Below are 261,098 nucleotides of genomic sequence, written 5' to 3'. Positions count from 1 at the left end.
GATACATTTCCTTTTCAAGCAAAATTACATGACAGAAACTATAACCAAGCTATAAACTCTTAAACAAGCAAAAATAACTGCCAATGAGGTAAGAAAAATAAACATGAATTAAGATTATCGAATACAGTTTTATTTGCTTACATCAATGGCAGATATCTTTTTGTCATTGGCAGATAAACCAACTTAAGTTTGATTTTCTTTCCCAGAAAACAAAACTGATTAAGTACCATGCCAATACCACGATACATGGGTATTGCTATTATTCAATACCATAACAGCCTATATGTCAAAGCACCATAGCATTACCATCTGATACCATCACTGCACAGAGATTTTTTGTAAGATTTCTCATTACTCACAGAGGTTATCTCAGTAAAGTTCTTCTTTTCCATTGACAGGCCTCTATGATTTATGGATTACTTATGTATGTCATTTCCATCCGGAGCATATGTGATTTCTCATTCCTCGCCCACCGGTTCCACTCCCACACAGAGACGCATCGCATTCTAATTGAGAAGTATTTAGATGCTGAAGGACAGTCTATGAATTAATCGTGCTCAAAACTCAATAGGAGGTTTGGCTTGCACTTGCCCCTTTGCCATTTGAATACCGAATGGAAAATCACTCACAGACATATTTTAAAATATATTCTCCTCCTAAAAAAAAAACATAGATCACGGCTATCTTCTATTTCATAATTAATCTTGTCGCTATAAATATATCTATTTTAATATAAAACATCATCTAAAAGGCATAGTTTACCCAAAAAGGAAAGTCAACACTTAATATTTCACTAAACCAAAAGCTCCATTTAAGAAATACATTTTCAAGCACTGCCTGGGAACTGGACCCACATCCATGGTGTCACAGGCACAATTTTCACCACAATTTGAGCTGAACACTGTCTTGTGCAGCCAAATAAGTGCATTCTGCATTCTCTGCACTTTTTCCAGACCTTTGATCACTGGGAATAGATTATTCCCATTTAAGGTGCAGCAGAAAGAGTAGATCCTGGAGAGGTAGAGCAACAAATCCCATTCGCCTGCCATTTCAACTGAACACGTAACAGCAGCAATTGCTTTTACGGTGAATGAGCATAATAATATACTCCTGTTTCCAGTCAATAGCTTCTCTGAGCTAGAACACTAAGTCTGGTATCAGTGTGATGGATTTAGTCAGCGTTACGAGGCTACCGACAGGAGATTAATGGTGGGACGGAAGGATTGGAAAGAGAAGCGTTGAGAGAGGTTATCGCACCTGGCTGACCTCCGGTACAGTACTATACAGAAGAATGACATGTGAGTAAATAGGTGTGTTAGTGTGGTTGATGACACTTAAATCAGCTCCACACAATGCCACTGAAATAAAGCCATCGGTCGGTTTGTGTAAATTCATAGGGTTGTTTTAGTGGTGGTGAGAACAGGCTGTGGTTAGTTTAAAAATGTTTAAAAATGTTTTTTTCAAATAGTTTTATATACTGACCGATATAAGAGCAGACCTAAGCACTAAAAGATTGTATGCGATAAAAAATGTAAGGAAAAAATTAGCAAACATTTAGAAATGTGTTATATCTAAAATCTTAATTTAATTTTGTTTATTTTAATATTTATATTATATTTTACTTTTCTATTATATTTATGTAATATTTTAATAGTATTCTTCATTTATATGAATTTTATATTATATTACATTATTATTATTTATTATTTTAAACAATGATTTTATTTATTAAAAAATAAAATTATATATATACATACATATATTAAATAAATAAAATATTAATAATATAGTATAAAATGTATAGGTAAAATTAATAAAAACTGTTTAATATTTTAATATTTAATTGATTTATTATTAAATACAAATATAATATTTAAATAAAAGAAAGAAAATAAAGGAAAGATTTCTATTTCTAAATTTTTCCCATTTTGGTCTTAGGTCAATCTTATATCAACTTTGATCTGATCTTATATCCTAGATATTTTATTTTAATATTTTTTTATATTATTATTAATATTAAATAATGTATTTATTTATATTTTTATAAATTTTACATATGCATTTTATATTACATTATTAATATGTTTTATTTTACTAAAAAAAATGAACGCATCCTCATGATTGGTGATTGGACTGAAACAGTTCTGACCTTGTGATCTTTACAATTTGCACTGCTATATGCACTCTTGCATGCATTCATTTCTGTATATGTGTGCAGTTTATTAAAATTATTCTGAATTCTTCTCTGAGTTGTTTGAGGAACAATACTAATAAAATACTTATTGCAAGCCAGACTTATTACTTCTCTGCTGTGCCTATCTCAGCCCTCTCTCTCCTTTCGTCTTCTTGCTCGCCCTTATCTTATATCCTTTGTACGGAGATCCAAATGCTTTACAATGATTCCGACGAAAAACACAGACCTGAAAACTGCACATTTCATTAATGCGTTCATTCATTTCATTGTGTCGTTCGTCTATTATTTCATTGTCCCTTTTTATTTAGATGGATACAAACCCACTTTTTCCAACAATAACTCATTATCCTTCTTTGCTGAGTTAATAATGGACTCGAGCCAGATTCTTATCACGCACAAATCCATTTCCCAGCACGCTAATCTGTGCGTGACCATTTCTCTTTTTCTTCTTCTGATGGCTTGAGAACCCACACAGACGTATGAATACAGATACTGAACAGAAATCATGTCCTCCATCCATCATATGTGGACGTCAGGCCGCTGGCACTGCCTACTGCAGCTGTCAATTTAATAGACTGCTTTTTTTTAGACATATGCTATTTCAGCGCGTTGCTGCTGATTATATTATCCAAACAAAGCAGTAGGCATGTAAGTGTATGGAAAGTGTATATCAGATGTTCATCCTTATACAACAGTACACACACGTCTTTGTAGGGACTTGACATAGACTTCTATTGGTTTTCTCTGAGCTAATAGGATTTTTTATACCTCATAATCACATCCCTTAATCTAACCTTCACAGAAACCTTTATGCATTTTTTTCAAATAAGCGTGCAGAACATGAATATATGTATTGATATTCAAAATACATATTAAAGAAGCCAGCCAATCAGATTGCAGGTTGCAATAATAAGAAAGCTTTTGCCTTTTCGTGTTCAATGCGCATCAGACAATCTCTCAGCATTCCGTCTAAAGCCAAGCTTAGTCTAACCTTGACTTCAGGTAAGGACAGAGGGTGGCATTTCCATTGCACCTGGAGTTATCTCTTGCATTGCCCGATCTTGTTTTGAAAAGCCTTCACATGCCCTCCAGAGTCAAAATCTCTCTTTCCCACACAGCCCCACCCTCGACTCTTCACCTTGCGCTTTCTGAACCAACACAGTTTACTCGTGAGATTATGTTCACGTTTGACAGACGCACACCTCCCACTCTGCTCCCTTGGCAGGTGAGTACCCTCGTCTCCGGCCGCTAAAGGTGTCATCCCTCGGGAGCCTGTCTTCGGCCGCTGATGTGCACTGTTCACTTTTTTAATCACAAGGACACTCACCTGCCTTTGTTCTGTGGAGAGCCATTACCATAATCAGGCGCGAGACGACAGCTATTCAATTACAGCTCGAAAGCCGGGAAACACAAAGGATGCAAGTTTCCGTTTATACAGAAAGCTGCTTCATCTCATTCCACTGTCCATCTATCATATCACTAATGGGCATTCGCTCACTCGCTCGCTCGCGCACACACACTAGCGCACACACTTTCATTAGGTCTGTGTTTTAACCACCAGAGGTGTGAGGAAGGTTAATGTACAGATACCATGGCCCTAATGCATGCGGAGTCACGTGGCGAGGCAGATGGTGGAGGGTGTGTTAGGCATGCCAAGATGAAGCAAATCTGCGACTGCACAGGCACTAGACTGAATATTTAACATAAACTGCTCAATCTCAGCCTATGCATATCAAACACAATATATGAAAAACTACTTTGAATGCAAGGAAAACATCACTGCTGGAACAGCAAAGAGACACAACTTGATGTGTTATGCGTGCCCGAGTACTTGCATTTTTAAATGGCACATATCATAATTTTGTTCTTAATCATTTTTTCTTGAGGTGTGCTTTCAATGTTCAATGTTAACTGTTATAATTTTGTTTTTCACAACCATTTCCACCTTTTTCTGAGCTTTGGAATTAAATGGGTTACCTCTTTGCATGTGAAAGGAGCTTTCCGTACAATACCAGTATCTTCTGCAAAGCTTGCTTTACAATGTCTGATGTTCACAAAACAATTTGAGCTGAAATGTGATGCGTGAACTTATAAGGTTTATTTCACTCTTGAGAATACGCCAGCCAGAAACATCACTAGCTTCGGTACTCTTATACAACCCAATCCATATTATACCATCCTAGAATTTAGTATAAAAAAATCTCAGCATTCGATTCTCAAAATGCACACTATTTTAAAACAAGCCATATTTACAGTTCTATTAATGTCTGAACACACACAAGCACCCCACCCCCAATCTCTGACACATCAGACCCAGATTTGGTAAACAGGTTGTTTTAGACACACACGAAGGCACGCACACGTGTGCACACTTACACACACACACTTACCCTCACATACAGGTTATATGTCGACCAGCACCGGCATCAACCAGACATGTGAAATAGGATTAGTGACTCGACCCCTCATGCATGCACGTCACTGAACCTGCATATGAGATGAACATGCGATTGCTCATGCCAGTCAGAAGATTACTGCTTTGCTTGATATATTATGTGACGCTGTCATTGCACACTATAGGTTAAATAAGGATTTACTCAAAATTCACCAAGACAGATACCTGGGGAAAGGTAAGATAGTTTATAGAACATTTAACAGCTAATCTGTAAAAAGGTGGTGGTCGTTGATAAACCAAACAAGAAACACAATAGGAATGTGAATCAACGTCAAAAGGAAGTTGCTTTCTTTACACTTTGATGGTTCGACTTTTGGCTGTTGTCACCAAGGTCACATTAAAATTAGAGTTCACCCAAAAATGAAAATTCTGTCAACATTTACTCACACTGTCATTTCAAACCAGTATAACTTTCTTTCTTCTATCTAACACAGATGAAGATGTTTAGAAAAATGTTGTTAACTGGATCCCATTCACTTGGATTGGTTTTGTGACCAATACAAAAGAAGTGAATGGGTGCCCCGGTTGGACGGTTAACGACATTCTTCGAAATATCTTCTCTTGTGTTCTGCAGAAAAAAGAAATTAAAAAGTGAACTATTCTTTGATGATGGTGTTTTGTTTTTATAATTTTGGTTCCTACTAATTTAGTTAAAGGGGTCATATGGTGCGAATATGTTTTTTTCCGTATCTTTTGTGTGTTATAAGTTGCCCATGCCCGTATAAGACACCAAGTGTGGAAAAAAAAATACATTATATCTAAAAGCGAAAAATCCCCCAAACCTGCTTGAAACGTCTCGTGGAACCACACCCCCACAAATCCACATCAGTTTGTGGTATGAGTTGACTAAGGCCACCCAAATGTATATGTAAGTAAGGAAGGCCTGCCTGTCAGCACAATTGCTTTGGAACCTGATGTGCCAAATATGGAACGAGGCTTCACATTTCCCTCACACGCTTGCAGTATTCCACCAATCACTACGCACTGGTTAACTGGCCAATCATAGCACACCTCGCTTTCCATGCGTTTTGTAGGCGGGGCAAAAGGAGATACAAACATGCACGGTATGTGGAAATTACAGCGTTTATGAACCTTGAATCATGTATTCACATTGCATTACATTTAAAACACAACTGAATATTTGACCTCTTTAAATCTAAAGTTACTTATTAATTATGTTAAAATAACAGGTGAAATTGCGATAAGTTACTGTAACTGTCATAATTCTGCCTCATCATGTCATGTTTCTCTTGATCTAGTGGCAGGATCAGGACAGAGCCTCATGTTTTGTGTGGAAAGAGGCAATTTGGCACTTATGGGCTTCCAAACTCTCCAGTCTCGGCTTTGTCCCTGTCCCCTGGTTTCCTCATTAATGCTTGTTAATGATTTCATGCCCTGCACCTGTTCCCCTCTTGATTTGATCCCTTTATAATGCCCCTGTGTTTTTCGTCCTGTGCTGGTTCATTTGGATTTGTGTGCTGAGTTCCTGTGCCTTGCCTTGCCTTGCCTTGCCTTGCCTTGCCTTGTCTAGTCTAGTCTAGTTTAGATATTTGTAGTTTGTCATATGTCAATTTTGGTCTTGTTTTAGTGTAGTTAGTCTTAGTCCTGTCTTGTCATCTTATTGAATTCCCCTGTTTGGTTATGTTACTCCCTCTTGGGTTTTGTTTTTGTATTTTTATTAAAAGTATTGTACCCGTTGTCTGCACCTGGGGCCTCTGTCCCTTTTCCCTCACCGATCATGTCAGTAACACTAACAATGAGATTGTTCTTGACATCATACAACAGCACTTACCTCTCGTAACACTGGAGCACATGAAAGTAAAAACCCTTTAAATTCACCGAGACTACATGAGAAAAAGAAAACCCAGAGTTAATTTGACAGCATAATTCACATGTGACCCCGGGGTCCAGCACACCTGCGGAGAAGATACGAGAACATACGAGTCAGTGAGGGGATGGCGGAAAACTCACCTCCCCTTCCCCAGGTGATGGCAAGGACATTCTCTCATGTCAAACAGACGAGATGATAAAAAAAGAAAAAAGAAGGAAAGACTTTATCTTCAGAGAGCCGCTTCAAAGGCAGTAAAGAAGGTAAGAGGGAGACCATTAGCGGTCGGGCTCCAGTGGACACAGCCGCAGTGGGAGAAACTGACCAGATCACATTCACGTGAAGCGTCTTTACTATGTGTGCTGTTTTAACTGTGTGAACGTGACTCGACAGAACCAATGATGGTGATGGATTAGAACACATGAGGCATGATTTTTATAACTTGCTATAGGTTGAAATGAAATCTCCATATTTTGTTATTTTTATTTTGCCATTAATGATTATTAATAGTCACCCTTTATGTTTATCACTGGGTTTTGCAAATATTTTATTTAACCAATGAAAAGTGTTAAAAAGTGCTTGTCAACTTTGACAGTACAGTAAGATTTCATAATGTCGCCTACAGTGTTTATTACATTTCCTGAAAAAAGGCGAACTATGGACATCCGAGGTTTCATAAGGACAGCGCCGATATTCCTCTTAACTTATCATGACGATAAAGATGTTAATTTAGCAATTGCATATTGAAAGATATGCCAGATTTTACTGTATAGTCTGACACTTGGATCCTGAATATTCAGACAAATAACCAGCATCTAAAGGGCATGGAAAAATACTTGTATTGGGTAAAAGACACAGAAAATATACAGAAGCATCCTTTTTTTCTCTCTCAAGCTCTGTGTTTAATTTATAGCAGGATGTTTCATCTTGGGAATGTGATATAAATCTACTCTGTAAATGAGCTGATTTTAAATGGCTGATTACAGTACACCAGACTCATTAGTGCCTCATTAAGACATTACACACACAAACACATACACGCACACACACACACACACACACACACACACACACACACACACACACACACACACACACATTCAAACACATTCACACACATATACACTGCCTGTAAAGAAAGTAATAGCAAGCAATACAAAGAATAAAAACTTTTCCTAAACGAGACAGACAGTGGCATGCACATAGTAGAATCTTGTTATCTTTGACTTGGTGATAAAATTATCTTTTTAAAGTCTCGAAGCGTGTTTAGCGTAAGCCGTTAAAGCGTGTTTGTTCGTTCAATTTCTTACACTGATGCTTCAGAAGACATCCGTCGGATAATTGCTGCGTGTTACGAGAATGATCAGTTCTAACAATTCTCATGGCAGATCCAAGGGGAAATTTGAATATGTGTGTGAATATGTGTATATTCTGCATGTCTATGATGGAGCTTTCAGGCTAATGTTGTACTGCACACTGTGAGGAGAGTTGTTTTATATGAGATGTGTGTCCGGAAACAGATATTTTATACAGGGGATGAATGTTTGTGTGCATGCAAGGTCATTCTCAAATAGATAGCAAAAATGCCGAAAAATGCAATAAATGATTTTAAAGTTCTATAGTTGTCTCTGCTGTGTGTAATATTTAGGATGATCTATTGACAGAAATGTAATACAATAACTACATCTTCAGAGGTGTATAAAGACATTTGAATGAGCACGTTCTACATACACCACAGATCCCCTTGCATGGAATTCTCCATGTGGTTTCTAGAGTATTCCTAAACGTACAAACTGCTATACAGAGCGCGTTTTGAAATTTCGGGAAAGAAGCAAAAACGTGGCAACATTTTGTCCTGTGGTCAGCCACCGTAGTGCTTCGAAAGGGAGGGGTGGAGTGAGCTGTTGGTTGCCATTTTCTAAAATGTCCACATTTCTCCTGTAAGGTAATATCATGAAAATATAGAAATTATTAATTTACCTCACACTTTACAGATGGTAACTGCAAGTGATGGGTTAGACTGGTTTCTACTGATCTTGTCCTGTGTACAAAAAGAGCTAAACAAGCCTCCTATTACCACAGCAAAGTAAAAAACAGTGTCGTAAAATGTAATGATTACATAATGTAAAGGGCAGCCATGTTTTTGTGTGTATGTGTGTGTGAATGTGTGTTTAAAGTAGTTTTTTTACTGAAAGAAAGTGGAACAAACTCAGGCTACTGCGGTAAGCCGACCATTCATCATCTTACATCGACAAGATAGATCGAGGGTAAAAAAGAGAGAGAGGTGTAGAGAGAGAGGCAGAGAGTGAGAGCACTGCTCTATGAATAATGGAGAGAGTGTGGTGTGGTCCCAGAGCTCAGAGAATTACTTTCACTTTACAGCATTTAATCAATGGCTTCTACCGTATTTTTTTTACATCTCGTTCTCTTTCGCTCCCCATGTGGTCTGCGGCACATTGCGAAAAGGGTATTACCAGACCCACAAATACATCCCGACGGGATATCAGCAAACTTTCCCTCTACCGTCCCCTAAACTCTTTCTTTAACTCTGTTCCTCGAGTCTTTGAAATGGAACTGAGAAATTGAAAAAGGCGCAGTATTATCAGCTTAATGTAATCCACTTTGACCAAATGCTTAAAGAAAACCGTGATGGTAAAACTATTAGGTTTCAAAATACCAGAGCTATATTTTTCTAAAATTTTAGAAGTGTCTGCTTGCTTTCATTTGCTAAATGCATTAGAATAAAATGTCTCCTATACTTTGATAAGACTAGAGAGGAAAATAAATGATTTCTAATGCTAAAGTCTAATGCATCTTAGAGTTTTCGCCTAAAAACAGATCTCCGCTTTAAAGTTAATCTCTCATCAACCGTGTCTGAGCCCAGTGTGCAGTCAAAGGTCTGAAAGGTTGGTTCAAAATGTGCAATGATCCTAAATGTTAATGAGAACACAAGGAGATCAAATGGAGACTTTTGCTTAAGTCATATCTTTTTCCTTCTGACAAAATAACACAGTTTTGTTTTTCCCTTTAAGCATTCAGAAGAGATCTCCATAATGTCTAAAACTGTGATGTTTACATCTCTGACGTTCACATCTCTGAGCCTCTAAAGAATCAATTCTTCATCAAAAACATCCATGACAATGAACTAAAAGCTTGTGCTTCCATTTGAGATGATTGGGAGAAGATAGACTTGCCAATTTTTCAGCAATGCGTCCAAGAATGATACCAAAATATAAGCTACTCTCATCTTGTTCACAGTTAAGAAGAATAACATCTCCATGACAACAGATCTTTAAAGACTGAATTTTTGGTGAAGACCTAATAAAAACACACATACTGCCCAGTAAAATCATCCCACTTTGCTTCCAATCTTTTCCACAGTAGCAGTAAGTTGAGTAGTTCACAGCAGAGAAATTCCAGAGCCTGAGGGAAGGGGCAGACAGATCACATCTTTATTTTAGAAGTCTGGCTGAAGCTGGATAAATCCCAAGCCCTACAGGGTAAACGTAGATTCAGTCCAGCACAGAAAGAGCCAAATCTGAGATAGGAACAGAATATAGATTGATCTCTTCACCATACTGTAGGGTCACGTGTCAGGACCAAGCCAAACATATAAAAAAGAAACCTAGATAAACTGCATAACAATATCGCATTGTAGGTATTTGTATTGAACACAGACATGTTTATCATCAATGCTCGATCAGAAATCAATTTACAGTTAATATCAAAATTTGCTGTGAATTGTGTACAGAGACAGTATGTTGCTGTATATATCTGAAATACTACTGAAATAATCTGCCTACCCTCATATTAAAGAGACATCAAGTGAGCCAAGATTGTAAATTAAAAATAATAGGTGTAAGAAAACTCATGGTTGGGTCAAAAAGAGACAAACCCAACCGCTACCTTAAATTAACAGAAAATGTTCATTTTTGACCCAACAATGGATTGAAACAATGCAGAATTTGGGGCTGAGAGCCAAATTGGTTCATTTATAACCCAATGGTTGGGTTCATCTGTTTTTGACCCAACCGAGGGTTGAAAATACAGTAACCTAGCAATTTTAGAGTGGCTTCATCAAATTAAAGTATTTTTTTAAATTGGCCTATTCAAACAGGACAACTGGTTTTACAAAAAAGTATTATAATGAGATAGACAGCAAGCAAACCTAACGCTCACAAAGATCTAAATTGCTGGATTACATTAAACCATTCCTCACGATCGCATTTTTCAACTTTAGTTACTGTGTAATATTGCTAGTATAGCGTAAATAATACCTGCCAAAGGATAAAGCTCAAAGTCAAATGTCAAGTGGGATATTGTCTTTAACAGAATTCACTTTTCAAGGACTACACAGAACAGCTGGAATTGACTACAGCCCTCTACTTCCCGGGTACATGATGTCACTATTCCGAGTGCTTTTAATATGGAATTGGCCAAAAACGGGGTGAGACCTTCCTCAGAGAAGAGGAAGAGCCGCTAGTGTTTGGTTGTCAGAGATTGTAAACATTTGACTGAGCTGCGCGCTTTATTACTTTCACCACAGTCCTACAGCTGGTAATAAGAATCCCGCAACACACACTCTAAGCGGGACAGACCTCACGACAGACCTGATTAGCTTTGCCAATCATAGCGTTTCGGAATCGAGACTTTAAAGAAACTGGAAGAAATCCAGTCTTTTTCGGAGAAGAGAGACAGCGGTGGACGATGGACTTGAAATATGTAAAATAATACGTTTTAAACTAGAAAAATTAACATTCATTGTTAAACACCCAAAAAACACAATCAAAGCTTTGAAATCAGGGAAAAAACAGGGTCTTTAAGATATACCGAATACAAGTGAAGCACAGTGAATGTTATCAGAGGACATGATGCTAGTCCTCACGGGACTAATTATCACCTGACTGTTTTAAGATTTTGTGTGGGTGTGACATATGCACATCACATTAGTTGTTCAGACATTAATGGCATTGTGACAATTATTCATTGGATTGATTATAGGGTCCTAAAAATAGCTCAGTTTTGAATGCAAATCTGAATTCGGCATTAGACATTTTACAAAACCATGGACAATTTCTTAACTTGATCTTTGTATAATAAAGCTACTTAAGAAGCAAAAACATTTAGATTTTATATTCTTTTTAGCACATTGATGTCTTTTTGATGTTGTTGTTGTTGTTTATTTATGTAGCGAATCTATAAACTAAATGGATCAACTTAATTAATGTATTCTTTAAAACAAGTCGTATTTTAAATATTTTATTTCTCATCAAGTATATTCATCTTGATTTAAAGAGGTGTAGATATTTTGACTGATTCAGAATCATGTAGTAACGTAATGATTTTTGAGTGGAGGGTGAGTAATCAAACAATCCTATCTTGGACCAGTTTGAATCTTCTCAGATTTATCATTATTTATCAGAATGTCTGATGTCCCCTATGGTTTGAAATAGAAAATCAATTCCAATTCTGGCATCAGAATCGAAAAGGTTGATATAAAATTTAAATATAAATTCCTCTTTTACATTTCTGTGTGCACATGCATGTTTTAACTTGATCTGCTGATATCTCAATTCAAGCCCTTATGAAAATGTATCATATTTTTATATACTTGACATTTATATTTTTTTACAACTTTAGAATCAAAACTGGGAATCGATAAGAAAATCAGAATCAGAATTTATTAAAGTCTAATGATACCCACACATTCCCCTAACCCTGAGATGTTCTGTTACTTTTACATTTCATTAGCTAAATCCAAAGCACAGCTCTACATCAATGTCAAGCCTGGTTGTATCAGATTTTAGTTGATAGGAAGAAGAATATAAAGAAACTGTCCTTAAGACCACCATAACAACATGTAAATGTATGCTTTCATGACAGACGTGTTGAAATAGAAATGCATATAAGGGTGTAAAATCTCGACTAATGATGTTCCAATGGCACTCATATCTGGACCCGTACGAGATTCCCCAGAGCATGTCATTTTCCACATCTCACATCGTTCTTGTTTATTCATCTTTGTGGCAATGGGAAAACACAAAGCCGGTGATCCATGTCCACAGCTGACAGAAATGGAACAGTCTCGTGGCATTTCAATACTTCAAAAACATAAAAGTAAAATGTTGTACAAGAAGAGGGAAAAAAGAGAGGGATTTAAGGTTTAGAATGGAGAGAACGTCAAATAATTCAGCGGTATTGTTTTACAAAGTGACTTTTGTGTGGTACAATAAATGTTATGCCATTGTGTTTGAGTCATAATTAAGCTGCTGGCACAGCATTCTTTATACGGCTTGGTAATTCTGTGTGAAGCGTATACCTGGAAAATAATGTCTGCACAAGATGAGCTGTGCGCAGTGACTGTAAAACCGGTCATAATAAGTAGCATATGGAGATCAAAATATACTGCTCTATAACACAATCCAACAATAGAAAAGCGTCTGATTACCAACTGCTCAAAATGCCAACGGGTGCCAATGTGGTTACCGACATCCTTCAAAATATCTTATTTTGTGTTCTGCAGAAAAAAAGTCATACAGGTTTAAAATGAAATCAAATCAAATAATTAAATAAATGATGACAGATATGTATAGACTTCAACTACAAAAAAACTGAATCTGGTGCCCTCACTGCCTGTTTCACTCTCTCTCTCTCTCACACACACACACACACACAAAGACACAGAACATTGGTCACACAAAAGTCCAATTTGTCAGTGAGGCGGGATTAGTCTGTCTGCGCGTCAATTTGCAAAGCATCGTGGCTCTGCGCTACACTGCTCCCTCTGTTCCAGCGGTTCCACTCATCCATGGGATTACAGAGCGGCTGACAGGAAAGCAGAACGCCGGCTCAGTTACAGCCAAAGGGTTGAACACACAAAAGCCCCAGTTTAACACATACAAACCCTGACAGATGATAAGTGAGAATTATGAAACCACATCTAAGGGAAATCAATGACCTATTAAACATAAATGTGACATATTTTATTATGTTAATTAACATTAAACATACTGTACATTGAAAAACTGCTACACACACCTTTAACTAAGGAATATCATGGACAAAACTGTATCTGTTATTGTAAAGAGGAGTTTACTGTACAACGAAAACATGATGTAACATCCAGAACTATTTACGCACCAGAACCAAGAGGGTTGAAGTTTATTTCGAAGAAATAGATTTTTCCGTTCACCCACGCAGGTAAATGTCAAAGCTCTCTCATAATCTGTTAATTCACAACAAAAGTGTGTATTTAAATCCTTTTGGTAACAGAAAGAAGAGAGCGGTTTACGTCTCATCTCTAAAACCTACTGTAAATTTTGTTTTAATCCCCCTGTCGGTCCAAAACCCTCAGGAGAGGAAAAGAAGGATATGAGGCATATTGTTCTTAAAAAGCCAGACTAAAGAAATCCTTAAACCCTTTGTGAAAAGAGATGTGTTCAGCCTATATAAATAGTGTCTGTACGGTCCACCTCACCACTGGCTCTTGTGTCGTCTCCATTGACTTCACTGTGAACCCTGAGCATCGTTTAAGACTACCCCGAGTCGTCAAAGAGCATTCGGGACTTTTCTTGCACTTAGCTCTCTTTATTGCAAAAGTCCTTTAATATTCCAATACAGCTCTCCTTGCCTTCCTCACTTTGTTTGTTCTACTTTTTATGGAAATAAAGAATAGTAAGAAGTTGAATGAAGTTGTAGCACCTAGCGGTCATGATTCAACCTTCTTTTTATCAATCTTTCATTATATTACAGTAAATATTTTACCAGTCTTGGAACTATGTGTCCTAATGGTGCCATCAGCCAATCAGCATCATGATGACATCATTTTCCTCCACCTGCAGATATTCATCCCAGCTCCAAAACAAAGTTGGTTTCTATTCATATGTAAAGAAAACATCAAGCAGGGCCTGTGCCTTGCCATTTGAGTAACTGCCATTGAGATGAATGGGAATGCTAATCTATGGCTCTCCGCAGGTATTATTTAACACTCGAACACGACCATCTAAATGCCGTACGGCAGACTGGAGGAAGTTAAAAGCTTATTTGTCAAGCGCTTCCACCCTTAGATCCTCTGCAAGGTCTTCTACTTGAGGTTCCTCTGTTGATTTCTCGTCCTTCGGCGAGACGAATTCACACAGAAAAGGCCGCTGAATAAATAAACATGTCAACAACCCCTTTGTTCAGGGAGAGGAGACTGGAGTTGTGTAAGAAGTGTGCAGTTAAGTCTTATGGTTTGAAAATTTGCGGTTCCTAATGGTGGCTGAGCTCTTAAGCTGCCAATTTTAAAGCTATTGTTACCTTCCCAATGTGTTTTTTCCTCTCTCTCTAGTGTGCTCTTGTCTCTGCAGGGGAACGAGGGCAGGTTGTGGATATGGGTTCGAGGTAAGGTGAAAGGCATCCTGGGACATCCCAGAGAGGCCGGAGTGATAGAGGATTACCTACTGGGTTTGTACTTAGGATTCAATGAAATTGCCTCCTGAGATTCGGCGGCTTACACACGCAAGCACACAAATATACACTTGCAGTCTTTTAATGTGCATTTCCCTTGTTCTCAAGTATCCTCAGACTGCGTCAAAGCATGAAAAGGACTGGAGAGAGAGAATTAGAGCTCCAGACAGTGAGAAAAAGAGAAGTCCAAGGTAAGAGATGTGAATGGAGTGTAGCATACAAACACACACTAAAGTTAAAAGGAGTCTCTTGAGTGATTTTTGCCTTTCTATGTATTTTATCGGTCAAAATTTGACCAAGTGTATGCACTAAAATGCTGCATAATAAATGAATGAGCATCACATTAACATGTGTATTTTAAATCTTTAGAAACTGGAATATCGGCTGAATCATTCTTATCAATTTGAAATGCTTGACAAAACAGGTACAGCATAAACTGTTAACAAATCTTCAGATATGGATCTTTAATATCTCCTTGCTTGCTTTTTGACAACGACTAGAAAAAATCGGATAAAATTTTAGCATGTAAGGTAACTCGCTGTCTAGGCCAGCAATTGTTTTTGAAAAAGTTATCTAAACGTCAGGAACCTGGCCGACCTGTATACGTTCACTCAATGGATCCAGAAATGAACTGACAGGATTACCTCCAGTTAAGTGGCCTGACACCTACCAGACAGAGAAACCAAACGTGTATAGTAAAGATAAACTGAGAGCGTATACATCTATAGATGCCTGTGTGTACTTACAGTGGCAAATGTTAGCAAATGCATTTACTTAAACACAAACCTGACACATAACATGAGCATTCTCACTGTTCCCTCTCCCTTTATACTGATGCACTTGTGACAACTAAAGAAAAAGAGGTGACAATCAGTTTATTTAAGTTTGGTTTCTGGCCGATAGCTAACTGCTAGTTGTATAACTAAAGTTCACTGGCATACCCTTTATACGTTCAAAGGTTAACACTAAGTGAAAAATAACCTTGTTCCCCAGTTTCTGATTTACATACGCAAGATATTTTTAAACACATACCCAAATCATGATCAACACCAACAAAAGACAGTATATTTTTAACCTAAATGTTATGAAGTGAAACGCAAGCATTTTTGATGATCATTTCTGTTCAGTCCGCTCATTTAATTGTGTTTAACTACAGCTGTCATCAGTGTTTTTGGTTGGCAATGGCAGCAGGTATGTGTTAAAATGTCAAATTGGAGACTTGTGTTCTATAGATTGTGACACTAAACAACACAACAAGATGATACCCCTTATGTAGCCTAATCTGTGCTGGTTTGTATTGGTCGCCTCCAGTTTCCCCTTTGTTCTGCCACAGCTAGTGCCGTGACGTAAGCATGACGCTGGCCGTAAACAGGTTTATTGAGATGAAATAATATGCCTATTTGTAATAATCTCTCTTTTCTATGCTCTTATAAAAAAATCATAAATCCATTAATATTGCTAGAACCAACAGAGGCCGGAAAAGAAACCGGTCATCGACAAAACATCGGCACACTTCACAGATGTTCATCAGTAAATATCATTCTGTTTTCTCGATGTGGCACTAAAACCATTACGTCCTAACCCCTGTCTCCTACACAGACCTCTATATGTTGAAAACGTGTCTGATGGAGATTGCCAGCTTGTGTGTGCATGTTTGTGAGTGTGCGACAGCCCCCATATTGAGCTCTCGTGGCCGGCTAACAGCGAGCCCCCCGCTGTAGCACACAAATGCTAGGGCTAATTGCAGTAAATGTAGAGGAAGACGGATTGTGTTGCCATGTCACCAGTGCTGTAATTAGAGGCGTCAATAGCCATTAGAGCCAGCATGGGTTCCAGGCACTGTCAATTCGACAGCCAAAACAGTTTCATGTCAAAAAAACTGTCACCCACCTTTCCGACTGTCTTTCATCTGGGCTACTCAACGAGACGCAGTGTAGACACATGGACAATCTCAGACGGGATAATCAATTAGCACAGGTGAATGATATTAATAGCCAGCATCATTCTGAAAATACAAAACAGAAATGTGTCATGATTCCACTATCATGTCATGTTTATTCTTGTTGTTTGAGTGGAGTCATGGCATAACCTATGGTTTTGTGTGAGATTGAGTGATCTTTCTCGTGTCTCGTCATTGTTCCCTACATCTCGTCCCTCGTCAGCTTTCCCTGAGTGCTAATCCCCAGCACCTGTTGCTCGTTTCGATCCTCTGTTGTTTCCCCTATAAAGAGTCCTCATGTTTCTTTGTCTCGTTGCTCGTGCATTGTATGTGTTATGCTGTTTTGATGTCATGCTCTGTAAACTGTATGCTGTTCGTGTTCCTGTTCCTCGTATCTAGTAAGTCTTAGTTTAGTGTTTGTATCCCAGTGTTTGTTTGCGTAGTTTAGTTAGTCAGTGTTTCCTGTCAAAGTTTATATTTCTTCCTGTCTGTTTTCCCCCTCGTGGGTTTTGTTTTGCTTGTTTAGTTTTGTTCATGTTTTATGTTTAATAAAACACCCTTGTTACATCAATACCATCTGTGTCTGCCTGCACTTGGGTTCTCAAGCCATGTCTCACACCGAGATTCATGACAGAATGCACAAGCCTAAATCGAACCCAGTAGGCAGCATGGACGGTACGACGTCGTCCTTGCGGTCTCGCCAAGCCCACTTGCTGCTTGGATTCCGCCAGGGGAGTTACGGTGACCGGGAGTTCGCCAGGGCATTCTCGGCGGTGGCAGAGGCGACCGAGTTTGGTGAGGCGGAGTTGAAGACGATCTTCAACTGCTGCCTCACCCGGCGCCTCACACCGTCGGAGAAGAGGCTGCTGGCTCCCTTAGGGTTTGCGGACACGGTCAGGTACGTGACCAACCGGAGCGATCCCGGGGGTGAGGTTCCACATGGGACTTTCACCCCACGGTCGAGCGCTGCGGAGGGTCTCGTCCTGGCCGCCGCTGCCCTGGGGGACTCAGTACCCTCTGGCTCGAGCTCCATGGCCGCCGGTTCTTCTGGTGGAGTCCGAGATAAGTGGGTGGCTAGAGACTCGAGGACGACGTCGCGGGAAACCTCCTTCCCGAGTCCTGTGGTCCCGAGTCCTGTGGTCCCGAGTCCTGTGGTCCCGAGTCCTGTGGTCCCGAGTCCTGTGGTCCCGAGTCCGGTGGTGTCAAACCCCAAATATTTTTTGGGGGGGCGCTGTGGGAAGGTGACGGTCCGTCCGGCACCGAGCCCGGCCCAGCAGCCGCCGGAGGTCGCTGCCCAGCCGCCGTCAGAGAGCGCTGCCCAGCCGCCGTCAGAGAGCGCTGCCCAGCCGCCGTCAGAGAGCGCTGCCCAGCCGCCGTCAGAGAGCGCTGCCCAGCCGCCGTCAGAGAGCGCTGCCCAGCCGCCGTCAGAGAGCGCTGCCCAGCCGCCGTCAGAGAGCGCTGCCCAGCCGCCGTCAGAGAGCGCTGCCCAGCCGCCGTCAGAGAGCGCTGCCCAGCCGCCCGAGTCAAGCCCGGTCCAGCCGCCCGAGTCAAGCCCGGTCCAGCCGCCGGCACCAAGCCCGGTCCAGCCGCCGGCACCAAGCCCGGTCCAGCCGCCGGCACCAAGCCCGGTCCAGCCGCCGGCACCAAGCCCGGTCCAGCCGCCGGCACCAAGCCCGGTCCAGCCGCCGGCACCAAGCCCGGTCCAGAGGAGACCGTCAAGTCCGGCTGCCCAGCCGCCGTCAAGTCCGGCTGCCCAGCCGCCGTCAAGTCCGGCTGCCCAGCCGCCGTCAAGTCCGGCTGCCCAGCCGCCGTCAAGTCCGGCTGCCCAGCCGCCGTCAAGTCCGGCTGCCCAGCCGCCGTCAAGTCCGGCTGCCCAGCCGCCGTCAAGTCCGGCTGCCCAGCCGCCGTCAAGTCCGGCTGCCCAGCCGCCGTCAAGTCCGGCTGCCCAGCCGCCGTCAAGTCCGGCTGCCCAGCCGCCGTCAAGTCCGGCTGCCCAGCCGCCGTCAAGTCCGGCTGCCCAGCCGCCGTCAAGTCCGGCTGCCCAGCCGCCGTCAAGTCCGGCTGCCCAGCCGCCGTCAAGTCCGGCTGCCCAGCCGCCGTCAAGTCCGGCTGCCCAGCCGCCGTCAAGTCCGGCTGCCCAGCCGCCGTCAAGTCCGGCTGCCCAGCCGCCGTCAAGTCCGGCTGCCCAGCCGCCGTCAAGTCCGGCTGCCCAGCCGCCGTCAAGTCCGGCTGCCCAGCCGCCGTCAAGTCCGGCTGCCCAGCCGCCGTCAAGTCCGGCTGCCCAGCCGCCGTCAGCACCAAGCCCTGTCCAGCCGACGATCCAGTCGGCCTTCCAGCCCTGGTCCAGCCCGGCATTCCAGCCGAGGACTAGCCCTGCAGTCCTGCAGGGGACTAGGACAGTTCCCCCCAGGACTACCCCTGTCAAGCCTCCTGGGGCTCCGCGCCCTGGCGCGTCCCCAAGGGCTGGGACTTCCCCGCCCGGCCCTGCCCCTTCTGGACTTCCTGTGTTTTCTTGTTTGCCCCCGCCCCCCCTCCCATGTCTGTTATTTTTGTTATCTCACCCCAACCCTTTTGTTATCATATCTTGTATGCCCCTTGTCATGTTCACCTTGTCTGTCTGGTTTTTGTCTGTTTCCCAGTCAGTCTTGTCTCGTTAGTTACCCCTTGATGAACACCTGGAGGTGCTCATTAAAGGGGGGGCTTATGTCATGATTCCACTATCATGTCATGTTTATTCTTGTTGTTTGAGTGGAGTCATGGCATAACCTATGGTTTTGTGTGAGATTGAGTGATCTTTCTCGTGTCTCGTCATTGTTCCCTACATCTCGTCCCTCGTCAGCTTTCCCTGAGTGCTAATCCCCAGCACCTGTTGCTCGTTTCGATCCTCTGTTGTTTCCCCTATAAAGAGTTTTCATGTTTCTTTGTCTCGTTGCTCGTGCATTGTATGTGTTATGCTGTTTTGATGTCATGCTCTGTAAACTGTATGCTGTTCGTGTTCCTGTTCCTCGTATCTAGTAAGTCTTAGTTTAGTGTTTGTATCCCAGTGTTTGTTTGCGTAGTTTAGTTAGTCAGTGTTTCCTGTCAAAGTTTATATTTCTTCCTGTCTGTTTTCCCCCTCGTGGGTTTTGTTTTGCTTGTTTAGTTTTGTTCATGTTTTATGTTTAATAAAACACCCTTGTTACATCAATACCGTCTGTGTCTGCCTGCACTTGGGTTCTCAAGCCATGTCTCACACCGAGATTCATGACAGAAATGAATACATGGACAAATGGCATGCATTTAAAAACATTCTAGAATAAAATGACATGTATCTTAAATGAATGACTAACATCTTAATAATCTACTGCTTTATGATGCATGGTACCAATAATACAAACCACAAATCACATAATGTTTGTGGATTGTTTAAAAATCAGAATTATCAGAACTTATAAGTGCACATACACACGCACAAGTTAATACTCACTAAAAAAATTGTACTATATAGCACCTAAAGTGGTTCTCGGCTCGTAGTGGAATCACTTAAAGTGCTAAATAGAACCATATCTTGGTGCTTGAGCGCTTCTTTGGGATGACTGAGGTGCTATATAGAACCGCTGAAAAACCATACAGCTCCATGTCCATATAAGGAGCCCCTCTGTCATCCCAAAGAACGGCTGAAGAACCCTAAAAAATACAATTTAACATGATTACGTTAAAATATTTGGCAGATGTTTTATCCAAATTGATTAATGAGGTAGTCTGGCTACACACATTATTTGTGATAACATTTTATAATATGTTTGTCTGAATATTTTTTATGTTTTATAATATATTTACGTAATTTTATAAAGATTTTTCATAATATTTTATACATTTTATAACACATTTGTTGCAGTGATGTTTTGCATTGAATAATGGATTTTTTACATTTTATATATTTATGCAAATTTTTCCACATTCTACACTACAAAAATATGTTTATAATATGGTAGATTTTATTGTTTATTTTTCCTTATAACAAAAGACTTTTCCCACTGTATTTTAATTGGGTTGTTTGTTATGCTGTTGTGGTGACAGCGTGGCTGTTATCCACTGAATTTTATGTATGAGCTATCAACCATGCCCCTAAAACAAAACAATTTTCATGTCATCCAAAAATATGCACACAAACAAGCACAATGTCATCAGACAAGTCTTTAGGTTTATAACAATTAATGACATTGTGCTATTCAAACTCAAATGTTTCTTTACGACGTTGAGATGACATCATACACACCTGTACAGTGAGCAAAAGTAAATGCTTCTATATAATATTTAACACGGGTCTGTTGCACAAATGGTAAAGTAATGCATCCCTGCACTCAGCCAGCTGTTGAGATGCGCATTCTGCCCGAGTGTCTGACACGCTGATAATGATGCTGGGCACAGTTGAAGCTGCGTGGGTTGGCAGAGCAGTCGCCAGGATGGAGAAGATGGCACCGGGAGCCCGTGCCGTGCCAGGTGTTGCTGTGATTAAAAGATGAAACAGCAGGTCGAAGACCAGGGCTATTTTGGGAAACTCTGGATTGAATTAAATCCGGGATTAATCGAATGAGAAATTGTATAATTTTGCTGAGTGACGCAAAATCAAAACTCTATTTTTGTCCGGCGCCCTGAATTTTGGGTGCCTTAATTTAATCTCTGTCCAAAACAAAGCTGTAAATTCTGGTTTTCTTGCATTTACAAGTAGGAATAGGAGGTTTTACAGTACAAATCATGTTTAGTTTATACAATACGTGAAGTCTAGTAGCAAGAGGAGAGGGGAGTAAAATAATCCAGAGTCCTCTAATCTGAAGCGGGCGTAATCTCTATAATCCCGTCTTGATCTAGTATCGAACATTCACATGGATGCCTTCTGCTTCTGTGTTCTGGTCAGTTCTACTTAAAATTTTCATTTTATTATCATTTACTTTAATATTTTTCTCATTTTGTTCTAAAGCATGAATTTTGGAACACATGAATCCTTCTGTGTGCTCAATGTTTCCAAGGAATGAAGCTCTACCAAGTGCTCCAAAACCCTTTGTGTGAAGGTGGTTTCTTACACTTTGGATTTAAAACCTTCGAAGCCACTAGAATAACAAAGATAAACGACAGGTGTAAAAGATTGACAGTGAGAGAAATCAATATCTGGTGGATTGATACAAGATAGTAAAGTGCCCAATGTGTAGACTTGGAACGCCTATCATCCAATCAGATTTGAGGAGGTGTTGACTAAATGAACCATAAAAGTGGTCTGTGATTTATTTCAAATCATCTTTTGACTCAACAATTCCATTACAGACAGATATTTCACACCTATGTTGGGAACATGTCATTTCTTTCTCTATCTCTTCAGACCCTTTCCGTGATACATTTGACACGACACGCTCAAATCCGACTGGTCTGGAGAGAGGTAGAGTTGATGGTGTGATGGAAGTATGCAAGTGCAGCTCTGACACAGATGATATACTTAAGGTGCAGAGAAAGTGCCAAATATCTGTCCCCATCACAGCGACAGACAGCATGTATAGAAGACAACCCTGATCTTCACAGCAGTAGACAGCAGATGCAGACCGATTCCCCCTCCGGCAACTTACATACTGAATGAGATTGCATGTATTTACTGTACAGAACATTGTGAAAGAAACATTTTCTCTCCTGCAATTTTTATGATTCTTTAAAGGTGCATTTTTTTAATTTCTTTTAATGCGTTCATTTTTTGGACAAATTTTCTTGGATTTCTTTCTTGGAATATTTCACCTAAGCACTTGTGGATGTTTAATGCTAATTCAAACCAATGAGATTTGGGTTACCCACTGCAACGCCACATAGACAGAGCAACACAATGCTCCAGCTTTCAACATCAACCTACAAGACACAGAGTTGTGCCATGAAAAATGCATTTAGCACAAAACATTTGTCCATGTTTAAGCCATTACAAAAAATGATGCATTATCTCTTTTGCGAATCAGTGCAAAATAAAGCAGACATCACATTTGTTTTTACTTCAGAATGCTCTTTAGTTTTCATTTTAACAGCATTTCAGTATTTAAATAAATATATAAACAAATAAATAATTTGGACTGGGACCAAAAATCGTCCCTGGACTTTGCCAAGTGGCCTGTTGGTTCCATCGCATTTCGAGATTTCCAGCTCCTTCGCATTCCTGATCATTAATCCATAGAACCCTCCAATTTCTGTTACTTTAACTTGTAAAGGAGCTAAACATTTTGTGTTATGTTGACACACACATACAAGTGTTTTTGTTTGCATCTAATCATTTCTGCATGCCTGAAACCCACAAACGGTAATTTAAACAAACACATGCTGAATCTTTTCTTGGACTGATGATCAAAAAACAAATACTATTTAATTCTCGAATTTGACTGAGAAAGTAAACAAGATGCAGAACTGCAATTTGAATTTAAATCGAAGGAAAATAAAATGAAGACTTGTTTAACCATGGTGGACCAATTCTAACTCAAACTTATGAATTAAAAGAAATTCAATTCTTAACTTGTAAATAATGCAACCCAGAGCCAGCTTGAAGAAACTCTTGCATTCATACAGAGCTGTACTGAGATGTGCACATCCAAATCAAGAAGAGACTAACAAATGAGAGCAAGTGAGAGATACAAAAGGCAGACACCCATCAGGGTTCCTCCTGCCGGTTACTAAAGGCTGTACGTGTGACACAAACACCTTTGCACCAGCCTTCACATCCTCCACTGATCTTTAGGGAGGAAATCAACCATCACTTTTTCACTCCTGTTTGTCAACATATGGGAGATGAGAGAGAGAAATTAGAGGCAGAAGTAAAACAATCATCCTCTCTTCATCATGAGACATGCACCACTCAAAAGTGCTTCCCCTGTCAGGCTTAGAAACCAACCCCACCCACCACAAAATCCACTTGATTTTTAAGAGTTTTCGTGCCCATTTCATTGGAAGCGCCAGCTGCGTATTCAAACTGAAGAAATGAATTTATGAAGGTTGATCCAAAACCTCCTGTGAACTTTCTAACGCAGAGTAAAATTGGCAGAACTCAGGAAGATATTTTGCACCGTGAGATGCTTAGCATCCGCAGCGTGAAAAGTTCAAGTTTAACATCAAAGGAGCAACATCGTGCTGCGCTGAGAGACCGAACCAGACCTCTAGACCAGACTCCCTCAGCGAGCGTCGAATGTACACACCAACTTCTTCAAGAAAGACGATGAGATATGTGGAGCGGAAAGAGGAGGGATAGAAGCAGTCATACGGGACGCGAGGGGGAGGAACAGAGAGTTAAAGAGTTCGAAGGACAAATCGGCACACAGTGTGGCTACTTTATAATTACCTGACAAAACTGACAAGCAATCGCAGAGAGTGACTCAAGCATTAGATTAAAGTCCATTCCATATTTAACACACAGCTCTGTGAGGCTGTCTGCTGTGGTAACCAGACAAACACACACACGCAGACACACACGCACGCAGACACACACACGCACACACACACACACACACTGACGGACGCTCTAATTGGTAATTATCCCCAAAACCTCCTCATGGGAAAGTGCCACTAATGAAAGTCTTTTAGCACTGACTCAGTCGGCTTAGGCAGTTCTCCATCACTCTGCAGCTCCTCCGTGGGACGGGAGAAAACGAACTGGGGACGCTGGTTCTCACAGGGATAACATGGTTAATGCATGGATGCGAACATTAAAAATGTATACAGTATATAATTCCGTTACATTCTGACTTCACCTAATGCTTTTATGGTGAAACAAATGAAGGATAATGGTGCGCTTTATTTATTATCAGTGCTTCTCGCTTTAAAAAACAGCAAGAAAAAAAGAAAAAGAAGTGCAGTGGAAGAAAATTTTGCTTTCAAATATCCAGAATACCTTGCAGTCAATTAACAGTATATTTATATAACAGTTATTTTTTGAAGGTATTTACGTCAAAAGCACTGCGACTTCCCTTTTTTTATAGGTTCTTTTGTTTTAACCAGCCTAAACTATTCTTGCGAATAAAACTAAATGCAACTTTTAAGAAATGAACAAAAACATACATTGAGAAACAAGCAAAACACTCAATTAATAACAATATTGTCCTTTTGCATATCATTGGTTATAAATCAGCTGCTGGGGATTTCATGGGCTTTCAGAGTTTCGTTTATGCTTTTCAAGTTTACCTTTCTAGCAAAAACCTATCGTGGGGGCGGGACTTAAACTTCAGAAGCCTACACGAAAATGTTTTTTTCGAACAATCTTTTTTATTGTTCAATTAATAATTGGGGGGGGGGCACGGTGGCTTAGTGGTTAGCGGTTAGCACGTTCGCCTCACACCTCCAGGGTTGGGGGTTCGATTCCCGCTTCCGACTTGTGTGTGTGGAGTTTGCATGTTCTCCCCGTGCCTCGGGGGTTTCCTCCGGGTACTCTGGTTTCCTCCCCTGGTCCAAAGACATGCATGGTAGGTTGATTGGCATCTCTGGAAAAAATTGTCCGTAGGGTGTTAGTGCGTGAGTGAATGAGTGAGTGTGTGTGCCCTGCGATGGGTTGGCACTCCATCCAGGGTGTATCCTGCCTTGATGCCCGATGACTCCTGAGATAGGTGCAGGCTCCCCGTGACCCGAGGTAGTTCGGATAAGCGGTAGAAAATGGAATGGAATTAATAATTGGTTCATATATGGTTTTAAGACTTGTGTGAGAGCATGAAATTCACTTCGAGACAGGCTTGATCTCCATCCAATCCTACCAGAAAGATTTTCAAACAGATGCGTGTACGCTGCCCTGTAGTGTCATTTGAGGTCTCAAGAGTTTGTTTGCACTAACACTCGCTCGCAGGCCTTCATGACACGCTAATCACAGCCCTGCAAACCAACAGGGCTATCTCTCCACAGCTCAGAGCCACAACATCCCTCTGTAATATATTTTTAACCAGGTACAGACACAGATCCCTTCAACGCATCCAAGGAGATTTCAAGCTATATGAGATTATTTCTCATTCTTCCTTGCCCCTCACATATTTCTCTTCTCTCAAACTACCCTTCCCTTGTTATTCCACGAGAGGCTGCGAGATTGATGCTGTTAGGGTTCAACGAAAGGGCAGAGAGCCAACAAACAGGCACAAAGTTTTGTGCCGTCTCGCCTTAACATCTTAGTTTGAAGAAAGTGGTCTTTGGAATCTTCCGTGGTACCCAAGCATAAACAGAGATAAAAGACTTCTACATTTTGATTTAGATAGCGCTTGCCAACACCGTAAGATCCAATAACTCTACACTCCCCATGGTGTCTGGAAATTATTGAGAGATGTATCTTGTTCTTATTTTTTAACCTTTTAAGGATTTTCATATGCATGCAACTTTACAGTAGAGATTACACAATGCATGTAATGCTTGAAAAATCAAAGAACTTACAGCACCAGACATATCTGCTTCCATCTGGCACGTCTTTAGCTCACTGTGGGAGTTTTTTATTAAATACAAACAAAAGACGTTTGTGTGAAAATCAATCATAAATATTTCTTTCTGTAATTTGACATACAATTTGATTTACAGCGAAATTTATACCAGTCAAGGCTCATTGACTGTTGAGTATGGGACATAAATTTGTTCCAGGTTTGGTTGGGACTTCTGAGTATATTTCAGACAATGGGACTAGTTATTGAAATGTTACTTGGCAAACCTTTTTTTAAATACAAAAGTGATGCAGGTTTTTCCTCAGAAATTGTTTTTCATCCAGCCACAATCGCACTGTAAAATCTAATTGTTGTCCTTACTTAGAAAGTATTTGTTAACGTTACTCAGTTGACAAAATGTATACACTTTACTAGTTTTTATTAAATTACGATTACTTGCAGGGGAAATAAAATAACTTACTTTTCGCCTTTACTTAAATCAAGCAAGTAGTGGCAAGCGAAGCAATTACTTTACTACACCAGCGAGAAGCAGTGGAGAGCAGATCCTGCCTGGACGCAGAAAATATTCCCAGCATGCTTTGCGCCAGACTGCATCAGAAAATATGTAAAATATGATAAAAATATAAAACATAAAATATGATTATTTTATATGTTTTTAGTAAAGTTAAAGACTTGATAGTGTATAATGTTCACTTCTCTTAGATATTTAGAAGAGTTTGACATATTTTTAAGTTTTGTGGTTACACAGTTTTTACCACTGTTTAGAACATAGGTGCATGTGATTAGGGTCTGCGAAGCTCGTGAATTTTTACCAATGAGCAAAGTCTGTGCATACAGTTCTGAGATCAGTCTCCTCTGGCTCATTTTGTGTTGCACAAGTCAAGGTGTTTGATTTATGCATTTTAAGAAGAATATTTATGTGAAATAAAGAATTTAATTTAGTGAACTTAAAACTCCAATGATGGATACATTGAATATTTAAACTGTAGTAAAATTTAATTTAGCTTTAAGTAATCAAAATGTAGTATTCCAAACTTGTCCAGCTTAACAGTGCAATAAATCCAATGGAAATTCTTAAGTTGGTAAAAATAGTTAATTCTGAGTACTCCACACTAAATCAAGAGTAGATCTGAACTAATTTTTTTAGTTGCTTGAACTCAACTATACCATTTCACTTAACTTAATTTTTTAAGGCAATTGGTTTGCATGCAATTTTTTAGTTAGATCAACTAATTAGATTTTAAAGTGCGACAGTTCTTGTCACATTCCATTGTGACTGTGTTGTGTCGCCACCCAGTAGACACACTTTCACAAGAATTCCTTGAAACAACAAACAAAATGCAAAATTACCCACACAACACAGGAGGGAAACAAGAACCTTGTGTACTCCAGTCATCTTAGCAGAACAAGAGCTAATTATCATTTATTATTTATGCAGAAACAAGTTTGGTGTCTTTGACAGCCTATTTTACCTGACAGAATTCGCTGCAGGGACTCCGTTGACCTGTTTAGTGTTCAATCGTGCAGATTTAGAGGCGACACAGTTTTCTCAGCCCGAGGAAGCACATTCGTTCTTTCCTTTGAGCGCTAGCACTGATCTTCGCTAGCGCCTTCCTGTTGTTATCCTGCAGAAACAAATGGCAGGCGTGTGTAGGCCGACATATACAACAATAACGAGAGTTCACAGTCTTCCCGCGGGGAATACGCAGCGAACTGTTGCTCCCGGCAACTTGTTTGATATTCGTCCATATTCTTTCTCTCTTACTGGGTGCGACTGAAGTGGGCTGTGGGGAATAAAATACCGTCTGGATCGATGGAGGACTCTCCCAGCAATCTGTCATTAAGCTGTTGTATCTCCAAGAATGATGCTCCTATCAGGCTAATATTTTAGGAATAGCACAGAGATGGAAGCTGCCGATGAATCATAATTCACCATGTAATCCGCAGGAATATAAAATGGCCACTCTCGCTTAATGGTCGACTGGATCTCAAAATAAAATATATATTTTATGACAGCTCTGCATTACTTTGAAAGTGCTTCAATGCTGTCAGATGACACCGTCACGCCTGCATATTGAATGAATCTTTAAAGAATACAGAGCGAATGGATTGATGTTGTTATAATGAGTTATATTTGTGTTTATACTATTAGCTTTGTTTTTGTCCAATTAGCACCTAAATTGCATAGGGTAAATGCTGATGCAAGCAATTGTCACAGCAGGTGTGATATAATCAACAAAGAGGATTATAAATGGAATAGTTTAACAAAAAATGAAAAAATCTCTTAATTGAATCACATATATGTCATCCCTGATGTATATGACTTTCTTTAGCTGAACACTAACCAATTATTTCATACTAAATAAAATATCATCATGTTATGATTTTACTTGGGGCTTTACACCTTAAGCTTTCTTTTGAAGCAAAATTAAGGGTTTGTGAATAAAAACAATATCTTGAGATTATTTAGCAAAGTAAAAAATAAAAATAAGAAGGTGAGAGCTCTGTCGGGACATGTCGACAGCTTTGAATCTCATTGGTTCTTGCGTGTCTCCGGGCGAAACATCATATGACAAGTCCAACCTGACCTCAAATTACAAGGTGGCTAATTCGTATGAATTTGCACAGTATGAATTGTTGTGATTTTTGCTGTCCTTCGTATTGACTGCTGTAAGAAGGGTTAGTCAGGCCACCAGGAGGTGCTCACCTAATGCCCCAGTATAGGAACTGGGACACTATACTGTCAAAAAGCACCGTCCTTTGGATGAGACCTTAAACCGTGGTCCCGACTCTCTGCGGTCATTAAAAATCCCAGTATGTCCTTCGAATAAGAGTATGAGTGTCACCCTGGCATCCTGGCCACATTCGCCTTTACACATCATCCAAATCATCCCCATATGTACTAATTGGCTTCATCTCCTCTCCGCCAATAAGCTGGTGTGTGGTGGGTGTTCTGGTGCAATATGGCTGCCTTCGCATCATCCGGGTGGATGATGCACATTGGTGGTGGTTGAGGAGATTCCTCCTTCCATGTAAAGCGCTTTGAGTGTCATGAAAAGCGCTATATAAATATAATTAGTTAGCTGTTTTTTGTTTTTATGACTTAATGAAAATAATGCAACTGACTCATTCAAATGACTTGGAATGCACAATAAAAGGATGATTTATCTGAGTTATCTGTTTTTGCAAATGAACTCTTAAATTATGAATAATATAAAATAATAAAAGTTTATCCATCACAACATTGGACACAGTTTATTTGTCAACTACCCATATACATCTCAGATTTTCAAGGGTTAGCAAATTAAGAGAATTACATTTTTACTTTACCATCACCTTTGTTCATCCCTATGGGTGTTTTATGTTCACATGAAGTCATACAAAGTGATGTAAAAAGGCAACTGCAGATTTTTCCATAAGCTTGCAAATTGTCACATAGAAAGAGGTGATTAATTCCTTTTATTGCAAAATATACAGAATGTTTTACCTTCTACGTCCTTCTCTTCATGCTTCTCAGTCTAACCAAACATAAATTTCTCATGCACACCAGAATCCCGTACAAAATAAACCAGTCCTGTTAATCACCACAATGGAGAGAGACACAGGAAACAATAGCCCACAGAGAAACCCTGTGTTTGCTTTAGCACCACAAACTGTGCTAATAAATTGAATCTTTTTGAAACGCTAGAACCATTTACCGATTCTCTGCGTTCCCCATTATGCTAAGCAGGCAGATTAATCAGTGTGTGACTCCCGGGCAAAGGAAAACACATCCCTGACTGATCACATGAATGACAGCCAACACAACTGGGATAAATATCTGTGTGTGCATCCCTGTATTTCATGTGATGTGGGAAAATCTCAGTTTGGCCTAATACAAGTCTATTATATCCCTCAACGATGTGATATATATGCACATTTTTAGATATTGTACGGCTTAGGGGCCTACTGTGCAAACACAGATTTACCACCATCTAATGAAATTTGGGCACGCCGGCCAGCGGTAGCCTAGTGATATATACAGCCGTCAAACTCTGACTTCATTAGCATGGATGCGAGGTCCCGCAACACTCCACAACTCCACCAACACGCGGTTTATAAATAAACGGCAGGCGACAGTTGACAATGGAAGCCCTTGAAGTTTGCGGACGAGAGGGATGGATTTAAATGGCCATGATGTAGCTGCTCATGTATGAAACCATGCTAATGTAATTCATTCTACCTGGTGATCTCCCTCCGCACGTCGCTCCACGACCTAAACTCATGAATCTTTCATAAAAGTCACTCGCAAAACATCTTCAGAATCACAGATTAATACATGCAGGGATCGCTCGCTGGGGAGGAGGTTAGTGTGAATGTGTTTGAGTGAAACCTGAAGAGAATCTTCTGTATATACATTTTATACTTGAGCTTTTCCGGCCAGCATTTGTCCTCATTTGTTTTTTATGAAATGCCATAAAATTGCTATCAACTTTTTGGTGTTCTATCGCATTTCATCTGCCCTCAAGGTTCACGCAAAAACAGCTCTTATAAAGTATTGAAATAAACGGTGCTGAAACTCTGATCTGCTTCTGCTTCCGCCAACAGTGCCGACAATGTGTCACTAACCAACATCTTACGTGTGAAAGCAATAAAGTCTACAAATTAGCCTGAGTGGACAAGCAAGCCAGATAATTCAAGGTCAACGCAATGGGGCAAGTAAAAAGAATGTGCTTAATTTACGCCGTAGCCCCTCTCCCTGCGTTCCCTCTTGAGGCCCTCTTAATAAATAAGAGCCATGAAGTGCTGTCATGATGGGTTGAAAAAGACGACGTGCTCCTCTCTCAGGCTCATTAAAATAGAACGTAAGACATTGCGTGCCAGATGGATATTCATATTTCAACATGCTAATGTCAGTCATAAAGATATAAAGATCACACATTTATATCACATATTAGATCTTTACAGTTATATCACACAAATGCAAGGGAACACGTACATGCATTTAAAAAAGCTTTAGGCTCATGTGCGCATCTGGTCTGAGTTTTTCAAATTTTACTGTAGATGTAAAGTAATGCTCATTAAAAGACATTATTTTTTGCGATGACATCATTACACAAATCAGTACGTATGTTTCACGCATGACTCCACTTCATTTTTCCTCCTCCTGTCCAGAAACGAAGACAATGAAACTGATTCTATTCTTCTAACCATTTTGAGAGTTGTTATATTTGAATGCGTGAGCATAAGGAGCATAAGGATGGCATTACTAGAGAAATGACTTTTTCTCATGTAAACTTTATTCTTTAAACCAGCTAGCACATTTGTGTGACATCCAAGCTGCTTTCCACGGCTTCTTGAGATCTATCGCAAGATTTGACGCACATAATCCAGCACAGGATCGAGCTGTAATCAGATGTAATGAAAAAAATCATGTTCATGGAAGATTACAGCAAAGGCCCCGGGTGCCTTGTGAGACGGTATATTGTGCAGTGTTTGCATTTAAAGTATAACTATGGAAGCAAATAAGAGACATAATGTTTTGAAATTTAACAGCCTATGAATACTTGATTTTGAATTATTTTACTTTGGAAACCATGTATCTGAATTTATTTGTTTCGAATTTACCTCTATGAAATTTAAATATGAAAATTCTTGATTTCCAATTTAAAAACCTGAATTTAATGCTCACAAATTCAGATACAAAAAAAATCAGCTTACAGAATTTCAGATAAAATACATTCAGATTGATCAAATTTGATTGCTCTTATTCAGATCTCAAATTTCAAGTTAATACTTTTCAAAGAAACATATGTCTAATTCGATTGCTCAAATTCAGATCGAAAAATTCAAGTTAAATATTCACATGGTAACATCCGGGCTACCCAGGATAGGAAAAACAGTTGAGCCCAGAGCCCGTCTGCAATTGAACCGAACCATTGAACCGAACAAATGAACCGACGTCGGGCGGCCTATCAGAGCACGGCAACCTGACTGTCTGTCATGATCCAAGAAGAGGCCAAGGCACGGATATTAAACCTGTTAAGAAGATGACTTCTAGGGAAAACGAAGGCGCACCGGTAGGTTTGCTGTTTATGTACAATAAGACTCTATAGAACAAAAGTATGTTGTTGCGAATTATTTTTTGGAACTATTATTATTATTATTTCTCGACCGACGTCGGTTCGGTTCATTGGTTCGGTTCATTGGTTCGGTTCAATGGTTCGGTTCAATTGCAGACGGGCTCTGGGCTCAACTGTTTTTCCTATCCTGGGTAGCCCGGATGTTACCATGTGAATATTTAACTTGAATTTTTCGATCTGAATTTGAGCAGTCGAATTAGACATATGTTTCTTTGAAAAGTATTAACTTGAAATTTGAGATCTGAATAAGAGCAATCAAATTTGATCAATCTGAATGTATTTTATCAGAAATTCTGTAAATTGATTTTTTTTTGGTATCTGAATTTGTGAGCATTAAATTCAGGTTTTAAATTAGAAATCAAGAATTTTCATATTTAAATTTCATAGAGGTAAATTCGAAACAAATAAATTCAGATACATGGTTTCCAAAGTAAAATAATTCAAAATCAAGTATTCATAGGCTGTTAAATTTCAAAACATTATGTCTCTTATTTGCTTCCATAATAACAGTGCTATTGGAGAAAGATATAATAAAAAAGGAAGACGAAAGATAAAGAAAAACAATGTGTTTGGCAATGTGATAATCTGTTTTTTGCTATTAGGACCATGAGATTGAAATCTGTGATGGGATTATCCAATGCTGTCAGGGGACTCCCCAGATCCATATATGAGGAACTCTGAAACAGACACAATTGTCTTTAAAATGTGTCAATTAATCCTGACAGATTTGTCTAAATCATTTACTGTATATATGACGAAATAAAGACTGTTTGATTGTAATAAAGATTGTATAATAATGTTTCTCTCCTGCTGTCATAGCACAGGTGGCTTTATGTAACCTAGAGTATTAAGGAAAATGATTACGAGACATGAATTTATGAATTGTCCCAGAGGAGAATTGTATTACTCAGCGGCTGATCTTTCCTAACTCAAGAGACTTCCTTAAATTCGTATATGTCATTTTATTTAATCTTATTGGTTTCTTTGAGGAATGGATTGTGATAAAATATATAAAGATCTGTGATTTGCCTTTTCTAGGACACTGGATGTATGTCAAGTTTTGTCAAGTTCTGTCTCTCTATTTCAATTCTCTATCACCTGCTTGTTTGGGTTTAAGATGGAAAAGCCTGAAATGTAATATACAGTAGATATGCATCGCTGTAGTTTTTTGTCTGAAGTAGGTGTTTATGGTCAGCTCTGTTTTAGGAAGATCCGGGATGCAAGTGTTATTCTCCCCAATATCCCCACTGAGCTCCACATTCCTGGTCTCACCGTTGCCAAATCCTCACTTTCTTCTAGCCGCTCCCCCTTACTGCACCTTCATCTCAATACTGAAACCTCCGGCCGTGACTCACTCCGTTCCTGCATCTGCTCTCATACGTGCTTTTCTTGCCGCAAGAAATGCTGGTTGTATACTGTTAAACTAATGTATAAACTTCCTAAAGATAAATCTTTATAATTGAGTAATTTAAATATAACCACGATCACAGCATATAAGTAAACAGACAGACTAAATAAAAATCAAACAAATCATTAAAATTGACCCTTCATTAACCCCCCCATTCGGTCCTGTTGCCAAGCTTTCGGTTTTTCGGCTTTCAGCAATGCGCTCCCAGTCCCAGTGTAAATTTGTGCACTCCCTTGGGAAACAGTGAAGAATTTCTAAAAAAAAAAATACATGCTGATTTCAGACATAATGGTTTGCAATATGCATTTGAGGGATACATTTAGGATTTGAGAAAACTGTTACAATAATTATACCCATTTTTCATTCCACACCAGCAGACTTGCACGATGCAGTAGGCTACTGTCACACAAATAGATGTACAGCTTATCTAAATGTGGTGTATCAAGCATTTATAATTACTCCGAAATTTGATGACAGTTTTAGAGAGAGAGTAACTTCTGCCAGTGTTATTTAAGTAATATATCAATAAGTATTATATTTCGCCTTAAAACACCACTTCCCAAATGCTTCCATCTGTAATCCGTATATTTATGATTCCAACAATATTGTGTCTGGTATCTGTATTGGTATAGTTGTAATGCAAACTCTACTCTGCTGTTCCACATTCTCAATCACATTTGACAATGTGGGACAACACTAAATGTTGGAAAGAAAAAAAACTAAAACACATTTTCATCACTTTAATACATATTTTGTTTCTAGAATAGATCACAAACATAATTTGACAGCAATTGGGAACATTGTCTCATTTCTGACAAATTTATGTCCTTAACATTAATTCAGTCAGAATCCTATGTCATTGACTCTTGTCATGCAATTGGAGGGGAGTTTCTTGATTGACAAGTGCCCCGCCCCTTTCTGTGCATCACCAAATTACCCTAATTCACCCTATAAATTGGACAAGAAAAAAACCCACAGGGTTATCATAAAAAATAAAGGCATGAGGTAAATTTGACCCGACGGCACTTACATGTATAAATGGCCTGCTTTTGAATTTGGATTTTTTCTAAACAATTTTTAACAACAGGGGATTGTAAATAACACAATTTTAGTAAAAGTCAAGGACTGGGAGACTTGAATACTTTATTGAAAATCTGTTATGTACATTTGAAAAACATCGGTACTATTGTTAAAAACTCTCATTACAGTACAGTATATCATTAATGCATTACTAAATACACAAAATCCAGAGCATTGTCGACTAAAAGTAATAAAAAAGCAACTAGTCCATTTAAGTATTAACTAACTGTATATTGTGCTGTGCTCAGTGACAGTGTTTTTCAATACAAACACCACTGATCCTGATTTTTGGAGACAAAAAGCAGATTTTGTTCTCACAACAGGCTAACATGATTGATTTAGCCTTGTTTACTCGTTTAAAGTCCTTCCTTCAGGGCTAAGATACTGCCACTAGCTGCTGCCAGCCTCCCACAGCATGTCCACTCCACTTAAAACGAGCCACAAGGACCATAAATACAGAAAGGACATGAAGAGACTGACAGAAAGAGACTGTAATAAAGGACAGTTCCAAGCAGAAAATGCACTAACCAGAAAAAAACGTGAAAATGTTCACGTTTCGTCTTCCATCACCCCATAATTGTGGTTGAAATCAGCATGCATTCAAGGTGAATGGCCCAGCATTCTCCCCTCATCTTCTTTCCTTCATCCACCTCCTTCTTCTAAAACGTATTTCCTTTTAATATAGCAACTTCAGATCATGAATATTTAAGACCATGCGTGTTTATTTGCAAGTCTTCTTTCATGAAGTGTTCTTTCATTCCTTTCATGCGGCACCTTTGACCTACAGCTTGTTGATCTTTTGCCAAGCTTTTAAGTTATTGTTTCATGGCTGTTCTCTTCTCTCTTCGTGCCGTTTTAAGAATTTAAAAGAGAAGTTCCCTAAAAAATTACAATTTCATGATAATTCACTCACATGTCCATGTGTTTGTTTCTTCTTTAAAAAATGTTTTTACACTTTTGAGGAATGCTTTCCAGGGTTTTAATCCATATAATGGACTTAAACGGGGGCTGTTGGTTAAGATAAACATTTCTAAGAAAACAAATAATTATATACTTTTTTTAAACAAATACACAGGTTGCACTGCCTCCACCATCCACGTCCAGGACTTCTGACATCATGTTGGAAAGGTTACGTGTGACATAGATTTCAAAAGATCTAAACATCCCTTAATGCACAAGAACTGACCATTTTAAACAATAATTTTGCACAAAGACATATGACGTGTTATTCAACATCAAAGAACTTTGCATCTTTCTCCACACTCGTAAACACTGGGTCGGAACTTCCACTTACGTCTCCTTTCACCGTCCACCTGCGTGACCTTTCCAACATGATTGCAGTGTACGTGAACTTCCGGACGCGCTACATGGAGGCACTCCGAGGCAGAGCAGGCCATGTTTATAAAGTATATCATTTTTTTGTTTTCTTTGAAAAATGACAAATCGTTTCGCTAGACAACACCCCTATTCATCGGCTGGTGTCATGTAGAGTCTTTTGAATCTGCGATTAAATTGAAATTTGTACCTTAACCAACAGCTCTCCGTTGAAGTCCATTATATGAATAAGAACCCTAGAAAGTGAATTATCATGACATTTTTATTATAGGAACTTCTCCTTTAAATTAGATTTTTAAACTGCAGAAACTAACCAGGGTTTAAAATGAGTTTTTTGCTAACAGTCAGTGGCTATTATTTTCTTACAGGTCTTTTTTGTACCTTAATAACATTAAAAACTATTATTACATCCAAGTTTAACCCATCAAGGAATATTTCACAAAAAGGATCACATTGAAAAATCGTTTAGGCGCTTTCCACATACTTATTCTGGACAACATTATAACATGACTACATCTTTGCCAATTGCTGACACCATTAAAAATGCAATTTAAAAAATGAAAAACTGCATCTGTTTGGATACTTTGTGGTTGTTCTAGACAAAGAAATTGTTGTTTATTTTGTCAAAAATTCACTTTGCAGTTCCGCCGCTGCCTTGGGATGATGTTGCAGAAAAATGATATTGCTTTAGGGAAGAAAAAGTCCAATTTGTGTATGACATACTGAACGATAGAAATGATGGGGAGATTTCCGGGTAATGGAAGATGGAAAACAAGCCATTTCCATCTCATTCCATTACAGCTGGACGCCTTTGATACTCTACTTCCACATTAAAGGAATATTTCACCCAAAAAAGCTTTTAGGCTACGAAAATGACAAAAACAAAAAAGTACACATATGCAGTAAAACAACTCACTACACTAAACTCATTACTAAATGAGTTGCTTATTCCAGTTTTAAACTTCACAAACCTGTTGAAAAGAACAATTTCACAATGAGTAAACGGCTCAAATAAATTACAATTTCCAGTCTGTTCTTTACAGGCCTTGGAATACATTACTAACTACTTGTATGGTGCTTTCTTCTACATTCAGAGCTTAATTGTGGTCACTATGAATGTGAAGCATACAGGTTTCAAACGTCAGAAGAATGAATAATGACAGAACTTTCATTTTTTGGTGAACTATTTCTTTTAAGGAACAGCTTGTTTATTGTCCAATCACTAGAAGTGCAATCAAAGCAGAATCATAGTCAGCACCAGCAAACAACAGCAAGTGCTGAAAAGACAGAAAAATCTATGGAAATCTGAAACAGATAGACTATGTATGTTTTTCCTCATCGTCTTGCTGAGTCATTGAGATCATAAGCAATTGGGCGAAAACTTTTCCTGAGGGAACTTTTGTGAGCAAAACAGCCAAAGAATTAAGAATAGGCAGCTTCCCACCCCAATATTTATCCTGTCTGTCTCCCCATGCAGAGCCCTGCACAAAAAAAGACAGCTCTTGCTAGCCTTCAGAATGTTTGGTGAATTGGGTAAAAAAAGCTAAGTCCTTTTTCAGACAACCAATATAAATATGACATATTAGCAATTGATATGTTAATATTTTGCACTCAAACATTTGGCAAACATATTTAAAGGTAATTCTATGGCCATAGAACAGAAAAATTCTGTCATTGTATATTCATCATGTCAAAAACTTGTGTATGACTCTTTCATCTGTGGAACACAATAGTAGATATTTTGAGTAATGTCTCCGTGGTTTTGTGTCCATACCAATGGACCAATGATGTTTGGTGCTTAATATAGTGATTTCACAGCCCATAGGTGGTCTCACTGCCTGTCATTCCCTCCACAGTTGAAATGCAAGTAAGGGCCATTGAAACGAATCCTAGGACTGCATGCAGACTGTGCACTCAGATGTCTGCAGACAAAGAGCTTGAGAAGAGCTGACAAGAAATGAAGGGAAATGATTGCATGCGTTTGAGTGTTTTTTCTATCCCTACAGCCAATTCCAATGTTTTGTCCCAGAGTGAGTTTCACAAGAAGGGCTTTTAGACAGAAGGGGTTCATCTGCACACATACGCACGCAGCTCCGATCTGACACCTCTCCTCGGGGTGCAGGATGAAAAGAATTTTTAAACACTAGTCTGATGGATCATTCATGCATATTTCATGCTGTAAAGCACACACTGTTATCATAAAGCAGATTAATTGGACATTTACTCAAACACTAATCGATTTGGACAAGATATATCTATATTACTTCCTGTCTTTGTTCTGTCACTCTGCACCCTGGAGTTTCTTCTAAAATACCTGCGTTTGAAGGTTCGGCTCTCTTTGGCTCTCTCTCTCCTACTGTTTAACACACACACACACACACATACTGTTTGTAAAATCCAGCTGCTGTTGACATCCTTCTCGTGGGTCCGTGAGGAATTATGATTTTGGTTTAACCTCAATTTGGTTGAGACTATTAAAAGCGGTTTATTTGAGCAAATCAGAATATAACGTTTTCAGAAACACAAGTGATGTACACAACTTTTGAAATATTTTGAAGACAGTTTTGAGTTCAAATAGGTCTGAACTGAACAATGAGGCACCTAGACGGTTTCAACTGCTAGATGTCAATGTACCATACGTTTTTTTATGTGACAAAACAACAGGACCCTTCCAACATAGTTTATTTGATCAAATTAAAATACAACAAAATTCAACAAACCCTTTATTTAATTCAATTATTATACAATAAAATAACAATATAAATGTATATTAACATAAATAAAAACATATATAAATGATTGTATTATTAGACACTAGCAAGACCATTTACAAACAGAGACCCGAAGTTAAAGTCGCACCCGTCTGATGAAATGGTCGATTCGCCCTCTTCCCAGAATGCACTGGGTCTAATTAATAAACAAAATTGCAAATGGTCAACAATTTTTTTATTCTATCAAAATCATATTTAAAGGTCCAGTGTGTATTTTTTTGGAGGATCCATTGACAGAAATGCAATATGATATACATGATTTTAAAGGTGTATAAAGAGCTTACACAATGAAGCTTTATTCCCTTGGAATGGGCTATTTCTATTTACATAAACCGCAGGTCCCCTTGCATACTATTCGCCATGTTCTGTCAGGCATTGTAGTGTTTGGAAAGATTGGGGTGGAGTGAGCGGTTGGTTGGAATTCGCAACATTGCCCCTAGATTTCACTGACTGGACCTTTAATAACTGGTTTCGGTCAAGAATCTTCATTCTGCAGCTATTTGTATATATAATGAATATTGCCTAAAAAAGGGAACTTTTTGCATCAGGTTTGCACAGTTTATACAAACTTATGATTCATTCATTTAGCAAACGCTTTTATCTAAGTTTTTGACATTTTGCCTAAAGAGGCTATATTAATATCTTCTTAATTAGATAGTTACGGTATATGGTGCAATGATGACAGTCATTGCAAATTGTTTTTAAAGGGATATTTCACTCCAAAAAGAAAAATTTCCCATCATTTTAAACCTGTATGACGTTCTACTGTAAAACACTAAAGAAGAATGTTGATAACCAAACAACATTGCCCCCCACTGACTTTCATTTTATGGACACAAAACCCCCAAGACATTTTTAAAAAAGAGTCATAAACTAGCTTTGAAAATCATGAGGGAAAATATATGATCACAGGTTCAGGTTAGATAACGGCATGCAACAAATAAATAAACATAAATAAAAAACTCTCTTTGGTTCTCAACGACTCTCACACTGCAGGTTTCAAAAAACTCAAATGAGGCAGGTGTCTTCAAGCTTTGTTTCACTCTCAAAAGTTTGCTCAAGAAAAACCAACACAGCCGCCTTCTGCGACCGGCTGCAGAAATTATGCATTTGTGCAGAAAACATGCAGTTTGCAGCCTGGCACTAATGTGGTGGAGGAAATTAATTGGGCTGATATCCCCCCGACCCCCTCATATTACCCACAGTGTATTACAATTATTTCTCCTCTGTGCCAGGCTGTGATACTGTAATAATCCTGCACATATTTGATAAGCAAACCCTCATCCCCCATATTCCCGTTCCTCACCACACCTCATTTCACTTATGGAGAGATCGTTCGCTCATTAATTCTGGCTCACACTCAGGGAACCGGTGAATGAAGCGCAAAGAATGACTGCGTTCCATCTCTGCCTGTCGCCGTGTCTCAGTTGTTCCATTTCTCTCCCTACAGATTTTTGTTTCCGTTTTCACGCACTGCTGGATATTCTGAACTGTGATCTGAATATGACTGGCCTCTTTAAATAGAAGTCATAAATTTGTGATAGTTGGGGGGTCAAAATTTTATAACATGCATTTAAATTTCAGGCTGAGGGGCATTGGGATTGCACTTGTGTAAGAATGTACAGTTAAAGCATTCCTTTATAGTCTTTATGGACTGTAGTGTAACTCTGATCCCATAATGCTGCAATTCAAGACCAGATAAGAATTTCAATGATATTGATTTCAACCTTCAAAACAATAATTTTTAAGATTTTTTTTAAGCAAACAAAGTTTATTAAGGTTATTATTATATTGAATGATTAATAAATAAATGTAATTAATAATAAAATACTGCAGTTCTGTACATTTCTTTTGGTACAGTCCTCTTTTGGTATTTTTTGAGCTTGACATCCCATTGTCACCTTAAAATGCTGTGTGATGTTTTTTTAACAGATTCTTTACAAATTATTTTGTTTCATAAAAATTCCGTTATACAAATAAAAAATAACATGACAGGGAGTAAACAGCGACAGAATTTTAATTCTTGGCAGAATTATTCATTTAGGCCACATTTCGAAATGTATGAATATCTTTGTATTAGATAACAAATAACAGGACAGCTGGCTTTATTACAGACAGACGACACAAGCTTAAGTCAAACAACATACTTGAAAAGGTCCATTGACCATTAAATGAACTTAAAATTAACTTTAAGGGCCAATGCATGTAAAAAAAACAGCAAACAACCCTTTTTCATATCACTTCATCCTTCCATCCATCTCTCTTCACATCTGTACACATTGAGCTGATGAAGCATATATCAGCCCATTAGTGAAAGTGTGTTGACGAAGGATTAATGAGGACATCAAATGATAAAGATTATGTGTGTGAACCGTATGTGTGTGCATGACTTCATCTGTAATGCATAATATATGATCTAGTATGTGCATCTATATGAATTATTGAACATCTTTTAAGATACATGTGGTAAATCAGAGCCAACAGGCCAGTCTTGACAACATACATAAAACCTCCTAGAGTTGGTGCGTCGGAAGGGTTCAAAACAAGAAAAAACCTTGCAAGAAGCCATAACATTGTATATAAGTTCTCAAATCTCATTTGCATAAACTGAACTTTTTTCAAACCCCCTTGACTTTCTTTCGTGGAATGCAAAATATGTTAGAGTGCACATTTCTAATTCTGTGAACTATTCCTAGACAACGGGATTACAAGGTAACAACGTACATACTTTGGTGTTTTTAAATGTGTTTGTACAAGGTAAAAATACAAGAGAACAACAATATGGTTATGATAGCGATGGCTTAGGTTTGGTCTCAACATCCTGACATTTTACAACCAAAAAATATATAAAAAATATTTAGTGCACATATTGTGGTGCAGTTGTCCATACTCAAATCCACATCCATACAGTCCCATAAAAATATGCATAGAAATGCATGAACATGCATCTCAAAAGTAACAAAGGTCAAAAAGGTTCTGAATCTCTATGTGTTTCTGACAAACTTTACTCTATCTTTGCACAGCACCAGAGAGAACGAGAGATTTGGTTATAGGGTCTTTGAAGGTTAGAGAGAAGGCAGAAAGGAGCCAAGACATTGTTAATGTTACAGTAAATTAATATTCCTGTGAGGTCATCTATAACAGCGGAGTGCGGTAACCGTGAGAGACATCATAATGGACTGTCAGCGAGTCTGTGTCGGAGAGAAAGTGCATTAGAGCCTAAGAGTGTAAGAAAGATCTATATGTTTAATGGGTATAGATTGACAGGCCTCTATCTTTGCTCTCATTCAAAATGACAAAAATGTAGAAAATTAGCACATGTGCTCCACAGACACTGGATCTATAAATAAGATTATAGACTGTAAGGAATTACTATATCAATTTACATTAAAATAATAAAAACAGAAGATACATATAGTAAGCCAAACAGCCATGAAGTCATTCTAGACAGAAAAGAGATAGACAGCGCAAACAATCTACTTTTAAGATTTAATTATTTTTGTCAACTATATCACACATACACTGACCTTCACCAACCAAAAGTTAGACATTATAGTAACTAAAGAAGAAGAAGAAGAGAATTCATTAATAAGTAGTGTACAGTATTAATCTCTTCCTTTTGGCTTCTAACAAACGACAAAGATTTGTTGGATAATAACTAACTGTACAGTACACCGTGCTCCTGCCCATCAAACTACACATACATCAAATTTTGTTATTTTACTCACCTGATACTTACTGTTCTAAAGAAAGCAATGCTACTGGCACGTGTCTGTTCCCATTGAATATCATCTGCCCCGGTTAAAAAGAGAGCACCTCTGGTTGATCTCAAGCTCAAGGACAGGCTGCTGCTGTAAAGTACAGTCAAAATTACTAAATTTTGATCAAATTAGGGTCAACATTTAATGGAATTGTTGACTAAGTGTATGGTTGTAGACTATAAAATATCCAATTGAATGTGAAATCCAAGCATCACACTTTCCGCAAAACAAAGAATTTAGATTTCTGAATCGCAGGATTTCAAACACACACAGTCAATTAGCTCACGGCAGTGTCGAAGTTACAGTAATGACTGTAGAATCGTGTACAGCTCCACTCTCTGAGAAGACGCAGATAACAAACATTATTATCACTTAATTGTTTGAGATAACTAGTTTAATACATGCAATGATTCCAGTTTGTATCTAATTGTACCTATTCGATTCTATTTATCTCAGTATTAAACTACAGAGAGATTAGGCGAGAGTAAAAAAATAACACTAGATTTGAGTTCATCACAGTCCAATCTTCATAAAGAGCCAATCTCCTGAATATAGTTTTAACCCCATAAACATAAACTGTCAAGCAATCCTCAAGACTGTGTGTTTGAGTCAAACTCTGCTTACACTATCCACACATACATTCACACACAAACTCTAGTGTCACTTATAAGTGAGACTTGAGTTGTCTGCTCTGTTTTTTTAAGACACTGCAAGTGTGTTATTGTCCAACATATTCTCCAGCCACAACAAGAGAAGGTCTCTTTCTGTTTGTTCAGGGTGATGAAACTAGCTGAATTGAAAGACTCTTTGATAGCTCTCTGTAGCCTTTTTAATGTTCTCTTTCTCAATTAGTCTTGCCGTTGGACTGCCTGTCTTACAGGCAAACGGCATAAATATGGACGAATAAAGCAATGAAAAGTGGGGCCAAAAAACATGTTTTACAATATAATTGTAAAGCACATTTGACAAGTGTAACAGTGGCTGATGAGCACACCTCAGGGAATGAGATCTATCGATAAATTCTATCGATAGAAAATTGTATGTGACCCTGGATCACAAAACCAGTTTTAAGTAGCACGGGAACATTTTATTAAAAGACAAAAATTCATTGTATGGGTCAAAATTGTTGATTTTTCTTTTATGCCCAAAATCATTAGGATATTAAGTTAAGATCATGTTCCGTGAAGATATTTTGTAAATTTCCTATCTTAAATATATAAAAACTTTATTTTTGTGAGTGGCTGGCCTGCCACAGTTTCTCAATATTTAGTTTTTTTTTGTACTCCTGAGTTTTAAACAGTTCTAATATTCTAACAACTCATACATGAACATAAATCCTATTTATTCTTTCAGATTATGTAAAATCTCAATTTCGAAAAATTGACCCATAAAACTGGTTTTGTTGTAAATCTAAGTAGATTTTGGCTTATTTTACACTGACATACATAAAGCAATATGCACAAGGTGAAAAAAATTTATTTCATGCTTACAGCAGTAACATTGTGAGCATGCTCATAACTGAAATCAATAACACACACAGAATTGTGCAAGACAAAAAGACATGAGCTGCTATTAGCAGATGACCCATCCTGTTGTTCCATCATATGTCATACAGCTTGTGTTCTTTATAGAATTATACATCATCAAACATCCAATTTCATGCCAAAGAGATCGAGCTCATTTTGAAAGACAGCTTTATAATCTCTGTGTAGGCAAGTAAGCGAGGACTTAATTGATTTGCAGTTTAGTGAAAAGCAAGCAAAAAGTGAGAAACACTTCAGGCATGTGTCTGTGTCTAAGAAAGTTCATAACAGCTTCTGTTTTTGAAAGGAATACGTGAAAAGCGGATCTCTGCGGGTGACAGAGTAGGTGATGATGTTGAACGTCAAGAGGAGACACAAATTTATCTCAAAAGGCTATCACAGAAATGTAAAGTAGCTATTAATGAATTGCACAGAAACAAAATGTATTCCAGTATGTTAAAAAAATACATTGCAATATCAGCACGTCACAGACGGTGTTAAATCTTGCAAACGCTCTATTTTTAACACGTCATACAAACACATGCACTTAAACAAATGTGTTTTTGCTGATTCCAGGAAGGCGATTCTTGCAGAGCTCGTGCTCATCATTTCTGAGAATATGAAGCAGATTTGAGGGCCATCTGGCCTGTTCCACAACACCCATTGATTCATTCTAACAGGCATGTGCATTAAACATCAACTTCTCACAGAACCAGTGACTTAATAATAGGTTACTCCTTCTTGGACCGTCACTTAACCATTACAATGACAAGAGGTGCTTTCATCTAATCCTGGGAACAAACAGAGGCCGAATGGATGGTACAGGATTTTCTCAAACAATGACACATTCATGTGGGCTGTATAACATCATCAGAATGGAGCGAGTTATGGAGGGAGTGAAAAAGTAGGCAGTGGCACAGTGTTAGGAAACTAATCTGAGACAGTTAGATAAGTCACCCAAAAATGTAAACCTTGTCATCATTTACTCACCCTCTTTTGGGTGAACTTTAATAGTGGTACATTTTACCCTGCCAACAAAATTGCATTAAATATATTCAATGCATTGACAGGTCATTGTGATCACTAGTATTATTAAGCAACCTACCCCACAGATGTTTGTAGTAACTGGTGGGAATAAAAAACAAAATCAAGACAAACAATGAGACGGAGAGAAAAATAGATGTTGAGAAATGAAGGAGGCACGAAAGATATCTTTATTTGCTTTATGCTAATAACCACAATCGTAACTCCCCAAGCACATTTAAAGCCCACCGGGACAAAAATACATTAAGACGAAAGAAAAAAGGAAGAGGAAGTGGGATGGTTGGGTAAAAAAGCGAGATGAAATAAGTGATTATACACAGCGGGTGCGAAAACGCATCCACCCACCTACACACGCTAATTGATAGCGCAGTTAATGTCATTCTATATACTGTATACCCGAATATATCATCCAATCGACTCTATTAAAACTTGGTGCATAAAATAGATCTTTAAAATGTACGTGATTAGCACCTATACAGGAGGATTTGTTGACTGCACACTTTCCACGAGCAAACGCATCACGTGGCTCTTCCTCTCTCTCTCTCTCTCCTCTGCCAAGCTGTCATCATTAATATGACCTTTATGGGCTGTCAGTTTATTCGGGGTGACGTCAATCATCCTTTCCTATTAGGAGAACAACTCTATCAGACTCTGTCACCTTCTTCAGTTCCTTGTCTTACCCTGCCCCCCTGCAGCTATATGTCAAGGGTGTTTTCTCAGAGGGGGAACGAGGCGGTCTCATCAAAAATTCAGATTGACTACAAAAATAAAACAAATACGACGTGATATAAAATGGTGCATAGTTCACTCGTGTTTTAAAGTAACACAGTTGACACCAATAGAGGTATAATAGTATTGTTTTTCTTTTCTTGACCACACCATTCTCGTTTAGATATGAAAGTGTGACATCAATGGGTTTAAACTGTTTAAAAATGCATAAGCGAGACTTTAAGAGCATGTCGGTATGCATCAAAATTATATTTGTTCGTATTTTTATGATATAATATGCTTTTCATTAAAAACTCATGTGAACATAAAACTGAACTGAAACTAAGAATCAGACTTTTAAAAAAAAAAGTCAAACCTACAGAGGAAACTTTGCCTCTTCGTTTTTAGGAGTCCGGCATATGGCATTGCTCCAGTAGGCTGTGTCCTGTCACGGGCCTTCTGATGCAGTTTGGAGCCGATAGACTGTAAACGCTTCTTCGTATCAGATCACACTGCATCTCAGTTCACCTCCACAGTTCATGGTTGCGAAACACACTGTTTAACGTCTCACACACTCAATTGCGCTTCCTGTAGCGCAAACATTTGACAGATGGAACTGAACGGGAAAAGGAAATGAAAGCGCTAATTGTTCGCTCCGAGCCTGTTTGTAACCAACAGAAGTGGCTTTTCGTCATTGCTGCTTTATGCCAAGTTTTTAATCTCTGACAAATTAAAAAGGACGGCAAAAATAACAACAGATTATCTGCCAATTACTCATGCTTGTTAACAAGGAGTACGAAGAACAGAGGAAAAATGAAGTATGGCGAGAAGACTGAACATGTCGGTTCTGTTTACCGCTCGCGGCAAGATGAACCGAACAGCTACAGCAGCAGCTGCCTGCGTGTCAAAGATCAGCAGTGTGATGCATCAATCTGGCTGTGGCTGAATTGGTGACTCAGCCCAACATATGTTTGAAGACATGGACTAGAGAAACACCTCGAACCCGATGCAAACCGTCTCGTCTCTTGTGGGATTGCTGCACACAAATTCCTGCATTGGAGAATCTCGTGCGGTACTTATAAAACACACTCAGACACACTTTAAGGACTCTTATATCTTCATGACATGTCCACACACAGATGGGGTTGCACTTCAAAGCCCATCAGGCCTGACAACTTTGTCTTAGCAGGTCTGGAGCGGCTGCAGTGGGTGGGGGGATCAGAGGCATGATGCTGTGCTTACATGATGAGAGGTGACAGCGCAGGAATGATCGGATTGATAAGAAACAGAACTAGATGCAAACTGGTTTTAATCAATAAGAGCACGAAAATAACCAAAAGATCAAGGAATTGGAAAAACATAGCAGGAATTATAAATAAACAGCTTTCGCGTCATGCATTCATGTTCTAGATCAGACAAAAAAAACGAGACTTGGCTAAATACAAATGCGATATACGACGTTGAAATGCAAATCATAATTATTAGGTAAAGAGTCTTGGTTTATGTTTGCATCTTAGTCTAGATCTGGTCCTGGGTCTTGAACGAATCTTGATTCCAACTCATCTAGGACCCAACTTCTTTTTCTCTCTCACTCTTCTGCAGAGGCGTCCTGCTTCATCCCTCCTTCCCTTGTTTCTACCCTCTTTATCTTCTCATCAATTCACCAGCCTGAGAGATGTGTAAGTGTGTACGTCCCAGTGGGCAAAAGAGCCAAAGGGGGTGAAATCAGGTTGACCCGGTGCTTCATGCCGAGCAGGGGCCTCTCGGGAGCTCAGAGTTAATAAGACAAGTTTTAATTAATTTTCCCTCTAACAGGCGAGCAGGGAATGAGAAAATGGAGCCGGTGCTCCGAAGGTAATGAGAACCCTGAAGCTTTATCCCAGGATGCTTGCCCGGGACCGCAACCTTGAGTACATGACTTTAACCTGAAAATCCCACGGTCCATGCGTCTCGCACATACCCTAACACACACTGTCCATTGAAACAAACACACTTTCTATAAATGTCATTTGCATAAATCTAATTGCATATGTCAGTCAACTCTTTGTATCTTTTAAATTTGTCAATCACTCACCCTCTTGTTGTTACAAATCCGTATTACTTCTGTAAAACAGGAAAGAGAAATGTAAGACGGGACGTTTTGGACTATTTGCCGGTTTCACAGACAAGGCTGAAGAGAGTCCCAGACTAAAATGAATGTTTGAGCTGTTTAAACTGAAAATGAATTGCCCGGTCAAATCTTTAAATATGTCAATGGCATTGTTTTGTCTCAAAAAGCACACCAGCTATGTTTTTATCCAAGGCATTTTATTAAAAGCAACTGAAATATCCTAAATTGGCTAAGGCATCGTCCTGGCTTAAGCTAAACCTTGTCTGTGAAACAGGGCCATTGCCAGTTAACTTTAATCTACAGTGAAAAAGACCCATTAATCATTATTACAATGCTTATACATTCTCATTCTTCAGAAGAAAGAAAATGTAAACTTTTACACATAATTGAGGGGAAAAAGGAGTTTAATGCATTTAAATCCCATCCTAGCCAGTCAAGTGGCAATTTGCAGCGCAGAAGCTCTCCGAAGATCTGCTAATTGTGAAGACTTTATTTATAGAAAGACTTTGGTAAACAACTCCTTCATTACTCGTCCATCACGGCATCGTATAATTCATGTTCATCTTCATGCATTTCTATCTAATGGAAGGAGAAATTGACCCCATGGTGTGCATGCACACATTTAATTGTTTGATGGCGGTGGTTTAAAATTGGAATAAAAAGCAAGCTGGAATAAATTAGGATGTGTTTTACTTCATCAGCTTTTAATTAGATACATCATGTTCGCTCGCGTTCGCCGCCTAATTATCATATCTGTTTTTCTTCTGCACGTTTAATGTTTATTTCACAGCTAGTAAAAAACACATAGAAACAATTACATTCTGACATATTTTACGCTGTTCCATAATGAGAATTGAGACAGTAAAATGCATATTTCACTGCATCGATTGCTAATGTTTTTATCACTACCAAGTTTGCCCAGCAGTCAAACTATTGCTTCGTGTTTCCTGTTGCTTCTGAGTTGTTCACAAATTACTGCTAACAAGCTTTCACCTAAAGACAGGAGCAAGTCTGCTGATTGATTTTAATAAGGCCAAGATCATGGACAGCTTGTTATGGCTGACGGCTTGTAAATCTCACATAATTACCTTAAATCCCACAAAGAGAGAAACCTAATCCAATTCAATAAATTTACTAAGTACTATAAAAATGAAAAGCTACATTAATTACACGTGATAATTACAATACAAGAATGAATAAGACTCTACTGAAGAGACCCATTTAACCCGAAACACAGCAGTAAATGGGATATGTAAACATTGTTCTTTACCCTACAGCTTCAAACAGCACAAACATTACAGAAACAGTAAATTACATTGGTATTTCCTCTCAAATTTTACATGGAGAAGGACACACTTTTAAAAACAATTAAAGAACTTTGTGGATGTGCAAAAAGTGATAGTGATAGCCTCATAGAGACAAAAAGTGATAGTTCGCCCAAAAATGAAAATTCTGTTATCATTTACTCTAAACATGTATTCATTTCTTTGTTCTGCTAAACACAAAGGAAGATATTTGAAAGAATGTGAGCAACAAAACAGATTTTACTCCAATAGTATTAATTTTCTCTACTTTGGCAGTAACTGGTGGATGAGATTTGTCTGATTACTGACATTCTTCCAAATATCTTCCGTTGTGTAAAGCAGAACAAAGAAATGAATACATGTTTAGAGTAAATGATAACAGAATTTTCATTTTTGGGCGAACTATCACTTTAACGTTCATCTGATTCCTACATCATTCTAGAGACAGTTCAGGCCATACTATTTGGCAGTCTGAAATAATTAGTTTTAAGCTATGAACATAAAATATAAAATACAGCTTGGTGCTATAGTTCTCTTGGTCTCCATCACAAAGTTCTTTACAACATCAAGAGACATTATTATGAGTCAGCAACTTTCCACCGTAATTGTGTGGTATAATAACACCTGTTGAATCTGTGTCCAGTCAGACAGGAAATTGAAACGCAACTATGATTATTTAATAAACTGCTCATTTGATTTTCTCTTCACCTCGTCTCCTACATTAGCTGTTGTTCTTCCCCTCTTTATTGTCCTTTTCTATTGTTATGCCTTCTAGATCATACTCACAACACAGTGTAAACCATGAATCAATGTCTGTAGGATATAATACTATTGTATAGAAGAGTGTACCTTGATCCCACATGCATGTTCAATATATCCTATTGTTCTTCCGCAGAGGTTTTAAAGCATGGTATTACCCATTCACATTGCGTAGTGAATAATATGAGATTAAGACTCCAATAGATTCAAGAACTATGTTAAATGTAATCTTAACTGACATTCTGTACTACGCATTCATAACTCATTGATTCAACTCCACTGCTCCTGTAGCTTTTAATCACTCACCATGTAAAGGAATATTACATAATGCAGATACGGTGTCCTTATATGACCACACTTAACGGTCTCACTTCAACTGCATCACAAAACAGACAAATTAACCAAAGCAACCCACACACACACACACACACAAAACGTCCTCATACTCCACTGTTTGTGACACTGTAACCACCTACTTTAATACGGCGTTATCGCTTGTAACATCTGCAGTCGAGGTGAAAATCACCTGAGGCGGAGAGATCAGAGGAACCATAGCTTTGAGACACTGGGTCAAGGAGAGGCTCCTCAGAGAGGTAGCACACTGAACAACCTGCCAGATCAGAGATCAACGGAGAGACTTTCTGACACCCACCTTTCTCTTATGAAGTATTGATCTCGGTCTGAGCAGTTAAAAAAGATTGCCCAGCTGCAGAACTACACCGGTGTGCTTGAACTTTCAAAAATGTCATTTTAGGTGCTGATCTTGGATTCGATTTATTTCTATTTCAAACCGTTTCTCTGTAAAATTGTGTCGGATGATACGTATCCAAAACTCTTGATTTAAGCGTTGGTGAAAATGACCACTGGAGAAGCAGGTGCTTCACACTGCTCTCATTGTCCATTCTTTTCTTTCATCTCAACTTAATCCAAGCACAGGAGTAAAATACTCTAGAGGTGGAGTCAGCAAATAACATCATGCCAGAACAACAGGGTTGTATTTACTTTTTGAGGTGCTGGATGTTCTTCCGCACTTCTCCATTCTTCTGACACCACATAATACACATTATAAAAAATCGGTTAGTTTATTCATTAGTTTTATCATTCTCACAAATTAAAACACAACAGTATATAAGCAACAGCAAAATAAATAGCCAATATAATTGATAAGTACTGACTATTAAACTCTGTGTAACCCATTACCTTGAATACCCAGCAACTAGTTAATCTAATCGTACTATCCAAACAAAACCCTTTTGTTTTCCAATTAAAAAAACCCTCCACATCCTTTCTTCAGCAGGCTCCATAGCACCCGGCCAATTAGACTAGATATGGTGGATTTCTCCACCTACAGCTATTTTAGTTTATGATATGCATTACACAAGCCACGGATGGGCCACTCGGGGCCAAGACGAGGTGGCGTTCTGCTTTGTGTTTACGACTGTTATGTATCTTCCTTTTCCATTATTGATAATAACTCTGCTAAGTACTACCAGTCCTTCACCCACCCTCTTCTGCGCTCCCCACAACCAGGTCCTTGACAGAAGTCGTAGCTGTGGCTCCTCGGGGGCCTCTGTTCAGTAATTAGTTTCCCTTTAATGGCTGCCGGGAGGGTCAGGGGATTCCTGTAATCCCTGCATCTGCTCACCTCTAACGCGGCTCTTACCGCTAATCTTCCCGGCCTATCTACAGCCGACACTCTCCCAGCGCTGAGCCTACAGGTAGTGATAATGAGGCATGCGAACGCTCCTACGCACACTTCTTCCCGGCCCCTTGACTCCTGACTCTCTCTCAACAGAATTCCCAGATGGATGGGGTAAGTCAGGGCTGAAGTTCTAACACTTCCCCTTTCTTTGATCCAGCAGGCACATAGAAACGGGTGCACCACGACTACCGCATTCGCACACTGCTTGAAGAAGTGATTAAAAACAGAAACATGCACATTAATTTTGGCAACACACCTACTCTCTTAGTCCAATTTGCTCTGCCGCACACTAAAGCTTTGCTTTTTATGACTTACCTTCTTTTCTCAGTGGTCATTAACTGTAGGGGAGTGAGAGGTACCTAAATGCTCTCTCAATGCTCTCTGGCACACCTGGCTCATTAGGACGCCTAGATTATCTCTAATTAGTCTCTAATTCTGGCCAGCAAGAGCCCCACCCTCCACAGGTGCTGACACTAAACAGCCTCATTAATATTGCTAGCGGGGCAGAATGCGCCGGCGAAGATCAAACAGGCCCTAATTGAAGCTGGCTTAACTTTATAACGTTGAGCAGTTGGGGAGGACGGGGCTTTCTGCAATCACTCGAAATTGAGGCGAATTCACAAATACTTGCTAGAAACTTCAAGTCTGAGCAATAACAGAGTTAAGCAGAAGACCGCTCAGACGTGCGGTGGAAAAAACCACAAGCCTGAGGCAGCGCAGTGCCCGTCTTCTTTTTTTATTGCCCCCATTAAGATCGTAATGGGCTTTGAGAGCCGGACTGTCTGCTTCTCTTTCACCCTCGGAATATGCTGAACAGGGCTCCATTTTGTCTGTTTTTCCATTGTGCTAATGAGGTTAAAGGAGAAGGCAGGCCTTAGGGATCACAACACGTCTGAGTCATCCTAGACGACGTAACACGTCAAGTTTTGTCGCTGACCTTATGAGTCCATTGAAGTACATTCGTTCAATAAAAAGTGCTCAAAATTATCAAATGATGTTGGAAGTTGATCATAGTGCATTTTACAGACGTAGAGGTTGGAAATGCAGGACTGGACTAGACAGTAGAGGATGCAAAATCTTTGCCTCGCTATCAATAAACCTAAATGCATGCCATGTATGCATGGCGTGGTATGTTTTGATGCTGGCTTGCTTGTTTGTGCTGGTTTAAAATGGTCATGTGCTGGTCCTTAAGATGGTTTAAGCTGGTCTAACCAGCATGAAAACATACCTAACCCAGCATATGCAGTTTTTTTCATCAGGGTGTGTATAACAATGCTGTTAGAGTTAAATACTTGCTTTCTACTTACTGCACATACTAGCTGCACAAAAAGCAAAGTGAGAGTCATTACAAAACCATAAACAATTTATCGAAAATGTCCTTACCCATCATACAATATGCCACTGCACAGCATTGTGTGATACAGTATTCAGCATAGTGAGCTCGGTTGTGTGCTGCTCATTTAACCAAATATAGAAGGTCATCCAGGTATTCTATGCATACAGAAGACAGTATAAACACTATTTACTACAGCAACAGTGAGTAGTGTGCTTGTATGCTATTCTGAACACAAGCACAAAGGTCACGGCTGACTTGTTCATTTTAGCTCCGTAACCTTAAAGAAGTGGAACATGAGGTGGAAACTCATAATATGTTAATTACTATTTCAAAATAGCAGCACCAGGCCGTGCAAATGGGACATGCAACCTTGAAATGGTCAAGGTTCTATTACAGTGTTGGGTTGATAAAAAGAGAGGCTTGGAATATTGTGACCCTTCCTCCCCCACAACGCACTTCATGTAATGGTTTTTCTCTCTTTGCATCTCCGTCCCCCACCGCCCTGCATTTCAGGTCTATCCATCTTTTTACCTCGAGTGCCCTGAACCCCATGACCCTGCGGGGATGCAGGGCCAAACGGAGAAAGCAAAAAGATATAGGGCAAAACAGATATAAGCCTAGAGAAAATGAAAGGAGCAAAGAAGAGGGCAGAAGATTGAGGGGAAAGTTTCTAACAAACTGAGAAGTTCTTTGAAAACTAGTTTAGTGTGACACAGCCCATAGGTATCTGTCAAAGAAATACAGACGTGGAAAAATTTAAAGACCATTCCAAATATTCATTTAATCAGCTTTCTAGATGTATTGTGTGACATTATTAGGTTATCGCATGAAAAAATATTTTAAATCCATCTTTATGTTGTATTGCTTAAACGTGAATATGACATGTTTTTTTGTTGTTGTTGATTGTTTGTGTGCAAGATTTGAGGTCTCAAAAATACAGAGCATCTTTTTTTTACCCGGTTCTCCAGTACAATATTGTACAATATATGAAGAATACAATATTGTATTCTTCATTTCCTGAAAATAAATGCAAATAAAACAATATTTGTATTTGAAATTTGGGTGAAATATTGTAAGTAGTTCACAGAATGAAACGAGACGATTTTACCATTTTTATAAATACTAACGTCCAAAAAACTGAAAATAGTATTTTTGAAATCGTCTCTAATTTTTCCGCTGCTGTATACAGTTTACAATCTGCTGTATGTATTTGCATTGATCAGGTTTTGCTTAGAGGAACTTTATAGACATCATTTTTTAAAAGACATCAGAAGAGTCTTGATGTATCAAGGACAGTCTACTCTAAGAAACGTTTGAAATAACCTAAAAAAAAGGGGACCTGTAAATATTATTGATAATATTAACATTTCTCAGAAATTCCAAATACAGGACGAGGTTGAAAGCGATCAGACGTGCCCTTTCTGAACCCACTGCAGCATAGGACTCCCACGGCCAAATGCCACGAGAGCTCCAATACTCTTCCCGTCCACCCCTCCATTTGTTCAATCAATTTCCATCTCTCTATCGTCCCGTCTCAATATGACTTTCCCCAGGCCAGGGCTCTGTTGAGCATCGATTACAAAAAAAGAGTTGCAAGCGCTGAAATTGAAATTGAATGCTGCGTTCATTCTAAGAGCCGAAGATCAATGGGCAAATGCAAGGAGATGCGGGCTACATGAATTAATAAATGCATTGATTGCTCAAGAGCGATATGATAGGGAGCATTAGAAAGGCTCTTTTTCATCCACGAGATGGCGATAATTCAGTTCGACGCTAATGTCCTCAGATGTCTCAGGGGGTGTCAAGGGCACTGTTCAATAAGTATCGCCCATCCTCCAATCTTCTGGAATGTGGAATATGTTCAGGACAAGTATATTATCAAGAGGAAAACTAAATGCGAAATAAATTTGAAAGGAAGAGTTTGAGCTTTTAAAGCGTCCCTGTGGATTTTTACGTTTGGTCCATCTCTTCCGTCTTCCTTTGGAGTGCAACCACATTGTCCACTTTGTCCAGGAAAAGTATATCAGCATAAGGAAGAAGAGAGTCCACAGAGGCATCCAACATCTCTCTCTCCACCTGTCCACTCCTCTCTCTCTTCCTCTGCACATAACCACGTCAGGTGGTGTCATCTGAAAGATAACGTTACTGTAGGATTTGATTGATTTCCTAAAAAAGAATCCCTAATCCCGGATTAATTTCAAAAGCGTGTCTTTTGCATCACTCCCACAGAGTTTCTCTTTTATACCAGCCCCACATTTGAGAAATTATAATGGAACTTTATGCAACTTAAATCCAAACCGATTTAAATAAGAACCAACATGGTGACCTTATACATGTTCCCACATGGGACAGAAAGGCAACGTTTAAAAAGGCAGATAGGAGGTCAAATAAAATGATAAACGCACCTGCGTGACAGGCAGAAAATGGTTGACAGCACTGCTTGCCTTTCGAGATGGATACGGGTGCAGGCACTTACAACGATTCTGCCTTTCCCAATGAATATGGAACAATATCATAACGCTACATTACCCAGATCATTCTGCGGGACCGTCGTCAGGTCTCTAGACGTTGCTCCCTCCATCTCGGGTCTGTCACTTCCTCTCCGGGCCGGGGGAGGAACCTGGCAAAGGCACAGTAGGCATCTAATGCTGCAAGACCACATCAAACATCTCAAAAGAGAGGAAGTGGGAGTTAATGTTGCGAGGCGGCCCTAGAACAAACCTGCTGTACGCTATGCGGCATGTCAGAGTGTTGGAAATGATTATTTTTTACTTCCTGACACCTCTTGCATTTCAAAATACAGTTTACCATACACACACACCTCCTCTTAACAGCAGGCACCAATCACTGCCACCAAGAAATTCACACTCTCGCACACACACACACACACACACACACCTATATACAACTCTGCTCTTTTCGGATCCATCTGGCAATAATTGCTGGACCAAAAAAAGTGACAGTCAGTTTCTTCAACCACCAGGTGCCGAGAGCACAAGGCGCGCATGGCGAAGATGTCTGTCTCTCATCGAGCTATCTGACTCTTAAATAAGAGTTTACACTTTGAAGTTATGCAAATAAACAGCGGTAAAAACAAGAGGATTACAGACAAGCCCCTGCTGAGACGTAAAATGACATGCTATTTTTAAAAGCACTGTGCACGGCATGCTGTTTTGGTGAACGACAAATTGCATTGTACAACAAAAGCTCAGCTGGTATACTCTGGCTCTACGTGCTATTGCGACTTTATAGATCACTTGGACAACATACTTAATTCACAAGATTCTGAAATGCAGAGCTTCAGCACACCAGCTGCACTATAAAATGCAATGTGTCCGTCTGCAAACTTCAATTTCAGCTGTCACTCTATAGTGGGCATAGGAGACAAGGGGCACCGACCTGAAATCAATGTCGCTTTATCACTGCTGCCATGAGGTTTAGTCACATCTCTGTGTGTGCAGAATGATTTCCTCACATGCCCAGGATGAGCGCTGCCCCGAGAAAAAAAAAGATGAAGCCGCTGTGCCACCAGTCCACTAATAATAGGGAAATTCAAGAATTAGTAGCAGAATAACTTGTGTGAGGATGACATTTTCTTCCTAATATATATATTATTTGTGTATCACCAGTGATGTCAACATAGCTACATACAAGATATAAAATATAAGGGAGACTACAGGACCACATAGGACTGCATAAAATGTCATGTCAGAGAAGTGTGTCTTGGTTATAAAGAACGGTTCCTCAGTTTGACATCTTTCCCAGACCCTTCCCTTCTCTGTGTGTTAAATCTTCCTACTGTAGAATAAAAACATCCCACCTGTGAAGCTTTAATTCACTGTAAAAATAAACTGAGCACCCGCCCTGCTGCCTGGATCTGTGTGGCAGGAGCTCAATAAAGAGATGCATGTGGGCTGTGTCTGATATTGAGCTGGAGTTGGGTAGGCAGCTGGAGGAAAAAAGGCTTCTATTTTCTCAGTTCCGTCTCGTTCTGTATCTTTTAGCGTGCACGCCCATCTGTCTCTATAGAATTCTCTTTTGCCTGGCCGTCTTGATGTTTCTCTGCTTGAGGCTCTGTGATCGTCTGTCCAAACACTAAAATGAATTTGGATGCGGATAAATTTAGTAATAATGAATAATAACAACCTTCCTTTCATTTACATGTTAAAAGGGGTGTAAGGATACGTTCAGTTCAAAATCCATAATACTGTGTTGACAACTACGTGGGTACGTGATATTCCCAAAAATTGTAAAAACCAGCAAGTTTTAATTGAAACTTCGGTATGTAAATCAATAAAAATTGACTTGATCTGTCTCTGAAAACTGCACACCTACAAAAAATATTGTTCCTGTCCTTCCAAAACCAAACCAGTTTTTCAGGAACTGGATTCAATACTGTGTTGTCAAAGTTGACACTTTTTAATACTTTTAATTGGTTAGTTATTAGCAAAACCCAGTGACAAACGAAGTGGGTAACTGAAAATAATAATTTGTGATAAAAAAGCATTAAATTTGCCGTTTTAATGTTTCAGAAGGACAGCAGCGTTGTTACAAACACAGACGATACAGGCAAAAGTAATGGATTAAAGCATAAAAACAGCAATTTATCCTTTTTTAGTCCCCGTACACTTGAAGCAAAAAGGAAAACTGGTAAGCAGTTTCCACTTGCATTCATCAACAGGTAACCTAAGCATCTCATTTGCAGTCCACAAACCCAAGCCGTATACCTCACGCCCCATGCAGCACAAGGCCAACCAATTCTGTCCACCTTTTAGCAGATATGACTCAATATCACACATACACGCCTTTCGCAAACAAAATCTTTTCCCCCAGGTTTGCGAAACCCATCTGGAGGTCAGCTTGATATCTCCAGCCAAGCAATTTAAACAGTATCCATAACCTCAATTCATTTGGCCCAGGAAGATGCAAGTGCCAATGTAAAGAGGCTTCATTTTATTTTGCCGCCTTGGCCAATTGTTTGCCTCTCAGACCGCTTTTGAAAACCAGCTGATCCGCAGCACTTCAGGTACGTCTCTTTTCCAAAGCTGCCGGTAGATATCGGCACAGTTGGAGGAATTTTAATGAACGCTGCAAATGGATAGTATCCTCTCACCATGGGGGAGCATTTGTTTGGACATAATTATCTGTTACAGCTGGCAAATGGAGCCACGAGCCCATATGTGTCGGCATTAGCTCTTTAATAAAATGCGGTGATGGGCAAGCCTCGGCCGCTTTTACCGACACGACTTCCTTATTGTCTTATTAGAAAATGCGTCATCCAGTCATGACCGTGCTCGCCTGTTGACCCTAACCCAACATGCAAACCAGAGACAACGATAGGCTAGCTTTAATGGCTTCCTTAGCTTTAGCACTTCTGATGCAACCCAGGCCCAATAACAGGTTCAATTCTTAGAAGTCTTAGTCTAGTACGTTCTTAACGCTGACGTAGCCATCCTTTAGAAAAGATTCTTCAAAGACAGGCAGGCGATAGCAGGGAGCAGCATGGTGTAGGAGGGGGATGCTTTGGTTTGATTGGTGTGGTGAGGAAGTGGCTGAAATGCTAATAAGAGATGCTAATAAAAATATAAATGGGGCTCTGTGAGTCTGTGTGTTCATTGAGTTGTTGCAGCTGAATCGATGATAGGGGACTACCAAAGTAATTTACAACATGATCGCTATGTCGCTGAGAGCAGGGCATAAATCTACCTCATCACAATTAAGGCAAGGGCAAAGCAAGGACTGGGCTTATGCGGAGAAGAGGATAGGAAGACAAAAATGGACAACAGATAATATGGCGTTGAACAAAGGCTGTTTTGTTAAAGAGTCTTGTTAAATTACATGCAAGAATTTTAACACACACAGTTCACCCAAAAAAAGAAAATGATGTCATTTATTTACCATCATGCCAACCTGTGTCTGTCTCATTCTTCTGTGGAACACAAAAGAAGATATTTGAGAAATCTCTTTGTGTTTTTGTGTTCAAATAGTGGAGGCCCCAATGTTGTCGGGCCACTAATGTTATTCAAAATATCTTGTTTTGTGTTATGCAGAAGAAAGTCATACAGGCTCGAAATGACACGAACGTACATATACATTTTAAAATAATTTGTATTTCCCTTTAACAGTTAATCAGAAGAAATATTGACTTGTTTCTCTCCGGTTGCCAATTAATGTTTCCAACAACAGTTTCTTCAACGCTGCATTCTATTCAAATAAAGCATTGGAGTTCATTAAATATGAACAAACATCTCCTGTATGGTGTCCTTTTCCTCCCTCAATGAGAAGGGCCTTTAATGGAAACCAGGGCTGCAGGCAAAGGAATCTAAACAATCTACTGACAAGGGTCCCTAGGGATAATACCATACATCATTATATGTAATGTAATTTCTCGGATGTTCACTCCCTGAAAAGCTGCTCTAATTAATTTAGAGGCGTGTGGAATTTAATTAGTGACCAACATACCGACTTGAACTCACAGGATCGGATGGACAAAGTGCATTTTCAATGTGATGGTTAGATGGTCATAGTTTGCATTTGCTTTTCTTCAAGTACTAACTCGTTTAATAAAGATCAACATTTTACCAGAAAAATCTAAACGTCACAACCCGTTCCGACCCGTTTTTTTTATATTTTGAAAATCCATAGCTGTTTACAGTCTTGCCGTTACTTCAAATATACATCTTATACAAAAAATGTGATACACATGCTTTTTTAATAGGGCTATATAAGTGTCCAATGTTTTTCCGATTGGTACAGTCGATCTACATTTCAAACACATTTCCTATAGATTTCATGCACCTTTCTTTACTTTTGGCTCTACTTTGCTTCTCTTTAAGTACTGTAAAGCTGCCTTGATCCAATCCAATACTGTGCAACTCAATAGATATACATTTGAATTGAATTGTCTGTAAATGCAAACATCCACCTTGGTATAACCTCCTCAAACCAAACCATATAAAACTGTTGTGCATTCCACGTCAAGGCATGACAAATAGATGATGACGGAAACCGGCTAGACAGTCAGTTGCCAAGGCGATGGCCCACCCATTCGGGCCGTGATTGGTGTTGGTGGGTGGAGGTCCTGGAATGAGACGAGATGAGCTTTGAGCTTGATGATTGTTTCAGGTACGTGGGCGTTCGGCCCCTGCAGTCTGACGGATGAAGCGATGGGGAGCTCATTTGACAAAGTCATCTCCCCTCCCCCCGACAGATACACCTTAATGATGCATGCGTACCTGATGCGCTCGACAGGAGAGGGTGGAAAACAATTAGTGCCATGTTGATCTACCCGTCTCTCCCCTCCGCGCCCCAAACCGGGACCATCGCTCTCCCTATCTCCATTAGCGTCGACAGACAATGAGACTAGAAGCTAGAACGACAAAGCGCAGAGAAAGATAAACGTACGAGCGTGCGGGAAGAGAGAATTGAGAACAATGAAGTGTCTGGCCTCACAATGCTATTATCATTAGTAATAATTCGAGCTGAGCGAAGCGAGAGAGAAAGGGATCAAATAAATAAGAGAGGGTGTGATGAACAGATGAGACCAGGAGAGGAACGGCGAGGATACGGAGAGCTGCGGCTCCGTGGCAACCAGGTCAGCTTGATGAATGCACGTGTCTCGCGGGGGGACGGGGATGCGGAGTTCTTTGTCTCATCGGCTACAAACACAATTTGGGATTTGTAGGATAATTTACTAACATGAGGGTGGACGTGTCTTCGATGTCCTTTCGTAGCCGGAAGGACAGAAGCTATTGTTCATAGTGTTGGCGCTGTAGAGGATGATGATTAAAAGTTTTCTGCTGAACGGTGGCACGGGTGTGAACACCAGGGAGCATCCTGAAAGGGTGACGGACATAAAGACAGCGGGATGTTTCTATTGTTGGTTATTTCAGCATTCCATTGGATACCTAACAAATACAATAGAGCATATTAAGAAATACAAGACTCAATAGTCTGGCATTAACTAACATGCACCCTAAGTACACTGATGTATAATATCATTTATAATAATTTGTCTGTAGGCAAACACAGAATATATATTTTGCATTACTTTCTATGTGAAAAAATGCATCACATACAATTTATTTAAGTACACATCCATAATGCATTATTGTCATAATATTAATTTTGTACTTCTATTCACGGTTTCTCAACAACACAGATGTAAATGTAAGCACAAAATTAGTGCATGAAAATAGAGCATTTTTAAATGCATTATACTGTACTTTTTATTAGTTATCTGTTTTGCGGGGTAAACCATATAAAAAAACACAAATGTAAAAATAGACACATTAAAAATCTATATTTTTTGCATAAACTTAATGGTGTTCAGAAGTCCATGAAGATTTTTTGCTGGATTAAGAAAAATGCAAGATTAACTGTAACCAAAACAGATATCCGTTGAATAAAGAAAGAGAATGAAGACAAACAATGAACAGCAAAGGAACAGATTTACAAGACCCAAAGTTAGTGATTTGCAGCAATCTGAGGGACCGTTTGCACCTTCCACGAGAGAGAATGTCGTGCTGTTCCGCAGAAACCCCAGGTTTATCAGATACTCTCTTATCTTCCACCTCCAGAGAAACATTAGCATTGTACTTAGTACTACTGTTTGCCACATTCACTCGATAACATCAACATGAACGCAATTTTATCACCCAGTGGTGGCATTTTACATTAAACTCTTCTGGAGGAGGGACAGCCAGAAGTTCGTCCAAAGCAGATGTGTGGAAGTTCTTTGATTTTACGCCGGTTGATCGGGCCGAGAATAAAGTCGTAAGCGTGTGTGTGTTGCAATATGTGCAGGAGCGTTAACATGTACAACTGAGGTTTTCTTTTATTCTGCTTGATTGAGGCGATGACGGGACCCGCAGATTTTGTGATGGACACCACAGGGGCAGATTTTCAGTGTGCGTGCGTATGTGTGCACGCGTGTTGACAGTGAAAGAGATATAGAGGCATATAGCAGTAATAGAGTTTACACACCGAGGGAGTGAATCACAAGGACAGACGCCATGGTGGGAACGTGAAAAAGCTCATTTTTGTGGCCCGCTGAGAACACACTCTTAAAAGCGCACAATTCACAACTGAGAAGTTTTAAAACTGGACTCACTTTCAAAAACTTCTCAAACAACAACAATCAAAACCTGTTTCAAAAAGGCTTTCGAATCCCGTCATCTTCACAACAAGTTCGGAGCTCCTCGTGACATCACTTCCTAAAGGAAGCAGCTATCACAGCAAGCAGCACATGCCATCGTTCACTCACCACATTAAACAATTTCAAAATCTGGGGTGAAATATGAGCCGGATATATCTTTGTGAGATTCTTGTGGGGTATCCTTAAGATTTGTATACTTCCGCTTGTAAGCTGTATTATCTAAGGTCATGGGTTCGGTTCATTGGGATTCGCCTGGGTTTGAATCATGATTTAAGCTTTGAAATTCTGAAAAGGGCAGCAGTCGATGTGGGCAGCCCAAACTGGTTTTAATATCAGTCTTTCATCAAGACGGAGAGCTAAACAACAGACCGGCTCACATGGGGCTGAACCTGCAGCGTTATTGATGTCGGGAAAGGGTGCTGATTACTGCAGGGTCTCCTAAACCTCATAGAGAACACGCAGTACATGTAACACACACACGCACACACACTTACACACACGATACATTAGGGAGGCAAACACATCTGATCCAAGGGAGCTAGAAAGAAAATAGTGTGCATGAACCCACGTGTTTACTTACAGTAGCAAATCTGTAAACATTTCTTTGTTCTGATCAACACCGCGAAAATGTTTGTAACCAAACAGTTCTTGGACACCATTGACTACCATACCATTTCTTTGTTCTGTTGAACACAAAATAAGATATTTTGAAGAATGTAGGATAGCAAACTATTCTGGGGTACTTTTGAGTACCATTGTAATTGTTCCCACTTTGGTGGCCAAGAACAGTTTGGTTACCAGCATTCTTCCAAATATCTTTCTCTGTGAAAGAAGTTTATACAGATTTGCAACTTTAGGGTGAGTAAATGACATAATTATCGTTTTGGGGTGAACTTTCCTTTTTTTTTTTAAGTAAGTATTATAAGAACAGCAGAGTGATTGTAATACACACCTCAACTTTTTTTCAAGTATTTGTTATTAAAATGAATGTTTATTCTTATTATATTATTTTTTTAAATACTAATGTCCCAGAATGTTCTGAATAGGACATAAACATTCCATGTGCCTAAATTAAAATGAAAACTTGATTTACAAAAAGGCTCTAGAAAAAAGCAGTCGAAAAAAAGTCTACTAAATGGCAACAAGGTGACAATCAAATCGCAGATAAAACCAGCATGCGCAAACAAATTTAATACAACAGCTATACAACAGTGTCAACGTTTCGGCATGAACACACACTTCTCTCATACATTAAACTAATAGCAGAATAAATAAATGTAAACAGTCAAGGTAAACACACCAAGCGGCAACAAACAGGATTCACAAACAATTACAGATAGAGCCAGCATGCAAACACATTTAACTGCAAGCCACACAATAATATGAACAGTGCAATATGAACAAACACACACAAAGGTGTTCCCTCTGATTAGAATGCGAACCCCAAACAATGTGTAAAGACTGTGTTTATAGCAAATAAATGGGCTTGTGTATAAGGCACATGAAGGCTGGTTTCTCGGAGTTCCGATGACCTTTCATGCAGAATAAATCATAAACGGGCATGGAGATTTGTATACGGGGGGAAGGGAAACATGCAAGCTGATGTCCCACATAACTCATCTCGGTTCTTAGATATGAGAGCACAGCCTTCAAACATGATGTACCGTCAACATCCAACAACATAAACACTGACCTTCACTCCAATGACCCTGACATTGCCGCAGGTCGCAGATGAGCGGTTAAAGGAACAGTTCACCTAAAATGAAAATGAAATAAGAGACAATAGTGCGTTTAAAAGTGCTCATGCAAATCTTTCACAACGTCAAATGGTCATTTTTAAATTTCCAGTTAGCAGCAAGGCGGGAAAAGAGGCAGAGGCTGATATGTCCCCTTGGTGAGCTCCAGTAAGAAGATTATCCCGCTGTTGAATATTGCTTTAAATGGACAGAACGTAGGATGGCTTAAGACCTCACATGGGTGATCTTTGTTAAAATATCCAAACATTGCTGTTGCTGGCTTGCTCTGAGCATGCTTATCAGTTTCTCAACGTGGTCCTTAGATCTTCATTCATAAACAAATGGAATAAGAGCCGCTCTCATTTCTAGTAGTTTGATGGCAATATTTGTGATTTGATTAACTATATGTGACCCTGGACAACAAAACCAGTCTTAAGTAGCACAGGAACATTGTTAGTTATCGCCAAAAATACATTGTTGGGGTAAAAATTACAGATTTTTCTTTGTTCCAAAAATCAATAGGATATTAAGTAAAGATTATGTTCCATGAAGATATTCTATAAGTTTCCTATCGTAAATGTATAAAAACTTTCTTTTTTGTGAGTGGGTGTCCTACTACAATGCCTCAGATTAACAACTTCAAAGGCTACTTTCTTAATATTTATGCTTTTTTTGCACCCTCAGATTCCATCTGTGTAAAGAGTTGCTGTTCCGCCAGATAGTATCCTATCCTAACAAACCATATATCAATAGAAAGCTTATTTCTTCAGCTTTCAGGTGATGTAAAAATCTCAATTTCTAAAAATTTCGGTTTTGTCGTCCAGGGTCACATTTGGGCTTTTCAAACATAAACAGAACAGACTTACGACATTTCATGACCAGCCCTCCTGTCTCTCTCTCTTACCTTTCTAACTTACAAATGCACGCGTGTACACTTAAGCTCCCTACACACTTAAAGAGACACTTAGTCTCAGATGCTACGCAGGGCAATTTGTAAAGAGTGAAATGGCTTATTAGTGCTTGTCCATGATCACCTGATTTATTCTCTTGTTGGGTGAACCCGCTCGCATTGATTCACGCTGCCTGCAAATTACACCATGTCTCTATTACGAAGATCCAATCCACAGGCTCATCGGACAGATATAAAGAGGCCTAAAACAAGATGTAAAATTACAGCTCGCTGACTTGTCTAACAAGAATAACTACACTCTGTGTATTAATCTTCATACTACGCCCATCACAGTAAATGTTTACTGCTGGAGAGGCGAATTGCCCTCATTTGTCGAGTGCTGCTTTGAAATACTTCATTTTGTGACATTTAAGTAGCACAGTGTTAACATTAAGACTTGTCACTACATCGGGTATACTAAACATTCCTGACAGTTTATTAACCATGCATTAATACAGAGTGTTTTCTACACGGCTGGCTCGCAGTGAACAACATGTGAACCAGTACGCTATGTGACAGTTCAGGCCTTTTCAGAGAGCACAGAAATCTTAATATTGACAGACACTGAAGTCATGAAGTGCTGTTTGTATTTTTTATGCAAGTTTTCATAGTGAAGCAGGACATTCGGAAAAAAGCGTAGGAGCTTTGTTGAGCTAAAATTGAACAGTGAGTAATACAACATGAAAGATTTGTTTTATTTGGAATAATGTTTACATTACTTAATGCATTTAAGTAAACAGGGGGGATTTTCACTTTGGCTTCAAAGGTATAGTTCACCTAAAAATAATGATTCTGTCTGTCATTCACCCTCATATTGTTCAATACTTGACACTTTCTTCCTTAAAACATAAAAGATATTCTGAGAAATGTCTCAGTGTTTTCGTCCACACATTAGAAGTCTATGGGGGCCATGTTTTCTGTTCTTCAAAATATCCACCGTGTTGTGTTGAAAAAGGTAATATTAGAGCTTTCCTGTAGCTCAGTGGTAAGAGCATTGAGTTAACAATGCAAGGTTGTGGGTTTGATCCCAGGGGATTGCACATAGCTAAGTATAAATGTATAGGTTAATGCAATGTAAGTCACTTTGGATAAAAGCGTCTCGTAAATGTAAATGAAAGATTTAACTATTTAGAACTTAACTATCCCTTTAAACACACATAATGTAGTATCCCCATGAAGTGTTGAACACTGTAAGCTTCTGCATGTTTATGTATGCAGGTACTTTATCTTCAGAGCACACCACTATGATTAAGGTCACGGTCCATTGATGGCAACATGTGCAGTTAAAGTGCGCCCTCTGTAGGTCACTCTATTATTATCAGCCTGTCAGAGGCCAGCCATCATCTCCCTAAATTGAAAAACAGTCATGCAACTCCTGTATTCAGTCATGCGTCTCTCTATCAAACGTACTAAAAGCATTACACAGACAATCCTGAGCATGTTCTGTAGTAAATCATATCAGAGTATTAGATTTAAGCCATCACCCAAAATGTTTTCCTTCTAGGCAACCCAGTGCTGATCAGATTGCAATCCACTCACCACACAATACGATTCAAAATGTTTCTCTTCGAGCAGTGATGAATGATCTTATAATGATGGATCCTAGGAGGACAAACAGTCTGGTGCGTTCACAAGAGACGGCAGAGAGAGATCATCAAAAAGACAGGAAAGGAACAGAAAAACAAACATGATGCCTCTGAACACCTGTGACGTGGAGTTTGTATTCAACTTGTTTATCGTTCCATTAACAATTCTCTTTAATCAGCAATATCTTGGAGCACTATACCAAGACAGAGAAAAACACACACACAGGAAGAGTTGTTTTAACAGAAAGTGTGCTCCACATGCTTCACTTCTTAGCCTTTTGTAAACAATTCTTATTCCTCTGATCCATTACATGTGAGAACCGTGACTGTGCGAGCTCACAAGCATTCGGTGCGCTCTCAAACACTTCAATTGAGAGACACTTGATTTCCCTTGGCAACAACTCTAGGTGTTCAACTGACATTGGTGTGCGTCTTCTCAAAGTGCTTACACATTCAGCGCACATTCACACTGTTGCAGCGTTTATTTCACACACAGTACGAGCTCAGTGTGCACACGTACAATACATTTCCTATGTACTACCCCATACACAACACCATCAGCAAGACAAGTACCTCTTCCTCAACGCCGCACCAGAAATATGCTTCTTGTATCAGGGTATCATTTATCATTGCCAATACAATCCCTTACATACATTGAACATGTGTGGGTAATGACAATTTAATATTACTTCTGATCATATAAAGATTAAATTTTAATGATTTGTTTATCAGTAAAACTGACTTTCAGCTCAAAGGTCCAGTGTATGAAATTTAGCGGCATCTAGTGTTGAGGTTGAGAATTGACATACCTCCCCCCTTTTGTTGTCAAAGATTTTGCTTCTTCGCTGAAGGAGATAACATTTTTGAAACAAGCAGTTTGTCCGTTTAGGACTACTGTAGAAACAACATCGTGAATTCCATACAAGGGGACGTAATGCTTCATTATGTAAGGTCTTTAAACACCTCTGAAGACATAGTTTTATTTATTATATTGCATTTCTGTCAACAGATCTTCCAAAAATTATACATTGGACCTTTAACAGACAAAGAGCAGTAATCTGATGCCACCTGTATAGGTTATACATACATACGAACACTGTTTGAATAGTTATACTGCGGTGTCATCACACACATTTACTTTATTTACGCATTGTTCTGTTTTCTTTTCCATAGGATTCCTAATGGTCAATGAAAGGCAAGTTTATGTAAATGATAGACAAAAAGAAATAAGACGTATGTTTAAAATGCAAATGTTTTAAGATCACAAATACAACTTTAGATTTTAAGCTTTCTTAATCACAATATACAGTTCAATGGCAAAATCCAAATCTATATAAACGCCTCCATGGGGTAAGCATTGTATTTTAGCAAAATAATGCAGAGTTTACTGCGATACATATTCACTACATATTTGCAATTTTCAAACCAAAAGATCATAACTGCTCTTTGTCTGATGTGGGGTAAAAACAAAGTGTGAAAAAATCAGAACATTATAACAAACTATTTGGTATTACAAAATGAAATGATACACCACCATATTCATGGTCTATTACAGCTTTTAATATTCTTTTCTTGTATAGGTAACAAGAAAAAGAATGCAGAAACGAATATCTTTTTATTTGTCAGTGTTGCCTTGTTCTCTAAAACTATCCTCCGTAAGTCTATTATGTTTCAGCAGACTGTGATTCCATTCACGAGTGAGGCCATTAAAAAAAGATAATGAAGTATAATAGGCCAACTGGCATTGAAATATCCCGGATTTGCTCATTTTCCTCTTTATTAATATAAGCCATGAATATAAATGGTTATGGATATTAGTGCTTTGAGAGAAATCAAAAACGCCTATTAAATCTATACACGCAGCTTTAAAGCGTCTGCTCGAGCACATTGCTGGAAGGCGGAAAAAACGAGAGAGCCAAGAAGCATGCTTGCAAGAGAAAGTGAGAGAGAGATCATAGTACAGGAACTCTTGGTCGTGTCAATGAAGGCAGAAGAGAAGAAGAAAGCTGACAAGCATGTCAGTACAGGCACTAAAGAGACAATACAGCATCGCCTCACTGTCAACAGAGACAAACAATCACACTCAAACCTTTGTTTGAGACGTCTTCATTGGTTTCCAGTGCAAAACATAGCAAATTAACAAGCTGCACACGAAACGGTTCAAAACAATGAAATACATTAAGTTATGAGAAAACAAGATCCATCCCGTCATTTCAAAGGCAGGAGAGTGACATGTTTTCAAACACCGTCTGCGAGATGTTATCTTTTGGGCTTGATGATAAACAAATAAAATCCAAATCCCAGGAATCGTTCCGCATTGGATGGAGAACGATCAAGAATATTTCGCTGACATTGCTCAGTTCTGCATGTAAACCTGAGACCAGTAAACTTTATGAATGACAGCTGATGAAACTCATAAACAGACCCACTCCTAATGCAAGTAACTGAGAGACTCCACATCCACACCATGAAATGAAACCGACACCACAAAATTCATCTCAGACGTAAAAGGCACCTGAATGACAGCTGTGCTGGTTTTCTGGTAAAAAAAAATACTTGCTATTTCCTCATTAAGCCAAACCACATTTTTACACAATTTCCAAAATCACAATTTTGATGCTTTCATTTAATAAAAACTGCCATGGGATTGTGCTGTTTATGATTGAAGTACTCAAATTAAATAGAATGTTTGCTAGAAAAAAAACATTCAAAATGAGTGAATAGCTAAATACTAAATAAAAACAGATCATAAAGCGTTCCTCTTAAATCAGGGATAATATCATAGTCCAGTGCTCCATGCAGACCATAAGTAATCTGTTCAAAGGATTATTTCCAAGAGTTTTGTTTCACCCAGGCACTCATCACGAGTCTCTGAAAATCAGCTTCTGATCTCTCAATCAGCTCTGTAATTGCTGCATTGTGGGAACGGCAGTTTTTAAATCTTCCTCTTTTTTTCTCCCTCTCTTCCTCTTCAGTTAATTTGCACAAAGTCAACCACCACCTAGAACGACGCTTCCCTACCTCCCACGTGGCTTCGTAAATTGCGATTCTAAGGTGCTTTATTGTAGTCTATGATTAGAGAGCTATTACGAAATGAGATGGAGAAAGCGAGAGAAAAAGAGACAGCGAGATTACTGGCAAACACTGGAGGGCCTTTAGACACAGAGGAGAACTAAAGCACCAACACCAAAAAACGTGTTTAGATCATTCGAGTGCTCAAGGGCCAGTCGGTTACACATTGAGCAAGACAGCATGATCTAACAGCAACTGGGGGACTCATACTGCAGGCAATGTAAACATCACAAAGAATAGACACACACACACACACACATCCTTGTATCTGCACTTGCAAAGCTGTAATGCTGCTCTAAACTTTCAACAAGAGAGTCAAATAACAATTGTACAAAACTGATAGAGGTTGAGGTTTTATCAAGCAGCAAATCATAATGTTATTGACATTTACAATATGCTGCTGAAGGAAAGGAAAGAATGATTTGATAGAAAGTGTAGGATGATAAACTGAGTCTCAGAGTAAAGAATGAATTTAAGGTATTGCTCTGTTCCCTGGGGTTACAAATGCATCTGCTGCCGCTGTCACATACTGATGTTAATATAAAATTCTCAATAGAAGACTTACTCATCTACACACAGGTACAACAAAAACATCAGCAGAACCTGAAAAAATCTTTACATTTTTAAAGTTTCAGAGAAATAAAAAAAACCTACAGTACTTTTAGAGTGCGACTCATTACCATAACCCCCACAAGGCCCTTAATATTCAGAGAAAATGTGTCGCTTTTTCTCCTTCTCTCCCTGAAGCAAAGGGACAGTTTTTCTTTGCTGGTTCTTTGCACGTACTCTCTCCAAATGTTAACGTGCCTCCGGGACACCCCAGGATCTGCGACGTCTGTTTTTAATGCACTTAACCATCTATTTAATTTATATATTAATTGAGTTGACCTAACTACTGAATATAAAGTTAGCCAAGCCCAGTGAATTCAAACCACAGAGTATGCGCACACACATTAGGGAGGAAGATTTTGTCTTTGATTTGTTAAAGGTCTGGTGTATGAAATTTAGTGGCATCTCGAGGTGAAGTCATCACTTTTTCGAAGCACTACGGTGGCTGACACAGGACGAAGATATCGTCAGGTTTTCGTTTCTTTGACAAAGAAGACAATGTAGTTACAAAACAGTTTGTCCGTTTAGGGCTACTGTAGAATCAACATGGCGAATCCCATGCATGGTGACTCACGGTGTATGTAGATAGAAATAGCTCATTCTAAGTTAATAAAAACACAACATTTCATTATGTGAGATCTTTACTTTACACACCTCTTAAGACATGTATATTATATTGCATTTCTCTCAATAGCTCTTCCAGAAAATTGCTCATTGGACCTCAAATAGCAAAAATTTACAGATTATTTTATCCCAAGCAATTTACATTGCATTGTTCTATACATTTGTTTCTTACTATGTGCGATCCCTGGGATTGAACACATGACGTTGGCGCCATGCTCTAACCACTGAGTCACAGGCAAGCCAAGTTCAAAATATATTTGAATCTATTAAATGACAGCAGCAACTTTAAATTTGTTATATGCATGCAACATACATTTATTCTAATGTCAATGTAGGTCTACATGAATGGACCAGGGTAGTGTTTTGTTTCACCTTCAAAACTCTGTCTACATTCAATAAGTGAAAATGTGTAAGATATGTGTGGTTTCTGTAGCCCTAGGGACTCCGTGGTTTGCATTATGCGCTAGCTATTGTCTGGAAATCGTGTATAGTCATTGACGCCTTTCCTCTTTTCTCCTATTACCTAAAGACCAAAAAATGTAAAGCACACACTAATAGCATCATTTCATCTCCCGCATGCATTCATCTTTCAAACTCATTCTCCCTCTCTCTACCTCGCTCTTATCTTGTACATGTCCTGCAACTGCCGCAAAGTCAAGGAGAGGGGCTGATTTATTTCCCTGGACAGAACATTATGGCACCTCATTAACATGCAAAAGAACAAACACACACACACACACACACACAGGAGCTTTCATTTCAACCGGTAATTTTTCACATCAGCGAAGGCAGGGTACCACATAAGAATAAATGAAAAGGGAGAGCGTGTGAGATGATGACAGGTTGAGGAGCGTACAAGCCGTTGTGACAGCAGCAGTTAAGCATGTAGGTGTAGGGAAGAACACATAAAAACAGCAGGGAAAAAGAGAGAGGGGGAGGAGAGCTATCAAGGTACATTAGCTTGGTTTATACGCCATGAAGCAGAACTCTCTTTCACTGCTGTAGAATAAAAAAAGGGAAAACCTGGTCAGGTATGCGTGACCCAGAACAGTGACAGATTTACTACCTTCAACAGCTCCTTTCTGTTGTTATTTCATGCTTTCCCTTTCTATTCATCTTCTGAATTCTCTAGTGCCTTTCCTTGTACAGAAACCTTTCTACATCTGTCATATCATAGCTCTTGCTGGACCACTGAGGTCACTGTTCTCTCTAGGACGGGTGGGTGGTTCGAAAAAGATTTGTGTTATTCGGTACTTCCGAGACAAAAGTCCAAATTTGAACAGAATCTGTCTATCACGCATAGCAAGAGGTCGGGCGGTGACACGCCGCTGTTCCCCAAGAAGAACTGAGGGGCAAGACTCAGAAGTTCTCCCTGAGGATACAGACACGAGAGGCGCTGATTGATGACATGTGAAGCCCAGAATTCATCACTGCCTGTGGGTTCTCAAAGGAAGGTTTGGAGAGGGTTGCTCCATCTTCTCCCACTGATGAACACAGGGGCATGCGAAGAAGTACATTTGCACCGAGACAAGCCTCGAGGTGAAAGGTCAGGGTCTGCGGCACTATACATCATCATCGTCTGCTCTGGAGCAGGTGTAAAATTGAAAACGTGACCTGGAGGCTAGTTCCTGCAACCCCTTAAAACCAATTTTACCAATAATGTTTTTTTCAAAAGCACTATCAAGAAATAATCTTTTTAAGGATCAAAGGGGAAAAACTATGTACCATCACATCAATCCGTTTATTTGCTATTAAATATATGGATGAAGCTCTTGCCCCGAAAATGGCATAGGTCAAGAAAAATAGCCATTCCGTCCTAAAGATTTTTAAGTTTTTAAATTTTATGTTATATCTGCATACTTTCTATTTCTCATATGGGTCAACCACTGACCCGTACGCAAGCCCACATTTTATAACCATAGTGTCTAATGATGGATCAGACTGTTGAGCTCAGGCGGGTGAGCGGGATGTGAGGTATGATGAGGAGCTAAATAGTCTCTCAGTTCATATTTCAGACACTCTTTCATGCTTGCAAACTTCATTACTTTCAACTGACTGCCTCAATAATGAACCGGCAAAATTTTCTTTTGTCAGCCATCTATCTTTGGCATGCCATCCATCGGTTTAGCCCAAGACATATTAAAATATCCAACCTACCCGTATTAATATTAGATGGAGTGCACAGACTGTAATATATGCCGCACCGGAGGCCGCGCGTCGCCCCTTTTCTTCTCATCAGAGAAATGAGAATATTAATCGCTGTCATCTTATTAAAATAACTCTCTCTTATTATGCACCTCTGAAGCGGAGACAGGCCGAGAGATATTAAACATACAGCAGCCATTAATAGGAGAATTACACAGAGGCTTTTGTTCCAAGCGGCCATTCCTATATCAAAGGAAAACGCATGGGAGGGGTAAACACCTGGGAACAAGCAAACTTGTGTATGCACACAAACACACATCATATAAGCCACTTATGCGGTGTCACTTTGCAGACTACACTCATTAAAAACACATTAAGTTCTTTGTCCCTGTGGTGACATCACCCCAACCTTCCCCTAACATTCGGTAAGCTCCGTTTAAGCAAGAGTCGGAAAGTGGAGCACTATAACAGGGTCCAATGAGGGGTCTTCAACAGAATAACTAAATCTATCCTGGCCCCCTAGAGCTCATGAGTCAACATCAAATTGATGATGGACAATTAAAGAAGCTTGTTTAACCTTGGGGGGTCCAGCAGGCGTGAGGGGGGAAGAAAGCGAGGAAGAGAGGGAAACAGACGAGTAAGCATTTAGTGTGCATCATTAGGTTGAACGAGGTGGAGGGGAAAATTTTAAATAAACTGTTGGTCAAAAAGTGGGAGGGCGAGAGATTAAGTACGGCAAAGCAACTATGACATAGTATTTACAGTGCCAAAGCAGACAAGCAGCAATGAAATGAAGTTTAAAAAAAAAATATAATATCTAGAAAAGCAAGGAATGGTTTGTCTCTACCAGATTATCCATTCTTTTAAACAAAACAGAGCTGCTCGTGTAGAAAGACAAATAGACAGAGAATGACAAACAAACAGATGGAGGGAGATGAAAAACGGCCATTCTCTCAGCCGTTGTTGGGTTTGTATGTAGATCTAATTCGGACCCCACTGGAGACCCTACCTCTTCAGCACTAATAAAACTCCAGTTCTAAACTCCTCCCACACTATGATCACACCACAAGAGGAGAGCAGTCATCCAGTGTAAACACACACCATCAGCACTGCCTGCTTACCTGTGACTAGAGCTCAGAGAAGCAACCTCGACGGGGCAAGACGCACTGGTGGGCATACGCATACACCAAGATGAGCGCAGAACATCTGCTCGAAACGTGCTGAATAGCTGGAAGGTAAAGAAACAAAGCAAGCACCTTTTCTGCTGACACCTTGGAGGTTTCTCCAAAAGAATGGCGTGACCTCGTTTCTTCATCTGCTTCCTGCTTCAGAGGGATTAGATGTGCATCACCCATACACAACAGGGACTCAAACACATATAGCTAAACAAACATGGACAGGATGTGTAGCTTCCACAATTCCACAGTGCTTTGACAACTCAAGAAGGACAGAGTCTACATCCCCCCAAAAGTGCTTTTTGAAAGATCACTGATTTATCGTGGCTTTATTGAGATATAGAGCAGGGGTTCCCAAGGTGGGGAACCCTGGGTGTCGCAAGGTAGATGTCACAAGATGATTTCCAGAAATCCTTTTTTTATTATTAGAAATAGAGTATGTAATCAATGAGAGTAGAAAATATATAAATATTAGTAAAGTTAAAAATAAAACAAGGCAATTAAAAAGCCATCAGCCTTAGGAATTTCCTCACCCTCTTCGTGACCCCTGGGGTGATGATGTCACATTAACTACATTAGCAACCACATTAGGTTGGGTGCAGCAAGTCCATTTACAGCATCACAAAACAGTCCCATGTGCACGCAGATTATTTTTCAAGCTTAAATTTAGGATATTCTTATTGGTTGAAATGAAACATGTCGACCAAAGACAGCGCATGGAGACCGGTGGAGGAAGGCGGAGAAGCGGCGCAGTCAGGGTGGCCATCAGCACTCAAATCAGTTTAATAATAACAAGTTACGTAATGGGTAACTATAAAATAATATTATGTTAGACTGTGCTATTTTGTGTTGTCATTATACTAGTTTTTGGCATAATAGGTGCATTTGTACATTTGCGGGTATTGTTATTTTAGGCGTCGCGTGCTGAAAAGTTTGGGAACCCCTGATAAAGAGAACAATAATGACATAACTGCAAGCATTCACCTTGCTGTACAAGCAAATATTAGGTTAAATGATAAAGACATACAAATACTTATTTAATGAGGTTGAACTGCTGAGCAGGCAAGTCTGCTTATATAAATAATATAAATGATGTCCCAAGAAAGCTACCATGTGCTAAAACAAACTCTAATGTTTATTATTAAAGACTGTACTGTAATGCTATTCTAGCAACTATACAAAATGAAAGCAACGTTTTACCACAGTATTTTATTTTATTAAAGCAAGCTGTTATACATAATGTGTAAATTAAAGTATTTAATAACTTTGATAAGAATAAACTATATTTACATAAGGTTTTAATCGTATATTATGTATTTTAATTCATTCATTAAATAAAGTTAATATGACTTTGGTATAACGTTACATGAGCTTATCTTTCCCAAACAACAAATTTAACTTGGAGAAAGAAATCATCTAAAACGTAAATAAAACTTAATCTAAATAATTATTTCGTCGTTTTTGCTACATATTAAAAGCCAGTTTAGAACGTTCAGTCTCACTTCCGTTTAGCTTTAGCAAAACCGCTAGGTGCCGCTTACATGTCAAAACACAAAGTTCTACAAAAATTATAATTTAACCACATGTGACCGTCACACTAACATAGATGTTGATACAGAGATGTTGTCAATGTGTGTTGATGAACTATGGGGCAACACAGGTGTTTTAATTAAAGCGCGTATGACACTGCGCCTCGTGCAGCCTACTGCATGAGGCGTATGTAAAACTCCCCGTGAACCGGAAGTTGCGCTCGTTTTTACTTCCGTATTGTTAAACAATTCCTATTGAAAAGGAATTTCAAAAGAGAAAATTATTGGGCGTGGCTTGCGTTTTTCACTGTGAATCGATTGGATGTGTAAAAACAGCTGTTGCGTCGATTTTGAAATTAAGCAGGCAGCAGACTGACAGTTGAAGGGGAGGAGTTAGCGGATGTATCAAAACAGTGTATCGTAACATCCGACTTGCAACAAATAAGGAGAGAAGAAGAACTTCCGTTTTGCCGTCGCACTGGAATTTATCAACAGTGGGGAAAAAACTGACAGAACACGTATCCAAGTACATAACAGAAAAAGAATACAAAACACTTACATTCATAATCAGACAGGTACTTTTCAATGAAGAATTTGTACTCTCTATCTAGCTTTGATCTTTTCGTAAGCGAAAATTTGTCTGCAAGATGTTGCACATCATCAAGCCGTATTTGTGTCAGCTGTGCACGGCACTTGATAAAGTGCACTGAGGCGCTAGCGGAAGTTACGCTACACTGCTTCACCGCAGAACGAAAGATGCGTGACGTCATGTGAAAAGGGCCTTTTTACGTCATTTGAGAGGGATAATCATTTCATGGGGAAGTGCATTTTCAGATTTTAACTGAAGATAATGAGGGTAGGCTACATTAATTTAAAAAAGAAAATTACCCACATTGATAAGCTATATACTATAAACTCTAATATTTCATGAAATTGTCATTTTAAATTTCACTGGGACTTTAACATTTCTGCGAAAGATTTCCTGACACACAAAACAACATAAAACGTTTGGTATGCTATATCTGAATGAGACAGTTCACCCAAAACAAAATTTTTGTCAGTATGTCTGTTGATTGTGTTTCTTCTGAACATATCTTTCTTAGCAAAGGTCTTATCTCAACGTATTTTTTTAAATGTCTTAGACCTTGTGTCCATATGGAAGTGCAATGGTGATTGGTGACCAACATTCTTCAAACTACCTTCTGTGTTCTACAGAAGCAAAACTAATCAACCGGGTTGAAAACTGGTTGGAAATGAAATAAGGGTGTATGAATGTCGAAAGAGTTTTCATTTTTGGTGTACTCTCCTTTTAAAAGACTGAATGAACTTGGCAAATATATGTTTGGTGGCAGCGTACTCTGCTGCTCCACAGGCGTGCCACACAACAGGCTGTAAGTTTGCATAATTCCTCTTCATCATGTGTTCTGACAGAGGTACTTTCAGTTTCACACTTAAGATTGAATACTTCACTCACAGATAGCGGTGACCTTCATTCTCGTGTGTCGCCGTTCTTAATTTGCTCGCCGCATGTTGAGCCTGCAAAGAGCAGCACGGCGTACAGATGCCCATCCATCATCGCATTCCCGAACACGTGCTGAGGAGTGAACCAGATCCTCATTTATTCATTTGCTGAGAACTGCATCCAAGCCAAAATAAACAAAGTCACCCCAAGTCACCCCAATTTGCCAAAATTTCCATTTCTGAGTCTCCATAAGTTCTATGTCACACATCTCTCATGATCCACAAGATAATGTTTATTAGGAGTAGGCTGCTTAGATCATTTTCAAGTATCTTAATTTTTGAGATGCCTAGGCTATCCATAAAACCAACTAGTGTTATCTTTAAAAAACCCAGCAGCTAATACATTTCATTCTATATCCTCAATTTCCCTGGTTACTGTAAATCCATATAATTGGGAAATAGTTGTTTTTTAGTACATCGTGTGAATGCTCTGATATGTTTGCAATAAAGTGATTTGCAAGCAGATCTGAGAGATGTCTGTGATGTAGCCGCATTAAACCCTTTTAATTGCTATGGTCATAGGGAGCAAAGCAAGTTAAGGCCGTCACACATTTGGAGGCCAGACTTCAAGGGTACACAAGAAAATTTACAGCAATTATCACCATGGTCTCACTTCTTCTAAGAGGCAGACAAAGGTGAAAGAGTAAAACTTGCCACATTGCAAAGAAAGTTGAACTTCAAGACTGCAAGGGAAAATGAACTTATATTCTTCACCTGATGTACGATTTATCAGAGGCCTGTCAGCACCTGAAGAACTTTCTAAGAAATAACATTAATGAGCGTGGCATCCTTGTGATAACATTTACATTTAGTCATTTAGCAGACGCTTTTATCCAAAGCGACTTACAAGTTGGACAAACAATGGAAGCAATTGGGTCAAACATTAGACAACAAAAAGCATAAGAACCATAAAAACATCTCTCACAAAACCTACTACAGTGTACAGAGCAAAGTTGAGTTTGCAAATGTGGAACCGATCAAGAGAAGGTTCGTGAGAGCGATTTTTACCTTTTTGGGATGGCGCCACAAGACGTTTGTTTGCAGAGCGTAAGGATCTGCCGATACATTAGTCTGCATAAATGAATGAAGATAAGGGAGTGCCAAACCAGTGGTGGTCTTGTAGGCCATATATATGATAACAAATATAACACGTTTTATATTATTTACAGCTAAATTTAGAATATGTTAACCCTCTCTATAGCTTCAGCCTCATGGTTTCTATTAAATTACTGTGGTGTGATGAGTACTGTTCTTAATATAGACTACCTAAATGGTGAAAGCCAAGTAAAACATGCAGAAAACATGTTAATGAGAGGTAGCTCTTCCCCATTATTTGTGCAAATGAAACAAAATAGTGGTTTAGTACAATAAGTTGATAGAATGCCAACATGGGGATGGCTGTAATCCAACATGGCTGCCCTTTGCTTACTGATTGGATAGGTTTCCGTTGTGGAAGTTTCAGGAACAGGTTGACAGATGGTGTGTGAGGAGCTGGTTCTCCGGCGAAGCCCACAGGGCTCTTTTGATGGTCAGAAACCTCAGACCAGGGACCTGAAACTCTCTGGACTCACACCGGCTCTCCGTCTGCAGCTTGTGTAAACTCGATATATGGAGCACAGATACACACCTGGAAGGAGGATAGAAATAGCTTGCTAGAGAGGTGTGATAGATAGAGAGAAAAACAGAGGAAAGGCAGTATTGTGAAACACTGTGTTACAGTTCTGTGTGTTACCCTTGGATGGACATCAGGCTCTCATCTGAGATGTAAACCTCACTTAAGATGAATGACCGGTGAAAAATTGAGCAACATAATTTAAAGTGACCTTTAATCTCTAAAGTCCTCTATATCCAGGAGGCAATCTGAAAATCATTACAAACACCATCCAATCCAATTTTTTTTTACATTTTCATAAAACAAACAATATACTAATATTCTATTTCATTTCTTCATTTTTCAAGACACTTTCTTTCAGTCAGATATTTGATCCGTGGAGGGTTTCAGACAAACCTCTGAGTAAGAGTTTCAGGTTTTTATGGATGACAGTAGCTGTAGCTATTTTTCTTTCAGCTCTCCTAATAAATTGGTTTTACCCTGTTTGCTTGCAAATTACCCTTCCCTCTTCTCTTAATTTTCCAATTTGCTGTGTCATTTATATGTAATTTGGGACCGCGCTGGGCCATATTACTTTCGCAAATAGGGTGATAGACTTTATTGAGGCATTTAAGAGAAAAAGGGCTATGAACCAAATCACTATTGCTAAAGAGACTTAGCTTTTTCAAAGACTGCGAGTACGTTTCGCAACCTAATTTTATTCTCCGTGTCAAGCAAGTTTGTCTCTTAGCTGTCTCGTACCTCCATCCCTTTTAAAATATAAATGAAAAGATGTAAAAAATAAAGCTAATGCATCACTTATAAGCAGTTTCTTGCCAGCGTGCAGTTCACATTTCTCAAATAACAGAAATCCTTAGAAACTGGCAAAGAAGAATTAGCCGTAGCTCTGTTTTTACTGTATCGGAACCTCCATGGGCCTTTCTTTAGCTTCTTTGATGTTTGTGCCTCATTCAGTGTCCGTGACAGATAAAGCGACATATTTGATGTGCGAAAGGGGGGATAATTTGTCCTCGGAGTCTGATGGCCCCTTTTACATCCATTTGCAAAGTCGATTGTAAAGTAGCTCACCTTTCCTGCAGCAGATGCCCTTGTTACCGTATCACCTCGGGTTTGTGGTGACAGAGGGGTGGCCCATCAAAACACCATTAAGGTTCAGACCATTTGGCAGAGGGTACGTGCCCAGACTGCTTCAATATCATCAGGGACTGATCACAGTAATCCTCACCATCTATTATGTAATTAGTCAGTTTGGTATTGTTGAGACTTGCCAAATTTGTATTTTTTATATAAATTCTGTAGTCTTTATTAATCTTGACAAATCGATCAATCTGGTTTGTATGGAAGAATGTTTCTTGTATATTAAAATTGCATTGGCAATGGTTAATATCTATTCCTTACATGTTGCTTTATTATACAGTATCCGGGGATACTTAGTAATGTTCAACTTTTTAATGTAAAGTATCAACATTGTTTCCGATAGAATATTTAAAAAATAGACACAAATAATGTCAATAATGTCTAACATTAATAGTACGTCTGTCCAATAAATGATACATATGAAAAAAATATGAGAAGCAAGAGATTAAAGCAAAAGTCTCAGTCACACGTCATTTCATTTGAATTTATTCATTAGTATTAATAGGAGAAACAACTGAGGTATTAAATAGATATTTAATTTGTAAATTTATCTCTCCAAAAAACTTCAACACACCATACAAATCCACCAGCCCATCAGCCTCATGTATGGCTGCATTCTAGTTTAAGTAAGTGAAAAGGAGTTGCCACTGTGGCAGACTGAAAGTCTGTGAATAAATCGATTAGAGGACTCGCTTGACGGATGGTCCCGTAAGGGGGACAGGGCAGACTGAGGAATTAATTTGGCTGGTGAGAGCTGTGTCAAGGCAATCCATCTCCCAACAAATTTGGCAATTTCCTCCATCCCGCTGCATAATCAGACACCGGTCTCCTCTGGATTTTTAAAGTGATGATGCATGTGCCGACATATTTCCTCTGATGTGTTAGACATGATTGTTGATAATGAAGAACAAATTTGTTTAGAGAAAAAAAGGTGTATGGAGGGCCGACCTAAAAAACGAAGCAATTAAAGGATTTAGCAAAGTAGATACTAGGCCCTGTAGGATAGTGGCCCTTAGGAACAACAACTACTCCTGATGCTAGAAGCAATGCATTCTGTAGAATTGAGTCCTCCAACGAAACTCTAACTGTCTAAAAATAAAGAAAAGTTATAGATTCTTTCAGTTCATGGATGTTATGCAAAAGCAGCTGTGATACAGTGTGTCTGCTAACAGTGAATCTGGACAGCTCACCAATTACAGAATCTGTTCAAGCCTGTAAATGATAATTCAGCCATGGAGCTTTAAAAAAGTCTTCAGCTTTGATCTTCAATGAAAAAGTGAATTTGTCCTTATTCACCTTCAACTTTCATTTATTTATATAGCACATTAAATGCAAAGTTTTGCCCAAAGTGCGTAACAAAATTTAAAACCAATGTTATAATAAAAACACATACATCCAACATATAAGAGGGACAGCAATAAAAACAGATCACAGCCATGAACCAAATCACACAATCCCTACCGGGATTTAAAAACCTCTACAGATGGAGGCTGCCGAATGTACAGGGGAAGGTTGTTTCAATTGGATGTGAAGCATACATGTCTCTGCCTTAAATAAGTGTGTGTTAAAAGAACTGCAGCCTGCCATAAGCTGTTAAGCTGAAATAGCCTTCAGTGCCGCCGTGACAATCTAGACCTCATTTCTGTAATGAGTGCATCACATTAACAAGTAATAATTGGATGCATTTCCAGACTCATCCTAACACTGAAGGTCAGAAAGAAAAGTACAGAGGGGAGCTTGCTGACTAAGTGGTGCAGGATATGTTTATTTTTATTGTGTATATGCTTTTTATTAAAGGGATGATTTTAAATGTTTTTTAAATTTGAATTTATAAAGAAAATTCTCTTTTGTTGGAAATTTTTCAAAAGATTTGACTATTTATGAAGGTGTAGTCAATGCGCTGACAATAGAAAGGTGCCGCTATTTTGTTCAACCCATAGTTGCATAAAATATACACAGATCATTTAAAATGATATAGGAAACATAACATATTTGACCTACCATTGAAACAACTGGTCTGTCTATGCCATGGCTCAAAACAACGACGCATTTTGAGTGTTGCGTCAATATGTGCACACTGCCCTCTAGTGAGATAAAAATGGTAGCACAGCAGGTATCTCAGTTAAATTTATTATTATTGCAGAGCATTCATGAACTTATATGAACCTAACATATTTGATCAAGTACGTAGTCTTCCTTGAGTTTAATGTTTTTGCTCGGAGCTCCTTCTAATGACCGGTCTGCTTGAGCATTCATGAGATGCAGGACCTTGCAGTGGTATGTGATAGGTAAGTAATGTAAATAGATACAAGCTTAGTTTAGACATAAGCCAACATCACGAAAGACTGAATATGGAGATTATATGCTTATATTCTGTAAATACATGTTTTTTATTAATTTTCATAGACCATCACCTGTCATCAGTTCACTTACCGTAACTTTACCATACAACCACCAGAGGGCAATCTAGTTAAAACAATACTGTGGAACAGGCACTCAGTGGTTATAATCTGTCAAAATACACTAGTTCAACTGTTTAGTCTAATCAATTTAATCTTAATACTTGCACCACATTATTCTAATACGTGGGAAAATATCAAAAACAAACTTGTGATAAGTGGTATACTTTCATGTTTTGACAATTCATTCCTGTGGACTGCAGGTTTTAGATGTATTGAAAAAAGTAGTGTTAACTTTGTGTCTGACAGAGAAATGAAAAATAGATGGGTTTGATGGTGAGTAAAAGGCAATTTTCATTTTTGAAATGATCATTTTCAAAGTCATATGCAAATCACAGCAACAGGCAGGAAAGAACATTTAGGGTTGTGTAAGCTCGTCTTTTTAAAAAATCATATTTACAGAAGTTGGAACACACTACACAGATCATGTGCAGTACAAAACTGCTACTAATAGTATTTACATGCATCCTTTAAAAGCTTTCAGCAGTCACTGAATATAAAGAAAAACAGAAAACCCCCACAATTTTATAAAACGTATAAAATCGGTCTTAATAAAAGACTATAATGTGTATAAAGAAATATTAAAGAAAAGCGTGCTGTACAAAGCTGGCAGATTTGTTTCACTTTGACGTTCCACAAAGAGCTGTAAGACGATTCTGCAAATAGACAGAAGAAAAAAAAAATGATGTTGCCACTTTTATACAGGTGCCATTTATAAAAACAGGTTAAATTCAGTACACTCAAAGAACCCAAAAGAATGAGGTGAACAATGCTTTCCTGGTAGTGATCATTAAGAATTAATTAACAGCAACACATACCTGCAGGTTTCTTATCCTGCGTAGTGCTTTCTCATCTAGCTGACTCAGATCCACAGAGTCCATCTCACTGGCCAGCAGCTGAATGCACTGTAATAACAAATAAAAGATGTTCACCTTGTGTGACATAAATGCACAACTTGCTATACACAATAAGCAAAAACATGTACCTCTCCATTTCCGAGTGGGACGCTAATGACAATGTCTTCAGCACTCCCTGCAATGGGTGAGCCATTGACAGACATGCTATACACCTTCTCCTGATGCCGTGGAAGTCTGATTGCTGGAGTCTTTGGCAATCTGCCAGAGAGAACGGTAGTGCTTTACATACAAGCTTAAATGTAAATCTGTACGGGCAGAGGTTACAATCAATGCCACATGATGGCAAGAGTACGTATTTACCTGGAGTCAAATCGTGGTGTAATGAGTGGCGTTGGGCCAATGACTGAAGACTCTAGAAAAGTTCTAGCAGGGGTGACCAGAGGCTTTCTTGTAGACCTATGAAGGGGAAAAGGCAGTTCAATGGTTTTCTCAAGGGGTAAAAATAACTAAAAAGATCAAGTAAAGTGTGTAATTTCTGCAACCCATTGAATTGCAATAACTTTTTTGCCCAAAGGTAAGGAAGCCCAGAGACCCATGAAATATTTTTTAGATCATAAGTTTTTGAATAGCTTCTGGGTATTAGTTTACTTTAAAAATTATGGCATGTAAAATAATAAAATATAAGTCTTAAAGTAGCCCATTAATCATTTCTGTTTCTTACTTTCGAATGGTGCTTCCCTGCACGCTGACAGAGAGAGCTTTAGCCTTCCTGGAGGTCGAAGGTGCCTTCTTTGGAGCTTTCTTCTGCAGATTAAGAAGACATAGATAGCTTTGTACACAGACAGCAGACTATCATGATTTCTCATTACATTTCAACAAGAGAATAAAAAAAACATAAAATAAGTTTGGTTGGTAAGTTCAATATAGGGGGCAATTCAAACTATTAAATAGTTGTAATAGTTGTTATTAGCATGCCTATTATTGGCTGTTTATTAGTACTTACAAAGCAAATACTCTGCATGACCATATTCTACATTCCTAACCTACCCAATACCTGAACCTCACAAATACATTACTTACTACTAATAAGCCACAATTTAGTTAATAGCAAGAATTGCCCCTTGTACTTAAGTATGGCAAAAAGTTTTCCTTCTAGTAACCATGCCAACATGATTGCTTTTACGTGCACTCATCTATTTATTTGAAATGTCTGATATCAAAACAGCATAATGTAGATCACGGAGCTCACTAACCTTCTTCACTGTAGATTTCAGGGGTGCCGTGTTTTCATCATCAGAATGTGCACTGTTTTTGGCTTTTCATAAATAAAGAGAGAGAGAAAAAGCAGCTTAACAAATGATGGCAAGTACATTACAGAAGTTAAGAGATGGCTGTGAAACGTACCTTTTGAAACAACTTTGGAAGAAATTGTATGATTCTCGGAAATAGCAAGTTCAACCTGTGCAGCTTCCTCTTGCACCTGCATGCACATTAAAGATTTCAATCAAGATCAGCTTAACAAAAAAATAACGTTAAGCAATAAACAGATTAAAATGTGAAAACGCCTACCTTTGAATCATCGACTTGTGACTTTGGCTTGTCCAAATCTTAGAGAAAAGCAAGCAATACAAATCATTAGAAGATATTATTAAAAGGGAAGGTTAGTGTATGTGTGAAACTTTTTAATATGACGTAGATTTAAAGGAAAAAAAACCTAACCATCTCTCTCTAAACAGGTATTGTTCTGGCTTTTGTGGAAACTAGTAACCTGGAATTAGTACCATATGACACATCTCCGTATTGCTCGGTGAACTCTTTGTAAGTCACTTTGGATAAAAGAGTCTGCTAAATGTAAAATGTAATTTTGATATGCTTAACATGCGAAAGAGAAAACTTCTACAATTAAGAAAAAAAAACAAATTCCCTTAAATCTAATTTCTGCATACAAATGTATGCTATACAAAAGTTTAGACAGGAATTGAAAACACAAAAAAGTTGTACATGGTATAATACATGTGGAATTACAAAACATTCTTACTGCAGTATTCAATCCAGTTCATCTTCCTCACTGCCATTGGCAGCTTTATCAGTGCTGTTTTATACAGGTTGTCTGCATCTTTCAGAAGGTTGTTGGTCTTTTCCTTTAATCTCTCAACAATGGTGTGAACTGCAAACATAAAATACATTCAAAACATTCAACGTCTGGTCCCAAATACAAATGAAGCATTAAGGTAAGCAAGTCAGCAGGAGCAACAAATGTATGACCTTCGTCGTCAAAATCTAGCAGAAAAGCTTCCAGTTTGCGCGTCTTCGGATTTTTCTTGTTTTTTGAAGTCTGTGTCCGTTTTCTCGGTGCCATGTTGAATCTGTAAAACAAAAAGGTCAACATTTCTTAAAGCGGAGTCGACTTTAGATGTGTGGTGTAGAAATATATTAAATGTATGCGTAAAAAGGTCGTATGTTTGGTTATTTATTCATTTTACCTTAATAATTCCTCGTCTCAGCCGAACTATATCCCACCAAAGCGGTCGCAACAGTTGTTGAAGCTTCTTTTCAAATGTATCGCTACTGTGTTTCTCAGCCAATCAGCGACCAGGTGTGACCTTCTCCTTGTAACGCTAGCTGACTCTTGACCAATAAGATAACACCACACTAAACCGGAAAAATTGAAATCTGTCCAATGGTTGAGTGTTTTGTTGTTTCCGCAGCAGTAAGAAAGAAGCCGATTGGCGGATGGTTGCACTGTCGGTGTGTTACAGTCACATCGTGCTTGTCTCTGTTATCATCACATGTGTGCATATATGATGAAACCGATAGAGTTTATGTACGCTTATGTTTTGTAAAATAGATAAACTTGTAAAAAATGATACCGCGTGTGCAATGTTAATGTTATTTTGTGTATACCTTTAATAAACGTATCGCACCAAGGCGCTTTACTAAAGCCTGCTTCTGTAATGCTGTAGTTAAATTCACAGGAAACATGTCTACCGTTTTAGCGTCGTTTCACGAACAGCTTCACAAATGCTTTGAGATTTTAAAAGTGAATAAAAGTATTTGGGAAGGGGTGTTAGTTGAATGTACTTCTATGATGAGCTCTCTCGGGAACCTCGCCACGCAGATAAAGGCGTTGAAAAACGTGCAGCTTGCAAACACACCTCTGGCCCATTTCCCTTGTTTACAAGAACGACTTCATTATAAACTCTCACTGGCTGTGGATACAGTTCTGAGAAAGTTAGATGAGAAAATGTAAGTCCTGTTAAATATTGGCAAAAATAATGCTTCTTTAAAGCATGTCTTCACCATTGTGTTGTCTTTGTTGTTAGGGATGCTCTTCAGACAGCGAGGAACACCATCAGTCAACATGTGTCTGCTGCTTTCCAGTTCTATGAGAAAAACACACTTGACATTGTTTGTTGTGTCGCCAGATCAGCCACGTGTCCCTCCATCGCAGACATGTTAGAGTGGCTTCAAGATGCAGATCGTCATTACCGCCTCCAGTATCCTCTGAAACCATTCTGTTATAGGTTACAGTGTGATTGGCAATACATTTGTATATGATGGACTACATTCACAAATCCTGTTATGAGTAAAGTTTATGAATCCGTTTGAAGTATTTATATACCAGTTAAGCCTTGTCAAACAGCACAGCACCTTCCTCAGCTTCATGCTTAGATTACTGCAGAGAAGAAACTTTCTGCAGATGCTGACACCCAATGATCTTACGTTAATGGAAACCGCACCAAAGAGATGGGACTCTTTGCGTTTACCCAGTAGAGAGGAGAGAATTGGGGGTATTTCCACTGTATTCTGTATCATATGAGGTTACATACTTTGGCTCATTTTACATCTGGTAGTAATGGCTGTCATGGGTGATTTGATCAGGGCACAATATAGGTGTATACCTACCATACATTAACATTAATAATCCTGTACAGAACATTTTTCTTATGCATGGCATCGATATCCAGATCATATGAAAGATGTAACTGTAATATTCAGTTACTACAATTAAAATAACTAAGTATTACCATTCATGTTTATAGACACAAACAGTCACATGACACACTGAACTTGATACAAAAATGGCCTGAAGTATTGCGTAACAGTTTGTAACCCTTTAGATTCTGTTGATATATCTCATTCATTTGTATTTTGTTCATTTATAGTATGACATGCAACTTTATAGGTGTCACACAGGGATTGCAATTGTAAGATGACCTGTAACAAAAGATATATAAATTTACATTTGTATTTGTTTCATAGTTTGTGTTGGACATTTTTTTTATTAATATTACACTTGTATTAATATCTTGTGTATTTTTTGTTTTTCAGATGCACTGTGTCAAGTATCCTTCTTAATGGAAGTGTCTTCCAAAGCTCAGCTTTGAGATGATCGGTAGGCTATCGGCAACATCTTGTGTATGATGTTGTTGTTAGGACCACTGGAGACCTAAAGAGAGACATTTCATTACCTGGATGTACCTGGACAATGACAAGGACTGTATATCAGATACAATGTCAGGCACACTGAGAATTGGTTTTATGTAAAATAATGAATTAAAAAAATATATTGTATGAATCCACGAAAACCACAGTCAGTCTTTTATTGCTCTGAAAAATATAAAATTTTCTTGTTTTTACTCAAAGAGATTTTCATATGTCCACTTGATTGGGCTGTATACGTTTAAGAGATACTGTGACTGTCCACTGTAGTGACCAGTATGTGCAAGGGTTTGAGAGTGCGTGTTTATTCAACGCACACAAATAAAATAAGATGAAAAAATTGTCACGTCACACTTTTATTTTATTACATGGTTTAAAACTCACATTTTCAATCAATAAATAGTGAAATCATGCAGAAACATACACAGTGAGTTAGTGGTTTTATCTACTGACAACAGCACTGAGCTGTGATGTCAATTAAAGACTAGTTATTTTATAGAACAGTGAGAATGGGTGTATAAAGTCAATACTATTGGACAAATTAAAATAAATTAGACATATATGGTCAAAACAACTTTAAACAAGGTTCATATAAATAGTGGAGCGTAAATTAATCAACAGTTCTCATGAGAGCATAAAATACGAAGAGACTAACAAGCAATGCTGAAAATCTTGGACCCACTGCAATACTACTATAGTTCTAACACACGGAGAGAGCTTTGTGTACAACAAATGTAAATTAAAGGTGTACCCAGTATGTTTCACATTTAAAAAGTTTTACCTCTGAATCAACAATACTTCTCTAAGATATTTAGAATGATGTACATTCAAGTGAGATGCAAAAAGGGTTTTGTTCTAAATAAAGTTGGACCTTGGGGAACACCATGTTGAGATCACTGACCCGCTGTATCATGCAGTGTGACTAGTTTATTTTCTATAAAGCTGAATTATGCATTCTGTTATGTTAAAGTAGAGAGATAACATTGGGTGAACCCCTGAAATGCATTTTCTTCAGCAGAGACTGACACACTTCAGCTTTAAGAGTTTATCAGACTATTCCATTATTTAAAGCACTACATTAACATCTAAATAAACAAGCAAACCAAAGAGTATACCAACAAACACAATATTCATATTAGACACAATGTAATAGCCTAAGTGATAATATGCATCATAATGTGTGTGGAATCCCCCAAATCAAAACAGAAAGAGTTATTAAGTAATGACAGGAAAAGCAGGAAAGGTATTGACTGGACTTCAAGTGGCACAGGTGAGAAAAATGTCTCAGTCCATCAAAACAAAACATTTACTGAGTGCACCTTTAATTCCCAATTACATTTCTCTGCAGATGTCTCCCTATTCATCCTTACCGCTTTAAATCATGAACATCTGCTTTCATTTCCCCCTAAACATACTCCTTAAGAGGCAAGGAACTGTTGGTGATGGGCTTGGGAGGATCGGATGCAGAAGGTCTTGAGTTGGCAAAGCTACGGCCCATGTACCCCCGTCTGTACCCTTCTCTCTCAAAGTGCGGGCAGGTGCTGCTCAGAACCGCACCACTAATCATAAGAATGACGGCTGCCGCCCATCCCAGATAAATGGCCTGACCCAGCTCCCGCTTGTTCTGCAGAGGAACATTGGGATTGTAGAAGTCCTGCACCACACTGTTTGCTGTCCAAGATACGGGCACAAGGACGCACAGTCCCGTCAGGATGAAGAGCACCCCACCGGACAGAGCTATGCCGGCCTTGGCATGGCGATCGTCCCCGGCGCAGGTGGTGCACTTCATGCCACAGCAAGAGACGGTGCAGGACAACCAGCCCAAGAAGATGGCAATGCACATGAGAGCCCGTGCCGCCTGTATATCAGGCGGTAGAGCCAGCATGGAATCGTAGGTCTTGCACTGCATGTGGCCGGTGGTCTGATAGATACAATTCATCCAGATTCCCTGCCAGACGATCTCTGAGGTGAGGATGTTGCTGCCTATGAAGGCTGTGACCTTCCACTGGGGCAACGCCGTCACCGCTATAGCCATTATCCATCCTGTCACAGCACAGGTAAAGCTGATCAGTTGCATTCCAGTGTTCACCATACTGCCCCCCTCTGAATACCACGCCTCCTCGGGCCACAACCTCGACGACACCTTTCCGCTTAGAGAAGGTCCTACTATGGATAATTCTCTCCCTCTTCTCGGCTTACAGAGGCTGGCACGATTGCCGAACCTCTACTTACTCCTGGAAAAGCTTTTTGGTCCTTTTCTCAAAACAATGTTTCGTTTGGCCGCATTATAGGGCGTCCCTGTTTGCGTCCTCAGACTGTTGCGTTCACTTTCCTCTCGTCTTTCTGTGAGGTGATGAATAGTTAAGCAATCCCGAAAACTCCTGGCAATTTTCTCAGCTCAGCCACATGGAACTGACTGAACTTCTAAATTTCCACCACCTACGTCCTACATCCACAGACGCTGCTTGCTTCTCGTTCTCTTCTTGGTAAAGAAAGATCTACTCCTATCTCTGGGACATACGTCTCTTATGTTGGTGTTGCCTTCCCAAAATGGGTCACCCGGATTAAATTTGATACTGTAACATGGATGCCGTTGCTGTCCGAGATGGATTACCTCCAAAGACGAAAAAGGAACAATATGTCAAAAAATGTATCCAAAATCAAGACAAACGTAAAAAGCCTTTGTAATTCTCTCAGTTACGGCTAAATTAAAAATCCCATCGAGGACGCCAAAAAAGTTTGTCAGATATGACACCACGTGGTGTCGGTGAGAAAGATATCCAAGGGTCTTCTTTTAGGCTGTGTGTGATGTTAAAAATCTGCAGGAGGGTCGAATCAAGAGCAGTCGAAACACAAAAAGGGTGCTGTGCCTCAGGCCACTTGAGGAAAGACAAAAGCAGTCTCCTCTTCTCCTCTGCAATAAAACCTTCAGTGGTTGGTTATTTGCAGTCGGAGCGCTGATCACCCATTGGCGGCCGAAACACTTATAGGTATTTCAAGTGTGCCGGCCTGAATCAGAGAAGGTCCCACGAAGCCAGTCTCATCTTGAAAAGAAAGCAAATAACAGTGTATAGAGAGAGACAGGGAGAGAGAGAGGGGAGGGAGGGCGAGCGTGGTGTCTGTTCGAGGATCAATTTACACAAAACAATCTAGGGGCCCTTAACAATGGGGCTTAAAAATGGTCAATTCTTTTAAATAGCCGCTTCTAAAAATGCTTACGCTTACGTTAGTTTTGACAGAAAACTGCTTTCAAAGAGAAGCTGGTCAAGGCTGTTTGCTTTTGTGGTCCTGTATGAGGGTGCCAAGAATGAATCCACATTGCAACTGTACACCAATAAATTTCTTATTAATATAAATCTCTATATTGTGAGTTTAAATGGATAGTTCACTCAAAAATAAAATTTCTGTGATTTACTCAACCTCATGTTGAACACAAAAGAATGTTTTTAGAAATGTCTCAATGTGTCCACACAATGAAAGTCAATGAGGACCAGTGTGTTTGGTGACCGACGTTCTTCACCACATATTTTGTGTTTCGAGATTAAAGAAATGTAAGATTTGCCATAACATGAGGTTGTGTAAATGATGAAAGAATTTTCATTTTTGGGGTGAACTGTCCTTGTAATGGCTGTGATGCGGGAGGTATGCATCAGTTTACAGCAATACTATGTTACTTTGCAGGATTATTATAGGTGCATATTAAATTAAAAACATGGAAATTAGTCAAGTTTTCAATTTCTTCATTAAAAAAAAGATGTCATCCCGCTTTATAACCTGGAGACGTTGGTGTCTATGCGTATGAATTAAATATTATGGGTGCAAGATATCTGGATTACGTTTCCTTTTGTTGCTGCTTCTCCATGGCAACAGTGGTCATGACGACAGGACAGAGTAAATGACAGAAGGGGCATAAAATAGAGGGCAGACTGAAGGTACATAGAATCTCTACACAACTGTATCAGAAAATAGCATTTGCACAGATGTGTTTAAAGTCTTATGTGTTATCAACAGGTAATATCCAATATTTTGGTGCTTTTCAAATGATCACATTTCACAAAAGTAATTTATATTTTACTCCAGAATGAAACGCGTGCTTTGTTTCTATGAAAACTACACTTGTAGGATATAACTTGTTTAATGAAAACCCAAAAAACTATTGCAGCTGGTATACTTCTGAACACAGAGTTGTTAACTTGTAGACCTTTGGAAGTGTTGCCATCTAGTGGGAAAACAACATCAGTTTTGATGCAGTGGCATCAATGTCCAAACAATATTTAAATGGATAGTTCACCCAAAAATTAAAATGCGGTCATAATTTACTCACTGGATTGATATGTCAAGAGGGTATGACTTGCTTTGTTTTTTTGCAGAACACAAAAGATTTTTAAACAACGACAGTACTCATTCACCTCTATTGTATGCACACAAAACCAATGCAACGCATTCACTTTAGATTATTGACATTTTTCTAAATCTCTTTGTGTTCAGCTGAAGAAAGTTATACAGGTTTAGAAATGACAAGAGGGGGAGTAAATTACAGGATTTTTATTTTGGGGTAAACTTTCCCATTAAACCACAACAATAAATATAAATTATTAAAAAATTACAAACTTTGGCAGCAAGTCTGTAGATTTTATTTATTTATGCAATAAATGACATTACACAGAGCTGTGTGTTATAGGCATAAAATACCGATTTATTAATTTGCACAATAACACAAATATTCCCTGCAGGCTAAAAAAAGGGGAGTTTTTTAAAAATGTCACAAAGCAATACAGCAACTCATGGGGCACCCGGACAGGAGAAGCTACAGCAGCCCTTCCCAGCAGGTCAAAGAAAGTGCCCACTATTGCTATCGGACAAGTCACACAGCTCAGAACAGCACAAAAAAAAGCTACACACCAGTAAGAGAAACAAAATAAAAATTAAATTACAATACACATTTGTCAATTAACAAAGCCATATATATCAAATAGGAATAAAAAAAAAACTCATGCTCTCTATTAATTGGGCCAGAGAGAATGGGTTAAAAAAAGGTAAAAAGAGGTAATTTTTGTGCAGTGAACCCTCGGGGTCCACCACATGCGGAGAGGAAGTGCATGTGTGGAGGTGCCACGGCACTGGAGGGCCCAAGAGCAGAGCCAGAACAAAACAGCAGATGACATGGTACTTCATCAGTTATATGAAGTAAAGAAGGGGTGAGAAGGTCAGTCTTAAGAAGGGCCCTGTGATTGAAGAAGGTACCTCGCTTGGGTCGGAGCCCCCGAAGACTGGCGTCTTCACCCCTTCAACACCCACGCGTGTTCCTCATCGAGTTACTGACGTTTGTGGAGGAATTTGAAAATCTTGTAAGAGACCGGACAACATTGCTACTAAAAACAGTCTCACTGAATCAATGTACAAATAGAAAAAACCTCTCCTGTTTCATAATAAATATTTTCTGAGAGATTAGAACAATACTCTGGCATGCAGGCGAGCACAGTCTAAATTTGAAAATCCACAGAGCTAAAGAGCTAGTCCACCATATGCACATTCCCATTGATTGATACAAGCAAAATAAGTACATAAACACAAACAGCAATAGGAATCCAACCAACAGCCACGTCGACGAAAAAGTATTACAGCTTTTAAATGTTCGAACTTTTGGGTTATATTGCTTTGCAATGATATCATGACTGGAAACTTGAATTAATGCCATGTAACAATTTAGCCTAAAAAGGACAGGTACACTACAGTCGAACGAGATATTCTCTGGAAGATGTGACATCAAAGTAACCTATTAAGTATTTTAAACATTTGAATCCGATTTATTGCATGTGATGCCCTTGCCCACTTTCTCTTTCGTGGTGCCAGCGTCTACGCCAGCGACAGGCTGCTGCCCAAACTCATTCATGACAAACCTACTGCTTTACGGATGGTTTATTACAAAAGGGTTTTTGCAGAGCTGCCCGCCTGCCGAGGCGTGCACGCCGGAGACCATCAGCTGCCCAGTATCAGTCAACCGGGCACCGCCGTTCATTCCAAAGGCAGTGCTTATGCTTGTGTCATAAAATGTATGGTGTCCTATCTTTTATACGTAAAGAGAAATGGTTCCTCGGATTTATATTATAGATTCAAGTTCATATACACACACACACACATAGAAGTATTAAACGCACTTTTAAGTGTAAAATTCTGCCGGTATCCCCCCCCCTGCAAAAGTTCTGATTTGTCTCTCCTCTTTCTCCTGACACCAATCTGACCCATATTTTACTTCGTAAAGAATTAGCTAAAAACTTTGATCATTTTTCAACACATAAAAAAAACATCAAGAGGACAAACCTAAGCAATTTGGGCCTTCATTATCATGGCCACAAAGCTACAAGAAATGAAGCTGTATATTAAAAAAGACCTCTCCGCCTACGACCACATTGACTCCTGGATCACTTACAGTTACAGAACACATCAGACGAACGATCAATATCAACATGAACGACGAGAAGAACGATCATCTACTCTAACAAACTGTCAAAGTTTAACACAAAACTTTTATATTAAACTCTTACAAATCTGATTTGAATCTTATGTATAAATGCATAAAAGAAGAGAGAGTGCTGTATGTTGCGAGCCTAGCCTATCAGGCGACGTTGCCGCGTCCATGACTGTGCAATGGCCATAACCTTTCAACCCTGTAAAATAACTATCCAAAATAGACGTACGTGTTTCCAGATCTGCCACAGGCAGAATGGCACATGTACAGTCCTGTTTGCCCAGGTCCCATCGGCCAGAGAGAAGACCATGGGTAATATCACTGCTACACAAAACCATCAGCTTATGAAAGCCTGTGAAATCATGAAATATGCTTATAGAGTTGTAAATAGTTTATATATTTTATATATCTATGTGTGTGTTAATATAAAAGAGGCATTTACAGCAGTTTGCGCCTAGAAATCCCTTTAAAAGTCAGTGGCCTGCCATGAGACATGAATCCCCACACACAAACACACAAATGCATACGTACACACACACACACACACACACACACACTCACACACAACGGGAACAGGTTATGGGCATATTTACACCCAGGTCACCTCGTTTGTAAAGACTGAGAGGAAAAAGTTCAAATACGATCATAAAAAGGAGGAAAAAACAAACAATCCAAACCTTAAAGTCAACCCCACCCCCCACTACATGCAAGCCCCGCCCCATCCCACCCCAAAAGACATTTGACAAGATTCAGCCAATGGCGGCTTGAGGTAAAAGTAGACAGAGTCCAGCTTAGCTGAGAGAGCCAGAGCTGCCCTGACCAATGGCGCAGGTTTGCTCACACTCAGTGTATCTCACAAATTTAAAAGACATTCAAAATCAACAAAATGAAAGTTAAAATGGCTCAATTTGACTTTTGTTTGCATTGGAGGCCAGAGGCCTCTCAGTGCAGGACTGCTGGTAGAGGTTGGTTCGTCTGAGGCCCGACCGAATACAACTGGACTCACGTATAGCCCCCTGGCTTCAGGACTGCTTTGCTGCAGATGAAGACGCGACAGAGAGAACAAGGAAGAGAGAGAGAGAGATTGTAGAGGGAGTGTAAAGGTGCGTCTCCTGTTGGTTGACATCAGGCAAAGTACATGGTGTGCTGGGTGTCATAGTGAATCTGGACCGCCTTAGCCAGGGCCAGAGGGTCTCGGCCATTACTCTGTCCTGATACATGACTTCCTTCAGCACTAAACAGAAAAAGACGACAGAAGCGGAAAGCGTTGACATTGATTTACGTCACAAGAATTAATAGGAACAATTTACCCCAAACAAATTAAAAGCAGTCATGTTTTTTAAAGCAATTAGAATTTTTAGCTTCAGTGAGAGTTATAAGCACTTTTTATACACTTGGCTAGTCCCCATCCCCATGATGGAATGGCTTTTATATTACCACAAACTCACTGGTTTGATTCAACACATCACTTTAACGACAACACTCATACACAAACATGTTTCAAACCTGTCATGGTCTTTGTCCACTAAATGGTAGCGGGCACGGAATGCCACGAGCCGAGCATAGTAGGCTGGTGCTGGGATGGAGACGGAGCGGGTGCAGCGCACATAGGTGTGGCACAGCTGGTAGGTCAAGAGCTGTAGTTCGTCAGCCGTGAAACAGTTGTCATCCCACAAGACGTGATAGTGAGAGGGACGGCTTGTTCCCTGCAGGGGTCAAGAAACGCACTTGTTTATCCATTCAGGTCGATGGCAATATATACACGTGCAGGTAAAAAGAGTTCAGACTCACCTGGATACCAGCATGGCTGCACAGGTAGAAGTCAAATTCTGAGGGGTGTGTGATGGTGCTGTCCACTGTAGTGCCAGCTGGGACATTGCCACTCTTTCCCACCTAAAGGGGGTAGAATGAGATGTGGATACATTGTTTTCCCAACAAAATTACAATGTCGAAAATGTAAAGCTTGTTAGCACAGACTTGAAGGCCTCTTGATAACTCACCCGTTCAGCTTTGTCAGAGCAAAAGAGTCGAGTGTGATGCCGTTTTTGCACTACGATGTAGGTGATTCCTGGTCTATAGTCCTCCTCTAGACTGATGCATGCTTTCCTGATGGCTATCAGCTCCGGCCATGCGACCTGCACAAAAACCAGCAGCATTAACTTATATAAGCCCCATCATATACAAATCAAAACTTCACAGTTCCTATTCTGCTAACTCACCTGCTTCATCTGTCCCTCAGACACTCCTCCGCGGTAATAGATGATTCGTGTGGGCTTGAAGCGAGTCGACTTGTAGAACTGAATGAGCAACTCTCGCACCATGTTGGTGAGGTCTTGGATGACCTCCTGGCTGAAGAGCTGTTCCTGTGACAGGTCCTGGCGTGAGGTCTGCACTCGCACGGTGGCACAGTATCGGCTGGGGTGTCCATCCATGCTTCCCACGACAGCTGCGATGGACGGTTTCTTCCCGTCGCCAGCTGGCGGGTGAGTGACGTCGGCACCCAGGAAGATGACTGGCTGCTGGAACACGGAGGGCCTGGTTGAAGGAACACAAACATGAGGGAACACAATGGAGGTTTAATTGTTTAGGGCAGTGGTTTTCAATCTTTTCAGATCAAGGACCACCCTTAATAAAATGTGTTGTTCCAAGTAATACCTAATGAACGCCTTAGAAAAAAAATCAAATAAATAAACATTCAAATGAATAGTAGAGCTGTGAATCTTTACACCTCGTGTGTAATTATTAATAATAAAATCACTTTTTTTTATTTACCAGCTGTTTTCAAACTATTTTACACTAATGTTTTTCAAGTTAGTCAGCAGTAATAGTGGACACAAAACACTTTCTGTAGTGCACAGTAAACAGGGCTCTGTAAAGGACATTACGGGGGATTTATTGACTTTGTGAGGACTTGCATAAAGACTACAAACTGATATTGGAGACAAACAATGTGGAACGAATATTTAACACATTAGATAAATAAATAAACGTATACTTAAACATCAAGAGAACAGCTATATATAACAAACAGAGACTTACACTTTACTGCAGTGGCTCTTGTCAAAGCGACGAGTCAAAAATACATTGCAATGCGCGCTTCATGGATTTAACCTCGAGTAGGTGCAGACACGTGCTGAAATAGCACTTTTACACAATTACAACAGCGGTTCAATTTGCAAAAATACAAAAGAAACGTAATAAGAGAGAGAAACGCACAAGCGCCTGTCTGCTGCTACCGCTCTGTGTTTGAACTGCCTGTCACGAGCCTAAGTTACATCGACCAATGATAAAATAAACAATTCATACAACGATTTAAAAATTGCATATAGGCTGAGATGTATTCAGTATTTATCAATCATGCATTAACTTTTGAAATAGTATTTAAAACACAAAATGTTAATTAACATATAGTTTTCTATCGTGTCATGTACCACCGGGGCCTCATAAAGTTCAACAATAGGGACGCATACTACCGTTTGAGAACCACTGGTTTAGGGCCTTTCTAGTTTGACAAATTCAGTTTGTCTGCATAAAAACACTCCGCTTATAACTGCGTATGATCGTTGCTAGGTGACAAGGTCATTTGGAGTGGACTAAAAATGGACCGAATATGCAAGCTATGTTTGGTCATAATTTACATTTGGATTATAAAATCGTAATAGAAAATATGTGGGCTTTCATGAAAGTCCTCAACAAAAGAGGACATGTTTCTTAGTAACATCCAATGGTCCATAAAGGCAACATAGAACTTACCTCTGATGTGGCACCAGTACGTTGTTGATGCCTCCCAGTTTGGCGTTGATCTTGAGGCAGAGATTGGACAAGGTCTGAGGGGAAGTCTTCACCACATTCTTCACCTGCACGCACTGTGTGGCCATTCCCAGCAGAGTGTCTCCCACACGTTTGACCTCGGCTGAAGAAACACACAAGCACAATAAAGCTCATTCTCAAAACCTTTGCTGGGTCAAATCACAAGCACACGGGATCTGTTTACCATAGACAGGAGTTTTCCCAGGCAAAATGACCACGATGAGCTGTAGACCCACGTAAGACATCTTCAGATGTTTGAACATCGGCTCCACACTGTCTGCCCCCTGGGCGTACTTGCAGAAGCACGGCTGGCCTTGGATAGGCATCCCTGCATCCTTGGAGATCTTGCGAAGCTGGTCAGTGAAACTCCTGCAAAACATACAGAGGATCCCCATCATTTTGCATGAAATTAATTTGATGTAAAACAATGCATTAAAACACCCTGCACTCACTTGAGAAGGTCCTCTCTGCATTGTTTCTGAGGGGCGAAGCAGGCCACGGCCCACACCTTGATCTCGATGCCAGCGTAAAACTGCTTTCCCCTCATGTCCCAGACACCCTGGTTGGGCGTGGCCACGGTCTTGTTCTGGGGAGAGAGTCCCTACACTCTTAGTGAACCCCTCGGTCTAATCACGAGCACACACATTACGCAACAACGCAGAAGATGCAGAGAAAAGACCTACTTTAATTTGCTCATTGGTTAAGCCAAGTTAAGATACAATACAATGTAGAGAGCTATGAAAAATGTACAGTTTAGTAGAACTGTAACAGAAGTTAGCTTTACAGTTAAGTGTTAAGCTAAAGTAGTCTGTAAATTAATGCAGTAACAACCTTTGTTAAAGAAAGAAATGCATGAATATAAAACAGAACCGCTCCAGTGTTCAGGGCTTATGGGATGATGTAACATTGAGTGCCAGTCACATAATTCTACACTACTGCAAGTGATTGAGATTCTGCACCAAAATAAATTGTGCCAACTGCCAAATTATTGGGTTTCCACAGAAACATGCATGTTTTCTTATAATTCTGTTTTTATTATTTCAGTTTGATATTTATACAGTGCATTCTTATATTACATTTGTTTTATTCAACTGAAGTTCATAAGGCCTGAAACCTGGAGTGGTTCAAAACAACACTAAGTGATAAACATTCAGCATATTCAAAGCACCCATGACAGGCAAGCAAGGAGAAATTAGTTACTCCCAACTATCAGTTCAGGCCCAAAACATTAGAAAATTCAGTACAATTTTCTTGTCCACTGTCTCAAATTCAGTGCATAGTATAGGTTAAAGAAAGTTATCTAGTAGCAAAGACTCCAGATATCTTTACAATCAACAGTTTGACATAAGCAGACACATCAGGTGAAGGAAAAAAAATGTTCAGTGTGCAAACAAAATTACTTCACGGGAATGATGATAAGACTCTTCTAGAGGGTAAATTTGACCAACATAGGAAAATTGTGAAGAGGGTAAATTGATTCATGAATTACTCAACCTCAAGTTGTTCCAAACCTGTATACATTTCTTTGTTCTGTTAAACAAAGAAAGAGTTTTGGAAGAATGTCAGCAACTGAGATTTCTGGGGCACCATTTACTACCATTCCTAAATTCTTCAAGATATTTTAGTTTTGTTCAACAGAACAAAGACAAATGTTACAGTAATTCGTTCTACAATGGTAGTCGATGGTGACCCAGAAATCTCAGTCGCTAAAATTCTTTCAAATATCTCCTCTTACTAAATTTGGAACAACTTGAGGGTGAGTAATTCATGACAATTTAAATTTTCGGGTGGACTATCTCTTTTAAGTTAAATATCTCCTTGTATTACTTTAGCTAATGTTGTAGCCTCAAGGACTAAACAACAGTCCACGACACCCACATTCACAATGGTCCAATCACCAATTAGAATGCTAAAACCACTAAACTAAGAGAATTATAAGAGTAGCATTAACCAAACCGCACCGATGGAGTCTGATCATTATTCCCTTGGTTCGGCCATTCACCCCACAAAACACACAAGCACTCCCAAATACACACATCATGCCATTGATCCCGGCCCACCCGCAGTCACCCTGCACCCGAGCCCCAGTACTCACCCTGCTACAGTCCCTGCCAGTGTCTGTACTCACCCGGCCCCCATACTGGAGCATGGGCGCTGGGAGGACCCGCCCAGTCACCTCGGTCATATCATTGTGCACCACAATGCCAAACTCTTTCAGGTAAGGGTCGGGCCCGCCCACCATGCTGTTGCTTTTGACCTGTAAGGGTTCATAGGAGCTTTAGTTACAAATCAAAATTTAATTCATACACTTGATTTATAATGTTCGTTATTTTATGTTTGTTTTTCATACATGTAGCAGCCGTTTCCTAGCAACTAGGATGTCACGCATTTGGCTGGAGCGAGTTCGGAAAAAAAGGATGTATGGTCAAAATTTGTTAGAGCGGTTTCCCAGACAGGGATTCTCTTAAAACAGGACTAGGCCTTCGATAAATCAGGATATTGAAGTCTTTTTTTAAAACATACTTTACAAAAAACTTTACTGGTGTGAATCTTGAGACAATCTCACTGATATATTTTAAGATATCCCAGTATCCAGTTGTTTTTGATCAAGACACCTCTAACATTTAAATTAGTCTGGGACTAGGCATAATCCTTGTCCGGGAAACCGCCCTGTTAGATTTTATTAAATCATGTTGTTTCCTGTTACAAAGCCCTTGGTTTTGAATACGCCCGTACAAATGCCACAGGTCAAATCATCACGCAATACCAAATCAGAGATTACACAACTTTAAAAGAAAGAAATAAAACATTTTGCCACATTAACACTTTCTAGAACTCACCAATCTGCTGATCTCTTCCTGTCGGTCTGGGGCTGAGCGAGCTGTGGCTTTGATCATGGTTGAAGTCTGATTATCTGTTAGTTTCTTTATACAGCGCTGTCCTGCAACTATGTTGCAAACCTTTACACAGTAAAGACGAAAGTCATTGTAGAGTCAAATGCAATTTTGTATGCGAATGTAAATGTACGGCTCGCGGGAAACCCTTTTTATGATGGCTCTTACTTCAAGGGGCAGGTATGTGTGCTTCTGTTCCTGCCCCACCTGAAGGCAGGGCAGGTGGGGGTATTTGAGCTGCAGGCTGTACTTTTGTTTGAAATACTGGGCGACTGTACACTCCATAGCTTGACCATTCTCGAGCTGCAAAGGAAATCTGGTGGAACGGGCAGAAGAATTGCATAAATTGGTGTATAAGAATCATTTTCACAGCATTTACACTGAGAAAGGCTCTTCAGAATGAGAAAGGCCCGGCACATTTTGTAAAGATTTTAAATTGAACACTAACGTCTGATGGCTGGCTGGGCGACGCGTGACATTGCACACACGGTACTTCCTCTTCATCTGACCACAGTGTGTGACCTCAACTTTCAGTCCTGCTCCCACAACAACAACAAAAACTATTTAGCAGTTTTACTAAAGCTCGAAAAGCAGTCTTCACTCAATTGCAAAGCAAAACACATTGTATTATTAGTCAATATGTGCAAATCTAAATTATTACACCTTCTTGATTGACCCCCTCACCTCGGATCTCCTTGGTGAACTTGACACGTTGTGAATCTGTAAGGGGCTTGGTTTGCTCGTTGATGTTCTGGATGTCTAGAACCTCACACATGAACTCGATGACGGGCTGGGCTCGGTAAAAGGCTGTGGCTGACACTGTAAAGTACAAATATTATGCATTGTGAGAACATGACCCTTGCAGTAGAGATACATATAGAAGGAAGAGATTTCTACAGACAAAACCACATACCATCGATGTTGAGCATCATGTTCCACATCGCTGGACGGACAGACTGATGGAACCCGAACCACACCTCCCTCCCACCCCCCAGCGGGTGATAGTAACCCTCTGGTGGAGAGAAAAAGGAGCGACCCACTGGAGTGTACCTGGATCAAGAAACAAAATTAGATTATGTCAGTACGGTACTTGTTTTTTTTCTAACGATAGTTAGCAGTAGACCATTTAATGCATGAGAAATAACATCTTTAATAAATATTAGAGCTAGAAATATGCATGATTATTCAAAGCTTACATGGTAGTTGCAGCCAAGCAGGTTCTACTAAATTAAGCCTTCAAAAAATATATTCACTATAAATAATTTGTAATTGGGGCAAAAAGGACTGTAGAGATTTACCGCATGGAGGGCAGGTGGCGAGTGATGACATCCAGTGCCTGTACTGAATCCTCTGGAACCTCATTCAGGTGACCGGACAGAGCTTCAAGGAGCATCTGCAGACTGACCACCGAAACCCACTGCAGAGACACCTTGAAGGTCTGATCTTTCCCTTCACCTGGCAACGTCACCTCCAGATCCACCTGAATCGGACACCAAGGACACAAAACGCATTACATACAGAAACACGATTCAGTGACATCACACAGTGAATAGTGCTTTCCTTACCCTGTCTCTTCCGATGGGTAGCGGATGAGCCGTGTACATGTTCCTCTTGCCATCATAACCAGGCTGCCGGTCGCCAAAGATCTGCATCTTAAAATGTCTGACCATTGTGTCCACCACCTCTCTGTAAAATTAAACGCCCCAAAACAGCAAACAGTTTTACCAATATGCACACAGTCATTGCAATGAAAATGTAATATAGAGCCTGTTGAGTGCGCCTTATCATTTCAAGAACAAAATTTCAAGTCCGGTCTGCTTGAACGTTTCTTCAACACACTCACCTGTTGACCCTGCGGGGTCGCTTTTCAGGCTTGATGTCGATGTCATAATGGTAGACATCGATCTTCGGGATCTGCACCTGGAAGTGATTCGCCAGAAGGCGAATCGGCTTCCCCACCGTACCCAAGCCGGGCCGGCGTGGTGGCTGGAAAAGGGAGGTAGGGGCAGGCGGGCCTAAAAAAAACCAAACACATTCAAGTGTCAACATTTCGTTCCATCACTCAATGTCTGAGCAGGACTAAGAGACCCAACATATAAGGAAATGCCCTTTAACTTCCTGAAAAACACAATACGGTGAATGTCCAGCATTTAGACACAGCCTTGACATCCAAGGTCTTTGACCTTCAACCAGCCAACGAGATAAAGACGACATGGAAGCAACAATAACGGCCAATCATTAATGTTCTGCAGCCGCCCCCAATCCACCCCACACAAGTTGTCCAGACAAAGGGTCGCGTTTCCATAGCAGTAAACCAGCAACAGGGTCATGTGGGGGAAGGGGGTAACTGCAAAATTTAGCTGGCACTACCCGCAAAATGGCATTTGAGAAAATAGCTCCCTTTTTTCTTACAATGGAAACCACATAGTAACCACAACGTTTTTTTTTTAAATAAATAATTTAGCTAGACTGATAAAACAGACAGATAACATTAAAAGGACTGATAAGAGTGACTTTATGTATCAAAGTACAGCAGTTCCATTTTGTTTCTAATATGTTTTTATAATGAAGCGGATAAAAACAATGCAATATTATATATTGTTTTTGCATATTTTCACAATAAACTGCTTCATTCCCTTTTTTGCACTAGCACCAAAAGGGATAGTGCGCCCCAAAATGAAGGTTCTGTCATCACTTACTCACCCTCTTGTCATTTCAACCCTGTATGGCTTTCTTTCTTCTGCAAAACAAGGTGATATTTTGAAGAATGTTGGTAACCAAAAACCACAAGTCAATGGGGACCAACGGTTTTCTTTTACCAACATTTTTCAAAATATTTATTTGTATTATGGAGAAGAAAGAAAATCATACAGGTTTGAAGTGAAATGGCTTGAGTTGGGTGAGTAAATGATGACATAATTTTCATTTTGGGGTGAACTCTCTTTAGGACAAATGTCCATGGAGGAAACACTGTAAGAATTTCAATGCTATTCCTCAAAGCAAAGTCGAGGGATTGCATTGGGGGATGATACTGGGGCCTATCAGAGTGAGTTGATGCACCCCTTTGTCAAACTTTATCAGATCGCTGAGTGGTTTTGCAGAGGTCCAGGCCCCTCGCAGACCTACACGCTCCAGTTAGCACACCAAGCAGCAAGAAGAACAATTGGAAGCCTTTGAACCGCTCTCCTGTGCCTAAAACACAGCTTCCCCCTCCTATAAACATTTTCTTCATATGGTCTGATCATAGACATCCATAGCACTTAAAGAGCTCGAAAGAGGATGGGTGAAACCAGCATAAGGTCTCTAACATGCATCAAAAACAGAGAGGTCTCTAAATATAGGCCACTCAGCTGTTACGCTTCACACCAAGATGGGGTGTCAGACTCAAACGCCAGACGGAAAACTGAAAGTGGGCAGCTATTACCTTCAGTTCAAAATCAGTGTTGAACGCCCCTCATTATTGAGTCTGGACTTCCTGTGGTATCCTAATGCTTTCTATAACATTATGAGTAAAGTAAGCCCTGAACAAACAGGCACTAGATTGCTTCTCTCTGGGGCAGAACATCAAACTGATGGCCCAGCATTGATTTGAAGTCAGGGTATGTCTGGAATAGATAACATTACCATTTCCTGTATGTTTAAATACTCTTAACATTGGCTGTAATAAAAAAGAAATTAGCTGTAATTCATTACAATATTTATTTATATGTAAAATACAAACTCATGCAAATGAATTGATCAGACAATCATATTTTATGATTCATAAAGAAAAGAAAAGCATTTTCGTTTTAATTGTGTTAATTTTGGATAATAACATAAAGAAGGGTTTAAATTCATTAAAAATCATAATTTACTTTATGCAAGTAAATAATTTATTACATCACATAGTCACAGCAACCATGCATGTAATATATGGGGGGCACAAGCTTAATGTGTCAAGCTATGAGCTCTACCGCCTAAATGGCACGATAGGATTAAAGTGAGGGGCAGCTGGATCCAAGCGATGACTGGGTAATGGTACAAAGTCCCATGTCACATGGACTACCCAGATGCTGGCACATACAGTCACACACAAGACAATTAATAAATCTATTCTCAGATCTGTAGGAGGCTTCAGTCACTCAGCAAAGCCGAGACTCTTTGCTCTTGATTCAGATGACTTATCAGTACTTATTAACAACATTGTGCATGTGGGTGTTCTATTGACTAATACACTTTCACCACCTGTATGAATTATAAAGGTGCAATGATGCAATGCAATGAGCAGGAGCTCAAAATTTTGCAAATGCATAATTTACAAATAAACTGATCTCGCAAGCACTTTAAAGAGCGTTCTTTGCCATGGACTGATATTGTGCATGTGTGAGGCAAATAATTCTTATCTAGACATGGACATAAACAGTTTTAACAATATTACAGGATGTAGCATAACATTTTGCGTGTTTCTTAATGAGCAATTCTTTGTTAAGAACAATTCATAAAGTTAGACTGTTTAGAAGGTTTTAAAATGCGTTTACAGGTACTTGAATCATAAAGAAGCCAAAAGACCTGCAGAATTATCGAAAAAATAACTCGAGATGCTTCAAGGAGTTATTAAATGTTTCCAAAAGAACTGATGCTTTAACAGTGGTCCGCTACGCACGCAAGAGACATGACAACACATGCACGTGCGAGTTTGCCAAATCCCAGTATGCGTCAGGACTAACACAGATTTAGTTAGATAGAGAGGAAAATGCGTAATCTTACATGACAATTCCTTAACATGGACTCGGAAACATATCATGAAGTTCAATGCTAAACCCTTTCTTTCAAAGGTCACCGAGTTCATTCTCACAATGTAAACGACAGGCACGGTCGATTGTTGTGATAAAGGCGCGTAGAGTCGAGTCAACCATTGTGCTTCAGCATTTGAGCATAAACAAATGCACATGGGGATCTTACAATGCGCCAACAATGAACAACACACCAGCGCGCAATTCAATTAAACAGCGCGCGAGCATTCTGTTTGTTTTCATGCTCGAGCGACATAACGTTATATATATAAACACATCGTTAAATCCCTGACAGGGACGTGTTGACTCACAAACAAACGAAAATAACCCGAAATATCCTGTTTTTAGAGATCGTTTCGTGCAGTAACAGACGTATGAAGAGAAGACACGGAAGGAAAATGCGTGTGGTTAAATACCCACCAGCACACAATGCCGTACCGTCTTCCGCACTGGGCTCGATAAACATACTGCCAGCCATTTAATGCTCATACGGTGATACACACGCATTTGTTAGCAACACACATTCCCGTTAACCTGTGTAAGGTCTAATTATCAACAGGTTCATGCCATTAGTCCGGTTTTGACAAGCGGACGCGGGTTGATAGGGTGATTGTTTTCATTTTTCCGTCGAGGCCTAAACAGCGCGCCGCCACGGGCCCTGGTAAGGCAGCGCATCGGCCCACACTACGCTGTCACTCGGGTTATTTTCGGCACTTACCGGGTCCGAGCGCTTCCATGGCCGAGGGCTCTCTCTCCGTCTCTGTCCCGGCCTGGCGGCTCCGTACCGACACTGAAATTGGGGGCGGTATCTCGAAGCTGAAAGTGGCTAATTTAAGAAATGGAAGGATGCGTAGATGTGCTGCGTTCTACTCTGCCTGCGTTGTCTACTGAGTGATTTAAAGCAGATCCATGGGATTTGTATGTGCGCATGCGCGGGTACGCGAAATTCGGTTGGTCGATTGCGCACATTGACACACAAGGAAAACGATAAAGGTTTGGGCGGTGATATCCACACACTCAGATCTACTGGCTCTCAATCAAGTGGATTGGTGTTATATAATGTGTTTTTTGGAGCAGCCTTTTGGTATTAAAATGTTTTAATTTATCCCCGTTCACTTGATTATTTGAATCCAGGATCAACCTACTGCGTGTACACACTTTCAGTTGTAAGTGACGTCTGGCACGTGCATTGCCTAATATCAAATTAATGGTGGGTTGGCTCCGCACAAGTATTTGCCACATACTTTTCAAAATTATATTTTCTTTATATCCTTGTATATTTTATGTTAGGAGTCCGCGTAGCGCAAAGTAACATAGTTGAGTTGATTCATTGTGGACGTATTTTGACCCCCAATGGAAAGTGGTCTTGCTTGCAGGAACTGTTGTTGTCCGTTCACAGTCAACTTTGACCAATCCAATGCGGTATTGGTGCCGCAGCCTGACCAATCAGCACAGCATCGAAGGCGCCTAACAACTGTTTGTCCAATGGTTGGGCTCGAAAAGAATGACGCAGTCTGTTAAAGAAAAGCGCTCTAGCCCAGCGCGCGAAGAATTGAAGTTTAATTCCTTTACCACCATCGGGCGGGAGATGGATGTATAGGTTTTAGCATTCTAAAAATAACATACACATTCGGACTTTATGAAGTTTTAGATATAAATATTACATTATTTGTCTTTGGAGTGATTGTTTTCTGCGGTTTTGTACCGAATAAAGCTTGAGGCAAAAGATGAGCTCTCTTCTCTCTGAGCGGGTAACGTATCAAAGGAAAAATACATTAAATAACTTAAATAATCATTAAAAACAACGATATTCGCTTTATATCTAAAAATGACAAACATTTAACCGAGAAAGTGAAAATGTTTTGAACGAGTTCATCTTGTTTTGTATTTCACGAGCCAGCCTAACGTGAGCTATTCATAACGTTAACTTAACGTTACTGCTCTTTTGTCACAAGCGGCAGGCTTTCATGCCAGATGAATCATTGTTTTATTTTGTCTTTCTTCTTATCTTTACAATTTGTTGTATTCTTAAAGTTGTTGTAACAATTATAACATGGAACTGACATTAAACAATGTAACATATTCTTAACGTTAATGAGTACTTGTTTGCTTTCTGATTGTTGTGTGGTAAGGTTACAGTTATGATCAAACAGTGCAATATTTACAATCCCTTTATGGTTGATCAAATCTTACGATTGTATTTTATCTCTTTATTTAACGTTATGCTTAAATGCTTATGTAGCATGTTTGCTATCATTTGTAGCCTGTGGATCCTCTGGTTGAGGGAGGAACAGCTGCGAGTGATTCAGACAGTGGAATGGGATCACCAATGGAAGGTCCTATGACTGACACAAATCTGGTCATTGATGATCAACAAGGTAAGAGACGATTGAAATAATTTATGCAGGTTTACATCTAATTGTCAATCTATCTGCCTTCCCACTACACTGTTCATACTGACTGTTTTGAACTTGTATAGTTTTTACAGTAAATATATTGTCTATGTTGTAGATCTTTACTTAACCTTTGTGTCATAGATTCGGAAGACGATGATATCACAGTGAGTCGAAAGGGACGTTTGCGAAAGGCACTTCGTGACAGTGACAGTGATGGAGAGCAGGAAGAGGCTGGAATGGCAAATGCTCTTGTCCTATCAGAGTCCAGCGAGGAGGAGAAGAAGACCAACGAGACGAAGAGCACCAAAAAGAAAATGGGCAGTAGAATATCCCGCCTCTCAATGGATAGTGATGAAAGTGAGCCAGAGAAAGAGGATGTTCAAGTCAAACCAAAAGAAGCAAAGAAAAAGAGGGATAAGTCACAGAGACGCAGAGAGAAAGACAAACGCAATGCATCCCTTGCAAAGCGACTGAAAGATAAAACAGAGGTGATTGTTTTTTTAGATGAATGTTTAGCGTTAACTGAATTTTCTTTTGGGCTGTTCATCAAGATTCTGATTATTTCTCTTCAGGATTCACCTCCACTCAAAGCACTTTATGACAGCGGTTGTCTTCTGGGAGACTCTGATCTATTTGATGCACAGTTGGACGAAGATTCTGAACAGCATCTGGAGGATGAAGATGAAGAGTCACTGAACGCCATCAGATCAGCTGTGAAAAAGAAGGCAAAACGCAAAGTAAGCTGTCATTGTTTAACCTATGCTAAAATGTTTCTATGAGTGCTTTTTCACCATCGCGCCAAACTTTTCCAAGCACAGTCTGAAACGGTTACAGTTATGTTTCCACATGAGCCTGGTTCGACACGGCATTACAAACTGTTCTCAGCTCGGCCATTGAATGTGCGCAGAGGCGTTATAGCTCAGTTTCTTGTTACCAAGGCAGCGCGTGAAGCGTTTGTGTTTTACATTCTTAAGATTTCCGTTATCAGCCCTGCACATGGAATGATTAAGCAATGAGAACGATTCAGCGCGATGATGGAAAAAGCGCTCTATGAATGTTGAGTTTGAAACCCTAAAGTACAGATTATTTCCCCCATAGCCTCAGTTGTCAGATTTCAGTGGAGATGAAGAACAAGAGAACAAGCCACAGCGGAAGGTAGACATTTCTATACAACAGCAACACGTCTATTAGTGTTTTTTTCCGTGACTTCAATAAAAATCGTTTTTGTCTGTAAACAAATTGTATCCTCAGGAGAGAAAGTCTGCAAAGGCCAGCAAGGAGGCACTTAGACAGCTTTACAGTGACAGTCAGAGACTGGTGCGAGGTCAGTCAGTTCACATATGCTCACTGTGGAACATATTTTCATGTCTCATAAATTGATATTAGTCTCTCTTCCACCTTTGCAGAGTCTGTGGTCGGTCTTCCTTATCACATGCCAGAGCCCAAAAGTATTGATCAGTTCTTCAGGAGAAGACCACGTCGAGAGGGTCCTGCCATGGCTTTGCTCAAGTATGTGATCAATCACTTATTGCTTATTAACCTGTTTTATACTGTCTACAGAAAAAATAACCAAAACATTCATTTTTTTAAGGTCTGCCAAATACCAAGCTTGTATTTTAGAGGCCAGTGCAGTACCTCCTCTAGATCAAAATCAAGCCAATACCTCTGAACATGTGCCTCAACAGGACACAAGTCTTCAGACAGACTCATCCGTGGTTACAAACCAGACATTCAGCACATCCCTTCCCTCAACAGACAGCACTACCAGCACTCACCAGGAAGCCACTACTGATGGAGAAGCACATACAGAAAATGATACAAGCACTAACAGCCCCAAACCTGTGGTTGAAGAGAATGATGATCCCATTGATGATACTGAACATTTAGATAATGCACAGCAGCAGGTCCAGACTGAGGATTTCGCAAAGCCATCAGTGACTGAACCTGCCCCACAGGTGGCAAAACCTCGAAAGGATAAGTTGGCGAGGCTAAGAGAACTTGGTCTAGATCCTCCTCCAGTGGCGAAGCTGTGTGCGGATGAGGGGGATTTTGTTCAGCTGGAGCCGCCTCAGGAAAACCCAGGTAAGCGTAGAGACAGGATGATGGTCAATTTGAGCTTTCCTCGCCATTTTTCATAACATGATTATTTGTCTATTGCAGCTCTGAAAGCACTACAGGAACGGTTTTTGAAGCACGTTCAGCCTGTCGCCCGCCCCAAAGGAGAGCGCACTATGCAGCTAAGTGTGGTAAGAAAAGACAATGCCCCTTCTGGACAGCAGGAACTACGCACTGAATCCATCACTATCACCGTCAATGAGGAAGAGGACCCTGGAAAAGCCAAACAAGGTACTGATGGCACATTTACAACAATGCACTGATTTTGTCATAGTGGATGTTAAAGTGTGTTTCTTACTTTCTGCACATTTATCGGTTATCTGTGTATGCATTTTTTTTCTAGGTGAGAAACTGGTTGTCCTAAAGTCTCGTTTGCAGCAGGCCATGGCCATCCGCAGGAAGGAAGAAAGGGAGCGTAGAGCTGCTCTGCATCGCCTTGACAACGAGGATTGTGAGGAGGAGGAAGCTGAAATGACTGAGTCAGAGGATGAAGAGGTACCAGAAATAAGCATCACTTTGCATAGCCGGTCATTATTTGTGAATCCTTTCTGTATCAACTCTTCATAAGGGTTATAAATTGATTTGCATTTCAGTCGGTGAAAAGTATTTTATGCTGGGAAAATATAACTTTGTACTTAGTGGAAAAACCCTTGTTGGCAAGCAAAGAGGTAAGACATTTCTGATAGCTGGTCACCAGGTTTGTACATGTGACAGGATACATTGTAGTCAACTCCTCTGTCAATCTTTAAGGTTTCTTGGCTGTTGCTCAGCAAATTGGAGTTTTAGCCTCCTTCATAGATTTTCTATAGGACTAGGGTCTAGAGACTGACTGGGACATTTAATGTGTTTCTCCTTAAGCCACTCTTTGGTTGTCTTGGCAATATGTTTTGGGTCTTTGTCATATTAAATCCACATCCATGACCCATCGTCAGTGAACTAGTTAAGGGGAGGAGGTTCTCGTCCAAGATTTTACAGAGCATGGGCCTGTCCCTCAGCCCCTCAATGCGGTGAAGTCATCCTGTATACCCGAAGCAGAGAAAAAGCCCTAAAGCATAATGTTTCCAACACTGTTCCTTTTCTGTCGGGATGGTGTTCTTGGGGTCATAGTCAGCATATCTCTCCCTCCAAAAACAGGAGTCAACTTTGGTCTCACAGCAGTGCCAGCACTTTCGCCAAAGCCTTTTCTGAATCATTGTGATGATCATTGTCTAACTTTAGACGAGCCAGGCAGGCCTTCTTGGAGAGGAGGACCTTGTGGGTGCTTCAGGATTTCAATCTATTTTGGCATAGTGTGTTACCAATGGTTTCCATGCTAACTGTGGTCCCAACTGTCTTGAAATCATTAACAAGCTTCTTCCGTGTAGTTCTTGGCTGAACTTTAACCTTTCTCATGATCATCTTTACTCCTCTGGGGAGATCTTGCAGTTAGCTCCAGACCAAGGGCATTTGATAGTTATTTTGTGTTTCTTCTATTTCCAAATATTCGCACCAACAGTTGTCTCCTTCTCACAAGGCTTCTGTCTGTAGCCTATTCAAGGTTTGTGCAGGTCTACAATCTTGTCCCTGAAATTCTTTAAAACCTATTTGGTCTGGAACATGGTGGTGGAGAGGTTGAAATGGAAGATACAGATTCTGTTGGCAGGCATCTTATATATACATAACAAGCTGACTTAGGAGTACTTTCTTAAAGTGACAGGACTAATCTGCGGTCCATATAGGCACATAACCAATCAGTGGGGCCAGAATTCTTTCTAGCAAATACTTATTTCACTGACTGAAATGCAAATCAATTTATAGCCTTTATATGACATTTTCCCCAGGTCAGTTAAGATCAACCTACCATAAAAATGATAGACCCTTCATTTCTTTTAAAGCAGGCAAACTTACAAAAGTTTAAGGGAATTTACTAATTATTTCCCTAACTGTATCTGTTAGTGTACAGAATTTTATTTGCAAGTTGACTCTTGTTTTATTCTCAGGGTGTTGATGTGTTGTTGGGGGATAATGGTGCGGAAGAGGAGGACGAAGACGAAGCAGCGGAGGAAGGTGAAGATGAGGTCTCATTGAAAACATGCCCCTCCCCAGGCTTTAAGAGTCCCTCTCCTACTCCAGCAGACACTGATGGCACATTGATGCTGTTTGCCGGCAACTCCTGTTCCCGCACAGGGTGTGTGTTTGTTTTGGATCATAAATAGGTTGCATACTTTGATCTCAGATCAGCATCTATACTAACTGAATATTGTCAATTCCAGTGATGGTGTGAGAAGATCAGGACCAGCTGGCCATGAAGCTTACAATAAAATGGGTGAGTGCAAATTGATGAATTGTGCATGTCCAGTGTTTTGCCTGCTGCTCTCACGTGTTGACAAGTGTAATATTATTCTTTGGCATTTCTGATTTTTTTTGTTTACTTCACAGAGGAGGATGATACTCTATCATTGGCTAAGGACAGCAGTCATAACAGCAGCTTTGAGCTAATGGGCTCAATGATTCCATCATACCAGCCAGTGAGCAGAGCTGCAGGCAGAGGCCTGTCTGCCAGTGCGTTCCGCTCTCCCTCTCCATGCCTATTCAGACCCAGTTTCCTCGGCTCTGCTTCAAAGGTGAGGCACTCTCCATTGACTTGAAGTGTGTGTGTGTGAATTAATGCAAACTCTGAATTCATTTGCAGAATCCTTGAGATAATTTGGGTAACTAAGCGGGATTGTTAAGCCAAAAAAATCAGTCATTTATTCAACCTCATGTTGTTTAAATCCTTAACATTTTTTTTTTTCTCTGAAACACAAAAGAAGATATTTTTAGAAATGTCTTTATTGAAATCTTAATCTCTTCTGTCTCAGAGCTCGGGTAAACTCTCTGAGCCCTCACTCTCTCTCCCTGTGGAGGACTCTCAAGACCTTTACGCACCCTCTTCTCCAAGTGAGTCTGCCCTCCCTCCGGCTGGGGACTCCCAGGGTCGATTCTCATTGGAGGAGGACACCCACTCACAGCTCCTGGATGCCGACGGCTTCCTAAACGTCGGCCCTCGCAGTCTGCCCCGCCGCTCTCACAAGCGCCAGCTTTTACTAGACAGCCTGGATGAAAACGCCATGGACGCTAACATGGGAGAGCTCCTAGGGCTCTGCTCGGAGGGCTTCGGCTCAGGGAAGACCCAGCCAGGGAACTCGCAGCCTGGAGCAGAGGATGAGCTGCTGGGACTGTGCTCTGGAGCTTTTACAACACAGCCTGAAGAACCAGCTGTACGGCCCAAGGAGACGAACATGGCCTTGGTGCCGGAGAAGCAGAGAGGGGACAGTCGTGGCAGTTCAGATGCAGACATGGACCAGCTGCTGGCTCTCTGTTCCGGCAAGTTCACAGGAAGCCCATGTAAGTAAAGAGTGTTTGTGTCAACACGGGCATCTTCTCATAAAGCTTTGTAATAACACTATATTTACCCTGTGTTTTTAGCTGCTTCTTCACGTCTATCAGTCTCCAGTCCTGCTTTTGAAAAAAGGTGTGCATCAAATTTTTTGTAGATTTAGTGTTTACTTACTCCAAATTGAATTGTTTTCAACTCTAATTTGTTGTTTCGCTATGCAGAAACAAGAAAGTAATTGAAGAAGAAGAAGAGGAAGAGGAAGAAGAGGGTGACTGTGAATTCCATCTCCTGTCTGATGTTGACAGCCTTAGTGAGAAGGTACTTGCTCATTAGATCTTTTAGAATATTCCCGTTTTTTGTTTTTACAGTTATAATCTGTGTGGTGAGAAGATTTAAGTGTTTGTTGTAAACCGTTTGCACTGCTCTATCAATGTTAAGGGCTGTTAAAAGTGTTTTTTACATAAATAAAGGAGGATAATGAAGATGAATCTGATGCTGAAGAGGAGGAAATTGACAATGAGGAGGAGGAGGAAGAAGAAAGAGAAGCAGTCTTTGGGCGACGGCCTGGCAAAAAGAAAATGTATGTTTCAAACAGGTTCCTGAATGCTGGCAGTGTATTAAAGTTGATGCATTATTTTAGGGTGGTACATGATACATTTTGTGTTATTTATGTGGCTATCATTGTGTCGTTACAGGCGTTTGGCTCAGTTTGTGGATTCAGAGGCAGAGCTGTCAGGGAGTGATTTGGGCAGTGAGGATGAGGATGAAGAAGGTGGAGATGAATACGAGGATGAAGATATACAAGAGGAGCTTCCATCAGATGAGGAGTTGATGGACCAAGTGAACAAAATCCACATGTAAGAAATATTACCTTAATCATCTGACTTTAGGTTAGGTGGTGGAACTGGAAAGTATTTGTTCCTCTAATTGCCCAAGCAGCTGAAATGCTTGTTGGGTAAGTTTGCATTTTACAGCCGAATGCACAAATGGGCATGTTGGCTCTTGAAGCAGACTCGCTCAAATGGTTATGTAAACATGCCACAAGGGGGCGCCAGGTTGTTAGTTTCAAACTAAGAAGGGTTCCAATTACTCAAGTGTTACATCTGTATTATTAACCCAGATTGCAGTTTATCAAGTCTTTAAAAAAATGTCTCTGCATAGACTTTTTTGATCTTTAAAATGCCCCATCAGTCTGAATGTGAGGATCATCATGTTCTTCTAATAGGAAGCATGTATTAGATGATGACAAGAGAAAACTGCGACTGTATCAAGAGCGTTACCTTGCTGATGGTGACCTGCACTCTGATGGACCTGGACGAGCTCGACAATTCCGCTGGAAAAACCTTGGTTAGTTTGGGTTGACAACGTCATCTCTCCCTCAGTATTCGGCTACTGATATAATTTGTGTTACCAGGTCTATAAACAGCTGCAGTTAATGTTTCTTAAGTATGTGTTTTCATATTTATTAAAGTGATTTTTCTTTTAACCAGATGATAACTTTGAGTTTGGTGGAACGGATCCCAATGGAGATGAGGAAGAGGAGGATGAAGAAATTGATCAAGTGGAGTTACAAAGACGTAAAGAGAGGATAGAGAGGGAGCAGTGGATAAGAGAACAGGTCTGTGTGTGTCTTGTAGAAAGTAAATTTATGTTCTGTGATTGCGTGCATGTAACTGACTTGTGTCCTGTTCTATAGAATGCAGCTGAGGCCAAAAAGGGGGGAGATGTGGAAGATGAAGAAAAGATACAAGATGAGGACAGTCAGTTTATGAAGCTTGCCAAGAAGGTCACTGCCAAGACACTTCAGAAGAGAGGTAAGTTGACTGTATAGTCTCAACTATTGAGTTTGTCGTAACTGTGCATAAGTTGTTTGAATAAATCGATTTTAACAGTACAGCAGAACCTTCATCATAGTGCGTGTTGTTTGCTTGCCCCATGATAGAAGTTCACAAAGCACATTGCTAAAACAACAACTTGACTACATGAACAGAAGTAAAAAATGTTTTATTCTATTATTAGACACTCCAGTTGTTCTGCAAGAGAAGGCCGCTCTCAATACCAACCAGTTCCGAAAGCCATTTGAATCCACTGTGGTCAGTACTCATGCTCCCTCTCTGCACATTTACTTCTATAGTTCTCTGCTTCTTTGTTGAAAAATCTGCTGCGATTGACAGCATTTAACTTGCATTTTGTATCTCTAGGTCAAAAGAGGCTCATTGCTCAGTCAGCCTCGTTCAATGTTGCAGAAATTAGCCAGCATCTCTGACAGCAATCCCTTGGCCCCTCGTAACTCAAGAGGTTTCCTCTTCCAAACCTTGTCACCGGAAAAAGAAACCCCCAAATTAGACGGCCCCAAGAAACAGGTATGATGTTTGATATTGATGTTTAATTTTGTCCCTTTTACACTTAAAATGCAACCTGTATCAGTGTGATATCACAAACCCCACACAGGGAGTACAAGATCATTCTCTCGTCCTGCAGTTAATATTTCTACCACAGGATGGAGTCATAGTGATTGGTTTAAATTAAGAGATTATCAGTTAATGTTTCTCAGCAATGAAGATGTTTCTATTGTATAGTGGTATATTAAAATGCATTTATATTCATGCCTACACATTTTTACTGGATTTACCACAGATTAAGAAAAGAGGACAGACTGACTCTTTGGCCCCTGCTGCCAAGCGAACATGTTTTGGGAACCCCCTCAAACCTGCAGGACCACCACGAAGTATTTTCAGTTATCTGGAGAACTGATAAATTGCCTCCAACACCAGTATTACTAACAATTAATATATGGCTTGAATTTTCCCATTGGCTATCCCAAATTCCATGATTATGAATGCTGGATATGTTTGCTATTTGGATTGTTTGTTTAACACTGTTTCTATCATGTAAATATTGTGATGTTCTTTTAAGTGATGTATTTTTATTTGTTTTTATAAAAATTGTAAATTAAAGTGTATTTTAAATGGTAACGCTGTTATTTCTCTTCCAAACCGAAAAACCTCTATAATGCATCCTCATCCATAATCATTAATTTTGAAAAACGTCTAAGCGAACTCAAGGGTGGTCTTTTTGGCAGCACATGGTCCCTTAGGCAACGAGTTTCCCTTTTTTTAACCTCCAATTCTTAATTCATTCTGGGTTAACTTAAGTTTACCCAGCCAAGTGTCTAGGTATGAATGGTTGGCATTTTTGGGTCTTTTCTGTATCTGTAACTCATTATAAGAGCTCTTTTAATCAGCCTCTACTGAGCTCCTAGCGAGAGGAGCTGAGGTTCCTCATTAAATTTTCTGTTTTAAGTTTTTTTCCCAAATGGAGTAACCTTGCTCCAGGGTGGACACAGTCCCTGATTTTTTTGCCTGTAATTGTCAGGAGACCACACCGATATGTTAAACACCAGCACAGTTTTCCGAAGCAGCTGCATTATTCGTCCATCATTTAATGCATGCAGTTTTAAGAAATCTCAGTTACTGCAACATGCTGAACTTCAACATCTTCGCATTTTAACCCGTGACCTCAAACAATTGTGTTCTTGAAAAGAATTGACCTTGTCAAAATAACAAAAAACACTCCAAAGCTTGTTGCCTCTGTGTATATGGAGAGCTCATGGCCAACTGGTTGAATGTGCAGTAACTGCCACAGTGGATCTGTGTGCCAGGGGTTGGTTCCTCTGGGCTCTGTCACTGCTCAAACCACTGGGGTCTGAGACATGCAACTGAACTGAGAGAAATGGGTCATAACTGCAGGCTGCTCGTGTCTAAGCAAGTGCTTCTGTGTTTTGGCGTTGGTAGGTTCTTTTTGCAACTCATCATGGTTATGATGGACACAATCCATCTTGTTTATATTTAAGACCATAATCTTTTCCCCAACCCCCCGTGTTTTACAGATAACACATTTCAGAACCGATATGGTACATGTTAAAGCTCATTTTTTACGAGGATACTCTAAGCATCTTTTGCCTCTCGCTCTACTCTTCGTTCTCGCTTCTTCCTGGATTGTTTGCTTGATGTAGATGATTTTCCTTGTGACGAAGCCGCAGGCGCGGTTTTTCATTTGATGTATTTTTCATGTGTTAAGGCTATTATTGAGAGATGGAAGGGGGGAGAGTGGAGACAGCCTGAAGGTGCGACACTTGAATGGGGATGTTGTTGGACAGCGAAATGGGGGAGAGCAGAGTTCTCTTCTGTCTGCACCAATTGCTTGTCATGGGATATGTAAAGGATGTATTTACTGAGTCTGTCTGATGTGCCAGCACCAAAACAGTCACACATCTCATGATAAGCCATCATAAAGCTGGCACTGTACAGAAATAAAGCTGGTTGTAACAGGTCTTTAACTGTTCATGATAATCATGTGTTCTTTTAGTATTGTATTAGCAGCACAGATGTTGTAGTGTTGATTCTCAGTGAACGCACATTATTATATAATTTGTTTGAATGCACTTTGGATAAAAGCGTCTCCCAAACACATTACTGTAGTGAAGAGTGATATAAAACCAGCATAGTAGTTATACCAAAATAATGCAGTATTACTTTTCTTCCGGTAGACTATTTACACTCTAATTCCTATTTTAGTGCTTTCTAGTTGAGTGGTCCCTTCCCAGTTTAGGAAGTGAGTCACGGAAGACCAGTACACGGGAAAACGGAGCGGATGGGAGGGGGAGGAATCAGATCAGCATCGGCAGGAGGAGGAGGGGAAAACAAGGAGGACGCTGTATCTTATTCGCGGACGGAAAACGGCCAACAAACGGTAAGACAATGCCCTCTAATAATTGATTCTCAAATGTTATTGTCAATCAAAGATTTATGCGAGCGCTAAATAAAAATGAAGAGAGGTTTACGCGCGCTCCGGATGTGAGCGGTGTATCGCTGAGGCCGAGGTGCCGAGAGATGGGGTGAGACCATTTGCAACGTCGCTTTTACGTAATCTAAGTTAGCCTATTTTCTGATGCTTCGTCAGTTTATTTAGTAAATATGTACGTTGGCATTTAAGTGTTTTGAAGGCTTTTGTAAATCGAGAATATGTGTTTGTTTGGAAGCTGATCGAGCATATCGCACTGAAGGGTTTGATTTGAGCTTCCCCTTACGAATATTAACCGTGGTTTTACAGCAGTAACCACAGTTTTACCATGTTATTTATTAGTAAAATTAAGGTAATACAAATAATAATTAATCTGGCAAAACATGGTTGTCAAATGATGGTTAATTTTTTTTCGTATTTGTACGTGTACGTGTTTGTCGTATTTGACTTCCTTAAATCGCCATATTACAGGCGGCTTTTTAAATATAAAGAATGGTTTAGGTTTGGTCCTGTTCTCTCGAGGCAAAATTTGGACTACTTGCAGATTCTCGGTCATTTGTAGCCGATTATTATTTCTGCCTAAAGGCGCGCGACCCTAGATGGCTGGTTGCTGTTCTTCAGCACCACATGGCCTCGCAGCGCCTGTCACGCGCGTGATTGACAGGCCCCCGAAGTTATTAGGTGGACTGTATCTGTGAGAGGACATCTGAATATTTTATGTCACCGAAATGGAGAACATGTCGTGGAATTGCATCACTGAATATTTCATATATTATTTCAAACGTTATTAGCTAGGTAGTGTAGGCAGGGATAATATTTACTGCGTGTTGTTGGCCTTTAAACATTTTCTTCTTTTGTAAGAAACTATAGGACTATTCAGTGCCAAAATATAATATTAATACGATGTGTTGTTTTGCTTTGGATTGTTTGACGAATATTCTTTTTTGTCTTTTTCCTTTTAGAGCAAGTGGATCTCATACAAAATCGAAAATGCTTGAACAAGATCGAGCCATGAACCCTGTCTTTGGAGGTCAGGGGCCGGTTGGGAAACCGTCTTTGCGTATCTATTCCAACACCCAAAAGAGATGTGAGAAAGATGGCAACTTCAACTTCCTGGGCCAAGATGATGACCCCATGACAGGAGATGAAAATCGCAACCAGGTGCGCCCACGATCTCTGGGTCCGTTGGGTCGTGATCCTCCCCTGTCTGCCAACCACTTTGGGCCGGGGAGCCTCTCCCCTTTGTCTCGCTTGCCTTGCTGGAGCCCTTTGGAGCCCCTTCCTGAGATTGAAAGCGGAGATGATATGGGTGGCAGAGTGCCCCCGGATGGCGCAGAGGAAGGCAAGCTGGATGAAGAGACGAGGAGGGTGACGGATGATGAGAAAAAGCAGACGTTGGAGGAGACTCAGAAAGCAGAGAAACTAATGGATGAGGAGGAAGAGGATGATGGGGCGATAGAATGGGCAGACAGTGACGAAGAGTTTGAGTTTAGCTATAGGTCTGAAAGCTCTTCTCCTCTCAGCACAGGAAGTGTGGATGTAGCGGGTGATGTGGCCCACAACTCCATCTGGGACCAGATCTGCCATGGGTGTCCGACAGAAGACCCCTTAAAAACCCCAAAGCATAGTGAAGATAATAAAGTAGAGCAGTGCAGAGAGAGTGTAGAGGGTGCCGATCTGGTAGCAGATGCTTCATCAGACTCCGAAAATGACCCGGATTCTGAGCTGCCGGACCTAATGCAGGGCGTTTGGACTCTGCAGGATCGAGAGAGGTTTAAAGCACAGGAAATGGAGAAGCATCAGGTACAGCTGACCATGTACCGTCGCCTGGCTCTTATCCGTTGGGTTCGCACCTTACAGAACCGAGTTCAAGAGCAGCAGAACCGCCTCCAGTCCAGCTTTGATATTATTCTGACACACAGGAAGGAGCTTCTGCGGATGGGTGCTGCTGCAGTGGCCCAATAACAAAAACAAACAGAAAAGTCATGGGACCAACAGATGACACAAGCGAGAGACTTTGCGTTGTCATGTGAAAAGTAATCTTAGCATCTCTGTTGCCCAGAGAGTTACTATTAGAATTGTGGTTAAGAGTCCTTCAAAACATCACCCCTGAGTTGCGACTGCATTGGTTTCTCTTGTTTTTCAAACGTTTGCTGACCTGACATGTTTAAATAATTATACATGTGTTTAGTGTGTAAAGAAAATACAAAGTATAATAAAATATATATTTACTGTATATACGTATAGACTCCAGCATTCCCTGTGACCCCAATAGGAATAAGTGGCAGATGATGAACGAATGGAAAAAATATATATCAAATAAACTTTTGAATAATTATGAGTGTTGTTTCCTTACGTGAAATGCTTATTTCTTGGGGAGGAGACGCTACATATGTACTACATTGCACTACATTGTTTTTTTAATGCCCATAAAGTGACAGGGATAGATCACCCAAATTATTTCAGAAACACACTCATGTCATTCCAAACTTCTGCATAATACAAAAGAAAGTTTAAAAACAACTTTGGTAACCAAACAACATTGATACGCATTGACTGTTTGCATGGACACAACTGAGACATTTCTCAAAATACTATCTTTTTAAATGGTTTTGATAGAATTATAAGGTTAATAAATGACAGACCTTCATTTTTGGGTGAACTATCCCTTTAAAATAATGTTCATGGGTAAGATCAACTAAAAATAGCTTTATAAGGAACGGCATGTTCACTTATTAAAGTTTGTAAACATATTTTATTCTGTGGAACAAACAAGTTTATTATAGACATCTTATATAAGAACATTTGGATATTTTGCTGTAAGGCATGATGTCTCATAACGGCAATATGTTCAAAGCTCTCTCTCTCTTTGACCTTTAGTGGCGGTGCTCTCTTATAAACCCCACAATGTTTAATTGTTTCTCCTTATCACACGAAGTGTTATGTGCAAGTTTAAATCAAAGTGGTCTGCATCATCTAAATAGCATGGGCTCTGTATCTTGTTGCCCCGGGCTGAGAGCGTCTGGCCTTTCAGTGTGTATGCGTGTGCCTGCGTGTTTACGGAGATACCAGTGTTTGTCCTATAATCCACAAGCAAAGCAGTGCTGCAGGGTAAGAATTGCCTTGCATTGTGTCCCAGAGGGAATTGGACAGCGTGCGCCTCGAGGGGCCTGGTCCAATCCGGCCCGGTGAGCAGCCCGCAGGTCCAGCCAGCCAGACCCCGGGGCGACATGAGGGATAATCCGTCGTTTTCCCACAAATTGCGCGGATTTATACCTTGACTAACCTTACGCACCCTTGTGCGAATGTACTACGTGTTTAATGAATTGGTGGGTCGTCTTTGGCTACATATCAAACCAAAAGTTCGCGCTTAGAGAATTACGCGTCTTTGAATGAATTTGTGTGTTGAAGCCCATGAATAACCCCGTAAAAGTGCTTAAAACGTGTTTGCTGAGGGATAACATGTTCTCCTCATTCATCAACAAAAGCTAATTTTGTTTTATTTGACACACTTGACGAATTGGTGAAAGCGTGTGTCATTTTAGCACTTAAAAGTTAATTTAGTCTTTAATAGAAAACCAAAAAAGTTTATTTTCATGGCAATAGCATATATATTTTTTTTGGAGTGAGTTATAGAAAGGAGTGAACTGTAAATGCTGATAGTTCAGCAGTGATTTTTCATCTCACCCGGCGTTTCTTCACCCAGAAAGCGTTCAAAAAATAAGCAAAAGCCACACTGTATAATGTAGGAAGTGGGACAAACCGCTGAGCGAGAAGGTTCCCGCTGGGCGCGAATAACGGCACCGGTGAGAACGTCTCTCCACCCGAGGACATTAAGCACGACACGGGTGTGTTTCCAGGTGCAGAGCTGCTGATTCAGTGTATATACTACACTTCGAAAGTCATGTTAAGTTTCTATTTTACTCATTTAACAGCATTTAACGTATAACTGGAATAGGCCTACGTTTATAAATTAGATTATTCCTCTTTCTGACCCTATTTTGTTAAAACCTCACAACTTTTTACGCACCGTGAGTGGCAGATTAAAATGGTTTCCAATTTACAATTTAGTACGAATAACTTTTTAATGGTTAGTTAATTCCTTAAATATACCCAGGAAAAAATCTGCCGACGAATTTTAGACAGCAAACGATCTTTTGCCCTGTAGATGTATTAACCCGTCTTAACACTAGGGGTCACTCTAGGTCACAATCGAATAAATAAGCGTCAACGCTAGTAACGCATGTCCGTAGGCATGTGTGCCCTCAAAGATTTTAAACTCTTTCTTTTCCCCTTTCTCTTACCTCTCTTCTCATCTTTCCCTCTTTATGATGCAGTGTGACAGTGAGATAGCCTATAGCACTCCACTGGCGTGGAAACAATCAGCTTGGACAGAGAAGGGGTGGCAGTGAGTCGGCTGGAATGTTGACGGCCTTAGGGTCTGTCCATGATTTGGGAAATGTCCAGGAAAAAAGATAGATAGATAGATAGATAGATAGATATGGATGGATGGATGGATGGATGGATGGATGGATGGATAGATAGATAGATAGATAGTTGGATGGATGGATGGATAGATAGGGATGGATGGATGGATGGATAGAAAAGAGAAAAAATATATAATAAAGAGAAAACAAACATACAATGACATTGCATAGTACTACATATATTACAATAAACGTTCATTAAGTTACAAAAATCTGGTTTTGTAATATTATTGCATAAACATCTTAATGATGGTCCCGTTTATGGTGTGAAGTGACTTAAAGGCCTGTTGGTTGAAGAGGGATCAGCTGCGTCGTCTGCTTTAACCAGCTAATAAATATAAAAACAGCAGGTTTAAACTTTTATTCGTTTGCTGCTTGAAAGGATTATACCCCTCTATGGAGTTCCATGTAAATCCCCAAACCTCATAATGCCCAATGTTTTCCCATAAAAATGTGTTGAACAAAGGCGCCTGAATGGGGGCTCTTTCACGCATAAGGGGGTTTTCACAGGACTTCATTGAGGACGGGTCGACCACAACACGCCCCGCGATAATCTCTCCGCCGGTGAAAGCGCGCCTCGGAGCGGCAGGTGCGTGTGCCAGGCACGGGGGTCACAGGGCCGATGGTGGTGGGGGAGCTCGCCATGTCAAATCCTCCCAGCTGCCGGTAGGAATTTTTTCAGAGGCTGTCACTTCCATTTAGCTTGCTCTTTTTCACTCCTGCAGATGAAGTGGTCCCTCTCGTGCCCAGGTCCCATCGACGCCCTCTTCCACTTAACAAAAGCAAAGCGCCACTAAACGACGACAGGCCGAAACAATGAACTCAACTCGAGCCGCTCTCAGCGCCGTGAAATTGCAGATTAAACCGAAAAAGCGGTGCGTTGCGTTTTCTTCAAGAATGCAAATGTGGAAATTACAATTTAAAACACGCTCCTATCGGCGCGTTCTCATCATATTTCTCTGTTGCACCCTTTGTTCTGGGATTTATTAAGTAAAGTTAGAAAAGATGTATGTAGTGCAACACATCGTGTGTGTGATGACCCCCCCCCCACACACACACACGCACACACTGCGTCATGAACTATTTATAACACTATAGATAGGAAAACTCCAGATTTCACCTTCAATAATTGAAGTGGGGGCCCACACAAAAACCATGAATACTATTAATTTGCCGTACCCTGCATCCTCCACCTATACTCTTAATCTGAGTTCAAAACATGCCCCAGTTTTAATAAACTACCCTTGGGCCATGAGTCCATAATCCCCAAACTCAGACAGGGTCCCTCTGGAGCCATGGCAGAAACAATGCATCTCTGAAAGCTCAGTCTTGCTCCTTTTCTGCAAAGTGTTTGGCTGAATTGATCTCAAATTAGAACAACAGAAAGTACAAACCAATCTTATCTGGATGAAGCAGATACTGTATAGCTCTTTGAACACTTTATTAAATGGCTTTTGTTAATCTTCCTTTCAGTTCTATGGTCAAGTGCTATTTTAAAAACCCTTGACTAAAAACAAAATTTTACACTTGGAATTAAAATGAAGCATCCGTGTTTCCAACACAGCCCTTTTCAAATTTTCCAAAGTCAGAAAAACGCACAAACAGCCAAGGGCCCCAATTACAGATTATGTATTTTCACCAGCGCTGTGAGTCTCACAATTGCTGAAAGGACACAACAGTGAAAGCGGCGATGGCAGAAACTGAGCCAACGACAACCAGACACAAACCAGATCCAGCCAAGCAGCAGGCTGACGGTGCCTAAATAAAGAGAGACTGCAGACGGAGAGGTGTATAGATTTTCCAAACAGATAATACGCAGGGAGAGTGTTGCATCATGTATGTCACAGTGTATGTGAGTGTATTAGTAGTCAAAGCACTGGGCCCCGGAGGCGATTCCTGTGTGTGGTTGCGATAAAGGGAGAACTAGAGGAAGTGAGGAGGGTGATGGGGGGCGAGAGGGAGAGAGTGCGAGTTGGAGAGAGAAATAGTTAAAATTGGAGAAGGATCTGGGTTGGGTGTGGAGTCAGAAACAGACAAAAAGAGAGAGAGAGAAGTTGAGTGGGGAAAAAGACAGAGTGAACAACCAGCGGAGCTTGGAGCTTTTATGATGCTGTCAAGATTCCTGGATTCTGTCCCCGTCGGGCTCTCTCTTCCCCCCCTCACTCTCTGCCCCTTTCCCTCACATGAAAAGAGGGGAAGAGTGTCTTGGCAGGGTAATTAAGAATGGCCTCTAAACACAGGAGTATGGCAGGAACACTCCAGATGAAAGTAAATGATTAAAATAATTACAGGCGCAGAGCTGATGAGCTGGAGTGCGGGGTGGCCGCCGGACATTTGTCGGTAATTAGATAATTAATCTGAATGCAAATGATGAGTCCTAACGAAGCAGTCAGGCTGAACCAGTGACAACCGCTGAAGGAGAGACCGATAGAAAGGGGAGAAAAAAATATACTTTCAACACATGAATATGCAATTTATACAAAATAATTCAATAACAAATGCTACAGTGAAAATATATAACTTTATAAATAAACTGGTACAGAGAGCTCTCAGAAAGGGAAGATACTTTTCATAACTGTACATACATGCCACTGATTTTCAATAGGTTTTGCACTTATAAGATTTGCTAGGAACACCATGCACAGTGTAGGAAAGGGACACAAAGAACCAAAACTAATGAACCTGAATAGAAGTCTTTGCAGTGGATGGAGGCCATAGACGTTCTACTGCAGCTGGTTGTGTATATCTGAAATCACCTGCCTAAGCAACATGATCAATCATTAATACTCATGTTAAGTTGTGTAGTAAAGATAAAAAAACACTATGGGCTTTAATGAAAAGAATTTAGTGAATATAAAAGTAGTGGATATTGTGGACATTAATCTTGGGGATGATTATTGAGTAAATTAATTAACAAAATTAAAATGTAATATTAAATTGATTAATTGATAAATCGATACATAATCCATTTATTAATTTATATTAGGCTCATCACACTTTTGAGTTGGGAAAAAGCTTTTGTAACAATAAAGTGTTGCTACTGCCAAATACCAATTTTGACCCATTAAAAACTTTAACCCCAGACTAACTAGAAAACCTACCATTCAATCTTGACCTGTATTTAACTCTTTTAAATGTATATTTTTGTTATTTACAGGCCTCTTTCAAGTCTAATATTCTCCATTCCTGTCACGTGACATCAGAAAAGACGCTCTCTCATGACGTATGAACAGTGCGCCACTGGTGAACTGCATTCGTCTTTTGCTGTGTAATATCTGATTGAGTTGCACTAAGTCCATTACTGAAGAAAAGTGTGTTTAGTCTACTTTTAACTCAGTTCAAGGCATGGAATACCTGATTGGGATACAAGGACCGGACTTTGTCTTGGTCGCAGCAGATAATGTAGCAGCCAGCAGTATAATACAGATGAAACACGGTGAGTTTAGCAGATATGTCTTAGCATGTTAGCATCGCGCTAACAGCCAGAAATAAAATAACACCAACACTCAATAATAGACCTGTTCAAACAAATAATTCAATACGCTTAACAGTTTATACAGTTACGTAATATGTGCAAACACTTTTGCCTATTTGTGAATAATTGTTAGCTAGTGTGTAAGCCGATAAGTGTTAGCTACCCTGAGCTAACACAGTTTGTGCGTTGAAGTGATTTACATATATATATATTCATTGGAGGTGTTCACGGTATATGAAATCTTATTCAACTTCTTCTGCCAACAACACGTTGTTTATTTTAATGCTTTGTTGCGCGAGTGTCAGTTGTGATAGGATGAGTTTGCGATTTTGTTATGAAAGTGAAAGTACGAAGTCAACCTCAATACTTTCTATACATTTTTTATATACTTAATTCATTTCGCATATTTGTGCATGAGAAATATTAAAACGCAAGTGGTTTTATACAAAACCAATGGTATTGTATAAAGTATAGATGTTGTATAGAGAGTCTCCTTATGGTATAGTTGAAGCAACCAGAATATAACGACAGCTTATACTTTGTAAACCCATCATGTACAGTTAAACGGATTCATATAAATCGTTGATGAGATTGTCAAATAGTTTGTGATGTAAACATGACTTTTTTATATTTTACAGATTATGACAAGATGTTCAAGCTCAGTGAGAAGATCTTACTCCTGTGTGTGGGTGAAGCTGGAGACACAGTACAGTTTGCAGAATACATTCAGAAAAATGTCCAACTTTATAAAATGAGAAATGGTAAGCACGTGTCTTAATAATAATCCCTGCTGAAGTTGAACTCTGTTTGGTTGTAGGGGAAAGGATGGTATGTGCTCATTTATTTTTGTGATGCATTTGAATATCACAAATCTATAAACTTATTTTTCCAGTAGAACTTTAAACTTTTATAAGTTGTGTACAAGCTTATACATACTTCTGTTTTTCACTCATTCATTATTTTTTTTAAATGTCATGCATTTATTTACTCAATTCATTCAGTTTTTATATACTATACTATATATTTATACTATATATAGTATATATATACATTTTATATAGTTTGTTTTTATGTATTCATACTCCTGCAATGTTTTTCGGTTGCAAAATGTCTTATACAGTTGTTTCTGTTGTTTTATGGGTTCATCTCGATTTCAATTTTTCTTTTTATCAGGATATGAGCTCAGTCCATCAGCAGCTGCAAACTTCACAAGGAAAAACCTTGCAGACTATCTGCGCAGTCGGGTGGGTCCAGAACCTTCACATTCATGCACTGGATTTTCCTTGATCCATATCAGAATTTCTTTATTTGTTTCAATATCGGAAAGTTTGGAGAAAAAAATCAACGGAGAAGTGTTGTTGAAAAAGTTGCTGTATGTTAAGATGCTATTGAATATTTTTATTAACATGCAGAGAAAATTTTACTTTTTTTTCTCTCCCAAAAAATTAGTGGCATTAAGACATTAAATCAGGTATTTGTTTTTAGTTCATGCTTAGTTCTATTTAATGCCTTTTATTAAATGGCTGAGACTATATAGACGGTAAAGTGCATATCTGAATGCCTGGAACTGGTATTTAATTTAAAATGGATACTGATGCCATTATGTTTTGAATGTCTATTGGTGATATCAAAGTCTCAGAGGTCGTCGACACCTGCGCCTCCTGCCTATTTGAGAATTTTTCCGAATGTGTGTGTTTGTGTGTTAAACTGAGGGCAATGTGGAGCGCACCCATCTGTCTAAAAATGGGCTTGTCGCCATCCTGCCTCTTTTGTCTGGTTGTGTGTGTGTTAATTTGTTAGGAAGAGTGTAACTGCCTCCTGTCACAATAGCAGAGTAAAGAAAATGATTACAAAAAACAATTAGAGGGAGCCAAAGGGGGGTGAGGGGCGGAAAGGGTGGGCTCTTGGGGCCGAGGAAGTGCTACAAGTTCATAAGTCACAGGCTTTTAGCTCGCCTTGGTTTCCTCTGATTTTCTTAGCTTGAAGAAGATAACATTGGTCTATTTCAATATTTACTCTGCTCTCTAATTTACCTTAAAGCATTGAGTGTAATAGATTGTTTTGTTCACATATTGATACTTTCATACTGCCTCAGTTCGTCAACTGTAAAAATATTAAATCCAAGGGTTCTTGTTTTCTCAAGTCTTATTTACAAAAACGGATTAAGGGTAATTGTGTATTCTAGCAAATTTAGTTTTATTTAACTGACGGTTTACATTGTAGATCCGTTTCTCATCTGTGCTCAAACCCTTCGGGATGTTTAAATGAGAAAGATGTCATGCACGCTTTAAGCACCAGGTTTCTAAAAAAACAACTGGGCCTTTGGGGCTCCCCTGGAGTTTGAGAGTCTCCTCAGAAGGATTTTCACAGAGAGAGAAGGAAAAGGCGGATAAATCTGTTTAACCTGCGAAGCACTGACTCCTCATAATAGAGTCCACGTAGATACCAACATACGGGAGTTTAAACCTCCTCTTTACACCCAAACCAGCATTTCTGTGGTTGTTTTATGTATCGTGCCTTTGTTTAGAAATCAAGAGCGCGTCCAACTTCCCCTCGAGCTCTGCGCAGAACCATCCAGCAACAGTTTGCCTTTATTGGCACGCATGAAATAATATTGGCCCTCGTTCTCTCCCAACACACTGGCACAAATAATTACTGGTGCCATATTGCGAGGCATTCCCCTGTTCCGCTACAGATGAACAATTAATACGGCAGATTGGGCAGAGATGCCAAAGACGAGAACATGTCCTGGGGCAGTAGGCAAGGGACGGGGAACACAGCCACAGAAGATGAAAGCGTGAGACCAAGAGAAGAATAAATGATACAATACTGTTATCAATCTTTATATTCATCAGACAAAGCTTTTTTTACTGTCCCTCATTTTTACACTGGGACGCAGGTGATGGGCTGTTGTGCTTGTACTGTAGTTCACGAGGCAGGTGGAGAATGCATGAAACAGGTGTTGATTTTATAAAGATGGGGTAGATGACGCTCGGGGGAATATAACACAAACTCAAATCTTGTCTTTCAACAAGCATCCGTTCTTTTAAACCACACTGCTGGGAGTGAACCATATTGCATAGGTGAGCATCTCTAGGGGGTGTTTACTCACCCAAACGTGCCCCAGAGAGCCGCACAGAACAGGGGGCGGCCCAGATCAGATTAAAGCCTCTCAGGTGGGTTGAGGTGGAGACGTTCTAGTTTTATTCGCAAGGAACTGGACCGAGTGTTATAGATTCACTGCTGTACTGTGTAATTGAAAACCCTAAAATCAATGTTGGAACTTGTATTTGTTTGTCAATTGCAATACAGCTTGAATATTTTTGGTTCCAAAAATTTAAGTTGCTTATGGGCCAAAGTGACTGATTTCCGTGATATTTTGGTTCCTAGACATGGCTCTGATCATTTTTTTTCTGATAATCCAGCCCCAGTTGGTAAACCCGAAGCCACAGTAGGCCGCACAACCTTACAAAACCGTTTTTCAAGCATTTTTATGAACTCTGCCTTAAAGGAACAGTTCACCGAAAAATTATAATAATGGCATTATTTACTCACGCTCATGTCATTCCAAACCTGTATGACTTTGTTTCTTCTGCAGAACACAAAAGAAGATATTTTGAAGAACGTTGGGAATTGAACAACAGCGGTACCCATTGACTTGAATTGGTTTTTTTTGTCCAGACAACCGAAGTCAATGGGTACCGCTGTTGTTCGATGACCAACACTCTTCAAAATAGCATCAATTGTGCACCGCAAAATAAAGTCAACTGGCTTGAAATGATAAGAGAGTGAGTAAATGTTGACAGAATTGTTAATTTTGGGTGAACTATTCCTTTAAACTTGACACTAAACTAGGCAAAGTGTTTAAACATTTCCTAAATGAGAAATTTCACCTTCTTCCCGACAGCACGAACGTTAAGGTGATTGGAGAACGTGGCTGAAATCTCAGTATCTGAGATGGCATACGTGCGGGAAAGTGAGAGTAGTTTCAGAGTTTTGTACGAGGAGATAGAGAGCGCGAGAGCGAGATAGGAGGAAGAGGACTTAAAGAAGTTTTAATGAGAGCTGGCATCACTCCAGGGCATCAGGGTGAGGGCGGGAGATGGAGGGGAGGAGAGAGGAGGTGGGTAAGTGCTCGCGGCAGCAGGGGTGCCGTCTTCCTGCAGATGTCACACTGCTGGTGACACCAGCGACCCCCCCCAGACCGCTCCACACTCCCCTCCCTCCCCTTTCTCTGCTGTTTCACACCCCTCTCTGCGCTTTCCTCTCTCTCTTTTTATCTCGCTATCTCCTTCCATCTAATGCTTCCACTTCTGCCAATGTAAAAGTTTGATATGATTGTAGGTGTTTTCAGTTGGGTACTTTAAATAGGTGATTGACTTGTGAATTACTGTAATATAGTTGTCGCTGAGTGATATCAGATTCACGTTTCTGAAATCTTGTCAGTTTTACCCGTCAAGGTCCTTCTGATCCTCCGAGGGGTTTATTTTATTCTATTGACTGAATGACCCTTACATTGTCCCTTTTTTATTTGGTATATTAATTAGTTTTGACTGATTTCTTTTTTTAGACTCCATATCATGTGAACCTGCTCTTAGCAGGATATGATGAAACTGATGGTCCCGGCCTGTACTACATGGACCACCTGTCAGCACTTGCCAAAGCCCCTTTTGCTGCACATGGATACGGTGCTTTCCTCACCCTCTCCATCCTGGACCGATACTACAAACCAGGTGAATATCAAGCACCTGAAAGAGATCATCATTATTTTTTAATAAACTTGTTTAGTTGTTTATTCTTAACATATTTGTATTTATGTACTGCAGATCTGACCCGTGAGGAGGCTGTGGATCTGCTTAAGAAGTGTATAGAAGAGGTAAGTTGTGTAGTGTACTGACTGTATGTTTTCCTTGTGCTGGTTTCTTCATCCACATTATTGATTCCATAAGGTTTGCTGACTAGAAAGAAAACACGTAAATTTAGTTATTCTGCAAGACTGTCCATTTCCACCCAATCCTTCTATTCTACTTCTTAAATTTTTGTGTACGGTATATTTATTTAAGATCACGAAATAATGTAAATTATTAGATTATCAGGCCTGTATTAAATGTAGTCCATATCTGAAACTTCTCTAAACAGTCACTTATACTTGTATACTGTTCTCAGATGTGAAAGGTTCATCATAATATCAATAAGTCATAATATAATTTAACATGGTGTAATGTTGTATTATATGAAATTTAGAAGACCAATACAATCTTAAAATCTTTGCATTAGCATTAACTATGGGTGTCACAATATAATAATATAATACTTACACATTGTGGTAATATTGGGAATAATCCGGTTGACACTTCAATATAGTTTGGGGTGGTATTTCACCCATTTAATATTTTGTCTTTACAACCACAATGCTTATACATTGTCTTTGCCTTTTATATTATTTTATGCTTTTATTTTGAGTATGATTAATTGGCAAAAAATAGAAAAATATTTGACTGACATTTATTTATTTCATTTTAATAGTGATCTTTAATCTTTATTGAGAATATTTTGGCCAGGAAAATCTGTTATTGTGACTGTAGCTCTATCATGATCATTTTAACTTGTATTTCACCTGATATTTTGAGACCTGATATAAATCAGTATATCATTGCTGTCCTTCTGAAAAAGTCAACATTTTTAAGGAAATGGAAAACAACACTATACTTTTAAATGATTGAAATCTTTATATGTTAAAGTTGACAAGCACTTTTTAATACTTTTTTATCGGTTAAATATTTGCAAAAACCAGTGACAAACATTAAGGGATAAATAATAATAATGATTTAAAAATCAGGAAATATGGAGATGCAAGGCTTCAGAAGGACAGCAGTGATATATTTTAGGTTAATGTATTTTTGCATCTTGCTGTAATACTAATTTATCATGTGATTGTGATATTTATTTATTTATTAAAAGATGCCAAGTTTAAGCTTTAAGCTTTGGGTTTGTAACCTTATATAATTGTTTTGTTGTCTTTTCCTCTCACAGCTCAACAGACGTTTCATCCTGAACCTGCATTCTTTCACTGTCCGTTTGATTGACAAGGAAGGCATTCATGACATGGAGAAGCTTTCCGCAGGCACCAAATGAGCAACTACTGTTATTCCCCTCTGGTCACACTCTTTTATATTGCAAATGTAACCCTCTGTGCTCTAATAAAACAAAAAATCCTGTTAAATAAACAATCTTATTTTGGCTTTATTAATGAATTCAGGTATATTTACATTCAAATGTATATCTCAGATTTTTTTGGGTAGTTGACAAAAAAACGTGAATGTGTCCTATAATGTGACCAAAATTTAGTAAACAATCTTTTAATAATATATTATTTATATATATATATATATAATATTAAATAGCATAAGAGAGATATATCTTCATTGTAAGTTATGTCATACCAAAGGGGACATGTTTAATATATTGTTCCTGCACTCAAAAGTTTGTCAGGTCTGTTTGTGTCGTGTTGCAAAGTTAGCAAAAAGGATTTAAACAAAGGGAGACATGCGCTTATGCTATGTTTGGATGTGTACTTGTTTCCTCACTCCTTTGTACACAAGTGTTTTTACACTCGGCTCGTGTGCGTTTGCGTGCCTCCTTTCCCTCTCTCTCCTCCACAGACAGGTGATTAATAAACATTAAACAATCCCTCTCTCCTGAACACACCGGAATCTAAAGGGACGAGCAGCATATGTTCGCCTGCAGGCAAAGAGAAATGCAGAGCAGCCCTGCTGAGTGTCAGAGCGATGGGTGGGGGGTCATGGAAAGGGGGAATGGGGAATTGACACTAAGGATGGGAACGTGTGTGCCTGTGTGAGTGAGAGCCGGCAGGGGGGCAGGTATGGAGATGCAGGCCCTTGAGCAGACGAAGAAAGGTAGAGTGACAGATGGGGTGAGAGAAGAGAAGCGATAGAACAGAGAGCCTAGCAACTGTTTAGCTGCGTTCTGCCACTGTAGTGATTGCCGAGCCCCCGGGGGTTAGTGGTCAGGACTGTTTTATCTCAGAGGTAATTCTGCTGGATTTGCCAGTGTGTCACATTGAGGTTTTGGTGTGGGTAATGTCACCCTGCCTTTAGCAAATAGGGCTAGAAATTTCAAACATCCCCTTGGGTGTTCAATTTGTATCACGCTAATTTTGTACCGCACCAACAAGTCAATTTATAAAAGGTTAAAAGCCACCTGGTTGGTGGATAAAATATACTCATGCAAGGGGTTTTCTGTGATTTGGAAATCCTAAAAGTGTTGTGTCTTTTTTTCTATGCTTAAATTCTAGCTTAAAGGGATAGTGGATTTAAACCACACGAAAAATACTTCAGTATACTTTTAGTATTTACTGCCGTAAACTATGGTAAAATTCCAAGATACCAGTGTTATTGGACCTTGCCAGAGTAAATATTAACGTACACTATTACTGCAGTTTATTAATTTACTGTAATTAATACAGAGCGCTATACATGCTGTAAAATACCACAGCATACTACAATTTCCTGCACTTTACTGTAAATATTTTTTTTCTATTTATTAATGCTTAAAACAAAGAATTTGCAAACCTCGCATTTCAAAATGACTTCAATTCATATTCTTTGCATAAAGCAGTTTGTTGGTGTTGCTTTAATAATATATTACATTTACATTGCAATACATCAATAAGAATACCAATAACATTAATAATAAACAGAACATGAATTACAAAATGACATTTTACAAATTTGTTGTTTAATACATAAATTGCCACCCCAATTCTTATTGTCCGTGCCATGTGTGATTGGTTTTGGGCCCCGGTCTCTAGAGAACACAAATATCAGTCATCTCATCCCGAGGATCCAGAGGGAGTTTGTGGTCCACATGCAGTGTGTATCAAAAATTGTTGCATTTCCTGCATCTCCCGGGAGACCTCAGATTTCATCAGACACGAATGTAACCAGTCCATACAGGCTTGCCTTTTTGTGATCTGTGTCGACGCGAAATCTGAACCCGGCAGCAAGATACTGCGTATAGATCAGTTGGCTGACACACACATTCATACACATAAATACACTCATACACTCCTAAAAGTGAGGAAGGGCCCAGAAACAGCAATGTCTTTTTCCAAAGTGTTCATTTGCGGTGCTTTATTTCTTTGTCATGGTGGCTCTTTCCTCCCTCCCCTTTATCCAGCAGTTTTAGGGCCTCTAGCAAGTAGCTCTGAAAGGCCGATAGGGCGGCGCAGATGGCGGGTGTGCCAAATCCATGGGTGAGGAGGCTGAAGTGGGTCAGGCTGCTTTGCACCCCGGGCTCCAGGCAGGGGGTGGGGCGGCTGCCACCCAACGGCGACCTGTCCTGTGACATCAGATCCATGAACTCTTTGCAAATCTCCCTGTAGATGTGAAAAGTGGGGTGAGAGTGTGTATGCCAATGTGCCTTTAAATTGGTGGTTTCAATAAAAAAAGTTGAATGAAGAGATTTTTTATTCACAAATAAGTTCTGTTAAGTGGGTCTTAACAGCTAAATTAATTTCTTATTACGTGTCTAGTCTCTGCACAATTTACCATCATTCCAAACAAACTTTTACTTATTTACTTGAAATACCAAACCTCTGAGAACACATTATGAGATTAATATAATTTATATCAACTAGTGATATCAAAGTCTACCATAAATACTCAGGCCTAGTTAAAACTTTGTGCAGTAAACCTATTTTTGAATAAAACAGTTTAACCCCCTGAATCTTAAGAATCTCTGGTACTCACTTGGTGGCCAACAACATACTGCGTCGTGTCGGCAACTGTTCCGGGTCGCTTTGTCTGCATAGATACTCTGCGGCAGCCCGGGCTGGAAACTCGGTCTCGCACACGTACCCAAAGTCCCGTGCAAGATGAACCGCTTCCCCTTAGAAAAAAATGTAGTCTTCAACATGCTGACAGAGACGTTGAGGTGATAATAGCCTGACATCTGAAAATGACTCTTTGGATTGTGTTACAATTTTTAGGTTATCACTCCCTAGGAGGTTATTGTTTCACACTCACATTAACATATATGTCCCTTCAGAAATTTGCTAACCTAAGGGACTGATGATGTAGTGCATGTGCTGTGTTTGGGACAATTACAGCAGCAGGTACGAGACTGTATGAAAGCAGTGGAGATAATGTGATAATATGTATCTGGTTTTAATGAAATGTTTCAGTACCTTCCACCAGTGCCGTGAGGAGTGTGACGTTGGCTGCCTTTCGGCGGCCGGCGGGCAGGTTAAGACCGATCTTCTCCAGACGTTCTCGCAGACAGCGGCCTCCGTTTTTTGATTTGGCTCTGAGTGTGGAGAGGTGGAAAAGATTAACGCCTCATATTCAGTCTGTTTGTGCAGAACACTTCAGGTCTTACTGTCAAAATTGAGTCCTAATAATACAGTATCTATACAGTGAGGTTTAAAAGTCCATGTCCACATTTCTAAGGTTTGTCATATTGTGTTAATTGTTTAGTAATAATCACAATTTTCATGATAATAAATGGTATTAAAAGGTTTATCCCAAAATTTAACTTTTTTCATAATTTCAAATTCTGAATGACTTTATTTCTACTGCGGAACACAAAAGAAGATATTTTGAAGAATGTCGGCAACCAAAAAACACCTGCTCCCATTGACTTCTTTTGTATCGCCACAAAACCACTGAGACATTTCATAAAAATATCTTCTTTTGTGTTCCACTGAGAAAAAAAATATAATACAGGTTTTGAACCAAACAAGGGTGAATACATGTTTGTTTTGGTGCACTATCCCTTTAATGAGATCCTTCAAAATAAACGCTTTTTTGGCCTTTTGAGCTCCACTGTATATGAAGTAAACATTTCTGTAATTCTTAAAAGTACACTTCTTGTCAAAAACGAGTTTCTTCTGTGATTACACATGCAATATAAATGACTATATTTTTACATTCGTCCTCCATTTACCTGCGCAGGACTCCTCCAAGCAGTGAGGCATTGAGGCACTCAGGTGGGGCAAGACGTCTCTGCACCTCTCCAACCGTGACCTTGTACTTAGAGGTGGAGCTGAGGAGGGACAAACGGCCGGGGACGGAGCAGAAAACCTCTGCCGGGTTCGACACACCCCCCAGGCCCAGACCATCTTTAGTAAGGGACAGGGCAGAGATCGTTGAGCCATTTAGCTTTGATGGGAGAGGAACTATAGAAAAGAGGAAAAAGGTTTAAGGTACTGGTGCCAGAATTACCCTAAATCTCATGAGGGCAGACTCTTATTTTTAAAGCAGTGACGATTAGATTCATAGAAATGTGCTAATTTGTGCTTTTGGAGTTGGCCTGCTGTTATGAAAACCTTTTTAGTCAAAGTCACAGTTTGGCTGTTTGCTCTCCCACAGGTTGACATCTGTTGTCTCAGTAATGATAGTGTTTCATGTCGATTTCTCACTCTTATTTTGAAATGGGTGTTTCATCTCCACGGGGAAAGACTGTATTCCATCTGTTGTGCACACAACAATTTTCGTGTTTTTCTTGTGATTATAATTAAAGTTTTCTGCCTCGATATAAATCTGACTTTATAATGAACCCAACGACGATATTATGAAAAATTACACGATTTATAAAATGGCGAAAATTGTGCTGTTAAGTATTTAAACGTTTTAACCTGACACAGTGAATATTTATAATGCTTTTCCCCAGCCATCCAATGTATCTTGAACACACAAATCTTCTTTCAGACAAATAATTGTACAGTTTACGAAGAATAGACTTCACTGGTTTTTCATTTGAGCTCAAGGATCTTTGTTACATCATCCCCAAAACCCTTCATTTGTATAAGATGAGCCTGTGTGTAATCGCTTATTTTTGTATGCCACATCTGTGTGGGCTGAATTTTCATCTGCACTTCAATGACACACTACACAAATCCACTGCATGTGCGTATTAGTTGGATGGGTGTATGAATGATTTATAGGCCTAGTTAAGATGTTGGGGACATTACTTCAAAGGACAGTTATGATGATCAACATCCTCAAAAGACAGATTTTTTGTTTTAAAAGTTACAACTAGCATATCCCAAAAAGTCTAAGGAGTACAGTTTATATTTAGAGCTCAACTCCTTTATGGTTTTTCTTTTTTAGTATGTTTGCGCGCACTGTGGCGTTTTGGAAGCGCATATTCCCTCCCACTTTTTCATGGATTGGCACATGGTGGCATCGTGTTAGTGTTTATATTATCTGTATCCTTTTTGTAGAGGAAAATTGCGGTAGTATTGGCTTTCCACTTTTTGTGGGCGGTGTGTGCGTCTTCGCTACGCCCCGCTGCGCAGCGCTGATTTGCGCTTGTTGCTAGAAGGGGAATCTACAGCCAGAAGTGATGCAAAATCTGGCCATAAAATTACAATAAATTACATTAGCAAATGCCTACCTAACCTAGCTCTAAACCTAACCTTACAATAATAAAAATAGTGTTGACAAAAATGACGCGGTATTAAAGTGTGCATGCCCAGTGGAGGCGGCTGTATCCCTTTCTAGCCAAAACCCTGCTTTGCGGACACGAACTGCTGGATGCGTCTCATGAGCTCCACGTACACATCCGCTTATTCACGTGGGCTTTGGTTTGTTCTCTACACGTGGATCACACTATACCCTTGAGTATAAGATTGATTTATTCTGTTGCTTTATAAATACGTGAGATTTCACAGTGCTCTTCACAAACGGAACGCAGTTTGATTCGTGCAAAAGTAATTGGTGAAAGTGCAGACAGGGGAGGGAAAGTGTTTTCAAATACCAATTAACTCATTTCTTGAGAAAAATGATTTTTGTTCTTTCTGGTATGTGGAAATGGCGATGCTTTGAATTCATAACTTTATTATCTGCACTCTTCCCCCCTTTGCCTGCTTCTAATCCCCCTCTTTCTCTCATATGACCATGCACAGTTCATTAACATCGACTGCCTTAAGGGTGAAGGCAGAGGAAGAGTACTGCGGGATTTCGCGACTTAAAATGAAATTGCAAAGCTGAATTATTTTGTGTGCGTGTATGTGTGTTCGGTTGAATCATTTAACGTATCATGTCGGGCACCGCATCGTTTTCTAGCTGGAGAGGTCACCACTCTCTATATGCATCAGAGGTAGGCCTACAGACTCACCTTTCTTGATGACAGAATGGTCGAGAATTCCCAAAGCTGACGCCTCCTCCATGCCCTGGTAAAACAAGATAGCAAACCACTTGTTCAGTTTCTTCATCTTAACATACAGCACTGCGTTTTGTTTGTCGTTTTCTTGGTCGTTTTTAGTGGCTACATAACAAGTCAAAAAGTATTTCCAAAATTATTAGATTTACACTAACAAGATGGACTACAATTTGAGGGGTAGTCTGACCGTGACAAAAAACAGTCATGTTGACTCCCAAAACAAATATTGACTGTAAATATGTATGGTAGCCTATATGTAATTATTTAGCTAAGACTTGTAAATCATGTGATTTGATCACACACTGAATAACTGCGCAGAAGAAGAATATTAAAATGCTTTTAAAAATATTTTGAATATTATCAGACACTTATCACTAAAATTGTACTATTTGTTTATTCTAAAAGTATTGTTTGTTTTGCTAGAATATTTTAACAAGATCTGGAAAGTGGAAGGAATACTGTTTAATATTTTTGCTTTGGAGAACACTAACTGGTCACATAGATCAGTAAAGTAAGGAAATAATAGAAAAATTATTACACAATTTCAACAGAAATGTATAGTGTTTGTTTTCTTATTCTAATAATTGGGATATTTATATTTAAATATATATATTTTTCTCAGATTTTCTTGTGGAAAATTAAACAATTACACTCCCTCGTGTTGCTGGTGTCATATTATCAAAGGGAGTCGAGTTGTTTGTTGAATAATTATCCGAGGAAACCGATTGGACGCGCTATAAGTTTCCTAACAGATAGACATTAACTCATTCTGCACCTGCTCGGGATGCAGTTGTTTGACCAGCTATTTAACAACTATAGCCGAAAAACAATCGAATTAAAATAAGAAAAAATTCTGTAAATTCTTCGCAAAAATCGTTTTTTAATTTTACACAATAGTTTCCGATAGGACTAATTTAATAGTGAGTTTTGTTTATTATAGCCTTTGTTTGACTATATATATATATATATATAGAAATATTCGATGTTATGGGTATACTTTGACTATGTTATCCGCCAACGTGTGTAATAAAATCTGTTTTACACTGTAAAATGTATGATGTATGATAGGCTATGTTAAATTGTAAATGTAATATATTTTACTTAACATTGCCATGACGACAGAACTTTAAATCATGTATCAAATACGACGATACAAAATATTATTAATATTTATTTTAATGTATTGAGTGAAAAGAAAAAGCCTACAGGAATAAATATAAGGCTATAAAATATATCTGAGATAGTGGCTAGCTCGTAGACAATGTTGACGAAAATCTTTGACACACAACTTCAAAGTATCTACCAATAAAATATTTTGATATATATAAAATGGCAAATTAAGTATTTCGATTATTTTTTTATTTTTGACCCAACGAGATTCTTGTTCATGAAATTAGACAAAATGAGTGTCAGTTAAAGATACATTTATTTTTATAAAGACGTAAAGAATTAAACTCACTTGAATTTCATCCAGACCGTGATGACCCACTGCGTGCATTCCTAAAGGACCCTCACCCAGAGCCGCTGCTCCCTCACCCAGTCCATGATGGAGAAGCCGCGGTACGCCCGGATACTCCCTCCGCGGGTCTAAACTCAGCGCCCGGTGTGATTGTGAGAGAAGACCCGCTTCCTCTGAGCGAGAGCGCTGAGAGTGCCACGCTGCCTGCTGGTGCTGATGGAGAGAGTTGATGGAGGAATAGGGGTCCGATAAGTGCGGGTATCCGGTGTCTTGACTCTGGGTGTAGGAAAGTGAAGATTGGTGGTATGGAGGTGGAAAGTAGGGCGGCTGAAAGTCGGAGGCCGGTGTGTGGCAGAGCGGTGGAGCCGAGGAATAAGCTGACTGGTTTAGCGAGGAAAGCTGAGACAGTCGCCCGCTCGGAGAGGAGCCAGACAGTCCGTCCGCACGGTCCTGTGAATTAAAAAAACATCAGTTTTATTCACTATTTACTATTAACGACCTCAAAAAGAATATGCTACTTTAAGTCATAAAGGTGAGTTAACATTGACTGTCAGAGAGTGTTGAATTTCACGTGAAACATATTCAACATAATCTTATAAATTCAGTTATTGCATTTATATTTACCATATTCATTTATTACGTATATTGAATGAAACAATTACTGTAATGTAAATTATTTGGATTACAACGCACTTTTTAGTTTTATTTAATTTAATTTTATATAGGCTACATATTGTTTGATTCGTTTCTGGTTTTTTTTTTGTTAATTAGACCTATTGTTAATCTATTAACATATTAATTTACTATAAAGAAAAGAGTACATTTTTACAGCCCAACAAATCCTCCAAAAGGATCCAATTTAAAGACTTCTCTGTGCCAGGTGTCTTAATGCTACCCACGGTTTTGAACAATCCCAACTGACAAGTTTAGACAATAGATCAAATTAAATTTTGTTTTACAGGATTATATAAAATAAACAAGCAATTTGTCTCCTACTGCTATAATCTTAGATGACTTTAGTGCCTCTGATATTTTTCCTGATGATTTAAACGAATGAACCATTTAGCAAATCAATTCAGTAGCCTCTTTCATTTTGACCAAAAGTTTATTTTCTCCCAAAAACCCCCCCAAAATATATATTTGACACAAAAATACCGATTGACGAAAACTCATTTTTTATAAAACTAAATCAAACAAGTCTGTCATGGCTGTAATTCTTTGTTGAAACGCAAAATAAAACACTCTTTATTGTGAGACAAAGACTAGTCTGTTACCTCAATTTAGACGAATGACACCATGTGACATTCATAAAAATGACACTTTTGTGCTTTCATATAAACTTAACATTGACACGGGTTGCAATCACCATTAAATGCTTAATGTCACGCATCTGTGCTCAATCCAACACTGACCTCAGCTAATATCACATGACAACGATGTAACTAAGGAATTGAAAAAAATAGATGAACTTTGCCCCAATATTTAACTCACCATGGTCGAATAGGTGTGAACCAACATCTGGAATAAGGTTCCGAGCTCTAATTTGTCTTCCGCACTAGAATTACAGCCTCCTTAATATCTTTCACTCAATTAAAACCCCAAGTTGTCTCATAGATATGTTTGATCCATTAACTAGACATCCGAAAGACCCTTGACTGTAAGTGAATGTACTTCGCTCTTCATGAAGCTCTATATCAGTGTGCCCCGTTAATCACACCCGAGCGCTCTTATAGCGCTACGTGTGGGGTGGAGGGAGGGGTCGGGTGTAGACCACCTTAAAGGGACATTAATTCATTCCTTTAAATTAATTAATTCACTCCATTCAGTTGAAGAATTACTTCCAGTGAGCCGTGTTCTTTATTATCTTCCTTGTTGCAACAATTTGATGATTTAGCCTGCTGAACTTTATTGCTCATTTCAATATTTTAAAATAAATAATTATTTTCAGCTAAATAATCTTGCACGTGCAAGATAATTTTAATAAAGGCTGTATTTCTCATGTTTCCTCCGACGCTTGTGAATTTAAAATGAATAGCAGGAAATATACGTAAACTGCGATGAAGCCTAAATTAAATGTAGCCTATGTTTTGTTAAACTAATACACAAAGAGCATGAAAAAATCTATCTTTTCATTACATAGAAAAGCGAAACATGTTTCTAGGCTATTAAGTTTCTCGCATTTGTCACACTCTGTCACTTCCTGCACAATAAAGTTAAAATAAAGCACTTAAAATTCAACGAAACCCCTACCTGTAAGCAGTAAGGTTCTGTCTTGCTCCTTGATTTCCACAACATGTTGTTTTGATCAAATTGTTATCTTCTGATGAATTCACAGAACAAGAAGAGAGTATGTGTGCTTCCAGCTGAACGGTGAGAGAGGTATGAGAGAGACATGGGAGTATTATTGACAAAAAGAGTTGAGGAGAGAGAGAGAGAGAGAGAGAGAGAGAGAGAGATGTGGGTTGATGGGCGGAGGATAAACTGAGTACGAGGGAGACAAACAATGGGGGCAAACGAGATCCTGAAAGTTTAGAGGCAAACAAAGGCCATCCCAAAATCACTATTTGTGATGCATTAGAATGAAAAAACACTTTAAACCATTAAAACCAACACAATCAGTCTCTAACTGAACAAGTCTTTGTGTCTAGGTAAGAACAACACATTGTGCGTTACTTTTAATTCATATTTGTGTCGTCCCTAGTTAACACAAAATCAGCACAAAATTACTCATAGCCCCGGGTTCAAAGACAACGTATAAGGCAAAATGAATGTTGAGCAGTCTTAACTGAAAATATATAACCTTAAAACATCTTAAAGTATGTCGGCGCCATTGTTTTGTCTCAAGATGCACACCAGTAATGTTTTTACTAGGGCATTTCAAAATAAAGTTTAAATATCCTAATTGTTTAGTCCGGGTTTTAAATTAAGACCTGTCTGTGAAACCGGGGCATAATGTGTTAAAATTCAATGCTGGAAAAACATTATTTAACTCACTCGTTGTAAAAATGTAACAAGTAGTCTATAATCCTATTTATCTATTTAACCATGGTATCAAATCATGCCTACTCAAATCACGATACATTTTAATGTTAATGCATTAATCATAACCTATCGAAGTGTGTAACAAAATGAAAGTGATTAGGAAGTTTAGACAACGTTTTTAGCAGTACCTGTATAGGCCACGTTCAGTTGAATGAATGTCCTACACGAAATGCGTTAATTGCGTAGTTCAAAATGTTGTATTTGCATTCAAATATATGTAATGTTTTAGTAGTTTATTAGTATTAGTTTAGAGTTCAAACACGTTTTATGTTTAAGAGCTAACCTACTATTGACATATTCAATTTTTGGTTGTTCTGTCAATTGAATTATGTCAGCTTGATTAATCAGTTTGTTGTAAGGACTCCACCTAGTGGACATACTAACACAAGACAGGTCGATGAAAATTGGGAACAGATGTATTTTAATTTACATGCATTAAATAATCTTACGTTCTAATTTAAAACGACTTTTCAATATAAGATGCATTTATCAAAGTTGTCTTTGGACATTGATCACTTGTAGAGGAGTAAATAAGAATAGCAATAAATCAGTTCAAAAGCAAAAATAGTTTTATTTCATGTTCTGATTCAGACTTTGCCCACAGAGTGCATGTATTACAAATGTTTTTTGCATGTTTAATGACACACAGACAAGACGGTAAGTGCTTCATCAGTCTTTTTAAATACACGCTAGGCTACTCCATCAATGCTTTGCTAAGCTGTGGCATACACTGATGAGATCCGCAGCTTTGACTCTTAACCAACACACGGATGTCTTTGAGACACAAAGGGCATTGCTTGGCAATGGCGCACAAAACCTCCTCTAGAGCATCCTGAGAATGTTGGTCTGGGAGTTTTCCACTGGATCCTAGCAGGGTGAAGATGGTTTGCAGCCATTTTTCCTCTCTGATCAAGCTGGTTATCCAGGGCTGGGCTCTAACACAACCACCCAGAGCCTGCAAACTGAGCCTCCAGAGCTCTCCAGCCTCCTCCCAGTTTTCCAACCAGAGAGCGCTGATCTGTGCCGGGTTAGAGGCCGATTCTGATCGTACAGCACTCAGGAGAAATGACAGAACCGAAGAGTAGAAACGCCGCTGACTGGGATCTACAGATTCTACAAAAGTTTGTAAAACCAGCATTAAGAAAGCGACAATAAAAAAATCTGAATAAAATACATGACCCCATTTACTTTTATTTACAAGTAACTTAAAAACTCTGTAATTCATATTTATGAAGGGTGAAAAAGTATCATCCTACTTACTAAGTTGACTTGTGCAAATAATATACACTAAACCACTGTTTCAGGAAAATGGCTGTACCTGTTGAAGCAGCTTTCAGTCTACCAATCATAAGACCCAACGTGGAACAGTTAGCAGCCAGGACCAGGAGGCGTGGCTTATGAAGAAGAACAGGCAGTGCCTCACTCAGCATGGTCTCCAGAGCGAGAAAACAAGGATCACTCCTGAGAGAATGCCAAGAAACGGTGCATCAAGCTATTTGTCTTTGCAGGTATCACAAAATGTGTGTTAAAGGCACAGTTCCCCAGAAAAAAATACAAATTCTGTCATCATCTTTTCACCCCTATACTGTTTAAAACCTGTATATGACTCTTTCTTCTGTGGAACACAAAAAGGAGATATTTTGAGAAACGTCTCAGTGGGTCTTGTGTGCATACAATATAAGTAAATGGGCCAGTGTTGCTTGGTTACATTCTTCAAAATATCTTCTTTCGTTTACGCAGAAGTCATGCAGTTTTGGAATAACATGAGTAAATAAAAAAATGACATTTTTGGATGAAGTCATAACCCTTTCACATTTGATTTGTGCATACCTGACTCGTTCTGGCTCAGTGATGGCAAAATTGAGTAAAGTAGAGCACGCCGTTTCCAGTCCAGGGTCTCGAGTCACTGTTTTCCCACTTTGACCTCTCAAAGACCCCCATCCCTTGCTCAGAAAATCTACTACCAAGGCTGGAGTATCCAGGGAAAGAAGAACCCGTCTTGGTTTATCTTCAGCAGACAGATGACACAAAGCTGGGAGTAGATATCTGAATCATAGGGTAAAAGTAAAACATACTGTAAAATACACAACATACTTCAAATAGTTACAAGATGCACAGTTATTAAGAAAGAATATTGTTTTACCGCAGAGCGGCATCTTTGGTCCACATCCCATCTTGTGAATTGTTGTTGATGGACACTTTGGACATCCAATCAGTAAGTCCCTTTCCTTTTCTACCTCCCTTAAAGTGACTTTTAGAATAGCCAATGAGAAAAGGCAGAAGGTCGATGACATCCTCTTTCAGACATGACGTTTCTTCAGCAAGCCAAGCACAGAGTGAGCGGAACGTGGCAAACAGAAACAGTTCATCAACGTGGGACTGATCCACCTAAATAAGACATTTAAGAGTAGTAATGCTTTAACAAAGCGTCACATACATTTATATATTTATTATTCATTCACTGACTAATCCACACTCACCTGTTTAAGATAGTAAATAACAGCCGAGAAAGCCTCTTCCAAAACCCCCAAGACCTGCCTGCTCTGCTGAAGACTCAACCCAGTGATGGCTGTCTGTAACTGGGCAGGATTTGAGACCATCCCTTGGCTGCAGGCTTGCTCCATAGCAGCCTCCATGATACGATAGCAGGCAGTGAGGGTGTGCTGCTCCTGAGGGGACATTTTTGTTCCAGGCAGCACTTCTAGACCCATCCTCACTTCAACGCATGCCCGGTTTACCAGCAGGCAGCACAATTTAGGAGGTCCCACAGACTCCCAGCCGTACAGATCCAACAGGCAAGCACATAATACCAAAACAAGATCTAAATGCTCTTTGCTAAGTTTGCCCTGAACCAAGGGTCGCAGTGAAGTCCATAGGTTACCCACAATCTCTTTAAGCTCCTGGTTTACGAACTCGCCCCCTGGTGGAGGAAGGAACTGTGGTATTTGAGAGCACATCTCTAATCTGTCTTGATCTGAGACCCTGCAGAAGTTCTGGGAGACAGCACCCAAAAGTGAGAAAAGATCAGAGGAGTGCTTAGTCCAAGCCCGGGGTCCAACGCTGGAGGACAAGATGTGCCCAAGCAGTGGAAGTCCTTTTTCTTGGCTGAGAGTCTGTTTTTTCAGGACAGCTCTACATAGAGATGGAACCGCACCACGGGAAAACAGCTGCTCTGGACCTTGTGGTAAAGCACAAACAGCGTTGACAACCTGGTAGCTGTCATTTGCCAAAGCCTCATCCAGTTTAGCCCCATCAGCTAGACCTGGTTCATCTCCTTTGCTCGAGGGATCTGGGCATGTTGAATCATCCAATGATGTGATCTCATTTGTCTGAGAATCATTGATATTTTCATCTCCATCATTGGTTTTCGTATTCGGAGAACTTGAGTTCTTCTCAGCTGTCCAGCTGGGTCCGTTCTCCAGTATGCTCATAATCAAAGGGACCGTGCTTAGGAGTTGAGGATGAGCAGCCATGTTTGCATCTGTACTGAGGGCGGCAAGCAGGGCAGTACCCAGAGAGATCAATTCCTGTGGGGGCAACCCAGAGCTGTCTCCACCCCTGAATGCTGTCACCAGAAGGCGTGCCGGAAGATTCAAACCTACCGCTTCAAAAATGCGATGCAGAGTCCCGTTATCCAGCTGGCCTGCTGGGCACAGCCTTGTGATCTGCAAGAAATGCAAGTTAACACATTATTGCACTAGAATTATGTATATAGAATTATTCACACTTAATCTGGTATAGAACATAAAGAGTTTAAGCTATAGTTTACCAGAAGCAGTGCTGCTAAAATGTGGCTGTCATTCTTGGCATTAGTGAGAGCGTGCAGACAGCGCTCGAGGACTTCCTTTTGAGACAGGGACAGGCCACATGAATCAGGTAAAGATTCAGGGCCATCTGCTCCATTTTGCTCCATATTGGGTGGATGCTGGTGGTTAGAGACTTCCTCTGGGTTGACATGACAACCATTCTCTGCCATCTCCGGTGCCGACCTATAAACATCCAACATTCAACAATGCTTTTAATAACTAGTACGGTACAAATGCATTCTAAGGGTGGGCAACATTTACATTAGACACGTCACATTTAGAGATACGTAACCTCAAAAACATAAGGTAACGTGCTTTGACAATGTGAGAGTCAGTTTAAAGTGAGACATTCCAAAACGAGAATAGTTTACAAAATTGAGTAAACAGGTTTAATATTTTACAAAGTCTTTAATCACATCGATGTAAATGAGTCTTACTTTACAGTTAACGTTAGCCGTCTCGTGTTATATTATAAAGAAAAAACGAATATGTTAACGCTAACTCAGATCTAAATAATTAAAGACATTTTCAAAACACATAAATGTTCTAAGGGTTTAAATTTGACGGACGTACAATAAAACAAACGTACAAATATGCACAATATACAGTAAACAAACCTGATAATCGAATAACGCCTTTCTGTATATCCACGTTGAATTTACGCAGGCAAATCTCGCGATAGCTTCCTTCGACACCGGACCGGAAGCGCACGTTTTAAAATAAAAGTCCACGCAATCTCTTTTTTAATTGTGTACATTAATTTTGTGTTACATTGGAATTTAAACGACGACCGTGGCGTTGCTAGAGCAACCACGCCACAAAAATTCAAACGTCAAATTAATACAGCGTGAATTCAGGAGAACGGGAACGTTTTGGCATTGTCCCAATTTGCCTGAATAAACTCTATACATTAATGTATAGAATTAAAGTACTAAATTATTTGAAAAATATCAAGTGACACGTGCGGAGGTTAGTCAATATTTGATCCAACGCATACTAAAAAATGTGAGATTTATTTCGGAGCCACAAACTTGGAAAAGGAAACACAGGAAATGACGAAAGAAGTGATGGATAATGGACCTCTGTTTGAAACAGAAAGCGAGCGGGGTGGAGAAGTATCGTGATTTAGACGTGTTTACTGTTTTCTTCTGGAATACAGCTACTTAAAGGCCAGGAGCAACATCATTAAGCACAGTTAAGTATCTACGTTGAGTTTTTAGTAAATACAGTGCTCTTAACATGAAGGGCAGAAGTGAAAAGCGCTGTTCATCCATCCTTATTCATTCAGTATTATGTGTTAACGTTAGATGTCTGAAAATGTCCAGTATCACTAAATAAATAAAGTCTACTTGCTATCTCTTAAATGCTTATCTTTCCAGGTGTTATAACTTAACTTATAAAACATTTATTTCAGGCAAACATCCACATTTGAAAAACAGATTCAAATAAATGTTATTTTAGTGCCAAGTGTCAAAGACCGGGTTTCTCAGTGAAAACAAACACAGACTCACATATTTATTTTGTACCTGAATGATGTTTTTCTGCTTGTAGATGTCTGCTACGATCCCTCAAAAGGGACTGGGTCCAGGTATGCCAGCAATCCCCACTCAGCAGCAACAAGTGCAGGGACACATGGCTTCTGGGTTAGGACCTGCCCAGCCTGGCATGCCTCCACAAGGTGCCCTGCGTGAAATCTCTCCAGTTTATTTGTGTCGCATTGGTCAGGAGACTGTCCAAGACATCGTCACACGAACAATGGAAATCTTCCAGATCACACGGGCAACTCAGGTGAGTTTTCTTTTGACTGAATATGAGATTGTGGGGAATCTGCCCTCCAGTGCCAGTCCTCAAGCAGACTGAATGTGGTTCTTGCAAGATGTTTTGGTTCTCATCCTAGTTCCTTCATGAAATTATGGAATGACCTAGATGACTCGGTGTCCTGCATAAAATAACATTCCAGAGTTATGTTTTCCTGAAAGCCTGATTGCATTTACAGTAGTTCTGCCACACCCACCTCCTTGAAAACCTTATAATTAAAAACCATTCAGCAGAATTCCAGGAGAAAAGTTGTTTGTCATTTTAATTTCTTCAATCGTGTGTATGTAATAACATTTTTATTTTACATTTACATTATCCTTTAAAATATAGGTTCAATAATTCTGTGTTTATTTATTCCCCCCTACATTTTAGAATAATAGTTAACACATCAAAACTGGAGCGACGCAGCAATTATATTCAAAATGTTAAATAAATAAAAACTGTATCATATTAAAGCATCTTCAAAGTAGCCACAAAGGTACAGAAATATACTTTTGACAATTATATGGTAAGACTATTATATATATATATATGTATGTATGTATGTATGTATGTATGTATATGTATATACGTTTTCATAGGGGATATGAAAACTTGGATAAAACAAAGTTTTCTTAAGTTACTTAAGTTGATATGTTTTTCTGAACAGTGTGCTTTATCCTCCAGCTACCCAATGGCGTGACACAAAGCCAGGCATCGTATCAGGACCGCTTTGGAAAGCTGCAAGAGCATCTGCGGCAACTTGCGCTTCTCTTCCGTAAGCTACGTCTGCTGTATGAGCGCTGTGTAGAGATGACAACTGATCTGCAGGAAACTCCAACAGAAGTGAGTGTTCACCAGCTGTCTTTATAACACACTGTATAGAGGTGATGTGTGCTATAGCCTATTCTATGTTCAAGTTCAAGTGGCTTTTTTTGTCATTTCCTCAATAAACCAGAACCAAGGTGCTATACATACATCTTTTTATTTAGACTCAGGACTAACACATTTACATTCTAACACCCTGTTGTATATTTTTGTACCAACACTGCTGCTAGTTCCTCATTGAAGGTTTAAATGTTTTGCCTATTGTTCCCCGAGCACTGCAGTGATGGCTGCCCTCTGCTCCGGTTGTATGCGTGTTCAATACTCACTGGATGGGTTGATTGAAGAGGTCACATTTCGGGAACGGGTCACCATATATGACAAATAGGTCACTTTCACTTTTATTTGTAAATATAGCCAGTTTGATAAACACAAAATGCCATTATTTTGTTGGATGGCATTTTTAAAAAAGTATTCTATGCAATGCTTTTTTACTTGTTTTTTGGCCTTTACTAGAAGTATGTAAGCATCCAAAAGATTGACAAAATTCACATTTAGAAAAAAATTATAGTTATCAGGTTGACTCATAGCACAAAATAGAGGTTAAAATAATTCAAAGTGAACCTTTCTTACTTGAGATTTATTAAACATTATAATAAAACAAGTTTTACATCTTATACATTTTGCAAAATTAAATTAGCTTGCTCTGGTGTACATTTTTAGCCACCTGATGTTTTCAGGCTATCATAGTCCTGCTTCTTTAAATATTGTCATAGTCAGTTTTGTATTTTTCAATTATCTTGTTCAGATGCTTACGCAGATGATACACATAAAATATCAGACAGATGATGATGACCCACACACAGAACAAGACGCAGCGCAGCCAACCACCAAACAAATCTTCAAGGTGCATGCAAAATAAAAACCACATAGAACATGATAGACTGATTGTAAAAGTGTTTGCACATAGTTATAAACAGCTTATTAATCTTCAAAAAAGGAAGGAAACTATACTCTATTAGCACAAATACATCTGGCTTACATCTATTTGATGTCTGCATTTACATCTGCAAGACATCTACAATACATAGTTTGCTCATTTGCAATAGGTTTTGAAGATGTCTGCTGTCAGACGTCATATAGACATCTAAAAGATGTCTGTAAGCTGTTTATGATTTGGAATGGATGCAGCTCCTTCTAAGATGTTAATCAGTGAGCAGATGTATTATAGAGGTTCAGACGTCCCTGGGAAGTATTGCAGATGAGCAAACGATGTATTGCTGATGTAAATTCAGACGTCAAATAGACTTTAGGCAGTTGGATTGTGCTATCTGGGTAGCCTCTATCTATGGCGCTTGGATTGTTTCTTTTGCGAATGAGACTGACAAGCACAATGTTAGTAGGAACGTCTGGAGAACGTGCGTTTGCCATGCTTCTGGAGAACGTGCGTCTGCCATGCTTCTGGAGAACGTGCGTGTGGAGCTGTCTATCTTTGTTATTTTAATTATGTACCATCCACTTGGTTTCCCAGTAATAGGTATAACTTTGTGATTAAAGTGTATTATATGGGGATTAAACGATCTTCCGAGAGGCAAATCAAATAACATTTTAGTTTACAAAGGCAGCAGAGGACCTCTTATTTTACCATTTGCACTCACTAAATAAATAGCGCTATAGGTAGAGATTATAACGTAAGTGAACAAAGTACACTCTTGTTATATAGCGTTTGGTTTGAGCAAAAGGGCAAAACGGTCATATTTTAGAATATGTTAAAGAAAATAATTTGAAAATTAAAGAAGCCAGTCATTTTTTATCCAAAATGTGATTTGCTGAAACATTTTGAAAGTGAAATTCAAGTACTTTTTAAGAACTTCATAATTATTTTTACCAGCACATTAAAGCTCTATTTTCTTTTGTGATGACAAATATATATATATATATATATGTAGACATATTTCAAAGGTTGTCCCCCTTTGTAAAAGTAAAAGTTTTAAGATAATAAAGTAGATGGTGTCATAGAACTTCGTTGCTCATTATCAAAGTGCACTACATGATATACTTGTAGGACATTCCAGTAAGTCTTGTTCTTTATACATTAAGGGCTCAAAAGCATTACCAGTTTTTGAGACAAGCAATTTTACATGATCCTGCCTCCTTGGTCATGGTTTTCTAATCTTGTGGCAGGATCATGGCAGAGCCCTTGTGTTTAGTGTAGAGAGAGACATGACATTGTTTGTTTTGACCTGCCATGCTCTTTCTCTGGTCTCGCCTATGCCCCCCCCTGTTGTCTTGTTTAGCTTAGGGATGCACCGATACTACATTGTATTTCTCTACACTTGCTCGCTCGTCGAGTTGACTTCTGAGACTTTGGAGACCATCTAGAGAATTGAGCCCGCACTCGTCAAGTTCTCTGCTCGCGGACTGCATTTTTGCACGCGGAGCATAAATGTGCTTGTCGAAAGCCAAAATATTCATTAACGTCTGGTAGGGCGTCTGATTGCACACTGACGCGCCAAAACCAACATTTCCAGAGGCCATCGGTGTGAACACAAACGCAACCAGGATAGATCCGAAAAGTGATTCCAGAACATGAACGGGATCAGTCTCGGAAAGCGCCCCGTGTGAACAAATGGCAATTTACATGAGTAAACGTATGTGTAGCCAAAATGATGACTCGCATCTATAAGTATTTTTTTGTCTGGAGCCGATTCTAGTCTTTTTTTTGACATTCAGAAAAGAGCTCACATGCATCTATCCAGTATATACACTACACATTTAAAGACTCTTCAGCAAGTACTGGAAATTCTATGTACCAAACTATATGGGCATGCAGGATAAGAGTTATATTTAAAACTGCAGGTTTTATGTGCTAACATTTTCTTTTTTCCAACAAGGGCACCTTCAGTTTTATACTTCACAGGTGCATTATGAAGGTGAAATAAATTTGTAACAAAAAGAAGAGTTAAGAGAGTAATTTATTATTCATAGAAGTAAGAAACAGCATTTACCTATAGTGCAGTTATGCCTAAGTCCAACAAAAACTGAAAGTGAGATAAGAAAGGGCGTCATCTACCTCTAAATGCAGTTTCAAAGTTTCCAAACATCAGTCAAAATAATTATCAAAAAAATACAAAGCGTTTAAATAAACCTGATGGCTTAGCAACCTTTAAAACTAGGCTGCATTCATGCTCGCAAATAAATAGACCCAAAAACTGGGCTTCCTTAACAATGATTGCAATGATCTTTCAACAATGATCAGACTTCAAGGACGCGCGTTTTGATACAAAAAGCGCACGTTTCCAACGCGCTTTTTCCGAATCCACGACAACGTGTGTTTACATGTTAAATCAGACGTCAATGACGGGCATTTGCTTTCAAATCGCACGCTTTTGATGTATCCGTGTGCAATAAGACACCCTACAAGGCGTTAATGAATACTTTGGCTTTACACATTCGCTCTCACGAGGGTGTGTTCTGCGCGCGTGTGTGGATTTCATGCGGGCCAGTTTTGGGTCTGAATAAACGCCATAGGATGCCCTTTTATATTTTTAAAATGTGAAGTATTACTGTAAATCTACAAATTCAAAAGATTGTTACTACTCAACAATGCATGTCAACTAAAGACAATTCATCACATGTGAAATGACACAATTATTTACATTAGTTGTAATAACAAGAAATATGTACTGCCTACCAAACATCTCATGTGGTGTCATCTTTGCAAAGTAAAGCTGTAAAAAGAATTTATAAACAGATAAATTGTGCTAACAGTTACTAACATTTACCGATTTTATGGCTGCAATGTTTATGACTAACAGTACTTACCAGTGTGATCTAAGTTCAGCAGTAAGGTCTTTTTTATGCTGCCAGCTATCATATGGTGCGTTCGCATTGCTGGAACTATATAACACCCTACGCGACTTCCTTTAAAACACTCAATGTTTGAAAAAATGCAATTAAAAAAAAAGTTTGAAAGGAGCTATATATATCCTGTCTTGAAGTACAGATGTGGTGAATATGTATAAATGCATATCTTGCATATTTACAATTTCAATTCAGCATTATCTGTTCTTAGAAATGTAAAACAAGGATTGGGATTATTTATACACATATTTTTAGAGATTTAGATGTCCACTTAAAAGGGCTGTATGCAGTTTGTGTTTGTATGAAGATATACTTTAGCTTTTCTTTAGAAGAGATACACCTAGCCAAGGTAATTGAGTAAAAACTCCTTACATCAGACATTTCTGCATTTCATAATTGCATTTTCATAATTACATTATTACACAATTTCTTTCCCTGTTTGCATTCTTTTAGCTGGTTCCTTATGTAGGGGAGGAGACGGCACCTGTGAGGGTAGAGCCATGTAGTCCAGCGGTTATCCAGGAAAGACAAGAAGTTCTAGAGGTTGGTTCATATATTATTGTTACTAGTCTGATAACAGTACATACAAAAACATTACCGTAAATATTACTTGACATAAATATTCTCTTAGCTGGAGGCTAATCCATGTTCAGGAAAAAGTTATGAAGGTGAAAGTGCATCTCCGTAAATACTGTGTTCTATGTTGCCAAAATATTGGACCGTTATAAATGTATTTTAGTCCCCAAATGACTGCACTTTTGATCAATTATTAACCCCTAATAACATTCTGGTTTAACAGAAAGTGAGGCAGAAAAACCAAGAGATGAAAGCGCTAATGGACCAAATGAGGAACTTACTCTGGGACGTCAACGCCATGCTCACAATGAGGAAATGAGAACGCTCCTTATCACACTTCTGCCCAGCTTGTCAAACCACATCCCACAACTTTCTAAGCAATTCGGGTGCTCTTATGAATATAGCTGTGTGTCTTTCATCTATTGATTGTGATAATGTCACATTTTATCTTGACAAACAAGATAAGACTTCTTATTTACAGTATTTATCCACAATGCTCTGATTTGCAGCTGTGTATCAAAGCACTGAATTAGGATGAGTTTTAGCAAACTGCAAGTAATGTAAAAGGTCACACTTTGACCTAGAGATACTTTTTTGCTTGATATTTTTGTTGCGTGTCACAACTTGTGGTTCTCGGTTAGAGTGTGTCATTGTGGAAATGACTGTAACTGTAGATCTGAGCTCTGGATTACTCTCTATCCCTTAATAATACTCAAATGAACTGTTGGTTTTATATGGAAAAGTTTCTTTTGTTGCTTGGACTCAATGAATTTAAAAACGGTTTTATACAAAATAAAAAAGAAATGACTTCCTTGTCATTTCTCAAAAGGAAATGGTGATCAGCTTCTGTTAATAAACACATGGCCTTCGTAGATGCACAAACATGTTACACTTGAAGCAGGATTTTTGGAGCAGTAAACTAAAAGTGTTTAACAAAAAACCCAGACAGTCTGCATTTCAGAATTATTTTATTGGTCACGTAATTATCAGATCATGTGTTCAATCTGTTGTTTGCCGGCGACTGTCATGTGTAAATCGACATCACCGTCAGCATCATGCTACAAACTTCCCCATTGAAACAGCAGCAGGAATGATTGACAGATCTGTGATGCATTTTCACTCATCCCTGAAGCTGTCAGTCAAACATAGAGAACCCTCATATATGTATATCTCTATCCGGTCCTCCAATTGGCCACCACAAGCGTAGCTGGGAGGCCCCTACAAAAGCCAGAAGCTGTAGTCATCTGGCTCTTAGTGGACAGAAAGAAACGGATCTCTCCATCAGTGTCTGTATCAGTCTGTGAGCCGTCTCTGGTCTCATCCGACTGTCGAGCTGTCAGCTTGGCTCAGACTCGCTCCAGGTCTTTGTACTTCTTGCGGAAAACAGACACATGGTCCTTGAAGAGAACAGGGTCCAGGCGAAATTGCGAGTGCACTAGAGGCATATAACCGAACCAGCTTGCAAAGGTGTTAACACACTCTTGCCTTTGGGTAAAGTGCTCAGGGTTCGCCCAAGGGGCCGTCTTGGAGCCCTAAGATGAGACGGAAAAAAAGAAAATACATCACCGTGGCATGATGTAAAAGTACCTTTGAACACAAAACTCGCCTCTATTCTCACCTGCGGAGCGGGCATCTCTTTATACTGCTTCCTCTGTGCCACTTTGATGGGTGGCAGGTGTGTCACAGCAGAGACCAGGAAATTCATCAGGATATCGTCACAGTTTAAGGTGCGGTCCACCAGCGCACGGAGAGACGGGGGCAGGTAGTGAGAGAACAAGTGATGGTAATACCTGTAGGACACAAAGGCATTAGGGCACAATCGAAGAGAGTTTGATCGAGCGTGACGTAAAAGACGTTAAAACAAGACCGCTCAAGTCAATTACCTGTGATAGAAGGCAGCTCCAGTGAGGACGATGGAGTACTCATTGGTCCATTTAGAGGTGTAGCCCCAGGCTCTTTTAACCGGGTCCCAGAAATGGCTTCTGGGAGGGTAGCCAACAATCCTCTCAGGGAAACTCCGCCAAACGTGGAAAGCAAAATTGATCTGTGAGCACCAGAAAGGAAAAGCACAAATTAGCTATGTTTGTGGTTATATGTAACCCGTTTAACCTAAATCTATATTACACTTAATTTTTCCATATTTTGCCACTGATTTGATCATGCTTTTTACTCTGTAACTGTGTAATAACATAATTCTTTACCCAAAATGAAAATTCTTATCATTGTGGGTGAATTATCCGTTTAACGGAGCACTTGCATGCAAAAATCGAATCATATGGTTTTACAAACAAATAAAAACGGTAAGTCTTAGTCTTTTTTTTATATCTAAAGGTAAAAGGTAACTGGATTTCTTTACACAGGATTAAAAACACTACCTCATTGGTCAACAGAACCGTGTCCTCATCGAGGCTCAAAACCGCGTCCGTCTCGATAGCTGCATGAGGCAAGAAACGACTGCTTGTCTGTGAACAGAAAGTGTGGCAGAGAATGTGAGAAATGAGATAGAGAGTGAAATTTCTTGACTGTGCTCTCACGTGGATACTCACTTTCCTTCTGCCATCTGTGACTGTAAGGGGCACTGGCATAGGCGGCCATTTACTCCGGTGAGGGGGCGGCTTTTCACTGTTCCACAAGATTATGATCTGACAAGAACGCAGACATGAAAACAAACCATCACAGCATGAACTCCAGACTGGATGACTGGTGGCTTGGTAGCCTGTGCCTCTGTTTACACCTGGTGTTAAAATCTCTGGTGATGGTATCACAAGTGCTCAAATCACCCAGATTTAGTGAGATGCTTTAATAGCATTGCAAAGGTAGAGAAATTCCATTTTAAATGAATAAATACCAACATTACTCTGCATATTTATCATCATTGATGACTAGTGATAGACCCCAATCTGATTCTGCCGTAGCTTTGCAGTACCTGTGAGCAGTATTTGGATTTGGAGACGACCTGTAAAAGCTTCATGATTGGCTGAGATTGGGACACCAGAGGCGAGGTGGCATGAATGACAGCAGTAAACTCTTGACCTGGACTGATCCCTACATCAACAGAAAAAATATAATAGTTCTTATGAAGACAATATTATGCATTCTATTCTAAAAAATACATACTTTTTTAATAGTACACATATGGAACAGTGTACCACAAAACTATTCATTTTTTTCCAAAACAAGTATCTCTATAAAGTATGCTAGTTTTTTATTCAAAGCATGGGCATTCAAGCTTATACATTATATGCAAATCACTTTACACAAAGATCATGTGCTTACCAAGATTTAGGTAATAGAAGGGATAGTGGGCCAGGTGTGTAGAGTACTCGGGCAGAACCAGCAGCCCACCGGGTAAGGCATTCCACATTAATTTATTTCTGGAGATGTGGGAATACACTCTGTCCTTTATGATCTAAAACATGCATGCAACATGTTTCATTATATTATAACTTTAAACAACAGACATTATCTCCAGCATTTACACAGCATGCTCCTTTTTTCTTGACTAGACAAGTGTTGGCCAGCAGAAGGCGCACCTAGGCCATAACTTTGGGCAAAATCGACATTTCGTTAGCAATTAACCTACGGGCAGGGGTGCCGCCAGAAATTCTGGGCCCTATGGAAACCAAAATTTCTGGGCCCCCTACATTTTTTACAGATAAAATTTAACCCAATAAACATGCCCTGTATACTTAAAAAAAAGATAATTAGCACATTGCATAGTGAAAATGTTTAACGATGAGTACAAAGCCTACAAAAACAAGAAAAAAATATAGAAATATGTACTTGTTTACATAAAAGGGAGAACATTTATTATCTCAATTGCATTTGCAAGCACAACAGAACATTATGTACACATATTGACATATACTTTACATGAACAAGCTTTAGCTGGGTCAAACTGCTCAATCAGGAAACATCAGCTACAGTAGAGACACGTTTTATTCAATTTTATATAATTTTTTTCTGGGGCATTTTATTCATATTAAGAACGTCAAGTTTGACAGCATCGATCGTAGCAGCAGCACTGTCACTTCACAGAACACACGACACACACCGGCAAACTGATTTTGTAATTTTTGAAGCGTGTAGATTACTTTTTGTTTTGCAAAGTTATCATCATGTGGCGAACACAGTAGATAAGACGTGTTTAGAGGCTAAAAATTTCGCGAAGTTTCGCGCTCAGGCTCACCTTGTTCGGCTGATTAAGACGGGGACGTGGGACGTGGGGGAAGGAGGACGTGGGTGTGCAGCAGCCGCTGATTCTGTGTTCATAATTCAGTAATTATTTTACTAAGCTCGCTAGATAAAAGCAGGTCATGTAGCAACAAAAATAAGTTTTGGAATACAGGATTAGGTCAAGCTACCTTTCTTTTTGAAAAACTGTGTGACATACTGTCGACTTTGGCGTTCTCTGTCTTCTCTTTCCTTCTTTTCTTAACGTTTTTGATGCCCTGACTTTTGATGTGACATGTCTGCGTGTGTCACTGTCTGCGCTGCATCATAACAAGTCCAATTAACAAAAGACGCTCCTACGGGGCAGATGACAAAGTATGCGCTAATGATGTATGCCATCATGTGCTGGTTTATTTCCCCGGACAGACCTTCCTTTCAGTCAGTACGCCACAGTATACACGTCTAATATGACCAAGCCCTCACCTCCAGTGTGGTGAGTACGATCTTATCCACGGAGGAGAAATACGCTTCCCAGAGCATCTGTGTGCGCTGTCTCAACAGTAGCACCCTGTCAATGCCAACAGCACGCACGGTAGACGGCACCTGTGGGAACAAAGTCACATTTAACATTCTGCTGAGGCTAATTGGTGTATTTTTAATAATCTGTAATAATTTAGCGGTCTTAAGATGTGGGGCGGGCTGTTTCAAATTGAAAGAGACATGACAACTAGCCCATAAACAAAATTAACATAAATAATTGTAAAAAAATAATTAATTAAATATACCATATCCATTGCATGAATTTAATCACATTTGTTATTATCATTTTTACTCAAATACAAATATCTGAGTCTATTTTTTACTTTTTATGGGGGGTCGTTAATGCCTAATGGGGGGTCCCGGAACTCCCCAGCTCCCCTTCAATTCTAGCACTGATTTTTCTTACTAATCGAGATTTCCCTTTTTTTATTTATTCATTTTCTTGTCCTTTGATTCTTGTTCCTTATATTATTGTAATGCAGTGCTGTTCCCTTTTTGGGGGGAATATTAATGTGAGTGAGAGGACACGTCAAAGTGCTTCCAAACTAGCCAGTCACCGTGTGCAGAAGCGTATGAGTTTTTAACATGATTCATCTCCTGATAAATTAGACAATCCATATGAACCAATGCAGAATAAGAGAAACGAATGCCATTCCTTTGGGCGAAGAAGGGTAGCTTTCTCGTCAACATTGGAGCTCATGTTTGCAGAAGGGAGTGTATATAATCTCTGGGGAATACGAAACATATTCTTGGGGGAACAAAAACTATTCTTGGGGAATCGTTTTTGCAAAGAAACCCAATGTTCTTGCTCCCTTTCCTATTTTTTCCACCATCTGCATGTCCCTTTAGTGGCTCAGTGCCACGTCGCATCTGGTTTGACGATGTAAAATGTTAGAGAACATTAAAATAACAACTGCATGGATTTTGTAATTTTTAGCTTCTTATGAACTTTGGACGAATAACAGACAATAATGTTTTGTTTTAGCATCATAATTTCACAAAAAATACTTTGGATTTTTAGTAGTCTCGTTTTATTGAAAAACCAGTGGACCCCCAAATTCATTAAAGACCTTAGGGGTCCCTTAAGGCCTATGAGGGGCTTGGGACCACCCCAGGCCCCTCCTCAATTTGAAACCTGTTAAAATTATAATATAAAATGCCATTTCCACAATGAAAAAGTGTAAGTCGCACATCACAAATATAAAATATATTACATCAGGGAAGTCTCCGCAAATATTAACCGAAAATAAGCCAAATCAATGCATGACGGGTGAGTTTCCACAATACTTTATGACAATTTATATTTTCCATATTTCATTTGCGCATTTGACGTAAATGGAGACGAAACCTAAGATATGTAAATATTATGTGTTTTAATCCAGAAAACTGTAGTTCCCGTTCACTTGTATGGGTTTATGTGACAGTCTTGCAATCCCCAATATGAAATATTGATTGATTGGTTTATTGAATCATTTATTTTACATTGATTTGAGTGCTCGGCCGGCATCTTATTGCTAGCGTAAGATGTGTTCACAATAAAAAAAAAATGATTAATAGACTACAATATTTTTTGTCACTACAGAAGTGTTCTAATAATGTAACTCGATGTTTAAAAATACAGAAAAAAGAAAATTAGAAGTCACAGCATCTAAAACTATATACTTTATCCATTATATGTTCATAAGTTTTAACCGGAAAAAAAGAAGTTGAATGTCAACTATTATCATATGTTGTAATTTAAAACTTCTTTCATCCTTCTCTCCTCATTTTGGGGGGGAGGTGGCAGTGCATTACCTGTAGCAACAGTCTCTCGTCGCCCTCGATGACTGCCTGGTTCCATTGGATGACATCAGAGAAAGGTAACTCCCATCCATTACTGAGTAACACTGGGATACAAGCGGCCTGTGAGACACAAGAGACAGAGAATTACAATAAAATACAAAAAAAAATGATCCAATGAACAGAACCCAATTGGAAAGAATAGAAACCAGCCCCATATACACAAAAAATATATGTAGTTTGTTTGATTTTTCCTTAAGGCAAGGTCATAAGATAGAATATAGCGTGTGATGATGAAAAGATTGTTTCGATGTGCATGAAGTCTCATAGGAGGCCTATGTACTGTATGACTCAGGCAGACTGATGTGTTAATTACCTCCCAAAGTGAAGTGGAGGGGGTGTAGTTGGTGAGAAAGGAGCAAGGGTCTATGATATATTGAAGTGAAGTTTGATGCTCGCCCTCCCTCTTGTTTACTATTCCTTTTTGATGTTGCTCTTTTTTTCGCTCTCTTACTCCTTGTTTGCTTTTTTCGTCTTGTTTTTCGTGATTCGGTTCATATTTTGGTCTACACTGAGGTTTTTAATTAAATCACAAGAGAGTGCGATCACAAGTAGGGGCCGAGATCAAACACACCCCCTCTAGCAGTGCGCTGCCTAGCTTTCATCCTAAACAGGCGTTAGAGGACACATGGGCGGACGGCAACAAAATGCTTCACGTGACTGATTGCTACCTTGGCCTGTTATGCCCACAGAGATGCAGGAGTTTGACTTTTGTTTCGTGCTCTTAGATGGTAGCTTGAGGGTGCTTGACTGGCATAGATCTCTCTTGGCACTGGTATATTTCTGGGTTGCTTTAGCATTTTTGCATTGAGTGAGTCTAGTGGAAGGAATTTGCAAGTAATGTGATAAAATCAGGGCCATGGTTTGATAATATTGCTATTCCTTATGTTCAATTTGTTTTATTAATTCAAGATATATTGCAACATTCATCTTAATTATATTTTGTTAATTTGTGGGACCATATACCCAGGTGAAAAAACTGCACTAGAATGAACTTTAATGTATTTAAAGTGCTCTATTTTCACACTTACTTGTAACATGTACTTAATTTTTGCCTTTAGTACTTTTAAAAGGGTCATATGTCGCAAATACGTGTTTTTCTGTGTCTTTGGTGTGTTATAATGCCCATGCATGTATAAGACACATAAAATTGCAAAAATTTAAGTGTCAGAACAAATGATTCATTGTATCTAAAAGCGAATTCTCACCCAGACCTGCCTGAAACACCTTGTGTAACCACACCACCACAAATCTACGTCAATTCGTGCCGTGATATGAGTTGACTAAGACCGCCCACATGTATACTCAAGAAAGGTGGGCGTACCTGTCGGCACAATTGCTTTGGAACCTGATATGGTGGTAAATATATTTGTATATTAAGTACAGATTTACAGAGTGAAAATAGAGCACTATTAAGGTCCAGTGTGTTGATTTTTGGAAGATCTATTGACAGAAATGCAATACAATATACTATACATAACTATGTGTTCAGAGGTGTATAAAGACCTTACAAATTATGTTTTTATTACCTTAGAATGAGCTATTCCTATCTGCATTCACCACAGGTCCAGGCGTGGACTCTACAGAGTGCAATTCCTAAATGATTCCTAAAAAACATGAGGACATCTAAGTCCTGTGTCAGTCCCTGTAGTGCTTCAAAAGGGACGTGTGGAGTGAGCCGTTGGTTGCAATTCGCAACCTCACCCCTTGAGGCCGCTAAATTCTTCACATTGCTTATGGAAGTGTACTAGGTCTATTAAATAAAGTATTTTAGGGCACTTTATTTTTACCTGGGTAGTGTAGAGCAGGACTGCTAACATTGAAAAGATCTCTTTTGCCCTTTATCTGTTATATTTATTTTGAAAATTTGTCACAATCCATTAATACTTAAGATTGTCCTTTTTGACAATGACAATATACAGATCAATAGCAATACTGTTCTAGATACTTTCTCTCTGATTTTTTTCATACGTCGTTCTGAGTTTGCAATTTGGTCAAAATAATTGAAGTGCATTGATCTCACACACTTGTAATGAGTGTCGCTTTTTCCCAAAAAATATTTGTGTGAAATATGTAATGAAAAACATTGATTCTTGGTGTGGGAATCTTGATATCGTACTGTGAGGTAAAATATCACAGTACTTCCTAAATATAGATTTCCCCCACCTTTATTGTCAAGTAGCCTAACTAGATTTTCACTTATTACTTTTTGTTCTGTTTTCCAGGAAAAAATGCATACATCCCTAAAAACAAGGTTTGTTTATTTTTCTTACCCAGTTGGCAAATCGTGGCAGTTATCAAATGGAAATGTGTCTAGAAATCCATAGAGATGGAGAGAGAGAGAGGGAGTGAGAGCTGTTGTGAGATTAGAGAGAAAGAAGCAGTGTATGGATGACAGGGGTCAGAGGATGTTCTAGAAATTTCTGCAGCATTGGTAATTGCCAGTTCTTTCTGTGGCTTTGGCCGCCTCACAAGAAAAAAAAGATCTCGGGCTTATGTGGAAAAGCATGAAGGGAAAGACACTAAAGAAGAGAAGGAGAGGCGGGGAGGGCCGGGCAATCAGTGTGAGGGCCGAGCTGGCTGCCAAACCCACCGTTCTGTGGATTTATCCATTCAGCATGGCTCGGCTGAGTGGAGGGCACCCTCTGAGTGCTTCCGGCCCTTTCACACACTCTACCAGGACATCCAAGAATATATGTGCCTGGGAAGTTTTTCCACTTAATGGCTAATGTGCTGTTTATCTGGGAGACTTCAAGACCTGACTGTTTTCATAATCTGCTCGTTGAAGTTGAACCTTTCTTGAATTGCTTAAAGGTGCGGTTGGCGGCTGTTTTGAGTTGAGGAAAGAGATCACAGAACGACTTACCTGCAAAGACTCGAGGAATCGAAATGAGCCCAAGCGCCGGCCCCGAGGTACGAGGCAGAAGGTGGAGTTGTGGAGCAGCTCTTGATAGTCAAATCTAGGCAGAAAAATAAAACAAAGTGAAGTGGGAAACGATGCGAGCCAGATTCAAACTTGGGTCAATAGTGGGACCACCGTGTCAGAACATTACACTATTCACAAACCACTACATAAACCTAAACTCTTGTTGCTGGAAGAACAAAAACACAGCCACGTTTTTATTTTAGTTCTGGAACAGCCTTTTCTCTTCAGAGACGTAAAGCCCTTACTATGTGCCATAGTTGAAGCAACCTCTTACATTTTAAACCACGTAGTTTGTGCGAGCAACAAGTTCAAATCTTGCACGCAACATTTACTCGTTTCTGTCTGTCGTTTCAGTAGAAAAAGCCAAAAATTATACCAAAAAGTCGAACAATTTTAACAACAGTTTACCGCACCGCAACGATAAAACTTCAGAGAACATCAGATGTCTTTGAGAGCAACGCAGGCACTGTTAAAAACCGAGCGGTGCTGAGGGGGGTGTTTTGATCCGAGAAAGCCATCTTCTTTGCCTCAAGCTGTTGTCCCTGGCAACCATTTATGGTATCTAAGAATACACAGAATCCTTTCTGTGTGTGATTGCCACCTCTGGATGATGTGAGGGTGAAGGTGATAGAAAACCGTGGCTGACCCAGAGTGTGTTAATGAGTATGAAAATCAGTTATTGTAGAGCAGATCTGCTCCCAGATAGATGTTATGTCAGATCGGGACACAGCAAGCGCTGAGCTGCCATCTGCCCTGTGTAGAAAGTTCAGCAAAACATTGAAAAACTCTTATTAATATAGACTAACATCCTTGTTCTTAATTGGCTGTTGAAAGTCACGGTTAAAGGAACAGTTCACCCAATAATGCAAATTCTCTCATCATTTACTAACCCTCCAGTTGTTCCAAACCTACATACATTTCTTTGAACACAAAGAATGGACACAATATTTGGGATAGTGTTTGCAATTTTCAGTTCTTGGAAATCATCCACTGCCATAGTAGTTAAAAAAATTGTACATTTCTTTGTTCTGTTGAGATATTTTGTAGTATGTAGGAACACAGTTCCATGGCCCACCTATGGTAGGCAATGTTGTCCCAGATATTTTACAGGTATGAAATCACATGAGGGTGAGTAAATGACACAATTTTCATTTTGGGTGAACTGTCCCTTTAGGGAGAAGGGAATCCCACAATGCATTGCGACAACCTCTTCCAGATAAATTTGCTTGTAATTCATAGAATTAAACAGAGTAGCAGTGTTTGCTGTGACTGCAAATGCAGGTGTTGCATTTTTACAATTTTATGGTCGGTATTACTTGCGAAACTGTTTATATCACTTTCCAACTTTGTATATTCTCATTTTCAACAACTTGCAGAAATACCCTTCGCCATGCCAACAAACTTCTCAACGACACATAAACATTTCTATCAGGGCTGTGTTGGCGATAACAGGCTTTGGAACAGGCCTCTTGGCTGCTTGCTGGAGATCGTCTGAGCCGTGTTTTGCTTGGCTTCTGTGTAGAACCGTTACAACCCTGAAAGAACCCAATGTTCCCCATCGGCCCAACAGTGCCTGGCCCTGACCGAAACCTCCGACAGAAGTGCATACAGACTCGTATGAAAGCACCTCTATCTCCATTAACCAGGACATGTTGTTTATTTACCGGACAGCCAGTAAAGTAAAGAGGGCTACCATCCTTTTTCTGTCTTGGCGCTCCCTCAAAGAATTCTGACAATTAATCCACACTTTCTCTATCTATGAATTGCAATGTATCAAAATATGCAAGATTTAAGGGCATGTGACAACAGCACATTTTACAAAAAATAAACATTCAATAGGGTTCTTGTATATGTCTCTATAGAGCAGTCCTTTAACAATATAGTAAATGTCTACCCCAGTCTCACATCGCATATAGATAAGGCATGAAATATTGATTTAAGAGTATTTAATTTTTATTTCAAGCTGTAATAGTTACCCAAAGGAAAATTCCCTTTCATAGTTCAGGAGGTTTGATAAAGTTATCAGTTATGTTTTCATTTAAGTCTCTCTATAAAAACAGACACAAATGACATTTTTAAAATACATAAAGTGTACTGAAGTGTAACAGAAAATGCAACATAACATACATAATGTCTTCAGAGGTGTATAAAGACCTTACATAATGAAGGTTATGTTATTTTTAGCTTAGCATGAGCTATTTCTATCTACATACAACGCGGGTCCCCTTGCATCGAATTCCTTGCAATTCCAAATTTGATTCTGCTTATCGATTCAATTTCCAAACGATTCTTTGTTTCGATTCCAAAGCGATGAAAAAGCAATAAAAGTCAAGCAAGATCAAATATATTTATTTTGTGCCATTAGTTACAGCTAAACACACAAAAAGTTTCCTGTGTGGGCCTTCATTTTTTAAGCAAGGGAGAAGCTTTCTTGTAGCTCAGTGGCAAGAGCATTGCGTTAACAACGCAAGGTTGTGGGTTCGATCCCAGGGGATTGCAAATACCTATGTAAAATGTATAGGATAAAGCAATGTAAGTCGCTTTGGATAAAAGCGTCTACTAAATGTAAATGTAAGGGGGTCTCACGTGTAGCATCATGTGCCGCTGTTCTGTCGAATTGTCCTACCCTGTCAGATTTTCCTACCGCAGGGCAAAACTTAATATAATCTAACCACATCGACAAAATGTAGCCACACTTTAGTGCGCCTTCCACAGTCCATCGTGTGAACTGACTTTTAGCATTCGAGCTGGAGGTCCTCGAAGATGGCTATGTCCGGCCAGTTGAGTCGGGTTTTGACAGATGATGGGAAAATGATGTGACCGTGCGGTCTGGAATCGTTAAGTGGAATCGAAAAAATAAAAAATTAAGGATCCGATTCCCTTCTTATGGATCCAACTCCAGAACTTGAATCAAATTTCGAGTCCCAACCCTACTGTAGTGTTACGAAAGGGAGTGGGGAGGGGTGGAGTGAGCCGTTGGTTGCAATTCATAACCTCACCACTAGATGACACTAAAATATCCACATTAGTCATTGGAGTTAATGTTTAAATTTACTATATTGACTTGTAATTGCATTCTTGGAAATCTGAGCTCAGTTTGTGATAGTTTTTAGATCTCTTCTAAGACATTTCAACAATTTCTCTGTACTTTCTTAGTACTTTCTATTTGCTCTCACTGAAATCTCATTAATGTCTGAAGAACTAATGGAGTTAATAAAGACATTGCATCTATAATTTTTTATAATAGGTATTGTTGTGATTTACTTTGTATTTGAAGACATCAGAAGCAAAAGCCTCAAGAACATGTTTAGGTTAAGTGATTTCCATGAATACCTCCTCTTTGCCATTAAAGTGGAATAACTATAAACATCATAACCTGATAAAAACAATCAGAAGAAAAATGTCAGACGGCACTTTAAGGCTTTTGTATCGGAAGTCGTCACTTACTGTTCTTGTTGATGGTACTTTATTTAGACAATAGTACTCAACTAGCACCAAATGGACACAAACCAATGAAAGCTACAGCTTAGAATATGAGGGAAGACTTTATATGGGAGGCATGTTTTGAATTTGCTTGAATGGATGTGGCTGTGTGCAGTAGTGTTGACGCACTGTTGTCTCCCGCTGTGAGTTTTCTGCAGTTATCTGCTCCGGTGTATCTTTAATGAAGTTATTTACTCAAGAGTGGAACAAATAAATCTTTTAACAGTGTTTTGTCTCCGGGAGTCAATAAACAGCATTTTCATTCATTTACAGTTTTCGTGTTAACAGTATTTTGGGGCTAGGTCTGTTGTTTATGTGTGTTGTTTGTTATATTGGTTTGGGACCATAAAAAGACATCAAACGTATCTCAGCTGTGCATGTGTTGTAGGTTGCCCGACGTATCTGTAGGTGCATGCTCAGAGTTTTAAAGTACAGTAGTGGCCGAAAAGTCGTGTTTAACTTTGGAAAATTGATGTGTTCGCTTTTATTCAAATATATTATTTTAAAGATCTACATAAAATTGCATGCATATTGCATAGTTTAAAGTATAAACTGAAGCTCATCTATGTGAAGAATTAAGGGAGACTTAAAAAATGACATGCACAAATTTACTGACACTATATATACGGATTGTAGCAATTGTGTGGCAGAATGAGAAAAACGAGTGTAACTTTATATGTATTTATATATACTTATACTGTATGTATTAAGGAATAGTTTAGCCAAAATTAAACTTCTGCTATTATAGATTAAATGCACATTGCAAGTTGGTTTGGATAAAAACATCTGCCAAATGCATTCGTGTAAATTTACAAAAGTTTGTTGTTCAGTACATATTATGCAAAACTTCATAAAGAATAGTTCACTGTTTTTATGTACATAGTGTTTGCATTTTAAATCATATATTGAAAAATAGAAACATTCTAGCTTCTGCAAAATTACTTTGTTCTTTCCTGACACTCCCTTAAAGACGCCGATAACAACGCAATATCCGCATTGCCTTTAGGGGCCCCTGCGTGTGTTTGGGAGCCCGCTAAGTAAATCCAGGCACATGCCACACTCAGTTAAGAATAGACGCCTGCAGGTGAGCGTCTGCTGTTATCTGTGTTTATATATGGAAACTCAGCGTGTGTTTGCGTATACACGCACAGCCGTATGCTCACGAATTCGGATCTGCAGACGCCTCACAGCTGCGCTTCCGATATCTGTCCTCTCCAGGGGAGAAAAGTTTGTAAAATATTTATATAAACGGAGGAAAATTTTGTCGGAGTCAAAGATGCTGCAGAGTCCTGTCACAGACACCAAGGATCAACTGTTCCATGTCGCTGGCTCTTTCCTTGGCTTCACACCTCAGTGTCACTCTCTCCTTATTTCCTGTCAGCTTAACTGATGCCAATGCATCATCTCTCTCTCGCTCCTTATTTCCTGTTTTAGGTATCTACTTCCTGTCAAGTTTACTGATGCCAATGCACAGCGCTGCACAGAGAGTCTCTCTCTCTGTCATTGAGAGCAAAGAGAGGGCAGCTGTTGTGCTGTGTGTGTATCAGACCTGCTGAACATTCCCCGGCTGCTCAGCTGTCATCAGCGGCTGTACACCGGAGATCTCTGTATGTGTGTGTGTGTGTGTAAGAACCAGTGTGTGAATAAGTGTGATTGAAAGAGAGGCTGTTTGAGCTGAAAGTGGTGAGTGTGAAAGATAGTGTTCATACTGGTGAATGTTGCAGCACAGATGACTTGAGTGAGTATATACACTGTATACTTCCACAGCATGCATAGGACTGTCAAAATAAACACGCAGAACTGATATAACTGGTGTTTATAAAAGTATAAAGAAATTGCTCATACAAGAATTAAGCGCCTGAAATTCAAAGGTCCATGTTGTTAAGACGAAGTATGAAAGGAGTCCACATTACTTAAACTCATTATTCAGTGACATTCTCCATCTGTAGCATTCAAGTATTCATTAAATAAGTGAGATGAATTCTGTTATAATTCGATTTTTGGCTTAATTTTGGTCCTAAAAATGTTATTTTGTAAATATACCAGGATGGTTTTAGTGAATTTATTATATTCTTTAGAGCAATAGAGTAGCTGTTAAGGACACAGATTTTATTTTTGATGAAATATAAATGTTAGCCTTTTTATAACTTCAAAACTAAAGTTGAGGCTATTTATAGAATGTACTCAGCGGGTGATACACCGGCTCCACGCTGGTCACCAGGTGCCCACAGGCACCATGTTGGAGACCACTGGTGTGCACAGAAGATTGAACCCCTTTATTTCAAAAGACCAAGAGAAAATCCGTTTTTCCATGATATAACCCCATTAAAACACACACGGTGAAGAGGAACAGATAGTCGTGGTGTAAATGTGTGCTAACAGCTGATAACAGATGAAGGTGTTAGCAGTCGGAGCTAATGTGACTGCGCTCCGTGTCGCAGCATTGGCGCATGACTCATAAAGCAGGCAGGGTGAAAGGTGTGTGTTCACAGGAGGCTCTGGGTCACCAGCCAAAGACGCCTGGAGTGTGTGTACGGGTGACAGACAGGATGAAGGAGAGACAGGCTCATCCTGCTGTTGTGTAGCTGAAAAGAACGTGCACGATCAGATTAAACATCTGTGTGGGATAAACACACAAACACACACCACAACGTTCAGGGTTTCCGCAAAGAGAAAACCACGACAGAGAGATGATGATGAATATGAATATATTTGTGCATATTACAGATGGGATCTGGTTACTGATAAAATACGTACTTGTTTTTTTTTTCAATCTTTTTCTGATTGCTTTTTTCTCTTCTTTTATCCTTCCATTCTTCACTCAAATGTCTTTTCCTTTCGTGAATGGTTCGAGGATTTCATCATAAGGGCCGTTCGCACAGAACATGTTTGGTTTGTTTCGGTTCTGCTTTGGGCTAGCTATGTTGTGACTCAATCTGCAAATGTTTGGCCATCTTGCCATAATTATTGTACTTTAAAGGTCCATTGTATGAAATTTACCATCATCCAGCAGTGAGGATGCAAATTGCAATCAGTCCCCCTTTCCCCCTCCCTCTTGAAACACTACAGAGGCACAGAACTAAGATGTTGTTACACTTTCACTTCCTTGGCGAAGGAGATGCCGTATTTACGTATCGCGCTATGTACAGCAATTTGTCCGTTTAGGGATACTGTAGAAATAACATTGCTAATTCCATTCAAGTTGATCCACACTGTATGCAGATAGAAATAGCTCATTCTAAGATAATAAAAACATAATGTTTCATTATGTAAGGTCTTTATACACCTCTGAAGACATAGCTATGTATATTAAATTGCAGTTCGGTCAATAGATCCTCCAAAAAAATCCCACATTGGACCTTTAAAGCATTGTGTCGTACTAGAGTTTTACGAAAAACTGTGCTAAAATCAACAGCTTTTACCAAGTCTTAAGTCTGGTCTCCCAGCTTGAAAAGTCAGATTTTGTATGGTTTTTGAGAGTTGTCAACCAGTTCATTCAAATAGTCAGTGGAAAACCAGCTTGCCCAGGCCAGGAGAAGAAAATACCAAATGAAAGTCTGCTAACCATCGTAGACTTGTTGATTCTGTTTTATCTAAGGTTGATTTTGTTTATCATAGAATACATCTGTGCTTTGTTTTTCTTGTTTTTACACTATAAATCAATCTGTATGTTTCAAAGTGTTTGGCAACACAAATGTCCTTTTTTTTGTCCAACCAGCTTAAACCACTATACACAGTACTTTAGGCAGCTGTTACAGACAGAACATTATAAACTCCATGTAATGCGAGTGACATTTGTTCCACAATGCTTCACAAAACATTAGGAGCTGATAATAACAGATCGCAGAGCCAATGGGTCAGAAATAGACTTCAGCAGACACAGCCAGTTATCTATACATTTGCATTGTGGGTGTGTCATGTTATTTTGGTGAACTATGAAATGCAGCCTTAAGAAATCACGGAAAACTCACAGACAAGGAAGTGAAAGTGAGCGAGGTATATTTGTAAAAAAGGAAATTGAAGCTCTTAATCTTTTATGTCTAACATATACCCCTTCTCATTCACCCTCTCTCTCTCTCTCTCTCTTTCTCTCTCTCTCCCTCTCTCTGAAAGAGGATTTTAATTGAACGGTTTTGGCCCCGAGCAGCATTGCATGCTGATACATACGCATGGTCAACACGAGCCAGATTAAATATCTAATCCGGAAAACAGTAAGAGAAGGACAGAGGGCGCGCGGGTGATAAGAAGTGAGAGAGTAATTTACACTTGCCCTTTGTCCTTTTGCAACGGATGAGAGATGAAGCTTTGCGGCCCAGAGGTGACTGTCCGTCAAATCTGACAGGCCACGCCCCATCCGTGTGTGTTTTAATCTGTGTAGCCTCTGCATCAGGAGGTTCAAAAACTGCAGCACACAGACAGCCCACGGCAAGGTGTGTGAGTCTGTCCTCTACATGTCTGTTTAGACTTCTATAGACCTACAGTTTATAGATTCTAGGGCTCTCTGTATTCGATTATTAAAATTGTATTAGTCACATTTGTTTTTAGTAGTAAATATGGTCAATCACACATTTCATATGTGTTAAAATGTGACAAAATATACATCTTAATTTTTCCTTTCAAATAGTGATATATGCAGTTTAAATCATTCTTACTTTGTTGAGCATTAATGATCATTAAATTCCACAAATTTGTGAAACATGCCATCTGGATTTGATAAAAAAGTAGCTGTTAAGAAGGTGTTTCTATATCACGTATAGCTAAATGATTATCTGACTTTGGGTTTGTGCATGTGTGTAAAAAGTTGTGTGTTTTATCAGTGCACAAAGGAAACCACATGGCTCACTGAAGCGCTGTTCTGCTATTTGTCTTGGATTTTGACTTCATGATTCCCACAATGTTCTTGGATAGAAAGTCCAGTCTTTCTCCTTCATTAATCATTGAGGCCCAGTGTGTGTGTTTGTGCGTCTGTGTGTACTCTCTCCATCCTCTCTGTGTCTTAATCTCTGTAAAGCCTCAAATCCACTGTCATTGTTCGCTTATGCCTATATGCCTCCTTTAACTTTAGTGTTTCTTTCCAATTAAGATCCTAAACTCTCTAAGCTGCACAGATACACTCCCATGACCACTCGATCCCTAGACACATCCACACAACAAACTCATGAATATAAAAAGCATAATTAAAATAAGATATAGTTATGATTTACCAAACAGATCTCTGTGATGTGAAATATGCAGCACACAGTCAAACGTAGTATGTGTTATACCGTAAACTGAATAATTAAGATATCATATGTGGAAAAATATGTAGACTTCAAAGGCAAAGAGAGCACAGATGCCAGCGCAAGTTTGGATAGACAGAGAATTAGATTCAAAGGGAAATTAAATGAAGGCATGGTGCAAAAAGCCTGTTACTGGAACATGAGCAGAAAAGAGAGGAAGAGTTTTGAGAAAATAAACAGTATGATGTTTGAGAACATATCAGTCCTTACTGGTAAAAAACGTTCATTATTTAGTGTAAATTTACACATCAAAATTTACGTCTGTCTCTCTCTCCCTCTTACATGTTTATCTTTTTTTTTCTTCAATGGTCTCACAGTTTAAATCAAATAAATTATAGAACATGACAATTAATTAACGGAAGTTATTGCATATATCCTCATTTGCTGAGATAAATTGTCAAATCAAGACTTTTTAAAAGCTTTACATTCAAGTTGCAGCTAATGTCCTAAATAAACATTAAAGTATAAATTACGTTACAACATATTTATTAAGTTTAAACAATCTTTATAAGTTTTATAAACTTCAACACGACATACTTAATATAATTTAAATGATTGACCTTTTGTATGATTTTGTGTTATGTGCACTGTATTCAGTTGTGTGTTAGAGAGCCTGTAATTTGTATAGAGATTATGACCATATATGTTGAAAATTGTACGTTCTCCGTCCAAAGAAAAGTGAATAACAAAGCTATACAACCTATTCCTTTCATCTCCTAGCCTTAGAGCATCTGAGCAGCGCACTCCATTAAAAACCACTCACCCATCAAAACCTCGCACAAAACAAACATCACGTCCCATCACATCGCTTTACAGCTCCCTCCGTTCCCTGATAATACGCCGCTTAATCCAGCTTTCATTCTTTCAGACACTTGAAATATTCATTTAACTGTTTTGGAGCTTAAACAAACACACGCAGATGTTTTGAACCTTAGCAGCTGAGCTAACATCAGAACTCCACTCCCATAGACAGGTGGAAGAGAACAGAGAGAAAATCCTCTTCATCTTTCATTCCATCATCTTAGTCTGCTTCATGGTTTTCTGTCATTTTGACATTTACATTTACGCATGTGGCAGACGCTTTTATCCAAAGCGACTTACATTGCATTATCCTATACATTTATACATATTTATGTGCAATCCCCTGGGATCAAACCCACAACCTTGCATTGTTAACGCAAATCTTAAGACGTTTAGCATACGACAGGGTTGGGAAATCCTACATGGTTACTCTTAAAGGGATATTCATTCAAATCTTTGGTTTCTGTGGAACACAAAAGACGATATTTTGAATAATGTCTCAGTGGTTTTGTTTCCAAACCGAGTTCAATAGGGGATTACGGTGTTTGGTTACCAACATTCTTTAAAATATTGTTTGTATTTGCCAGACAAGAAAAGTCATATCGGTTTGGAATGAAATGATGGTGAATAAATGAGTTAGCTGCGTTAAGGTCCTTTACATGAACAAGGTTGATGAGACATTTGACGTGTCTAAAACCTATAAAACATTGATCTTACATATTTAACAGTTATCAAAAAAAGAAAGCAATGGGACATTGAAGGAGTCGTTCACTTTAAAATAAGCCCCCTTAGTCTTTTAATAGTAGAATTTTTTTTACTATGGAAAGTCAATGGGGGCTTATTTTAAAGTCAGCTACTCCTTTTAAACAAAATCAGCACAAATAACAAGCAGACGAAAAAAACCTAAAAAAAAAAAAAAAAAATGTAGAAGTGCATGTTGAAAAATAAATACATTTCATCTGTCACACTTGACAAGAAGAAGAGGACGATGGGGACGAGAGAGAGAGAGCTTAAATATCCTGTTTTCAGCATAGGAAAATCTATCACCAGAAAACATCTGACAGGTAATTCACATCTCTGCTCATGTTTTATAGGCCTGACACATCTACAAACTGTGTGCTTTCATCATCACATGCAGGCACTTGAAATGTCTGCGTTCACATTTACGCTTGCAGGAATACTGGAGCAAATTCACTACATAATGTGGATTAAATGATGGGGAAGAATGCTATAACATGGGCATTGATCCAGATGTGATCTTTTGTCATTACAAGTGCCTGGACTGTAGCGATGGAGTGCTGTACGTTCCCAGTAAAGTATTCCAGATCGCATTCTGTACAACCCAACACTCAAAACTGGAATTATGGTGTGCAACCTGCGGCAAATGCGTCATAAATGGGCATCAGGTAGTTCTTCATAGCATCTCTTGCAACAGGATGTTAACTGACAACTGGCTTATGATTAATCTTATGAAATATGTATGCTATCCTCATAAGACCTCCATTAATTTCTCTCTTCCATTATTGAGTTCCCGCTCGAGTAAGTGCACGCTGACCTCCGCGGCTCGAAAAAATACTATTAAAGCGCAGCTCCACAGGATATGTCGTTCATTGGTCAAGTGACACCTTTACTTCAATGGACTCTGGATCAGGTTTTTTGAAATCTTCTTAAAATGGTACCTGGGATTCACTTCCTGTAGTATTGTTTCTCTGCATGTGTCTTGCCTATGCGTGCAGAGAAGCAGAGCTTAGATCAAGCGTGTGACATCTTTGTAAACATATTAAAGAGATAAATAATCATACTAAAGGTCAGGACTAGGAGAAGTGTGTGTGCGTGGATAGCAGTTTGATCTTATACCGAACGTCCTTCTTGATGGCCATATATCACTCTTGGCTGCATATAAACACAAGCAGGCACACACACACACACTGTAAGAATGTTAAGAATTCCCTTTCATTATATATGAGGCAGACGTTGAGTCTGACCTTCTGGCTGGACTCTAATGGAACAGAGGAGAAGGACATTGTTTTTCCAGCCTCTCTTAGTTTCAGAACCTGCAGCTTGAACCTGCTGTCATGCAGAGCATCACTTTAAAGGGATAGTTCACCCAAAAATGCAGTCCATCGAGTCATTTCAAACCTGTATGATTTTCTTTCCTAAGATATTTTTAAGAATGTTAGTAACCAAACAACACTGGCCCCATTTATTTCTATAGGGACACAAAACAGAGACATTTCTCAAAGTATCTTCTTTCTTGTTCCACAAAAGAAAGCGTCATATACAGATTTTAAATGACATGATGGTAATACAGATTTTTTTCATTTGAATGAATTTCCTTTTTTAACCTTAAATCGCTTATACACATTGTATTACATCTAAAGCAAACAATAATATTCGTTTTAGCCGAGTCAAATGACCCCTTTAATTCTCTCTCTCAGACTGTGTTCCAATTTGCATAATCCTGCTGCACACTAAAAATTAGAGGAGCGGGAAATGAGAGCGAATCTGGGAATATAATATTTTATATTTTCTGGGTCACGATTCAATTCTATTGTGCTTTTTATGTTCATTGCATATTTATTAGAAACTATCATATGTTTTGTTGCTTACACACTAATTTGAATCTTGCATACATAGTACAATATGCAAAGTGGAATTTAGTTTTACAAATTCATAGTTTACGAACATAAACTGACCTATTTTCATTAACAAATTTTATTATAAGTTTTATAATTATTTGTAATACCCAAACCCCGTCAAAATAACTAAAAAGTGTCAATGTGTGTTTGATGTGTATGATTTTTAACAGCTGACAGATGGAAGAGATATATCGCTCATGGCAATTAACAGAGACCTTCTCATTACCATCATCGCAATGGTTACACAACTCCTCCTGCTGATGGTACACATCTGTCCAGCTTGATATATTCTCGCTACGATGTGAGACACTTCCACACACACACAGAAAAGGTGCAACTGCTGCAGTTCATCACCGTCGCTTGCGGTTTGTGACGTTGATCGATGCTCTACTCCGCTGAATGCCCTTAATTTGTGTTTCACTCATGCGTGAGATCTCAGAGATGAGGTAAAGTTGTTTCCCCTGCTGTAATACATCCACACGTCCTATAAACAGACCACTGGACAACCCATAGCGATGGATGTAACAATTAGCAGTTAATTAGATTTTGGTGAAATAACTCCTGCTTGGTTTCTCTTCCATCTAAGTGCCGTAGATGCATATATTGGCCCTTCACTCACACACACACACACACATTGTTAGGACCCCACAGCACTTAAAATACCGTCTGCTTATTGGAATGCGGCTCCTTGCGCAGTTGGAACCGAGCTCGTGCTTCTGTAAATTGCCGATCTATACTACAAGTACACTCATCTCTTTGCTTTCTGTTCCTACTTTTGGTTCCAGACACAGCCTGGTAATCTTTTTTGCCCATATGGCCACTCCTACACACACAAGGAAACATATGTCAGCGTGACATCGCAATACTGCCCATTTCCAAATCAAAAACATTGAGTCAGTGCAGCTCATGGTATGGTATACGTTAACACACACTAACACACACAAGCAAACCACAAATGCTCTAGGCTTTTAATGGCTGCTCTCATGTTTGATAGCTGTCCAAATTTGCTGTACTTTATAAATGATTAAAACACTGTACTTTATAAACGATTAAATACTGTTTTGTCTAATTTTTATTATAACTTTTTTATTTGTTAGATATTTGCGAAACCCAGTGACAAACAAAGTGAGACTGAAAATAATGATTTATGGCAAAACATAAAAATAAGGAAATATGGAGATACAAGGTTTCAGAAGGATAGCAGGGAGACAGAATATTAAGTCATTATTCCGCAGCGTGAATCGAGGAAGTTTTAATTGTGTATTTATGGTATTGCTGCTATATTATAATAAGGCAGAAAAATGAACAAACACCTGACAGAATTGACAGTGGATGAAGTGTTTTACGTTTGACTCATGTACAGTACATGGATAAATGCAAACGCTAAGAGCATTTTAAAACTCAAAGTAAAGTGAAAATGTATTAGTGTGGACAAGTTCTTAGTTCTTCAATTTTGAAAAAGCATGATGATTATCTCTTATTATTACATTTTCAAAAAGGTTCATAACTAATGCGTGGTAACTGTAAAAAATGTGTGTGTGTGTGTGTGTGTGTGTGTATTTGTGTTTTTGTGTGAAGGGCTGGGGAGTCACTAAAAGCTCATTAGGGCACATGAGTGTTATAAGGCTGTTTGTTGACAAGTAATTGAAGTTGCAGATGAGTGAGTTGTTATCTCAGCTCACACACACACACAGATGGGAGGAAAATTAGCTACAAGACGGAAATGTGCAGAGAAGAGAAGCGATGTAAATTTGCATCAATTTCTCACTACTGATTATGATTATGGCAGAATATTCACGAAGACAACAGCATCTATTTAACATCTGCGTACCATACGGGCGAAATATAGTCCTGTTATACAGTTCAGAATAACCATATGTCACATAGCGATAGCTTGTATACTGTCACACAGTTTAGACAACTGTTTTTACACCATGAAGGAAATGTGTAGTAATGCCGGCCGTACTGATCCAAGACCTCAGGGTCAGATCGAGGGGAGACATTTTACTTGACTAAGACTACGACGTGAAACCGCCCAGCGGCTCGGACTGATGAGAAGTGAACAAAAATCCATTGATAGACAGAATAGAGCCAAAAAACTTTTAGTTAACTCTTTTTTTTTATTGAAAACCCCTTTCTTCTCTGGAACATAAGAGATATTTTCAGAAATGTTTTGTATCCATACAGTGGTGTTGTTTGGTTAACTGTTCTTCAAAATATCTTATTTTATGTTTTGCAGAAGAAAGTCATACAGGTTTGGAATGACACAAGGATAAGTAAATGATAAGTTCAATGTGTCTCATGTACAGCTGCTTGGTAAAAATTGAAAATTGTAAAAAGCGCTACATAAATAAAGTTGAGTTGATGCCTGGCTGTGTATCGGTATACAACTGTATATACTACTAGCCCTGTTTGAATTGATAGAACTATTTTATGCTGTGCTTCAGACTTATCCCTTTATAAAACATGAACAAATACATACAATCTAGAGTATTTTTATTATCTGACAGACATTTGACAATTTTTTTTTTATTAAGTCGCTGTTTTACTGGCTGGTTGATCCACTCTGAATTACTGCCAACTAGGGGACATACTGCTCGCATGTTTTCATTTCTCAAAACTTGGGGCCCTGGCCTCCTGGGGGGGCCCCAAGATGGTTCCAGGGGGGCCAAAGATTTTGTTGCATTTTAGAAACATTAATATTTATCATAAATTTTGTGCAATCAAACATCTGAAAAACAACGCAACAAACCAAAAGAATTTATGTTAAGCATTGTTTAACGTAATATATTCTTGGTTTAATTGGAAGATTATAAGTCTTTATTTGGGGGGCCGCAAAGGAATGCACACTACACAAAGGGGGCCTTACAACAAAAAAGTTTGAGAACCACGGCTCTAAGCAGTGGTTGCTTTTGATGACATTATGCATTCTGAGCAGCGAAGAAGAAGTGATTTCGTATTGGTATTGGAAAGTCCATCAGTTTTTGGTGATCTCTCTTTAATGTTTTAAACATGCAGACCAGGCGGCATATTGTTCCTGCTCTCTATATTCAGTTGACTGTTTGAAAATCACGGTCATGCTTGTCAAAGATCTGATGCCTGGACCAGCCGTGCTGTCTGTCTTATTTGAGGAAATCAGCACAGCCGTCCTGACACATCCAGCAGCCAATCAATAAACTTGATTTGTGATCGATGCGCCGTGCCCGATCCCAGAGTCAATTAGAACGAGTTCAGCGGTCTGTAAGCCAACAATCCAAAAGCAGAGTAGAAGAAGGTCAGCACTGAGTCTATTTGCATGCAGCATTTTGAAATGTCACCCATCATTCGGCCTGTAAACACGCGCTCTTGTTTTGCCTTCTTTTGCGAGAGCCCGGTTGTGTTCTAATGGAAAATTCAGGGTTTATATATTCAGTCGTCAGATGGTCCGTTCCCCCGGACAGCATTGAGCTATTCATGCATGTACATCTCAAAATAATCCGCCCAGCTTTAAGGTCCAGAATGTGTCCTTGTGTTTCCATCGCAGGGAGAGCGGAGCGTTGGATGTGGTGTTAGATAATTTACGTGCGAGTGCGGTTTGAATGAGAAGCACTGCTGTAATCACACTATATTTAAGAGCGCTAGAGGACAGTTGTTTAGTTGAGCTTTTCAGTCAACAGACTATTTGTCTCGGCCCGACATTAAGGGCTGACGCCACCTTGGCTTCCAATCTTCTTTAAAAGCAATTACACTTCAACGGACAGATTTGGAAACAGAAAGTCTCACGGCTAAAGTGCCTCAGTATTAAAGTGAATCAATGCAGTACTGTGTGAATACAGTATATGAATGAATCCTGTTAGAACGGATGGGGATTTACAAAACTTTCTGTATAGATCGGGGATATGCCAAACTAAACACATGTTTTGGATGGGTGTTATGATCAATAACCTCTTTTACTGTATTTACTGTAGTCAATTTATTTAACAGTTACAATTTAGAGTAAAATATATCGTTGTTGTCCTTTCAAAACCTCATATGACCAAATTAACAGCTTTTAAGGAAATGGAAAAAATACTGTGCTTTTTAAATGATAAAATACTGTGTTGTCAAAATATTTTTTATCGGTAGGATATTTGCAAAAAAGCGTGACTTATAATGATTTATGACAACAAATTGAAATAAAAAAATATGGAGATGCAAGGTTTAGAAGGACAGCAGCAATATATTCGGGGTGATACACAATTATATATGAAAAAATATTCAATATTTTTAGTTCAGCTAAAAAATTTAAACAAAATGCTACTAACTCAGTCTGCGTAAATTCAAAGAGGTCGGCAGACTGGCAGGCAGCGGCCGGGCATCCCCGTTGAGAAACATCTGGCAGGCAGCCAGGTGGTCACAGTTTGGCTCTGTCAATCTCCACCACTATCACAGAGACTTGGGTCTTCAGTGTTTTCTGAAGCGCGATGCCGTATAGCAAACGTCTTTTCCTCTTTTCCGTTCCACTGTAGCCTCCTGTTCGAGGAAGTGTGTGTCAGACTGCCTTGTTAAGTGGAATGTCCAATTAATTGAACAGAGCAGGCATCAGTTTGTGCATTAGCCGAGAGCGTGTGTTGACTCACGCGAGAGCACACTTCACTTCAACAGCCTTCAATTATTCCAAGAAGCAGGGCAGGATAGGGAAAGCAGTAATGCACTGTAGAAAAATGGCCCATCAGCAGAGCGTGTTTATCAGTCGGAGTGCTTGTTTGGAATAGCGTGAAGTTTATCTGAAGTGTAAAAGGAAATAAGAGAACCTTTATTTTCAAGGGTTGATGGCTGCAGCTAAATTTGGTGACCAACTTAAATGAGAAATCTTATGTGGTACAGTTGAAGAGCTCTTTTCCAAAACGTATTAAATGCCAAATTTAAAAAAAAATGAGTTTGTCATGCAATTTTACTGTGTACTAAACCTATTCACTGCTCCATCAATGTTTCATGCCAAATCGCTATATTTCCTTGTTTAAAATGTACTGCAAGATGCAGTTCCTTTCCAAAACGCTATAAGCGCCGAACCTGTTTTTAGCCTAAATGCGATATGTCCTCTCGACCAATCAGAATTCGCTCCTTTGTGGCATTTGTATGCGTGTTATTTTTAAATTATTTGTTTTATGTGGTGGACAATATTGAAACACGAAATTGGAAATATTTATTTTATTTTACCATTTAGATTGTTTCTATTTATTTTATTTGGCTCTTATTTATTTCATGCATTTGGATTTATTTGATTTATATTAATTTATAGTTTGAGTCCCTGATGTCATATGTTGCATGTGCTCTTGTTTGTTTGTTTTTAAAAAGAAATAAACCAAAAGAAATTGAAAAAAAGGATGGATTTTTGATAAATTTTCAGAATTTATAATCAACAATATTGTTGTTTCATTTAACAATCATTGTTTAACATGTTCAGACTGAGACAACAGACCATTTTAACAGGATAAATTGAATATTAACTAAATCTAGGTAAAAAAAGTCATTTTCATTTTCATATAGCGTTTTGGAAAAGTGCTCTTCAGTTATAGCCTTTGATGATCATGCATTTCTGTTGGTAAAAAGGAACTTTCTTAATATCAATAATATCAATTTGATAAAAATGTATACGTTTTATTATTTCCTATTTGTATTTTATTTATTTAAATATTAATCCCATATACATACCATGATTAATATCTACGAAATCTATTATTTAAAGTAATATTTGTTCATTATTTACTTAATTATTTTAAGTAATATTTATTAATATACAGTGTGCCATAACATGCTATGACTGCACTAAATTAAGAACATTTGTACTTCAGTTGGTGCCCAGCTTCTCGGGAAGCCCTTTGTGTATATGTGTGCACGTGTTTGTGTGAGACTAGCAGGTGTTATCTGATCTATAGATTCACTGGCATCTGTAGGGCTATTGCGGTGGAGATAAGTGAATATAGATCGCATGTACCGACGGGAGAGAGAGAGGGTGCCTCCATTACAAACCTGTGATGTGGTGTTTGTGTGTTTATTCCAGGAACAGCTCTGGCCTGAGTGACCCTGGCCTTGCGATCAGTGATATGGGCAATAGGGGCAGATGTTACAGAAGATAGGAGCTTAATGCAGTTACTGGAGTGGAGTCAACTCACTCACTGCACCTGATCGCATTACTGCCGAGAGAGGGAGAGAGAGAGATTTTGCGCCAGATCAGACGCAATCAGAGATACTGAAACAATGTGAGACAGGAAATGCAGAAGTGTGACGCAGGTTGAGGTAATCAGAGAGGGTGGATTGAGAGAAAGACATCGGAAAAGACAATTTTCTATGCATTTTTAAAGCCATATTCCCTGATATGTAGTTTGCATTTTGCATCTCTTATATTTTCTGTGGCTGTCTATATTAGTAGAAGTTATATTTGTTTATAAGAAAATTTAATCTCCATTTATTTTATCCACTTTCTAAAATGGTTGCATATCCATTACCACATATCAATGAGTAGTAGTAGTACTATTGTTTATAAACAAATTGAGTCTCTATTTCGGATGGATGCTGCTTAGGATGCTGCTATTGAACGCAGCTGTCTACATTTGCCGTTCACTAGCCCTCGAAACAGAACTTATGACTGGGGCGTGGAAGCCCAGGAGCACAGGCCAAGAGTTATTGATATCCAGTAAATGAGAAAGTGAGATGCTGAAAAAGAGCATTGATGTAAGAGAGAGAGCGAGGCTTTGGTTTCTGCATTCCCCACTATAGGCGTGTGCCGGACACCACTGCCAATGCGGCCGCAGGGGGATGATGGGATAGGGACAGCTGGGGGGTTGGGAGAAGCATACTCACTGGGGTATGTGGGGACACTCTGAGAAAAGACTGGGTGTGTGTACAGGTCCCAAAATATCAAAACATCCATGATGTGTGTCAGAAGCCGATCGGTACGGAATGCCAGTGGGTCAGTTATGCAGGGAGCACGGGACGGTCGCCGAGGAACAATGAGAGCTTGTTAGGGGATGAGAAAACAACAGATAGACAATGGAGATTGCTGCGGATCAACGTTTAGGGAAATTAGCGAAAAAACAGCATGCTGTGGGAGAGTGAATTGTGTGTTGGAAATGGGGCATGAACCAGAGTTACAACACAAAGACACAGATTTTTCAAGCCACACGCCTATTCTTCAGCATACATGCCTTGTGATATTGATTCATCACAAACTGGCTGTAAATTAGAGTCGGGTGGCCAAATAATTTTTCAACATGGCCCATGCAGGCTGCAGTATAACATGAATTCTTCTTTATCATTCACAGACCCTCAAATTATTACAAACCTGTTTGACTTTCTTTCTTATGCAGAACAGAACAGAAGATATTTCGAAGAACGCTGGTAACCAAACAATATTGACCCCACTGCCGTCCATTGTATGGACACAAATATATTCAAATTAGCTTCATGTTTTAGCAAAGATCATCATATTTTCAGTACATTCCACACACAAAAATCAGAAAGATTCAATGTGTTAAATCAAAATATATGCGCTCTCTCTTTTTCTTCCAAATGAAGTTATCTGGTCCATTCTGGACTATTCATGAACACATATTCTTAAATCTGGTATATATGGATTCAGAGCACAGTTTCCATGGAAACGCTGCGCACTTGGCGTCTAGACCTCGCAGAGATACTAAATCATTAAGCTGTTGTGATAGAGCCGCTATCTTACTGCGGCAGGTGAGAGGAGAGGCAGCGGGGTACGAGCGGCAACATTGAGGCCTTTGTCAAGTAAAAGTTCAACAAATTCTCTACTGATTCATTTATAAAGCTGAAAACATTCCTCATTTGCCTGGCTGACAGGTTTATCTAGGGCACATCATGATGCTAGCGTTAAACGCTCTCAGCCTGTGCAATGACAGTTTATCCAGCCGGAAGCTACTGTGCTCGGATATGTTAGCAAAGACTAAAGGATTTGGTCTAACTTTATCATCATCCCACTGCCCTGCATGAGCTCAGGTGTGCTTGAATTTTTGCAGATGACCAGATGGGTCTGTATCTGTCCTTGCAACAGGTTTATCTGAGCTTAGTGAAGGAGGTCACTATCTTTTTTTAACATGCATTTATTTTGAATATTTAAAAGAGGAAGAAATAAATCCTTCCTGTTTTTGGAATGATTATGTAACATATGATACATTCAGTATCATATGTTACATAATTAATGGAACATTATTGGTTTCTGTTTCAATTCTGATTCTAAATCAGCGCCATATAGTCTGGGTAATGAAATCTAAACTCTTTATATTGGTGGTGCCTACATAATACTATCAGGAAAAGGTATATAATTTTTAATGCAGACCTACAGTCGATATGATCTCGGATGCAAAGAGTATTGAAATATAAAAAATACCACAGTATAACTGACACTTATAATATCAATATAGTTTACATTATTTTTGCTGTATTTGCATATATCAGAATTTTAGTTTTGTTTTAAATTATCTTTTATTTGTATATTTTTAGTTTTCCTGTTAGCTAAATTTGAGCAATCTTGTTATGTGGATTTGTCTTTTTATTTACTTTGTATTATATTGCTGTGTAGTTAAATATATTTGTTAAATTGGATTCATTTTATTTTGGTTTTTATTTATTTCAGCTAATAATTTAGTGCCACAAAAACATTTAATCTTTATATATTAACATAGTTAGTATAGTTTACTAAAACTTTGTTTGTATGTGTTTTAAATATGCGATCATAAAAAAAGCATTTTTTAAATATATTTTTTCCCCTTATGTAGTCATTAGACATAACATATTTTCTAGACAATAATTAAATTACAAAATTTTACACACCCTCTCACAATTTCACATATTTGTGTAATTTATCGTTTTTATGTTTTTTTCTTACAGTACGATTTTATCTCTCTTCATCTCTTTCTTGATTATATGCATCCAAGTGTATGTTTTTATAAATACAAAATTAAAATGCAAAGTACACAGACATATACTGTATTGTGCAAACTTTTATTCTAAACGTGATTAACCACGATTGATCACTTGACAGCCCTGCTGTATAAGCTTAAACTGTATAAAAACCTGTTGTAAGTCACATGCATTTTTTATGGTAAGGGATGCAAAGAGATGATTGTTCGATTGTAAAGTAATCTATATTTGCAGTTTTACCCACATAGTATCCCTGTTTCACACAGAAATCAATGACTTGCTATGTAATCTGGCAGATGTAGTCTATTTATCTTCACTGTGATTGTAAAAAAAGTTTAGAGGTGTGTTTGCAGAAACAGTTCAACCAATCCAGGCATTACAATAATAGGAAGCCGAGAAACAGGGTAAGAGAGTACAGGACACATCGTTGAGTCAATTTCCTGGAGATTTCATGCACCCTCAAAAGCTTTCAGCTCCAGTGGAGACAGACAATAACAGACGTGATCCGGATGGATTCTCTCAAATCCACCTCTGCAGTGTGCAGAGAGCGAGATAAAGCCCAGATTACAGCTCTAAATTATGAACTACCATTCTGACATACACACCACTTGCCATGAAGAGCCCTTGAGAGCTAGAACTGTATTTTGACATTGTTGAGATCTCTTCTGTAACTCTAGGAGAGACAATTTTTAGGTCTGTTTAAAAATATTGGAAAGAGTGCATTTTCTCTCCAACGGAGAAGAAACCTTTTAGATATTAAAGATTTTTTATAAAGTGTTGTAAAGAACAGTTTTGAAGCAGATGGAGTCAGTGCCACATCTGTAACCTCTACATTTTGCAAGGTTTTAAATAAATTTATAAATAAATATGGCAGGTTGTTTAGCTCTTTGATAAGTTTTAGCTGACTGCACACTCCAGGAACATCGATGGAGACAATTTGATTGTTAAAAGTGCGTTTCTGGAGCTGCCTACCAAGTACAGAATTTGATTCCTGTTTGACAGCCCCCAAAGTCCTAGTTTAAGACAACAACTACAGTATAAAACAGTAAGTCTGCACATTAAATCCGCAGTCCAAAATGCTTGGGCAACTTTGAAACAGAAAAAAAACATTTATCAATATTATTAAACTAAACCATTATTGCCTTAGATGTCTATAAACAAGTATAAAATGTTTTTGCATATTAAATGTTTTATTTTGACTTATTTTACAGCTCTGAAACCCTTTTATTAGTCGGTTTTAAGATAATAATCGAGGGATAGTTTCGTTCATCATTTATTTACCCTCATGTAACGAATTTCTTTTGCAGAACACAAAAGAAGATATTTAAAAAAATGTTTGTAGCCATCAATTGGCTTCTATTGTATGGACACCAAACCAAACATTTCTCAAAATATCTTCCTTTGTGTTCCACGGAAGGAAGAGCTGTTCAAGTTTTGAGCGACACGAGGGTGAATAAATGATGACAGAATTTTTATTTTTGGATGAATTATCCTTTAAGTGAGCTGTAGATCAAGGATTAGCCTACGTGGCATTCTGGAAAGTGGAGGTCATGACCTTTTACCCTAAAACCCTACTCATGTCTTTATCCTAGTTATAAGGTTGCACGCGTGTGCGTGTATGTGTTGTTTATGTGTCCGGGGTATCTGTATATGCTTGAGTGACCGGCAGTGTGTGTTCATGCATGAGGCTGATAAATAAACGCATGTTCACAGAATTACAAGACGAAATTGTTTGGTAGCGAGACTGAGGAGATCGAGAGTACAAAAGACAAGAAAGATGGAATTCTTTCTTTATTTGTTCAATATAAACTCAGTTTGTGCTGGCATGTCCACGGGGCCGTGCAAACCACACTCTCTAGGGGTACAATTCCACATCCCCCTAATTACAGTGGGGTGTAGCGTTTCTTATTGGGGCCTGCCAACAATCGTACACAAATGCACACACAAGGTCACGGAACGAGAAAGGGCTGTCATTAAAGTCCTTATTAAGTTCATTAAGCACAGTTTGCGATCATTTTCATTTGTTTCTATAGAGATCTTTCACCAAAAATAGTAAATGTAGGCCTGGTAAGAATGTTTTCCTATCATTGTGTTTTATTTGCAATGGCAGGTAACAAAAAGGCAATAATGTTATTCAAGCCCAGAGTCTATGTTATTCTTCTTTTCGCCTTGAGATTCGGGGATAATGATGTTTTTTACAAGAAAGTCTGGCACGTAGTAAGACTGTAGTCATGGAGACCTTGTCATTGAAGGTCCCGCATTTTACTATTAAACACTCGGACTTTAAAGTTTTTGAGCGTGCACACACATACGACTGCATTCTAATGCATTCCCACAAGTCTACGGTGGTATAATCAGTATTGCAGTATAATCCCGTATATGTGTGTGTGTGTCCTAAAACTGTCCTGAAACTGCATGCCCTATTTTCTTCTCACTCTTTCTCATTTACATTCTCGGTACAATGCAAGTTCTCCCCCTCACCACCCGCTTTTGTAAGAACCCTGAAAAGTGCATGAATGTAGGCCAGTTGCAGTGCCTTTCATTCCTCAAGCATCCCCTGCTTTCTTTCTATCTGCTCCCTGGGCAAGGGTTCAGCAGGCTTCCCGGTGTGCCTTCAGGTTAATCTGCAGCAGTAGCAGATGCTGGTGATCATTAACCTGAGAGAACTTCCTAAGAGCTATTTCTAAGTTCGCCATCTTAGCTTTTCAATGGCACCACGGCAGTAAAAAAAAGAGAGAGAGACCCAATTCCTTTGGTACTGGTTGTCTTCACATTTTCCCACCCTTTTTGACGTTCTGGGTCCACTCCCATCAAGACTGCATTCAGTGTCGTCCTTGCCAGTGGAGCCAATTTGAAATTAAACAGTTCACAGTTTCCCAGCCCAGACCTCCACGACTCAAGTCATCATTTTCATTCCAGTAGAAAAAAAGCATTTCATAAATGTTTTCCTTCCTCACACGGACCACCTAAAACCCCTCTTGCTAACAAATATGGCTAAGTTTCCTCCTGCGTAGGAGAGACCCCCAGACCCATCGTGTGGAATAAATGAACTCATTCATCCAGCGCTGAGTGGAACTCTGTCCCCGCCACAAACCAAAAGCAAACAAGCTTGAAGCACCGTTCAACGGCTGTAGACTATTTCTCTGGTCGTTGTTTGGCCCTGCATGCTCCTTTAAGACCCAAGGTGGATTTGGTTCACATTCTCTGTGGAACTTCTGTGGCTCTGTATTAGTTCTCCTCCCTTCCTTTCCCATATTTCTTACATATTTCTCCACCCAAAATTTGTAAAGTCTTTGTTCTTCATGTGTGCATTAAGAAATACTTGAGAAATGCCCAAGAAATGTTTAAACCTTCCTGCTTTTGACCCACAGAAGCTGTGCTTATAGTGACTATGTATCTTACAGTTTACTCCATTTGTATCGGTTAGAAACTATTTAACTTCTTTTCCAAAGTTTTTTGTATTTCAAAGTATTCATGACTTTATATTTATGTTACACAATAGGCCTCATTCACAAAGCACATGCAGAACAAACCAGTTATTTGCTCTGTTCACTTATAATAGATTTTTTTAGTTTAATGAAATATTTTGAATTGCCTTCCTTTATTTTATAAAATTAGAATTAGAATTTTAGTTAATGTTATTTTTTTAGCCATTTTGCTGTAATTGTGCATTTTTTTATTTTGATAAAGTTATATAGCTGAAAGGTATTTTATTTTTTATTCAGTTTATTCGATTATCAGTTATTTTCAGTTTCATAAATACTTTTAATTGGGCATTTATTATTATTTAAATTTGATATGATATTTGATGATATTTAATTTTTATATATATATATATATATATTAATTTTAGTTCATTTTACTTTTCAGCAATTTTGTTGTGCTTTTGTCATTTTAGTGTTAATTTGTTTATTTTTATCTGGCTGTATGACTTCAATTCTGTTTATTCAATTATCAGTTGTTTTCAGTTTGATTGTAGTTGTATTATTATTTTGAATTGGCTTTTATTTTATTTTTTATTCAACTTAAATGTTTAAATTGAATTAAGTTAATTTAGTTTTCGGAAATTTTGGTTGTTTATGTCATTTTATTTTTTATTTGTTAAATATTTTTATGTAGCTGTATAAGATTAATTTTGAGCCGAGTTCTAAGCTGTTATAAAATACCCTGTTGTTACCCTCTGCTTCTTGGGGCTTATTGCTTTATTCATTTATTTTGTATTTTCATTTAATAGTTTTAATGTCTCATCTTTAACTTATTTCAGTGTATTTCTGAGTCATTATTTCTCATTTTGTTAAGTTTAAGTTTCAATTTATATTTAGGCTGATATTTAATTTAATTTCAAATAAGCAGAAATTTGAAAATTGTTTTAGTTTTGGTTTCAGTATAGTATGACACTATACAGTGGTCTCATTGATTGAATGCTGCATTTAAATAGTAAATACATAGTAATTCATTCAGCTTTGTGATTCATGAATGAGGCCCTTTATAAAAAATCATGTGCAATACATTGTACGTCATTCTCAACAGTAGCGTAGTTTCACATTTTCACTGTTATTCACACTTGACACTTTTTTTTCATGTATTACATAAGTAACCTACACTCTGCAGTAAACTGATAACGTCGTCTACTATTTAACACACAGGAACCTGAGTAGATGCTTTGGGTGTCTTGACAAACTCAACTGAGTCACTGAAACTGATCTCATAATGCTTGTAACTCCTCATGCTATTACTGCAGGTACAGAAATTCCCCACTGGCTCATTTATGTGACTTACCTCTCATACTCTTGGTTGTCATGGTCACAGCGTGCGTCCTTGTGTTTCTCCCAGTCCTTGCCGTGGCGGCAAGTTGTTAGCGACACAATGTCCTTACCATTGTGGATGTGATGCAAAGCGTTTCGAGTGTCTGAGCCAATGCCCGTCAAGTATCGTTTACCTTTAAACATCAGCAGGTATTTCCTCCGAGGGGGGACGGTGTTGCGAACTAACCATCCCCTCTCGCCGCCCTTTTGCGGGTGATCTTTAGAAAACAGAGGTATGGAAATGTCAAAGCCGGGTCTGAAGTGTTCTGTGTTCAGACTTGCTTTGGCCAAAATGGCCTGGCCTACATTAAATCCCAGGTCCTCAGTATAGTTAGGCCAAGTTCCCGAATAAAGGTTAAAGATGACGTGGTTGCGTCCGTCGTTCCAGAGGGGATATCCTCGAATGCGCTCATCCACGTTGGGCACGAACTGCGAGGATAACTGGTCCCTGTCCAACGTGTCGATTCCCAGCACGAAAAGACATGCTTCGTGCGGGTCCGACGTGTAATACCGCGATTCCGCCACTGAGGTGAGAATCTTCCGATAACTTTCTGACACCCGCTCTCCTTTCTCCGTTGGATAGACGTACACCCGAAAGCCACTTTGACCTTGGCATCGGGCAAAGTCGAAGCACGTGTCCATCCTGCAGTGACTGTCCTTGTAAATCCCTGCCCATGTCTGCTGCCGTTGCCTGGGTGACTCACCGGGCCCCCCACCATGCTGAAGTTCGGCCTGGTCTGCGTAGTCCGGGAGCAGCACCCGATCCAACCAGTCAGGCCAGGGTCGTGCCACTTCCCCCCTCCTGTGGGTGATGAGACCCAAAAGGCGGTCCTGCAAGCCGCCCCAATAATAGAGCAGCAGCCAGCAGCACGTGCATAGGCCCAGGAGCACGTACTTCTTGCGTGCCTGCATGAGGCTGTCTCTCTCACCCTTTGAGCTCCAGGGCCCGGCCTGGAGCCTCAGATGGGGGGAGTTGGGCCAGACAGCAGGGGCCGAAGCTCCAGCATAGCCCCAATGTCCTCTTGTCCATTAGCGAGAAATAGAAACTCAAATCGTGTCTTGCTTATATTACTCTGTTTACAGCACGCGACGCCCAAGCAACATAAATGCGTGTGCTCTTTGCTGATGTCCACCTGAGATGATGCAGTGCAGTTTCTCTTTTCGTAGCGCCACTCTCCTCATGGCTCAGTGGATCCCTCTGCGCTTCCCTACGAGAGACATCAACAACACACTTCACTACACAGCCTTCTGTTCATTTATTTCAGCAAATGGACACACACACACACACACACTCAGTCCATCCTCAAACACTCTGTTTATAAAAACACAAAAAAAATAGTGTGATAAAGCAAGCAATGCAGCACTGATGGCAGTGCATTACATTGCAAACATTTTTCATGTATGTCATTAATTGTGCATTTTAATGCAGTGTAATGTGGTTAAAAATAGGGTACACAACTACATAATTGAATTTAAGAAACTCAATGCCCGGGCTTGAATATACAGTGATCTTAAAAAGTACTTGAACACTTAAGCCACGCTTAAAAATATATTATGTCACTGCATTATATAACAAAATGTTGAACCAAAGTTCTATCTGCAAACAAATAATGGTGGATTATTCCTGTAACTTGCACACAGCAGGTTGCTCTGGACAGGAAATCTGGAAGGTAGACTTCATGCATCCATGAGCAGCATAGTAACTACACGTATAGTTCATCTTATTAAACAAGATTTTCAAGTCAGAAACCTGTATGACTTTTCTGTGAAACACAAAAGAAGATAAATAAGCCCATACAATGGAAGTCCATAGGAATCAATGGTGTTTGGTTACTGGCGTTCTTCAAAATATCTTCTTTTGTGTTCTGCAGAAAAAAAAGTCTCACAGGTTTGAAACGACATGAGGGTGAGTCAATTTTAGGTTGAACTATCCCTTTAAAAGTATAGTTTTATCATTTAAAACCTTACAAACATTTGTGTTTTGTGTTGGAGAAGCCATATAGTTGTATCATTTAAAACCTTACAAACGTTTTTTTGAAGAAGCCAGCTTGTTTTGAATATCAAATCCACTTGCTTTGATAGTCTGTTATCTTATGCAATGACATTCATGCAATTTTAAACATGGCGTAAATGTCCAAACATTTGAAGTACATTTAAAAGTTCAGAGCGCTGTGGTTAAAATTACAGATGCAACTACATCACATTAGGATGCCAAGCTCGATCATTGTATAAACATGAAGGTGTATATGCTCAGCCCTAGTGCTGGCTACTTAACACTGTGATTGCATCAGTATAAGGCCATAAAGTAACATTTTTAATTTGTTATTTTGTAAAGTAAACTGCTTGATATAAACTACAATGTTAAAGGAATAGTTCACCAAAAAATGTACAACTATGTCATAATTTATTTACCCTCATGTCCTTCAAACCTGTATTAAAATCTGTGAAACACAAAATAAGATATTTTGAGAAACGGAAGTCAATGTGGGCCATGTTGTTTGGTTACCAACATTTCAAAAAATATATTTTTCTTCTGTTCCGCAAAAGAAGGAGTGACATGGTGGTGAGTAAATGGTGATATTAATGTACTGTATATAATGATGTACAATATATGTTATACTAATGTAGTATAGTTTGTGTGAGTCTAGAGGGGTAACATTGTTTATCGTCTGAAGGGTTTGGGAATCACTGGTCCAGTGGTCTTTTACACGCACACACACACACACACACACATACACATTGCAGTATACATGCTAAACACGAGCAGGGAGGAGATAGCATCACTCTCCCTGAGCTTCAGCTCGGGTTTAGGAGATGAAATAAAGATGAAGGGCTTGAAAAAAAATAAGTGGGCTTTAAGAAACCTAAATCAAGAGCGAGTGGGAAAACGCAAACCGACTTTTCAAATCTGATGCCAGTTAATCGTTGTGGTAGACTGAGGTTGCTTTCTTGTTTGTTTTGTAGGGATGTGTGCGACTGTTTTAAAAGAAGCGGTGTTTGTCAAGAAACCTTCATCCATATGTGTACCTATCTGTGTGTGAGGTGCTCAGTGCTTCTACTGCCAGCCAACGCACAAAGTCAGCTTTCAGGTCTTACCTGCCTTATTTTTCTATTTTCTCTCCTCTGTGTTTTCGCCAACTTCCTCAAGAGCTTCTTTCTTATCTGTTTAAGCAGTCTGCATGACCAGCTCCAGCCCTTGCGCAAAATAAACTAAAGCGTTACATGAATGTAAATGGCTTGATTATACTTGTTTATATGCTTTTGTATCCTTGTGAATGTGTGCTTGTTTTGTGACTGCAATTATGATGGGGTAATATAAAGTGTAAAGCTCTATTGCACGACAAATTGGGTGTTTATACTTCTCCTTACATCATATGTAAATATATATAAATCATTACATATATGTGTCATATTTGGAAACAGCCTATTTGAAATCTCTGAATAAATGTCATGTTTGTTACATTGTATCAATAGGTACAGAATAGATATCTATATAAATACATATACATCCGCTAGAGACTATTTTTCTGATTTTAAAATGTACTATTTATAGGCATGCATAAAATGTATTTTGTTGTTTCATTCTGTAATCTACTAACAATATTTTTACCAAATTTCAAATAAAATATTGTTTCTTTTAGCGTGGATTTGCAGAAAATTTGAATCAGAAAAAGTCAGTACTCAAATACTGCAATGAAAAAAAGTTCATATTCACTTCTAAGCAATACAACAGTAATATTTGTACATGTAGTTATTTTTAATTTTAATTTTATGTGTAACCTTGATACCATTTCATGTGTCTTGTCATCCTGTCAGTCTTTCACATGACTTAAGTCACTCCTCAGGTTTGATTGTATTGAAATTCAACAAATCCTAGACGGGAATGGCCACAATGCATTTATAAATGCTGATTTAAAAGAAAAATGTGTAATAGTCTCTTAATTTTTTGTGCGGATGTATATGTGAGCGTGTGCATATATGTGTGAATTTATGTTAATAAGTGTGTTCAATGACAAAGGTATAGTTATCATGTTGTTTTGCATGGTAAAGCTTATCTAAACACTCCAGGCCAGGCACATATTTGTCAGGCAACAGATGCAGGGGATTCCATTGCAAACTTCTCATTATTAATGCATCAGCCCTTTAAGTTAGGACATTGATTTACCGTCTTTCCTTCCCTGTCTTTTTTTTGCATCACAGGCAAAATTAATTTCAGTATTCCTTAAAAATCGACTACAGTTAAGATTTCAACTGTTTTGAGGGCGCTTTTGTCCAGATGTGAACGTCAAGCTCACCTGAATATAAGGCAATGATAAATCAGGACATTTTTGGATGTTGGTAACCCAGAAACGAGGAAATCGTATGGCCAAAGGTGTTCACAAATGTTTTCCAATGCTCTTTACTAATAGGCCTACTAATAATTCTCCATTTGTTGGGTATAATTGATCTGCTTTGTGTATTAAATAGTAAACGTGTATAGATTTTCTGTAGAAAATGTCTGGACTTCATCAACAAGGGTTTAGGAAACTATAAACAGATGTCATTGTCTGAGTGTTTAGATTTCAGGTTTTGACAACAAATGTCACATTCATAATAACACTGGAATTCCTGCTAAACGTAATGTTTTTAAATATTTCCTTTTTTATATTTTGGTTAACGTCATTCCAAACATTACATATATTCTGTTACTCCCCTGACTCGAAATCCAGCTGACAGAAAGCTGGAGCTAAACGCAGGGTGTGATCGCTTGTTTTGGGCCCAGAGGGACATTTCCCACTCTTTTCTAGTTTTGCTTTCTAGCACAATTACTTTTTATTTTTCTCATTCGACGATACAATTGCTTTCATCTCACTGACACTGTAAGTCTTTCTTACTTATTCTGCACAATACATCACAAGGAGGTAGGTCTCGAAACAACCTGGAGGCAGCGTAATGAGATGGGGATGTGATGGCATATTGCTCTATCACCATGACATGAAACAGCTGAATAAGTGAACGCAGGCTTCTGAACGCTGAGCGATACGTCTTCCACACGCTTCATAAGCTTTTTAAGAACAAGCAGTTTCCACTTTGTAAAAGCAAAGTGTGTAGGAAAAACTGAGATCAAATGCTTGTGCTTTTTCAACTGTTGGCTGAACATCCCGAATATGGAGAAGGACAGCGAGCAGGTGGACGTGGCTCAGAGGCAGCCACCGTAAGCATGCTGAGTTAGTTTCCTATGTCGTGCCTGTTGCCCAGACTGCTACAGCCTGAGTGTTTTTTTTTCGCATGATAAGTGTGTGACAGCTGGACACTGAGATGATCTCCCCTGGCCTGTCTCCCTCTCCGACAAATGAATCAGATCTGCGCTAAAAAGCCTGCTTAGAGAACACTTATCCTTCCAGAAACAATTACATCTATTTACATTTTTTACTTTTGAATGTGAAGTGTGTAATGTCAGCACTGCTATCTGTAACCAAAGCACCTTGCAGTACACTGTAGCGAACATCCCATTAACGCGACATGGTTTAAGTGTTTCTCTCATAAACGCTCCAGTTAATAAGGCCCTTGTGTTTGGTTGATGAAATAATCTGTAGTACAAGCCCACATCCTTAACCACAACCTGTCTCATCTGCTATTTGATTATATTGTACTGGCACCATGGGGATGTTACTGGTTTAAGTATATCTGTTATTATTAAATAATACAGATTTTAAATCAAGAGTGCACTTGCTTAAAGTCAAAAAATGTTGTTCTTACAGAAGAAGTATTTCTCTATGATTTTACTTCTGAATTTAGCAACAGCTGCCCTAAGCCGTACAAATAAGAAAAACGCAAGTGGCAACTGATGCTAGAGAAATACAAATGGTGTGGTGAGGTGGGTTAGACGGAGTTAAAATTAAACACCAAACTCTGTCATTACAGGTCAAGTGAAAGCAACAGCGGGGTTGGAGCCAACGGCCCAGCCTAGTTCTGCTGCATGTTTGTGGTGCTGAGACTGACCCATGCTGAGCTTGTGGTCAAGCCTGCCGGGACATCAGTCTGGCCTGCAGTCAGATTTTGAGAAAACACAGAGCGACATGACTAATGTGAGTGTAATTTCAGCGTGGATGTTGTTTGTGAGGAATCAAAATCAAATCGTCTTGAGGACATACACGGTGCTTTGGAGTAATCTCAACTAAAACGCAAATGAAGATGAAAAAACTAGGGCAAAAAAGTTGTTTTCCTTTAATAAGTGCCATGTCAGTTCTGGTGCAAAAAGATCCAATCTGGTTGCGTAACATCGTCTTGAACAGCCCCCCGCTACTTTCATGTTTTAATTACTGGACAACAATAATTACCAGCAGGCTTGATTCCTCTACACGAAATGTTCCCCACACACATGTCACACAGACTCATTATCCTAGCAAACAGGACGGGTTGAAGCAATTGGAGGATATCAGATGCAGCAGTCAAAACTGTATACAGTGCATATTTAAAAAAGACGTTCAACACAAGCTTTCTTTGTCACAATGCCTGGCTATTCATTCCCACGCCCCTCCACTCCGTTACCTCTCCCTGGCCCTAATGAAGTCATATACATTATGTTATATGATGCTACGGAATGAGTTATGAGAGCCTGTCAGAAGGGCCGAGATTCCAGCCATTTTTCCGTCCCCTCCCGATCTCCCTCTCCTTTCAACTCCACCGCAGGGGTGGACGCTTCATTCGTTTCACGTGGAGCTCTCATAATAGCACGAAAATCTAATGATTAAAGGAGAAATCTATTCATCTCCTTTTCCAAAATACAGTAACTGGTTTGGAGTTATCGGTGCGGTTTTGCCCAGCAAAATGACCCACCGTTATGATGTTCACAGATTGTTACTCAGGTACGTTTCTGACTCAAGCTGACCACTGCTTGGTGTCTTGGGATCAAATTAAAAACACAATCACTGCGCTCTGTATTAAAATGCACTGATGGTCCTGAATACACCTGCGGTAATTGAGATGCCAGACATCACTAATTTGTAATCACTGCTGTCAGTACGCATACTTCATTGAGCTTCATGGAGCATAGATAATGTATCATTTTAAACAGTATTTTTATATTGTAATATATAATAGCCTTGTAGAATATATGTAAATTCTATATTAAAAATATAATAACGCAATATGAAACGTATTGTCAGTCTAATTGCACTTAGTGATTAAAATTGCACGTTTAATTTAGGTTAAATAATGAATAATTCAAGTATAAAATTAATTTTATCATGCGTAAGGGTCAGATTAAGTGTGTTACCTGTCATTATCACGCTGGTCCTTTAGTATGGCCGCATCCTCATCCCCTGGCGATACTGAACGCGTTCTCCTCTCTCTCCCGGTGAAATGGCCCTGCTTGTTTTCAGCAGCACAGTTTTACGTGATGCAATAACATCCGTGCCACACGGTCCACCCCTGAAGCGCTCCGTGGACACCTCCACTGTGTTCAAAACCCAGTCTCTCTCTGTCTCCTCGCTTTACCAGCTCTACAACCAGATTGAGTTACAGAGAGCCTCGCGCGAGCATACGCAGCGAGCGCTCCCGTAATCTCACACCTCCTCCCGCGCGCTTCTCCGTCACTCCCTCTCTTCCCACTCAAGGGTATTTTGCCAAATATTAATATTCCACTCGGACTTTGAGTATCCTGGGGGTGATTTGTGTGATCTGTAAGGGCTCACTATGCGTGGACATCCGTTGTTGTAATAATGTGGCTTCCTACCTTAATTGCAAGATCGTTTGGATGAATGAGGAGACCGAATGCCGTCCATATACACAGGCATGAAGCAAACGCCAGCAGCCACGTTAATATTTTAGTAAGCTGCTGGTTGGGAGCTTGTCTGTGCCTGGATGAAAGACGCTGTGTTCTTGGGTATGGAATATATGACAAGGAAACAATGGTCGCAGCCAGTGCCCTTGGGGGTGGGCTGCACTCGGTCGCAAATGTGAAGTTGAAGGTCCACGGTATTGACGAGACACTAAATTCGTAACGAGTGATGAAACGATTAAAACTATTCAAACGATGCCGAGACACAAGGCAACGCCGTTTTCTTCAGTATGACAGTACCTCACCCTGAACTTCAGCACACCGCTCAATGGTGCACTCCCCAAATCCCGTTCAGCCTCACATAGACAATGCAATGCCGACAGCGTCCGATGATAAATCCCTTTGTTTCCAAATTTAGACAATATTATGAATGTACAATTGGTGCCAATACACGAAATCCATCAGCGTTCGGCTTTACATTGTTCTTTTTCTCGCATCCTCAATATTCCAGTTGATCCCGCCCCCGGCGCTTCTCATTGGTTGAAAGACTCGCGGTGCCTTCGCACGAGCTAAATTTAAAGTAAACAGACGCACATCTGGCCAGCGGTGGACGTCACTGTCAGCGGAGGTCGCGAGCCACAGCGTCGCATGCGCTCAGCGGTGAACCAAAGAAGGCGACGACGGGAAGGTTGAGTGCTTTAAACTAAATAACTGAATTATAAAAGAGTAGATTTTATAAAATAGCAAAAAAAACGTATGCCATTCTTTTGATAAGAAACTAGTAAATAAATCAAGTAGGAAGGAAATGTTTCTCTTTAAAGAATTGTGGAGGAGAGACCCCTTTCAGTTAAGGCGTGCATACACGTTTATTGATATTATTTGATACGGAAAAAGATGATTGAAAATGAGTTTGATAGGCTACTTGATCTTTACATCTTTAGTGTCATCCGTTATAAAACACTTAGACAGGGCTGTCTCTCTTTTTATTGCCATGTTGTACAGTTTTCCCTTTTGAACTGACGCCATCTTGTGGGCATCCACTGTATGTGTATTACAGGTAACAATTCCTTCTATGAAAATATTGATACATTGTCTTTAATTATTACATCTATAGACAAAAAAAGATGTTTGCAATTTGGCATCATTTAGGTGGTTTCTTTTTATTTACTTCCCACCTAGAATGTAAATAAAAGTATGCCAACAGTGAAATCTCATTGTTTCTTTGGAGTGAGAAGGTACACTTTCTCAGTCAAGTAATCTATTCCCCATGCTCTGTGTCTTTCCTCAAAGCCATCTGCAGACTGAAGCAATTCAATGTCACAGGCACCTTCTGGAATAAGAGACAAAAGTTGACAAAATAAACTACACTTGAAAAAACGACTCGCTTCAATAGTTAGTAAGACAGTAGCGGCTTGTAGTAACTTAAAATATTTAATAATTAATAGTAATTTAATAACAACAGGAAACTTTTAAATGACCAAAACTTACCAAATAATTGTTTTAAAACATCTTCTGTGACCAGAAACGGTGGACCTGTGTGTCAAAAGTTACAAAAAAAAGATAAAAGACTATGCTTTATAAAGACAAAAGCCTTGAAATACATTGGCTTTCTCTCCTAATGTTACCTTTATGCTGCTCAGGATTATATTCCACTGTATCTAAAAGATATCTGCAGTCACTCTCCATTAAGGACGTGAGGAGAGCGGCATACCTTGAGGATGAAGAAGATGTGTAAATACAGGTGAGTGTATGAACTATCATACGTGAGGGATAATGTACATAATATTGTAAATTTTGCATCGAATTTGTTACAGGTCTACTTACTTTTGCCTGTCGCATGGGTTTATTGCCACCATTGCTCCTCTATCCCAAATTCCTCCAAACTTCCCTGCAATTGCACTGCTTGTAAACAAAGACCCAATGAGAGCAAGAAAGAAAGAAAGAAGAAAGGAGACATTTAATGGTTTCATGCGGTATGTTTTCTCATAAAAAATCTAAAATGTGAAACACGCACCTGGAGAACTTGTATAAATCACACTGATAGATGGAGATCTTCCCATCCGCACTCTAAGAACAAGGAAATGCATTAGTTGAATACATATGACTTGAACTCACTGGGTAAACATAATGCTGTCTACTTCCATTTAAAAAGTCTGAAGTATTGTGACCTTCATGCAGTTTCAGAGTACTACACAGGGGTTTACATTTGTATGTATCCGAGTTGAGCCACAAGACCAAATACCAACAACAAAAATCATTTTGAGTGTCTGTAATCCCATCTGGCTACTTTTATGACTGGTGTGCGGCCATCATATTGTATTGCCTGTGACAAAAGGGAACGTTGGATACCTTAAAAACCTTTGCTCCTGGAATTTCTGGTACAGGTTCTTCGTTGTATCTAAGGCTTTGGTCTTCAAAAAACTGTTTAATTCCTTTTTCGGAAATTTCAACTCCAACCACTGTGTGACCCATATCAGCCAGCCTAGAAAATATAATGGACATTTAAGGGAATGCAAAGAAATGATGTACTATATCTTTGTTACAGTGGATTTCAGACTTCATACCATTTCATCTCCACAGCTTTACCACACAGTGGAAAAAAGAATCGAATACTCTTTTGTCCATGTACAATTTTGTCCAAGTATTTTTCCAGAAACCTAACAACAAGTGAGGGAATAAAGCTGAATAAAAAATTCAAATAACAGGCAATTGTGTGATACCACACATTTATGGAGAATGTAAACTTACAATCAATTTATGTGACACAGAATGCCGTCTAAGAAATGAAGTGACAGAACAGGCTCGCATCTCAGCGGGCATGTATGTGAGTAGTGTAAGTATGTAAGATTAACTGCTGTGTTAATGATCAAATGTGTGGATACGTGATTACTTGTGCACTATGGGACGGTGAAAACCAGTTCTGCCTGTCTGCCACCTTTCCTCCCACTCCGACAAAGCCATCACTCTGTTTTCCTGGGCTGACATGGTTTCTCGTCTTCAGATATGATTTGATAGATTCTGGAATAATAAAAAAAGAGAACGTACAGTTTCACCAATCACTTTTTTGTTTCATTTAATTCCAAGATTTGAACAAAACAAAGTATTGCATTGTCTGATTTAGTTGATCTCTTCACAGTGTAAAGCAGTCTACTACACAAAACCAAGATCACGGTTTTGATTTGAACACCAGGACAAACAAGCCACTCTGCTGGTAGGTCAAAGTTTACAACAACCATTCAGCCAATGCCGTTGCGCGATTTTTCAGATTACAAGCATGGGAAATATTTGCATAATCATTATGATAATGCATATCAACAATACATTTTTACCGTATCTCTTTAAGGCATGTGATCCACTGTGATCAACAGAGACTTTAATAAAGTCGTCGACGGACAAAACAGTTTGTTGTTTAAAATATGTATGGATATTTTATTTCAAACAAGAGGAGTGTATACAAAACTGCTGTAAATCTCACTTTGACGTTAAAGCTCTTGACTTTTAAACAGCCTTGCCTAAACGTAGACAATCGCGATTGTCATACAATTCTGTCAACATTCACTATGTATAAAAGAGAAACAACTTTACCAGTTTAGCGAGCACCTAGTGCCTTCGGAGCTTGCGTTTCATAACAGGAAGCACGAGCGTAAGGTGGGCGTGGCCTTTGTCACACGTAAAATTGCGCGTCGCACCGAGAGGTGGAGCCTTCTGTGATTGGCGTGTCCTAGGATACTAAAGACGCTTCACGTTATGGAGTTTTCTCTACTAAAAATGAAAGAATTATGATAATATCACCGACGGAAACGGAAGGAAGTCTGGAAAAGATCATTTAAAACAAAGCGAAACAGAGTGTTTGTCCGTTAGGTTTCCATAGGTTTTCCAAAGCGATACAGTATTTAAAAAGTTTACACTAATTTATTATTTGCATTGCAGGAGTCTTCTTTTGAAGCACTGGGGCTGGAACAACGAAACACAAAGCCTAAAGTTCACGAGGTGAAGCAGATTGTTTTTAATTACATTTCTGTCATTTGATATGTAATTCTGTTGCTTGTCTGTTTAGCATTTCCTTCATTTTTGATGTGTGCAGTTTTGAACTCCCTGGAGAAATACAAGAATAAAATAAAATGACGAAGTCATCTACGTGGCCAACCAAGAGCCGTTCAGAAGACATCTGAAACATCCTTTCACTGGTTCATGTGGTTGGCTGAAACATGGAAATAATTATGGCTTAATATCTTTATTCTCTTGGCAAGACTTTGATGTTTTTATTCTGAGCAATTGATTTACGAAGTTTCATTTCTCAAAGAAACACTGTGGGAGCAGCTCAACTGAATGCCTTCAAGACGTCAATAAAACGCTCACAAAAGACACATGTCAAATTCATGATGTCATGTAGGTCCTTAATGACTCTTAGTTTGCTGCATAATGGAAACAAAACGAACTTCGAGAAGTCAAGGTATTTTTCTAATAGCAAGGATATTTAAGTTCATCGTTATCGTGTTACAGTGTCAGCTGTCCCTTTATTACAAAAGGATGAATTTCCAATACCTGTTTTGTGTCTCTACTAAAGAGGTAGGCAACTTATTCCCAACCATTCAATTCTTTTTGTTGTTGATTATTTAGAATTTATTGTTTTTGTGTAGACATAAACATGGCATGATGTTTTCAATGCCCATATGAAATGATCAGAACAATTTATTTAAAATATTTTGAGCTCAATTATTATTGCAATAGCCGTGCAAAGATCGAGGGTGTGATTCCCTCTTTTGCTGATAAAATGCAGGCCTACAGCTTGAATGTAATTAGATCTGTCAAAAACATCAAATGTACAACTTTTTTGATAACCTAACTCATTGTCATGTGACAACTAACAGCATCTCATTCTTTCCTTTCCTTCTCTTTCAGTGATGAGAGGAAGAAAAAGGCAGAAACATTTGTTAAAGTGGAGCTGGCGCAAAAACAGCTTGCCCTGAATAATGCCATGCTTCTGATAGGGAAGGGTTTCAGGGTTGTCTCTCTTTTTATTGCCAGGTTTTGCAGTTTCTCTTTTCAACTACTGACATCTTGTGGGCATTCACTGTAAGGGTATTGCAGGTAACAATTCCTGAACTAATCACAAAATAAACAACAAAACTTAACAGAGCCATCACAATTTATTAAAATATTGATACATTGTCTTCAATGATTAAATCAACATTATAGAAGGATTTTGGCGATTTGGCTCAATTTAGCTGTTAATTTTATTTCATTACTACCACCCTAAAGGAAAAATATAGGTTTATATAAGGGGTGTGTAACTGAAACTAAATGTTTCAGACAACAGCCCCAACAGCGATGACTCATTATTTCTTTGGAGTGAGAAGGTACACTTTCTCGGTCAAGTAATCTATTCCCCATGCTCTGTTTCTTTCCTCAAAGCCATCTGCAGACTGAAGCAAATCAATGTCACAGGCACCTTCTGGAATAAGAGACAAAAATGGACAAAAGAAACTAACTTGAAAAAAACGACTCGCGTCAATAGTTTAATTTGAATAATACAAGTTTCAAAAGACCAAAACTTACCAAATAGATGTTTTACACCATCTTCTGTAAACACAAATGGTGGACCTGTATGCCAGATTTGACAACAGAAATTATTAAATACTACTTGCTTTATAAAGACAACAGCATTGTTTTACATTGGGCTTTCTTTCCTAAAGAAACATATGAATATATCATAAGTGGGGTATACTGTTCATAATATTGTAAATTTTGCAATAATGACTGCCAAAAATTATGAAACTGGTCTACGTACTTTTGCCTGTCACATTGGTTTATAGCCACCAGTGCTCCTCTATCCCAAATTGCTCCAAACTTCCATGTAATTGCACTGCATGTTAACAAAAACCCAATGAGACCGATAATGAGAAAAGGGGCATTTAATGGTTTCATGCGGCATGTCCTATTATCTACACTTGAAAATGTGAAACATGCACCTGGAGAACTTGGATAAATCACACTGATAGATCGAGATCTTCCCATCCGCAATCTGAGAACGAGGAAATGTATTAGAGTGGCTATGACCTTGACTCACACAGTAAACATATTGCTGTCTATACTTCCTTTTAAGACACCTGAGTATTTCAGAGGGGTTTACATTTGTATGTATCCGATCTAGCCCACAAGACAACCATCAACAAAAATTCAGCAAATCATTTTGAGTTCCAGTAATCCCATCCGTCTACTTTAATGACAGGTGTGCGGCAATGATATTATATTGACTTTGGGATACCTTAAAAACCTTTGCTCCAGGAATTTCTGGTACTGGTTATTCATTGAGTTTAAGGCTTTTCTCTTCAAAAAACTATTTTCCGCAACTTCAACTCAAACCCACCGTGTGACCCAGCCAGCCTAGGAAAATTGACAATTTAGGGAACACAAAGAAAATCTGTACTACTTCTATTACAGTGGATTTCAGACCTCATCCCACTTCATGTCCACAGCACACAGTGGAAAAAAGAATCAAATACTCTTTTGTCCACGTATGATTTTGTCTAAGAATTTTTCCAGAAACCTTACAACAGGTGCAATAAAGCTAAAAATAAAAAGGTTTCAAAAAAGGCAAAAGTGTGGTCCTTCACATTTATTGATTTTTTTTACTTTTAGATATAATGTTATCAATTCATGTGAAAAAGAATGGTCTCTAAGAGATGAAGGAATGCTTGCTTCTCAGGGGAGAATGTATATGACATGTTCAAGTATGCATGATTGACTACTATGTTAATGATCAAATGTGTGGATCTGTTACTTGTGCACTTGAGGTTGGTAAAAAACAATTTTTCCTTCCTGCTGTTCTCCCATTCCGACAAAGCCGTCACTTGGTTTGCCTCGGCTGACACGGCTTCTCTTGTCTTCGGATATGATTCTCAAGATTCTGGAATTATAAGAAAAATAAGAACACGTTAAATACAGTATAACCAGACACTTGTTTAGTTTCATTTCTAAGATTACTAGAATTATTGTGTTGTCGATCAGGCCTGGGTCAAAATCTCACGGGTGAGCTCTTTACTGTACTGTATAAACCCATGTAGTTTATTTACTTTAACCTCTAGTGAATTAAATCCCTCAATTATAGTTGTAAAGACCATGCTCTACCAGTCACAGTTCTGTACCAGCTACAGAAACCGAGTAATATATGGATTTTATTTTTTAATGCTAAATTTTGTTTTTAGGAGTTCACTGATATGAACAGTTAAAGTGATTCTAACAACAGGAGCAAGTCTTCTAAAGATTGAGGCAAATTGTCTGGAAATGGATATCCAAGTTTAATCCTAAACGCATCCATCTTAAACCAGCACATGACAATCTTAAACCAGCACATGGCCAGTTTACACAAAACTGGTTTAAACTGGTCGTGTGCTGGTTTAAACCGGTTTAAACATGACCATCTTAAACCAGCAAACCACCAGTTTAAATCGGTTTAAACCAGAACATGACCAGTTTGAACCAGTTAAAACCGGTTTAAACAAGCACATGACCAGTTTACACAAAACTGGTTTAAACTAGGGATGCACCGATCCGATACTCTGGATCGGAATTGGGGCCGATCCGGGTCTTTTTTGCTGGATCGGGTATCGGACTGACGGGTTCTCTTCAGTCCGATCCGTTGCGATACCCGTGGATGTTACTCTAAAGCTTCATAAAGGACTAACTATCAGGAAATTACCATAAACGTTGTCATGCACTGTTTTCGATGTCATGTATTTCGATAGCTTTATGCGAGGAATAAACCAATATAGCATAATTAAAAAACTCTGACCTCCGCTGGTGCGGTCATCTGTCAATCTCAATCCAGCATGCGCGTGTCCGGGAACAGTCAGGACGTTACTCGTTCCAAAGTTTTCAATATACTTCATAATCACTAGATAATAGACTTTGGTTTTGTTTAAAATGCATTTTGCCGGAGACTGTACTCTCTGAGTGTAACGTTATTAGATTCAAGCACTGGAAGCGGTCTATGTTATGCGTCATTCATACATAACTTTTAACTTTAGGATGGATTCAATGTTCTATGATTTAAAGACATAACATATCTCTTCTCTTTGTGTTATAACTGTTTTGAACTTGGGAAGCAAAGATCCCCGCGACAACAGGATCATCTCAATCCGGGATGCGCGTGAGTGAAGCGGGTGCATTAAGCGCATCATTCTGCGTTCAATGCGCATGACTTTAAATAACGTAGAAGCGAATGTATTAAGCGCATCATTTTGTGTCCAGGATGTGCATGAGCGAGTTTGGAGAATTTTATACTGTGATAGTTTTGTGTAATAAACAGAGATTTATTTGTTAAACATTTTGTAAGTATCTGTGCTTTATGAGACCACATTTTTGTTTTGTATATATTTTTAAGTTTAATACAGCACTTAATTACATTTAAAAAAAATCATACTTTTAAGTAAAAATACTTAAGTAAAGGAAAATGGTAGATTTTAATTGACTCATGGATATAAAGTAAAAAAACAAACATTTATTTATGGACTGTAGTGGAATAAGTATGATGTGCTTCATACTGTGGGAAAGCATTTTTTGTCCAAAGTACTCTGATAAAGTACAGATATATTAAAATGTACTTGAAAGTAAACATGCTTAACTATCCACCTCTGGCAATAAAAGTTAAAATATGCAAGTCTACTTTGATCATGAAAAACAGTGCTAGTATCGGATCAGAATCGGAATCGGCCGATATGCAGAATTCAGATATCGAAATCGGCTGGTATAAACTGGTTCAAACTGGTCTTAAATCGGTTTAAACTGGTTTGCACACCGTTTTAACACCGGTTTAAACTGGTCATGTGCTTGTTTAAACATGTAATATGTAATAACGTAACATCCTGAATCTGACGAATACAGCCAATTTAAATTCCTCTTATCCACATTTCATTACGCATTTAGTTTTGTCCTGCTCCAGTATATATTCCAGAGCAGAGCATCACTATTTCTCTAAACAGTTTAAAAACGTTCAAAATAAGACTGGTGGCTTTTCAACGAAGAGCGTGTCAATTTCCTTCGCATGAACAATGACAGACTGCTTATTGGGACAGGCTTTTCTGAATCAACCCTTTTCACATTTGAACAATGTGACGAAAGGCTACTGGACGAGAAAGAAGATCATAGAGCAGTTTACAGCACGTGGAGCTGTCGAATTAATGCGTCAGAGCACATCAAGATTCACAAAGGGTCAGTGTGCTTTCTGAACCACGACGATTAAAGATCAACACAATCTCCTCCTCGTTTTGCTGCCGCCATCCTTTAATGTTCACATTTGCGTTTTGATTAGGTGGACACAGTTTAAAGGAATTGGATATGGTGTCTGCCACCAGCATCAGTGGGTAAAATTGATGTTTTAGAGCAGCTGTGGGGGCCAGATTTCAGTATACAGAATCTGCCACTGCGAACTTCAGTTCTTTATCGGATCTTAAGGTGGGCGTGGCGCACGACACTTGCGAACTGTCGCGTCACGCCGGAAGGTGGAGCCTTCTGTGATTGGCGTGTGCTAGGATACCAAGGACGCTTCACGTTTTGGAGTTTGCTTTACCGGAAGAAGAAGAGTTATGCCAAAATCACCGACGGACACGGTAGGAATTCTAGAAAAAATATTCCCACAATATGAATTTAAACAGAGCGTAACAAAGTGTTAGTCCGATACGCTACCACAGGTATATAGTATTTAAAAAGTGTGCAATGTTTAATAATTTGCATTGCAGGTGTCTTCTTTTGGACACTGGGGATGGAACAACGAAACACAAAGCCTGGAGTTCACGAGGTGTGAAGCAGATTGTATTTTTATTACTTTTCAATGATAATTGGATATGTGGTTCTGTTGCTTTTCTATTTAGCTTTTCCTTCTTTTTTGTTGTGTTCAGTTTTGAACCCCCTGCAGAAGTACAAGAAAACAAAACGACAAAGACATCTACCTACCAAGAGCAGTTCAGAAATCATCTGCATAAGTGGCAAAGGTAGTCTTTTCATTTGGTTAACTGACATCAGGAAATGACTTAATAAATTTATTCTCTTGGCAAGACTTTTTTATTCTGCAACTGATTCACGTTTCTTTTCTCAAAGAAACACTGTGGGAGCAGCTCAGCTGAATGCCTTCAAGACGTCAATAAAACGCTCACAAAAGACACATGTCACAATTCATGATGTTAAATGTAGGTCCTTAATGACTCTTAGTTTGCTGACTAATGAAAACATAACGAACTGTGGGAAGTCAAGGTCTTTTTCTAATAGATATTTAAGTTCACAGTTATTGTGTTACAGTGGCAGCTGTCTCTTTGATACAAAGGGATGAATTCCCAATACCTACATGTTTTCTGTCTCTACTAAAGTAAGTACTTTTATTTCCAACCATTTCAATTCCTTTTTTTCTTTTGCAATGCTCTTATGGAACGATAGGAACTATTTAAATTAGTTCGTGCTCAATTATTATGGCATTAGCAGTGCAAAAGTCAAGGGTGTGATTAATCTATTATGCTTTGAAAATGTGGGCCCACAGCTTGAATGTAATTTAAATCATTTTTGGATAAAATAATCTGCCAAAAGCATGAAAAAATTAGAAAAATGTGAAAGCATCTGAATTAATAAAAAAATGAATAACACATTCTGGGTGTAGTTTGATTTGAGAAGTTCTGTTTCCCATTATTTACAATATATTCACAGGAGCAAAGAGCTGGACGAGTTTCTTGCCTGTGTCCTTCTCTACTTTTCTTGCTACTTTGAGAAGAAAGCACTGGAGGAAATACCAAAGTGAGTAAAACAAACTTCATCATAAACATTAAATCATAAATCATAATATGGCATTTTTTACATGACATTTGTAATCTGCCCAGTTGTTTTCTATACTTCAAAGCATTTGTGATATCACATGAGGCAGGTTTATGTACCTACTGTACATACATATTTACCGTTAACGTGTTCCTTTAGTTTAAGAGCAGTGCTAACAATGCCAAGGGCATTGGCACAACTCCCATACAAATCCATGCAGACCGAAAAACTGCATGTTTGAGCACTGTAAGTCAATTAACAGCATCTCATTCTTTCCTTTCTTTCCATTCCAGTGATGAGAGTGTAAGCGAGAGGCAGAAAAAGGCAGAAATATTTGTTAAGGTGGAGATGGCGCAAAAACAGCTTGCCCTGAGTTATGCAATGCTTCTTCTTGGAAAGGGACCATGTGGCTTGTTTCCACAGCACCGTACGGCCGGTGTCAGGTCAGAGCAGCTTTGAATACCATGGCTAGAGAGTGCGTTTAATTTATGTGCGTCTCCGTTAAGTTATTGGATGGGTTGAACAAATGATGGATGGGTGTGTGTTTGAGGAATAATGAGTCTGATTTATGTAAACAGGGGCAGGCAGTCGTCCACTCACAGTGATATACAACTGGATGAGGTTTGTGCATTTTACTCATACCATATGACTTATCCTGTAAAATATTTCCTGAAGTGTATAATAATAAATGTGACAACTAGCCCCACTTTTCATCTCCTGTTCAGATAGTATTACCTTTCTATATTTGGAATAACTTTAGTTGGCACCACCTGACCCCTATAAAGTATTCAGATGTCTCCCCCATCATGAGATCAGTGTGTGTTTTCTGTATCTCAGTGTCTCCTCAGCTTTTGCAGCTATGCTGCATGGGTGACCTTCGAGAGGCGGGACCTGAAGGGAATCCAGATTGAGATTGGCCGCCTGTTCCGGTCAGACACTTTTAACCCCGCCCTGAGGACTGAATCGGAGGAATGTGATGAGAAGCAGAAAGATCAGGACAGTTCTAAAAATGAGGGTCAGTCTGAGGTTATGAACCCCAGAAAAGCGGCAGAGAATGACAGGTCAGATGCTATGCTACACTGGATATTATTTAAGGTAGTCTGACCAAATATTAAGAACAGTTATAGTCCAGTCGCATGGGAATAATGAAGGTGAATTATTCACACAAAATTCTTTTCTAAATATTATTAAACATTCTGGCACTAAAAAAAGATGTGCAGTATATACCATTTTACATTAGATCATTGTCTCTAAACCATATACACAAGTGCAACAGTAGGTGAAAAACTTGTGTGCAGTTCTGATCAACATGGCACTAAGACAGATCATATTCATCATTTGATTATATTACAGTATTTATTTATTGTCATTGCTACATTTCTCTGGAGCATTGGAAACCAAATTTATCAAAACAGATTTACTAAAACTCAGTCAGTGTGAAAGTGACTGTGTCATGATTCATGATTTCACAGACCCCTCTTCTCTTTCACACTCTCGCTCTGTCTCCTGACCCCTAACCCAGGAAGTCTAACCGGCGTCCGACACTGAATAGCATCATAACCCAGCGTTCCCCTCTGATGGCCTCTCTGCTGCCCACTCCACAAGAACAGGCTCCTCACCTGTTTGGGAACTTCAGACGTCTTAAACAGGGTTTAAAATGTTCAAATGAAAATTGCAATTTAGAGTCGGTGAAGAAGGAGCTGAACCAGCAACTCACCTCTCTCTGGTAATGCCTAGAAGTGTGGGGTTGCATTATGTACTGTAGTACCGTAGTAAAAAATTGACATGTTTTGCTAAATCAGCTTGTCTTTGAACTTAGCTTTGGGATCCTTGGAAAGCCTTTGAGCCAGTTCAGCTCTGAAAGCCTGAAGCTTCAGGGAAGTCACAGTGAAGGAGAGAAGGAGGATGAGGAAGACGAGGGTGTAAACAGTGCCGTGACAAAAAATGACTCACATGTGCAAATCAAGACTAGCAAAACCTCTGTCACAGCACAAAGATTGATGACCACAACCACAGACAGACATAGCCGCTGTGGTCGAGCTGACTCGGTCTCCAGAGCGACAACTGAGGAAGTGAATTCAGACACGGAATGAGGGACACACTGCATTTACAAACAGGTCAATGTTGGTTAATTATGCAGTACTCAATAATGAGATGTCAGTATTGCAGCATTTGTCAGTGTGCTTTTAAAATATTTTTCACTATAGGTGGCGTTTTGAATATATCTGTTCACTTCAGGTTCTTCAACTTTAAGGAAGTAACACATAATAAAATACAACTGGGCAATAAAGAAATGTGTATTTTTATGCTTGTGTGTGATTATGTAAATAATCCTATATTAACTACTACTTGTAATCTTTATTCTAGATATGATTTTAATATTGGACAGTGTTAAAATGTGATACGCTATTTATATTTGCTACATAAGGCCTAACACAGAGAAGTACCAGAAGCACTCCATTGTTTACCTTTATCAACAGGTCAGTTTCAGTGTGGTGCCGAAAAATGACTCCTGACAAATTTTGACTCCCTCATTCCCAATTAACATTGACCCTTCATTCCAATTCGCCTACGTATACTAGCCCTAATAGTAGTTAATGTTTTTGTGTTGAATAGTAGGTACTTTTGGGTGCATGGCAAAATAGATAGCACAAACTGGGACATACTAACAGTGGGCGGAAGTGGCTATTGTTGCCTAGACAACATTGGCTGCGTCCAAATACCCCCACTTGCGGTCTTGGCCACTTGAGAGCGAGTGCACGCAACATGAAGTACGAGCGCAAGTCTGTCTAATGTCTTAAAAATGCCAAAGTGCAGTGCCCTTAACACACACTAAACCCGCACTATCAGAATCGGTATTCAGGGCTAAGTGTATCCCATCATGCATCACGTTCTGGATATATCATTCCAGTGTAAGTTATACAACTACATTTTAAGCTTATATCTTAATTTATTCTATGTTCTGCTAACATTTGTTTTTCTGTTGTTTCTGCTTATTTTGGCTAAAGCTGCCTTGATACAATACAAATAAAGCAACATAAAAATAAATCTGACTTGACCTGACCATATAATTAGACATAACATATAATTTTGCAGTAAAACAAGTGTTGCACATTGAATTGAAAACAAACCTATTTTGTAAAAGTGCTTTTTATCACATAAGTAGAAACACCACATTAATTAAGGTGACATGTTTGCATTTGCTAAATCTGTTCCAATGAGTAAGAAATACTACATGCTCGCTTGGAAACTTCACGCCCACTACAACACTTGGGCCAAAAAGAGGAAATACGTCATGAAAGTAGTCAAGTGGTCAAGTGCAAAGACCACAAGTGGGGGTATTTGGACGCATTCATTGTGGCCAATAACTGTCACAGACATCAAAATACAGCACTTCTTTACATTAAGGTATTTATTCATTCATTATTTCGTATGTAATGTTGACTGTTTACTTACATTTGTCAGTTTAGTGATGCATCAGTTTTATAATTTATTAATGCAGTGGAGTCACTAAACTCTGCCTACTTGTGATGATTTGTGGGTAATATCAGCCGCCAGAGTGTGCATCATTCTGCACTTCGAGTTTCTACCGGAAGTATTAGACCTTCCATGAATCTTTGAAATTCTATTTTCAACATACTATGATTTGGGACATACTAATTCTACTTTCAAATACTATTAGGAGGACGGATGGCATTCGGATTGGAATGCAGGGTAGGTTTTAGGATTAGTTGTGGGGGAGGGTTTAGGATTAGTTTAACCCTCTGCAGTTGAGGGGAGTCGTAATCTGGCGGGGAGTCGGCATCCAACTACCCCAAAAAAATATACCAAATTGTGATGTTTACCATACAGCACTGAATTGGTAATCGGGCATATTGGGCATTTCCTGTAGCTCAGTGGTTAGAGCATTGCGTTTGTGGGTTCAATCCCAGGGGATTGCAAATACCTATGTAAAATGTATAGGATAAAGCAATGTAAGTCGCTTTGGATAAAAGCGTCAGCGAAATACCTAAATGTAAATTTCCCTGGTGGGCCGACATATTTTTTGGGTCAATATATCCTTGATATTTTTTGTGTGATCTCTCACTAACCAATTTGAACTGTGCCCGAGCATGTTTGACCCCCAAAGCCCGGTTCATTTGACTAGTATGTCGCTCTGTAATGCTCTCAGCCATGGTTCATTTAGTGGTCCCTGGCTTGCTTGGACGAGGTGGGCCAGAGCACGGTGGGGTTGGGATTGAGCATGGTACACATGGAGTGTAAGCGCAAATCGCGCCTCCCTGAGATTAATCTGTCACTTTAAAAAACGGATAAACAGGGCACTTACACGTGCAGGCGTGTGTCTTTGCAGCGAAAACTACTCCAGGTTTGTCGAACATAATCCAACGTGTGTAAGGAAAGGCTTTACGATAATAGAGTACGAAAGGGTGATTTAAAAGCACAATGAGCCATTTACTCTCCTATCGCTCTTGTATGACAATGACATAATTTAAGCAGATCAGTCTGTGCAGTGCGCACATCAAGGTAAACACCTCTAATAAGCCCCAAACTGAACATTGCGATGGATTCCGTTGTGCTGATAGCGATCGCTTTGTTAACATTTGATCCGAAGCAGTCGCATCGTAATGATGAAAGCATGCCTTGGTGTGGATGCTAAAGAGCAATGTGAGCGCAGGCCTAGCGTGGGAGTGGGGACAATCGCGCTCGGGCACGCATTGAAAGCAATCGGGCTAAATGTGAGTACGCCCTTAGAATTTTCCTGTTAGATTTCATGGTGACTTTAAATCGGCATACAACTTTCTGGTGGCATGATGACGTGTTTAAAAAACAACAGATGGAGACACTTAATCAGCAGCCCTTTGGCTCTTTTTAATTGACACTGGGCTGGCCCAATTACACAACTCCCCGGCCTCTGTGAGAATCCAGCGTCAGTGTGCATGGAGAAGAATGAAACGCAAAGGAGGCGCGGCCGGAGAAATAGGCCCATCAGTGGCTGCGATGTAAAATAACACAAATGTTTTATGAAGCCAGATTTTTATGAGCTTCTGTTTCTGATGATGATGTTCATGGCCATAGACACAGAGGGCAAAATGACACACTACTCTTTTTTTCCTTTTTGCGATTAAAACTTTTTTTCAGGTTGCATTGAGTCTATTTATATTGAGCTTTATAATCTGTACGATGTGGGGAAAGGAATCGTGAAAGGGGAATTCTACTATTTAAATATGTCATCTGCTTGTTCTGTTTGTGCATACGAGTGAATGACTTGCATAGTTACCAGTGTTTGGTAAGTTTCTCATTAATAGTAATTAATTACCAGTAACTAACTAAATATTCAATAGAGTAATGAGATTACTGTACATATTACTTTCTTCACAAAGTATTTAATTGCTTATTACTAATTACTTTCTATATCCTAGATCAACCTTGATTAGTTAAGTGATTCAAGGATAGACATGAAACGGCTCTTTTAATTCATTCAAATAAATTATATAAAACCACATAACGTAGTACTATTAATTACAAATGTGAGAATTATACACTAAAACACAGATTTTAAAGATAGACTTTAAATTTTGATCTCAATTCCACTATTGCAAACACATATATTACACAAAGTATTTCGTTTAATTACATCATTTTTCAAGGGAGAGTAATTATATTACAGTAATTTATTACTTCCTAACTAGTTACACCCAACACTGGCAGTTACAGGCATAACACCTGTGGATACTGTATCTGACTACGTAAACTTCATCCAAATCCTCAATAGGGGTTGGCTGAAGCCGATGGGGCGAGTGGAGCTCCACTCAAAAGCGGAAATCCGTCACCTCCACTCAAAGCCCCAGGATATACGTCACCTAATTCTGATTTAAACCCGGAAGTAATTTATGAAACGACGCTGTCGTAATCTCAATAAATACTTGTTGTGTTTTATTGCTACAAAATGATTCTTGAAATGTTATTAAATACCTTTAATGTTACTAAATCCAGTCATTGCTTCCAGGTTTGCATTTGGAAAGTAAACATTATAATAGTTAGCAGTGAACAATAAATGTGAACACAAATAATTTAGCAATTGTATATTTAAACCAAAATAACATACAACACAACCACAGTAAAATGTTGAATAAATTCCACAAATTAAGTTTTAATTGTTTTGAGAGAAAAACACAAACTATATTTGCAAAACACATCAACTGCAAGTAAAAGTAAATAACGAAGGTTCTTTCTTCGTCTTTCCTTTTAATGGCGGGTCACAACCAACGTGTTTAGGTGTTTATCGCCACCTACGGTACTGGGGTTTGTACCATCAGGGTTTTCAGTACTTTTGTTGGATTACATTTAAAAAAGATCGGATTTTCAAAACCTGTATTTTAAAGTAATTCATGCAACTTCAGCTGACATTGGCGAGACATCAATAATGTTCGTTAAAAATATATAAATCCACCCTGTTTATTCAAATCCTCTTTGCATAATTTCACAGAAGCCATATGCGTTGTCCTTGCATTACAGTGTAAATCAAGTAGTGTAGGGATGTTGAGATAAATATTGCCCTCTGAAGAGCCGTTGGGAAGGGGACGCCCCACAAAACATCACTCCAAATAAAGAGACAATGACATTGTTTTAATTTCTCTTTTTGCCAAGTGAATTTTAAACAGATACATTAAGGAGATACAGTTCTGCTGTTCCATCCAGAGTTTACACATCAAGAGCTTTACTCTTCAAAGGGAGTAGGGCATAAGGATGATTTGGAATGAAAAGCGACAAAAAATTCGCTCCCTGAGTGAAGCTACCATCAAACACACAATAGAAACGCAAGTGTTTTCGCGAAAACCCACCATAATAAAAGTCTGGTTAATTTCAACCAGATTAAAAAAAGAATGTACTAGTGGTAAATGTATAAAATGTAGTAAACACTGTAGTATCCTTCATTTTTACTACAGTAAAATTCAGAAATACTATATTACGGTATTTTTGCCTTTTTTATAGTAAAGCTTTGAAAACACAGAACACAGCACGACATGGTCATAATTGATCTATCTGTATGTGACATTAAAGCTGTCTATTTATATGATGACCTGTGCCAAAATGCCAGAGCTGTTTTTTGTCCCACTCCAGCCCTGCATACATATGCATTGCAGTTTCAAACAGTATGTGAGCCTTTTATTTGCTGAATTGTGGTCATTAAATTAAAACCACTGCCATAAAAGGAAATGACAAGCTGATTATGAAAACCTATATCACATTTGTCCATTAGGGGGAGACATTTCATACAGTAGAGCAAAGTAATCTCACCGGCGTTAACCTCACGATTATCGAAACATTATAGTAGGAATTGTTTATCCTATATTCATAAAGATTTCGTTTTGTTTTTATTTAATGCACCTACATGGTGCAATTCAGTTTTTGCCCCAAAATGTTGGCACATATGCAAATGTTTATTTGCACAGCGGTGTGTCAGACTCAAACGTATTAACATATTATAGTGAAAATGTTTAAAATTATGAAATAACTCCACAATAAATATTTAATAACTGTTTCAAAAACAGTACGAGGAAAAACGTGGGTTCATTATAGTCAGACATTACAGTCTGAATTACGTCACTCAAACCAGTATAGATAAAAAGGAAAAAAATAATTTTAATTAATAATAAAAAATCGTTTCTCTATCTCTTTAGCTCTCTCCCTCTCGGGCCATTCGCCCATACGGTCGGGCTATCTGTCAATCATTGCTCAAGATCTCCGGTTGACCTGCATTTTTCTCTCAGTCCTGCGGGTGGCTCGACAGCAGATCTTCACTTCACACATATGCCCGAGAGCTCACGTTAAATTCACTTTCTTGAACAGAGTGCAGCATTGCGCACGCGGCCGTAGTCTCAAAGCGCAACACTTTGGCAAAAATACTGTTTCCAGAGAAAAGTCCGCGGAGGAATAAGCGCGGAGAAAAGCAACACGTATCCGGTGGGATTTGAGTCCCGAGAGAGTGAGATTGGAGCGAGCAAGAGAAGCGAGAGAGAGAGAGAGGGGGGAAGCTGGTTAAGAGTTTCTCCTAAACTGGAAACAGACCGGCGGACGATATTTTCCGTTTATTCGACAGAAGACGCACATCTTTCTAAGGAATTATGAGGAACCTTTGGATGATATTAACCCTCGCCTTGACAGCTTTTCTTTCGGGAGAAAGGGTGAGTTTCGACCGAGAACAATAAGCGATTTGCTGGCGGGTAGTTGAGCGTAAAGTCGAGCAGCGATTTGTCCGTGTCACAATGTAACCGGTCACACACTACTTCAATGATTCATACTTTATAACGCCGTGTTTTGTTACTATTATAGTATTATTAGTATCATATTGAGTGATGTAATGTAACGAGGGATTTCACGAATTGAAACAGCGTTTGTTTAGATGGTGAGGGCATTTCGACAGGTAGGCTAGAGTTAAGTTAGGTCAACTCATTTATTTACATTTATAAATCAGAAACGTTTCAAGTCGACATTACTGTGAGAGTTTGAGTTGAATTATATTGAATAGTTACGTGTGAAGCGACTAGTTAGATCTGCTTTGATTTCTCAGCAAGAAGGTACTGATGTTTTCGACACTGCAACAACAACTACTGGCGTCTAAAATTGAGTAGATCACAACTCTTTCTCTCACAAGCACAATACATTTCATCTCAAATTCTGTGTGCCCGACATGTATATCAAATTCTTAAAGAGACAAAGTCGAGTTTAATTCGAAGTAGCTGTAAATCAGGCACTAACTGTGTTTTACTCGCGGTCACACTTGGCTTGTTTTGCTGGCTGCGCTCCTTCTGTATCTCCTTCTGCTGGCTAATGTCTTCAGTAGTCCTCTGATGAAAATATAAAGTTCATCTAAAGATAAGGACGACCCTTAGGAAAGTCAATCATGTTTTTATTATAGTAAAAGGAAAGCAACCAAACCATGTTGTTGTGGCCATTTGTTTTACTACATAATGCTTTGTTAAACTATGGCTGCTATTTTTGTGGATACTATGAATTACCTTTTACTTATGAGTTACTGTATTAGAAGCATGATTCAGCAGAGGAATAATGTCCTAGAGAAGAGTTACACATATATTTGAATGATATTTTGAGGGAATTGACTTGTATTCTGTCTACTTTACAACACGGCTATTTGTCACGATTTTGTTGAATCTGAATAATCAAGTCCCTAGTAATTTTTGTCGAAATGCTAGAGGGTTGGCACCCGCACATTGTAATTCCATGCTTGACTGGCATGGTGGTTTGTACTGTCTCCTCCCATTGATCAGAACCTCACTCAGTTTGCCTCACAGGCATGAAAGCCTCATCAATCTCAATGAGACCCTGGATAGGGCATAGATTTTCTATACTGGCATCATGTACACGCAGCAATTAAAGTTATCTGAATTGAAACCACCAGTGTGATCTGTGTGTTTGCCAGTGATGTGCCTGAGAGACAAGATTTTCAGATAAAACAAAACAAGAAGGAATGGTTTGTTCGAGGGCAGTCAAAATAAGTCTCGTGAATTGATAGTTGGATAATGTCCTTGGAGTGACTTTATTTAGTCTGTTTTTTCTCTCTCTTAAATTGTGTTACGAACCGAACGTGATTTGGTGTGTTGTTTCTGGCCAGATGTTCCAGTGTGTGATTTGCATGGAGTTTTGGGAAGTGTGAACATTTCTCTCAAAGTGAAGATTTTATGCAAGGTCATCGCACTCTTGTCAGATGCAGACCTCAAGGGATACTTTGTACAGAACCAAGGACAACTAAATAATATTCTTTTGACAATCCATAGCTATGAACAAGTTGTGAAGCGATAATTCACCCTTAAATACAACTTTTATCATGTTTTCACCCTAATATCATTCCAAACCTGTATGAAAGATATTTTGAATAATGTTGGTAACCATACAACACTGCCCCTCATTGACTTCCTGTGTACAGACACTAAACCACTTTAGAGACATTTCTCTCAATATCTTCTTTTGTGTTCCACAGAGGAAAGAAAGTCATACAGGTTTGAAATGACATGCGTGTGAATAAATGATTTTATTCATGCAATTTTTGGGTGAACTACCCCTTTCAATGTTAGCCGACAGCCAGTAACTTCTCTTTTTCAGATGTTTTTAGCTGTTTTGTTACACGTTTTTACTTCCTCCAGTCCAGCATAATTGTGTGTGTGGCTTCCATGATAGAATGAACTAGAATGAGATATATATATAGAATATAGTAGTCAATATAGTGTATAGACACTGACCGCATTCTCACCCCCAATCTTGTCGGTCTCTTGCCTGAGGCTGTTTTTCTATTCCTTATTAGCCAGACGGATGGTCACATATCCAGACTAATCCTGTATACTAAAAATGTGTCTGCCGCTTAGAAGACCCCCTCGTTCATGTTGTCCCGATTAAAACCCTAAAGTGATGTTTATACTCAATATTCAGCGTTTAAGCAGGCATGTTTGCTTAGGAAATTATAATCATTTAATATGTTATGCCATTCATCAAATGTATTCTCCAGGTTTCAGGTGTTGATTGTCAGTGATGAGTTTATTCGTAAATGAAAAACATATTCGCAAATCAGCAGGGGAGCTTGTCAGCAGATTTAAACGGTGAGGAAATGAAGCACTTTCTGGGTGGCTGTTATCTTAATTTTAACGCCTCGCTGAATGAAGTATCAATCTTGGAAATATAAATATTCAGTATTGTTTAGGTTGACTGTTATGTCAAAACACATTTTCTTCCATACCAATTAATGTGCAGATACAGTTTTTAACGTTTTTCAGTTCATTCTTGTGAAAAGATTTGATATGTGGTACTATCAAAAGATCTTGTCGCATCCAGGCTAACCCAACCCAACCTTAGGACTACATGCTTGTTTTCAGTTTTGCTAGATGGTTCAATGACTCTAGTGGCACAGGAATTACATACTATACCTTTGAGCATAGCAGTCCCATTTTATTCTCTTATAAATAAAGCTCTTTTATATCTTCTGCAATGTGCATGTGAAGTGGGCACGTGTGAGCGAAATCTTGCATCCCACCGTTCTTCCCTGGGGGGCCTTTTTGGTTAAAATCTAACTGTTCCACATTGCATAATCCTTAATGGTCTCAGCAGGCATCGGGCCGCTAGTCCTGTAAAGGAATCCCAGAGTGCTCTTGTTTTGTCATCAGCCATGCAACCCCAGCCCGGCCGACTTTTCTCCACACAGCTAGCTCGTCATTATTATTGACTTTGGTTACTGGGAAGAACAGTGGCATTATTCTTTATCTCCTTTCCCTGCAGATGGAAGGAATGAGGAGGCGGGGGGGGCTAAAAAAAAGATTTGCTATGCTCTGATGGCACAATCCTCGCGCTTGTTTATGCCGGCACCGCAAACATCTGCGAGACGTATGCGAGTTCGCTTCAAATCGGTGCTGTTTATTTTTTCCAGTTTGGAGGCTGTTCGTTCACAGGGATAGTCATGCTTACCAGTGGGAATCGACAAACAGCCCAAGCTGAGCCGGGCTCGGAAACAGTGGCGGGTCAACACGCCGGCAGAATACAGTGCTTTTACTGAAAATATCGTTTTGGCCCTCAATACTACATACTGTAGACGTTAAGGAGCCTCAGGGGTGCAAAGCCGCGACCCGGAGGCCCCCTCGTGCAAACGCACTGGCTTGTGGGGGGGGGTAAACCTCAGCACACTCTGTTATTTCTTTTTCTCCCAGTCTCGCTTTTCTAGTTCTTTATTAGCTTAGCAAATGGAAAATTTCTGAGGAGGATTGTGGTTAAAGAACAGCGGTTGTAGGGGAGCAGTTTAAAACTGCACTGCTCTTTGCTTTTATGACATCTGAGCCTGGTAAGATGTCCGTGCCAAAGGGAACGGGCGAGATCCCTTGTTGCATAAGGCCGGTCGTTCCTCGCTGTTGTGTCTGTTTTAATAGGAAAGTGAAGAGACTCCTGACTGTGTGAGCTGATGAGTGCAGAAGCCATCTTGTGCGGCGCAAATGTAAAAAGAGAATGAAGTGCGCATTTCACGCTTTTTTTCATGGTCTAATGTTGTGCAAGGTCAGAATTAATTTGGTTCTTTGAGCCGGTATAATGGGACTATACTGTCAGGTACTTTTGTTTTTTTTTTTTACATAAGAGGATTGCAAAATTAAAATAAGGGCTATCAAATGATAAATTGCAATTAATCGCATCCAGAATAAAATTTTGTGTTTACACAATATTTGTCTGTGTACTGTGCATATTCATTTTATATTTATACACACAAAAACATACGCGTATATGTTTACATATTTAGGAAATTTTTTGGTGTTTATCAATATTTACCAATAAATACGATTATATATAGACGTTAATTATTATTATTATTATTATTATTTCATATTAATAAAGAAAAATTGTAAACACATGCATTTATAGATATTAAAGAATCTTTTTTTTTCATACTTTTTCAAAGTAGCTGCACCTGGCACGTGCAATGACAAGTTGTTATGGGAACCATACACTTGTTTCGTCCACTCATTCTATTTTGATTTATTCAGCGCGTGTGACCTTGCGTGTAACATAAAACACAAAGACAACACGGTAAATTTAGGAGGTGATGTGGAAGCAGAAGAGATAAAGAACTGAAGTTCGCAGTGGCAGATTCTGTATACTGAAATCTGGCCCCCACAGCTGCTCTAAAACATCAATTTTACCCACTGATGCTGGTGGCAGACACCATATCCAATTCCTTTAAACTGTGTCCACCTAATCAAAACGCAAATGGGCACATTGCTATGAAAAGGATGGCGGCAGCAAAACGAGGAGGAGATTGTGTTGATCTTTAATCGTCGTGGTTCAGAAAGCACACTGACCCTTTGGGAATCTTGATGTGCTCTGACGCATTAATTCGACAGCTCCACGCGCGCCGGTTAATCTGCCCTAATGCGGTCCGTTAACACCCACTTGCGTGCTGTAAACTGCTCTATGATCTTCTTTCTCGTCCAGTAGTCTTCCGTCACACTGTTGAAATGTGAAAAGGGTTGATTCAGAAAAGCCTGTCCCAATAAGCAGTCTGTCATTGTTCACGTGAATGAAATTGACACGCTCTTCGTTGAAAAGCCACCAGTCTTATTTTGAACGTTTTTAAACTATTTAGAGAAACAGTGATGCTCTGCTCTGGAATATATAATGGGGCAGGACAAAACTAAATGCGTAATGAAATGAAATGTGGATAAGAGGAATTTAAATTGGCTGTATTCGTCAGATTCAGGATGTTACGTTATTACATATTGGCCCTGTAGGACATTAAACAGCGCTTTCTGGAACCATGAACTTCCTTTTTTTTATACGTGCATCTGTTCCTGTTTTGTATTACCTTTCCAGCAATTCGTAAAACTCCTGCAGCGAATGTTTGGTTTGTTTTATTTTCCGATTTCCTTGCAGAACAGACTATAGAAATCAGACACATTTGATTACATTTTTATGTAAACATGGCCACGTTCATGGAAAAACTGAGAAATTCCTAGTACACAGCTTTTATTACAGGGAATAATGAACTAACTGTTGATTCTGTGTTGTGTACAATACATACTTAATAAACCCGAGCGGACTGAAACGTCATTGGTGAAAGAGCGGTTCCTCTTTGATGTGGCTTAGGTCACCGTTAGCATGGTGCTTTGAGCGGCTGTTACCGCTTAGACTGACAAACATCACATTTCCGTTTGTTTGATGTACAAACACTAGCAACAATTGCATCTTTTTTGGTAACTGTGTTCCCACACAACAATCAAAACGAGTCTTATCGGTAAACATTAGATCAGAATCGCCAGTCAGACTGAATCTCAGTGCTGTATTGAAGGCAGGTTACGCATATGGAATCAGTTAAAGGGAAGTTTTTTTTCTTAAAGGCAACTTCACAGCCATTCTAACCACACACATTCCTTTAGAGTGAAATAAGCACGCAGAACAGTATGTGTGAGGTTTGGCAGGGATTTCAAGCTGGTTCTTATGTGGTGTGGTTTGTCAACGGTCCCAAATGCGATGAAGGGTGAGGCGGACCATGGAGTGACTCTCTCTCTATTCTGATAAACTGTGTTTGTCAACGGTCCCAAATGCGATGAAGGCTGAGGCAGACCATGGAGTGACTCTCTCTCTGTTCTGATAAACTCTGTAGTGTCAAAGGACTGTTGGAAAGATTCGCCATAGCCTCCTCTTCTGCATTTTGCTTCTCTGCACTCTTTATCATGAAAGATTAAAAGTCCAGACAAGCTCTGCTACAGGACCTATTTCTGTTTGCCAAAGCTGAATTATTTACATGGAATGAAATATACATTTGAATTTGGTCGTATGCTTTGAGAAATCTCCTTTGGCTGTTTTTGTTGTAAGGAAGACGGGAAATATGGAGGAAGTCAACAATTGAAGGGAAGATGTTTCTATAAAATATTTAAAAATCACTAGCACAATGTTAAACATCGTGTTCACTTGTACTTACAGTATCCCAAATGTTTTCAATTGGGTTTAAATCGCTCCTCATTGTGTTACACTTTGTTGCATTCACATTTCCCTCATGCATAAATCTAATGATAATGTAAAATAAGTAGAAACAAGTCAGATAAATTTTTAAAACCATTACCTTGACATTTTTGCATGTTAATGGTAATTATTTCACATTACACATTCAATAGAATTTAGTTAGTATTAGCATTTACTAATTTTAATACTGGGTGACAAGCGTAACATGCAGCCCTAACTATTTTGTGTCTGTGTTTGGGTAAAATGATCATTTTTGTACTAACAATATTTTTTTCAAATTTCAAATAAAAATATTATTTTCTGTTTGCGTTTAGTTGCAGAAAACAAAACAAGAGAAATAACAGAAAAGATGTTTTGTATCATCAAGTACATATTCTCGTTTAAGCAATACAAGTAATATTTGTACATTTATTTAAGAAAAGTTCAGATGTAATTTTTAATGTAAAAACCTACATTGTATCACAGTTTTCATATTTCTTGTCATACTGTCAGTCTTTCACATTCCTTTCGGATTACTTTGTCACTCCTGAGGTTCAATTTTGTTGATATTCAGCCGACACTGGACTGAAATGGCCACAATACATCTAGAAATGCTGATTAAATGAACATTTGGAATGGTCCCTTGAGGCTGTATTTAAAACGTTGTGGAAGTATTTCAGGACCAAAAGCTCAATAGGTTTGTTGATCATTAGTATGTGGCCTGATTGTCATGAAACCTGGCAATCCATCTTATCTCCTGCATGTGCCACTATAACCCCGATGCCTTCACAAACCACTAATCCTTAATGCATCTTTGCCTCCGTGTGAAAGGGCAGCACCTGCTTTTATCTGTCACACAACTGTCCCTTCTTCCTTCAAACACATGGCCCAGATTTTATGATCATACCGAAATCCTCAGCTTTGTGTTCTGACCAGTGCTTCTCTCGGTTATCATGCATAAGTAAAGTGAATCCAAAAAGACACTGTTCCTGGAACAGGTGTTTTGATGAAGATGAGCTGTAGGGTCATTTCAAGTGAAGGTTCTGCTTTTACCCGAAAAGAATTAGGCGGTGTGCAGAGAGTGTGTGCTCCAGTTTGTAGATTAGCCCCACATAATGGGATCAGAGATCACCACCTGCTGCTTTCTCCTGCAGCTTGTGTCCCTCTTTCACTTTAACAATATGTGTTACACCTTTTCTCTCCAACAGCACAACGTGTGCGCACGAAACAGGTGCTACAGACAGCTTGCGCCATCAAAACATCATTTTTAATCTAAAGTGCTGCTGTTCATTTTTCTGTCTGCAGTGGTGCCGGAACGGACGGAATTTGGACACCTAAGACACATTGTTAAATACATAATAGTATTAAAAGTTTTGTTCATTTTAAGAAAGATGTCACATTCTTCAAGCATAAAAAAGTACATTTCCTGGGTTTAAAAAAATGATATTGTTAGTTTAAGAGAAACTGAATTGATTCATTCACTTAATGTCACCTTGACGTGTGTGTGAATAAAAGGAGTTTCAAAACTCACTATGAAAAGTAAAGTTAGTTAACGCAATGACTGCATCTCATTTATTCATTTGATCTTTTGGTGTGTCGTATTGTCCAGTTTCTATCAACAAAAGTTCTTATAGTCTCTTCAATTTTCATTACGTTCTGCCATCTGTTCCGCCCATCTCCGCTTTCTCTTTACTCATTTTGGATCTTTATAGGTTGTTTGTATATATGTCAACCCTGTTCCCATCCCCCTCTTCCTAAATGGCATGGCCTCCTGACTCTTGAGTACAAATCCTCTTAAGGAAAAGTTGGATGGGAATTCAATTGCGACAGAGTGAGGATTGGAACAGATCAGCCACTGAAGCGTCAAAATCGCCTCCAGCTTTTATCTCTGCAGATAAGGGCCCGTTTGCGGCACGAGTGATGAACAACTCTGGAAGGTCATCATTTTTGATGCCTATGTAAAGGAATGGGCAAAATTTTATTCCGTCAGCGCAAACTTTTGGGAAAAACACTCCAAGTCACTTTTTGATTCGTGTGCTATTAGCGAAACCTTTGAATAACCCTCCTGTATAAGAAACTATTAAGAAACATTTTAATAGCTCCAAAAAGGTATTATTGTGGTTTAAAATTCATGTCTTCCTAATCCTGATTTTAAATAACATCTTGGTACACTTTGACTGACAAATGTTATGCCTAGAGTCTATATTAGGAAATTCAAGTGTACATTTTCTGTAGATGTTTAATTGTAGATGTCAGCATCTTTCATTTTTTGAATTTATTTTGATGAATTTGTCTACATTTTCTTGTACTGCTAATGTTTTTTACACAAAAGAGTGGAGGTCTTTGGGACCCCAAACATAAGAATATTAAAGTTAACCTTAACAGAATGTGGGGTTTAAAACTCTCTGTAGTTTAATGATTACAACACCGCAGGAGTGCGGAGAGTGTTAGGAAACAGAGGCAACCCTTAATGTTCTCGAAAGGACACTGTGGCATTGTTGCGTTCTGGCCTTTGTTCTCTTTCTGTTCGAGACTATTGCATGCTCGGGGTTCTCTAACCACTGAGAGGTTAATGAGCTGAAGCTAAAGAAATCTTCCAGAGCTTCCTGTCTGGGATGGAGGGGCGTGAGACTGGACAAAACATCCCACCAACATTCTGAAGCATTCGGCTCCACTTTAGCGGTGGCTGAAATCTGGATTAAATTAAACTTTGAACTGCCAGCTAATTTATACATCATTGTGCCTCAGGCGGCTTGAAGTTTTTAGGGGTGGATGGGGATTCGGAGCACAAAGCCCAGACCTAATGCTGATTGAATCAATGCAGACTGAGGGAAACGTGGACCTTTTGAAGTGGATGTTGTTAGAGAGGCGCCTGTCACCGCCTGGGTCACGTGATGGGGGTTTATATTATCTCATATCTTAAGGAGCCACATTTGACCCTTGTTGCAGTGCTTTATGGGGAGGTTTAAAAGAAGCTTTGTGTGTTGCAGAAACCATGCCAAATCGCGGTCAACCATTGCAACTTTTTGAGAAAACGAGATTTTTCAGATGCTCTCCTGCCAATAGCTTTAACTTTACGTCACACATCGTCCGAATACAACAAGTCTTTTATTTTACCTAATATGAAACTGAGTCAATACCTTTCATTTTCTTTTTAGTCGTGTGTTCAACCACCTAATTTGACCTAATTATATACATTTAAATTGAGTACAATATTAATAAATATTACTTGGGGATGCATATACACTAAGATATTTCAATGCTAAACCCAGCATTATTATTTCACCTAAAAGTACGTAACTCCAGAAATTCCTCATAAAAATGTGGTCATCATTTACTCACCCTGTTGTAATTGCAAACCTGTATGACTTTCTTTCTTCCGCAGAACACAAATGAAGATATTTTGAAGAATGTTGTTAACGTGCAACCATTCACTTGCATTGGTTTTGTGTCCATAAAATAGAAGTGAATGGGTGCCAGTGCTGTTTGGTTACTAACATTCTTCAAAATATCTTCCTTCGTGTTCTGCGGAAGAAAGAAAGTCATACAGGTTTGAAATGACAGTATGGTGGCTAAACGATGACAAAATAAAAAAATTGGAGTGAACTATCACTTTAAAATTTCATTGCAGGCTAATTATTTTATTATTTACGTTATTTTCATTCTTTTCTATGCAAACATGCCGCCTCGATCATCTGGTGCAATTCATAGTGAATTACCTCCACAATGCTTATTTTGCATCTTGGAATTTTGCTTAATGAGCCCCAGTGTGTTGGATTGTGGGAGAGAAAATTCGTACATCTGTTTTCGCACGAGTCGCAGTCAAATACTGTACCTCGTGTCGCTGGTGTTTAGATGCACACACAAGTGATTTCTCGACCCCGCTTTTCAGCATGCTGCTTAGTCTGATCACATAAGCTGGAGAGATGCTATCCCCCTGGGTCCCTCTCAAGACACCACCTGTGTTTCTCAAAACCTAGGGGATTTGCCAGACACGTTGTGGCTTGAAAGGCTGTGTTCAGCGCTCTCACGACGCTGTGCCAACACGAAATAGCTCCGGCGAAGATTTGCTCAGGAACATTTGTGCTTGTCCCTTGTTACATATTTATGGCCACATGTGCTTTTCCTGTGCTGCAGGTATCAACGTGTGAAGTGTTTGAGATGGGATGCATTTTTGTACTGTTGGTCTCAGAAGCCAGGGAAGCATTTGAACTTTTTAGTACTTTTTGTGATTTTAATGTCATTGAAAGGTTCAGTGTATACTTTTAGTCGTCTAGTATCATCATTAAGATTCATACTCCCCTACTTAGCCATTGGTTGCACAATAAGGGCTACTCGAGGACAAAGACATTTTTTCATAAGAGCATTTCCAACCAACCTACCTTCAACTTCTGCTTGTAGCGGTCTCTGCATAGCAAAGTACTTTATCGCTGGAAAAATGACACACCTTTACCTGTTTAGTATCTAGGCCCATTATCTGGGATTTCCAGCCTGTCTTGTTCCGCACCGCACTTAAAATATCCGGCATGTCCAGTCTGTGTTATTTCTTTAGGAAGTCATGTCTTTAAAACTCAAACAGAGCAGAGGAACTAAACACGCCGACAGGCCCGGTCAAGCGCTTTTCACTCTGACTAATGCAGTTTATCCGCAATTCTCTCTTGAGGAGCTTTTAAAATGGAACCTGTACATGGCTGAAGCATCTGTTTCTTAAAACATTCACCTTGATTCTCGCACAGCGTGTTCTGTGGGCTCCTGTGAGAGAACCTGCCAGCGCGCTGCACTGCGCTTTCATTTCCAGTCTTGGTAGATTCTTTTCTGCGTCAGTGCGGACCTGAGATGTTACAAGACCATAAAGAAGTCTGTCATGTTGAGGTTAAACGTCTGTTCTGGGAGCATAGCAGAAGCAGCGTTGCATTATAAGTAGGACTGTCAATCGAAACTATTTAGTAGCGTTCAATGCTGAATGTTCCAGATCTTTTTTAGATCAAAATTAAATTGTCACTTTTGTTAAGTGTTGTTGTCAAAGCTTTCATTTGATCTTGTATTCTTTGTAGTTTTATTCAAACAATTAAAAAAATACATAGATCTCTAAAACATCAGGATTTGAAGCTATCTCTTTTCTTCCTGTGTCTTTAAAAGGATATTAAAGTGTCTCCTGGGTACCCGTATTATTGTATTGCTGTATCTCCAAGATAAAGTCGTTTATCCCCCTAATGAGGTTACTGATTTATGCCCTGCTCAGGGCGTATTTTGTCCTCCTAAATCAATGATGTGATTTTCTTCTTGGTGAAATGTGTACAAAGTTCTACTGTATTATGAGTTAGTAGTTATACCTATCAGAGATCAGCATTGTGGTTGCTTTGCCTAATCAAGTGCATGTGAATTTAGGATAGCTTGCAAAATAGTTATTTAAAATGAACTTTAAATAATGTAGAATATCTCAAGGTAGTGCATAGCCACGCTTAACCATATTAAACACTTTACAGAAATATGCAATGTGTGTTATATTATTGTAGATTTTCACTTTTATATGCACACCTACTGTTAATTAGTTTCATTAAAATCATAAGTCACCCAAAAATGAAAATGATGCCCTCTTTTCAATTCAAACCTATATGACTTTCCTTGTTCTGCAGAACACAAAAGAAGATATTTTGAAGAATGTTGTCAACCCATTCACTTGTCCATACAGTTCAAGTGAATGGGTGCAAGCGCTGTTTGGTTACCAACATTCCTTAAAATATTTTTTCTTTCTGGTCATTCAGGTTTGAAATGACAAGAGGGTGTGGAAATGACGACATAATTTTCTTTTTTTGGGGGGGTGAACAGTCATTTTAATATTTAGAAACCAAAAAAATTGTCTGTTATAGAAAAACTGATATTTAACTTCAACAGGTATAAAATAGGCTAACGTATCTGAAAATGTATCCTTACTCCTTAAAGCATAAGATTATATAATAATTATTTGTATTCCGTCATCCTAGAAAGGAATGCAGCTGCATGAGGTGTTTTATCAAATCAAATATGAAATCAAATCCCTCTGAGCTTTACAAAACGGTCTTGTTTCTTCTCTAACCGGACGGGACAGACCTGCCGCACTGTTTCAGATATTAAACTTTTTTCATCTTTATTCCAAACTTCAAGCCGGTTTCTCAGCATATAGCGTTTTCCGGCTTACAAAAAAAACAAAGATCAAAAGCTTGTTTAACTGGGTCAAAAAATCACAGTATATGCGCCATCCACCAGAGAGCCACAAGAAACCTTGAGAAATAACAATCTTGTAATCTTGAAGGTCAGACAAGTGTTGAAGAAGCAGTTTTAGTTCATCATTAGGAAGGTCCCTTGGCAACCACCGAGTAAGGCTTGTGAAATGTTGGCATTCGAAATGATGTGAGGTGAGGCCAAGTACAGTGTTTCATATGTGGAATTTTGGCTTTGCATTTAACCCATCCAAGTGCACTCACACAGCAGTGAGTAACTACTTATGTAGAAAGGATGTGAAAATCGGCGACTTCAATATTTGCACAGGTAAACACTAGTTGTTTTGACCTTGCAGTGAATGTAATTATTGTTATTGACATCTCAGTTCGAATAGATACAAATCTAGAGCCTTTACACCTCAGGGTAGACTGGCAGCCTGTGTCTGTCAGCCTGGAAACTATAAAATTGATGTTTTTCCTTACAGGGGAGCGAGACAGGAAGTCATAGGTACAGTATGATTCATCTGGAGGAAATTTGCATATCTGAAAAGGATTGTTCACAGTGATTCATTTGATGACTTGTTTCCAATCTACAAATATAGGAAAGGATGTTGTTACACTGCAACATGCGATGCTATAGCTTAAACGTAGATGTAAACCGGTGGGATAAAATAATCAGATTTGTGTCAAAATATAAGTTCCTTGCCCTGCATTCTAAATGTCAACTTGTTTGCTGTATCACTTAAAATGAATTAAAGAACAGTATTGACAAGAAAAAGAGAAACGGCTGGCTGCGTTTTAGTTTATTTCTGATGTACATGCTACTGCTTTAAATTTAAGTTTTTAAAAATTTACTTTTTAAGTTGAGTTCAGGAACATACCAGTTTTTGCAACAGTATCGAAAATTGGGACATTCCACTGATGGTATGAATATGAAATTTTGGTTTTTATACCTTTTTATTTGCACCGCTTTTGTTTTTTGTCTTTGCCATCAAAGCTTTTTTAGGGGGGTTCATTTGTGATGAAGCTTTCTATAAAGTGGATGAATGAAAGTAGACTTTTTAAAATATAAATTACTAAATACAGTCCTATAAAAGTGTTGATATAAACAATGGCAATTTACAGAAACTGTAAAACACTATCAGATTGTCCTTTTATTTTAACCCGAGCACAAGATCAGTATTTACCCCTCTGCTCTATTTCATGGGCTGGCATCTTTCCGTGCTGGCAGTTCAAGCCCTTATGAGCTGGACGGCCAGGATAAAGAGGAAAATGTTGGCAAGTATGTGTGTGCTTGCAACGTATATGTCCTCCTCACTGAGCTGTTCCTTTTTGGTATAATTTTACCTTTTTTTTTAAACCAAGAAAATGAAGTACGATTTGTTCATCTGAGGTGTATTGAGTATAGACTTACATTTTATATGAAGTAGTGGTAATATGTTTCTTCTGTTGTTGCCCCTGCAGCTACGGGAAAGAGACCCTTTTTATCCATACATGGGGCACAAGCCCAGGAATGTGGCGCCGGCTCGCGTATGTCAGACAGCCGTTTGTTTTGGAATCTGAGAGGGTATTAATGTGTGCTGGGCCAGTGCACTTGCTTCCCTTCACAGCAAGGTTTCACTAGCTTTTTTGGCTATGAGAACGCCAGGCAAACCAGAATTGTGGGAAAAAAACATCTGCGAGCAAAGTCCAAAGATGCTTATCCCACGTCAGTTCCTTTCTTTTACATTTAACTACTTTTTATTTCTGTCAGATGTCTCCGTGTTCAATTCAGATCACCGTTTAAAGAGAGTCCTTGAAATATTATACAAAAGCCTACAAACCTCGCCGATATGTGAATGGAGAGTCTGGTTCTTTGTGGGATTTCTTTGTGATTGATATAGTCACCTCTGGAGCACAAAACTGTGGGGGGGTTGAACGTTGGAGGTCCGTACAGTTGATTCCTCACTGTGTTGTCTTACACTGAGGATTAGAACTCAATAAGCACTTCCTTCCAAGTTCTAGACGTTTATGTAGCTCAACATTAGCCTGCTATCCCTTGATCAGTCAAAATCAGCTTCAAAGCATTTCTTTGCCCGCCCCGCAGAGAAAGAGGAAAGGCCTCATGTGTCTCACAGGACCGATGAGGAGATTCTGGTTTGCAGATTAGTCTCCTCGAAGCCCAAGAATGATGTCACCCCCTGGACGTGTTCCAGGGCCGCTCTGGTTCAGGCTTGACTTTGATTGGTGTCCACTTCCTGGAGAAGCTCCCCGTCGTTTTCCTCATCTCATTTTCCTGAATTAGTTCCTGATTATGAACCATAGGACAGCAATAAAAACATGGGCCTAGGAGAACACAGATATCAGTCCGCTTTGGCTTAAGTCTTCTTTCATTTTGCAAGTGCAGCATTTACACAGCAAATGAGTCCTTAAGCATAGTTGACATTTTAAATTATACTACTATTATTCAACTTCCAGATTACGTCTGGTTTTGTGTTGATGCGACTTTAACAACCGCTCAGTGTGTGGGGAATAGATTGCTTGTGCCTCAGAAGATAAAACAGAGGACTATTGTTGCCAAACTACTTAGAAATGTCATCAGTGATGAAGGCAACGTCAAACTCAATAACAATTCTGTGGCTTTCATTTAAATTTCTGTTACTCTTTTTCCTTTTGGTCCAATTGGCTAGATTTTGGATAGCAGCTGTGCACAGTTGCTCAACCAGTGCTCAACCTGACCTCTTCTCAGATTCAATAAGTGTGTAAAATGTAATCGAACAGAATGCTGGGATCTCGAGATGGGGATTTTAATATTGCTTGCGGTTGCGTTTTGATCGCTACAATCTGTCTAAAATCACGACATGTGCGCCAGGTCCGTCTAGATGGAGCAACAAATAAACAAAAGTGCAATACACTGAGTACCAACGTACTAAGTTGATTTGTCTTCTAGGTATTTGGTATAAATAAACGCATCCAAATTCTCCATCACAGACTTTTACACTTTGCTGTTGTACTGCTTGGGGTCTTTTTTAATCCTGATTAATCTTTCCAGATACACACCTTGCTGACTGATGGTGCTTGGGGGTCTAAGTAGAGGATAAGATATCTGTATTGATCGTGGTATAGAGTTCCTCACAGTTTCTATTGAACATGCTTAAGCACTTTTGGGGTTAAAAGAAACAAAGTAGCAGAGCAGCAGTAAAGCATTTCTCTCGCTTCGCAATTTTTATTTTACTGTAATATGTCCATAGACATCAGTATAATAAACTAGCATATCCGCATGAGTAAGCCACAAAGCACTTAAGTATATAAATGCACACACATGCACACGCACTGCTTTTAAGATATATGCGTCATCCTCGTTTTTTTAAGAATAGCCATGCAGTGGGGCATGACCGGGCAGGATAAAAAGTACCAGTCGGCCATCTTTGTCCTTCCCTCCATTTGCCCTGCCTGCTTTAACAATAACATTGCTTAAAGTGTATTGCGGACAGAGGGACCCTTTCTTGCCTTTCAAAGGTTGCTAGGCACGGCCATGCAGTTTGACGGGCTTTTAGCAAAGTGACCCGAAGGTAACGGATTGTGTGTAGCAGCGGTAATCTTTCTCTCCCCTGTGTCCCTGCTTAAATCTCCTTTCCGTACAGTCACTTGTCCTCTCTCTCGTCCTTCTACGGTGTGCCGTCTTTCGGACTCGGGCTGACTATGGAAACAGAACAGACCCTGCTGGTTGAATGTTCATTAGAGACGCACAAAGGTAAAGGCTGTGACTGTTGCTTAATGGGGGCCACAAACTGGTGGCCCCTTGTTGCTGTGACTCACTGGCTGAGTAGGACACTTTCCAGTGCTCGTAATGGCCTCAATTGGCCCCTAGTAAGTGTCCTTAAGATGTGAACTTATTTGCACTTGTTAACATACCGAACAGTTATGGTGGTAAGAGTGTTTGTTAGACTTTTTGATTCAAAGTGCCTTAAATATGATTGTTGCCAGACAGAAAGGCAACTACATGTATTTTAATGTGTAAAATGTGCTTGTGGTAATTTGTGTGTGGTAGAAGGTCTTGACCTTCTATCGTTGTTCTAATTCAGGATCTGTGTTGTCAAAAATACTTTTGATACAAATAACTATTTTTCGAAGGAAAAAGGTAGAAGGGCATAACAAGCAATAAATACAAGCCAAAGTTATCAAGTTGAGGATGAAAGTTGACAACAAGAAAATCCTTATAAAGATGCATTACAAATTGCAATGTTATGTTTTCTGTTTGCTGCAGAGAGTAATGGACAATAAAATAATATAATTATATCATGTCATTTATTATTGGGGGAGGGCAACGATCATTTTATTAATCGCAATTCATTTTGTGACTTTTCTGTGATTAATTGCGATTAATCGCATTGTTAAGCGTTAGATTCAGGAAGCATAAGAATAATGAATTCAAAAGTAATTTATTGTGATCTTTAATTTGAAAAGTACTGCTATATGAACAAATGTGCAATAAGATTTGGTTTAAACAAATATTGTGCTTCTTTACAGTATTTCCATTACATAGTAGGATAAAGAATTTTAACTTAAAATATTTTTTGTTAATCTCAATTTAAACATTAATGTAATCAAATTAAATATGAAACCTAAGTATCTGCCACTGCCAGGGCATTAACATTCTGTTAAGTTTGATATAGAAAAACAATGTATAATGATTATTGATTTTATTGCTTGTACATAAACTCTCTTTCAACGTAAAGTGTATTGTATTTAAAACACATCTTTAACAATTAAATAACTGTATGCTACTTTTTTCTTTATCTTAAGAATATATATATAAGGAGAACACAATTCCTTTAATATGAGTGACTGTTTTGGGCCCTTCCTTTGTTGTTTGATGAACATTTTAAGCAAAGATTAATAAGATTATAAGCCCTTTAAGAGCACTTTAAACAGATATATCTTATATACTGTGATGTGTGCGTTTTGTTTCCCAGCTGTTAACGATCATAAAACTGACTACTTTTACATGGACCCTTGCTAATATGGGAAATAAAGTTATTCTTTATTAACAAATTATGCATTTATTGACCTTTAAAGTCATTGAATAATTGTGTTAAATGATCATGATCTCAACTTTAGGGAAAATAACCACGATTTTAAGATCGTGGAAGTTGGAAGTTTGCTTAGCAATGCTCTGTCACCCATTTTGTTATGCAGTTTTTTAGCGTGTTGTTGTTGTTTGAAAGGGTGCTACATAGTGGTTGCAATTGTTGCATTCTGTTCTCTGCATTCCTGAATGCATGTCTGTGTGATTTGTCTCACCTGCTGTATCATCTGGCACACAAATATGATGCATCTCATTGCTAAAAGTAACAGCACATCTTTCTCCAACAAGACATGATTTGAGATTACATATATACCGCACAGTACATGAGTAATACTTTTCGTTAGGGGTTCTAAAGTAACCATCATGAGGTATATGTTACACATTTGTATGCTGATTGCAGTATATTAACACATATTTTAAACACAAAGAATCACTTTTGTAAATAGTCTCGTTGATCCTTTTTGTAATCCATGTAGAAAATTGCTAATCGTTCAAGAGCACTTGTCCAGGTAAGATATATCCTTTGAAAACCTTTTCTGAAGCATCTTTAAAGTACCGTGGGCAGTTTATTGTCTGTAGCACCACATAAAGATACCTTAGACGCCTCATCACAAAGATGTGACTAAGAAGCCCATTGACAAAGAGTATTGACTGGAGATATTGAGCATAGCTGATGCACCAGTGTTTGCATGTGTGTGTGTGGCCCTGATAATTGTGTCTTTTGTACTTTGCATTTCAATCGGCAGAATTCTACCGAATCAACAACGGTGTTTTGTGAGCAGGCAAGAAAAGCTATCCGCTGAGAGAATACCAGACCTGGGTTAGAGAGGTTAAGATAAAGTTGCTTTGAACAAATTCTTCCTTTGATCAGGACTTCAGCTTGGGTGCTGTTTCTTTGAGGAGTCACTGCTTCTTTTCAATGAGTTGGTTATTGTTCCGTTTCATCATTGTGTCCATTGCCCATCCCCTCTGCTTCTTTGTAGGATGCTGCTTTGGCTCTTTTTAAAGATACTTGGTCTTACAGACACACGCACACAGAGATGTATGTACAAACACACTTAAAAATAAAAGTGCTTAAATGGTTCTTCACAGCGATGCCACAGAAGAACCATTTTTGGTACCACAACGAACCATTTAGTCAAAGGTTTAAAGAACCATCTCTATCTTCATTTTTTATAATCTGAAGAACCTTTTTTGCCTCAATGAACCTTTTTTGAAACCGAACGGTTCTTCATATGTTAAAGGTTCCTCATGGAACCAAAATGTTTTTCTATGGCATCAAATAACTTTTTGAAGCACCTTTTTTTTTAAGAGTGTATATATATTATACATATCCACCGTTACAATTGTACCATTGAAGAAGTCATGTTGGTAGTGCTATCATTAGTGATGTGCAAATATACAAGAGAAACAAACAAGATAAAGCAGTCCATTTGAGGACAAAAGGGAGACCGAAAACTATATTCTTTGCAACCTCGTTCTGTTCTTTCCTCTGTCCACCCACCCAGAGAATAACAAAAGTCAGTCCACGTTCATCGACTGTGGCTGTATCAGCTGAGAAAAGCGACCACTCTTTCAACAAATATACCAATATCTGTGCAGCAGACTCTGTACTACACTCTCAGGCCCTTAAGCGTGATTTATAGGGGACCACATTATGACCCATTCTCTAAGTCGCATCAGTATGGAGAGCCCAACACGGGCAGAGTTGCCCTAGTCCTGAATGCTGGTTGCCATGGGGCCGGCACACCGCTCTACAAAGACCAACAAATAACACAAAGGATCATGATTAGCACTACCACAGAAAAACCTCGATATGGTTAACTCATAACTGTGTGGAGAGCATCTCTGTGCACAGTGTTTATCCCGATCTGTTATCAAAACTAGCAACTAATTTAAAATCGTTCAGGGATGCTGCTGTCAAATTATAGATTATTGACAATTTTGAAGCAAAACATTTCTTGGACAGAGGCGTAACAACAAAAAGAAGAAAAAAAACAGGGTATACCGTTTTATTTCCATATTATACATTGAATGTAGTAGTCAATTATTGAAAGGTATAATTCACCCAAAAATTAAAATAAACAAAAATTAAAAGAAATTGGCATTTATTCAACCCTCAAACCAGTATATGACATCCATTTTATGGACACAAAACATTCTCTTTCTGCAAAAGAAAGACAGACAGGTTTAAAATGATTTGAGGGTTAGTAAATGATGACAGAATTCTCATTTTTTGGGGAACTATCCCTTTAAGAGGACTAAAATGGGAGCCAGGAGGCGGAGCTGAGGTTGGAAAAGAGCACGGTTGGCCTTCGATTAAAGAGCAAACGAATGGAAAGTGAACTTGCTGCGTTATAAAACGTTGAAGATGGTTCTTCAGAAACAGCTGAGCTTGCTGTTCATTCTGAAAGCTCGGTTATGGAGAAAATAGTTCTTCTAGCTGCTGGACCTGTATCAGTTCAGAGTGTTTGATGACAGGGTTAGGCTGTGTATAATACAAGTTAAGGGAGAAAATATTGACTCTCAAATTTCAGCAGGGAGTTGAAAGCGTCCACTCGTTCATCAAGATGGGCAGTTTGCTACTTTCAGACGCATTATTGGGAAAAAAAATCTATTTTATAGCCTTGGGTGTTTTTGGAGTCGAGGGGTTTGAGCAATATCTGAGCAACAATGAGGGCAGAAACACCGTATTATCTTAATCTCCATTTTTATGACTCTGCGTTTACTGTCGCCTCTGTAGATAGCGGTGGCAGCGGCCAAATCCCCCTCCTCGACTGATGACTTATACTTGGACGAGGCGGGATCAGGTTTCCCTGAAGATGATGACGACTTCAGCTCGGGATCGGGATCAGGTATTACCTCTCTTTAGACAAGAAAAATCATAAATGAGATCTTTGTACGAACAGTGCCGTTGCCTCTCCTAGAGAACAATGAGATCATATGGCATGCATCGGAGAGCTTTGCTTCTGCCTTATGGCTCATAGATCTTTCTCTTAAAAACATTATTTTTGTTCGAAACATGCTGAGATTTTTATCTCATTTATGTGATACTTTAATTTGTAACTATCAAATTCCAAGGTGACAAATGCTTATTTTGTGTTGTTTTATTTCTAAGGAATTTAAAGAGTATACATGAGATATGTTTATAATGTTAAAACTCAAACTGAATCTATATTTGGCTTTGTCTGGAGCGCATCACAATCACTGAATAATAAGGAAACACATTGTAATGCAACAATCTGTTGTGCTTTTTAATTGTCTTTTAGGAGCCGGAGAAGAGATCCAGGAACCTGTCACAGTAAACACATTGTTCATCGTGCCTAAAGTGAAGCCCACACAGGATTCCACCAAAGACTTCACACCGAAAGTGGAAATGTCTACACCACGCGACGCCCCCAAAGATACAAAGAAGCGTGTAAGGATAGAGGTGTGTTGTGATGTCAGTCTTGAGTGGAACCATGGGTCACACCATGAAGAGAAAAAAGCCATGATGAGAAAAAACTAATTTGAGTTTTAGGACTGGTCTGATACTGGTTTTACCTTTTTTGATGCAGTTGGTTGACAAATGAGATCTTGTTTGTAGCACACCAGCTTCCAAAACACATTTCATGCGGTTGACCATCTATCCTTGAATTCAATATTGATTCATTTGTTTAATTATAACTCACTTGACTGTTATAGATGAATTTCGTCGCTGTCCTTCCAAAACCAATTTTACAATTTTAAAAATACAGTTTTTGAAGGATTAAACACTGTGTTGTCAAATAGTTTTATAGTTAGATATTTTAAAAACCTAATAATAATGACTTATGGCAAAAACTTAAAAATCACAAAATCTGGAGAATACAAGGTTTCAGAAGGACAGAAGCGATATGTAACAACCGTAACTCCACTTTTTTACTTATTGCATCACATACTCTCTTCAGATCTCTCAGTTTCCAGCGCTTCCCACAGAGGACTCACGTAGAAACCCAACCACAAGCACCACCAGCCTCCCTAGATCCCCCTTGGATCCACAGGACGTCCAGTCTGAAAATCTCTTCCAGAGGACAGAGGTTTTGGCAGGTACGTGGAACGTGTTAGGTTTAATAAATTGTATCAATCCATTTCTCCGTAAAACGCTTCAGGTTGGACACAGTCCAGGGAAACAACGACAGATGTTTAGAAAAGATTTTCATAATAATTCAGCTTCGACATTTGAAGGTGTCACCGAGGAATTCTTATTTATAATTCATGGTTCCACAGTGTGAACTTCAATAAACTTGACTTGCAGCCCACGCTGGGAGCATTTTGAGTTCACATTTTTAACCAGAATGCCTCTTTAATCCGCTTTCTTAACAAAGATGCAAAACAACATCGTTTTTGGTCACAGTTAATATCCTGTCGAACCTAGACACAACCACAATGAGAAGATACGACCCTTTTCCTGTTTAGGATTGACACGCTTCCTCTCACCCAATGACCCTGCAGCAGTATTCACTTGTTCCTTATTTAATTTTCCAATTACCGTGTACAAGCTAAGCAGTGCAGGTTTCTGCTTTTCATGAGCCGTAGAATCCCAGACGGCGCTTTAGTCACGTAGCCCAGCGGGGGTGATACATCTACATGTGCTGCAAGTATCAGCTGGTTGGTTTGTGTCTACTTAACTTAATTAAAATAAATAGACTCATTATTAACACTCCCGAATCCTCTATTCCAGCTGTCATCGCGGGAGGAGTTATCGGATTCCTGTTTGCCATCTTCCTCATCCTCCTCCTGGTGTACCGCATGAGAAAGAAGGACGAAGGCAGCTACGATCTGGGAGAGAGGAAGCCCTCCGGAGCGGCTTATCAGAAAGCCCCCACCAAGGAGTTTTACGCATAGACTCACTCACCAAACCGAGCTTCACCAACCAGATTGACGGTCTAACATCAGTGACTACGACAAACTTGTATGTGATTGGGGAAAAAAAATAACATAATGGAAAGCTTTTGCATAGAGTATTGTTATTAAGATCTTCTCTTTTCTCTTTTTTTCTTTATGCAAAAAGAAACTGTTGCTTATTTTATGGCAAATCCCTCTGTATTTAAACCTCATTTTCTGTGTATTTGAAAGGCTGAAAGACAAAAACCACAATCTGTAAAAAGGCGAGGATATTCGCATCTGTCTTCTGTCAAAGAAGCTGTTTTTAGTCGCTGACTACTTTTTAACTGTAGCAGTATGTATTTGTAAAAAAAATAAGTGGAATAATTGAATATAATTGTTCTGTATCAGTCCTGTTTTAATTTCTCATCATTTTTTGTTTTTGTCTTAGCATGTTGATCATAAAAATGTTTTTAATTAATTTATCTTTTTCTCGAATGATGAAAATGCCTTTCTGTAGTTTTCAGTCTTTAAAATTAACTCTTAATGAGGCAATGTAAATGTTTTCCCTGTAGCTTCCAATGTTTATTTTTTATTTCAGACTGCCTCGGTTACATGTATGATTCGGAGTGACGTTTTGCTTTGCGTTCAGTCCATCACAGTTTAGGGTAAAGCTCGGTACTAGAAGCGTTAAAAACCACATTAAATTGTTTGATTTGAGATTTCGGCAACACAGGAGCCTTACAGCATCTGTGGGTTAAAATGACCAGTGCCATGTGAACCCTCCCAGAAACCGGTTCTCTAAACCTGGCCTGACCTGATCTATTAAATTGACGAGCCTGTAGCCTTCCATCATTTACTCTGTGTTCGTGATAAGAGGATGAGTTGACTCTTAGGCCACTGACACGGCTTGCATGCCCTCAGACACGTGGATGTACCTTTGATCAGTGCAATGTTTTAGTGATGAAAGGCGGAGACAGTGATCACTCCAGTGATCTGTTTTTTACTGTTACATGGAGCCGCTCTTTGACGTAGAATGAGCACTGGGGAATTATTGCTTAGGCTTGACAAATTACATTGAAATCGGTTAACGTATATCCCGTGTCAGTTGAATCTGTTCAGCAGTTGCTTATCCAGTCGTCGATACCTTTAGTGCTGATGGTGCTCATCTAAACTTTTTAAGAAGGCCAGTAACGTCCCGTCCCCTACAGATCAATACAATTACACAAGTGCTGCCATGTTCTCTTAAGGATCAATATAAAAGCTGTGCAGTTGTCATGAGAGGTATGGTGAATCTGCTTCTGCTCCATTTCCCTCTGTATCTTTCCTTAGTTGCCCTCTTGTTTCTCTCAATGTACCAGACTGTGACCAACACCCTTAAGTGACTGTACAGACCCTGACCCAGAAGCTAGAGCTAAACACATCAAGATATTGAGAAACAATAGGCGAACCCAAAGACTCATTTAATTTTCACATTGCTGCGTGTTCCTTTGGCCACATTTGAGTGTTTGTTTCATTTTTAGCTGTTAGTTTTCGTTTTCATTTCGAGTAGACCATCGAGTCCAATTACTCATTCATGTATGGGAAAAAATCTATATAGAATTATATATAAATGTATATTCACAAATGTTTTAAACCTTCAAAGTGCCTACCATTTGGAAATGTGCAAATGTCTGTCTTGATCGGAGGCGATGTGTGATCGTGAGAGTGATCGTATTGTGTAAGCACATCAGACTGAAATGGTAATCTTTTTAGTTGTACAAAAAGCAGACAGTATTGTACCTATAAGTTAAAACAACACTACTGAATAAACATTGTGGCCTAAAGTTGCTGTTGTGCTTTTTTTATTTGATTTGTCTGTTTGTCTATAGGTAATAATTAGACAGAAAAATGTCTTCATCTGAAATCTCTTGAAGGGACTGTAATATGGGAAGAATTGGGATTAATGCTGAGTGTGTTTACACATGGTTTTAGCACCGCAGATTACTTGTGCATTTATTAATCTTTATTGGTTCTCCTGTGGGATTACAGGGATGAAGATGGATCCCAGGGCTTCTCTCATTCAGATCACTGCTAAGGTTTGATGAAATACAATTTTGACATTGTGGAAACCAGACCATAATGATGTTTGTATGTACAACAATCAGATTTACATGTACTCCGGGTGTATTGGTTTAGAATAATAGCCTTTCTAATGCAAAAAAAGTATATTAACCGTCAATATAGTAAATAGTTGAATACATAGTTGTAAATGTAGAATAATACATTTTTGAATGTGATGCAGTATTACAATATATTGAATAATTCTTACAGAATTGCCTCTTTTCATGCATGTGTACTGAAAAATATAAGCACATGTTGCATTATATTTTGCAGTATATTCCTATGTATTTTGGTTCGTAAGGGCTATTGATGTAATCTATAAGATTCGGCAGTTGTATTGAAAATAAATCAATTTGACTAAAAAACTAGTTAATTTCTGTGGAACACCAAAAAAATTTGTCCCAGAGGTTTGACAATGAAAGTTAATTTGTATACCAACATTCTTCAAAATATCTTATTTTGTGTTATAATGTGACATTTTTATGTTTCGTGAGCTATTCCTTCAAGGTTATTTGGTAAAGCTTTTATCACGTAATGTATTAAAGAATCCATTTCAATATTTCCAGTTCTTTCATTTCTTAACAACTATTTAATTTTGCACACGCCATTGTAAACATTAGCATAAATTCTTTCAATTTAGTTGATTTCTTATACAATCCGAGTGGTCAAGCCCAGTGGTACCCTCAGCAGATTGACTGTGGCATCTGCCTGACCCCGTCCCATCAAAACATTGCAGCTTTCCTTCACGTCTATTCATCGAGTTCAAACCCCCCGTGTGTTGTGCTGATCACGAGTCAGTGCGGCCTGAATTTACGGCTCCCTGATCAGAGCCCTGTGTTTGTGTTTGGGTTTGTGTGAGTCCATGTCAGAGCGGCCCTCTAATTTATAGGGTCTTTCTCAATAGGGGCAGGAATAGGGGAGGGTGCAGGAGGGCAGGAGAAAAAGGCGAAGTGCATATGGAGCACAAAAGGCCACTGGGGCGTCCCTTTCAGAAACGGGGCCAATTCAGTAAAGAAGGCCAAGCGTGAATGCCAAACCATGCAGAAACTTCAAGGAAATGCCATCCAAAGTAAACATACTCTCAGGCTTCATAAAATCTTATGAAGGCCAATGGCAGGATTATCTTTAATCTAAAGGCTGGTGTACCTCAAAACTCTGTATGTTTCTTTATGATAAAGCAATAGTTTAGCCAGTGATGAACAACGTCTTTAAAACAGTTAGTTCTAGTCCTTAATTCTGATTGGTCGATAGATGGTTTTAAAGCAACAACATAAACATAAATTATTGCACATGCACATAATTTGTGGCACAAACTTTACATCCGGTACACAACGACAAATAGCCTCTGTAGATTATATCTGAAAACAAGCAAAAGAAATAACAAATTACATTAACTAGCAAGTAAAAAGTATGTCTAGCCAGTATTATTTTGGGAACGTTACTTGGCTAAACTAAGATGCAACAAAGTTACATGACCCATTTTACGAATTGTTTATTTAATAAAATGAATATACAATAAAGTTCATTTTTATTTCCAAAAACAATTATAATACAATAAAATGTTACTTCAACACAGTCAATCAAACACAGACTGGACAGTTTATGCGTACGATTAAACGGCCATCGCTTAATTCACTATAAAACAGTCATGACCGCTTCACCCAATGATTCTGTGTACAACTACACACACCTTAGCCACTCTTAGCAACGTAAACAAAACATTTTGTTACTGTTTACAATTGATCATGGACTATTTTTTCAAGTGGAAGTGATTTGGTCTTTAGATTGGACAAAAGAAAATGTTTAATGCTAAACCTTTGTTACATGCTCTCATTTACCTCATGTGAAAAAAGGTTGTAAGTGCAAATAAGTGCGAGCTCATTTCTCTCTCATCCACCAAGAGACCAGATGTGTTAGCAGTTACTTTACTTGACTCTTCAATGTACACGTTCCCTTAGTTGTGCAGGAATAATTCCACACAGTGTTCATTTGGGGAATGATCCACTCTCCCAGATTAAACTTTTGACAGGTGGAGAGAAAAACACTCTCCCCCGCAAAATGGCTTGATGCCAGAATAATTGGTCCCTGTGGGTGGGAGCAGTTCTCTTCCTTTCTCGACTATAGGGCACGGCGGATCCTGCGCAGAAGTTGGGAGGTGTTCATCACATTGGAAGCATGAACATTTTCATAGCACTTTAATCCATCAACTGACACTTCTCTCTATGCAAGGTCACTCATTATCATGTTAAACTATTTCTTCTCCCTGCGGAGAAGCGGTGTCAAAACCTTTTAAAAGTAACATGATAGACGTAAGCCGCAAGGAAGCACTTTTACATCGACAGCCTGTCTCTGGCTTTCGAATAATGAATCGTATTATGTTAAAGACTTGGTACAAATCTCTAATGAAATGCGAAGGAGTTGGTGCTTTGCTTTCAACTTTTATGAGTTCCAGTCAACTCTGGAGGGCTCTTTGAATTGGGTGCTAGCAGAGGTCAGATACGTCAGAAACTTCAAACAACAAACACCTGCACCCTTCTTTTCACAAATCCGATTCTGTTTCATGAAAGGTTAAAATTGGGTGCGTTTCATTCACAATATGAGGAGATTATTACCAAACCGCATAATCCGGAACTCTCGAGTGGGGTTTAAACTTTGAAAGTAAAATTACTTGGTGGGGAAGATGAATAATATTCCTCTCCCTGACAACAAACTCAATTTATAGAAACGACAAGCTTCTCAATTTTCCACTTAATCATTCCCGCCTTGATTAAACACAGCATGGTAATGAATGCCAATATGCCACCTTGGTTCCTCTTGATAGGATTTGGAAAATCATTTCTTATGAACTCAGGCTCTCTGGCGTTTTGAGCCACATCTATGCGGTAAAATAATAGTGTGTTTTAATTTTGATAATATTCAAAGCTCGCTCTTGCCTTTAAGGAAATTAACAAAACCTTCTGATGGGTCCTTATATAATGATTACGTTTGAATTAAAAGCAAAGCTCAAGAGAACAAATAATACAAATGTCTCCTGAAGTACTCTTGAGGTGGATGTGTTGTAGTTTGAACAGATGGAAAAGTCTACAGAACTAAAGGCCCATTTGTGTTGATAACATATGGTACCACATTTGTTGCAAATGAGCCTTGCACGATATTCCAGTAAATGAGGCGGTAATTTAGGGCAGGCGACGTCATGTTTAGTCGTGTTTGGTTAACCTTTATGCCAGGGTTTGCTTGATCTTAGCTTTTTTTGTAGAGTTTCGTTAACTGCTATGAGCTATACAGCACATTACATGGACATTTACATATAGATGGTAATGCTACACCAGAACTTCCATTACATTATAAAATACTGTATGATTTTAACTTTGTGGCAATAGTTTGGGGTGAATGCTTTCCTACCCTGTGCAGAAAAGGAGATCCTTAAAGTATTTTATGAAGATTCTGTTGACTTGACTTCCTGTACTAAACTCTGTAATAACTGATGAACCAAATCAGATTTAAGACCAATAAGAAATATTTTTTTAGCACTAAATCAGCGTAATTTAAAAATAAATTATACCCTAGTATTTATTTATTTATTTAAAATATCTAGTTTAAAGGGGCATCTAATTTTCCTTCATCTTTCCAGAACTATTTTAAATACACAAACAGACTGCTAATGTCCTAAAACAAGGCTGTAACATTCCCACAAAAACAGCATCTGTCATCTTGTATTCACTCTCATGTCATTCCAAACCTGTCTATGACTCTGAAAAGCATTAAGAGATTTTGAGAAATCAACTGGTGTTCTGTCCAAACAATGTAAGTCAATGACTGTCAGTGTTGTTTGGTCACCAGCAAACTTCAAACATCTTGTTTGTGTTCTGCAGAAAAAATCTAACAGGTTTGGCTTAGGCCGATTAAATGCTGAACGAAATGTAGACCTAATGTTTGGGTGAACTATCCCTTTAAACTATAAGAATGCTGGACAATCCAAAACATACACAGCTTAATTCCTCATATTCTGTCAAATCCAAATCGATATCTGCTGACAGAAAGTGTTCCCGACTTCATCATCGGTTTTATTTATGTGTCATATGTATTGACAAATTAAACAATCAACTGGAGGTTTGTTCTTTGTCTTCGATTACCTTTTACTAGCCTTTTCAGGAGAATATTTACAGACATTTATCATTTTCACTGTTGTAAAGCTCTCTGTCAGCTTTATTCTCTTAGGTCATTCTAAGTTAATGATAGCACTGTTCTTTCAAAAATATTGTAAATTAGGCCCTGACAGTGTTTATACTCAATAGACAACCATGAAAATCCACTTATCTATTGCATTAAATTGAAACATGACAGAAAGGTCGCCTTATGGGTACTGTATTGCATGATACAAAGAGCTCTGCAATGCTGAGTGGGCAGTAAAGTAGTAGTGTCTTCCCTCTCCATATCCAATATCAATCGTCAAAGAGAAGCCACCCTAAGCCATTTGTTTCTGCCAGAGGGCACTACGACCAGCTGAATGCAAGACCAGGCGAAACACCCTTTGGCCATAATTCTTTAAGAGCTTTAGAAACCTCAGACCCTCTCTCTCACAACAGCTTCTCTTCATGGATCCTCTCTTCTTCAAAAGCATTCCTGAGACCATCCTGTAGCCATTCATGCTGCAAAATTCTAATCAAACCTGGTGTGTGTGGCCTGTGAGGAAAACACAAAAACTTTCCAGAGAAAGAACGTGGGTGAATGGCTGGTGTTGCACGCTGGCTATAGTAACCTGCTCAAGTGACATTTTCAATTGTAAATAAAGAATAAGGAAAGATGCGCGTCATCGGGGGGGCTGTGATTACATGACAGATGTTGGTTACGTCATTCTTAAAAATGTCATGATCAACACACTGTGGCTGCTTTAACCACCTTCGAAACATTGGTAACGTTACAAGCATAATTCGGATACATTGTCTCAAACCACCGCTATATTTTCATCTTTGGTTGAGCTGAGCTCTTTCGTGTCCCTCCTTGCAGGCCTTCATTACATTACATTTACCCATTTGGCAGACGCTTTTATCCAAAGCAACTTACATTGCACTATCCTATACATTTTTATTTTTAAGTATGTGCAATCCCCTGGGATCGAACCCATGACCTTGGCGTGTTGTTAGCACCACGCTCCACTGAACTACAGGAAAGCTGTAGCCTACTTTAGCCAACCTGTCAAACGCTCCCCACACTTTTGAGAACGCGGGTTTGGTCTTTGCAGGTTTTCATTCTGAGTATGAATACACATTAAGAAACCCGTCAATTAACATTTATGTAAATATTGATATCCGGCAGCAGTACATTATGAAAGTAGCCAAAAAACCCGCAACCCGTAGCACCATACTTTTCTCAACTGCATTTCAAAATAGCCCAATTGCGATCCTGGCAGCAGGCGAGGCTGACAGGAAATTGTGGAGGCTTTTGCTGTAACATAAATGAGATGAGATAGAACTCTTTTTAAGTACTTTGATGTTTTGCATTTATTTTCCCAGATGCACACAATCTCCGTCGATGCCTTCCGCGATATGGATTGTGCTTTGATTTAACTTAGTGTACTCCCACCTGTTTACTATACAGACTTTAAGGGCTTTGCAGATATTGTACGTGAAGAAAATGATTAGCCAGGAACGCATGCACGTTGGGAGCACCCCCATTTAACAGCGGAACTTCCGTGGCCGTCATTGCCCCCCGGTGACAAGATGCTGTTATCTCAACAAAGTAAAGTCTGTAGGCAATTTTCAAAGACAACGCACTCTATCAGGTTTCTCTGTCTCTCTGTCTCTGAATTCTTTTAAACTGTCGAGTTCATGTTGACGGCTTATTTATAATAAAACGCATTTCATCACCCTTACAACCTGCTGAAAGTACAAATTCTAACGTCAATGGACCCATTACAGAAATCATCAGCTGTTTGCCATTAAAACTATTACAGAAACCCTTTTGTAGTTTGTTATAATGGGCCTTATTCCAGTAGGATTTAATAGTGTTCTGTTGTTTTTTGACTGTCAGATAACATTCCACCAAACCCAAGACATTAGAGACTTATAGTTTCCATACAATCAATGCAATTTATGTTGCCATAACCATGAAATCGATCAGAATTTCTGGCATGATTTAGGTTGTTTAGTTTCTCTGAAATTCTTGTGTGTAGTTTTAAGTCTTAAGTTTCTTTTTCAGAATGCCTGAGTCTGTTTGGATGCTTATTTACTATTGTCTTGTCATATAAGGCAAGGATATGAAGTATTTAAACGTTATGGGATGAAATCTTACAAAATTACAATGTTCCGAAAATAAATTTGGTTGCACGCAGTAAATGAAGGTTTAGAAGAAGTGATGCTATCTGTTAAAGGGATAGTTCACCCAAAAACGAAAATTCAGCCATCATTTACTCACTAGGTTGTTCCAAACCTGTATACACTTCTTTATTCTGTTGAACACAAAGGAAGATATGTGGAAAAATGTCAGTAACCAAACATATCTTATCCACATTTACTGACATAGTAGGAAAAATAAATATTATGGGAGTTTTTGGGTGAACTATCCCTTTAACTGTCTATTTTGTTTTGGTCTGCCATATTGATCCGTCTGTTGTTGCAATGTATATTGACCTTTCACCCCAAACCACAGGTAGCTGTGATCATTTGTGTGGATAATGCCAGTGGACAAAAGCAGGTAACAGAACGCTGCATCAATAACAGCAGAGACCATCATCTTTTGTAGCATGGACGGCATGTGGAGAGAAAGCTGTCTCAAAGTGTTTCAGACTAGATACAATCTAGCCTCAATGGTTTGCCCTCCTTTAGGTCTTAGCTATTATTTTGTGGCTTCGTGAGGCAAGACGCTTGGGTCCCGTTGAGTCAGAAAAAAAGTTTATGATGTTTTCAAAGCTGAATTCACCAGACGATCATAATTTAAAATGTTGTTTACCTGGTAGTCTGTGAAGAACAGGATTCATTGTGTTTTTTAATGTCTAATTTAAAATCATGAACGCATTTGTTCCCTCACAGTTAGCATTGGAGACAAACAATATGATTTAAATGAGCAGCTCAGACAAAATTTGGTCTTTGTTTTCTCATGTACTGTGCTGTTTTTTAACATTTAAAACATTTCACACACTGTAGGTCTTCCATACAATGACAGTTTACTTTATCTCATTTTCTGTTCAATAGAATAATTAAAAAAATGATACGATTGTTTTTCCTACTATGGTAGTCAATGATGTCCCAGAAATGTCAGTTGCTAACATTTTCCCGAATATCTTTCTTTCTTTGTGGTGATGAGTTACGTTTTATAAAACTGGTTTAATATTCAGTTGATACCGTGCCTTTCAAAGGGTTGCGAGGACACTTAATGTGTACTTCTCCTTCAGATGACTCTCTAAACCTTGAGGATGGATTTACTTATCAGTCTCTCTTCTGATTTTCTTCGCTATCTGAACAAACGACCTTTTCTATTAACGTGCTTAGACTTCAATTACACCTTGTCAAATGAGTGTCTCTCCATTTGCATTGTCAGTTCTTCTCCATACGTTTCTTTGAGGTCATTGATGTAAATGTAAGATGAATGATGTCTGAGCGGCAACACAAGTGCAGGCATGTTTCACAATGCATCGCATGTTTGTATAGTCCGAAACAGCAGTTTAACGCTTAAGAAGTTTGTTTTCTTAGTGGCAAGATGTGTTTTATAGCTCTCTGTTTACAACTGATGAGATCGTTTCAGATGCGTCATTGAAATCTTTCCTTCCTTTATGATGGTTCAATTACATACAATCTCCAAAACTGACTGGAATATTTTATACTGCCAGATCAAAAAATGTTTGTGGACACAATCACTTTCAGTATTATGTATCGCTGCGCTTGATTAAATACGTATTTGTTAACCTATAAGTAAGCTTTGTGTAGCTAAGGTGTATTAGTATCGAATGGTTTTCTAGGAAGAGACGATATTCAGTACATAATATCCAAGGTAACAGAAGTTGTTTTGGAAGGAAAGGAGTAAACATTCTGCTCTTAAGAAACCCACAGGGAGCTTCTTATATCCCCTCAATCTTCTTCCCTGCTGGCAAAGTGAATAATGCACCGGGATACTTTGTGTCGTCCATGACATTCTCCAGAAAAGCCTTTTACACGTTTGAGGATAATCTAAAACACATCAACACCTCAAGGTTGCCCATTCAGTGTCTTTAATGTTCCAGAGCTTGTAATGTTGAGCCTGCAAGCATTAGATTTCGTTTCAGCTTTTTCTTGTAGACGAAATTGAGTTTTTGATTTTGAAAAACAAAATCTGTTCATTAGATCTTATATACAAAAATGTAAAATCGAAGCATTGCATATTAACCCAATAGTACAGGATAAATATGAAGAAACGCTATTGTTATCTTATTTTTTACTTTATTTATCCTGCATTTCCATTGTAGACTAATACAGGCTCCTTACATTCAGTAAAAATTATTTTGAGGCTGTCTAAAAAACTCTGTCTCTTCAAAATGTACATTTAGTCATTTAGCAGAGGCTTTTATCCCAAGCGACTTAAAGAGAGTTCAGATGCTTCCAGTTATTTTCTATTGGGGATAAAATAACTAAAACTAAAGTCATTTAAACAGTTTATCCCGGCACTTTATGAGGAAATGCATTATGCAGTCTTTTGATAGTTATGAGGACTGCATCAAATAAATGTTATTGCAATAAGTTTCTTGTAGTAGCAGTCGCGTTCCTGGTAGAGTATTATACGCTTTCAGAGTGATTATCTGGTATAGAGCTATGCTGTTCCGCGGTGGACTTAATTTAATATATTTAATAGCTGACCTTTAAATCTGCACAGAGGTGTTACACAATCATCAGTCCTTTTCATAGTTTTTTGACAGTATTTCACAGAACGTTAGATTGATGCCATGTAATCTAAAATTCTGCTTGGTTTTCATTGGCTGATCAGTACATGACCTCAGATTTGCACCGTGCAGCATCACACGAAAAAAACTATCCAGATTTAAACGCAGAATACTTTTGATATCCTCTGACTAGACTTGACAAGAATAGTACATAAGCATGTGCTATAATTTCTGACTGCCCAATGTCGCTTTTGACTCGCTCAAATTTGACAGACTCAGCCCAACTGCAAATCGTTAATGTAATCCAGGAATAAGCTTATCAATGTTGTACACACTTAGAGATGTGTGTCAGCTTCAGGTTAACATAACATAAACCAGTATGGGATCCATTTTTTTAGCTTTTCATGTTAACTCTCAATAAAGATCATTATTTGCCATTAGCGTTCATAACAGTACACCCCCGCGCACAGGCATGCAAAATTGCACCTAGTAAAATTCAAGTGGCCGTTTGTAGCAGCCCATAAAAAGACAGTTGGCCATTAGCACCAAATTATGTCGCTCGAGACGGCCTCTCCCTTCACTATTTCAGTGATACGTATGTGGCCAAATAGAACAGGAAGCACATTAAAGAAACCAAAACCAAAGCCTGCTGTTAACTGCACATTTCTCTCTAACTTTCGTAGTCTATACATAGCACATATATGTTAAGTCATTAGAGTGGTCTGCCTTGCAGCCTTTTTTGAGGTTTTACAGCATCTGGGGGTCTCATTTCCTCAAAAATTCCCATAAACAGCCAGAAGAGTTGACTTTCAAGCGGTTTTAATGTGATGACATCACTATCAGATATAAAACACAGTGACTTCATATGAAGGAAGGAAGTTGGATTGTGATATACAAAAGGGATAGTTCACCCAAAAATAAAAAATACTTCATCATTTTTTTAGCATCATGTTGCTCTCAATAGGACTCTCTGTGGAATGGAAAATATATTTTGAGACATGTCTCAGTGGTATTCTTTGGTGTCCATATAATGGAAGTCAATGGGGGCCAATGTTGTTCTGCCAATGTTTTGCTTGCCAACGTTCTTTTTTATTCTGAAGAAATTTTTTGGTAACACATTTTTGAAATAATGTAAAAGCAAACTATATTGGTAAAGCATTCTTTTAGGTTTGTCATTTTTCAGCCAGCAAGATGTTCATCTGCACTGTACCGGTAATGCAGGTTGTCTCATCATGCTCTTATGGACTTCTGAGTAGTACTCAGGTTCAAAGTCCCATTTCCATTCCATTCCATTTTCTACCGCTTATCCGAACTACCTCGGTTCACGGGGAGCCTGCGCCTATCTCAGGAGTCATCGGGCATCAAGGCAGGATACACCCTAGATGGAGTAGGTTCAAAGTCAACCTTTAAAAATAATTGGGATTTCATAAACCAAACACACTCATCCTCTACACCAAGAAGACGGACAGACTTTTATTGCTCTCTATGACTTTTCTAAAGCCATTTCTAATACCTGTACATTAGGGCAGAATACACACCGGTATTAAAGCAAATATCTATATGTTTTTTCTTCTGCCTTCCACATCGTTCCTCTCTCACTCATTGTCTCCCAACTAAGATCTCTTTCATTAATTTTTACCCTTAATTCATCTTTATCCATTCTCTCAGAACGAAGCACTTTTTAATGAAGAGGGATCTTGCTGACTCTCCTCACCCCCGGTTTGGCACCGCTGGATATAAAATCAAACCCGTACAATTAAATGTCAGAGACAGAATCTCGCATTATGGAGTCACCTGAAGTGCCCTGAGAATCAGAACGCATAATACGTCGTATTATTGCAATTTTCATAGAGAAAAGCTGTAATTGCTTTGGATTTACATAATCGTTTTTTTTTGTAACGAGACTAAAATGCTTTCATTCTGAGCTGGGAGAAGAGTTGTATTTGGGGGTGGTTTCATATTACTTTCATTTATCCTGATTTGTGTGGGTATGTGAAAGACTATATGACTTCGGGTGCATTTTAAGTAATTTGGGTAAACGGTTAAAAGCATGTACTGAAGTAGAAACTGATGGTGACGTACTGTCTGTTAATACAAGGTCAGAGGATGTAGACAGTCACTTAAGGTTGATAGTTCACTCAATAATAAAAAATCTGCCATCATTACTTGTTGTTTAAAATCTGTTTTTGGCTCTTTCTTCTCTGGAACACAAAATATTGTTTGAGAAATGGCTCAGTGGTTTTGTGTCACAAAATTGAAGTCAGTGGGGTCTGCAGTATTTTGGTTACCAGTATTCTTCAAAATATCTCTTGTGTTAGAGGGATATCGTTCAGATTTGGAACGTCACAAAGGGTTAGGAAATATTGAAAAACTATCCCTTTAATATGCCAGGAATAAACCAGCACTATTTACAGTACACTAAAATAAATGTCATACACAAGTGCATGTGAATTGGGACACACAGAGATGAGAGGATGAGGGCTCAGCAGAGAGGTGAAAATTGAAAGTGGTCTCAGAATACATTATATAAGGGAGCTAAGCAGATTACATGATACTTTCATATTCACATTGGTACATGTGTGAGGGCCAGTTAAGCTCTAGCCCTGCTATTAAACAAAATCTCTCTCTTTCTCGCACACACATTCCATAGACGCAATGGTTTTTATACTGTACATACACACAAACACACACACACACACAACAATATACAGGAAATATAGTATGACGACCATTGTGGTGTCCCCCTTTTTCCTTTTTTTAAAGATGAGAGGCACAAAGTTTTTGCATTTATTTGAACGAAATAATGTATTGTTTAAAATGTTGAAAATATTTGATAATTATAAAAGATCGCAAATTAGACTTTCGAACTATATTAACGCATTAAACTAATTGTGGTTACAGGGCTGCATAAACTTGCATAAACAAAATGCAAATCGTGGGTAAAATTCAGTGTGACCTTTGGAAGTGGATGATCAAGATGCAGAAAAAGACAGCAGATTTAAAGGAACAGTTCGCCCAAAAGGATTTAACATTTACTCGCCCTCAAGTTGTTCCAAATCTGTATACATTTCTTTGTTCTGACAAACACAGAGAACGATATTTGGAATAATGCTTGTAACCAAACAGTTCTTGGCCACCCTTTACTATCATAATTACTTTGTAAATTTCTTTATTCTGTTGAACACGAAAGAAGATATTTTAAAGAATGTAGGAAAGCAATCCGTTCTGGAGGACTTTTCACTACTATTGTCACTTTTCTACTATATAGTCAATGGTGCCCAAGAACTGTTTGGTTACAAGCATTCTTCCAAATGTTTTTGTCTGTGTTCATCAGAACAAAGACATTTAAACAGATTAAGAACAACTCTAGGGTGCGTAGGCTAAATGATGACAGAGTTTATACCTTTACAAACACAGACATATGTTGTGCCATTTACGGATAGAAGGTTATTTGAGTGTATCTTAGTGAGTGCATGTGTGAGTTTCAGTTTAAGTGTTGAATTTTGACTGTGCTGAGTGTGTTTTGTCGGCCAGTAGGGATTTCGAGGACACTAACATGTGGATGCTTTGACCTCCTCATCCCACACAGACATTTACACACACACATACGCACACACTCGGGAGAAGCTGTACAGATATGGCCTTAAAGTGGCTTGTCAGCTTGTACCAACACACACATACGTGTACCTTATGTACTCATCCAAATCTGAGTATTTTTCTGGACAAATTGACCTCTGTATGCTTTTTCTGTCCATGTCATGGTATATCTCACACTGGTTAGTATACATGGAGTAGATTTGCATTCGTTGTGGTGCTGTCAAACTCTTGTAACATCACAATGCGGCGGCTGAAGCTCTAGTGACATATAACAGATGAGTCTGTGCACTTTATGAGCGGATAACAGCTGTGGCAGAGTGATGGGAAGATAGAGAGCTCGACCGTGAAATTCATTCCTTCCCAGTGTCTCTCCACCTCTCTCCTACTCTTATCTGAAGCACACATGTGTGCCTGCATCTCTCCAATAAGGGACATCCAAACACACTCACTTAAAATGGCCGCCCCATGTGGGCTTTTTTTCAACATGCGACCAGCCCTAGTATTGCTTTGTGGCTCCTTTACTCTTTTTCTCATTTGTTTTATCTTACCATCTCTCTCTCTCCCAAACAGCCTTATTTATCTCCCACTATCTCGTTCCCTGCAGTCTGTCTAGCAGACCCCTATCCAACAATGCTTTTTAGTCAGAAAATCATGTCCAAGAAGTGATTCATAACACACAACTGATTCAGGCTATTTTGGACTCGATTTGTTTCGTTTGGCTAATTAAAAACAAGCAATCCAAATAATTATGACTTCATTAGCACTACGTTGGATTACATGCATCAGCGTCAAAAGGCTAATGAGCCAAAGCTCAAATTTAATGACAATATTAATCTTTTATTCTTTGCACCCTGAAGTTTCGTTACAGTCCCCACGCCACTATTGGAGACATACTGTATACAGATAAACAATGGCCTGCTATAAATTGATGTTTAATTAAAAACAAAGAACGCATTTAAGCGGGTCATTTTCGTTCGCTGAAAGGTTGTTATGGTAGTTTGAGTTATAGCAGGAATGTCAATGTTTATTTGCAGTCTGTGAGTGTAGTTAGTGCAGCTGCGTATATAAACTTTACACTGCTTGTAATGAGATCTCCCAAATTCTCCCTAAACTCGCCTCAGCGGACAAAATACTTATTGACCGGTCTCATTATTCAGGGTCAGATGTATAAAACTCGTGTGAATTAAAATCACAGTCATATTATGTCTTGAACATTTTTCGGTGGTAGTAACAGAAACCTGAGGCTAGGAGAATCATTTTATGGATTGCGGTGGGCAGTTCCTGAAATACGTGGAAATTTCAGCTCCTGAAATTTACCGTCATACTCGATGTCGGCTAATGGCTACCAATTCTGCTGTGAACTCTTGTTGCTCACTTGTTATGTCAAGAGATTGTAGGACTTGAGTAGGATTGACTTGAAACACCAGTCCACTCCAATATCTCTTAGAAAACAGCATGGTTTTGTAACACAAACATTTAAATTAGCACAAGAGCTGTTTCTACTGGAAGAAGAAAATGTGGTTTGCTAGTTTTAGTTGGTCCTGTTTGGTCTCCCAAATTGGTCAAGTTGGTATACTTTGGTATTGTAACTAGTTGAAAGATGTCCAGTTTGGTCTTATGGGAATTTGTAACTATTTACGAGGTGGCTAATTCAGACTAATACGTACGTTGTGAATATTACAAAAACGCATGATTATTTTAAAGCAGCAATACCGCAGCCGCTCCCCTAATCCCTCCCCTAAACAGTCCCTGGCATGAAAGCAAATCATAGTAAAACATACAAATAGGATTGTACAAATTCATACGAATTAGCCACTTTGTTAAAGGTACAGTTTGTAGAAACCGCCACTAGTGGGCGCACGATTAAAACAACAACAATGCTGTAGCTTGATGACTCCGTGAAGGAGCTTGGAATGATGGGATCTGTTGTCTTCAACTCCTTTATAAAGTTTTATAAATGTTGTGTATAATTGAGGTCCATAAATAAGGCACTGCACGAAAAAAGCTAGTGGGTTGCTTGACGCTAGACTCTACTACTGCATTTGTCCACGACACTCATGCGGTTTCTACGACATAAAAAGGTGGTTACCATGGGTAACGCGGATATGACAGCCCCGTGTCACTGTTTATAATGCCGATTTTCCCACGATGAACAAGTAGTTGGAAACATTTGAGATATTGTAAGTACTCAGCTGAACAAAATATGTTACACTAGACAAGTGTTTTATTTTACTGAAAAATTCTTACACACTGCACGTTTAAATAGTCACAAATGTTCTTGAGATTTTGTTGAAATATCCACAATCCTTCTAAAACCACATAACAGGCTATTCTTATCAAGTTGGTAAACTAGAAAAGCATAGGCTGGTTTAAGATGTCGTTTTCTAAGCATGTTTTTTTTTTTTAATGCAGATATTTCCTAGTCTAAGGCTAACTTGCAGAATGTGTGGTTATTTTCCATTGACGGAAAGGTTTTAGTGTAAAGTAAAGCTTAACATGTTGCCATGGTATTTCCATTACAGAGTTTTGATGAAGCTGAATGATGGAATTTTTTGCCTGTACCAGGTGTAGTTTCTTTATCTTTCAGCAGTACTAACATTCACCAAGCTCTCTTTGACTAGAGTATCTTCATGGATGAAAGAGCCAAACAAAGACACTATCAAAGCCGAATCAAATAAATCGAGGCTTCATTGCTCTCGATTTATCAAAAGGATTCTGGCCAACCCAATTCCTTGCGATGAGCTTGAAATGAACAACACACCCTGGAGACGATTTGACATGTCAAATGGAGTCTCCCCTCCTTTGATTCTTCGTTCTACTATTTCTCGTTCCTGCTCGCTATCTTGATTTGCATTCCTATGAAGAGGACGATGAATGCCGCTCTGTAATCTGTTATGACATTAGCGTTGGTGTTCAGCATTGAAAGCGATGGCACGACTTTTAGAGTTCTAAATGCATTAATTGTTTTATGAATAAGTATGAGCTTTATTTAAATAAATTGAGGCTTTTAGATGGTTTGTCACGACTCTGTTGTTTTATTAATTTAATCTGTGGCTTCTCTTTAAAAGCTCCGTTGGAAAATCTAGTGAGCTGTCTTTGTCCCTACCTAGGGAGCTGGAACCCCAAATAACCGATTTGGGACAGTCCAAACAAATCAATGAAATCAAAATAAAATATAGTTGTGTCGCCATCTTAATTATTTTTCGTAAACCTTTTAGCAAAGCATTATGGGATTGCCTTCTAGATAATAACTTTCATTTAGTTGGCTTTACACCGGAATCATGCCGTATGATGCCGTAAATGCTTTCTTTTTTGGAACAGGGCGCTTGTGTCTTTGCTGCTAAGAGCTTTCCCGTCTTTGTCACTCGCACCAATAAACAACTGACATGGACTCAAGGTATCTGAAATAGCACATCAAATCCTCCGGCTCACAAAACTCACCTGCCACCCTTAAATTCTCTCCTTTAGCCCTGGTTTTCACCAGTACATCATCAACCTCCCTCAATCCTTGCGATTTTATAAGGCTATAAAAAGTATTACCAGGTGAGGGAAGAGGAAGATTGAAAGCTAGATTTATATTAGAAAATAGCTGGAATTCTCCTGCCTTTTTTTGACAGTGCTTCTTGTTTTCTGCCTTGATCGCAAACCCTCATGGCAGGCTGTAGTTGACAGCTCGCTCTGTCTGTGTTATATCCTCCCTCTTGTTTGTCAAATGCTCCCAACAAATAGCAGTTTGGTGGCAGATTTAGCCAACGGGCTTGAGATGAAGGAACCGTGAAACAAACTGAACCAGAGTTTCAGGCACCCCGAAAGATCGTTCTCGGCTCATTTTCTGTACTTTCCCTTTTTGCCCCAGACTAGGGAAAGCAATTATGCTGTTTTATAAGGCCCCAGGCCAAGTATGCAATTATGGTTGTGTGCTCTAATGGGAACTTAAGTATATATATGTGAACGCTTGTGCGCTGATGTCAGCACAAGTGTATGTTTCTTTGTATATTGTTGTATGTGTGTGATTTAATTGTGAGGGTAATATATGTTTAGTGACATAGTGGGTAATCTGATCAGGTGTGTGCGTGGACTAGGGGTGGAGTGTAATAAAAATGAGTTATACGTTGTAAAATAAAAGAATGTTGGCTCACATTAGTTTTGGAGTCTGGGTGTATATGGGTGGGCGAAAGCCATAAGATCAGTCAAAGACGAGTGTGGAAACAGAGCTGCAATGTTAGACCTTATGGCCACACCTACTGGGTAAAAATCCAGCTACTGTCCCTTTAAATTCAGAGCTGAAACAAACCAGCCTAAGCTCACAGAAATGTGCAACTACATTGCATGGTGGCTTAAAAGGTAATGTAAATTTGATAATGTAATACTTTTATTAAAAAAGCAATATTGAAGCCCCGACCCTAAACCTAACAGTCACTGGCATTTTACCAAAATGTCCACATTTTTTTCCTCATAATATAGTTATGAATTGCTGTGACATTGTATCGAACCAACAAAGACTGAGGGGGCGTGTCCTTACATTATCAGATTTCTGATTTGTGTCTGGCTTGCCCACTTGGTATCAATAGAAATACAGTCCAATTGCCCATTGAGGAACTTTCAGTTTTATGAAATTACTATGACAGTTTCCTAAAACAGAACAAACAACACTATATATACATATAGTAGACAGTAAATACAAATGTTATAAAATAAAAAGAATGAAAGAAAAAGAAAGAAATATGTATAACCATAAAAACACAGCAACTTTGAAATACATTATATTATAGAATCCAGAATACATGTGATAAATCTCCTACTGTATGACTATGTGTCCGAGATCACATAGTCATACAGTAGGAGATTTATCCCATGTATCCCATGTGACGTGGCAGAACATATTAGATCAGTGAACACTAGGACGTCCCGCAACACGCTGGAGCGATTCGATGAAGGCTCTAAATCCACCTGGCGGCCACTGGACTCAAGTCGCTCAACATCGAAAGAAGTGGAAGGAAGCGTGTGCCCGTCGCCGTACCCCGGCTGACTAGCGGGCATCTAAGTATCTAAGTAAGTAAGTATGACTATTTGTCTTGAGGTTTGTAATTGGACTGTTACAGTCATGGCTCTTTTAAGCGTTTTTTTAGATTTACATTACATTTACACAGCTTTCCTGTAGCTCAGTGGTAAGAGCATTGCGTTATCAACGCAAGGTTGTGGGTTCGATCCCAGGGATTGCAAATACCTAAGTAAAATGTATAGGATAATAAAATGTAAGTCGCTTTGAATAAAAGCGTCTGCCAAATGCGTAAATGTACATTAGGAATACCATCTGTATAAATAACTGCATGTTCAGTAAACCACATAAGTGTGGACAAATAATAATAACGAGTAAATTTGACTGCATTGTTCAGTTTAATTATTCATTTAATAAAGCAATATCACCCTCATTTTCACACACAGGATCATATAAATCACTACTTTATTGGATATTCTGCACAAATTCCATAAATGCTGTATGCTCAAACCCCGTGGGCCAAGCAGACTCGTATCAAAAGAGAGCCTGGGAGAAAGAAATCAAAGAGAGAGAGAGATTAAAACAGAGGTCATTCTTATCAATATGGAGTGAAACCTCAGATATCTGAACACTTAAGCGCTTTTAACTCCTACAGGAAGACAGCTGTCTGAAAGCTCAGTAGCGTGGGTGTTTGTGTGCGCTGTAAAGTTGTAAAGCCATTGACATCTGCTGCCAAAGAATCTGAGTTGTGTTATTTGCAATATTACACTACATAGTTTTTAGATGTGTGTGTGTGTTTTCAATGGGCAGTCTCTATACCTTTCAGTGACTTGATTGGCTCCGGTTACCCACCCCATTTACGCTATCTTTACTCTCTATCTCTCTGACCTGTAGCACTGGGGCTGGATTCATTTTGTCAGGCTACGCTGCACTTAGCATTTGAACAAAAACCAAGTGTGTAAATCTGCCCATTATAATGTAAAAAGAAATAAAGACGAGTGTTTTAATATCCCAGCAAGGCTTGTTTGCCATAATTTGCATTGAGGGGATTCCTTTTTTGTTCATAAGAAAGCTTTAAAGAGTCCTCTAACGTCTATAACTGCACTCCGCTCCTCTTTCGTTCACGTGACTCTCTTAGGAAATAAGCCGCGATATGAAGTTCAATGATGAATGGCCGTCTTAAAGCCTGGGTCGGAGGGGAGAAGCGGCTAGCGTGCTACATGTAAACATTACAGAGCAAGCAGCAGCTCGGGGTAGTCTGTGTTTACGTTGAAGGATCCAGAACCATTCATTCGGTCCTCATAAAAGTCAAAGCAGTCTGGCTGTTTGTGGGGTATTTTTGAGACGGCACAGAGCCGTAGGGCCAATAAAACGTTACCCTTTCTGACACTCAAAATAGTGCCTCAGCCCCCAGGAATGTAGCGGATACGGTCATCACTTCCAAAGTACAACAAATATTACACCATATTTGCAGCCTAGACCTTTTTGTTTAAGGACGGCACATTTCTTGGCAGGAAAAAGGTTCTGTTGGTTGTGTGTTGGTGTGTATCAGAGATTTATTTGTTTATTTTTAAACATACAGTGATATACAGTAGGCCGAGGAAGGATGTTTATCCAGCATCAGCAGATCTGTCAAAGGTAACCAGTATTGTGTTTGACAAATGTGACTGCTGTTCATCATGTTTCTGTGATAAATGAGTTCGGCAGTAACTTGATATGACCCTTCGTACCAGCATGATACCCAGTATACAGGCAAACACACGCTGGCTGTGAGTGTTCGCTGGTGTGTCGTGACCTCAGCATGGCCCCAGCATAACTTCTACATATAGCTCATGGAAGTAGTTTAGGCAGTCAGAAGGTGAACGGTTATCGGGTAATGTTTAATCTTTACCGTTCAGTTCATGAGGAATAATACAATTCACAATTTACATACTTAACTAGCTGCGAAACCATAGGTGGTGTGTAGTTAACTCTATGTGTTACAGTTTATAAAAATGTGGGTTGTGTTAGCACACGCAGGATGAACCACCGCAATGCAGAGGTGTTGTGGGGGGTGTCAGGGTGTTGCTATGCAGTTGTCAAGTGTTCTGTGTAGTTGCCAAGGCATTGAAAGTCAAGAAGTCAAGTCAACAAAGCCCATCTCCAGGTCTCTCTGATACGGTCTCTAGAAGTGACTCGAATCTTTTGTTTCAATTTCTTTTGGCTGTTTGCCTGTCACGCAAGTTTGTGCAAATAGTAACTCCTGATTGGTCGATTTCAGATAGATCAACATATCGGCTCGTTCAACATGTCACGGTTTCAATCCGATAGCTCTCGAAATATTTTAAATTGTTTGGGAGGGATGGGAAGTGATCTTTATTCCTCGCACAAGATACGAGCCACAACTATACGAACATCAACGAATTCCTCGCGATTGGAAAATTCACCTGCGAGTTCATACAAACAGCAAATATCGCACCGTTTATACCGGCCTTAAGTATCTGAGTGTTTGAGTGTAGTGAAGTAAAAGTTTTCCAAAATAAAAATGCTCTATACTCTACTATGGAAACATAAAGCCATCATTCACCACTGATAATTACGTAAATTTGTACTGTCTTAATAAGTAATTTTTAGTATTCAAGTAGGAGGTTTGGTGTGTGTAAAAGTTTGATAAGATTTTTTGAATTTTAAAGGGATACTCTACCCAAAAATTACTATTTTGTCACCATGTGTTCGGTTGAAATCAAAGATATTTGCAAGGATGTTAGCATCTGATGTTTCTGGGACATCATTAACTACCATGGTAGAAAAAAAATGGTAGTCAATAGTGTGCCGAAACCAGCTAGCACAGGTAAATAAGACGTCTGCTAAAGATCTGGAGATCTGAAAAACATCTGCTGTGTAAGAAAGAGCAGTTTAACATCCATTTTTAAATCATAAACATCTTTACAGACATTTTAAAGATGTCTAAGAGATGTCTCTGTGACGTGTTGCAGATGAGCAAACTATGTCTAGCATATTTTAAATGCAGACATCTAATAGATGTCA

The 261,098-nt window shown here is 39.1% G+C and overlaps 14 protein-coding genes and 4 long non-coding RNA genes across 27 annotated transcripts; 8 read left to right on the top strand and 10 right to left on the bottom strand.

Annotated features, from left to right (window-relative positions):
- Positions 1-54,833: 54,833 nt before the first annotated feature.
- On the bottom strand, positions 54,834-56,758 carry LOC130415945 (uncharacterized). The gene is made up of 3 exons (XR_008905989.1): positions 56,628-56,758; positions 55,758-55,848; positions 54,834-55,357 (listed from the first exon to the last, which is right to left on the bottom strand). It is a non-coding gene; the product is annotated as an uncharacterized LOC130415945 (long non-coding RNA).
- Positions 56,759-61,008: 4,250 nt separating this feature from the next.
- LOC130415946 (uncharacterized) lies at positions 61,009-65,267 on the bottom strand. The gene is made up of 3 exons (XR_008905990.1): positions 65,156-65,267; positions 64,079-64,141; positions 61,009-61,135 (listed from the first exon to the last, which is right to left on the bottom strand). It is a non-coding gene; the product is annotated as an uncharacterized LOC130415946 (long non-coding RNA).
- Positions 65,268-82,815: 17,548 nt separating this feature from the next.
- Positions 82,816-85,979, bottom strand: cdca8 (cell division cycle associated 8). Its single transcript, XM_056741321.1, has 11 exons — positions 85,880-85,979; positions 85,662-85,762; positions 85,435-85,563; positions 84,966-85,003; positions 84,801-84,876; positions 84,650-84,711; positions 84,118-84,200; positions 83,757-83,852; positions 83,525-83,654; positions 83,358-83,444; positions 82,816-83,195 (listed from the first exon to the last, which is right to left on the bottom strand). Exons 2-11 carry the CDS (start codon positions 85,753-85,755, stop codon positions 83,160-83,162), a joined length of 831 nt encoding a protein of 276 aa, XP_056597299.1. The 5' UTR covers positions 85,756-85,762; positions 85,880-85,979; the 3' UTR covers positions 82,816-83,159.
- A 136-nt stretch (positions 85,980-86,115) lies between these two features.
- On the top strand, positions 86,116-88,172 carry c19h1orf109 (c19h1orf109 homolog (H. sapiens)). Its single transcript, XM_056741322.1, has 4 exons — positions 86,116-86,642; positions 86,720-86,893; positions 87,069-87,187; positions 87,729-88,172. Exons 1-4 carry the CDS (start codon positions 86,377-86,379, stop codon positions 87,782-87,784), a joined length of 615 nt encoding a protein of 204 aa, XP_056597300.1. The 5' UTR covers positions 86,116-86,376; the 3' UTR covers positions 87,785-88,172.
- Positions 88,173-88,289: 117 nt separating this feature from the next.
- cldn35 (claudin 35) lies at positions 88,290-92,368 on the bottom strand. Its single transcript, XM_056740755.1, has one exon. The coding sequence runs from the start codon at positions 89,929-89,931 to the stop codon at positions 89,245-89,247; it is 687 nt and encodes a 228-aa protein (XP_056596733.1). The 5' UTR covers positions 89,932-92,368; the 3' UTR covers positions 88,290-89,244.
- A 94-nt stretch (positions 92,369-92,462) lies between these two features.
- Positions 92,463-106,670, bottom strand: ago4 (argonaute RISC component 4). 4 transcript variants are annotated; one of them, XM_056740751.1, is made up of 18 exons: positions 106,503-106,670; positions 102,856-103,027; positions 102,578-102,698; positions 102,311-102,492; positions 101,926-102,062; positions 101,697-101,831; positions 101,461-101,548; positions 101,181-101,328; positions 100,959-101,078; positions 100,214-100,375; positions 98,571-98,719; positions 98,303-98,487; positions 98,062-98,221; positions 96,528-96,843; positions 96,309-96,443; positions 96,100-96,201; positions 95,815-96,014; positions 92,463-95,542 (listed from the first exon to the last, which is right to left on the bottom strand). In XM_056740751.1, exons 1-18 carry the CDS (start codon positions 106,519-106,521, stop codon positions 95,434-95,436), a joined length of 2,640 nt encoding a protein of 879 aa, XP_056596729.1. In that variant the 5' UTR covers positions 106,522-106,670; the 3' UTR covers positions 92,463-95,433. The 4 variants fall into 4 exon arrangements, with proteins under 4 accessions (XP_056596729.1, XP_056596730.1, XP_056596731.1 ...); XM_056740752.1 differs by having other exon boundaries at positions 98,571-98,704; XM_056740753.1 differs by having other exon boundaries at positions 100,247-100,375.
- A 247-nt stretch (positions 106,671-106,917) lies between these two features.
- LOC130415207 (claspin) lies at positions 106,918-116,628 on the top strand. Of its 2 annotated transcripts, none has more exons than XM_056740750.1 (24): positions 106,918-106,994; positions 108,048-108,162; positions 108,322-108,668; positions 108,753-108,917; positions 109,279-109,335; positions 109,432-109,504; positions 109,587-109,689; positions 109,772-110,262; positions 110,341-110,526; positions 110,639-110,790; positions 112,275-112,462; positions 112,548-112,600; positions 112,714-112,898; positions 113,136-113,661; positions 113,743-113,788; positions 113,875-113,971; positions 114,124-114,233; positions 114,349-114,510; positions 114,879-115,000; positions 115,144-115,271; positions 115,350-115,467; positions 115,673-115,746; positions 115,855-116,016; positions 116,291-116,628. In XM_056740750.1, exons 1-24 carry the CDS (start codon positions 106,992-106,994, stop codon positions 116,405-116,407), a joined length of 3,780 nt encoding a protein of 1,259 aa, XP_056596728.1. In that variant the 5' UTR covers positions 106,918-106,991; the 3' UTR covers positions 116,408-116,628. The 2 variants fall into 2 exon arrangements, with proteins under 2 accessions (XP_056596728.1, XP_056596727.1); XM_056740749.1 differs by lacking the exon at positions 106,918-106,994 and adding an exon at positions 107,337-107,535.
- Positions 116,629-118,274: 1,646 nt separating this feature from the next.
- LOC130415714 (UPF0500 protein C1orf216 homolog) lies at positions 118,275-120,794 on the top strand. Its single transcript, XM_056741583.1, has 2 exons — positions 118,275-118,405; positions 119,419-120,794. The coding sequence occupies exon 2, from the start codon at positions 119,447-119,449 to the stop codon at positions 120,419-120,421; it is 975 nt and encodes a 324-aa protein (XP_056597561.1). The 5' UTR covers positions 118,275-118,405; positions 119,419-119,446; the 3' UTR covers positions 120,422-120,794.
- Positions 120,795-126,166: 5,372 nt separating this feature from the next.
- Positions 126,167-132,664, top strand: psmb2 (proteasome 20S subunit beta 2). The gene is made up of 6 exons (XM_056742127.1): positions 126,167-126,379; positions 127,057-127,179; positions 127,592-127,662; positions 130,989-131,151; positions 131,245-131,294; positions 132,452-132,664. Exons 1-6 carry the CDS (start codon positions 126,289-126,291, stop codon positions 132,551-132,553), a joined length of 600 nt encoding a protein of 199 aa, XP_056598105.1. The 5' UTR covers positions 126,167-126,288; the 3' UTR covers positions 132,554-132,664.
- Positions 132,665-134,202: 1,538 nt separating this feature from the next.
- On the bottom strand, positions 134,203-142,427 carry tfap2e (transcription factor AP-2 epsilon). 2 transcript variants are annotated; one of them, XM_056741522.1, is made up of 7 exons: positions 142,314-142,427; positions 140,064-140,513; positions 138,560-138,614; positions 136,385-136,616; positions 135,627-135,745; positions 135,190-135,328; positions 134,203-134,816 (listed from the first exon to the last, which is right to left on the bottom strand). In XM_056741522.1, the coding sequence occupies exons 1-7, from the start codon at positions 142,356-142,358 to the stop codon at positions 134,558-134,560; spliced, it is 1,299 nt and encodes a 432-aa protein (XP_056597500.1). In that variant the 5' UTR covers positions 142,359-142,427; the 3' UTR covers positions 134,203-134,557. The 2 variants fall into 2 exon arrangements, with proteins under 2 accessions (XP_056597500.1, XP_056597501.1); XM_056741523.1 differs by lacking the exon at positions 142,314-142,427 and adding an exon at positions 141,555-141,728.
- A 1,225-nt stretch (positions 142,428-143,652) lies between these two features.
- Positions 143,653-147,628, bottom strand: ncdn (neurochondrin). Its single transcript, XM_056741979.1, has 7 exons — positions 147,529-147,628; positions 146,875-147,094; positions 145,586-146,770; positions 145,249-145,493; positions 144,936-145,151; positions 144,424-144,566; positions 143,653-144,218 (listed from the first exon to the last, which is right to left on the bottom strand). The coding sequence occupies exons 2-7, from the start codon at positions 147,079-147,081 to the stop codon at positions 143,800-143,802; spliced, it is 2,415 nt and encodes an 804-aa protein (XP_056597957.1). The 5' UTR covers positions 147,082-147,094; positions 147,529-147,628; the 3' UTR covers positions 143,653-143,799.
- Positions 147,629-147,679: 51 nt separating this feature from the next.
- zgc:114119 (Mediator of RNA polymerase II transcription subunit 30-like) lies at positions 147,680-154,786 on the top strand. The gene is made up of 5 exons (XM_056741978.1): positions 147,680-148,105; positions 148,463-148,699; positions 149,396-149,554; positions 153,851-153,940; positions 154,197-154,786. Exons 2-5 carry the CDS (start codon positions 148,463-148,465, stop codon positions 154,290-154,292), a joined length of 582 nt encoding a protein of 193 aa, XP_056597956.1. The 5' UTR covers positions 147,680-148,105; the 3' UTR covers positions 154,293-154,786.
- Positions 154,787-154,924: 138 nt separating this feature from the next.
- On the bottom strand, positions 154,925-197,628 carry LOC130415633 (exostosin-1c). Of its 2 annotated transcripts, XM_056741465.1 has the most exons (12): positions 196,621-197,626; positions 189,337-190,570; positions 163,392-163,485; positions 160,481-160,588; positions 158,630-158,749; positions 157,250-157,382; positions 156,900-157,018; positions 156,520-156,615; positions 156,349-156,435; positions 155,857-156,017; positions 155,592-155,763; positions 154,925-155,505 (listed from the first exon to the last, which is right to left on the bottom strand). In XM_056741465.1, exons 2-12 carry the CDS (start codon positions 190,272-190,274, stop codon positions 155,320-155,322), a joined length of 2,214 nt encoding a protein of 737 aa, XP_056597443.1. In that variant the 5' UTR covers positions 190,275-190,570; positions 196,621-197,626; the 3' UTR covers positions 154,925-155,319. The 2 variants fall into 2 exon arrangements, with proteins under 2 accessions (XP_056597443.1, XP_056597442.1); XM_056741464.1 differs by having other exon boundaries at positions 156,349-156,615; positions 196,621-197,628.
- Positions 197,629-197,993: 365 nt separating this feature from the next.
- LOC130415203 (probable thiopurine S-methyltransferase) lies at positions 197,994-200,830 on the bottom strand. Of its 2 annotated transcripts, none has more exons than XM_056740745.1 (9): positions 200,710-200,830; positions 200,015-200,142; positions 199,689-199,781; positions 199,474-199,606; positions 199,139-199,191; positions 198,949-199,026; positions 198,750-198,835; positions 198,613-198,657; positions 197,994-198,454 (listed from the first exon to the last, which is right to left on the bottom strand). In XM_056740745.1, the coding sequence occupies exons 2-9, from the start codon at positions 200,107-200,109 to the stop codon at positions 198,336-198,338; spliced, it is 702 nt and encodes a 233-aa protein (XP_056596723.1). In that variant the 5' UTR covers positions 200,110-200,142; positions 200,710-200,830; the 3' UTR covers positions 197,994-198,335. The 2 variants fall into 2 exon arrangements, with proteins under 2 accessions (XP_056596723.1, XP_056596724.1); XM_056740746.1 differs by having other exon boundaries at positions 198,949-199,023.
- A 21-nt stretch (positions 200,831-200,851) lies between these two features.
- Positions 200,852-203,666, top strand: LOC130415204 (uncharacterized). 2 transcript variants are annotated; one of them, XR_008905893.1, is made up of 4 exons: positions 200,856-201,114; positions 201,209-201,693; positions 202,027-202,215; positions 202,540-203,666. It is a non-coding gene; the product is annotated as an uncharacterized LOC130415204 (long non-coding RNA). The 2 variants fall into 2 exon arrangements; XR_008905892.1 differs by lacking the exon at positions 202,540-203,666 and having other exon boundaries at positions 200,852-201,114; positions 202,027-202,151.
- On the bottom strand, positions 202,493-205,468 carry LOC130415205 (uncharacterized). The gene is made up of 6 exons (XR_008905894.1): positions 204,920-205,468; positions 203,909-204,034; positions 203,097-203,149; positions 202,916-202,990; positions 202,684-202,728; positions 202,493-202,579 (listed from the first exon to the last, which is right to left on the bottom strand). It is a non-coding gene; the product is annotated as an uncharacterized LOC130415205 (long non-coding RNA).
- A 1,140-nt stretch (positions 205,469-206,608) lies between these two features.
- Positions 206,609-210,230, top strand: LOC130415792 (protein phosphatase 1 regulatory subunit 36). 2 transcript variants are annotated; one of them, XM_056741737.1, is made up of 12 exons: positions 206,609-206,735; positions 206,865-206,923; positions 207,024-207,116; positions 207,223-207,311; positions 207,421-207,487; positions 207,820-207,906; positions 208,218-208,367; positions 208,503-208,545; positions 208,762-208,985; positions 209,447-209,650; positions 209,744-210,041; positions 210,163-210,230. In XM_056741737.1, the coding sequence occupies exons 1-11, from the start codon at positions 206,712-206,714 to the stop codon at positions 210,015-210,017; spliced, it is 1,314 nt and encodes a 437-aa protein (XP_056597715.1). In that variant the 5' UTR covers positions 206,609-206,711; the 3' UTR covers positions 210,018-210,041; positions 210,163-210,230. The 2 variants fall into 2 exon arrangements, with proteins under 2 accessions (XP_056597715.1, XP_056597714.1); XM_056741736.1 differs by having other exon boundaries at positions 210,132-210,230.
- A 5,467-nt stretch (positions 210,231-215,697) lies between these two features.
- On the top strand, positions 215,698-240,350 carry sdc2 (syndecan 2). Its single transcript, XM_056741915.1, has 5 exons — positions 215,698-216,110; positions 236,423-236,534; positions 236,949-237,109; positions 237,609-237,747; positions 238,382-240,350. Exons 1-5 carry the CDS (start codon positions 216,051-216,053, stop codon positions 238,543-238,545), a joined length of 636 nt encoding a protein of 211 aa, XP_056597893.1. The 5' UTR covers positions 215,698-216,050; the 3' UTR covers positions 238,546-240,350.
- The last annotated feature ends 20,748 nt before the right edge of the window (positions 240,351-261,098 follow it).

The sequence above is a fragment of the Triplophysa dalaica genome, chromosome 25 (assembly GCF_015846415.1).
Source record: "Triplophysa dalaica isolate WHDGS20190420 chromosome 25, ASM1584641v1, whole genome shotgun sequence".
Classification (NCBI taxonomy): domain Eukaryota; kingdom Metazoa; phylum Chordata; class Actinopteri; order Cypriniformes; family Nemacheilidae; genus Triplophysa; species Triplophysa dalaica.
Note: the sequence above shows the minus strand (reverse complement) of the source record. Positions and strands in the feature narration are given on the sequence as shown.

Bases quoted from the DNA above. Each gene is read 5' to 3' on its own strand.
- cdca8 (XM_056741321.1), bottom strand. From the start codon at position 85,755: ATGGCACCGAGAAAACGGACACAGACTTCAAAAAACAAGAAAAATCCG. The intron at 83,853-84,117 runs GTAAGAAACAGA...TCCCCTTCATAG, and splicing joins CAGGGAAGCACCATTCGAAA to GTCTACAAGAAAGCCTCTGG. The intron at 83,196-83,357 runs GTATGTGTTGCT...GTCTATTTGCAG, and splicing joins GCAGGATAAGAAACCTGCAG to AATCGTCTTACAGCTCTTTG.
- c19h1orf109 (XM_056741322.1), top strand. From the start codon at position 86,377: ATGTCTACCGTTTTAGCGTCGTTTCACGAACAGCTTCACAAATGCTTT. The intron at 86,643-86,719 runs GTAAGTCCTGTT...CTTTGTTGTTAG, and splicing joins AGAAAGTTAGATGAGAAAAT to GGATGCTCTTCAGACAGCGA. The intron at 87,188-87,728 runs GTATTTCCACTG...TTTGTTTTTCAG, and splicing joins TAGAGAGGAGAGAATTGGGG to ATGCACTGTGTCAAGTATCC.
- cldn35 (XM_056740755.1), bottom strand. From the start codon at position 89,931: ATGGTGAACACTGGAATGCAACTGATCAGCTTTACCTGTGCTGTGACA.
- ago4 (XM_056740751.1), bottom strand. The intron at 101,329-101,460 runs GTTAGTGTTCAA...CCGTTCCACCAG, and splicing joins CGCCCAGCCAGCCATCAGAC to ATTTCCTTTGCAGCTCGAGA. The intron at 98,720-100,213 runs GTGAGTACTGGG...CTAAGAGTGTAG, and splicing joins CTGGCAGGGACTGTAGCAGG to GGACTCTCTCCCCAGAACAA.
- LOC130415207 (XM_056740749.1), top strand. From the start codon at position 107,512: ATGAGCTCTCTTCTCTCTGAGCGG. The intron at 113,789-113,874 runs GTGTGCATCAAA...TTCGCTATGCAG, and splicing joins AGTCCTGCTTTTGAAAAAAG to AAACAAGAAAGTAATTGAAG. The intron at 115,468-115,672 runs GTAAGTTGACTG...TTCTATTATTAG, and splicing joins CAAGACACTTCAGAAGAGAG to ACACTCCAGTTGTTCTGCAA.
- LOC130415714 (XM_056741583.1), top strand. From the start codon at position 119,447: ATGCTTGAACAAGATCGAGCCATGAACCCTGTCTTTGGAGGTCAGGGG.
- psmb2 (XM_056742127.1), top strand. From the start codon at position 126,289: ATGGAATACCTGATTGGGATACAAGGACCGGACTTTGTCTTGGTCGCA. The intron at 127,663-130,988 runs GTGGGTCCAGAA...TTCTTTTTTTAG, and splicing joins CAGACTATCTGCGCAGTCGG to ACTCCATATCATGTGAACCT. The intron at 131,152-131,244 runs GTGAATATCAAG...TATGTACTGCAG, and splicing joins GGACCGATACTACAAACCAG to ATCTGACCCGTGAGGAGGCT.
- tfap2e (XM_056741522.1), bottom strand. From the start codon at position 142,358: ATGTTGTGGAAATCAAGGAGCAAGACAGAACCTTACTGCTTACAG. The intron at 135,746-136,384 runs GTAAATGGAGGA...CTCCACACTCAG, and splicing joins CTTGGAGGAGTCCTGCGCAG to AGCCAAATCAAAAAACGGAG. The intron at 135,329-135,626 runs GTACTGAAACAT...TTTTTTTCTAAG, and splicing joins CCTCACGGCACTGGTGGAAG to GGGAAGCGGTTCATCTTGCA.
- ncdn (XM_056741979.1), bottom strand. From the start codon at position 147,081: ATGGCAGAGAATGGTTGTCATGTCAACCCAGAGGAAGTCTCTAACCAC. The intron at 146,771-146,874 runs GTAAACTATAGC...CATTTCTTGCAG, and splicing joins TTTTAGCAGCACTGCTTCTG to ATCACAAGGCTGTGCCCAGC. The intron at 145,152-145,248 runs GTAAAACAATAT...CCTATGATTCAG, and splicing joins ACCAAAGATGCCGCTCTGCG to ATATCTACTCCCAGCTTTGT.
- zgc:114119 (XM_056741978.1), top strand. From the start codon at position 148,463: ATGTCTGCTACGATCCCTCAAAAGGGACTGGGTCCAGGTATGCCAGCA. The intron at 148,700-149,395 runs GTGAGTTTTCTT...TTTATCCTCCAG, and splicing joins AGATCACACGGGCAACTCAG to CTACCCAATGGCGTGACACA. The intron at 149,555-153,850 runs GTGAGTGTTCAC...GCATTCTTTTAG, and splicing joins TGCAGGAAACTCCAACAGAA to CTGGTTCCTTATGTAGGGGA.
- LOC130415633 (XM_056741464.1), bottom strand. From the start codon at position 190,274: ATGCAGGCACGCAAGAAGTACGTGCTCCTGGGCCTATGCACGTGCTGC. The intron at 156,616-156,899 runs GTACTGCAAAGC...CGTTCTTGTCAG, and splicing joins AATCCAAATACTGCTCACAG to ATCATAATCTTGTGGAACAG. The intron at 156,018-156,348 runs GTAGTGTTTTTA...TGGTGCTCACAG, and splicing joins CGGTTCTGTTGACCAATGAG to ATCAATTTTGCTTTCCACGT.
- LOC130415203 (XM_056740745.1), bottom strand. From the start codon at position 200,109: ATGTCAGCCCAGGAAAACAGAGTGATGGCTTTGTCGGAGTGGGAGGAA. The intron at 198,836-198,948 runs GTAAGTAGACCT...TTCATCCTCAAG, and splicing joins AACCCATGCGACAGGCAAAA to GTATGCCGCTCTCCTCACGT. The intron at 198,658-198,749 runs GTAACATTAGGA...TTTGACACACAG, and splicing joins TAATCCTGAGCAGCATAAAG to GTCCACCGTTTCTGGTCACA.
- LOC130415792 (XM_056741737.1), top strand. From the start codon at position 206,712: ATGCCAAAATCACCGACGGACACG. The intron at 207,907-208,217 runs GTGAGTAAAACA...TTTCCATTCCAG, and splicing joins GCACTGGAGGAAATACCAAA to TGATGAGAGTGTAAGCGAGA. The intron at 208,546-208,761 runs GTTTGTGCATTT...TCTGTATCTCAG, and splicing joins GTGATATACAACTGGATGAG to TGTCTCCTCAGCTTTTGCAG.
- sdc2 (XM_056741915.1), top strand. From the start codon at position 216,051: ATGAGGAACCTTTGGATGATATTAACCCTCGCCTTGACAGCTTTTCTT. The intron at 236,535-236,948 runs GTATTACCTCTC...ATTGTCTTTTAG, and splicing joins CAGCTCGGGATCGGGATCAG to GAGCCGGAGAAGAGATCCAG. The intron at 237,748-238,381 runs GTACGTGGAACG...CCTCTATTCCAG, and splicing joins GAGGACAGAGGTTTTGGCAG to CTGTCATCGCGGGAGGAGTT.